The 288,358-nt window shown below is 39.7% G+C and overlaps 2 protein-coding genes and 1 long non-coding RNA gene across 4 annotated transcripts in view; 1 reads left to right on the forward strand and 2 right to left on the reverse strand.

Annotated features, from left to right (window-relative positions):
- Nucleotides 1-322: 322 nt before the first annotated feature.
- Nucleotides 323-144,872, reverse strand: TTC27 (tetratricopeptide repeat domain 27). Its single transcript, XM_053459109.1, has 20 exons — nucleotides 144,761-144,872; nucleotides 138,144-138,315; nucleotides 134,300-134,429; nucleotides 112,318-112,458; nucleotides 107,703-107,805; nucleotides 94,813-94,974; nucleotides 85,951-86,084; nucleotides 80,757-80,869; nucleotides 63,445-63,511; nucleotides 41,976-42,089; nucleotides 21,282-21,377; nucleotides 20,516-20,638; nucleotides 19,993-20,220; nucleotides 15,935-16,033; nucleotides 15,190-15,242; nucleotides 8,965-9,130; nucleotides 7,625-7,822; nucleotides 6,728-6,839; nucleotides 4,847-4,947; nucleotides 323-533 (listed from the first exon to the last, which is right to left on the reverse strand). Exons 1-20 carry the CDS (start codon nucleotides 144,834-144,836, stop codon nucleotides 411-413), a joined length of 2,511 nt encoding a protein of 836 aa, XP_053315084.1. The 5' UTR covers nucleotides 144,837-144,872; the 3' UTR covers nucleotides 323-410.
- A 31,061-nt stretch (nucleotides 144,873-175,933) lies between these two features.
- Nucleotides 175,934-288,358, reverse strand: part of BIRC6 (baculoviral IAP repeat containing 6) — a 116,376-nt gene continuing 3,951 nt past the window's right edge. The window contains exons 2-74 of one of the 2 annotated variants that reach the window (XM_053461190.1): nucleotides 277,014-277,195; nucleotides 276,402-276,539; nucleotides 274,360-274,553; nucleotides 272,538-272,649; nucleotides 271,396-271,478; nucleotides 270,879-271,101; nucleotides 270,624-270,784; nucleotides 270,204-270,262; nucleotides 268,579-269,973; nucleotides 265,849-265,998; nucleotides 265,505-265,730; nucleotides 265,003-265,163; nucleotides 264,452-264,583; nucleotides 263,480-263,611; nucleotides 262,974-263,152; nucleotides 262,687-262,817; nucleotides 262,132-262,293; nucleotides 261,176-261,307; nucleotides 260,889-260,986; nucleotides 260,632-260,779; nucleotides 260,038-260,171; nucleotides 259,613-259,759; nucleotides 258,852-259,039; nucleotides 256,243-256,557; nucleotides 255,469-255,568; nucleotides 254,515-254,729; nucleotides 253,649-253,857; nucleotides 253,169-253,515; nucleotides 252,466-252,685; nucleotides 251,830-251,963; nucleotides 250,870-251,007; nucleotides 249,708-249,835; nucleotides 249,327-249,458; nucleotides 248,514-248,729; nucleotides 247,594-247,777; nucleotides 246,708-246,866; nucleotides 245,709-245,842; nucleotides 244,961-245,114; nucleotides 244,394-244,510; nucleotides 244,150-244,304; nucleotides 243,822-243,948; nucleotides 242,832-242,942; nucleotides 240,796-240,929; nucleotides 240,569-240,696; nucleotides 239,710-240,272; nucleotides 239,372-239,547; nucleotides 238,844-238,940; nucleotides 238,442-238,636; nucleotides 238,090-238,290; nucleotides 237,406-237,685; nucleotides 236,538-236,794; nucleotides 236,149-236,257; nucleotides 235,774-235,995; nucleotides 234,849-235,626; nucleotides 233,912-234,055; nucleotides 232,753-232,882; nucleotides 228,463-228,594; nucleotides 226,746-226,913; nucleotides 225,881-226,054; nucleotides 223,829-224,022; nucleotides 222,467-222,767; nucleotides 221,009-221,226; nucleotides 219,070-219,234; nucleotides 218,163-218,328; nucleotides 196,390-196,600; nucleotides 191,642-191,787; nucleotides 190,420-190,530; nucleotides 185,272-185,489; nucleotides 184,644-184,805; nucleotides 183,064-183,141; nucleotides 181,090-181,278; nucleotides 177,897-178,031; nucleotides 175,934-177,096 (exon numbers count right to left, since the gene is read on the reverse strand). In XM_053461190.1, coding sequence (XP_053317165.1) covers nucleotides 176,917-177,096; nucleotides 177,897-178,031; nucleotides 181,090-181,278; nucleotides 183,064-183,141; nucleotides 184,644-184,805; nucleotides 185,272-185,489; nucleotides 190,420-190,530; nucleotides 191,642-191,787; nucleotides 196,390-196,600; nucleotides 218,163-218,328; nucleotides 219,070-219,234; nucleotides 221,009-221,226; nucleotides 222,467-222,767; nucleotides 223,829-224,022; nucleotides 225,881-226,054; nucleotides 226,746-226,913; nucleotides 228,463-228,594; nucleotides 232,753-232,882; nucleotides 233,912-234,055; nucleotides 234,849-235,626; nucleotides 235,774-235,995; nucleotides 236,149-236,257; nucleotides 236,538-236,794; nucleotides 237,406-237,685; nucleotides 238,090-238,290; nucleotides 238,442-238,636; nucleotides 238,844-238,940; nucleotides 239,372-239,547; nucleotides 239,710-240,272; nucleotides 240,569-240,696; nucleotides 240,796-240,929; nucleotides 242,832-242,942; nucleotides 243,822-243,948; nucleotides 244,150-244,304; nucleotides 244,394-244,510; nucleotides 244,961-245,114; nucleotides 245,709-245,842; nucleotides 246,708-246,866; nucleotides 247,594-247,777; nucleotides 248,514-248,729; nucleotides 249,327-249,458; nucleotides 249,708-249,835; nucleotides 250,870-251,007; nucleotides 251,830-251,963; nucleotides 252,466-252,685; nucleotides 253,169-253,515; nucleotides 253,649-253,857; nucleotides 254,515-254,729; nucleotides 255,469-255,568; nucleotides 256,243-256,557; nucleotides 258,852-259,039; nucleotides 259,613-259,759; nucleotides 260,038-260,171; nucleotides 260,632-260,779; nucleotides 260,889-260,986; nucleotides 261,176-261,307; nucleotides 262,132-262,293; nucleotides 262,687-262,817; nucleotides 262,974-263,152; nucleotides 263,480-263,611; nucleotides 264,452-264,583; nucleotides 265,003-265,163; nucleotides 265,505-265,730; nucleotides 265,849-265,998; nucleotides 268,579-269,973; nucleotides 270,204-270,262; nucleotides 270,624-270,784; nucleotides 270,879-271,101; nucleotides 271,396-271,478; nucleotides 272,538-272,649; nucleotides 274,360-274,553; nucleotides 276,402-276,539; nucleotides 277,014-277,195 — 14,324 coding nt within the window. In that variant the 3' untranslated portion in view covers nucleotides 175,934-176,916. Of the gene's footprint in view, nucleotides 177,097-177,896; nucleotides 178,032-181,089; nucleotides 181,279-183,063; nucleotides 183,142-184,643; nucleotides 184,806-185,271; nucleotides 185,490-190,419; nucleotides 190,531-191,641; nucleotides 191,788-196,389; nucleotides 196,601-218,162; nucleotides 218,329-219,069; nucleotides 219,235-221,008; nucleotides 221,227-222,466; nucleotides 222,768-223,828; nucleotides 224,023-225,880; nucleotides 226,055-226,745; nucleotides 226,914-228,462; nucleotides 228,607-232,752; nucleotides 232,883-233,911; nucleotides 234,056-234,848; nucleotides 235,627-235,773; nucleotides 235,996-236,148; nucleotides 236,258-236,537; nucleotides 236,795-237,405; nucleotides 237,686-238,089; nucleotides 238,291-238,441; nucleotides 238,637-238,843; nucleotides 238,941-239,371; nucleotides 239,548-239,709; nucleotides 240,273-240,568; nucleotides 240,697-240,795; nucleotides 240,930-242,831; nucleotides 242,943-243,821; nucleotides 243,949-244,149; nucleotides 244,305-244,393; nucleotides 244,511-244,960; nucleotides 245,115-245,708; nucleotides 245,843-246,707; nucleotides 246,867-247,593; nucleotides 247,778-248,513; nucleotides 248,730-249,326; nucleotides 249,459-249,707; nucleotides 249,836-250,869; nucleotides 251,008-251,829; nucleotides 251,964-252,465; nucleotides 252,686-253,168; nucleotides 253,516-253,648; nucleotides 253,858-254,514; nucleotides 254,730-255,468; nucleotides 255,569-256,242; nucleotides 256,558-258,851; nucleotides 259,040-259,612; nucleotides 259,760-260,037; nucleotides 260,172-260,631; nucleotides 260,780-260,888; nucleotides 260,987-261,175; nucleotides 261,308-262,131; nucleotides 262,294-262,686; nucleotides 262,818-262,973; nucleotides 263,153-263,479; nucleotides 263,612-264,451; nucleotides 264,584-265,002; nucleotides 265,164-265,504; nucleotides 265,731-265,848; nucleotides 265,999-268,578; nucleotides 269,974-270,203; nucleotides 270,263-270,623; nucleotides 270,785-270,878; nucleotides 271,102-271,395; nucleotides 271,479-272,537; nucleotides 272,650-274,359; nucleotides 274,554-276,401; nucleotides 276,540-277,013; nucleotides 277,196-288,358 lie in introns of both variants that reach the window. The other variant, XM_053461189.1, reaches the window with a different exon arrangement.
- LOC128484704 (uncharacterized) lies at nucleotides 207,275-210,781 on the forward strand. The gene is made up of 2 exons (XR_008351189.1): nucleotides 207,275-208,324; nucleotides 209,590-210,781. It is a non-coding gene; the product is annotated as an uncharacterized LOC128484704 (long non-coding RNA).

Genomic DNA, 288,358 nt, shown 5'->3' on the forward strand with positions numbered 1-288,358 from the left:
AAAAAGAACACTGCATGGATTACTGTACCAATATTTTTCTCTGCTTAAATAATGTTGTAATATGAAACATTTTTATGCAATCTTCCATCAAATGACATCAGTTGGACATTTTCAGTGACTCTGTCAACAACGGTTTCTTTCAGTACAGGCAATTACTTGGTGCACTCATGTACAACTAATCCTAAATCACTGCCTTATAAATAAAACAAATCGCATTCACTTCACAATGTCCAAACCCATTACATACATATTAACCAATGGCTTTGAAACTGACTAGGAATCTGCAGTAAGAAACGTAAGAAAGACACTGAAGAAAAAAATATTTCTTATAAAGAAAGTCTTTATTAAGCAAAGTTACACATGGAGGCCGAGTTCTTCCACAAAAGTATGTTTATTTTTTAAATGTTCCTTTAACACTGGTTTCGGAACTGATTTCCGATTTCTTGGAGCTCCATGATAAGACTGTCCATTGTTTGGACTTCTTCTGCCAGCTCTGCAGAGACGTGTCCACTTTCCGCATCTGTAAAGAGTTGCTGAAAAAAAAGAAGAGATGAGAAATTACTTTGAAAATCTAGAATAAAAATACAAAGCCGTAATTGCTTGACGAACCATGTCTTCAGACTCATAAATGCTATTAACCGACCCAAGAGGCTTCCAGGACATTATAAAACAATGGTTCAGCTAGATTATTACACCATTGGTGAGATCGGAATCCGAAAAGCACAAATCAATATGTTTATCAAGTTTTTTTTCTTAAGATATGCTAAATAAAATTAAACGTAAGACATGGACTGCTGGTGAGATCTCAGGTGTCCTATCAAACAATGCTGAGATATTTGTAATATAAGAAATGTTATTTTATCACTTTCTCGGTTTAACTTCTGCTATAAATTCATAATTTAAAGCCCTGTAGTTTGTTGGGCTGTCCTGCTGTTTTCATATATTGTTAACTATATACTCTAAACTGCTGAAGTAATAACATTCAGCCTCTTTTCTCCGTGGGTTTTGTCAATAGTACTGCAAAATTAATCTTACTTTCCTTAATTAACTTTTCCAAAACTCCTTTTAAACGAATTACTTCTATCACAAAATGCACACTGTGACTTCATATAAAAACAGGGGACAGGGAAATAGTATACACAATTTTAATAGCGCTGATATCACTGCTGAATAGATTAACAACCTAGTTCCAGGTGATTGCGTCATCTTTAGACTATAAGCTCCATGAGACAGGGACCTCATTACCAAATGTATTCATAACAATTGTAATTAAACGGTCTGTAAACTATTTCACCCACTTGACTAAACTTATTATAGCTCCCTTTTATTATAACGTAAAACTGTTAGTGCTCAATTACCAAGGTCTATAAAGACATGCTTTGTCAAGCTTGATGTGGAGGAACTTGAGCAGCCTCCACAGAGCCCTGACCTAAACCCAATTGAACATCTTTGGGATGAAGTGGAATGGAGATTGCGAGCCAGGCCTTCTCATCCAACATCAGTGCCTGACCTCACAAATGCCTTACTGGATTCCCCAAAGAAACACTCCAAAATCTTGGAAACCTTCCCAAAATAGTAGAAGCTGGTTTAGCTGCAAACGGAAGGTGAACTCTATATTAATCCCCATTGTTTTGGAATGGGATGTTCAACAAATTCATATAGGTGTGATGGTCAGGTGTCCACATACTTTTGGTCATATAGTAGCTGCAATGATAGCTGCATGTTTTCAGGTTTTACATTCATCAAAGGAATAGCCAATGCACATTTCTGATGATTTCATGATTCCCAAGCACACAGTATATTGATTCACTACTAGGAAATTAGAACACTAATCAAGGACCTAGATTAGCAGGCTGAGTGTTAACCTCTAGAATAAGATATTGTTTATGACCATGCAACTGATCATAAATATCCCAAATATGAATATGAGAGTAAACTGACAAGCTACCACATACGAAGGAAGACAAGAGCTAATTTTGGCCCAAGTGAGACACAATAAACATATTTACTCTATTGATTGTAAGTGTAAGAATCTACATCTGGACAAAGAAGTGATCCCTGCTATGGTACCAAATAATCAGTACAACTATAATAAACATTATGTGTAACAATACAACACATCCTATTTTGTCTGTGTATAAAAAGAAATTAAAACCACGAGTCATTGTTTTAGGAAGAGGTCGTCGGCTTTTATGTTAAAAGCCCAGGAAGGAATGTCTGGCTCTCCCTAGCTTGGCAGCAATGGTTGTCTTTCTTCTTGTCTCCTTTTGATCAACAGAACAACAAGAACCATGTCGTGGCTTCAAGACAAACTGCTCTTGATGAAATCATCTTTAGATCCCTGCTCTTGATTAATAATATCACATCTGCCATCGGGTGCTTTTAATTAAATTCAAACAGAAAGGCGGGCATCGCAGTCGACAATAGACCTGTCACAATGAATAGGGTTTTGAAATCAGAAATTCCAGTCAAAGAAGTATTTGGTTTCCTTTTTTTTGTTTTAAAGTACAAAGTCATTCATTAAACCAGAGCTGTCAAAGCGGAGGTCCTAGGCCGGATGAAGTCTTAGGGGGCTTTTGTATGCCTCTAACATGATAGAACACTGCCTCTGTACAAATATGTCCACATTAGGCATATGTCCCTTTTTGTTTAGCAAAACAAAATCAATTCCTTTTACAAATAAGAATTTTTTTTTATAGTTGGTTTATATTTCGATATCAAGAGACCGTCGTTTCATGTTATCGTGTCTGCCTTTAAATTTTACTAATATCATTGGGGGAAAAACTTTGAATTGTTATGAAAATGGTTTACATTGTCTGTGCGATACAGGGGATAGATTTTATATTAATTTTAGTATTCCCCAGAATTTTTCAGAAATTTTTTCACAAGTTTGGAAAGGTTACAATTCTGATACTCTCAAAGTTTTCCAATGAATGAGGCACGCTGGGAACCAACCATGATGGAGTTTTTTATGTCTGTGAACTTCAAATGCTTTGACAAATGACACCATAGATCATCAAGCATATCTTTTTGGTGCACCACCTCAGTTTATGATTCCAAAAGTAACCAGGACTATGAAAAGTATTGACAGCATATTCAATGGAACTACTTTGGTTGTTATCTTGAGTGTGAGCCAATATCCAATCTAATAGTAGTTAGATTCCTAAAAAGCAAAACATGCAGCAGTACGTATAAAAACAATCTGAATTCTAGGAATCAGAGTCTGCACTGTAGAAGCAGTCATCAGATCTCCATTTCATAATGAGGAAGCAGAACCAAGCCAGGTCAGTAGAAAGGAATTTCCTGCTCCTTCTGGATTTTAGGCTGATGACTCGGACAAAGTAAGATCAGAGGGCGTCATCATCATAAGAGGCGCCACAACATTATTTACTCCACCTGACACATCCAATTTGAAGGCAATTATAACTATGGCAGTTCAACGTGTCAGTGCTTACTGTGCGACGCAACACGGCAAGACAAATAGAACTTTTATGTGTTCTTCTGTTTACTTCTACCGAACCTGCTTTGGTTGTGGTTGACAGCTTATTGCAATGTTAATTTCAGTATGCATAACATATTTTATTCACCGTTATGCTCACTTTCAAGAAACGCATTCTTTTATGTGTTTTGGGAGGCTTGTTATTACATTACAATCACAATTTGTTAAAAATCATAACAATATGTCTGCACATAGCCACTCTAAGGTTATACTGACATGTCTGGTTCTCAAATTAAAGTGAATCCCTCCAGGAAAAAAGTGGTTGGAGAACACTTTGCAGTGTATGAAAACTGGCTTCTACATTTTGGCAACAAAAGTGTATTGACTTGCTCTTTTATGTCACCATATTGAACTACATTTATGCTGGATACAAGGGTGCTTGAAATGCACCCTTGAAATCACGCTTAAGATGGCACATCACTATGCCAATTGTTGGTCATGCCAAGCATGGCTTAATGCAAAGATCCAATTAAACTCCAGACACTCATTGAACCTTTGCCTTAAGCCACTCAGTGTGGCCAATATAAATAAATAGTTAATTTTTTATCATTTAACAAAATGCAAAGCGAGTAAACAGAAGAAAACTCTAAATCAAATCAATAATTGGTGTGACCACCCTTTCCTTTCAAAACAATAACAATTTTTCTAGGTACACTTAGTTTTTTTTTTCTTTTCAAAAAAGGATTCAGTGTGGCATATATGAATAAACAGAGTACCATTGCATTTTTGAGATGATGTATTTCTTCCTTGGCATTGTGTTAACACACACCTGAATGCTCCAGACTTGCACACTTGGTCACACTTGCTGATTATCAATTAATTAAGGGCATTTGATTAGCAACACCTGTCTGCTACTTAGCAGTAAGCAGTAAGAATGTACTTAGTTTTTCACACATGGCTTCTCCATTTTTTTTTTTAATTAATCATGATACGGTGTAATAAGTCATGTGTTCATCTAAGGTTGTATTTACCAAATTTTTAGACCTGTACTTTAATTTTCACACAACTGTATATTATATATATATATATATATATATATATATATATATATATATATATATATATATATGTTTCTTCTTCTTCAACTAGATACTAAAATACTAAGAACCAGAAGATGTGAAATTAATCGCTGCAGCTTTCCATTAACTACTACATACCAATGTACTCATTTTCTTAAAAAATACTAAATGTGAAGTCTATGACGCCACCATTCTTGCAGCTAAACCATCTGATAACAATGATTGTTTGAATGACTTTGGCAGAATAGTGCTGTGCAAAAGGCTAAATTGAAATTCAATGCCTGTGCTTCAAACATCCCCTGTATGTAAATACAGTTCCATAACTAACCTTTGCTTTAGAGGACAAGCCACGGAGATTGAGACGAGCCGAGGACAGCATCTGCACTGCTTCCTGAGCATTCGTTTTGTTTCGACTGCATTTTATTGCCACTGGAAAAAAACAGAGGAGATTAAAAATATAAATATAAATTTATGTTCATTGGCAAACTAAACATATTTTAAAAGTTAAAATGTTAACAATGACACAGCAGTTAGTGTTTTGTTGTGTAGTTAGCAACCACCGTTACATATTGCAACAAGGAAATATTCAGTGTTAAAGTCTATTAAATGAATTATTTTTACATACAGTATGTTTAATACTTCCTGTTCATCTATATTACCAGGTTACAGCAATGGTATACACCTCAAAAAGGTATTTTCTGATATTGGCTAGTGATGTGGATTTTTGGGAATTTTGCCTTCTTGTGAGTTGATGAGGTATGTCTTACAAAGTCTTGTCCTGTTAGGGGCTGGTGGTGAAGGGTTTTGGAGTTATTTTCTCTTGTGGATTGGTGAGGTATGCCTTACAATGTCTTGTCCTGTTAGGGGATGGTGGTGGAGGGCTTTGGAGTTTTGGCCTCCTGGAAGCTGGTGGTGTATGGAGTGTAGCGTTATGTTGTTGTTGGGTCTTTTGGACCACAGCTTGAGTTGAGTTATAATGGTGGTTTATGACTTTGATAGACATGTCAGATTGAGAGCGGATGGTGATGAAGGATACTGAAATTTAATGTCAAGATGCCATATGAATTCCAGGAGAACGGCAGTCAACTCTCAAAAAAGCCACCAGCCTATAGTTTATATTATCGTGCAGGAAATGTGACCATGGAAATGTTGTACCCTCCCTGTGCCTAACTGTGCAATGACTCACAGAATCAAACAGAAAATATTAGCCATTGCTTGCACATATCTTTCTGCTTGTTGACCTTAGAGGAGTAATAATTGGTTTGTGAATATTTTTTTGTTACAGCTGCCCTATCCTCCACTTTCTTCATCACTGTTTTTGCATTCACTGGCATTTAGAAAAACACATATCAAATTCCATTTGTGACCAATTTCACGAAGCCAAGAACAAATTTAACAAGGCTGACACATTGAACTAAAGGCAGGGAGTAATGAATGAAGCAACTAATTACAGCATGCCTGCTGGTAGAATTAGCTAATCAGTGGTATCAGAAAAATATGAGGAGCTACAAACCAAAAAACTGTTTAAAAATGTAAGGTGAAGAAATGGCATGTAACAAAGTTATACAGATTTGTCTACATGTGTTGATTGAATAATATAAATGTGCCAGTACTAAGCCTCAATACCTGTGAGTATGGTATGGGGAAGGTGGTAGGGTGATGCACAGTACCCCATACTTCTATTACCTTGTGCTGAAGTGCTGTTACTTTAGCATCCACAAGGAAAGTCATTTACTGTGGCCAGAAGACCATACATTTTGATGGCAGAACCCAGCATAATTATACAGCCCAGAATAATGCATAGTGAAAATGAGGGTAAAAAGAAATCCAAGAACTCTCCCCTGTTTTACTATGTGAAGAATGGACAACTCAGTCATTCTTAAAGAGTAAACTTGCTGGTGCTAGGTATTCAAAATAGTGGTGAAGTTTGAGACATTACAGGGGCAAGGTAGCTCTTAATCCATACACTAGCTGCTCAAGTGTAATGCTTCATCTTTACCGGCAACCCACTCCTAATTGTAGTAACCAAAATAGAGGCCTTTGACTGTTGCTATATATCTGACATTAAGTCAAACTATTATAATGAATAATTGATATCATTTTATAATCGGTGGTTGCATTATATCTAGTTACTTACCTAAAAGAACCAGCCATCTGGAGACACCATGTACATCAGCGTATAACCGTACAACTTAAATAATACACTTACCGTGCGCAAGGTCCACAGCTCCGTTTACAATCTCTTTGAATGAAGGAATATCATTTTGCCAGCCACTTTTCTGAGTATCACACTTGTGAGCTTTTGTCAGAAACTGCAAGGCCTGAAATCAAATGAATGTCTTAGTTTAACACGTTGTAATAAACTGAATTCAAAGGTGAGAGGGAGAAAGCTCTTCTGTGTAGAGGTGAAGAACAGCAGTAAGATACATCTAGATGTCAATGTCATGGCCAGGTTAGTCTAACTTTTCTGCACTCCAGGCAGAGACATTTTCTTTAATAATATAATGATGGGCCTAACACATGTTGCTGAATTCATATTTTAAAATCCTTTACTAGCAGTTAGCATGGTGTCTAAGTAGCAGAGATCATCAAAATTTTAGCATCTGCCTCACTGCATTTGTTGGACTCACCTTTCAAACTACAACAACTTGTCAAGATAAATGGCTTGCATTAATGGATTACAAAACGCCTCAAATAAATGAACTTTTGTAATATTGGGCTCTCCCTGATCAGGCAGCTTAGTATTCTCTTATGATCCTTTCCACGCGACGGCTTGTAAATTGGGAAAAGATAAACTTAAGGCTGCAGCTGTGCTGCAGATGTTGAACTCTGTCCCCAACAACAGAGGCTAAATTATAACTGTGCTCCTGAAAAAAACGTAGTCTAGACTTTCAGATATGATCCATGCTACTCAACAGAGCTAATCGAAACATTTCTTTGTTGCAGAAATATGCATCGTACAGAAGAAAATCAGTCTCTTGGTAATGGAAGGCCTATTTTTTCATACATTTCCAACTAGCACAATGGAGACACATACTGTACATGGCATATGGTTGTTGTTCAACAGTTATCACTATATACGAATAGGTATCTAAAGTGCAATTACCTTTTCATTATCGTCCATGTTTTCCGATTCACCATTCCCATACAGTTTAGCATATGCTCTCCATATATTGGCATCACTGGAATCATTTGAGGTCACTCTACCAAACAATTCCTGTAGCTTGGCTTTCAGGCTGCTTGAAGATTCACCCCTGCAATCCTCTATGCCATTAGAAACCGCTTTAACCAATATCTCTAGTACCTATGGGAAAAACAAAATACAAAACCAACATGGCAAATCTGCATTATGGGACTGTTAACGGCAACGTTCCATTATATTGTAGAATTCTATACACTAGCTCTAGACCTCTTAATGAAAACATAGCATGTTAAAAAAAACAACCAAAGTATTATTTCAAAATGTATGATTCATTATATTAATAACGTAAGTATACGTTTAGCATGAGTAATAAAGCCTGCCATAGAAAGATCAATGATGCTGGGGATATGAAAATAAAAACTAGCCCATATCATTCAATACATAGCCGTGTGTTGTTGTTTTAATGAGAAAGGGTTCACCAGCAGTGCATTCACTTAACACCGAAGGTTCGGATTATATTCCCACAGATACATTTAAGCAACTTTATAGATTATTTGCTTGTTAAAAAGATATTAAAGAAATATCGCACGCTGTAAAAGTAAAAAAAAAAAAAAATGTTGAGAACACAGGAAATAAAATGAATAAAAAACATTAGTTGCCCTTTACCGACCTTTACCAACAAATCACAAAGGAGCACATAACGAAGCATAAATAGTTCTAGAACATATATATTACACTTCTTTATTTTTTTCTGAAAATAACAAAAGACAAATTTTTCTCAGTGCATCGCATGCCAACAGAAACAGAATATCTCTATAGTTTTGTCTTTTTATACACAAATCTGCATGTATTTACTAATATTGCATCAGGAATGTCTCAGCATTACAATGGACGCAATTGCCACTAAATTAGTGTAAATATGTATAGAGAAATAGAATAAGGAAGCAGATAATAACAGTTCCGTTAATCAAGTTTGCCTGTTTTTTTCCTGCTTTAAAGATTCAATCCTTAATCAGTCTTCGTTCTTGTCTTACATTCAGGATAGACATATGGCTACTCCATACATGTTTAAATTCTCTTAAACCTCTAACAGTTCTGCAGGGAGGCTATCCCACCTATCTACCACCTTCTCAGTAAAGTAAATCTTCCTTAATTTCAGAAGTCCATTTTTTTCTCATTCCTCTTCTATAGTCAAACCAACTATTTAAATGGACACCTTGGTGTTCTTTTAAGTCCATCTATACAATGCTTAGGTCACGTTAACAGGACTAAATACACAGGCATTAACGTAAACATCGACCCACCTGTACATCTTTGTATTTATCACGCAAGTCCATTAACCGATGATAAGCTTTAATTGCCTCTGAAAACTCCCCCACGTCTGTGCTGGTCACTAAGTAATTCTCCCAGATCTGCCAGTGTTCAAAGTTACATTTAATGGCTTCTTGCAGAGTTCGGAAAGCTCTTTGCCTTTGTGAAGAAGAGAAAACAGTGGACATATAATGATATCTACAAAAGTGAGGAAACAATGGGATCATGTTCTTTAATGCATATGATAGCTGAGTGGTCCCTTAAAATGTCCATGTGGTCTCCTATGCAGATGCATGGAGGAATTCTGTTTCAAGCAACCAATCCGTGATGTGTATTGTCCGACTATGTAGGAAAAGCTGCGGAGCAGCTCTGGAGCTGTCTATTATCTTGAATTGATTATTACAGAATACATTTTTTCAAACAGTTTGAAACTTTCATCACTGAAGTAGAATTATAAACATAATTCTTAGAAATCATTTAGCATTTTTCAGGAACTGATACACTGTTGAGGATTGGGGGAATTAAACATTTAAATTAAATAATAAAATGACAGGCTTGCTATGGTTTACATCAGTGGTGGGGAACGTCCGGCCCACAAAATCATTTGGTCTGGCCCACGGGGCAAAAGGGGCAGCAACTGCGGTAGTGGGGGTCACAACTGTGACTGGGGCATTAATTCACAAGGGGGGCTGGCTGGGGGCATCACATAAATCAACACTAAAGGAAGGGCTGTCTGGTGACATAAATATATAATGTGAGGCTAATTTTTATAAATGATAATTTTTATAAATGATGTTATAAATATCCAACTGGTCCTCGGCAGAAAAAAGGTTCCCCACCAATGTTCCATCTAAGTTTTCTTAGTTGGCGTGCGCAGAAAATTTCTCTTGTGCAAAAATTTGCACAGAGCAAAAATTTTGTGCGCACAATATCCGCGCCGCATAAAGTTTCCAAAAAATTAATATATTTTTTTTGGGGGGGGGGAAACTGTTGTGCGCACAGCTTAGAGGGAACACTGTTCCCCACCCCTGCTTTACATGATAGAGAATAGAACAGCACCTTTAACATTTTGCTTATCCAAAATGAAGGGAGAAGTGCTAATTCCTAGAACAGTAAACAGAGTTAAAATTTATGATTTTCTAATCAGCTTCTGATAAAAGTGAAAAGTGTTCCTGGTATATATTTCCATACTTTTGAAGCTGAACGCAATCAGAGAGTTGGCCAAAATATGCTTTCTGTTTCACAAGAGTAGGCTTCATAATTCTGACACTTAGAAGAAAAACAATCAGCAGAAAGGCGCCTGGTCTATAAACACATGTGCTAAATAATTGTTTTTTCATGTGCGTTGAATGAATATCAAAAAGACATATTTCACATGATTTTCATAACTTTCTTAAACCTCAATAGGCTAAGCATTACCATGAGATCTGATCTCCAGAGTCCCAACAAAGATGATGTCCCTTGTGAATTGTCGGCAGTAATTTCACGTATAAAGGTGATGCTGTACAACAATAAAAAACATTTTTACATTGCATTTAGCCAGCAGATTCAGTACCATTAGTATTATAATTGGTGTATTCTAGCGTATGCTGACAAGGCTAGCAGTCCCAGGTTAGTGGACACTGCAGCAGAAACCGACTGCCCAACAGGCTCCTGGGGAGATCAGAGATCCATATATCAGAGATCCCCCCTTTGCCTTCAGAACTGCCTTCATTCTTCGTGGTATACATTCTACAAGGTGCTGGAAACATTCCTATGAGATTTTGGTCCATATGAACATGATGGCATCACGCAGTTGCTGCAGATTTGTTGGCTGCACATCCATTATGCGAATCTCCCGTTCCATCACGTGGTGACTGTGGAGGCCATTGGGGTACAGTGAACTCATTGTCATGTTCAAGAAACCAGTTTGAGATGATATGAGCTTTGTTACATGGTGCATTATTCGCTGGAAGTAGCCATCAGCTGGACATGGTCAGCAACAATACTCAGGTAGGCTGTTGCATTAAAATGATGCTCAGTTGGTACTAAGGGGCCCAAAGTGTGCCAAGAAAATGTCCCCCACACCATTACACCACCACCACCACCACCAGCCTGAAGTGTTGATACAAGGCAGGATGGATCTATGCTTTCATGTTGTTTACGCTAAGTTCTGACCCTGCCATCTGAATGTCGCAGCTGGAATCAAGACCAGGCGACGTTCTTCCAGTATTCCATTGTCCAATCTTGTGGCCCATCTGCTTCAAGGTTCGACGTGTTGTGCGTTCAGAGATGGTACTCTGCATTCCTTGATTGTAACAAGTGGTAATTTGAGTAACTGTTGCCCTTCTGTCCTCTTAAACCCATTTACCTCCGGCCTCTGACATCAGCAAAAGCATTTTCATCTACACAACTGCCGGTCACTGGATATTTTCTTTCTTCTACATTCTCTGTAAACCCTAGAGATCAGGGCCGGCCCAACAACGGAGCCGAGTGGGGCTCCAGGCGGCACTTTTGAAGGGGCAGCACTTCGCCGCCCCTAAACCGACCAGCTTACCAAGCTGTCAGTACCCGCTCGGCGCCCCTCTCTCTCTCCTCTGCGGCGAGTCTCCCTGTTCGGTCTAGGTGCCGGCTTGTAATGCTGAGTGCTGGAAGATTTCCGGCGCTCAGCATTACAAGCCGGCACCGAGACCGAACAGGGAGACTCGCCACAGGACTGCTGAAAGGTAAGTACAAGGAGGGGGGGGCGGGAGAGGAAGGGTAGATAAGGGGGGGGCGGCATTTTAAAATTCGCCCCTGGAGGCATTTTGCCTTGGGCCGGCCCTGCTAGAGATGATGTGCATGAAAATCTCAGTATATCAGCAGTTTCTGAAATACTCAGACCAGCCTGTCTGGCACCAACAACCATGTTACGTTCAAAGTCACTTATATCCCCTTCAGCAAGTTGTCTTGACCACGTCTACATGACCAAATGCATTGAGTAGCAGCCATGTGATTGGCTGATTGGCTATTTGTGTTAACAAGCAATTGAACAGGTGTACCTAATAAACTGGCCAGTGTGTGTGTGTGTATGTGTGTGTATATATATATATATATATATATATATATATCACTGCTGCATAAAAATTTCATAGACATCACACATGCAGAAATGTTGACACAATACACCTTTTTCATGAGACCTGCAGATTCCTGAGAGTGAATTCTGCTGTTGTGTTTGGCACAATGCAACATCTCACTTTACGTTTCAAGCTCACAGGAATGGCTTAGTTATGAGGTCCAGTCCAAAGGGTGGTCTGCATTTAGTGCAGGAGTTGAATATACCAGTCCACTGTCTGGATCATTTTGTGCCACACTTTTAAGATTTCCTTGAATGACCTTTGATGGTAAACCAAAGGGGGGGCATGTAAGTACCCCAATTATATACACTAAACAAATTAAACCTGTTTCACAGCCAAGACTTGATCAATAAAATACCTGACTGCACCGATGTAAAAATTTGGTGCCTTTTTTGTTGTTTTTGGCTCTACTAGACAAAACATTACTGCAGATTTTCTGTCCCTCATAATTGTAAGACCACCAAGGAGGAAAGAAGTGTTCTAATCCAATAGACGTACTTTAATATAACCACAGGTTGTAAGACTTTATACATCCCTTTCATGTTCTTCAAGGCCGTAAAATTACAAAAGAGGAGAGCAGCCATTACACAGATATGAACATCTGGGAAGCGAATGCATTTAAGATGATGATGTCAACTCTTGTAACATAGATCATAGGAGACTAAGCAGTGAGCTAATATGTGAAGGTCGCTTTGACCTGAATTCCGGCCTTCACAGAGGTGACATCACAGTCTCTTAGAAAATTATACCAGATACCGTCTGAGTTGTTTAAATGTTTCAGGATGAAAATGTAATTTTGCCAAATGCTGCCATTTAAGCTAAAAACTATAATGTTATTTTTTTTTGGGAGGGGGGGTTATTTATTTTTGCTGTCAATACATATAATACGCCAATGAGAGAGCTGCACCATTTTCAGAAGAAGTTTCTCTTTTCTTCTTTTCTTAAGCTTATATTGTACTATACAGTAAATTAACCTATGTTTATGGTATTTAAAGATTATAGGCGCCCTCCAGCACTATTTTCATGTAACATGAGTCCATTGTTGGAGGAGAAGTAGGCAGGGGATGCTTCACCCAGTGTCTCCAGGCGAAACCCAGGTATGCCAATACTCAGTATTAGTAGAGGCAGTCAGGTAAAAACTGTAATAGGTAGGTGTGGAGGAATCCCCTTTTCCCAAATAAATCCCATTTCTGACAATAGGTCCCGAGGTTCAGGAAGACACATACTACCCATAGGGGTGAGAAGGGAATTTTTTTATATTTTAATCACTTACGGTATTTAAATATTTAAAATGCATGCGTGACAAACCAAAAAATACATGTGGCAAAATGACAGACTTGCCTTTAATTTACAGGAAGCTCTTTTCAGTTCAAAACCCTGTAAGTAACAATAATATGAAATGCGACTCAAAAGCCTCATCAGGACCCATTGTTATTTTATTAATCAGAAGTAAACTTCCTATTTAACCGGCATGCAAAATCAACCTGCTTTTCCCTGAAGATATCGTAGACTATGATATTTTTCCCTGATATAGTTGATGAAAGAACAAATGGGTGATTGGTTTTGTTATCAACTAAAACTAATTTCCTTTTATTAAAGTAGTTTGCTAATCAGTATGGCATTAAAACTTATACATCTTACCACCCAATAATATAAAAATAGGATGGTTTAAATCTAATACAAAGCCAAGAGTTGCAAGAAAACTGGTACCCACAGCCCATTTTGACTGACGTATACATCACTATCTATACAATTCTAAGAACCAAGAGGCCTTTCCTCGAATCTTCGACATACTCATACTCATTTTAACGGTGCAGGAGCCATCACACATGGCTTAGTGACCTACCTCACCTAACGTAAATCACTATAATGTAATATTACCCCACGCCATAGTCTTTTGACCTTTTTTACGTTTCTAAACAATTTGGCAAAAACTTAAAATGTGAGTAACTGGCAAATGGCCAAAATGTTGGGAAGGGGGATGTGGTAAAATATGAGTAAAATATACAATGGAGTGGTGTAACAGCAATAGCTATATTTATTTTGATTGTACTACGCCCTTGTTTAACAAAAAAAAAAAACTATTCTCTTATCATTCTAGATTTCAATGCATGGTTTCTTTATGCCCCTAGATTTACATGTTATGCAATTAAGAAACTAAATGGTCTACAGAAATGATGTGAAACATATATATATATATATATATATATATATATATATATATATATATATACACATACGCATAGGAGTGTGTTGCTTCTGACAGTTGTTAACACAGAGCTCTCAACACAACAGAACATTGTACAGGCTCCACTGTATTGTTCTGTACTGGATCAACACATTACATGATACATGAGTTATTCACTCCATGCTCGTTTTAATATGTAGGAGAATTCACAGTTTTGAAAGCTTGTTTCAAAACACCATTTATCATTTTTATGTCGAGTAGGTAAAAAAGCTATAAAAGCATCTGATGAAATAAGGAGCCCTTAGAAATGTAATGGGAAAGGCAAAGCTTTCGCATATTTTAAGTACTCTGATAAATTATACTAAAATACCCATTACGTGGAGGCATTAGCGACCAACATCGATCCTGCATCGGTTGTAGGGGTTAAGGCATGTTTATTAGCATGTATTAGGTCTGCTATTAAGTCGTCTCCTTCTACACGTAATTCAGCGGGAGCACAGACTCATAATACATATTGATAATAGCATAACACTTTTTTCTTCTTCTTCTTCTAAAGCCCAGGTTCCGTGCTTCCACCATCAATGTAAAAAACAAAAAGGTGACAACAAAAGGTCCACGTGGGTTAGGTCCAATCATTATGCAGATTAGACAGATCAGAACTACGGCTTCACTTGCTATTTGGATAGCAGTGTTGGTCAATGTTTTTACATAGTTCCCGAAAACTACCTATTTCTGAAGGCTTCATGCACAATTCACAGAAAACGCAGATAAAAACCATTACAATGAAAACACTATTCTATCAGTCAAAGGGTTTATCATCCACCAAACTGTATACACGTTATGAGTGAAATCCATCTACTTGGCTAGTTTAATCCCTGCTATATGTGAGAAGGTGAGACTTTTTTCCCCATGGAAATGCTAAAGGTACTTACTTCTGTTTTAGCCGGATATAGGCTGTTGACAAATTATTCCAAGCTTCGGCATTCTGGAATTTAAACAAAACAGACAAAAACTTGTAATGAGGGCCAGTGTTTTTTAAGCTGTGCTGCGATTAAAAGTAACGTAACTCAAGATACATGAAAACCTGAGATGGGATTGTTATGTGTTGATGCTAAGCAAGTAGCCTCACGTATGATATGTGTATACCTACTGGCATGTGAAAGTCTTAACGTAATGAATGTTAAAAGGGAGAACAAATAAAGGTCATAGATCTCAAGTTTTGAAAAAGATGAGCTTTTATACAAATAAAAATTGAAATTCGAAATAAAAATACACCTACACAAATAATAAGGCAGTATTAGTTAGTAACACAAATATTGAAAGGCAAATAATGTATTTCTACATTCATTTGCCTACTGCACACAAAATCGACAACTTAAAACTCAATGTAGATTGCAGTTATTTACCTTCTATTTAGGACCCAATCTAAGTATATAATGCGTGCTTCTATGATATATTTTAATAAACTTACTAAAAGACTTTTTTTTTAATGAAAAATAATGAAAATGACACATCTCTGTCTCAATGCATGGCCTTACTGTGGCTTATGTGGAGCTGCATTTGCCAATATCCTTAGACCATAGCCAACTATTTCATTCAATCCAAATCATCATTTCATGTGATGTCTCACAGAAAAACTATAAACAGTGTAAAAAATATTTAAAAAAGGGTACTTACATCAGGCTCCAGAGTTACGCAGCGTTGAAAAGCTTTAGCAGCTCCCTCATATCCATGCAATGTAATATAGGCACATCCCAAGGAGAACCAAACGCCAAGCTACGAAGCAAAGAATAAAATGTTAACCTTAAATATATACATATATATATAGATAGATAGATAGATAGATAGATAGATAGATATACATATATTTCCTTTGCTTCTCATGATGTCTTTCTTCTTCATTGGTTGCCCATCTTCTTACTAAAATGTTTCCTTATTCTCCTGACAAAATGGCAGCCATTGAAATGTGCAAACATTCATCTTTTTTACGCTAGCAAGACAGATAACACAATAAACGTTGTGTGCAGAATAATCATGGAACCATGTTACACGTCTGTAAGACTTGCACTAACTGCTATTTCAGAAATGTAACTGGTTTAAAACTCTCTGTTTTCCCCATTGATATACCTCTTTGCGTTGACCGGTTCTTCACAACTAGGTTCTAGGTATTTTTCTCTGAAGAGAAGATCTCTGAGCTCACAAAACCTAATGCAATTTCTTCGATATTGGCCTAACGAAACACCTCCAACTAGAGACTCTACCTAGAAGAAAGCTTCATCTGATCTTTTCTCTTTATTACTTTATTAATCACTGCTTATTTAATCTTTTATATGTGGGCATATGTTATAAATTCAAACCAACAAAGGGTGACTTTATACAATCCAATAAAGACTGCGCTGATTTAAAGCCACAGTATATGAGCAAGCAATTGTACTACTGATCATTCAACATGCGATCAGTCCTGAAGATGATGTACCACAATCATTGGGGTCAATGAATTAGTAGACATAAACTTGGTTAAATCACTATTAAGTATTTCTTCTTACTATATACAGTAGTCGGACCAATATTTCCTGCATAATTGTGTTCTTGAGATATGTTCCCTTATGCTAGCTATGATAATTAAATACAAATTAGTTGAAAATATTGACAGAAGATTATTGTATTATATTTCTGTAATTAAATATTGAAAGGACACTCCAGTGTACCAGTGGCCCCTGAGGGAAACCAGCCATGATAAAATGTTTTTGACTTTATTACTATGTCAAGGTGACTGGTTTGAATACTATTGGGACACAACTGCTAGGAAGAATATTTTCCCTATTTTTCCCTGATACTGTACAATTTCAGAGTTTTCTTGCAATGATTTTAAAGTTTTCTCATATAGGGCTTGGTGATCTATGAACACATGGTCCACTACATTTCCCTTGGTCTGCTTTGCCCTTGGGGCAGCACTCTTCCTTCAGTGGCCAAACTCTGGAATTCATCTGAGTCTTTATGACGCGACTGTAGCTAATGAAACATCTGAGCTAAATACAAAGTCATGTGGTTATGGTATCCCTTCATCTGCCATATGAGAACAAGGCCAAGCCTTTAGGAGTACAAACTCAGAGGTCACATCTACATATAACTCATACAGGGCATCTTGCTGAGAAGTAAAGCCTAAATGCAGGCAAGAAACACTAGACATCCTTAGAATAAGAACGCAAGAGGTCATTATCAGTATGGAAAATGCTCTTCTAAATGAGGAGCTGTTCGCATTTATGGCACTGAGTTTAACAGTGATGGAGCCAACACCCTTGGTTATGGATTAAATAGGGTCCTGCTCTTACTATTTGTCACTAAATAGAAGCTGTCCTGATGAATGTCAAATAAAGACTGAAACGTTGACCTGCAAAAGAGGAATCTGTATTCATTGGAAAAAGACCTAGAGTGCTGGTAACTATCCATAGACTGTGTATATTACTTTGCCTTGTTACCTAGCACCAGGCTACTACAGAACTGGTTTGGAGTGCAATAGCATATTATTGTTTATATATATATGTGTTTATATATATATATATATATATATAAACATATATATATATATATATATATATATATATATATAATCATTACTTTAATTGAATCTACATATTACCCCTTCTGTACCCTCATTATTATAGATATAAGGTGAGTTTTTAAATTTCTATGTATAGTGATGTATATCACCCTTGTGATAATGGTAGGAATTCATGGTTTAGGTGAAGCAACAATTCAACAATTAAAGCCCAGTAAAGAAAATGGTTAAAGAATGGAAACACTGCCTATACACTGTTTCATTGGACAACAATTCAAAGCATTTAATGTTTCAGAGTAAGCCAAATAGCCCGAAGGAACAGCACATCTAACTAAACGAATAATAAAGTAGACAAAAACAATACAATGATAAAAAAGATAAAGAGAATGTTATTACTGTAGTGGTGAGCTAAAAACCTGGCCGCTCTTAGCAGCACGAATGGCTCGTTAAAGTACATAGTTAAAGCAAAGAGTTTTCTCAAATTTGATTTAATAATATAACTATGCATTCGTTTCACATTTCAACTCAAATCTCAGACAAAAGCTGAAGTAGTTAATTAACCTCACTTCCTTAAGAACTTAACTAAGCAAACCATGGTCCGCCATAAGAGGACCATTTAGTTGCACTGGGGTTGTGCCAAGCTCAACAGAAACTCAACAGTAAGCTTGTTTGAGCAGGACCCTTTGTTTCTGTAACTCTAAATTGTGACGTGATGTTCTATTTCTTTTAGTGCGTTTGCCACCTATACATCACAGCAGAATATGATGATGCTATATCAATTCATTCTAATAAATAATAACATGTGAGTACCTAGTAGAGTTTCCAAGTCCAGCTTTTGCTGTCCAGTATCTGCCAAGTCCAGTGGCAGAGAAAAGTCCCTATTAAGTTTAATAAGGAATTCAACTGGCAAATCTTTCCAGCAAGTCGACCAAAACACCATACTGCATTTACACAATTCTGTAGTTTGAAACACATTTGAGGAACTTGTTTTCTGATGCCTGACAAAATGTTTTCACAAGATTTATCAAAACAAAACAGACACATTATATGTAATTCACATAAAATACACATAAGGAATAGACACGTGACCACTGTCAAGTGTCCATAAAACATGTTAGGGTCTTAGGGTCAAGTACTAAACTTGAAGGTGGAATGATCCAAGTGGGGATAATTCCATGGTCAGAGGTCAATGATCCCCATATTTGTTGTTCTGAGATGTGTGTCTTTTAAAGTCAACAGGAGCTCAGTGTAGGGAAGAGCCAAAGCTGATTCATGAATGGTGAATCCATGGACCTGATCTACACAAAAAGGAGCCAGATGCACTTGAGATTTGTTAGCTCAGCGGTATGGGCTTAGTTAACATAATCCAAGCTCAAGCAAAACAAAATTGAAAACCAAAACAAAGAAAAAATAAGAGAAATAAGAAAGGAGAATAATCAGAATAGGGGTGACTAATATAATGGAAAATATAATAACTCCTTTATTGTGTGATAGCATGAAATAACATAGCATGACCAAAGGCATATTTGTGCTGTATACTTTAAGCCTTAAGAAGAAACAAAAAATGATCTGAAAATGTCAGAAAACTGTCCTAAAATTATATGGGGATTACGTAAGACATGCATTATATAAACTCTAGTACTGATTGACACAGCTCCCTTCTTCAACATACCCTGCTTGAGATGGTAAGCCGTGTTATGTAAATATTTTTCTAAAAGGTTTATGGATTTCTTAAGGTTTTGTGCCTGTCAGTCAATAGAGATACCCAAATGTACAATGTGGAAAACCTACATTTTCTAAAATAGACAACTTAAAATGATGTAATACTGTAGAGATCAAGTTGGAATATGTGTTATGCAAACAGATTAGGAGATGCTTTTGTGCTGAGCTTCTTGCAGATTCTATTACACTATGAAATGTAAACTCCACTATGACATGTTCTTCACGTTTTTCCCAATGCTTACAAAATGAGTCTCTGAGGAAGACCTGTGAATCCAAGACTAATCACTATATGGGTTACATGGGAGAATATGCAAGAACCAGGGAGTCTAGAGCATAATAGAATAACTAAAGAAGAATAACCCTTAAAGTTTGGTCATATATCTAAAGATTGTAATAAAATGTTGGATGCAAAGAATGATACATTTGCTCTATTGATATTATTTTACGTTCTCACCTGCATTGGGTTGATCATAACAGATTTTTCAAAGCATTCCACACATTCCTGGAACTCCCTGTTCCGTAGATGAAGAAGACCCTTTGAGCGCATAGCGCGGGCACTTCGCTGCTTGGACAGTTGCCAAGCTCTGTCATAGTGCTGGTGGTCTCGAAGAACATCTCCAAGAAGACAATAGAGATGTGGTGTTTCTTCTTTCTCCAGCTCTCGCCTCAGAATCTCTTCAGACTAACAGAAATAATAGTAATCAGTCCTCTTTGTAAATGCACAAAAGTACCTTTTTATCCCAAATAATTTTAATGACATTAGTTATTTGTTTTTCTGAAACTTTGACTGACAAGGACCAATCAATATTATTCCCAAGTGAATCTCTGGTGCAGATTAAGCCTGCTGAGAACAACGAGCGAGTGAGAATGGGACATCTTTTTAGAAAGTATCAATGATTTCTCAGGATCTTGCCCAAGAATAAACAACCCATATAGCGACAGTACTATAACTTTCTTAAAGCTGTTGCTTTTCTCACCTTCCCATGCTGTCCTACTCGTTCATAGCAGATGACAGCATCTTCCCACATCTCTAACTTCTCATAGATCTGCAGAGCGGAACTAGTACATCCCAGGTCAAACAGTAAGCTGGCAAGTTGTCTCTACGAGAAAGTAAGAATGGGTTTAGGATGTTCATGATACGGCCCCTTGATTGAATGGGTTATGTGCCGGATTGAATGGGTTATGATTCACAGGACATTGCGCTCTGGGTGGATTGAACTGAAGAAGCAGGAGTTAGATGTCAAAATGTAAAGCAATCATGTTAAACTGTGCAGGACAGGCTGCATACAATAATGTGTACATTTTCAATTACATGTTCGCTGGTTCCAATTATATGTGTATGACAGATGATGTACAAACGAAAGAAAGCATGCAATCTTTACAATTAGAATAAGCATGGAAAAGTAATTAAATTGCGCAGGAAATTAGGAAGACAGAAATTAATTTAGTTTGTACAATGAAAAAATGACTACAATATGCATGTCGGCATCGTGGGATGTAATTGTTACAATTTGACAAGGTGAAAAGAACAGAACAGGTACAACATAAGCGAGGGGCAAACATATGCCAGTGAGAACATAAGGGCTGCAATTAAAATGCATAGAATACATTACATAGAAAAAGTGTCCAGGACCAGTTAGAATGTGCTATATAGATCATCTCTAAGATGATCAGCAGGGCATTTTTTTTTTTTTTTTTTACAAGGAAGCGATAGCTCCGGCATGTTGTGAGGTGATAACCTACCTGAATATGCCAAATTGGAGGCATCTGCGAACAGTAAAAAACTTTCAGACGTTCACTGACAGGTGGCTCCTTTCCTTCAAACTGGTCAGCAAGCGCCTAGTAAAACATTTTGGGGGAAAACATACGAAAAAGATATATTATAGGAAATAAAAAATATAAAATAGCAAGTGACAAACGATAATATCTCAAAAGCTTATGTATTATGTATGTACTAATGCATCAGTTTTTGCAGATATGAGAAGAGTGGTTTGGCTTTATAGGCATTTCAACTTAATTATTTTTGACGCTGGAAAACAAAATAAGTTGTTAGGTCAAGAGATTGCACATTTCCATTTAATTACTGTCCCACCCCATGACTTACTTTGTACCCTTTTAGCTCACCTCTAAAATTCTACTCAGTATAGCTCCAGATTGGAACTAAGAACATTTTTAAGTGTCAAATGAGCTTAATGTCTGCAGTCAACAATGAACCACAGCCAAGGATGTAGTAGCAGAAATGTAATTACTCATCAGTCATTAAACGTATGAACTAGAGTTTGCTCCCCTGTTTGGGCCACTCATATCATATTCATGGCTTGTAGGATTAAGCCATATGATACATCTGTATAATTTAAAGTACAGCCGAGGTCCAGCTACCAAGTTAAACATATAATAGCCTAGGCGATCAATTGGAAGGGCCGGCATGGGAGGTCTAAGCCAACACAGTCTACAACACAACACAATGCAAGAGTACACTATATATTTAATTGCCCAAACACCAAACAGTGAATGTGTGTGGTACACAGATGTACACAATATGACTTTTTCTTAGCATAGTATACATACCTAAAAAATGCTAACTATGCTAAATTTCTATATATCACGATGCTATATTTATGTGCTATAAAGCAAATGATAATAATGATGTAATAACAGCAAAAAAATGATTTTGGGAAATGTATAAGAAACCAGTGACACAACTCTGAACACCTGGCAAGAAGAACTTCTCTACAGTTGTGTTGGATTCCTTTCAAGTTAATATTTCAAATTCTAAATGATAAAAAGTATTTTTTTATACTAAGCAAGACAGCAATTGTATTTGGGATGCTCTCATTTTGTAGAGTTTTTTGGAAGGTCTGAAAGTGCCAATAAAAACACAGACATTCCAGAAACGAAAAAGAAAAACAAATTCAAGATGTACTCCCCGCATGTTCCTACGAGAGATTTGAAGGCAGCATAGTGACCATTTTAAGGTGTGTTAACATGGGCCTCTGGCAAGTTTTTCTTGTACTAACTGGGGTATACTTTAGTAGCTTCTTTCTTAAAAAGTCCTTATGATTTAAAGGTCAAACAAAACTATCTTTCCTCAAAAATAATACATTGGAATTCTAAAATAATCTAGCAGTGAAATTGCTATTAATTATTGTGCATTCCAATGAAGCTTAGCCGCACTTTTAAATATTAGCTAATTGGTCCTGAAAACCTTAAGATGGAAACTACATTGTTTAACCCATTGTGCATCCCTGAGAATGCCCCAGAGCAGGCTACCCCTCTTTTTGGGACAGTGGATTTGCATGAGGTGAGGTTAGCCACAACTAGCCCAAAGCACATTTTTGGGAAGGAGAGTGGCCAGGCATCAGGGAAAAGTCAGCAGGTAGTTGGCAAAATGTGGGCAGGGAATGGGCCATACACTGCTACCCTGTCCAAAGAAAGAAGAGACTAACCAGCGCTTCACACAGAGAGTTCCCAAGTTTATTTGGTATGGGTATCACAAAACTGCAGTAGGGTTGGGAAACAAGTAGCTTCCCAGTAATTGATTATCTTCAGTTCTCATCCATCTCCAAACAGCACTTGGCTTGTTGAGGATCATGAAAAGTGAAGACTTTAAAGGTTTCAAGGTTTTTTGTTAGCTCCTCCTGTGCTACAGATTCCAGTTCTGGATTTATGCAACTCTTATCCAATAGCTTCAATGAGTCTTTGCCTGGAACACTGTAAGCATGGCGGCATTAGAACGAGTACTGCAGACCAGTGACGCAAGTTTAAGAGAATAAGCAGATATAATCGATATACCTCCCAAGATTCCAGTCAGAGTTTTATTAAACTTTTTTACCTGTATAAAAGACACCTGGGAGCCAGACATCTTGCTGATTGATAGGGGATCGAATATCAATTTATAAAAATGCAAATCAATTTATAACTTATTTTAAATGCATTATTCTGGATTGTTTTGTTGTTATTCTGTCTCTCATGGTTCAAATAAACCTACCATTAAAATTATAAACTGACCATGTCTTTGTCAGTGGGCAAACGTACAAAACCAGCAGAGGATCAAATATTTTTTTTCCTTCCCTGTAATTGTTTCTTGACAACAAAACATTTTTGAGATAAATTAAATACTGCGTTTTGAATCCATATCCATCTATTGCAGAAAGAAACCGTGTGAATCCGGCACAAAGCCTTGAAACACCAGATTTTCTGTTTTCCCTTCCCGTTTCACTTTGCTGCGAGTGATACGTTAATGTAAAAATCCAAATGTTTTTTGGAAAAACCTTCTCTGCCCTTCTTCCAATAACTCTTCTGGCAAGCGGAGGAAAATACTTATGACATCAGCTCTTTATCAAACTGAAAGCCCCTGAAATCAAGACAGTCAGGACAAATTGAGCTTTAAGCAGACTGCTAAAAAACACAAAGTGGTCAGCGCAGCTCTCCAATCGTCTGGATTTACTTCACAGAAATCTGCCGTTGATGAAAAGTCGGCTGCCTGCCTTTTGCCACATTCTTCCCCATTCTCCCTTCCAGCAAATCCCTGAGTAATACCATATGGCTGTAATATACCACATAAAGCCAATTAAAAAGTCATCATGGAGTCAACACTGAAAGGTAATGTATTATCAAACTTTAATTGTCTTTCGAGACCAGGAAAAATGTGCACTTGTTAGAGTAATGAGAGCAGAACAGTGCATTTACTTGAACTGGCCATATTATGCATATTTCCTCCGCTATAAACTAGCTCTGTGCTGTTTATTATGTGCTAAAACTACCTCCGCACAGCTCAGATATTATCCTAATAGCCGCTGGTCCTACACTTAAGGTAATAAAACATAAAATGAAAAGCCTCAGGCAATTTGCAAACTGATTTTTTGCAGCTTAAGATGCAGTCGGCTGGAGAAGCATGAAGGATTTTATGGATTCTGTACATTGTTAGACCGCAGCCAGAAATGTGTAAAGAACCAGCTCATTTTGAGACATTTGGGTACTGATCAGAGACTTCCTACTCAATGCTGATTCAGAGTTCCCCTGGCCGGTGTCCTGCAGAGTAACACGAAGCCATCTGTACATCAACCTTTTTATTTTAATTTCTAGGTTTTAATTGTTTTTAAAGCTATAAATTAAGGTCACAGAGTAGTAAAGGGAATATTAGATAGCGCAGAAGATATAGTCATATATAGTTAGAAATGAATGCTTGACATACATTTCACTATCTGGTTGGCAACTTTGTCAAGAGATGGACGGTCTTCCTGGACCTGACTCCACTGTGGTATTTCCAGAGCATGCAATGAGTGAATATACTCCGAAAAACAAAAAAGTGACATTATGGCCCCAAAAGATGGCTGGTATTATAAAAAAAAAAAATCCATCACCTGTCAGCCATGGACTGGGACAGTGAGGAAAAAACAAAAAGGTGCAAGTAAGGGTCCTGGTGCATTTCGGTGGACAGCCCAATCAAAGTTATAGTGTGCGAGTATACCTCTCATCCAAGTACCAAAGTGATGAGCGCCCAGGTGACCTAACCTGGGGGCTCCAAAAATGACAACTGTGTCATCTTAGTATCCTGAGTTTTACGGTGTAAGGATCCCACTTCCCCCACCAACAGGTACTCTAAGCCAAAAGACAGAGAAGCAATACATTGGCTTTAAACTACTATGTTACTCGGTAAGACTTACCGATTACTCCTTTTAACTATTTCCAGTGCTCCTGAGGAAGCCGAACCGGCGAAACGCGTCGAGAACGATTTAACTGGACTAACTGGACTCTCTCTGGCAGAACTACTGCGGACCTTGGGTGTAACAAGCGTTTAAGCACTTCTCTTTATGTCATGCCTACATAATCTATGAGTGCAATTTGACTTTTTTCCATCCGGCACACCTAAAGATAGTGCACTATTGTAGTTTGCTTTTTCATAGATTTTAAAGAAGATTATTAAAAGGATTTTACACCATAAGCTGATGGGTCTGATGCATCTATATTGTTTGTGAGTGCATAATACACCACACCATATGTTTAGACATATTGCACTATTATCATATTGTTTTTTTCCCTGTATGTACTTGCGCCCCAACGATTTACATATTGATCTACCTACACTTTGAGGAAGAGTGTTTATGGGCTGCGGCAGTCATCTGGGAAGTATTATTACGTTCTTGACTATATTTTCACATTCACTAAGGAGCACGAGAATTTGGTTGTTATAGTTTTTCACAGGTCAAATAGAGCATGGGCCCTTAACGCTGACAATACATTGATGCTTAATCATAATTGATGTCTTGTTTTACATGGCTAATTATTTATTTATTAATTAAACACTAGCAAAAAGACTCCAAACAACCAGTGTGGGAATTAAAACTAATAGATTGATATAACTGAAAGAATGCATCTGATGTCGTATATAATCTAACGTATCCTGAACTAAAAACTCAATATAGAATAAATATATTTATATATATATATATATATATATATATACACACATATATTTATGTTTTATATGTATTTATTTTTACATAGATGTGTGTTAGTGAGCAATGGGTTAATAAACCAGCTTTCATATATTGCTTACTGTCTGAAAGCTCTGGCAACAATAAATCTTGTTAGCTTCTTCTAAATTTGCAGGGGGGGAACACAGCTACGCTATCCGGTAATTATATTTATGACTGTATTTTCAGACACTATGAGAGTATTAATCTCTTTCTAAGCGCCAATTTCTTACAAGATAATGGGATACAGTTCAACAGGCCAAAGACTGCCCACAGCTTTTCATTTGAGTTCTGAAATGTAGATCAAAGGAGGTGGGGGGGGAGCCAAGGAGGACAAGAGAATTTTTATGGCCCAGAAAATTCAGTATTAAGTAAATGGAGTTAAGCTCAATAGAATTTTACTATGGATTATTTAATCATCCAAGAATAGAGCAGACAATCTAAAATATGATTCAGAATGTTTAACAACTCCCAAAGGCACTGGGGAAGGGTTTATTTCATTTTATCCAAACTCGAATCCATCAAAAACTATGTTTCGAGACTTCTAGACTAACAATTGTAAGGAAATGTATAGGCAATGTCCCATATGATTACAGCAAGTTAGAATGGGAATCACTTACATTGGGAGTTAACTCATTAGGTTCTTGAGGATTTTTTTTAATCTTCGCCACTCCGACTCCTTTATTAATGTTTATAATAAATATATATATATATATATATATATATACACACACACATACACATGCACACACATGTATAAACATACATACATACAGTGTGTGTATATAGATATATATTCCATAGGAATATAATTGCATCCTTAGAACCACTGAGCCAGTGTAAGCAATAAAACTGGCCAGGTGTATGAAATCAATGGGGTGCTCAAAGGTCTTCCATCATTTGGACCTGATTCCCACTTTCCCATCCTACCTTAAACATGGCATGCTTCAGTAGGAACCTGCATAAAAGGCAAAAATGATGAGCTACAAGTAGAGCATAGCACATTAGTGAAACTGTTGATGCCGAAAGAACGCGCAGGATAAATGGTGCTTATCTGTCACCAGACTCTATGTTTCTACTACGATACACCATAAGCGTCTTAGACCATCCATTTTACGCTGGGAGGTATGCACTGTCTTCACTTGGAACTAAAAATTATGAAGGGAAGAGATTGGAACGCTACTAATCAAGTCATACTGATTAAGGGGACAGCAATGTTAATGTATTCATTTCTGATTGCTCTTACACTTCCCTCGCAATTCTACTTGACTCCTTCTCTTTTTGCATGATAGCCTCTTCAGCTGCTTAACAAGGTATTTATAATTCTACATTTATATCTAGGAAAGGTGCTTTAATTGGTTGATCAATGATTAACTAACGCCCATCTCTTTTTTTTGCCAGCCATCTAAGCATTATGTACAAAGTGACAGAGAGTTTGATTGAGAAGAAAGGGAGGCTCGGGGTAAAACAGAACAGTTACAAAAGCTTAATGGAAAAGGGCATGCTTCTCAGTATTTTACTGTTTACCAAAAGTAAACACTACTTGCTTATAGTATTATTATTATTTACTCATCTATATGGTACCATCTTATTCTGTACAATGGGTAAATAGGACATAAGTTGTGTATCACGTAACAATTTAGTGAGGTGAGGTAAGCCCTGCTCAAAGGATCTTATAATCTGGAACAAAGAGTGACGGACATATCATACTACTTGCTCAATCACAAGAATGGATGTTCCATACTATGTGGAATTGTTCATTGTTGTTTGAGCCTTGTTTTTGGAGCTGCACGTTGTATATTTTACCTTTTTTGGGGGGGAAAAGACTTACAGCACCATCAGGGCCCGATACATGGCCGTCCAATGCAAGAGGTGTAGAGCCCTGTGCCAGGTTCACTCTGGCCTCAGACCTTGCCTATTCTGACACTAACACTGTTGATTTTGTTCATGAGAAGATTAATACTGCATCCATCAGCAACACTGACACTGCAAACAGATAAGCCGTAAAGCGTTTCCAAGAAGAAACATTCTCACCAATTGCCTTATCAAATTCACGTCATGCAAAAAAATCGGTGTTTTTTTTTTGCGGGAAATATGCTTTTAAATGGATTCCATAAATTAAGGAGGAAAGTTATGCAGCTGAAACAACACAGATATCATTTATGACAGCAGGTCAAGTTAGATGACCACGGGTAACCATTACCAATCTAATTTAAACTAGGATTGACTAGAGTCTAATAATTCTGATGGGAAAAAAAGTAATGTAAATTCAATGTAAAACACAAGAGGGAAAAATAGATTAAAGAATTGTTAAATATTTAATTTTAAAAAAATTTAAAAAAAAGTTTTTAAAAAACTGTGCACTATCACAGCCTCGCCACTACCGCTACTATCACATAGTAATCTCAGGAGCTGTCACACTAAGCACAGCATCAACCAATTTCCATGGTGATAAGGCCTGTATATGTATAGAGATTATGGAGCAAGTGCAAATCACATACTAACTGAACCTTTATAAACTTCCAACGGTGTAAATTTTACAACTGCTCTACGTGAACGCAGTTAACATCACATATAAATTTCCATATTCCTAGATATGACTGGGATACAGATTTGTTATGTACTGTATCAATCAGCATTGTAATGCCTTACAGTTAACTCTGAACGGTTTCAATACGTCAGTAACTTGTATCCCAGTGGCACACTTAATACAGCATCATAAAAAAAAAAAAAACTTTTAGGAATGTTGGACAATGTCCAGACTCAAAGGGTTAAATGAGCACTTTTTTATCTATAAAACCCAGAAGAATGCCAATTATTTTAATTGTAGCTCTGCCTTATCTTTTCTTTATAAATATCATAAATATTCTTCTCTCTCTCTCTCTCTTCAGTAAAATGCATTGTTATATTAATGACTTATGGAGGGATGCAGTACAGAAATAAATGGGAATTTCCTAACTCTTGACCCTGGGATTAAAAAGGAAAAAAGTTATTGTCAAAGTTTTACAGTGAACGAACTTTCAGACAGACAAAACAGAGCTATATATTATGCAGGAGTAAATGAGGGAAACAAAGGTGAAAATAAAAGAGGAGAAAAGCATAAGGAAAGGAAAACAATGATATACTATGAAAGGTCAAAAGTTGCTTACTGATTCTTAGCTTGCTCCACTATTGTAATAAAAAAAATACATTGACAATGGTAACTTAAAGGCTGCCATTGTTGCCTATCAAAGATGCCTATTGGTTAGCTATCCGATGGAGCAATGGATGTGTTTAATAGAAAGCATCTCCGGCAAAACCCAGCTATAAGCATTGAAGTGCATCAGGAAAGCCAATAATATTGATTGCCCCCCGACTCACTGGCATACAATCCCACCCTCCACTCCAACACCAAAAAAACAAAAGTACTTGCCAAACTAACTCTACAGATTAGGAGGAGACTGTCAGAGTCAGCTTCTTCTGACCATAATGTGACTCCACATAGGACATCCTCACACCAAACACACAGGGGAGAAGCAAAATACTATGCCAATCTCATAGACAATGAATGGTGCGGGTCTGGCGAGTGACCTGAAACGGAGTGCGAGTGGTGCCCCCTCCTAGTCATCACCCCCAGACTCCCTTTGTCCCCTCCTTCACTGTGTCACACCTCTCTTGTCCTCCCTCATGCAGTTCAGGTATAGATCAAATAAACACCACATGGAAACACAGCTTTGCAGGTATAGATCAACTGAATAAGACATACAAACCCTGTATTTGCAGGTATTAATAAATGGAACATAAAACATAGCATTGCAGGTATAGATCAGCTGAAAAATAACAAGCAAACTCAGCATTGAATGTATAGTTCTAATAAATAATGTATGGAAACCCTAAATTGCAGACATAGATCACAGGTCACACACCCCAGGCCAGCCCTCGCACCCAGAAAGCAACCACAGCACCTGTCCCGCCTCCCTGTGCCATCTTTGCCCCAACTAGCTTGCGTATGCCATCTTTGCCTCTCCACTTACACATCCATGCTATCACACACATACTCATTCACTCATGCACGTGTGTAGGAAAAATGTATAAGGGAGTCATTAATGGATATGGATCACATTGTCAAATGTCCACTAATTACATAGGCCTAAAACATTTAGTCAAAAAATATCCAGGTCCAGAGTAAAGGTACACTGATGTCAGCCACAGTTGTCTATATGTCTCTATATGTTAATTACAACTGTTTTGATGTGGGACTGCCACAGATTCTAAGACTACCATAGGTTCTGTCTGCCCAACAGACAGGCTGCTGCCAACCCACCCACTCTAAGCATTGGGTCGATTTATTTCAGTAAATTGTTCCATAATTTGATATAGTTCTAAAATATGACATCTGAAGCAAAACATGTTCACCAAGGATGTTCCTTTATTATGGGTAAATTTTTTTCTTAATTCCATCAAGTACAGTGTATACCATTTGACCCTTTGCTTTTAACGAGCTGGAATTATGCAAATAAAGTATATTTAATTGATTTAATTGTAAAAAATCTGATCAGCATTGGAATGGTTGAATACTTTTTGTATCCTCTGTTATTATATCTATATACACATTCCAATTAAAGTCCATCCCCTATACTATAATGTAACACTAAGTACACCTGTTGGCACTAACTCATGAAGGGTAAGGTTAAATCTAAACACACAAAACAACTATGTCAGGAAAAAAGGTCCTCAATTGCATCCGATATACTGACCTACGACATAAATTCCTTAGTGAATACCGATGGGGATCATGGTTTAAGTCAAGTCACATCTTGACTAAATTTTCTCTTTCTTCTACTCATCATGATCAGCCTGGGTCCAGTTACCCTATAACTAGGCTTCTGTTCTACATTATACCAAATGCAAGGAGCCACATGACAGATGCAAGCCCATTAAGATGATGTATTGCCATAAATTACACTGCTTCACCTGGATGTGGTTTCAAGAAATTGATAATTCATATTCTTCATAGAAAAAAAGTCATATGAAAGATGAGAATTTATCGGAAAGCACACTGAGGTGAAGTGCAGGGCAGTAGGGAAATCAGCGGTATGATCCTGTAAATGCCATATTAGGTAAAAAAAATAAATAAACATAAATAAAAACCAAACTAATGTATCCAGGAATTATTAGACCAACATGGCCCATAGTGACATGAGTGAATAGAAATAGCGAATTCAGAGAAATGAAACCACATCACCACTACCAGCTCCTGTTTTATTGAATAACCCCAAAAATGTAACATGAAACAAGAAAAAAATATTTAATGGCGCACTACACTGCTTAATAACACATTAAAGGTAATACTAAATTGTATGTAGTCAAACCCTGCTCCACTGGAGAAAGAGGAAAGTGACCAAAATCTGGTCTTCACCTGGAAAACCAGGAGAATTCCCAGGTAAGATTTAGCATACATATTAAACATATAAAAGGGCCACATACAGCAAGATGGAACAGGGTCAATTCTGGAGCAAACAGCAGGAGAATTCCATTGGTATTCATGGTAACCGTATCAAATGTAGCAGCAGATTGTTCTAGTTTTGCTTTGTAATCAGGGTGGAATGGGTTGGATAAAACATATAGAACTCGTGAACACCATGATAAAGAAATGCATTAATCCCAAGGCACGTTTTGTTCCCAGAGAACCAATTATGGGTGTTATCACAAGATTATAATCAAAACATGCCAATGATTTCTTACTGTAAATTAATTGGTCAGGCTCCAGCATGTTAAATACTTTTATTGTACTATGGGAAGAGGAAACAGGAGGAAGGCTTTCGTAATGTCTGAAATCTAGATCAAGAATTTCCCATATAAGCAGCGAAAAAATATCCTGTGGAAGGCATTAGCAACCAACAGTACTCTACAGTATTTTTTGCTGTTTAAATCCTCCAAGTGTTCTTTGTAGTTAATATTATTTATTAAAAAAGAAAAATGAAGATGGATTCATGGAGAAAGAGAAGCATCTTTGCGTCTCTCTTTCTCCGCAAATCTTGCTGCATTATCCTGGCTCCTTGAAGTACTTCTGTAAAAGGGGACAGCTCCGGAGACAGCCTTCCCACGTTCCTCCAATTGGCGAGAGGGTGTGCCCGGGGGCTCAGTCCTTTTGCAGAAGTGCTCTGGATAGCCTGGTTCATGGAGAGGTGGATGAAACAAGAAGACATAGGGACAAGCAGACAAAAAAAATAAGACACAAGAACCAGAAGAGACAAGAGAAGGAACAAGAAGAGACAAGAGAAGAAACAGAGCTGAGGGAAAGGAGGAAGGGAAGCAGTTAGGGGACAAGGTAGGGAGACATTGAGAGAGAGTGTGAGATTGAGTAAGACCGAGCCAGAGTGAAAAAGCAACTAAATGCAAACACAAATAATGATGTTGGAAGATATCGGAGTTATGCATTATCACTGTCAATATTTTGCTCAGTATATAGTGTTATTCTATACCAACTTCTCTGCCTGGATCACTCTGTAATGATAGGGCCATGCTGTACCATTGTATGTGTCTGGTGTACTATGTCCTGATAGGAGTCACCCTGTATATTTTATCTCAATGAAAAAAGAGCGGCCCACGCACACATTAATATCTGATGAAGTGGTCTGCTGCAGAAAATACTTGGACACCTCTGATCTAGAACCTATAACACTGTTACTGTTACTAAAAACAACGAGATTAACAAGGTTTGGCAGTTAGGTGTAACTTGATAGATATTTTTGTAAGTAAAAATCTAGTAATAAAAATTGGCAAAGTTAGTATTCTTCATAGGAATAAATTCCTGGCAATCTACAAATCTGTGGATATAGACTACCAAATATGCAGAGGAAATCACATTGAGGTCATCTGTAAAATTGTAGGTTTTGGGTCTATTGGAATTCCACTGACTTGCTAACCTGAATTAAAACCTGCCAAATCTGAGGGATCTATGAGTATTCAGCTGATATTTCAGAACCTGTCATTTTTAATATTGAATACTGAATGTAACGATAGAAAGCAGAATAGCATTTTGGCATCAAAACGCTTTCCCAGACTTTGAAAATGTGCCCACAACACTACAGTATAAAGCTTGGAAAAGAGAACACAAATATACCGAGATGGAATTAAAGTTTCAGATCAATAAAATATTTCAAAAGGAAATACAAAGCTCCTACTTTGCTATAATTTGATAACCACATGACCCCAGTGTACAATAAAAGTATATTTTAAATAACAAGCAAGCACGGGTTTCTGGTTTACTTTCATGTAATGGACTCTGTAGGACATACAGGCCCCATATGTACGCCGAAATAGCCCATGCCGATTTCTAGAAATAAATAGGAAGCAGTCGTCAACAAATTACCAGACGTATAGGAAACCAAACGATCCAAGGGGAAAGAGTTCAAAGCAGATTAAAATAAGGGGGCTCTGGTTATTTTCATTTCAAGGGGAAGTATCACTAAAATATTTTGTTGAGCGTTTCCTTATGAATATACATTTCTCGTTCTCAACTCCTGGGAAGCGTCTCTTGCAATTATTGTTACAATTGTCGGCTACTGCTGTTTATATAAATCACTGACTTTAGACTTCCACAAATAACTGCAAAGAGCATCACAACAAAATGTAAACACTTTGACGCACGCTGAACCCTACAGACCTCTAAGACACATTTTTGGGGATTATCATGACTTGTAGAGGAGGCACTGGCAGATATAACGTTCTTGGGTAATGGCCACTTCCTATCTTTCCAGTTGGATCATGAGAGGAGCCAATGCTCTATGCTGTCCTTTTCCCGGAAACATAGCATAAAATTAAGGTATTAAGGAATGGCGAGAGCATTCACTTGGACGACAGCGAGAAGCACCAGATCAAATGTATAGGAAACAATTCAATGGATGATAGGATACAAGAGTACCAAATGTTAATGAACCGCAAATCATATTCAAAAATATTATGACGTCCGAGGGTTAAAGCCACGGTTATGAATGATATTAACAATGAGGGGGGAAACATGATTAGCAAGGTTGTAGTGATCAAAGGCTCCAGCCAGCATGGGCGGTTTATAATCAGTATAACAATGTTAGCATTAATACCATTTTTGTTAATTCCATTTGAAAATGAATGTTCAATATCAAAAAGCTCTAGAGACTTCAAAGTATTAGATGACGTACTGCAGGATTAAACAGGCTGTTTCTATAGGCTTTAGCTAATGAAAAGCCTATAAACAGCTCTGTAGAGCAGAAACAATTGCCAGAAATTAACTGGCAAATGCCAGCGCCTGATTACATACAATATAAAGTTACATACTTAAGTGGTTTATTAAAAAGGCATGTGCAGTTATTTCCTCTTCCAGAATGGTGAGTTTTCTTCTGTGCGCAGCTGGGTGATCAGTTCTGTTTGCCACTGACTGCTTATTACAATTACACGTGTGCAGTAACACACAGTCATTAACACAATCTGTGAATTATAATGTATACAGCAAATTGGTTAAAACAATGGTGCAGAAGTTCTCCTATTGTAGTCCAGATACACAGCACACATAAGAACGTCATCAACTAAAACAAATTATATATATATATATATATATATATATATATATATATATATATATATATATACACACCGTATTGGCTCGATTTAAGTCTTTAAAGTGGGGGTTTATATAATCGGGGTTTAGCGCAGGGATGCACAAGTCGTATCGCCTGACATCCGGGACATGCAGTTCTGGGCACCGGGCAGGGTTTTTTTGTTTTTTTTTTTATTTTATTTATCATTTAGCCCTGGATCCTCCTCTCTGACAGCCGGTGGGCGCCTGCGTGGTGCAGACAACCCCGCTGCTGCCTGCACTTCCGCCGGGGCTTCTATGACGGACCTTCAGGTGCTCAGTCAAAGAGGCTCCGGCGGCACTACCACCCAGCAGCAGGGGAGTATTGGTATGAACGTAGTTCATCGGAAAATAGACCACACCTTTAAGTGTTGATGCAATGGGCAATGGCCAGTGGTATGTGATGTATTAGCGTATACAATGTGCTTATTGTATTTTTGGCCCACTAGGTTACTAGCCCATTTGTGCCTCTGTGATCTGAATGCTGTGAAGCTGCCTCCTGACTTCATCAGAACTTGGCTCAAACCCTAAACATAACACCAAAAATAATGCCAAGTAGTAGCCAAATGGCATACAAGCAAATCGATACCCGAGTACTCATAAGGCTTGTGGTTCATTAAGCAACATAAACATTTTGTTACGATGGTGATCGAACCAATATTGCTGTTTAGGCATAGTTTCCTCAGGAGCTTTTCCTGTCCGACATCAAGTCCAACCTGAGACGCAAAATAAAATCCTATCACTGCTCGGATCACAGCAGAAAATCAGCTTTACAGCAGATAGTTTTCAAGGTAAGGACAACTTTTCAAATGCTGATAAGCTTTAGTATTGTTATTAATGTCCTGGCAGGATACAAGAACACTAGTGTTCTATGTTACACAAACCAGATCAATAGAAAAGATCCTTTGACACGAATGCATGAACCACATACACTCACGCATAGAAAGGTGCTAGATATGAATATATTAAAGGGCCAGTCAACACTCAGTTTAAACGCCATGCTCTTAATCATAATAGCCAACAATGTTTCTTTTCAAAACATGGCGGTCAAAAACCACTAAAACAAAACTCAGAAAACGTCCTCTGTTGTATGATGGTTGGACCACAAAGTAGAGCTAACATATTTTATTAATAAAACGGAAGCAGCCTTTATATTGTCTATGCCAACAATCTATTTTCTCCATTTATTTAGACAGCTACAAATAATTACATTATTCAAATGCATTGCTGCTGCCAACGACAATTTCACGAAATGTCAAAATATACAATTTTCAAATATTTTACCAGGAAGTACATTAGACGCTCAATATGTAAAAATGGTAGACATGACGGACGAGCACCAGACGGCAGTTTCTAAATGAGTAAAGAATTTATGGAACGCGCCTTTTTAAAACACACTGTACTATTTCAAGGGCCGATATGCTGATGAACACTGGTAGCGGGAAATAAATTTACCATTAGTAACCAAGGCGCGACTATAGAAGCCCAAGGGAACAGGAGGGGGTACATTTTTGCCAATCCTATCATATATAAAGTATTCTTTCAACCTCTAAGAGGAACAGATTATACCATGGAGAGGTTTGCTTACTAGTTCTCCAAGAGCAGCCCCGTAAAATGAGCCATCTTAGAATTGTGCTCAATTTGATGACCTATAACCTCATTATAAGGTTCTCTTTGTACATTTTGTTGTTGTTACAATTTCTTTTAGGCTCAAAGTCAGCAACCGCTCATTATGATCTCTATTTTGAACCTAAGCAGGAAGCCCTTAGCCGTGTGCATGCAGACTTCAAACGACTTCAACAAAATGTTTGCAAACAACAATATGTGCGTGACATCGATGTAGTGAGTAAGCCTTTAAACTAGGCGGAAATGAAAATAGTACTAAAAGAGGAAAAGGAGCTAAGACTTCACATACCAAGAACCAGGTTCTCCAGTTAACAAGGCCATCCGGTCACCCCGTTATACAGCAGTACATCAAAGTTGGGGTTCGAAACAGTTATTTGTATTAAAGGTCCAAGATTGTGTGTTTTAAAATGTATTAAGAAATAGCCATAGTAATAGTGATTTTATAATAAGTGTTAGATAATATTGGTGATGTATTACAATGACGAAATTGTAGAATTAACTGATTTTTCTTTTCACTAGCATCAAATCTGGAAAAAAGGCAGAAGCAGAAGTGGATTCTACAAGGTAAGGTCTCCTAAAAGCAACTTTTCTTTATTTATTATGCAAGGGTACGATCTGGGTACATGAAACACAAAGCAGATGGAGAGGACTCATTCCATAACAGGTAAGCTGAAATCTTTTACCATTAATAATAATGAATATTAATAATGAAATAGAGGAATGGCTTCTTTAGTATTGTTCAAAATGTTCTATTTGTTCCCTGATTCAACCCAATGGCTTTTTATTAATTAAATTGCAAAATAAGAGTATGCTTACAATAATGTGATGTCTAGACAGACAAATTGTCTTGACATACTTCAAACTATGAAGAAAATGTAATGTCTGTTCTATTTCAGCTTGTACTAAGGGCAAACTATTCTGTAAATGGATAGTAACAAAAAAAATCCTTTGTGGAGTTTTTGTGCTGGGCTTCTCATTGTACGGCAATTATCTGCAAAATTATTAAATTAAAGGGTGTGATGGTTTCTACATTTGTTAAAGTAAAACTTTGATACATTTTCTGCAGCATTTCTGGAAACAAGTTTGATCCTTAGGCATGGTGAGATCTTATCCTTCCTAATAGTCCCAGTTTCCGTGGGGCATTCGTGATTTTTGGGCACCGCGCTGTTGTCTTGTAACTGTTCATTGAAGCTCCCAGATTGCCTTCTCTCGGCTCTAGCCTCACAAGGCTGCAATTCAGGTAAGTTGGGCAGGTGTCAGGCACGGGCAAGCAGGACTGGTCAATAAGCGTGATACGATGAACCATGGCAGGATACGGACTTTGGATACAAGACCACGGAGCAGACTTCTGATAGGGGACCATGGAGCAGACTTCGGATAAGGGACCATGGGGCAGACTTCAGATAGGGGGACTCCTCAGACGAGGAACACAGATGGCAGCCCTCAGACAGGGCACACGTAGTCAGGCAAGCCGGGTCAATATGAGGAGATCACAGGAACAAAAGCCAAATCAGAAGCAGAGAGCAAGGTCAGGAGAAGCCAGGTCAGCACCAGGAGATCACAAGAGCCAAATCCGAAACCAAGATCAAGGTCAGGAAAAGTCAGGTCAAAACAGTTGGACTCAAACAGAGAATTGCTAGGAACAGAACAGGACCAGGAAGCAGAGAAAGAGCAAACATGAATACACTACAATGCAAAGGCCCAGACTGAAGGGCAGAGCAGGCAAGGGCAAGGCTACACTCAGGTAACATGGCTCATCTGTCCCAAGTAATTAGAAAGGGGTGCTCCTGAGAGGGAAGGGTGGCCACTAGTGACAATGAATAATTATCACATAGTCCAGGCTGGCAGGGTGGAACCCTGACACCAGGTGACCTCTTCTGACCCAGCCCCACTCTTCCCTGCTTCTTGCCACATCTCAACACATGCATCCCAATTCAAGCAACTTGAATGTTGGAGGGTATGAAATCTGTCCATGTTTTAGAAAACATAATCTACACCTCACAAGTAGCCACAGTGTGTTGCTCAACATAATGGGAGATGTGTCTGTCACAAAGTTTGAAAAGTGGCCATACACTAAGAAAACTAGTTTTTCAAAGTTTGCGCTAGAATCACATATATTAACATTTATATAATCACAAGGTCACCTTGTTATAAAGCATCACTTTCCCTTTAACTAATGGAATACCATTCATTAGAGAAATATGCTTATATTTTCAAAATTACTATTTTAACTCATTTTCCAGATAAGAGATTAAAACATGTTGTTTGGCAAAGCACTGTCAGCTCCTTTACCGGCTAATGAGTACAATTACTTTCTTCTGTTCTAAAATAACCCAAACATGGAAAATTATTTCCAAAATACTAGAACGAGTTCCGTTTGATCAAGATAAAAGGCATAAGGGGGAAATGTTAAATCTGCCACTTAATGGCTTGGATATGTTATCTAAACCATAGTGACTGAAGATTAGATTTACTTTAGATTCATTAATGCTCGGCAAACTTCAACACATCAGTCCACACCAATTAACAACAAACATGTTTAATGGGAAAATGGCAAAAAATGTCATACTGTGAAATGGAAATTTCCTTAAGATAACACTAAAAATTTTACTTTAAAGCTCCTTACCAGTAAGTGAATATCGGACATAAATGCAAAATTAAAAAAGAGTAATGGTCGGTAAATGTGACACAATATAAAAGCTTTATTTTTTAATAAAAGTCTGGAAAATCTCCATTTGTATGATACAACCTAATTAAAGAGTTACCCCATCACAATGATAAAAATAGGCAAGTCAGCACTTTATAACGCCATTAACATTTCGAGATCAATTTGCTAAAGAGTTTGCAGGAGAGTTGTATAATTCATAATGATTCACCTCTACCTTTTCATCTTACGCAAAAGTCAATATTCTGTACAGCCATTTTCATACTTATTTTGGTGACTTGAGGCTCAGAAAAAAAAAGTAATACAGCTTTCTGGCTCCAGAACAAGGTTTCTGGAAGGCATACGTTTTAAAACATTTATGAGTGTACAGAAGTGGGAGATCCCTGTTCAGTATAAATTAAAAAAGGCTATCGCTGACGGCTGGCACCTGAAACAGCATAAAGAACTGGGTAATAAGATTCTAGCGGTAATGTATGTAAATGAATGTGTTATGACATATTTAGTAAGAACTAGCTTCCGTTAGAATTATCACAGAGCTTGTGCTCAGTACAGGAGCAAGACTGAATGAGTAAGGGTGTATGAGAACTAATATAACAGGGTATATATGCTAGAGCTAAGACAATAGAGCCAGAACACATAGAAATAGCTAATATACAGCTGATTTCAAAAAGAAAACAGCACAGTATTTAGAAAACTTATTTTTAATCTAATACAAGAGAATATAACGACATGGCTTCAATATGTAGGCAGGTCTACTGATATATATCAAGGTGCAGCAATTTATCAGTATGTCACAAAAGAGACATTGTGAAAATCACTTTAAGGAACTTTGAGTACAGAATTAATGTTCCAACCTGACAGCAGATGCTACTGAAGTCCAGATCATATAGAACCAAATCAGATCTGAGGCTACCATCTGACAAATCAGCCATGGTCAGTAAATTGCCGTTCTCTGTTTTGTTTTTTAATTGGCAATAATCTAAAGTAAATCACCTAAAACTATGTTTTTTGTGTTGCTCTACTAGATGAGGAGTCAGATAAAATAGCCGCTTGCTTTAGCTTTAATAGTTACAGTTTGAAATGAGCGTTAAGGAGTTGTAGATCACAACTCGACTATGCATTCAACACATTCAAAATAACTAGTAACTTTAGATGTTGTTTTAAAGAGATTGATGCATTGACGTGAATGTTTAACAATAAACATCTGAAAAGGTGGTAGGTAGCAGGTGCATCTATTTGTTTTTGTTAATGGTGACTATATCAGCCTTCTTATCTGAGGTTAAGTGATCCAGCAACAGACAAAAGATCCAGTAGTATTTTCGTGTTGTTGTTATTTTTGTCCTTTCTCCCTGGGATTTAATGTCCTTAAATTACCTGGATGTAACTGAACTGCATTTTTCTCTTCAATTTTACATTGGAATTTTGGCCACAGATGGGGGAAAGTCTCAAACTCCGCTTGGCAGCATAACCAATAAAATCATTTCTACATGTTTCAAATTTTATTTAGATCTTTTTTTCAGTTTTACCACAGAGCGGAGTTTAAAGTATTTCCAAAGTTCTCCAACCAAGATTTTGCAAACAAAAGGTGTATTGTTACACAATATAGAGATGGAAATAGTACCACTACTTCTATACACATGCTTGCACAGACAATCTCACACATGTATGTGTAGGTATGAAGGTTACTATATACATATTGTTTTAAGTCATGGCTGATTTGCCCATTGCGTATGTCTAGGCAGACTAGGTTCGTTGACATGTCATCAGGTTTGTCAGACATATTCCAGTCTATCACACAGAGAAGGAGGTAGTTGCATTAGGCCTTCACGATACATTTGGGCGAACAAGGTTTTTCTCAGCTGCACACAATGGTGTTCTAAGAAGTTGGGGCTCTCTCAACATCAATGAGTCAATGAAGGTCAATATGGCCGAGCTATTATGAGAACCTGCAGAACACTCACTTTCTATCACCAAATGATAAGGTCTCAGAAGACCCCTTATGAAACCGGTGTTTCTTCCCCCAACCCATCCAAACCTTTCCCATGCTATAAGGCAATTTATTCTGACGGGAGCTAATTCTGGTATTATATACAGTAGCAGCACTTTGATTAAGGCACAACACAAACTATATGTTATGTTCATGTATATAACATATTCAATAATAATGGGGAGGAGTTCTTTCTTTTTAATAACACAAAAGGCAAACTGGCATGCAGAGACAACACACACACACAAGAATGTAGACTTTGGCACTGAAATGAACAAAAACAGACAAAAAAAACCTCTAGGAACAATGTACTGTTTGAATGTGTACTGAAGTGATGCCAGACATATTTTATATATGATCTTCATAACATGGTAACGAACAAGTATTATATTATAAACAGAACCACAAGCAAGCGTGCCAAAAAAAATGCTACCTCCAGACAAAACAATTGCAAATAGAGGGTAAGGAACACGCCAAAAGTGTTAAACAATGTATACAGTATATCTAAAACATGTGGCCACCGGCATATTGGAAAAATAAAATAATTCTTATTTTGCGCCCATCCCCCATTGTTTCTCTATTTTCATGTATGTCCCCTTCTAAAAATGAACATAGATCCCACTGTATTAAATCATTAGCGTCTGCCCCGCTAATAAATCTTTTTGAATAATGTACAGCCCTCGTCAATAAAGAAAAGTTGTAAGACGCTGATGCAGAAGATAGTTGGTGGTCTCAAATTATACATAATGAAGCTTAAAATTGCTGAATGAAGACAGGTAAAAGAACATTAATTTGAAACTGAAATAAAATCACTTATGCATTGATTTTTAACAATTGGATCATCCTTTTCATAAATATGAAATCTATTTATATGTTGATGATGCTGTATTCATGAAGATTTTTTTCTCAAGTGGTAGATATCTACCAACATCTTTCATCTGACAATTATGGTAGTTTTTTGTTGTTTTTTTTCTTCTTCTTCTTCTTAAAGCAACTACATACAGCACACTGGAATATATTAGTCTTTAAAATGCCATCGGTAAGTGATTAACAGAACAAGAAAAAAAAAAAAGAAAAAAAACATTACCTGAGTCTGCATCATAGCTCTTTCAACACGTCGAGTACTTCCTTTTTCCAATTTGGTCCTTAGAATTAGTGAACTGGTTTGGATGGCCCAGAATTTTGGTTGTGAAAGCAAACACTGAAAATAGAGATCAGAATTAAGAAAAAGACATGCAGAGTGCTAGATGAAGGGCAGATAAAAACCATCCCATTCTTAAAATAAAATATACAAAACAGAGCACATTTTTTAACAATTCATATGTATGGAATCAGTCCTTAGATTTCTTGGTGGGATGCGAAATGCTTAGCTTTCAGTCACTTTGCCCACAACCAGGTAGAAATGACATCTAGTACGATACGTGCAAAAATTTTAGGAAAAAAAGCTGGAAAGTAATGCTTTCAAAAATAGACTTGTTAATGATTTTTTTTTATCATATAACAAGATGCAAAATGAGTGAACATAAAATCAATTCAATATTTGGTGTGATCAACCTTTGCCTTCAAAACAGCAGCAATTCTTCTAGGTACACTTGCACAAAGTCAGATATTTTGTAGGCATATGGTTAGGTGAATGATTAAACAATTATACCATATAGACGCTAATGACATCAATTAAATATATATATTATAGGTTGAAACGCAATCATTAACTGAAACAAAAACAGCTGTGTAGGAACTGGGTGAGGAACAACCAAACCCCCGGAAGACAGTCTAGTGTTAAGTCATATGCAATGGCAAGACTGAGCACAGCAAGAAGACACAAGGTAGTTACTCTGCATCAGCAAGGATTCTTCCAGGCAGAAAATTCAAGGCAGACAAGGTTTTCCATATGTTCATGGAAGACTTGCGGCCAAAAAGCCATACCTCCGACGTGGAAACAAGGTCGAGTGACTGAAGTATTCATGAAAACACAGGAACTAGCAACAGGTGCTCCAGGCTGATGAGTAAAAATTTTAAGTTTGGCTTTAGCGGAAGGCCATTTGTTCGCCGAAAGGATGGTGAGCAGTACAAGAATGAGTTTTTGCAGGCAACAGTGAAGCACAGTGGAGGTCCCATGCAAGTTTGGGGCTGCATTTGTGCAAATGGATTTCGGGATTTGTCCTCCTCAATGCTGAGAAGTACAGGTAGATACTTATCCTTCATGTTACACCATCAGGGAGGTATCTGATTGTCCCCAAAGTTATTCTGCAGCATGACAACGACCCCAAACATACAACCAAAATCATTGAGAACTATCTTCAGTGTAAAGAAGAACAAAGAGTCCTCTAAGTGGTGGTATGGCCCAACAGAGCTCTGATCTCAACTTCATGGAGTCTGTCTGAGATTAGGCGACTGTTTGTTCCATTTTATATTTATCTCTTTGAATTATTCCATTGGGGCTCCTGAAATAATTTTAAAATACACAGATCAATCTCTGTTGAGCCGGGTCACAAATCAGACCCTATCCTTCCAATTTGTATTATTAAAGTAAAATCAGTAAAAGGTGGACAACTGATATGTACAGCCCTGTACATTTATACTATTGTTCGTGACACGGTCCCTAAGCATCAGACTGGGTTGTTAAGTGGCAACATCTTAATTTTCACCAGGAACACTTAAATTGTCCTGTGACGCAAAAGCAGACACTGTCGTCATACAAACTGAAAATCATTGTATGTTGTTTTTATGTAATTAAATATCATAGAAGAGAATAAAACGACAGATGCAATAAATGTTTTGTGTAAGTGGAACAGCACCTTTACAGGGACTATGCTTTATAGAATAAATGCAGAAAGCACTATACTAAGCAGCATGTCTTCCAGTGTATAACAGGACATGTGCGTAATGCCCGATGAAGTACAGGAGGAATGGCAAGGCAAGCATATATTCTTTTTGGGGCCTATACATCTCCAAGGCTTTTTGTTCAGTACAATCTATAGATTCTGTTATGACCTTAATTACAAGAGCTTTCAGGATTCTTTCATACAAGCACAACAGGGACCCTTTAAGAATTGTCTATAAATAAGGGTTTATAGCCATCCGACCTTTTTGTTCATTAGCTGAGCGGAAATTCCCAACAATTCAAATGCAGCCGAAGCTCTCGTGTGATTGAAATGGTTAAAGCCTATGTGTTAACGCTGTGCAGTCACTTTTCAGTCATCTGAATCACTGGCAGTCAATGGGTGGTTTCCGTTATTGGATTTTCACTGCCCTTCCTAGGGTGTCAACTGTTCCTTGCCATTACACTCCCCATGGGACACAGAGTCATCCATAAGGCAGGATGCACTTTTAAAATGCAGACTCCGAGGGAAAAAAAGGATTTATGTCACTAAGAGATAAATCTATGAGATAAATCCTCCTAAAGGAAAAGGAAAAGCACATCTGTGTTGGGTGAAATATACAAAGTTTAATGCCTAACTCCCATTAAAGAGACATTCCAGTGTCCCATGCAGTCCCCACTCAATAAATCCATATGAAAGTACTTTCATTTACATTAACTGAACGTGCAAAAACAATAAAATCACAAGTACAGCATAACATTCTTCCATAGTCTAATATCTTCTGCACTGAAATCAATGGGAGCGTTTTCCATGCATGCATGCGCTGTTGCTGAATGGCAGCAGTTATATCACATGTTTGGCTGAACATATCTCCTGCATGGCAACTAGCTGGGGCAAGGGGCAAATCCATGGGGGGGGGGGGTGCTGCAGAATCCATCCATGGATGGACACAGTGGGAAAAATATGAAGGGACCACTTCAATCATATACATTAAAGTGCAGATGATGGCTGAAGTTGGCCATTAATGCATGTTCCTTTTTACTTGATTTCAAAAAGTGTCTACAACGAACACATATAATACTAAAGAGCATATAAGAACACACATCGGTATCTTCGAAAAATGCTAACTTATGTATAAATGCAAAATATTACTAAATGTGTCACCGGCCATGGAGATGGCCGAATCATGATCTTAAAATGCTTTAACATAGCAGGGAAGATATGTACGACATTTGTGTTACTTGGTTTCGGATATCACACTAATCCTAAACAATAGGACTCGATTTCTAACTTTAATTAGAAATAGTGTGAAGTAGTGTGCTACTTTTTTTGAGACTAGGAGGGGATTAGGTAAAAAAAAATATATATTTTTAGTTAGTAGATTCACATTTCTAAATAGAACACCCAGTTAAAACAGTCGCATTTAATGTGATCTCGCTAAATGAGATATTGAAGTGGCACAAGATGCACATCTGCGGGACAACTTAGGCAGATGCTTTGGTCCATTGGAATCTAAAACACCGGAATTCAGCGCTGGGGATCACTGCAGATTCACATGTCTAGACTGAAAACGCGTCTACGTTCTAACTTTCAGGCACCGTATCAGTAACCATGGCAACACTCATAGCTGGCCCTAAGCATTGCCTGCTAGGAAATAGCCCTGTCTAAAAGAACGTAAAACATCCAAACAGACAGTTTTATAGTCAAGCTCCATGTCTTACTGCACGTTAATATAGCTCCATACATGGGAGAACAAGGTATTGATTAAAGTTTCATGCCGTAATTGCATATGGCATTGTTAGAAAGCCAATTCATTCAGATCTTGGTTTAGCAATCACCGGGCAGTCTGAGTTCTCACAAAAGAACGTAGTGTTATTTATTAGTTTCTTGTGGTACAATAAAAAGTCAGTTTTCTTGTGACAAAAGCATCTTGTCCGCCTACACACTTAATAAAAGAAAAAAAAAACATAAAAAAACAGTAGGCATGTGGGTACACAACACAGAGATTCACAGGCTCTGCCTATTCTTCCCAGAGAGAAAGAAGCTTCTAACCATGCAAAGCATCGCCTGAGGAACAGTGTATAATGGGAACGCCCTATAATCATCTGTCACCTATTACCCTATTCATTCCAAAACTTTTTGTCATGCACTAGAAAGAGCAGAATAAACGCTTCAGTTTCCTACCGCTACATGATCACAAATCTTATTAAAGAAAACCCAGAAATGTTTCCAAAAACATAGAATTTGACGGCAGATAAGAACCATTCAGCTCATCTAGTCTGCCCATGTTTCCTGATGTAAGGGGTTTAAACCCCTATAAATCTTTGGTCAGGTCCTATAGTGAGGAAAGCTTTATGTCTCATGCTTGTTTGAATTCCATTACTTGTATTAGCCACCACTGCTGCTGGGAGCCTGTTCAATTTATGCATTTACCCTCTGAGTAAAGTAGAACTTCCCTACGTTACATCTAAACCTCTGGCCTTCAAGTTTTAGACCATGACCTCTTGATCTAACATTGCTCCTCCTTTCAAATAAGCTTGCCTCCTGTACTTTGTTAAATCCTTTTTAAGTATATGAATGTTTCTATTGCACCCCCTCTGTCTTCTTTCCTCAAATATATACATATTAAAATCATTTAATCTTTCCTGATAAGTTCTGAGATATTAGTTTCTGTAGACTGTACGCTTCCTACATCAATATCCTGTAGAGCCATCTTTAGATATATTGTGCCAATGGTCATCACGCTGTGCCCTACACCACACTGGGATAAAAGTAACATCTGTTGTGGTTTCTTGAGGTGTGTGAGCACTGACCAGACAGACTTTAAAGACGGCCTGGGGTCTTGTTATGGCAAATCCAAGACTTTTGGTAAAGAGATCATACAATGACAAGCCTTGATCTGCCCATCTATTCCATAAGACAGTGCCTATAAATCAAGTGTCTCAGTGCAAAAACCAGAAGAGATTTTGTTTTGTTTTTTACAGTCAAGCACGCACAACAGTGTTTCCTATGCGTACAACACTAATGTAGTAATGTCCTATAGTGTACAAAAAGAAAATAATCTAGTATTGAGTTGCGCTTGGAACCAGGTGGTCCTCAGCGGTGGTTTTATTACCTTGTGTCCAATGTATTACCGTATATCAAATTATTTATGTATCTATAGGCATACAGCTCTCATCATCAAATCAAGGACAATATGGCTTTAGATTTTTAACCGGTACAGTTTTCTTCTGGCTATGTCCATGTACTGGGCATATATTTTTTAATTTTCCTTTAGCAGAAGCATCAGGAAAGAGAAAACTTGTGTCATTTTCACATTACTAATGTTAAAGTATGGACAGCTGCAATGGCTTTCAAATGCAGATATACACATGCCAGGAACATACATATGTGTACTAAGTTGAATTTCTTATTTTCTTGGCTAAATGTAAACAGACAAATGCTGAGTAATTTCACATATATTCCAAGAATCACAAACATGTCCATTTCCGTACATTTCTGTATGCGATCCACAATGCTGCATGCCTGAACAGCAGATGTTCTCTGCACTGTCCAGTGGATAACATTTTACTCTTACACCTGTACAGAATATCCATGATTTCTTATGTCATATAACAAAATAAACATATATTTTTAAGTTATGGAATGAGGGCCATGTTCACCACAAAGCAAAATGACAGCTGTCTAGGCCCAAAAATCCTGAGGAACATATCCACAGTTGTCTCTCTCTGTCTTTAAGTGACCTGGTCGTGTGTGCTAGGGTGTGATTAGAAGCAGAAAGGAGTCTGCATCGGTCTGCTTAGCAGAATGCTCCTTTTGTGTGATCAGATGCAGGTAAGTATGGGCAGTTAAGTAATTGCTAGATACATTTCAGAGATGATAATATATGTCGTAGTTGGGTAAAGACACAATACACAGAAATATTTGATTGGTGTAAACAAATATATGCATCATGGATCTAAATGATATCACATTATATACCAGGATCCTCTCTGCTCATACATTAAATGCCTTGGGCAGTAGGTACTGAAATAAGCATCAAATGACAAGGATTATGTCATAGGCTGTGTTCCCTCAACCCTGAGATTCAGGTTGATATGATGTTAAATAATTACATTCTTGAGAGTGAAGAAGATAAAATCTGTACTGGCCATTTAGGCTTGTGTCTTCCAGGTGATACTGCCCATGGGGAAGCTAACAGAGCGATGCCCTTTGATGTCAGCTAATTGGATGATTACACATAGTAATTTATACTCACATTTGCGTAATGCAGTGTAAATACAGGCTTGACTCTCATCAAAATATATTACATCATAATTTATATTTAAAGTTCTAACCAACTTTGTGGAAAATGGTAAATCTACAGGGATTAGAGAGATTATCTAGGCTTCTCCAGACAAACATTACTTCCAGTTTTGGGTGTCTACTTTGACACATTAATTGATCCCAGATATGCTTCCGTTTCTCCATCATGACAGGAAAGAAGGATTTCCACACCATGGGATGGTCACTGTCAGTTGCCCAACTAACAGAGCCAATATAGTTTGTAAGAGAGAAAAAAAAATTGTTTTTAAGCATATTAAAATGAATCATTCAAAATGTTTTTATACATAAATTGCTCAAATTTAGTGATTGCAAAATGCACATTAATACGTATTTGTCTGCAAAACATTTTTTTTAACGAAAAGTTGCTCCCAATGTGTGCCTGCTCCTAAACAATGCATGAGCATAGCTCTGACTACATTTCAATGAGAACGACTATGGTCATAAAGGAAAAACATTAAAAAAACAAAAAAACGGGATATATTGCCTACATATAAACTGATCTGTGACTGTAACTGAGAAAGTTACCCATCTCGATATTTATTTTTTGTTTTTGATATTTGCACTTTACATGCAATTTTAATAAACAAGTAAAAGGTCAAAAAAATGTGCTCCATGATGGTAGCTAAAAGTAGTTGATTCAATGATATGTGTATCTCTCATAACCACAACACAGAGTGCACTAATTCCACATCTTAACCCATGTGCTTCTAATAAGAAAAATGCAGTCACAAAGTTCAAAGCGGCTGTGCTGCGGCCGAGAGGTATAAAGGGGTCGTAAGACCGCCTCCGCCGGCGGCCTAATAAAATTAAAGCCGCCGGCGTGCATGCACCGAGAGTCACACTGGCAGCACCTCATTGAGGCTCTTCGTCCTGCCCCTTTCAAGACGTGACGCTCAAGGGGACAGGCTCACAGAACAGTTCCTCGCGACAAGGAGAGGATCATCACGTCGGAGGAGAGCAGGAAGAAAGAGAAACAAAATTGTAAGTATTTTAAAAAAAAATAGCTAGGGGTTAGATGAAAGTGGACCCATATTTAAGGGAGTGGGCAGAGGGTGTGTGGCTGGATTTTGTCATTACAAAATCAATATAAACAGGGGGGTGGCAGTGGGGGCATAAATAGACAAGAGGGTTGTTGGGCATCACATAAATGAATACTAAAGGGGGGACTGGCAGGAGGCATCACAATAACCACTACAAAAGGGGTGGGGGCATCACTACAAAAGGGAGGGCAATACACAAGGTTGTGGGGAGAACACATCAATACTAAAGGGGGGGTTGCCTGGGCATTAATACACAAGGGGCAAACATATAAAAGGGGGGTTAATGATAACTGTTGTGGCTTAGACTGTCCTGGTGTGTGTGTTTGGGTGTCAGTGTGGCAGAGCCTGTCCTAGTGTGTGTGTTTGGGTGTCGGTGTCGCAGAGCCTGTCCTGGTATGTGTGTGTTTGGGTGTCGGTGTGGCAGAGCCTGTCTTGCTGTGTATTTGGTTATCTGTTTCACGGTACTTTACTTACTGTAGGGATAAATTGAACTAGTTAATTTTTACTTATCCAGAGATAATACACCCTCCTTAATTTGTAGTCACTTCAGAAAACAAAACTATCTAGGCCCAGAAATCAGTGAGAGGAAAAGTAAAGGGTTTTGAGTTATTTACTCTATTTCAATCTGCATATTTCATTAAAAAGGATTAGTGGCACTAAATTGTGGCTTCAGGCGTCCCGTGTATGATGACTTTTTTTTAGTGTACTGGTGAACTCCCAATACCATCACATTACATCAATATGCGTTAGAAAACCAGCAGGAAAAGATGGGCATGGATGGTGGGCTGATGCGATGGTGCAACGGGCCACTTGACTAAACTTGCCCCCAGGCTTAAGGCTGCCAGCCCTCCCCTGGGCAAAAACGACCTGCCGCTTTAACTTTGCAAGTTTTATATTTAAACACAGCCAGGTATGGAGTATTATAAATAATATATTTATAATAATATATAATAAATATATTAACAATAATAATAAAAGTAAAATGCACAATAAATGTAATGCACTTGAATCAAACCCCCCCAAAAATCGGCTTCCACAAAACCGGTCCCTGGTGCCAAAAAGCTTGGGGACCGCTGTTCTATAGGAGTGGTGTGTTCATAAACTCTATTTAATTCCTAAGCCAGCGCCATATAACGTAGCAGAAAAAGATCACTGTGGCTTCTGTTTTATTCTTGCTGCCTATGTGTTGGACTAAACAATCTCTAGTATACTATGCTTTTTTCTTTTTTCTGTGCATGTGCAGAGTGTTTATCAATGATATCAGCTTTATAAAGGTTGTTAAATTTCTCCAGATTTTGTGAATTATAGACAAAATGGACTAAAAGGTATATGGAAATACTTGGTTGAATTACTGAGTAGAAAATTGATTTTCTAGAATCCATGATTGCAATTTAGGCAATGAAATTGAATTGCTAACCATGCATTTTCAACCACCATTAACATCAGTTAATGTTCAAACTAGTTGTTGATTTGAGCCCAATATCCCTATTAGGGATTTCTGCATCGACAGGCGCGCTTAACATATGCACCCTTGACGTACATTGAAGCTTTCAGAGCTTACAAATGAGAGTTACAGGATAATCAAAGTCCTCACATTATAAACAATTCTTATTTTCCATTTGAATGCTCCAGAGGCACACCAGGAAGTAACACGTTAGTCTATTTAATTGCCAAGTTCCAATGTTTTATTACACCCAAGACACAAGTGGCGACTGACTTTAATAATAAAATACCGTATTTACTTCCTCTGGGGCTTCTATGATGGAGCGCCGGCATCACATGACCTTCCCATGCTCATTCATAGAAGCCCCGGGGGAAGTGACGGCAGCAGCAGCGGAGGTTTCCTGCGAGCATCATGCAGAACTCCACCGGCTGCCACCACTAGACACCGAGGAATCTGAAGCACAGGGGACAAGTCTAGGGAAGCACTGGTAAGTTGGGGAGGGTAACACTGGCATATGGGGGGTATAAGGGCTTTCTGAAAGCAGAGTGGCATTTAGGGGTTAAAAGGAATATCAGGGAGGCAGAGTGGCATTTAGGGGTTAAAAGGAATATCAGGGAGGCAGAGTGGCATTTAGGGGGTTAAAAGGATATCAGGGAGGCAGAGTGGCATATAGGGGGTTAAAAGGAATATCAGGGAGGCAGAGTGGCATATAGGGGGTTAAAAGGAATATCAGGGAGGCAGAGTGGCATATAGGGGGGTATAAGGCACATCTAGGGGCAGATGTGCATAACTGGGGGCAGGTTGGCAAATAAAAGGAAACAAAAACAAAAAATGCATTTTTCTCAATCATAGTTTTTATCAAATATGAAACATAGTTTACATGTGAATTAATATTCACTAGTAGAACTTATTTCTTATAGGGTAGTCTAATATGCAGGCTTTTTTCCCTCCTAAATTAATATTCAAATTTTGGGGGGTCGTCTTATAATCAGGGTCGTCTTATAATCAGGGTCGTCTTATAATCGAGGAAATACGGTAGATCAAAGGGGAATTGTTTTGTGCCTGCGCTTTTAAATGTTTAAGAGATACAAAAAGAGAAAATCTGAATAAATATTGTCTAATTCATTTAAGATTTTAAAAACATTTTAGCTCAATCACAAGAAGACAAATTATTGAAAGCTAAGCCCTCTTAGGTTGTGACTTGTATTGCAATATATGTGATCTTATCATATGTTAAGATCGCCACCTACCACAACAAAAAAGGACCAGAACACAATTTTTAAACAGAATAAACGCTTGAGAACTAAACCTCAAAAAAACTAAATACAGACGAGTAAAGTAGCACCATATGAGATAAAGCAAAATAGGAAATAGTTCAAAAGTTCAAACTTTCAAGGGGTTCAAAAAAGAAGAAAAAAAAACATAAGTAGTCTTGGACAAGGACCAAGCAGTCAGATGAGATGGGCCAAAATGCTTGTTTGCGCTATCAAATTCTATGCCTATGTCTATAAACAAATGCTTGTAGCTACAATCTCAGATGCTCATAGACAACAGAGAGAAAGACCATGAAAACAATATATAAAGAAGGTCACGGCTTGGGGATCATGATTCACTGTCAAAAAGATGACACAGATTTATTTTGGTCTATAAACAGAAATCAAGTTTTGCTCCAACAGGTGCTAGCTCAGCATGTGCAGAGCAAAGGCCTCCTTGCTCGGCACAGGAAAGGAGAAAGCATGACAAGACTCTGCAGCATTCCCTTCCAACAGACCAGACTACTACTGGTGACAGCATGTGTTCGTTCATAGCTGTGCTTTCACCCGTTTGGAATTCTATATAATTCTATATAAAGGATTTGTTATGTTTATAGCGTGAGCATTGCCTTTTGCCCAATAGGCAAATAAGAACTCCGACGGACGCTTTTATGTGAAAATCCAGTGTTTTTCAACTTTATACCCAATGAAAAAATGTTCCCCCACCAGTCCTTTGTGCTACAAACCTTCCCATGAGGACAACAGAATTTTGTTTTTAAATAACAAATACATACTTTTCATACATTTGACAAACCCAGCTGTTTTCCTAATTTTCTTTATGGGGCTATTTAAAGGGGACACTACAAGCAAACAAAAGTTGTTTTGGTTTAATTTTTTTATACAATTATTTTATTTATGAAAATATTTTACACAATTTCCTGCATATTCACATTATAGCATCGTCAGGGGCATTAATTGACCACTCTTCCCCCAAACAAGACAGCACTAAAACTTCACTTTGTTGCTGTGGGTATTCAAGAATAAAGGTAAATTGGTAATTTATAACTATAAGAGTGGTTGAGTCAGTAAGTAGATGTAGGCATTGCTATGGACATAACTAAACAAAGAAGGTAACTCACGTAACAAGGTTCTGTAAAAGATGCGATGGTGTTTTATGTTCTTTATCATGTTGTTACTCAAAGCACGTAGGCTCAGTTCAGTAAACAACAAAACTTTAAAGGCTTTATATTACGACTGAACATGAATGCACTCTTGAGACATCTGTCTACAATTATGATGGTAAAGATCAAAATTTAGGCCACACATTAATAGCCTGATCAAAAATATAGGAAATTGGGTAAGGCTTATATGTAGGCCAGTACAGTAGTTTTGGTCCCTATGCCCTGAGTATAAAACTTTTATTTATCAGAGTTTTAGTAGCAGGACAAAACAACAAACACTTGCCAAGGAACATTTGTAAGAAAAAGATGAGGCATTCGCTGCATCTCGTTTCCTGTTTTAAAAAAAAGTACACAATGTTTTTCCATATCAGTGATTTTTGAGAAAACACCCATAAAATTTTGTTACAGACCAGATGTTAAGCATATCCAAGCATGATAACAAACATCTCAATAAGTGCTGTCCAACAAGGGGTTGCCTGAATATGGTATAATTTAAAATCATGGGCCAGGTGGCCAGGCCCTATTAGCAGTGCAATACAATTAAATTTATGATGAGTTTAAACAGCCTGAGAGGCAGAGCTTTGGAAAGCTATATTGTGAGCACTGGCTACAAGTCTTTGGCCAAGCACACACATAACAGATTCCTCACCTGGAAACCGTTTGGTCTACATGAGACAAAAGAAGGATTATACGTATTTGTCTATATTATTTGCATGCAGCATGGTCAAATAGGTATGAATGTTTGAGTGGCTAGAGATGTCCACAGGTTTGCCTATACACTAGTGTGTTTATTGTGCTTTTAAGACAGAAAACATTAAGACTTGTTGAAGCAGATGGCTCCTCACTGCTGTTATACATCTATGTTTCTAGTAATGAATGTTGTGTATTTGTGATTCAAAAAGGGCAGACTAGATGGGTCAAATTGTTTCTTTCCTACCATCACTATGTAATCTTACTGCGTATTTTATTACCATAAACATCTGGACATCTCTCACACATTTGTCTGTCTGACTTACAAATGAGGGGCCAAGACTTAAATGAGTAGCTCAATAAATTTGAAGGATCTGTAGGAGGGTCATGGGCTAAAATTGGTTTCTCACTGCACCCCTTAACAATACTGCTTGGATACCATCTAGAAAATCATCTGAACTTACATGGTGTCTAACAAGTTCTGCCATTTTAAGCTTAGCCTAAGCAATCTGTTCTTGGGATTTGACAGAAGGAAAAATTGTCCTGTGGAAGCAGGGCATACATCGAGAAACTCAAAATGTTAAAAAGTATGGCTGGCAATATCCATAAAGTCGCACTTCCCACACCTATTATCATTTTGTCAATAGTAAAGTATTAGATAACGTCCTGATATGATTCACTGGCATGGATACACTTAGGAGCCTTTCGGTGCAAGTGATCATTATTCCAAAACCTCTTATTATAACACTAAAGCACAGAAGAGTCATGGAATAACAAGGACAGCAGTGTACTGATGCATTTATTTAAGTATTTAACCATAACATGGCATGCTTGTCAAGCTACTCTAGGAACATTTTAGTCCAAAAAGTAAGACATTAGTGTAATTTAAAAGTGTTTCCTCGTCTGTATTCTTCTCCATGTAAGACCAATTCAAATCTACTACGTAAATTCTCCAGTGTGGGTCAAAGGGCAGCTGGAGAGCACACTTTAATATTATAAGCTTTGGAATTGGATACGGCACATAAGTCAGCATTACACCTCTCATTTAAAAAAAATACATGTCCTATAGCTGTCATGCTTCTATTTATAGCAAGCGTGGAATTGTACAGCGAGTGTGCATTGTGACCCTTTTGTAGAGCGGAAGTGGGAGGCAACAGAGCTCAATGCTCTCTTTGAAATATTAGAAGTGATCACATAAAAGCCAATGTCATCTCTTTGATGGTATTCATGCATCTGCCAGAACATTGATTTGGAACGTGCTTACACTATCCCTAATGAAACCAGATCTATGTCTGGGATTTAGTATACTGGTTACCAATATCATAGTTATCATGATACCTTTGTTATGCAAACTTTAAGCAAGATTCATCCTACCCACTAGAGTTCCAAGAACTAAGGACCTGGGAAGAACAGCATATAGAGCACAGGACCTCAGTTGTACAACAATGGTCCAATGTGATGACTTTTTTCCAGCCAGACATTAATAATTGGTGAAATACATAAATAAACACAGGCAATTTAATCAATGCTGACAACTCTAAGTAATGCCTATATTAGTACTATAATGTACACAACTATGATTTAGTGGATGGCTGAGGTTGCAGTCGGGAGGCTAAGAATAAACGGAAAACGTTGAGAAACACAAGGTCTACCATCTACAGTACTCATATGTCAATCTGACACCCAGCACACAAGGAAGTCGACAGAAAAACAACAGAGTTAAATGAAGGCTTATCTGAAAGCCTTTCTACTGGATAGCAGCCAAGGTCAATGTGACAGCCTTTTGAGGCACTGCTGTCACTTCCCACTGATTTATGAAGAACCATTTCTTTTATACAGTGTTGCTAGTAAGAGAAAATGCTAGACCCCATGATCTTGGTGTAATAACAGAAGCTTCTCAGACTGATTGCTCTACCACCAGAGACGCATGTAATATGCAGTATACAACTAACTTCCTTGTCATCAACCATAGAGAAATAAAGAGCGATCACTAACAGAGCTTACAAAGTAAAACGTTCCACTAAAATTAGACTGTGCAGCCCAGAAAGGAGCTACTGTCTGTAATTTGTCAAAATTATTACACAATTTGGCTAAGGCCTTGATGTAGAATAGTTTACCTAATTTGGGTGGAAAAGACCTGCACAGTGTCATAACTGGAGGTCACCCTGGCTCTGCCACCAGCCCACCTCTGTAAGTACTCTGTTTTATACTCTTAAGGGATAATATAGCACTGTTGATCATCAGCTTTCGGGACATTGGCTAAATACTTTTTTAAAGTAAGTTTCTGAAAAGCCCCAATGTAAACAGCGCATTAACAGAAGAACACACACACGTGAATCCATTTGGTGACAGTACACATCATACAAGAAAAAGCATAACTAAAATGCTGCAAAAATATTTTTACTGAGTAATTCAATTCCCTTCTTAAGAACACGTTGTCCAAACATGAGTCCTTTCTTCTGGTGTACGAATGCATGGAGTGCTGGATTTCAGAATGCATGGTGGAAACTCTGAATAAGCTTGTACATGCCACATTTGCCTTCAGTTCTCCACACATCCACAACCCCCCTTGATGGCTGGCCCTGCCACTTTATAGACAAAGTGTTGAGCTGAAGACTGGGGTATACCTCATATAGAAACAGGTACTGGGAGCCTTGTGTTAAGTGAGATTTTGTGTTGCTCTTGCTTACTCATATTTCTGTCTCTTATAGAACCCTGCTGTAACTAAACCATGTATGATATATATATATATATATATATATATATATATATAATGTACATACATGACATCTGTCCCAAATTTCCCTGGGAGCAACTGCTCCAGGGTTCCGCTGATTTGAATAGTTGAGACATTTTAGTGCATTTTACCAAATAGCCAGTGTATATTAAGAAGGCATTTTGGCAGCATTTAAACCATGGCTAAATTCCCCCTGTGCTCTATTTATGAGGCTGTTTAGAATAGATGTGTAGACAGGACTGGAGATAACAAAAATACCTATGTGCCATGTAATCTAGATTATAGATCTTTGTAAGGATACTCCTGGAATTTATACCATAAGGAAGCCTGGCAGATGGCTTTGGATTTTGGAAGTTCTGATCAGTTCATCTCACACATACACACAGTTTCTGGTGTTCCAGTTTTACCAGCATCTAAATGATTCTAATGTTATAACGTTTCTCTTTATCATTTTTAGTTCTATGTTGTTTAAAGGTGCTGCTCCACCTAGGGGCCTCTTAAATTCCCTAGATAAATGCTGCATCATGTAAAGACGAGAAAAGAAACCCGTCAGTTAGGGTTTTTTCCCTTTAATGCTCCTTGTCGCATACAAACTGTGTTTAAGTCATTTTACTCCTCCAAAGCCATCCCTTACATATTACATCACAGCAGTCTGACCACCTACAGCTACTGCCACTTGTCCTTTAATGCACATTCATGCGAAAAGGCACAGCTCTAACGATCCACTTTTAAACAGATGGGCAGTGAGTGTGATAGTGTGATTGAGTGAGGTGTCCTGTGTGATAAGAGTGATTATCTGACATTCTGTGATGTCAGAGATCCTGCTGAAATGTTTTCAACAAGAAAATAGTATGTTATTTTTTTTAAAAAAAATGTGCTCATTTCAGATGGATTCTATAGACACAAAAATATTAAAAAGTTATGTTGGAAAAAAACCATCTATGTGGAACAGCACCTTTAATGTGAGTAACATTTACTGGACATAAGTGTCTTCAAACATCATTAACATCATACGGTCAAGTAATATATGAATGTCAAAGTGTTGTTTTGATTTATTTTCTTTATTGGTCTGCAATCAAAATCTCTTCAAAACCACATATAGCATCTGTAGTGAGCAGCAGGGCAACGTCAGGTAGCTTGGACTTTCAGAATGCCTGTGGCGGGTATATTCATTTTCATATATTGTTCATGAGAGCATGACTGCCTTAATAGTTAAGGCAAATTGAAGAGCTATTGCTTTATTATTGAGATCTTAACATAATTTAAGACCCAGAGGATTTTTTACAAAAATTGCTATGTTACAGACATAATTGGTACTAAAAACGGGAAGTTGATTTATAATTTGTGCTGTTTAGATTCCAAAATAAGAAAATATTACATCATGTCGAACTTTTCCATATTACAAGAGCTGTTTTTCTTTTTTCTTTTTTTTTGTAGAACATGCCTCATAAATTGCATAATAAATTATTTTTCAAATTGCTCATACACGACACCCATTTTCCATACCGAGTCTAGTTCAGTTTTGAGGCAGGTAACGTCAAAACATTGCGAGCGCTCAGCAGATCTCAGGTGAATGCATGACAACCATCTAACCAGCCTGCAGATTTGACAATCTACGTGTAGGCTGAGAAGATGACTGCGCACACATACACAAACACAGCATTAACAACAAGCCATTGATCAAAGCAGTCATCTAATGTTAACATTTACCAGCACACAAACATTAAATATAATTTAAAAAAAAAATAAAGAGAGTCCATCTAATTTTTAAGCAAGTTAACCCCTTTCACCCAGAAATAAGATAGTTAGCACGGACAAATATATCTCAGCTTGTCTTGCTTTTACCAAGCAAGCCTGAAGTTTTCAGATTTTTTTTAAATATTTTTTTATTTATTATTTTGGTATTAACTTTTGTTGTAATTCTGGATTATTTGTCGCTACCACTAGATTCTACCAATAAATTGAGATACTTCCAGAGGAACAAATACTACCATTTAAACGTTTGTGGTCACTTGTTTTTGACAGAAAACCAAATGAAAATAACATCAAGCAAATCAGAAGTACAGCTTAGACCAGGCATGTCCAAAGTCCGGCCCGCGGGCCAATTGCGGCCCGCGTTCCGGACTGATGCGGCCCCCAAGTGAGCCACGGGACTTGGCGTCATCAGCCGGCGCAGGGAGAAGGAAAGCGCGAGATCTGGGCTTTCCTTCTCCCTGCGCCGGCACACACAGCCACACACAGCCACACAGCGGTGGGCGCGGCTTCAGTGTTGTGTGCCGGGATCTGACAACAAACCCCGGCGCACAACAGCTGTTGCCGCGCGGATCGCAAGGGAGCAGTATCGGAGGTATTTACCGGACATCCGGCTTAAAATCACTCAAGGGAGCCGGATGTCCGGTAAAGACCTCCGATACTGCTCCCTTGCGATCCGCTCGGCAACAGCTGTTGTGCGCCGGGGTTTGTTGTCAGAAACCGGCGCACAACACTGAAGCCGCGCCCACCGCTGTCCGTGCCCTCTGAACCCCGTGGCCTCGGAAGAAGAAGGAAGAACTGAAGAAGAAGAGGAGCGAAGAGCAGGAAAAGGAGCTGTAAGGAGAAAAGAGGAAAGGTAGGAAAGCATACAGTGAGAGTGGATTGGTGTATGTGTGTGGATTGGTGTATGTGTGTGGATTGGTATATGTGTGGATGTGTATGTGTGGATTGGTATGTGTGTGTGGATTGGTGTATGTGTGTGGATTGGTGTATGTGTGTGGATTGGTGTATGTGTGTGGATTGGTATGTGTGTGTGGATTGGTATGTGTGTGGATTGGTGTATGTGTGTGGATTGGTGTATGTGTGTGGATTGGTATGTGTGTGTGGATTGGTATGTGTGTGTGGATTGGTGTATGTGTGTGGATTAGTATGTGTGTGGATTGGTGTGCGTGTGGATTGGTGTATGTGTGTGGATTGGTGTATGTGTGTGGATTGGTGTATGTGTGTGGATTGGTGTATGTGTGTGGATTGATGTGTGTGTGTGGATTGGTATGTGTGTGTGGATTGGTATGTGTGTGTGGATTGGTGTGTGTGTGTGGATTGGTATATGTGTGTGGATTGGTGTATGTGTGTGGATTGGTGTATGTGTGTGGATTGGTGTATGTGTGTGGATTGGTGTATGTGTGTGGATTGGTGTATGTGTGTGGATTGGTATGCGTGTGGATTGGTATGCATGTGGATTGGTAAATGTGTGAGAGTGATGGGTGTTATGCTGTACCATTTCCAATGTATTTTTCATTATATAATTATGCTCTAAAGTACATCATAACTCCCATCACTCTATACTGTTCTATACAGTGGCAGAGCTGGGAGACAGAGGCCTTGCACCCCCACCGCAGGACTCCTGAAAGGTAAGTGAACTTCAAAGAGGGAGAGGGTAGATAGTTAGGAGGGGTAGATAGGGAGAAGGGAGTGAGAAGGGGTAGATAGGGCAGAAGGGAGCGAGAAGGGGTAGATAAGGCAATCATACTCCTATCATGCCAAGTCTGCGACTGCCTCCTGGAATCTGGGTATGCCTGGGCATGATAGGAATGTGATTGCTGTTAACAATTATATTTATATAATTAAATTATTATATATAAAAAAATTATATATATATATTGTTATTTAATTGTTTTGTCCTATTTTGGTGTGTTACTTACTTTTTTTTATGGTGTGTGTGGGGGGTCATATTCAGTTTCGGCCAGGTAGTTTTAAAGTGTGTGGGGGGGGGTGCCACATACAGGATCCGCCCTGGGTGCCAAATACTCTAGGTACGCCCCTGCCCTCCCCTACACAATTTCTTCATCAGATGCCCTTGTGGCTGTGTGTGCCGGCGCAGGGAGAAGGAAAGCCCAAATCTTGCGATCTCGGACGTCGCTAGATTTGGGCTTTCCTTCTCCCTGCGCCGGCACACACAGCCACAAGGGCATCTGATGAAGAAATTGTAGGCAGTGGCGGAACTACCGGGGTCGCGACTGCGACCGGGCCCTGGAGTTCTGCCAGTCAGGGGGGCCCAAGGGGTGCTGAGCGGTTGCTGAAAAAGGAGAGTGAGAAAGGGATAGATGTGGTATGCCGTTTTCAATAAACGTTGCATAAAATAGTTAATTTGCATTTCATTTTAATGGTTCAGAAAATGTCAGGCAAAATGGTCGGCCCTCGCACATGTTCACCTCATCAAATCTGGCACTCTTCGAAAAAAGTTTGGACATGCCTGGCTTAGACATTGTAGCTGGGAATGGCTGATTGTCACAGAGGCCCTTTATCACTCTCATCACTCCTGTGGCACGTTGTGTTCGCTAATCCAAATTGAAGTTTAAAAGGCTAGTTGATCATTAGAAAAGCATTTTGCAATTATGTTAGCGCATCTAGAAATGTCATTGTTTTACATAAACAGCTAAGTGACCCCAAACTTTTAAACAGTAGTTTACGTTGTTTTCTTTTAGATGCTAGGTAGATGTAATAACTCCACAGAGGCGCTAACGATTGTGTGCCCATAAGCAGATGTACTTCAGTTTCTAGTTTTCCACTAGAATTAGCATTTTTCAATGTTGTATAAGATAATCTTGCCAAAGCACACCATTCTTTACATAATTTATTATCCTAGAAGTAACATACACATACAATATAACCCAACAAATGACCAAACATGGATAACTTTTGTTTTAGGGGATTTGGTACGTTCTAAGATTTTGTGAATGTAATTAAGGTATTAAGAATATCAAGCACGTGTGTTATTTACACAGTTTAATTTACATATAATTACCTGAGCATCATGGAGGAAGGAAGGAAGGAAGAGTCCTAAAAAGGACACTTGGGAGGTAGAGGTACACTATTGTTCAAATGTTTAGGGTCACTTACAAATGTCCTTGGTTTTGAAAGAGCATCACATTTTGTCCATTAAAATAACATGAAATGGATCAGAAATACAGCGTAGACATTGTTAAAGTTGTAAATGACTGTTGTAGCTGGAAACGGCTGAAATATCTTCATAGGCGTACAGAGGCCCTTTATCAGCAACCATCACTCCTGTGTTCCAATGGCACATTGTGTTTGCTAATCCAAGTTTAAGTTTAAAAGGCTAATTAAATATTAGAAAACCCTTCTGCAATTAAGTTAACACAGCTAGAAATGTCCTTATTTTCAATGAAAGTGACCCCAGGCTTTTGAACTTTTGGTAGCGTATATTTACAAATGCTATGGTACAGTCTATGAAAAAGTCACTGATGTTCAAAAATATTAACTCAGAAAATGGTCTGACGGTATGCTTTAGATCATAGCTTTGAGTACACAAAACATTCACTAATCAGCGTTAATTTCTGGCCGGACGAAAACCCCCCCCCCTGTAACAAACACCTGTACAAAGGAAAAACCTCAGGAACAATAAAGGGAAATTAAAATGACTGTGATAATTGGTTAGGCTTGGCTGACCCAGAGGGAAACTACGCAGATAGGTTCAATGATATTGCACAGGCGGTGGATTTTAAAGGCGGGGAGTCCATGTAAAACAATATAGCTTATTTTTTCAATGATTCATTTAGTTTCCTGATAGGGGCCGGTAAAAAACGAGACTTATCGTGTTATCGAACATAAAAATAAAGCACCGGCAACAGCATAGCTGAAAACGTAGCGTTGTAATAACACAGTGGCTGAAAGCCTTGTTAAAAAAAATCACAGCTCCCTTTCACAAAGGATATTTTCTGAAAGTTAATTTCCTTTTCTTTTTATGAGATGGAATATGATCTTCTGTAGATTTTATCAAAATAATCGATGGATATTACTTTCTTTATTGCAACACTGTTGGAAGCAGAAGTACGTCTGTGTCTTTTAAGTTTACTAGAAAAAAATATTTTACTAGTGCGTTTTCTGCGGGGATCCGTTATGTACCTTTGAAAAACTGGTACAGAAGGCTTGCAGAATCTCTAGTACCTTCGATTGTAGCTTAAGTAGACACAGAGGACTGGAAGTGGGGTTTATTCAATAAAGCAGGAGTTTGCAGGAAAGATATGTTTTCAACTTCACTGGCATCAATATGCATTACGAAGGGCTGACCTTGACAGGTTTATATTGGAAAGAGGGTAAGGTGGCCCTGCGATAGGGATAGTTCAATCAGTGATATGACCGGCAAGAACCTCTCTGACTTAACCATGCATTTTAAAGGATCACCCGAACTATACTTAGAAACGTAAAATTTGACAACAGATAAGAACCATACAGTTCATTTAGTCGGCAAATTTCAACTTCGTGCTTGAGAAGCTCATCAAGTTGGCTCCTTATAAAGCATGACGACATCTGTGAGGTGAAAATTAAATTTTCCTTTCAGAGTGAAAAAACCCCAACAGAGATTGGACCTTTGTCTTCCATTTTTCTGCATTGTAAAAGCAGGATGACCCTATGGCTCTTTTTCGGGTGTATCCAACAACTTTTTGCAATATGCAGGTCTATCTGAATTGGACAGACAGAGTCCTTCCCCTCCTGCCTTCACAATAGCTACAAATCAGAAAAGTGCCCGCCATTTCCCTATCCCCTTAAGCAGCCACCTGGTTTGATACAATCTACATGCTGCATTTTGTAGCACAATGCAAGTTTCGATCTATATAGGACTGGCAGACCATTTCTAAAACCAGTTAGTGGTGTTCTGTTTACATTAATAGATGGATTCAGCTTGCCTGTGGAAATGCGTATCACCCAGGGTAGCTTTAGGGGAAAACACAAAATGCCTCATAAAATAATTTGTATGAAAATTACGGTTGAGGCATGGTGCTTATAAAAAAAATAGCGAGGGCTGATACATTCGTATAATTAACCAAGTTATTACTGGTACAGAAGCTGTAATTAGGGAAGCATTTCAGCCTTCTTTATATGAGCATAGTTGTTGAAACTCCCCTATTAATCAATATCCCAATAAACTGTATAAAACATTAGACTAACATCAGTAAAGAAACTCATACTCCATTTTTTTATGATTAACGAATTGAATCTGCTTATCAATGTGTAGCCAAAACCAATCACGCTGTAAAAACAAAAAAATCAAGGACAAGAAGCCACTTACTGAAGTGAATGCCAGCAATTCCTCGTCTGTTAATTTGTGCACTGGGTTGTTCTTCTGGAAATCAATGCTGCAATATGAGAAAAGTGATATAATTGGTTACGAGATAATACAGTTTGGTAAGAAAACATGGCCAGACAACAGACAAAAAAGTAGCATAGCACCGAACTAGGTAGTTAGAATCTGGAGGACATCTTGAAACATTATCTCCTGGATTACTGGTATCCACTCGGTGAATTCACCAGCCAAACACCCCAACCCTCACCCCAACCCCATCCTTGTCACAACACAACCCCATTTCCCCAGGACTGCCATATTTTATACACCTGTCTGGAAATGCCATTTTAAAATACTGTATACTTATGCGTATGGTTGAGGTCGGTACTGTATGTCGCTTACATTTTGTATTTTATTGATACTGTTAAGAATTTTGGAATTAATAAATCACTTTGATGTAACCTACTGGCTGCTCAGCATCTTCAAATTAAATACCAGATGAAATCAGAATAGTCCAAAAAATACATAATATGCACATACTTTTGCTTTTTGTTAACTCTTTTATTATCTCAAAATCACACAAAATTCTGTTACTCTTTTTAGTACAATGCAATGTAGTAAAATAAAAATATACTGCAGTCTGAACAAAGTCAGACTGGTGAATATTTACATTAATAACAATTACCAATAACCTTTGCAAATACTACATACATAAACATATCTATTCACACGCATATAACAGCTGTATGTATGAATATACATATTGAGACATATACATAAACATAAGCATAAAAAGAAAAATGTTGCTTATCTAAAAGAAGTAAACAATGATGTCATTATAAAAACATATGCCTTGAAAGAATATACTACCATGCACGACAATCCGTATACGAAACCTCACTTAAAATATATCTGCATACTGTGATATAAAATGCATTGATCAATGTCAAAGTCTGAATGAATAAATAAAATAGATACAAGATCTGTATATTGATCTCATTTATTATATTATATACACACACACACACACACACAATATGGACAAAAGTATTGGGACACCTGACCATTACACCAACAGGGACTTTTATTGCATTCTAAATACATAGACATTAATATGTAGTTGACCCCCCCCCCTTTTGCAGTTATAACAGCTTCCACTCTGGGAAGGCTTTTCAGAAGATTTTGGAGCGCTTCTGTGGAGATTTTTGCCCATTCATCCAGTAGAGCATTTGTGAGGTTCGGCACTGATGTTGGACAAGAAGTCCTGCCTCTTAATCTCCATTCCAGTTCATCCCAAAAGTGATCAATGGGGTTGAAGTCAGGGCTCTGTGCGGACCAGTCAAGTTCTTCCACACCAAACTCATCCAACCATGTCTTTATGGACCTTGCTCAAACTGTTCCCACAAAGTTGGAAGCACAGAACTGTCCAAAATGTTTTGTATGCTGAACTATTAAGATTTCCCCTCACTGAAACTAAGAGCCCAACCCTGAAAATCAGCATCATACCGTTATGCCTCCTCCAATAAACTTTATAGTTGCCACAATGCAGTCAGGCAGGTAATGTTCTCCTGGCATCCGCCAAACCAAGACTCACTTATCAGACAGCCAAACAGAGAAGCGTGATTTGTCACTTCACAGAACACGTTTCCATTGTCCAGTGGCAGCCTGCTTCACCACTCAATCCCATGCTTGGCATTGTATTTGGTAATGCAAGGCTTGTATGCAGTTGCTCCATCATGGAAACCCATTCCATGAAGCTTCGGCCACAGTTTTTGTGTTGATATTAATGGCAGTGGAAGTTTGGAACTCCTCAGCTATGGAATCAGCAGAGTGTTTGTGGCTTGTACGCATCATGCGCCTCAGCACTCGGTAACCCCGCTCTGTGACTTTACAGGGTCTTCTGCTTCGTGGTTGGTGCTATTCCTAAACACTTCCACTTTCCAGTTTATACCACTAACAGTTGACCGTGGAATATCAACAGGGATGACATTTCACAAACGAACGATAGGTTTCATCCTATCACAGTACCACACTTTAATTTACTGAGCTCTTCAAAAGGACCCATTTTTACACAAATGTTTGTAAATGCTGACTGCATGGCTGGGTGCTTGATTTTATACACCTGTGGCAAATGGTCTGATTGAAACACCTAAATTCAATAATTAAAATGTGTGCCCCAATACTTTTGTCCATACAGTGTGTGTGTGTGTGTGTGTGTGTGTGTGTGTGTGTGTGTGTGTGTGTGTGTGTGTGTGTGTGTGTGTGTGTGTGTGTGTGTGTGTGTGTGTGTGTGTGTGTGTGCGCACATATAACACACATATGCCAAGGTGGACTATGTCAGAATATACCACTGATTAGAAGGCTGAAGCTTTGCTCATTTAAAGGCTGGTATCTTTAAGACATATGAGGTCCAAGTATCAGTGGTCCAATAAAGTCAGAACTTGAGAATGGAATAGAAAAAAAACATGGTCACCAAGTAACAAGACAAAAAAAGTCAGGGATACTAAACTAGTTCAGACACATGCAGTGACTGCTTTAGCATAGCGCAGTATAGTGAGCTGTCAGAAGCACAGTTAATCATGCTCCATGCAGGGAAGCAGTCATTTCGCAGTTTAAAGCATGGGTTAAATAAGATCGGTGACTGCCAGTCAGTGACACCTGCTGGTAATAATGTAAAGACCTAACAGCAGATATTGTTAGAATGAAATGTGCCATGGCGAACTACTGACGGTAAATCACAGCATCACAGTGCCTGCCACTACAGTTTGCTACTAGAAATAGCCAAGATAACAACATCCAATATGTTAGTGTCCCTCAGGCGGTTTACTAGGACGACTATTAGGCGACTGGAATTCTTAGTGCGCCACAAAGTCCACTGAGACCAGTTCATTTATACTGTGGAGTTCCCAGGCAGAGCTCCTAACGGGATTAGTGGAAAACAACATCAGATAGTGTTGTGACATTGAAGGACAAATACTAGTGTAAGCTCATGAAAAAGCTGTCTTATTTTAAAATGTAGTTTGTAATCCACAGAAAGGCATACCAAGAACAACTTCCTGATAAAGATGTTCTTTCTTGGTATTTCAGAGATAAACATGTACTGTGACACAAGCAGTGTTTGGATGCCTTGGCCATGGAATTTAACTTTTAATAACATTCTGCATGGTTTGCATGCTCTTTACACCCTGGAAATGAATACTATTATGATAAAATATATATAAAAAATGTTCCTTACAGATAAGTAAATTGTTCTATTATTTTGGGTTCAAACTAACGTTAAAATTGCTAGAGAACATCTACCTCGTGTCTCTTTCCTTATTTTCTCTTTACAGGTACAGTGATGCTGCCAAATCACAGATAAGATACAGCCCTTTCCCCATTAAAAATGGGCCGAAACCGATGGATGGTCTCGTTAGATCCATGGAAACCTTATCCGAGCCAACTGTGGAGCTGGCTAGCAGCGCGTATTCACGCGTGCCCATCGCTGGGACGGAGAGGAATTTGGCCAAACGCATCTCCTGCTAGCAAACTTGCTGGGATGCAGGGAAAAACACCAGATTTATAGGTAAGGTTAAGTGTCTAGACTGTTGGAATGGGATGGGTTAACTAGGTGCTTCTTCTGAACCCAGCAATCATTAAAAAAGGAATTGTGTCATCACTATGAATTATACAACTATTAAGATGAATAATGGAGAATACAGCCATGATATGGTTAACCGTAGTAGGAATCCTCTCATTATAACAAAATTGATAATGATATCATGCAATTGTATTCTATATGTATTATTTGAGCCCAGACTGTTCATACATGTGAACTAGGACAATCAAAATGTAATAAATAAAATAATCTAGAAAAATAAATCATATAGGGGGAGGGGGGTTGGCTACATTTTCCTTTTTTGCTTTGCTCAATTTATTGTGTAGATAAATCATTGTTATTAACTTTGTAAAACATGATCATACATTTATGATACCTCGTATAATACCAAATTGACACAAAACAGGGAGATAACATTTTCAGCAATCTGGCACATGCAGCTAGTGTCCACAAATGAAGAACATGCTTCCGGCCAAACTATCCCAAAAAGGCGTGTCTCGCCTTTAATGCTTTTTATTCTTCACAAGAACAGTTCTGATTATGTTTAACATTTTTATACATTTCACCTTTCCTTCTGCTTTCATGGAAATATCGATTTTAAGTATTAATAGTTATTAAATGTACAGATTGATCATTAGTAGAAATCAGTGGTAATAACCATGGAAAACAGGTCTAACTGGTAGAATTCCTGCAATATGCCATGCGGTAGGTACTACTGTGGAGTTCCTGATGGAATTCTTAAACACTATAAACCTCGGTCAGAGTTGGAATTCCACTGTTTACGTGATTACTTCTCTTTAACATAGCTATGAACAAATGGTTTGATTTGTTAATGTATGTAATATTTATATCCAAATTTAAGATGTGTCCTCCATTGTTGTAGAAATCCAATTCAATTTGTAATGTCGCACTTCTAATTTAGTTCTAGAAGTGGTAAATTCAGCAGAATATGTGGAACAGCACCTTTAATTCAATTCCAGATTACACGTCATTGACTGAAGTTTCAATAATCTGTACTACGTGAGACATTCAAGAATGCAAATGCTCTAACAACACTCAAAGCATGATACATTTGACAGAAGAGCTCACCATGACTATCTACCTTTCCACATTCCTTTTTTTTTAAATTATTTTAAATACTTTCTCAATTTTGAACAACAATTAGAAATGACCCAAGCTAGTAAACCCTCAAGTGGTTAAACCCTGTAATTAACCATTATCAACGAAAAGACAAAATAAATACTGCAAGAATAGTACTGAGCCGGCTCCCATTAAAATTTATGTAACGTCCCACACGCAGCACTATTCATTTTTTAGACTTCAAGGGCAAGTCACATTTGCTTATCTCACTTATATGTTAAAAATGGCTTTCAGTCTTTAGTTGATTCATTACAATCAGGGTCTGGCTGCAATCAGCATCTGGCAAAGCTGTCATCATCATTTGGGAATGTCAGGGATCACTATCACGGTGATCCAATCTCGCAGGGCCCTACGTCTTGGAGATTGATGTAGCTGTAACGGACCTTGTTTGTTATTAAAAAGAGGTTCCCCTGCAGTACCAGACCACTGCAAGCCAATGTGATCTCTGTATATGTATATATTATCCTGCATGTTGTATATACAAGCATTTCAAGAACGTCATGTTATGAATCTCTTGGGAAGTTATCCTTCTCCTTACATAAGAACGCTTAGCTGGTGGTAGCATGCTTCTCACACATATGATGAAATTAAGACATTACATCACTGCCAAAAAAAATCAAATTAGGAATGCAAAATAGCAGTCCATTTTAAATATTTCAAGTACTTTCTCAGGGGTCGAACATATTACTTTGTGATGTTACTGTGCATTAAAAATGGCCAGCCCTAGTGTCCTTTTCCTGCGTTGTTGAACTCTCTGTAAATACCTATAAACTCCTCTGGACTTAAGATGTCTACGTGTTTTCAACTTTGCTTATGCTGGTCCAATAAAGGGTACCCACTTCCATCATCACTCGGACCAATATGACTATATCTATTTTGATTATGATGTTAGTAAATACACACAGTCATCCATGCTTCATCATATTTGCTGATAGTGTCATGATTTTCAGATGAGGCTACCCAATATGATTTTGCATAGGAAAAACATTTTACTTTGATAAGTAGTCACAAGCAATGGAAATACCCTCATGATGATCTTTTTATCTTAGAATTTTATCCAAGTTCAATTGAAAAATTTTAATAATGCTATTTGGTTTCAACCAAGTATGTATAATGTACCTACAACCAAAAACTTCTCAGAGAAAGTTATGGAGAAGATGGCGGGGACTATCAAGCCATTCTTGAGCAAAGTCCTACATTTGGAACTATTAGCAAGAACAGTCCATCCATTCTTACACTGACTGCTCCACATTTAAAATTTTGTTCTAGAATCCCCTTTTGAAAATCTGCCCACTATAGGGGATCAAGCCAGTACCATTCCATATGTTGCCATAGTGAATGTTTATATGTTTGCCCCAAAACAGACTTTTAAAAAATTGTATCATGTCTCGCATTATGTGATCATTCACATCCAACATAGGCATAACAGGAAAGGAAGAGTGCCATCAAATTGTATGTTATTAGGGCTGCAACAACTAATCGATAATAATCGATAATGAAATTCGTTGGCAACGAATTTCATTATCGATTAGTTGAATCGATTATTATCGATTATAAAATGAGGGTTTTTTCAGAGCAAACACTCTGAAAAATCCCCCTCATTATATAATCCGTTTAGTCTGACTCACTGTCTCACAGCAGCAGCTCCTACTTACCAGTCCCTCCCTGTAATCACTGTGACAACTGGCCCCGCCCCTTCCTTCTCCAGGCCAGAACCACATGGCTGTGACACTCATCTAACTGTAAGTACCGTATTGGCTCGGATATAGGCCGCCCCCGTATATAGGCCGCACCCTAAAAGTTTGGTGCTTTTTTAAAGAAAAAGTTTTTTTTCTTTAAAAAAGCACCAAAAAAAACATGCTGCCACTGTCCTCCCCCCCGAGATATGCTGCCACTGTCCTCCCCCCCGAGATACGCGGCCGCTGTCCTCCCTCCCCGAGATATACTGCCGCTGTCCTCCCTCCCCGCGATACGCTGCCACTGTCCTCCCTCCCCGCGATACGCTGCCGCTGTCCTCCCTCCCCGCGATCCGCTGCCCTCCCTCCCTGAGATCCGCTGCCCTCCCTCCCCGAGATCCGCTGCCCTCCCTCCCCGAGATCCGCTGCCCTCCCTCCCTCCCCGAGATCCGCTGCCGCTGTCCTCCCTCCCCGAGATCCGCTGCCGCTGTCCTCCCTCCCCGCGATACGCTGCCGCTGTCCTCCCTCCCCGCGATACGCTGCCGCTGTCCTCCTCTGCCCCCCCTCCTCGACTTACCGGAGCAGACTCCCGGGTGTCTTCAGGGCCGGCGAGGGACATCTACGCAATACGCGTATGCAACTTCCGGTACCGTTACCGGAAGTTGCATTTGCGTATTGCGTAAATGTCTCCCGCCGGCCCCGCAAGACACCCGGGAGTCTGCTCCGGTAAGTCGGGGGTGGGCAGAGGTAAAACGCTTAGATAACCTCCCGTGCCGGCACCCCCCCCCCCCGTGGGAAGTGCTGGCAGGGGAGGCTGTCTGAGCAGAGAAGGATGCAGGTCCCCTGCACCGCTGCGGGGGATCTGTATCTTAACCCCGCTGCCTGCCCGGCGCCCGGGACTGCATGTCCCGGGCGTCGGGCGCTAGAGCCCGAATATAGGCCGCACCCCCACTTTAAAAACTTAAAGTGGGGGGAAAAAGTGCGGCCTATATTCGAGCCAATACGGTATATATATAATGTGTATGTGTGTGTGTGTGTGTGTGTGTGTGTGTGTGTGTGTGTGTGTGTGTGTGTGTGTGTGTGTGTGTGTGTATATATATATATATGTATGTATGTATGTAATATATATATATATTTGGGCTACTGAAAGTTAGGGGAGGTGGGGGTTAATTTAGGGGCAGTTATGGTTAGTGGGGTGTTTAGGGTTAATTTAGGGGCAGTTATGGTTAATTGGGTGTTTAGGGTTAATTTAGGGGCAGTTATGTTAATAGGGTGTTTAGGGTTAATTTAGGAGCAGCTGTGGTTAATGGGGTGTTTGGGGTTAATTTGAGGCAGTTGTGGTTAATGGTGTGTTTAGGGTTAATTTAGGGGATGCTGTGGTTGATGGGGTCTTTAGGGTTAATTTAGGGGATGCTGTGGTTAAGGGGGTGTTAAGGGTTAATTTAGGGGCAGTTATGGTTAATGGGGGGTTTAGGGTTAATTTAGGGGAATCTAAATCCTGGGGGCAGTGAAGTGACATATCTGGGGGTATAAGGCATATACAGTATATAAGGCATATGTGGGGAGGGCAGTGTGGCATGTCTGGGGAGGACGGAGTGGTGTATCAGGGTGTAGAGTGGCATATCTGGGGGTAGAGAAGTGGCATGTCTGGGAGGCAGGGTGGCATGTCTGGGGAGGATGGAGTGGGGTATCAGGGGATATAAGGCGTATCAGGCACAGTGGCAGATGTGGGAGGCATTGTGGAGTGGCAGATGTGGGAGGCAGCGTGGCATATGTGGGAGGCATTGTGGAGTGGCAGATGTGGGGAGGGCAGGGTGGCATGTCTGGGGAGGATGGAGTGGTGTTTCAGGGGGTATAAGGCGTATCAGGCACAGTGGCATGTGGGGGGTAGAGTGGAGTGGCAGATGTGGGAGGCAGCGTGGCGTGGCATATGTGGGAGGCAGCGTGGCGTGGCATATGTGGGAGGCAGCGTGGAGTGGCAGATGTGGGAGGCAGCGTGGTGTGGTATATGTGGGAGGCAGCGTGGTGTGGTATATGTGGGAGGCAGCGTGGAGTGCTGTGGTAGGCAGCGTGGCATATGTGGGGGGCAGCATGGCATGTCTGGGAGGCAGCGTAGCAAGCCTGGGCTCAAATGTGCATATATTGGGGGGCTGGTTGGGAAATAAAGACAAGAAATGTATTATCAAAATTTTTTTATTCTGCTGTTTGTATTTAACATCATTTGTTTAGTAAATTATTTTAAATAAATGAAAAATTTACATTCATTTTTTTTATCCGATTAATCGATTAATCGAAAAAATAATCGGCCAACTAATCGATTATTAAAATAATCGTTAGTTGCAGCCCTATATGTTATAAACCAATATTTTAGCAAAGTACAAAGAAGGCATGTTATAAATATACCATCCATTATTCTGTTTTTAATCACACTTTCTTTCCATTCATTTAAGCCTTACAAGGTCAATGAAGAAAACGGGGAGATTTGATTGTGTTTGAATGTTAAGTTGTTCAGAAAATGTCTAAAGAACAGGTTTCACATGATATTTTACTTGGAGAAATGGAATTGTAGGCATATTAAAGCATTTGGCCACCGTGCCTTTCAAAAACTCCCAATAAATGAGATTTTCTTGTTCAAAAGAAAGATGTCATTTCGGTCTCTGGCTCACCTATTTATTTTAAATTAGGTAGCTACGATTCTTAAAGGCTGTAATATAAAACTCCATAGTAAATGGGTTTGATTATCGAAGGAGGTATTGTTATCTACAGGCAACCTCTAAATTCCCACAGAAATCCTCAATACCATTTTTCTGTAGGAACAATTCCAAGTAAAACTTACTTGTTTTGTACTTGAATAGTCATTGTTCTGTCTTTAAAAGACAAGGACTAAGAGGGCTGCCTTATACTCTCTACAACACTTTTGGCTAGTCAAAAGAGAGAAAAGAACAAATCCTGTGACTATTGCTTTAGGATGCTGTAAAAAAATAAAAAAACACATGCCCCAAATTAGCTTTTATTCTTTTTTATTGTATATTGATGTAACATTATATAATATTCAATAAAACATCTTTAATATTCCAGCAAAAGTCTTTACTTGTAAATAGAATTTCCCCCAACAAGAAAAATGGCTACAATATCTTGTAAGAACACTGTGTAAATGGAGAGCAGCCTTAGTAACCCCTTACGGGGCACACGCACATACGGGGTATTTATCAGAATCCCCTCCATGCACTTGCAAGTGGGACGCCATGTAAAAAAGGGAACACTAGCTATTATATGCATTTAAGTGCAAACGATTACTGGAGTGCCTTTTTAGGATAAACTTTAACATTGGTTGTATTGAGTTGTTGAAAATATTCAAGTTTTATAACAACTAAACCCCGTGTAAAACTAAAGATATACAACGAAGCACAGAGATGTGGAAATTTGTTTTCTTAATGTGCCATGGAAAAACCCAAGCCATGCATTTTCAACTAAAAATGTGAAGCATTTAAAGGCTGCAAGTAACAATGTGAGGCTAACACAAAGCTAGAGGGCTGCCAAAGATAACAGTGTCAGAAATAAAAGCAAACATCTTTCAAGTTTAAAAAAGTATATGTGATGTTATTGTGTGCTGTTACCTGACTGCAATCATATTATGGTGTCAAAATGCTTTATTGAAAAAGGGTAGGCCTGATAGCAACAATTCAAATTGTCTCTTTTGGCAAGAAAAAGGTTAATGGAAGATCAAGACCAGCTTTTACCAGCTGATTCCATGTGCGTTCAATCTTTTTCCAAGGTAACATTCTCATCTAAACTGAAGTCACTAAACAATTGTAAGCTTGCGAGCAGGGCTCTCTCCACCTAATGTATCGGTTTGTCTTAGTCTGTCAATTATCGTCTTGTCATACCCCTTGAATATATGTATTGTATTAAGCGCTGGTCCCCTGTCCCCTGGTCCCCTGTCCAAAGTCCGTGTCAGGACTTGGGTAATCAGGTCAGGTAGGAGCCCATGCGCAGGGGATACTTGGGGTTCGGTCTTATACAAACAAAGACACCAAAAGCAGAAATCCAGGAAATGCAATGTATTGTATGTATATGACAGGACAAGCAAATAAGGGTTATACAGTCTGTAAGCAAGAAATTGGACGTATGACAGGATGAATAAATACCGGTAATTTTGGCCGGGGGCCCGCTTGGAAGGGCACAAAAGGCAGAGAGCCCGCTTGGAAGGTCATTAAAGGCAGAGAGCCCGCTTGGAAGGGCATTAAAGGAAGAGAGCCTGCTTGGAAGGGCACGAAAGGCAGAGAGCCCGCTTGGAAGGGCACGAAAGGCAGAGAGCCTGCTTGGAAGGGCACGAAAGGCAGAGAGCCTGCTTGGAAGGGCACGAAAGGCAGAGAGCCCGCTTGGAAGGGCATGAAAGGCACAGAGCCCGCTTGGAAGGGCACGAAAGGCACAGAGCCCACTTGGAAGGGTACGAAAGGCACAGAGCCTACTTGGAATGGTACGAAAAGCACAGAGCCCAGTTGGAAGGGTACGAAAGGCACAGAGCCCACTTGGAAGGACACAAAGCAGGGAATCCACTTGATCAGGACACAAAGGAGGTAACCAAGAACAGTACAGGTGCAGAGCCACAGCAGAAAGGTCCACAGACTTCAATACAAAGGCCTTGACTGAAGGGCAGGGCAGGTTCATAAAGGCAAGGTAATCCAGGTAACAAAGCCCAGCTGGAGGTATTGATTAGGGCTCAACTCAGGTAATAAGGTACACCTGATCCAAGTAATTGAGTTCTAAGTTCTCCAGAGGGTGGCCACTAGTGGTAGCAGATTTATATACCACAGGTATGAAAAAGCCATGGTTCAGGCAGCGAAAAAGTGGTTCCTGACAGTCCGCTCCATGGTCCCCTATCCAAAGTCCGCTCCATGGTCCCCTATCCAAAGTCCGCTCTGTGGTCCCCTATCCAAAGTCCGCTCTGTGGTCCCCTATCCAAAGTCTGCTCTGTGGTCCCCTATCCAAAGTCCGCTCCGTGGTCCCCTATCCAAAGTCTGCTACAGTGGGCCGGTGCAGATCAAGCAGAGCAGAAATTTCATTAACGGGCTTGTGGAAAAAGTGGCAGCCAATGACAGTGGCGCATTTAAAGTCACTGAGCTCTTCAGTAAGACTAACTCTACTGCCAATGTTTGTCTAAAATCTAAACACTTAAACTCTATAATTAGGAGGGATGTCCACATACTTTTGGTCATATAATGTACTTCATGCTTTTGATTACTGTATTTTTAAGCACTAAGTCAGTAAAAGTTACGTGGAGATACAATTCTCAGTGAGCTCAGTGTGTCTCCAAACAACTTGCATTTGAGCAGATCTCTCAAAAGTCTTAACTTGCACGAAAGCTCTTCTTGATAGATCTCTCTAAAGTCTTGTCTTGCATTTCAGCTCTACTTAATAGATCTAACTCGACCTGAACTTTTCCTGAAAGATCTCAAGAGGATTAGCTTGCACCTGAGCCCTCATTAATAGATTACTTTGAAGCCTTAACATTTCCCTGAGTCCTTCATAACCTAATCAAGTTACATCATGTAATAGTTTCTGTTGGCTGTACTATATGCTGAAGATTTCTGTAAAATAACATATCTAGACATGTAAGGAATTGTTTTTATTATTACTGCACAGTGTAGTTACTTAGTCACCTTTTCCTCTCCATTATGTACAAAAGTTAACTGGCATGTGGCTATGATTTTTGGCTTTTTTTCCCATAACCCTGTCATCCAGAAACTGCTAACAGTACCAAACAATGTCTGGGGATGCTATCCATGGTTTAAAGTCCTGCATTTAAAATACTTTCTATTGTGAATCTGGACTCGATGCACATTGGCAAATGTTAAGAGTACTGGAATATCACTATCCAGAATGCGACTGATGAGTTAACCAACTTTTGACTTTCAACAGTAAGCAGTAAAAAGATATCTTTCTTTTTTGAAATTATAAGACTCCTTACTTTCACTAACACTGCATGCTTCAGAGATCAAAACTGATCACATTACTGGCAGAAAATTACATGCAAAACAGAGGACCACTGTAACTCAAACGGTACAGAAAGGAAGACGTTAACTCACACAAGTCAGACCGGGACCTTGTCCTCCCTTGTATGGTTAACACTTGGCTGTAAACTTTGCAAACACTGGAAAGTGACCCCTCTAGTGTTGAAAAGTCAGCAGACATACAATATAGGCAGTGGCCTAACTACTTGTTCGACTACTTGTTTCTGCACAGTGTGCAAGCACCAGACCAAAAGCTGCAAAACAGGTAAGGGGGTGCTGGGGATGGGGGTATGTATGTTTTTATGTATGAGAACATGAACGTGTATGTAAAAGTTTATGTGGGCATGAATGTGTAAGTATAAATGTATGTGAGCATGAATGTGTATGTGAAAGCGTTTGTATGCACAAGCATGCATGTGTGTTTGTGTGTTAGCATAAATGTGTACGTGGAAGCGTGTGTGACCGTGAGTGTTTGTTTGTGTGTTAATATGGATGTGTACCTGTTGTGTTTGTGTCTGTGCATGAATATGTGTATATATAAATGGTGTGTGTGTTAGAATTAGTGTGTATGTGTGTTATTAAGTATGTATACATTTGTGTGTGTTTACATATATGTGCCATGTGCATGTTGGAGGGGTGGAGAGGCAAAGAAGGCACAGACAAGCTGTTTGGGGGCAATTATGGCACAGGCCAACTGTTTGGGGGCACTGACAAGCTGGGGGCAAAGATGGCACAGACAGAGTAAGATAAGATGCTTGGGGCAAAGGTGGCACTCACCAGCTGTTTTCACACTGGGCCCTGTGGTTTTTAGTGATGTCCCTGAATATAGAGAATTCGATCCTCACTAGTTAATGTCCCAGGAGTCTAGTGTCCTCGGGAACTTGTTCTAGTAAAATACATCTAATAGGTCTTGTTAATCAACTTTTTTTCCCAGATACAGTGCACCCTGCCTGTTTGGATGACTGTCTTGGAACATCTAATACCAAATGCTTTGCTTATGCCTGACTATAAACTATAATTACAGAAGTTGTGACATGCCTGCTTTTGAACAGTTCAGTGGAATAACAATAATGGGCTGAATGGAATGGCTAATAATATGCTATCAATAACGAGTCCAGGTCATTACTTCAGTCTTCAAAATTAAAGTCACTGCCTCCTTATATACATATGAAAAAGAAAGTAGCCCTCTTCGAATTCTATGGTTTTACATATCAACAATCATCTGTTCCTTACAACACATTACACCATGTCATGATTTATTCAACAAAAATAAAGCCGAAATGGAGAAGCCATGTGTGAAAAACTAAGTACACCTTATGATTCAATAGCTTGTACAACCACTTTTAGCAGCAATAACTTGAAGTAATCATTTTCTGTATGACTTTTTTGTATGTCTCTCACATCGTTGTGGAGGAATTTGTCCCACTCTTCTTTACAATGTTGCTCCAGTCCATTGAGGTTTGTGGGCATTTGTTTATCTGCTCTCTTAAGGTCCCGCCACAGCATTCCACTCAGGTTGAGGTCTGGACTTTGACTGGGCCATTGCAACACCTTGATTCTTTTTTTTTTACCATTCTGTTTGCTGGTGTGCTTGTGGTGTTTTGATTGTACCGACTTTATTACAATCACACATTATCTTACTCTAAGTTTTCACTCATTTTAATATTTTTTTTCACAAATTCAATATTTCCATCTATATTAGTCATATAAAAGGATGAGCTTCATTGCCAGGGAAACACAATCTCACTAGGAACTTGACAGGCTTTGAGCTTGGGGACTGCTGAGAAGATTGCAAGGTGGACTATTGAACAGGCAACAGTTGCAAACAATCTGCATCGTACTGGCAACGTGGTATAGGACACAAGATGTGGCTCCTAACGCATGACAAACGCTGGAGATGTGAGGAGGACTTTGGGACTTTCCTCAACATGCGGTGGGGCTGCCTCTTGATTTCCCAATTTTAGAGTAGAAACTGGTGGAAAAAGCATTGTCATTTCAACCAGGTCTGATGCTCCATCATACTAACCTAATGCTTGCTTAATGCGGCCAAATCCTGTGAGATGCTGGAGAATGCAACCCTTTCAAACAGATATATAAAGAAGAGGAGGCCAGGACAATGGAGGAGCTGGTTAAGCATGGTGCATACTGTATCATATGGTGCCACATGGTATGCCAGGCTGGAGTTCACAGCTTCTGCAAAGCCCCACTCCACGTTTTTTCCTCTCTCTATTTCCCATCTTTCACCTTTGTGTTTCTCTTTTCTTTTTTTAGCTATGTTTCACCCTCTTTCTCCTAACATTATGCCAGCTACGATCAAACAAGCTAAACATTCACATGGCCATAGGTGGGCCCAGAGATTCAACATGTTGGAAAAGAGTAACACAACGGGAATAACGGGACCAACTTGGCTACATTGGCCAATCCCAACCGATTGGTGAAGCCGAAGCAAACAATCACCTTGCCTTCAGCAGTATAGAGCTGTATCTGAATGTCTAGGCTGCCAAACTGTGACAGAAACCATCAAGATGTTCCTCAAAAAGTTGTAAGTGGACTTCAGTATGGTACAATTAGTGTCAGTTATACTAGCTAAAGCATTAAAATAGCTAACTAATGTAAACAGTTGTGGTTTTTCAGTTAATAGATTATCTATTGCTACCTAGCTTTCATCGCAGAAAGATATAGCATAACAAACATGCTAAATTACTGACCCAAAATAAAAAAACGGCACTGTGCTAGCACATGCCCAACCACAAAGATGAATCTGTATGGTGCCTTGTTATGGTAGCCTGACAGGTGACCTTTAAGGCTGGTGTTTAAGGTGCACAGCATAAGACGAGAAGAAGGATTGTTTCCTTTGCAGTCATGCAAGAAATTTCTAAATTGGAAAAAAAACAGTTTTCCCATGGGCTCTGTTGCTATGTAGAGCTGTGACTCATAGCCAATGGGGATGAGCAATACATTATTTTGCAATGGTTTGCATGGTCCTATGGTACATAAAGAGTGAATGCAACATCATTGCCCAATAGTCAGACAGCAACAGCGAAAAGGGTTATATAACCTAAGGCTAAATAATTAAATCCATACCTAGGCTCCTGCCAAGCCACAGCTTATTCCATTTTAGTGAACACATGGAAAACTCCTAATCAAAAGGGAACTCCGAACAGAAAAGGCATGTTTGGGTCCATGATAAATAGGTTATTTTATCCTCTATTAACACTTCATATATTTCAAGGCGTGTGGAAAGCGAAGGTTGCATCTGAACAGATTAGGCCTCTCTCGAAAACGCATTAAGTGTCTGTGTTTTACTTTAGATCATGGGGGGGCGGTGGGAGATGTCCCATTTAGCAGCTCATCTGAGTTCCTATACATTGCCACTAATGTATTTAAACCTAACAGTGACATCTAGAACAGGTATTTGTAATTCTAAATAAAATGAAAATAATCCCGATAACCATTGCTAATTATTGTGAGCTCATTTGAGCAGAACCCTCCTCATCTGTTGTTTCTGTATGTCATCTTATGTTATATACTACTTATGTCCTGTCTACCCTTTTCACAGCACTACAGAATCAGATGGCGCTATATAAAACAATAATAATTAAATATCAATGATTTAGAATACGGGATGATTGATACACAAATTACATATGACATTTATTTAACAATGCAAGGGGTTCATCAGTTGAGACTTGAGGAAAGGAGATTTCAGCATTAGCAAAGGAAAGGGTTCTTCACGGTAAGAACAATAAGAATTGGTAATTGCCCCAAGTAGGGTTTTTTGTGCCTTCTTTTGGATCAAATTTAGAACTAGGTATGTGTGAAAGGTTGAACTTGATGGGCTGAAGTCTTTTTTCAACCTACTATACTATACTATACATTTATATCATTATTACCATGTTTTATACTCAAATTTAACCTAGTTTTCCGAGAAGCCAGGTAACATGCTGTTCTTAGGGCTGACAAAAGATGAGGTATCAAGTACATACTGAAATCCGCAGTTATGAATTTCACCACTGTGTTCATTCAAAATGCAAACATTTTGGGAAAATATTCTAAATAGAAATGTTAGCACACTACCAATAATTAAGAAAACGGTTTGCCATAAAATGCTTAATCGTGGGGTTTTAATGAAGATTGCAGTATGCTTTAATAAGCATGCATTCTCTTCTAACCAATGGGGGTTATTCACTAAACGAGGAGCTTTAAAAAGCTCAAAAATATTGTTATAAACTACGAAGGGCCATAACTGGCAAACTTCCTCTGCAAGAAGGGCTGAGTTGAACGTGCATAACGCATTGTTAACGAAGGACGATTTCTCATCATCAGAGTTAACTACAGTGGTGTATTTTGTTTCTGGGCTGCCCTACGCCTTACCTATCACAGCACCCCAGATGCCCCTTAGCTCTAACAATAGCGACTGTTGGCCATGCTGTTGAGCACAGAGACATCATATTCTGATCCCCAGAAGTATGTGCGATGACAGATTTACTATAGCGGTCATACTAGTTAGGCACAAATCTCCATAGTCTAACTCGGCCTGTTACAAGATTGATATCACATCTCCCCAACTAGGCCATGTAAGCACAGGGCAGCCTGCCCCCAATTTTGGAGCAGAGGCATACACCAGTATACACCACCGGTTATAACTATGTATTATGTCCAGGGAGGCTTAAGGTCAAAGTATGTTATTGGATGTTGATGTACTTTATCATGTTTATGCTTACCTCTGAAAACTCAATAAAATCTCTTTAAAAAAATATATATAACTATGTATTATGCAATGCTAACATAGCCAATGCTATAAGACAAGCTTGCCTAAATTGACTTTCATAATGCACAGTGAAGTTGGTTGGAATCACCTAAAAACGATTGCACATCCACGTTACTTACCAAATTCCAAGGATCAGTGCCAGTTCCTCCGCACACAGGTCAGGCATCTGGAACTGATCGGGATCCGCAAATTTGACCTTATTTAAAATGGTGTCATCTTGTAATTCGAGGCTCTGTAAGGGGAAAAAAATCATAATTAAAGGTGCATGTAAAAAGTCAGGCTATGATTTAAATGCAGCATACGTTAAATGGTAAAAGAAGTCTACGGATTAACTAAGTACAAAAAACGCAGTACACAGTCAGAGAAAGGGCCGCAAATATGTAGCACTGAAAATGTTGCAAGACTTCTACAAAGGTTAATTACTCATAGATGCTCATCTGTCTGCGCTCTACAGCCCTAACAGGTAAAATGCTGTACCAAAGCTGCTAAAAGTCTCTATGTGATTCGGTATCTCCTCTTAATCACCATAATACGTTATCAATGTTTTGTTATTGTGGTGCGTCAGGCACCAGTCCATGTTTCATTGTAGATCATTATGTGAATGCGTTGCATGGTTCACCTACCTGCCAAAACTCAAGGGAGTCTTAATTAATTCACTCTACGTGAATTTAAATATAATAATAACATTTTGACCCTTTTTAAACATTTCTAATCGATGCAGCAAAATGATGTACAGAAGAACAGATTTTGTTGGAGGGGCAAATGCATATGGGGGATTCTGCAGAAGCCGAGGAACATCATGAACATTTAAAAGGAACTTTCGATTTCAAAACATTAAAGTGCATGTGATAACTGGAGCGTCCCTTTAAATGACATCCCTTTGTTTTGACTACACCTATTTTAATTATTTGTGCTTTTTTCCATGCAAATGATTGTACAGAACGTACGGAATATATTGTACTTTGAATCCTGTTCCTTATGCATTTACTTGCTGGTCCACAAACCAGGTAAATGAAGCAATATATCTTACATCGACAATAATTACAATCCCATCCCTTCTCACTGTAAAAATGATGATTTTTATTTTATACAGAATATACATCGCTACGTGTGAGGATTAAGATCAGAAGGTGGGTCGTTTTGCATCACAATGGTTCTACTTAATGTCATTTTGAAAATGAATGTAACACGGTGTACTGTCTCCGGGGATCCGGGTGGTTTCAACGCTTGTTTTACCACTGCAGCTAGAAATCAAAATAAGCATGACTCCAAGGTCAATATGATCAATAAAAAACCAATGTCACATTGGATATGCTCTGCTGTAAAGCCATTATTTGGGAAGAAATGTAGAACAGCAGTCACTACGCCAGTGAGTATCTGTAGCAACATCTGCAAGTAGGGCATCTGTTACAGATGTATACATATTGACTAGGTGAGTGCTGACCAACAATGTTTATGGGGGGACAGAATAGATAATCCATGACTGGGAGGTCGGCAACATTTTTTGGGGGTTAAACCAGGTCCCCAGGTGGACACCATACCAGTTCACCATTTTAGCTCACTCACCTCGCTATGCATTACCCCAGCGAGCCGGTCCTGCAAGAAGGGCTGAGCTGACCCTGCATAACGCATAGGTAATTCTGAGATGACTTAAGAAATATCTGCATAGTAAATAACCATTATGCAGTGATATATTAACCATTCCATCAGAAACAGGTTAAATATACAGTCATGTGGCACAGATATTTTATCTAGTCCACATCTAGGTCCCTAGTCCAACGTGCAGCCCTCCAGCTGCTGCAGGACTACATCTCCCATACTCCTCAGGCGGCCCCTTAGCTGAAAGAGCATTATGGGAGATGTAGTCCTGCAGCAGCGGGAGGGCCACACGTTGGACGCCCCTGCAATATGGTGTCTTTTAGTCGCTTTTGATAATGTATTCCCCTTAGATCCCTTTTATTGTGACTACACGGGGAAGAAAACGTGTAGGGTCACAAATGGCTTTTGGGACCCTAGAGGTTTCTTCTTCCATTTCTAAATCTTTCCCAATATAGCCTTATGAAAAGTTATTAGCTTTGACCAAACACAACCATTAGTGTAATGCACTAATTTAATCTCCTACTAGAATCTCCAAGTCACGCTGTTGTTAGTCTCTGTGTATGTAAGCGGCACACATTCTCTCTGCTGATATTAATCTTATATTCTATCTTTATTGATTTATAGCTACCATTTCACCTGTTACTTTTCTACTGTATTCCCTCCCATTTATTGTCCTCTATAATATTGTTTCTTATCTGATGAATACATATTTCTCTCGTATTCCCATCTGACCTTCAAACAGCCATCCATTATTCTCTCCTCTGTACTAATTCGTTATAAGACAGGGCAAAAGATCAAACATGATTCGATGTTTCACGGGAGATAAAAAGGCAAAGTCTGGATCAACCCAACCCTTTTCATTTGTCATGAAATTATATGTTTCTGAAACTTTGCTGCTGTTAGTTCCCTTTCCACATCTTATTTCAATCAAATAATTTGTTTGGGAGTAGCAAGACCCTTCCACATAATCATCATATATTAGTTTTACTCTGAACAGAATGTTGGATAGAAACTTATTTGTTGAATTCTTAAGTGCATGATCTCATAATAAAAAAACTTTTTTTATAACATCAACCAATAAAGGGGCAGTTTACGGTGGGTACTTCAAAAGAACAATCCGGCCGTCAGATGATAGTTGTGTGGTCCTTTTAAGTTTTCATTGCAAATGTGAGGATTCTTAAAAATTAACAGGAGTGCGTTCTGTGTATGCACATTGGGATTTGAACATTTTTACAGTGACAAAAAATAAAACACATGCCAAAAAAGCAAAATAAGAAAATTAACACTAAGAAACACTATATACAAAACAAACTACCTACCATAAAACGAGGTTAGCTACAACTAACAAAACTTACTGATATACCCTGCAGTATGAATTTAACCTGGAGTCAAAGCTGATGCATTTTATTGGGTCAAGATATAAAAACATGTAAAGTCGCATAAGGTTTCAAGACCTTAACAGATCTTTGGTAGGGATTGGGTGCTGTTCAGGTTGGCTTCAAAGCTCAGTGTGTATCGGTGTGCCAAGTGACATCAAGTCTACATTTTTCTTAAAGATTCCAAAAAGATTAGGTGCATCTGAAGACTTTGACCACTGTTGCTTGTAAGAAATACACACAATTGCGCAATGCAGATAGGCGATACTATCTTTTCATAAGCATGTGTGGCTGAATTTCCAAAGGAAAATTCGGTCTATAATTGGCTGAAAGTAGGGTCCGCTGATAATGCTTTGTTGCAAAACTTATTTATACAACGGGTTGAAATTTATCCACTCTAGAGCTGGTAGAAATGTAATGTAATACTCTTATTACATACGTAGATATCATTATTTAGTGTACTTGACTCCTTTAAACTGAGCATGGAGTGAGATCACATACCTAGAACAGTCTGTCTATAACTGGGATTTCCAAGTGCTCATTGCATATATTAAAAAAAATTTTTTTAAATGTTTCTCTCCATACTTGAACACATTATAAGTGTGCAAAATGTATACATTTATAAAAGTATAAAATCCTATTATAGGGAATATAGCCACCATAACCTGAGTTTGATAAGTTGGTTAATGCCGTGAAAAGGATGTAAACCGTGAACAACTGAAAACCAATTTCCCCAGCTTACTTGAAACCAATGAGGCTTACATCCTGCAGATCTATAGTTATTTAGGATCTGAAAAAGGCTATAATTGTAAAATGTGCTGTGAACTGTGAAGACCCATCAATGAATAATCCTATTTTACCAAAAGGGCTTTCATTATTCTTATTAAAATGAAACATCGTTGGATGGAGGGGGGGGGGAATAAAAGTGTTAATGGGCCAACGTATTCAAATGAGGACAAGGTTAGTATCTGAATACATGTAAACTACAAGCAGCGCGCGGAAATACACAATTGGGGTAGTAGCAACCCTTGTAGAATTGCAGATGTTAATGTAGTTTGTTAACAAAAAATGGCCATGGTTAAAGCTAGCATTTTAAATCTAGCTGTTATCACAAAATAGCAACTGGTATTTTTAGATAAAAAGTGTGTGTGTGTGTGTATTTATAAGAATAATAATGACTTGCTTGTGATAAAGTTCAGATTTTTTTTTTAAATATAGGAAATGTTAATGATACAAATCTTCACTGTATTTTTTTTTTCCGAATGCCTGTGAGCAACAAACTTGTTCAGAATCTCTCTATATTCTATTACTACAAACATGTGTTGGTCGTGATAGTAACCAACCTACCGTATTCCTGAGATGCCTAGCCTAAGACAGCCAGTACCTATGTATTCACTTTACCTGTTTCTGTTCTTTAAGTTTTAAGCTTTTTCATTCAATAACTATATAAGAACAGGTTTACTGTATCCTTAATAAAATCCATAAAAAAAATGAAATATGGGCAGAAAAAAATGCCACAAATAAATGAAATGGAATGTTTTCATTTAGTTTAACTTTATTTTGTAGAAGATGCCTCTGCAACCTGCATGGTGTAGCCTACGTGGGGTGGGGGGAGTCACATTTTATTATAGCTTAGCATTTGCCACTAAGCTAATAAAATAAAACCAAAACAAAATATGTATTCTAGCGTTCAATTTACAAAAAAGTCCCCAAATAAATGATATAAATACATCTGGAAATAGGAAATGACCCCGTTGTTAAGAGAAACAAAGACAAGAGACTTTGCCCTTTATATTTCCTGGCAAGTGTCTTCTGGGTGTCTGTGGCACTGTCGCTAATGCTGTCTGTGTCTGGAAGAATTATTGCTATTCTTATAGTTGATTTCACAAACCCATTGCAGCCTGGCTGCTAACTAAACCTTTTATATCTCTCTAAGTCAAAGGCGTTAAAGGGTGAAGACGCAATTTTCATTTTCTGGTCGGTGCTTTTAGTTTAATCAAAACTGAATACCGAAACCTCACTAAACCTTATTTTACAATGGGGTCTTCAGGAATATATATACCAGTGAAACACACTTGCTGTCTGTTTAATGTTTATTAATGCAGAAAAACTACAAGTCCTCTAATCATTAGACTGCCACTCCCATAATCCTCTACCAGAAACAGTCTGGCTATGGGTAAAGAGAGTTATGGTACAAGCGAAAGGGTTTTCTGATGCCCAAGCCTTGCTTGACATAGCAGTAACAGTGATACACTTTTAACCGGCCCCCCACTGGCGCAATAATTTGCGTTGTAATTAAGGGGTTAATGAAAATGGAGGCACACGTGTGTTTTCCTACCTTTGGCAGGCTCTCTACAGGGGTCGGGGTTGGCGTCAGTCCGTTGCGTAGGAAGGAGTCCCCTTTCCTCTGCACATCGAGAACAAGCTGAGCCAAGTCGTTTTCCTGAAAGCGCGTCCGTTTTCCCAAAGCACCTAGAGGAAATGAAGATACATTTCACATTCATGTTCTGGCTGTCAGGGAACAGTCCCTGCATCAAGCTTTCTCTGCAGAACAATCCGCTACAGACAGGAAGAAAACTAGGCGCCACCGAGGCAATCTTAACCAGTTCAAAACCAAAAGGCTGAACGTACGGTACACAAGGACAGACTGCATCTGTAGCCACCATACACGTAAGATCTGGACTGAGCCACACAGTATTTAGTCACTATGCTGCAGCCCCAGGACCACTCATATATACTATACGGCTCACGCCGTCACAGTGTAATGACACACAGACAAGACCATATCATACAAGAGGAAAACAATTGTCTGTATATAATATTTTATAGAATTTACAATTTACAAACAATTTGTATACATTTAAAGAAACGGAAAAGCAATTCTGATACAAAAGCCATAGCAACCATAAAAACGCTCCTGGCAACGGCTTCACTTTGCGGCACGATTGCTTTTTTTTTTTTTGCCCCTAATGTTTGGTGGCAGAGACGGATAATGGGGCTGAGTGTATAGGGAAAATTAGGTTAAGAAATGACGTGCAAGGTGAAAGGAGTATTGTGTGGTGTGTGTGATAAGAGTCAAAAAACTTCCGTTAAAGCTGGGATCACGCCCTGGAATTATCATAAGGCTGGCAAAACCCCAGACGTTCGGAACAAAAGTAAGAACATATATAATGACTGGGCAGCTCGTATTCACAAATGCCTACTTTGTACTAATTTACTATTCAATTTCAATCATTCGTTGTCAAATTTCTGTTTGCACACACTTTCCTTTTTGGGGGGCTTTTGTCTTGTTTTAGGTTTGTTTTTTATAGCATAAATGGTCTCCCTGACTGCATTATTATAATCATAAACAAAATATTTCCCAGCGAAAGAGCTAACGGAGAAATATCCTACTTTCCAATTTGATTTATCGTGACATTACTGTCGATGGTTTTCAAATATTCCTGTAGTCTCCTTTGCACAGCGTGAAATATGAAATCGTCTAAGCTGGTGTATGGCTTTGGGGCAAGTAGCCGCACATTTCACAAAATGCTACTGCATAATTTCCACAAAAGTAATATCACTGATGTGATGGAAGCCATTACGATGCCCTTTAAAGAGCAGAAAGTCTAAAGTAGCCTCATTCTGATTCAACAGCCTATACATTCTACCGCTGCCACCATAAAGGTTTTATAGTCGCTAACCAGTGATCTGTGAAAGCAGACCTTTGGTTCCGTTACTTTTGTTATACCACAAATCCCTGGTCAACAGAGGGGTTATGTTGTCTTCAACGTGACTAGCAGCAGAAATTACACCTCCATGAAGTGATCAGTTTTTGGTCGTTTCTCCTTATGGAAGAACAAAACAGTATGGTGTCCCCATTGACAATCTAATTTTAGATGTCTTGGTTTGGTTTTATTGATAACGAGTACAGAGCTTTAAATGCCCTTCCTTGAGTAAATCGCTAACAGAAGAATAGATTATGTACTAGGAAAATTCTTAAAGCCTTTTCCCTTTGGGACCCAAGGTAGAAGAGCATACATGTGTGCGCAACATTCTGGTGGTCAATGAGTTAACAGAGTAGCAAAGGCTTGTTCCGCTTGGTAGATGAAGGGAAGCATAAACTACGGAGCTGCTCAATGACATTGTACTGTCTTGTCAGGAATAAAATCTGAGCTAATCATCTGGTTAAGCTGGACAGAAAAGAGCCGGTGCCAGAATAAGTAAATCAGAGATGTCGCAAGTGGGAGTATGTGCTGAAAATCTTCATAAGGGAGATGTTATTGCTGATAGAGCACTGCCCTAACGGTGTCTATTTTTTTTCTCTACGTCTATAAATCTTCATCTACCTACAGTAAAAATTAAATAAGCATAACGTGCACATTTAGCTGATTGTGCCATTTGTCTTGACTAATTACGATCAGACAGGTGCAAACACGTTGCGACGGCGGAATCAAAAGCTAATGTATCACTAAGCCCGGCTGAAACTATCCAAATGCCTCTCCAGGGTCCTGAAATCTTTCCCTGGAAGATCTCGCAGGTCAGTGCCACACGAGACTCGTTTGGAGCAGAGACGCGTTCTGAATCAGCAAGGCCGATCATGTAATTGCGATCTCATTACAGAAAGATGGGCTGTATATATAGCAAGCCAGCATCGCTTATCTTTATTAGCAATTAGAACACAACCCTTACTCCTCAGCCTGAAGTCATCAAACGAGTAGCAAGATGTTGAAGGTCAATTTAAAATAAAACTTAAAAAAACAATGTCGTAATGACAGGTAATAATTATTGTTACATGATGGTTTTAATTGACCATAACAGAGTGTTTCAATAGAGATTTGGGATAGCTCAGCTAGTCAGTGTTTACCATATTCACTGTGATTTTGAGATATGATAGATGTTTAAGTTAAATGTAAAAGACCATATATAGGATGTGCTGTTTTAAGAGAAGCTGTAGGTTCAATATGATGGCCTTTCTGCAGGTCTCTTTTATATACACTTAGATTCCTCTCTTCCATATTAAAGTGTACCTGTCATGCAAAGTGACTCAAGGCATGTTAAAGTGAAGGCATTTCAGGTTTACATTATGCTAGCCAATCAGTGCTAGCCAATATACTAAAATTATATTTCTTAAATTAAATAGAAACCTTAATGCATGCATCACTGTTTCATTATTACTTGGGTACAATCATACATCATGCATTGGAAATGACAACTAGAATATGGAGGGTCTGCTATAACCTGACCAGAGTATCTAGGGTATGGCAGCATATTTGAAAGGGTCATATTTCGGCAGTGAAGCAGCGGGCACCAGTGAGTTTGGATACGGAGGAGAGAGAGGGACGCCTAGCAACGGCTCGGCGCCCCTCGTTCTCCCCTGCATAAAAAAAAAAAGACAGCGTTTAAAAGCCGCTGGCTGGTGCCCGCTGCTTCACTGCTGAGCGCCGAAATATGACGTCATATTACGGCGCTCAGCAGTGAAGCAGCGGGCAGTGCAGGAAGACAGAAGACTCCCGTCGCTGGACCTCAAGGTGAAAGAACTACAAAGGGGGAGAGGAAGAGGGTAGTAGGGAAAGGGGAGGGAAAGGGGTTAGAAAGTGACAAGGGAGGGAGAGGGGATAGTAAAGAGTGTGAATTAATGTGTGGAAGCAGCATTAGATATTTGGACAGGGGCGCATTTTCAGTGCTTGCCATAGGCGCTATTTTACCTAGATATGCCTCTGAACCTGACACACAGCTTAGGTACACGTATCTATTCAATTAGAGTAATGTAAAGATTGTTTTTTAAGTCTCTGCAGATGGTTGCCCTGGCATCTAATCATTAGTAAATGATAGATGATCTTTAAAATATCACAGTTTAGCATTGATTTGGAGGTCTTTACTTGTTTTCAAAAGATTCTTTTAAAGTGTCAAAAGCCTTGTTCATCAAAGCAAAACTGGGAAGATGGTGGGGAAAAGTGCTAAATTCAGCAGTATCACTTCATAGGACAGTCAAGTATTTACATTAGTTGGTGCATTTTTAGTAGCTGGCACCGGCAGTAGGATTTTGCAAGTAGAATTTTGTCAGTTTGAAAAACCCATACCTAAAGCTATTCCTTCCACTATAGGTTAAAACTCTATGTATGCAATTTACTAGAAGGTCAAGAGTTTAAAAGTAAAAACTGCAATATTATTCCTTGGAGCCTCATTTTTACTTGTTAGTAGATATCCCTTTCGACTTAACATAGTTCATATATTGGTTCTTTCTGTTCTAACAACTTATGGATTTTATTATTCCGCTTAGTTTTATATATGCCTTAAAAAGTTGGCAATTTCAGTATGTAGATAATGGGGAGAGAGGAATGTGCAGGACAGTACGGAATATACAGAAATAAACCTAGCTACAGAACATGTTAGAGCAGAGGCATTATTAAACACTCATCTGCATCCACCAGACAAGCCAGAAGAAATCTCATAGTTCTATAACCACCCAAGGGATTCTGGGTAAGCATATGCAAACAATGACTCTATATCCACTTTACAAATGGATCTCTTTAGGAAAAATGTCCTCTGTACTAGACAGCCTTTAGACAAAGACTGGGAAAGTAAAGGTGAAGTCTGGCGTTTTTAATAAATAAACTCATACCAACATTCTGTGCAGTACCATTGGTGATAGAATGGGTTCTGATAAATCCCTCAAGCATTTGATAATGTTAATGGAAAGTTATAAATTAAAAAAGATACTCAGATATAGTATACATTAGATGAGACGACCCTTTAAACACTAGCGATGACCATCTGGCTAAATGCTGTGCAAAATGAATGCTTAAAAGGAAATATTGATATGGTCCAACAAGCATCACAAGAACAAAATAGCTGGGTTTAACCTTTTGAGGAAACTATGCAAAGCTGACCTCTCCCTAGTATACTATGGCATTGGCGATCGTATTCTAATATGGAGAAATGTCTTTTCTTGCAATTCCACACATGGCCACAGGATGGATTCTGGGATAAGATCTCAAGATGAGCTTTGTATGAATCACCGTCTAGTGACTGCTAGTCTGTTTCAAGCAGCATCACTCCAGTGCTCATTATGGACTTTTGGCTACAACATTACTGATGTAAAACAGTCCAGCTTTCATTTAAAGGTCTAAAATAAGAAAGACTCCTCAATTCATAATGAAGATACCTTTTTCACAAGCGCAGTCAGTGTACATTACTTATTTATGTGTCTCCACATCATAAGGGTAGATGAAATACAATTTCAATGGGTGATAGCAATGCAAGAGACAGAGGGGCACAGATTAAAAAAGGGTTTGCTTGCTTACATTACCAATAAGTTCGTAGTTAGGTTAGGTTTAACCTTCAAGATCACATACGTTTTATATCTGAGATAAAACCATAATTGAATATAACCATATATACCATTCCTATTTAATGCTTCATTTTTCAGTTGTTAATATAGACTTCATTGGAATCCTACCACCAACCCATACAGTAAATGGCATTGTAAAAAGCATTGTTTACAGTCATGGGAGTCCATGGAAATTTTTCCAGGAAATAAGCAGGATAAGGTGTCTGTGTGGAGGGTGCTACAGGAGTCAGGTTGGCATCAATCCATTGCATAGGAAGGAGTCCCTTTTCCCAAGCATCAGAAGAATTAGCACTGCCAATGTCTCTATCCTCATGGTTGATGCTGTAGTAACCTCACCTGTAGAGTACACAGACACACTTGTATATTTTATTTACTATTCCTGCCCGTGTAAGCCTTGTGTAGAAATCCAGCATTGCTTGGTGGCGATGTTCTGAAGAGGGGCATGCACACACTGTGGCTCCTCTCTTTTTTTTCTGGAGACGATATACTGGAGGCAGAAGAGCTTGAAATAGACTTATCCCTGTCATTGTGTAGGTTGTCCAGAACCATCCCTGCTCGGTAGACAATTTAATTATTCAAATCACTGGGCGAATTGAATAATTAAGTTTTATTTTTCATCGATTGGCAAAAAAAATTTCACTTTGGATGCCAGTGCTTACATCACATAGCCACAAATATCTTGGGGTGAAAATTCCAAAGCTTTAAGATGGTGGTAGAGTGGTAGTAAGGCCAGTAATAAGATGGTGGTTCATAGAGCAGAACAGATGAACTTTTTGTATAATTTGAATCAAAAAGAATAGGAAATAGGAATTAGGTTTAGGGGTAATTTTGGTTTAGGGGTAATTTTGGTTTAGGGATAATTTTGAATGTGATGGTTCACATTTGAATAAGGAAAATGTATGAACAAGAAGTCCTTATATAGAACCAGAGACTTTACAGTGGTAGAGGCTAATACAGTAAGGGAATTTAAACATGCACGCCATAAAGTAATTCTGAAATAAAGACAAGACCAGCGAATGACTAAGATTCGAGTCTTTACATCATGAAAAATGGGCAGATTAGGTGGGCCAAATGGCTCCTATCTGCTATCAAATTCTAGGCCATTTTTTTTCCCCCAAACGTCCTATTCACTTTACATATGGAGGAGATGAAACACCAGTGCAACAAAATGCTGGCACATTCGTCAAGCCTCCATTTTTTTATGACAAAATTATTTTTAGCTTTTTGTCCATTTTATAAATGTAATCATATAATGTACAACGTGATGAGATTTTTGTTTTCTTGTATAAACAGAATAAAACACTGCCTGTATGACCTCTATAAATATTGTACATGTGAATAAATAGTTGGTAGGCTGTATAAATGAATACATGAGTAATCATTATCTGGACCGGCGTGGGGCCTTCTAACCATTTCCAATGAATTAACATATAAATTCTCCATATTACCATGCATAACATTTAATAAAACAGAACGCCTTTCATCGAATGCCTGGCATGTTAAAAAGGAACAGTTGTACAAAATGTGTTCCATAACAATAATGAACGAGAATTTGTTCCATTTGGTCCAACAGGCCTTTTCTACACTCAGTAATGCTAATAAAAAAATAAAGAATTCCATGACTGGGGATTGTAGTTTAAATGAATCGCTGGAATGGGGCATTGAATACAACTGGATGAACGATTTATAAAATAAATATGTATATGGGTTCCTTAAATTTGTACAGTGTAGAAACTTGCCGCTTACATTATCTGTAATGCATATACAATGTAGATCGTTGGAATCCCTGCCATACCAACGTTGGAAATTTAAGTTGGTCGCTCTCTGTCTTCATTCAGTTCCACAAGATTCTGATTCATTTGACATTATAAATGTTATTCCTATATTAAATAAATAGTGGATTGTTTATCCTGTTTGAAGTTAAACTGTAAGTTTGCCTATTCGACAAATTAAATATGTAAGGAACTGTTGTGGTTTCGGATGGAGACTGGTTGTGATGGGTCAGGCTTTTACGGGCCAGGAGCCAGAGTAAATAATGTTGTACAGTCTTGGGTCTGAGTATAGTTATTAAGGTACAATGTCCTATTTTGACATGTCATATTTTCCTTATATATGCCCCCATCCGTGTTTTTTTACAGACTATATTTATAAATAACCTAAAATTACACCTAACGCAAGAAATTTTTTTAAAAAAAATTAAAAAACATATAGACCTTGTGAAAAACCTGTTGCTAGTAGTGAAACAGAGTATGTTCCACTGACTAGTACTAGCAATGGATTGTTCAAAATGGTTGCTAAATTTACTTGGCTGTCAAATAAAATTAACTTCACAGCAACAGAAGTATGTTTCACTAAAAATATTAATATAGGCTTTCCAAAAAGGTTGGGTTCATCACAATAACAACTACACACCAATGAATAGTTTCTGACATATTACTTGAATCCCAAACACCAACTAACACAGGCGCAGCACTTGGTTCCCATAGCATAGCTCTCCCAAGACTTGTCTTTAATGAACTCCAATAGCAACAAACAAAATAATTCCCTAATACTACTCCTGTGTCTTTCCAGACATTTTGAATTAATCAAGTGCATTTCTTTTGTTCAATTTAGCTTTGCTTAGATGACTTCTCAAAATCATTTTGTAAAAAAAATACAAAACACTTAAGTAAATGTGTAGAGCCTTAAAACAGACACGTGGGAAATAACCCACTTCATATATGTCCGCCGCGGACCAACTAACCACTTTCTGGAAGAGAGCTCTGTAGGGAAGGCATTTCTAAAAGTAATTTCGTTCACTAGTTTCCTGACTGAGCAAACACACAACTGGTTTGAAACTGGTTTTCCAATTTCTATTCGTGTGGGTGTCATACCTAACGCTTTGGGAATGGAGCACTGGATGGCTGTAATCTCATGGTCTGTAAGAAAGCTGTATTAATTACAAATAATTTTGCTTTACCCTATAGGGTTTTGAGGAACTCTAGTGCTAGGTTGAGCTTTAAACATGTTTGCTATGGTGATTGCACTAAATCCACCATCTTGCATCAGGATTGAAAACCTCAAATGTCTTTAAATGTGATATTCACTCATGGATCTGTACAGCTGGGTTTGACTATCTTCCCCAAATGCTTTAAAATGTTTCACATTTCAGAATCCTGGACTTTAATAACCCGTGTACATTCTGAAACATGCTGCACAGAGCCAGAACATTCCTTTCCAATTTCGCCATGTTCGATTAATTCAAGACATCACAAGATCTACCACCGTGCCTTGGCAACAGCACTGGCTACACTAATTACGCCATGTACACAAAGTCTTAGAGGCCCTAAAACTCTTTTGTAAACTATCCAAAGGGCCGTTTATACGCATGCCATCAAAAAGACTATAGAGAAATCAGTATCTATTTTATGAAACAAAGTTAAAAAAAAAAAAAAATGATGGCAGGTGTTTACAGAGCCACAAAAATTTCAGCAAAGAGAAAAACTATTAAAAATCTAGATTTTGTAATCTTGTAAATGAATGCATTTATTTTATAGGAGCAACATAGCTACAAATTAATACGTGATTTTCAAAATTCTAGATTTGAGAGAGCTGTTCTCATAGTGTCTATGTCCATCCTAGAATGACCAGATGTCCTTATTTCCAAAGGACAACCCCCCCCAATGGAGAATTCCATTCCAGGTTATTAACTGTCCCAGGAAATGTGCCTTAAGCCCCTTCTTAAGAATAAAGGCAAATTGTATTTATGGATTTATTTTTAAAAAACAATGGTAATAAAAAATTCTGAAAAAAAGACATTTTGTAAAAGGCTGAGTGGTTGATTTATGTATTTTTGTGATAGATTATCAAACATAAATAAAAACTTACCAGTGAGAAGAACCTCTAGTTTGGTTATATCTTTAGCTGTTTGGAGATGTTGCTTTGCATTTTTGTAGTCGTAATAATACAGACACGTATATCCAAGCTCTAGGTGAAGTTGTACAAATAAGCCCATGGAATCTTCTGTAAACAAGTTTTCAATTCCTTTAACTGGAAAAATAGGACAAAAAAATAAGAAACAAAGTATAAGGTTTTTTTATTAAACTAGAACAACTAGATTAAAAACATCTGGATCACAGTCTGTAGACAAAACAAAAGTTCAATCAAGATTTTATCTTGGGTTCCAAGGATGTACTCCATATCACCTGAAAAATACAATCTGATTGACCAGGAAGAATAATTAAGCCTTAAATTAAAAATAAACATGATAAATATGGTATTTCTTCAGTGACTGTGCTATTACTTATTCTACAGGTTTCCTAGCAAGCAAACAAGGCAAGTTTGGACTGAGTGGGGCTCAAACTCCTCTTCTTGTTTAGGATTCAGGAGGACTTTCCTGATGTTGCAGACAATCTGTCTTAACAGCCTTGGCTTAAGGAGCCTAGCGTGCGGATCACAGTTGTTAACTGCAGGTTTGCAGGTCTAATACAGCAATCAGGGGTATTTGTTCTGCTCCATTGCTCCTTAAAATAAAAAGCCTGTTTTTTATTTTGTTACATCACTCGTTTTATTGCATCTAACCCTAATGAATGGCACGTCTCCCTCTTATAATTTAGGGCAACTGTGGCCAAACTCAACATAGCTCGAAATCTTTTGGCAGACCAGAGCCAATGGGTCCATCTAGTCTTCCTTTTTCCGGCCAGCTGCAAGACCTCAAACCTTACTCGGTGCTTGGTCCTGTACTCTTGTTTCATGCTCAGAATAGCGTTATGCCTACCTCATTCATGTATCACTTTGTGTTTGATCCACAACCCTTTATGTTTACTCATTGTAAAGCACTGCAGAGCAATATAATATTAATAACAATAATATTGCATCTTAGTATAACAACATCAAGTCTATGATCCTCCAGTTTTAGACCGTGAGTTCTTGTCCCAATCCTTTTAAATCTTTTCCCTCTTCAACTTTGTTGAATCTCTTTTATATGAAGGTTTCTAACATTTCCCCCTTCAAGCTATATATGATAACTCTATTGCAAATGTTAACTGAATACTTAAGAACAAAAATAAGAATACCAAAGATGCAAACTGTGTATACAACTGTGAGTATGTATATGAAATATCCTTCTGTACAGTGTTATATGGAATGGAGATTAGAGATTTTATATATTTACTAGTGTATATTTATTATTATATTCACACTTTGTTTATAATTCTAAAAGTAGCAGACTTGAGCCTTCAGAACAGAACGTTTTGTCCCAAAACAGCTGGAAACTGTGTTTCCACTTAGCATGATTCTGGGGGAACACAAGCGCATGCCCCTGGGCTAACAACTAAATAGGGTAAAGATATATGTGTCTGGGTTTAGAAATACTGTTCTTCCTTCATTTAATGGATGTATCTTTGAAAAATGAAGTGGAAATATGATTAATTCCAGCCATGCCGACATGAACTACAGCGCCGGGTCCTTAACTTTGTACAGCTGTGCTGACATCATTGTTAGTTTAAAAGAAAAAAACTTTCTACATGTAGTCAAATTCTAAAATACTTGACAGAGAAAAAAATGTCCATCGCATGCTGATTACATGTACAATAAACAATATACGCATACATACATCATTGGAGCCGAGTTTAACAAATGAAAGGACATAATGTAGAATTTCGAGTTTATATTTAAAACATGAAGAGTTGATGACTTACACTAAATAAAAGAAGGATTTGTCCACCATGTCAAATTAAAAAAAGGTATTTCATGTATTATTATAAAGTATTGGTACAAATATGGATCATCAATAAGTTTTGTTGTTGCACTGCTGAACAGGACATGATTTCCTTTTGTACGTCTTTACCGTTGGACATGGGTCATCTTTAAACTAGCTTCCCATTTATCACAATGACCCAATGGACCGGTATGAGAATTTAACAATGCCATAAGCTGGAAAGGTAAGCCCTCAAGACTTGTTTGAAGAAAGGAAAGTGAAAACAGATCCTTAAGTGAAGAGCCCAGTCTCAACAGTTGATTTTATCATTTTTGCTTTATGTACAGATGGTTTGCTTTTTTTTTTCCTTGTAAAACGTGACATATTTCACCTCTGAAACTCCATAAAACGGCATCTGCCTTTTGCTCTCGTATGGTGTCTATAAAAGTGTATTGTGTGTCTCTGAAAAAAAAGAGATTGGATTCTTACATCCTTCACCCACTAAGCTATAAATACAATTTATGGTTTCTATAATTTATAGTTTCCTATTAGAAAGGAATATATGGGAATCTGTTAATACTGGCATTAGTCATTGCCATCATCCACTATATCCTATCAACTTGTCTGCATGTCCAGCTCTATACAGGACTGACTTTTCTTCTTTATGTACCACCAGAGTACAAGCACTAAATGGAGGCAATTAACATAATATTACATGACCCCGCAGTAGTAATGCTGTAGCCCCCAGGTCCTGCATTTTGTGGCTGGCTCCTAGGTCAACACAAAGTTTGTGGAACCCAGGCTTAGATAATGTAAGCAAGAGCCATACGATAAATGTCAGATATCAAGCCGCTTTGAACACAAATATTAAATATGGAATCAATAAAGGATTTAGGTAAAGCAGTGAACTACAACAACACTGCAAGCTATGTATTAACAAGAATTCTGCTACAAAGTGGTCAAGGTAATGCAATTACACTGGTTGCTATAGAAATGGCATCATGGCATTTTTTTTATTATTATTATTATTTTATTTTTTATTTTTTTTAACTATTTGCACCAGTTGCACTTTATCACCACAACACTTTGAGCAACGTTAATAGGAATGCAGTAAAGAAACTCATTCAGTAGTTGTTGGGTCTGGTAACTTTTCACATAAAAGCAAGCATGCCCCTATAGTAAGTGTTTAGTTGGTTAACACCTAGTGCCTGGCCTGTACACTGGAGCTGGCCCTAACCCCTACTGTCACTAAGTACTTTGGCCTTTTCATCGTGTGCATGATGAGCAGGAGATAGGCGAATGGTCCGTACAGTGTCTGTGGCATTGAATTGCCCACCACAGGCTCCAGTAAATGTCCACCATGAACAATGTTGGTGCCTACCCCTGATGATGACCTGTCTCAACTTGTGCTGTGTAACAAGCCACCTCCAAGAGCTTAAGGTAAGAAATGTAAACAGGATCATCCCTGATATACACTAGAGACCATCACAAAATGAATTACCTTTATGATAATCAATGTGACAACTACAAGCTAAGTGCCTAAAGTCAGGTGATTTATTTAAGACTTTTAGCTTCATATTTTCTCCCTGTCCATAATACATTCGCCATTGTTCCTCTTTAAACTCGCCCAAACCTGTATACCTTCCTGACACCCGTATTGTTAAATCTGATCCCTATTCGAGTGACATGTTCAACATATGTGCTTGTATCTTCATGAAATCATTAACATCTGGTGTATTTGGAAGAAAATGAGAATCCCGTTGAAAAACCTGGTATTTTTAAGAGCTATGCTTGGAATAACACAAAGAAAAATCCAGGCACTTCTAAGACATTGTGTACTTAAAACGCAGACACTAGATATGTAGTAAAAGTTGTTATTTCTGTGATTTGTGCAATACTGGAAAATTAACCTCTTGCCTATTAACTGTAATTCCTCCGCCCTTGCTTTCACAGATAATTGAATAAGGTAAACAGCTCATCACTTGTGCTAAAAAATAGATACCAATAAAGAATTGCCTACTAATTGCTTACAGGTGAATTCACAAACTACATAAAGAAAAGAAATGGTCCCTAATGTGTTTTTTTTAACCTTGCAGAGACAGAACCTTGTTCATGATTCAGTATTTTTAAATATAAATATCTTCACTTCACATATCTGTCAGATTATATATGCTATAAAGAAAATTGATTGGTCCAAAGGTGAGACCTTTTTTTCTCTCATTAAAAAAGATCTAGAGTCATGGTTAGAGGTTATTTCCTCAGATGGAAAAAATATATGTATGTACACACACACACACACACACACACACACACGTGTGTGTATATTGTACAGGTATACCAAGGGCTAAGGACCTACTTAGGAACAGGACTCGCACTAAGCGGATGTAACACTTTCCTAAATTCTACATTTTAAAGTGACACTCCAGCCATCATATGTGCTTTAATGTATATGACCATGGCTGGGGAAACCGCGCTTGTGAAAAATGAGTGGACACGCAGGAAATCTCCCATACTGTTCTGAGGTCCTTGAAGCAGAAATGAAGCAGGGAATGCTTAAAGGCTTGGGTATTGTGGGACAGGGATAAATTGCATCCATGTACAGTGATTGGGAGGGTAATGATAAACAATTATAAAATAATAAACATGATAAATAGCAATGACAATTAAGATAATGATAAAAAAAGGGTTATGTTCGAATGGTATGCCACTAAGGGGTGGGTTTTCCCCTATAATTAGTAGGTATGGGGGATATTTTTGTAGGCCTGCATGTGATAGCTGTGAGGTCCCTTTAACCTTACGTTGTGACATTTAACAAACATTTCCCACAATATCTAAATTAGTCTTACAGCTACCCTTGGAGGCTTCATACATTTAAGACACAAAATATCAGTTAAATAAAATTACAATACAAATAAGCAGAAAATAATGATAATAAACCAATCCTCTAGATTGTAAGCATGTTTGAGTAGGGCCCTCCTCACTTGTTGTTTCTGTAAGTCTAATTCTGACTGGCGTTAATGTAATCAATGTTAATACAAAAGGCTGTAATTCCACAAAGCTTAATTTTTCAAGTTGCTGAATAGATATTTCTTGATAATATAAACATCTCAACTTCCAACCTTTAAATCTGTGGGGGGGGGGTTGTGTTAGTGGGGGGATTGATAAATTCACACGTTTACATATCAATTTCCAACACATACACTCCACTGAACAAAGATTAGATTGTCTAGTTTGAGTTGCATGTAGATACATATGTGCAGTAATAACATACATACACCCAAAGGGCACTTTAGTAGAGGAAAACATATGTAGGTAACTAGTTCTGATTGTAACACAAATACATTTTCCTTGTGATCATATAAAACAAAACATGCTTTCCTTTTTATGATGAAATGTCCAGAAATATATATTTCACTTAAACCAAGTCAATTTTCCCATTATTTATACACAGTGGGGCCCCTCTACACAATTGCATTCTACCAAACTGCATTAAATACCACTAAGGGTCTGGGCAAAGTGTTACTTTTGTGATGTTCTAGGAAGAAGAGTAATGGGAGGTTCAATCTAACAACAAGCAGAGAGGCACATCAATGGCCGATCAACCAGGTCAGAAGAATTTGAGATGCTGGCAGGGATAAAAAGGAGGAAACTGTTCTAAAGTCCACCGTGGAGGAGAATGTTTTGCCGAACTTGCTAACCTGGCAATAGGAAGTGACTGACCTATTTATTCCACCTTTATTGGATTGTACCGAATTAAACTGGCCAGGTTCTTGGGATATCAATTTGCAATAGCATAGAAAGAAAGGATGTGGAGGACTAGTGCCATTTCAATTATGTCATTGCTGCACAATTCCAAACAGAAATCTAGCTCACCACAATCGTTTTCATGTCAACAGAGCCAGCAACTGCAAAATCTGAAGTTAGTTTTTAGAAAGCATTAGGTACACTGGCACAGATACAAAAACAATGAAATTTATCTAACATACTCACTGTTGAAATAATTAAAATTGATTAATGTCATTAAGTCACATTAAGCCTTTAGATAACAAATACCATCAACAGTGGATATTTTTACCACAAGACTGATAAAAACATGTTTCCTACTAATAATAACCCAATGGTTGCAACACCATGGCAATGGTTTAATGCCACAAAATGTGACAACTCGATCCTAGAAGTACCAGAACAATTGAGCTGGACCATGATGGTTAAAAGAAGCCTTTTAACTATACACTGAAACATGGCAAGGTCTGTGTGACATTAAGAGGGGAAAATACATAGACACATTTTAATATGTTCCACCATGCATGAGGACTAACATATTAGGGGTCAAGGTTTCATAAAAAAAAAAAGATATATAGAAAGTGGAGCCAGTATTAATTAGGCTTTTAGTATATCATCTCTAGGATCTGAGTAGCTGCTTTCCATAAATTATGTACATTTACTGTAAGAAATAACAAGGATGAATAAAGGGTGACGGGGTGTCTTTGCTAATTCACATTAGCAAAGGTTATCAAAATTCATGCCTTTTGATGAGAAAAAAGAGAAAAATGAATTCTCAAAAAAGTCTCAATCGACAAAAAAATAGACAAAGATTCACATGAAGACCAAACTGACCATCAGGTCCTGCGAAAACCCAACGTAAATGTTAATGCATCCAATCAAGTGTTGTATCACATTTACTAGTCTGTAAATATAATCAGTGTGAAAATTGATTCATTGACGGAAATATTCCTCCCTTGGTAAAGGTGAATGAAAAAACATCCTAATCGGAAAGTTTGTGTGACTCTTTCCCCAACTCTACATGGTACCGTTCATAATACTAAACAGACAAAATGGTGTTTCTAGCATAAAATATACAATCAGGGGCGTCTAACATGTGGCCCACTGGACACTGAAGTGTGCCCCGCATGAGATCTGTAGCGTTAACCGCACCCACATCAGCCAGGGGTGGTCTGTCCTGACTGCTGACTGAGTCTCCCTATATTCTCCGCCGACCACTTCCACATTTCAGTCTCCTTTCCAGCAGCTCTGCTTCTTCTCTTGCCTTCTCCCCGTGTCTTCTTTTTTTTTGTCTGTTTCTCCATGAACTAGGCCTCCTGGAGCACTTCTGTTAAAGGGAAGAGCCTCCGGGCACAGCCCCTCTGCCAGAGGCTCTGCCCTTTTGCCAAAGTGCTCCAGGAGGAAGAGGCAAGAGGAGAATCTGAGCTGCAGAAAAAGGATGGCGGAGAAGGTAGGGACACATTTAGAGAATGAGAGGATGTAAAAGAAAGTAAGAGGCAGAGAGAATGAGAGATTGGCAGTAGAGGACTGCATTGGGATGCAGCGCGAGTGGTTTTTCAGGTGTTGCGGACGGGAGCGGGCGGTCAGACAACGTACCTGCAGGTCCCGGTAATCCTGCACACTCCCACAAGGCTGACTTCGCGTTGCTCCCTCACAGCGTCTCTTCTCTTCTTTCGCCCAGGAACCCAGGGGAGTCACGTGAATTTACATTACTTTGCGTGACTCCACTGGGTTCCAGGGCAGAACAAGAGAAGAGACGCTGTGTGGGAGCAACGTGAAGGCAGCCTTGCAGGAGTGTGTGGGAAATCTGCAGATCGGGTAAGGGGTTGGGCAGGATTGACCACATATGTTGCGGGAGCGGGCGGGATTGGACACATGTTGCGGGAGCGCACAGGAGTGGAACACACATTGTGGGAGTGGGCGGTTATGGTCAGAAATTCAGCGGGAGCGGGATTAAAAAAAAACAGTCCCACGCAGGGCTCTAATTTGCACTGTGAGAGAACGTACGAGTGAGAGAGTGTATGAGTGAGCATGTGAGAGAGTGAGTGAGTGTGAGAGAGTAAGAGCACGAAAGCATGAGTGGAATGAGAGAGTTAGAGTGAAAAAGCAAAAAAAAGAAAATGATGATGATGGGAGATTGGAGTTATGTTCCATCACCATCAATGTTTGGCTCAGTAGATAAGAAAGGGAGTTATGCAGTACCACTGTCGATGTCTGGTTCAGTACGTTGTGATTGGAATTATGCAGTACTACTGTCTGTGTATGGCTTACTATAAAGCTAGGAGTTATGATGTACAATTGTCTGTGTTTGGCTTGCTATATAACAATAGGAGCCATGTCGTACCACTGTGTCTGGCTCACTACATGATGACAGGAGTCATGATGTATATTTTCTCTCAATGAAAAATGTGTGTGGCCCAGGCACACATAAATTTCTGATGAAGTGGCCCATTGCAAAAAAACCTAGACACCCATGTTATAAATCAGCCTTATGTGTATACCTCAGCAGCATAGCTTCTCCTCCTGTGATTTGCACTATTATTTAACACCTACTGGTGTTCTCCAGTTTATTGGTGGAATCTGATTGGCAGTGGCAGGGTGAGAGAAGGGACTTTATGTATTTAACTGTTTCTATCATATCTTACATCTCTTTTCTGATCACTTGTATCCTGAATATTATTTTTTGGACTGTCTTCAGAATATCAACATCTAACATAAAAAAGGGGCACTTCTAGAGTGTACACAGTATTCCAGATGATAACACCAACTATCTTACTTTAGATTTTTTTTTTTTTTCAATTATATGTAGCCTTATTCTTTACATCAATACATGTTAATATATGAATAATATAATTATATATAATCTGCTGACCATCACTTTAGACCACCCCATGATTTTTTTTTTAAACTATTTTTCTCGAGTTTAATCTTGGCTTGAGTCACCATACCCAGGAATTAATGACTACTTTGGTAGAGTTGCTACACTCTATTGCATCCTTCTTACATTGTAGTATTGGCAGATGAAATATTGGTTTCCAAAACAATTTTTATCTAGTTAAGCATTTCTACCCCAATACTCTATCTGATGAATAAACATTGGATAAATACCAAGCCAACCGTTACAAATACAACAGACATTATTTAGGACTGTGGATATTTAAATAATGCATAACATATTGTACAGTCATACCAATGTCCTACATTTAATAAGCGAAAATAAAAAACTGCTTGCAAATATTTCACAGGCACTTTCCACTATTAAACCTGTCAAACTCCTGCTTTCGGGACATATGATTCACAGCTCCTTAATCAGTATCTGAGTCTCATTCCTGACTCTGAAAGCAAGTGTCTCTGATGGTCTGAGCATGACCTTATGCTTCGAAAGACAGGCAGCAGCCCGCAGCTGTGAATAATTCCTTGGCTTTGCCTCACTTGAAGGCTTAGGCATTCCAAAACATACCCATCTGTCTACCCAATTTTCTGTACCAAAAGCCAAATCTACCACTACAGTGCCAAACTGGAGAATGTGGACCATCCAAGTCATGCATGCCCATCATTTCTTATCAATTTGTCGTGCTTTATAAAACACCCTTTATATCTGCTGGATGTAAAAAGAAAAAAAGGCATAATAATGAATGGAATAAAACAGATACATTTTAGGTTGATGAACTATAACAATAAGTCTCAAACAGACAGAATGCAGATCCCAAGACTGGAAGGACAAAAAGCCTTTTAAAAGTAACCACTCACACATAGAATGCATATTTTGTACTTGCTTTTTTCAAAACTCCAGACCCTGTTTCATTCATGAGTGCCAAACAATAAGCCAACAGTTTTAATTTAATGTGCCTGTGCCAGACATAAGCCATGACCTACCTCTAAATATGGGACTGATGCCAAGACAATAAACCATTATCTGTAACTAATTTTCTGTGCTGCAGGCTTCTTATGACAAAAAAAGCCATTATCTCATAGTCTCTTTTAAATTCTAAATTAAAGTTACATCAGTCATTTTGAAAGGGGTAAATAATATGTGAATTAGTAACATATTGTCACGTCACACTACCTGATTAACTGCTGTAGCTTTAAGGCACTGGTGGGTATTGGGCATTATTCATATCAGCGTGTTAACCTCTTTATGCCTCTCAAAATTTGTGAAAAGAGCTGTTTCCCAGGATCACTGGTCTTTTTCTACAGACAGGGGATCTGCATTTGGTTGAGACTCCGTCCCACTCCGACTCTCCTTTCCCTTAAGGAAGTCTTGGATTAACCCAGGCCTATATGCACAACTAGCCTCAGCTTTTACATTGCTGGCCCGTCTCCAATCAAAGACACCCCTCAAAAGAGAAAAGCCTCAGAGTAGCCCAACCAGGGAAGTGTCAAGGTATGACAATTAGATGGTGTAAACCACAGCCTGCCACTGTTACTGGCCAGGAGAGACCATATTGGTCAATGATGTCCTGTATATCACAAAACTACTCTGATCTCATTTCATTCGCCAGTCCTGGTTAAACAGTAAAACTTTTTTACCAAAGGAATGTTAGACAAAAACATATTTATTAATATCATTATCCTTGGCAATCATTAAAAAAATCAGTGTGTTTTCTGACAAAACCCTTTACGTTCATGACTGATAAATCAAGAAGTATGGGATTTAGCAATAACTCTGAGGAGAGGTAAAGTATCATTTGCAGAAAATAGATCATAGCCTTGAAAGCCTGAATCCTCGGCTGGAGGCCAACATTTACACATCTAAAATGAGGGATAATATAAGAACGATGAAATAGTCTCAAGAAAAACGGGCAGAAAACTTGCCAGGACCTAGAAAGTAGCACAATAAATCTCACTAGTTTCTCCCGGACATAATTATTTCGAAGACCGGGAAAGAAAATAAGAAAAAAGATGGCAATTCAAAGTGTAATCTATACAGCGGTCAAGTTATCACCAAATATTGTTCTAGTAAGGCAGACACAGCACTATATGATATATGATAAATCCTCCCTGGCTTTTTTTGTGCAGAGAGAGCTCTGTATTTTTTATTCTGTATCTGATACTTGATCTCTGTCATCGTGAATTCTCCATCTCCTGTAATAATGTCTCAAGAGGACTGCATTGTTTCTAATGGCCACCTTTGTTTGAATTCTGCATGTAGGAAAAATATTTTTATACTTTCGTTATTTTGCTTTATACATTTGCTCCAGGTAACACGACCACCGTAAAACTGTTCTTATTTGTTACATAAGTTTGTTTGAATTAAAAAATCGTTTATACGAAATGCAGTCAGATATCAAGAGAGTCTTCCTGGGTTACTTAGGTCTATTCACTATCACAATAACGTATTTATGTAGGGCTGCAACTAACGATTATTTTAATAATCGATTAATCGGCCGATTATTTTTTCGATTAATCGATTAATCGGATAAAAAAAAACAATATGCAAATTTTTCGTTTATTTAAAAGAATTTAATGAACTGGATGTTAAAAAACAACTTAAAATTTACATTAACATTCTTATTTTGTTATGATGTAATAAAAAACAATATTTTCAAAGTACAAGAACCCAAACACAATATTTATGAAACAAAATAACCCCAAACATTCTGAAAAGAGGTGGACTATTACTGTTCAAGAAACTTTGCCCCAGCACTTTGCACTTTGCACCCAGCACTTTGCACCCAGCACTTTGCACCCAGCACTTTGCACCCAGCCCTGGCACTTTGCACCCAGCACTTTGCACCCAGCACTTTGCCCCAGCCCTGGCACTTTGCATCCAGCACTTTGCACCCAGCATTCAGCACTTTGCACCAGCACTTTGCACTTTGCACCCAGCCCTGGCACTTTGCACCCAGCACTTTGCACCCAGCCCTGGCACTTTGCACCCAGCACTGGCACTTTGCACCCAGCACTTTGCACTGTGCCCCTGCACCCAGTCTCTAACTCTGCCCTGCACCCAGCCCTGCCCCCACATTCTGCCCTGCCCCCACACTCACACTCTGCCCTGCACCCACTCTGCCCTGCACCCACACTCACACCCTGCCCTGCATCCCCACCCCCACTCTGCCCTGCACCCAGTCTCCCACTCTGCTCTGCACCCACACTCACACCCTGCATCCCCACCCCCACTCTGCCCTGCACCCAGTCTCCTGCCCTGCACCCCCCACCCCCACTCTGCCCTGCACCCCCACCCCCACTCTGCCCTGCACCCCCACCCCCACTCTGCCCTGCACCCACACTCACGAACCGCTCTGTGCGAATGGAGCCACTCGCACAGAGCGAACCGCTCTGTGCGAATGGAGCCACTCGCACAGAGCGAACCGCTCTGTGCGAATGGAGCCACTCGCACAGAGCGAACCGCTCTGTGCGAATGGAGCCACTCGCACAGAGCGAACCGCTCTGTGCGAATGGAGCCACTCGCACAGAGCGAACCGCTCTGTGCGAATGGAGCCACTCGCACAGAGCGAACCGCTCTGTGCGAATGGAGCCACTCGCACAGAGCGAACCGCTCTGTGCGAGTGGAGCCACTCGCACAGAGCGAACCGCTCTGTGCGAGTGGCTCCATTCGCACAGAGCGATTCGCTCTGTGCGAGTGTCTCTGTGCGATCCGTGCACATAGACATGAAGAATACTTACCTCCGGAACGCGTCACATCCGTCACGTAGCTAAAAGAAGGCGGAGACTGCAGAGCGTGTAGCAGAAGCGGGGAACGCTCGCGGAGGTAAGTAAAAGGAGCCGAGTGCTCCAACAACGAATTGATCACTCGATTAATCGATAACGGAAATCGTTATCGATGATTTCCGTTATCGATTATTATCGATTTTATCGATTCGTTGTTTCAGCTCTATATTTATGACAAATGAATTATTTATTATGTTTGCACCATTTTTGCTTCTAGACTATCCTTACAAACACTTTTCCTTTTGATATCATGACTTAAATGTCAATTATTTATTATTTTTGCACCATGTTTGCTCTTTTAGATCATTCTTACAAATGCCTTTCCGTACCATTACCGCTATAACATCAAATGTCTACAGAAATTGAAAAACCAACCCCCGTTTCTAATTTCCTTTGATTAGAACACTGCTTGAGGGTAATAGAGGAGTAATATAGATTTTTCATGCCTCCATCTTAATCTGGATATTATATCCACAAATGTATGAAATATAAATACATGTAAGCTAGAGTTATTTTAAAAAAAGTAATCTGTATGCAGGTTTGACATTTGGAAACCACAATTACTCAACACATTTTTTTAATAAAAAACAAACAAAAAAAAATGTTTTTCTTTAGTTCATACCTTCATCAATGCAGGTTGTAGCAACAGCAAACAGCTCAGGAGACCTCTCTTCCAGTAACTGCTGATGTATGTTCACGCATCTTAGGGTCCAACATGGTAGCAACTGAAAGGGAAAAAATGAATTATACCCCAAATGCTGTTTTATTCCAAAACAATAACTACGCTGACTAGGCTGTGCTTTTTCTTCTTCTTCTCAGTGTCCATATAAACCTATAGGATTTCCTTGTACGATATAATGTGGCCTATTATCACAGCTTTATAAAATACACTCTCTCTCCATGCCTTGTATAATTTACAAGCGGCAAGTTGTCTACTATAAAGGTTACTTTCTATTTTATTAGTTGTTTGCTCCATTGTTTGATGGAAGATACAGCCTAATCAGTATAAGAGGCTAGGACAGCAAGAAATTCCCGAGACAAATTTGGACATCATGAGTTTTACTTCAAGGACTCAAATGGACCTACAGGAAAGGACCAACACCAATAAGCATAAAGCAGGGGTAGGCAACCTTCGGCTCTCCAGATGTTGTGAACTACATTTCCCTTGATGCTTTGCCAGCATTATGACTGTAAGAGCATTATGGGAGATGTAGTCCACAACATCAGGAGAGCCGAAGATTGCCTACCCCTGCGCTAAGCAAATATGCAATCTAAACCAGGGGCAGTAACCAACATGTGCAGATGGTGTTGAACTACATCTCCCATGATGCTAAAGGCTTGCTGAAAATGAAAGTATCATCACCTACTGAGCAGCAACCTAGGACTACTACCTGGCTACCACTGATCCAACCCATGAGTTGGGAAAATAAAGTGTTGCTTTCTCAGGGGTAATGGTTTACAATGCACTGTAGCACCTGAAGCTGAATCCAGATTGTTCCAGTTGATACATTTGAACCCACTATAGCAGTTTAGAGACTTTAGCAGCCCCAGATTGTATGTGTTATAATTGCATATTCTGGCAAAAACAGATATTATCTATTAAGTGTTAGTGCATTCTTTCAATATTTTACTATTTTGGGATTACAGCTCTAGTATCAGCAAAGTGAGATGCAAATCTCAAGCGATACATGTAGATATATTTTGCTCTGTTATTTTCTGTTATCTCAAACTTATACATATAAGCCGGAAGTAAGGATCAAAGTCCTATACATACAAGCAAATGTGCAACAATTTAACAAAGTACAAATGGTAACATTTAGAATATATTTTACTATAATGGAAAACAAACTTTTAGTATTATTTATTTTTTTATCTTCAAGCTTAATTTATTTATTTTTTAAGCTAAAAATCACTTATGTTATGTCAGCACCCCATGTCCACCATGGTCCGATGATTCTCACAACTGATTGGTTGCTTGAAGCAGTGCACACACTGAAATTATTAGAGTGCAGAATCCTCTTACGCATTAGCAAAGGATACATCAGGAGAATTTAAAGGGTCTCCACAGCTATCATATGCATTGAAATACCTCTTAATGTTTAATTTATGGTGTATAAGTGTACTCTATATGTACAGCGGCGCAACACGTCTATCTGTGAAATATACGTTTACGGACAAAGGTCATCTCTGTACAATGCTGCCCCCGCTGGGATCTTTTTACAGTGAAATACAGAAACACTGAACTACATATTTGCTACTACATTTTTTTTCTTATTTTTGACATTATTTAACAAAAAATCAACCCTTTTGCTTCCTTGCATACACCCTTTACTTCCACTGACTCTGTTCTCATAAGTACAGAGACATCAGCAGGGAGCTTCTAAACCCAGAAATCACTCTGCTCATTCTCATACACTTTGGCAAACACATTACGCTTTCCTCATTAACTGATTGATAGACGTGCATGCAGAGCTACATAGAGCTCATCTCTCTAAGCTCTACCATGATCCAGGCCATATCTATGATTTTTCTACAGATATCCTTGGTGTATGGATGAATTAACCCAAATCTTTAATATTTCATATTAAAAATGTGATGCTCTTTTAGCCTCAGGTAGATTTAAGGTTGGGGGGTTCTTCCTGCAAAAGCTACAGGTTTAAATGATGTTCTCATCTAAACAATGCAGATCACCAAGAAGCAATGTCACATGTAATGAAGGCGCACTTGGCAATGATAAATACATTTCAGCATAAGGATACAATAATTTAGTAATATTGTACAGACATACTGTATGCTAATTTGTCATAAAACGCGTAAATTTTACTCATTTTACACTTACAGAAATCAGTGACGTTTTGAGGTTAGCGTGCTGTTAGTAAACAATTAATAGACACAATAAACACAATTTGCACTCTTATAGTCCAGCAGACTTTTTACGTAGTAAGTTACGTTGGCAAAAGACACAAGTCTATCAAGTTGAACCTTGTGGTTGATCCAGAAGTAAATAAAAAAAAATGAGAAAAAAACTCTTTCTTGACTCCAAAAGGCAATCTGATTTTTCACTGGACCAACAAGCTAAAGTTAATCCTGTCCTTATAATCAATTGTATCCATGTCTTTTCCTTTCTGCTAAAAAGACGTAAAGCCCATATTGTAAGGTATTTATCAAATTTGATAGCACAACATACCATCTGTGGGTAGCGAATTCCACATCTTTATTGTTCTTACTGTAAAGAACCCATGTATCTGCTTTAGTTGGAAATTCCTCCCTTGAAGTCTTTGAACGATAAGCATTCAGGACTGTAGCAGATGCATAGCAATCATTAGATTGCTGGTCTGATGCAGACTTGAAGGACATCTTTTGACGTTAAGTTTCCCTTTCTCGCGTTTCATCTTCATAGGAAACAGAAGTACTGGGGAAAAGGCTGGTTTCCTGCCAAGGTTTCCCATAACTCATTTTTACAATATGGGGATACTTTAGAGTACTTTTCAGATACATCTCAATAAAAACATGAAAACCACATCCAGTTATGCAGTATGATTGAAAGAGAATAAACCGATAATGTATGGTCTGCTTATAATCTGTGACCAAATTCATAGTTTACATCTGTCTCTAGGCTTCATTTTTGTCATCTGTTAAATATCTATGGCACATCTCCAGAGATGTTAGTACTGGCTTGTTTTTTTGGTTTTTTTTTAAGATTTTACATGGGATTCTGTAGATATACGTCCTAGAATAGTCTAGACTGTGTGGCATATGGGTACATTCTCATGAACAAGCCCAATGATTATGTTGAGCATCTTGGTTAGAACAGTATCTACTAAGTATTGAATAAATGGTGGGTCATGTCCGGTCTCTTCCTCTCCCTTCTTTTGTATTTTTCTTTTCATTTTTTGGATATCTACAATGGATATGTGAATTTATTGGTCGTTCGATATTACTGATGTAGATATAGAACAGGTCTGATCCTACAATTGTTTGTGTTTCTGTTATATGTTAGCTGTTCTCTGCTTTTTTATATTTCAGGCATACTAAAGGATAGGGATCATGGGATAGTATCGGCTATTGATACCATGGGCATAGGAACCAGGGGGACAGACCCCCCCCCAGTAACTCATGCGGGGGGGACCGATAATGAAGAAACCCCCCCCAGGGCCGTAGGAAACCCCCCCAATAGAAACGCCGCAATTGCGGCCCGCAAGAATTTTCATTTTGGTGCATCCCTAGAATAAATAGAACAATTTCATTTTTAATTATCCTGAGTCCTGAATTTGTAGTCACAAAACTTTCTAGGCCCAGAAATCAGTGAGAAGGGGTGATAGGGAGAGGGTAGCTAGTGAGAAGGGAGGGTAGGGAGAGGGTAGATAGTGTGAGAAGGGAGGGTAGATAGTGTGAGAAGGGAGGGTAGGGAGGGGTAGATAGTGTGAGAAGGGAGGGTAGGGAGGGGTAGATAGTGTGAGAAGGGAGGGTAGGGAGGGGTAGATAGTGTGAGAAGGGAGGGTAGGGAGGGGGTAGATAGTGTGAGAAGGGAGGGGGTATATAGTTAGAAAGTGTGAGAGGGGGTAGATAGTGTGAGAAAGTGGAGAGGGGGTAGATAGTGTGAGAGATGGGGAGAAAGTGGGGATCTGATGTGGGAAAATGCTGTCCCCCCCAGATTTTTAGGGGTTCCTACGCCCATGATTGATACCCGCGGCAATGGATAATTTTCGATTCTTTCGTGTCGATTGTAATTATTTGTCCCCTGCCGACTTTTCCTATTTGTTTCTTATTTTACTCTTAACAACAATGTATTGTCATATATGCTTGTCGTCCGATTGCCTGTACATATTGTACTGTTATTTTACTGTTCTATGGACATACTGTTATGAAAACAAGCAAAGAAAAAATTTAGAAAAAATAATAAATTTAAAAAGATAACGTATCTACTAAACAAGTCTTGGTAAGTGGGGATTTATAAAGACCACTTTTTACTCTGCACAAATAAGTGAACATACCCCTACATGTGCCTGGCTCAGACAAAATGCTCTAATTATGAAGGTTTTTAGTTTAGATTTAAGGAACGTGGGTCTATTTGTTTTTAAATCATATAATTCATGTGGCTGGTGGATGATGATGACGACAGCCTCAGACCAGTGTCAGTTAAATAGCTTTACGAAAAAACGTAAGAGTATTATCTTCAGATATGTTTTGTAGATCCTCCATGCTAAGCACGTATACCGGTGCGGATAATTTCTTACCTGGAATGCTGTGAGTTTGTTCCGGAGGTTCACGAGGATTACTCTGGCCAGCAGTAAGAAGATTGGATTGGCTGTCAGGCTGTAGACTGATTCCCCATCAAGAACGAGCGTGCTCAGAATCTCAGCACACACTGCTTTACTCTGAAACGAGGAGGAGAAAAGGCACCCATTCATCAGATGAACAGTTTAAAAAAAAATACATTAACAAAAGGAAAACATTCCTCATGTATGTCTATGAGCACAGACAGAAAAGCAGACAAAATAAAACGTAAATCATTTCTCAAACAAAATATAAAATATATGAGGCACTGTTTGGAAAGAACAAGCACCGTTAAACCTGATCTCTATAACTTAGAGATCAAGAGTAGCTATAATTCTTAAAGGGTGCAAAACTGTTCACATGCTGATTAAAGAGCAGTGCAGAAATCATTACAATTTTAAGAATCTGGTAAAAGTATAAAAGATACTACCAACCCTTGTTTCTAGTAGAATGATGAGGGGTTTCTCCACTAAGCAGTGGCTTGTACATGAATAGAAACAGTAACCCTTGTATCAACTACACATTTTGAAAGGCTTATCCAGGTCAAGTTAGAAATGATTAATGCACAATTACGTTGGTCCAATGAAATTCAAAACCTTAAATATGCATTATGCAGGGCCAACTCCTTATCCAGGAGAGATCTGCCAGGTGCGGCCATTTACAATGGACAGTGAGGTTCATGAGATGGAACCTCACAGCTCACTGTTTAGTAAATAATCTCCAAACATAGAAACAAATAATCTAACTTTAGATAACCATTTATATATCTATCCGATCTTTTCTTTCTTGATGTAAAAATCTCAAACCTTATCTGGTCCTTCATCTTGTCATAGATTGGTGATAACCACATGCCTATCCCATGCAATTGTAAATTCTCTCACCACATTGGCCTCTACCACTTCTATAGATAAATGCGACTGTTGTTTTATTTGAGTTGACATAACATCAACAGTATATATAGAGTTGCAACATTATTAGAGGGCATTTACACCCTAAATGGATTATATAATGTGCTCCTATTTATGTTTTCTATGGAGTGCATTTTTGTGAACACTTGTAGGATAGGGTTGGATAGAATTCATTCAGTATAATGTCTGCCAATGTTTGGGACACTGACTGGACCACATGGCTGGTTTTACCCCTAAACTCCCCCACCTTTTTATGAAGCACTTAATGGAAGACCTTTCTCCACATGCAGACAGGGGAACCCTTAGAAGTATCATACAAGCCAACACTGGAGAAAGCTGGAGGTGAATACATAGGGTGACCACAGGTCCAGATTGCCCAGGACTGTCCCGCAATGGGACTTCATGTCCCGCGTCCCGGGCAGCATCAATCCGGGACAACGCACCCGCAGAGGTGGATTTTGGGGTAGCATATTAAGAAGCCAGCCCCGTCTGTCGGAAAGAGAACTGAGCCAGCCAGGACCACTCAATAACTTTCGTGGGCGGCACCAGCCCAGCTTAATGATCGTTGTTGGTGGAGCCAGTGCCAGTGTGGCAGCAGGATCCCAGCACGGTGTCAGGACGCGTGGAGGACTGGAGGGATCAAGCAAAGTCTTTAGTCAGGTAAGTTGGCAAACTGGGGACATGGTTGGAAATGGGAAGCTGGGGACAAAGATGGCTATGGGAAGGTATTTTGTGGCAAAGATGGCCATGGGAAACCGGGAACTAAGATGATGACTATGGGAAGGTATTTAGTGACAAAGATGGCTATGGGAAACTGGGGACAAAGATGACTATGTGAAGCTGGTTAGTGACAAAGGTGGCACAGGAAAGCTGTAATCTCATCTGCTTCATAGTGTGTCCCTGAATGGCAAAAACAAAATGTGGTCACCCAACGAGTACAGTGTGCATGGACATCAGTAAGCAGGCGAGGCGTTCAACAGAACACCTCTTCTGCAAGCCAAAGAATTAGGGGCTGGGCAAAAGTTCCTAATCTTTATAGCAGATTCTGATGAATTTGGGTGTTAGGAAAGTGATGAACCGCTTACAAGCTACATGTATGGCTTCTTTAAGTGTATAAAACTTATGCAGAAGACCTGTCCACAGCACTATAATTGGGAGACTGTTCAAGATGCTCAGATATGGCACAGCAGTGCAGTCATACCTCTACTTCCATAATGGAATTGACATCATTATTTCAATAAATTGCTACTAGTGAAATGTTTGCTGCAAAAAGTTATAGCTGTTTTGGAACTTGTACACTATGCCAATTTGTAAAGAAAAATTATAAAAATAAATGGAATTTAACATTTTATCAGTCAGAACGTTAAGTACCAGAAAATGTAGCTTTAGAGTACTTCATATGTTGTAAATGAAAATATTTCCTTGGGATGCAGCAAAACTAATACTAATGGGGTAATTACTTTTACATATAGCCTAATTAAAAACCTTGAATTAGGGAGGCCATATTTTTAAATCCCAGATTATTAGGGCCAACACTAGTCCTGAATTTGAATAGTTTCAAATGCCATTCCTACTTGAAATACTTCAATCCCTAAACTTAGTCATAGTCATAATGTTCATTTCTAATCAAACTTATTATTATTATTGAAATTGAGAAATTAACAAAATAACTGGCATATAACTATATATAATATCACTAGAACATGACTGGTACTGCATGTTACTGGGATTATTTTTGTGTTATGGGTGACACAGATTCACTGCAGTTGTACAGGTACAGTTGTAAAAAGCCCCTTGATACGTGTGGGAAATATGCCAGTATTTCCCTTTGACTGGAAACATAAGGTGTTAAACGAGACTCAAGTATACTTCTGGCATAATGAGTTGGCACAACGCACCAAAATAATATTGTTTTTTCTTTAGCAGTGGTACTGAATGGATTATTTCCTCTGCAGGGTAACTGATCTGATCTGGTAACACCAGATTTACCTATTTACTGCCCTCTTAACGTACACACAGCCGCGGATTCCCTTTTGTTTTCCGTTGCTATTTCAAAAGAGTCCTTTCATTTTTACAGGACTGCTCCTTTCTTGCCCTTGTTGGGTTTGGTGGCAAATTAGTGCTTGGAACGGTGTCGAACTGGAGTGAATGTCATGAAACTCGACCTTAGGTGGCCAATGCATTAGTAAAATGGACTCCTGCAAGGGGAGCTCCAGGTAGCCGCAGCCAGAAAGTTCCCAGGTATGTTCATATGCATTAACATGCATATGATGGCTGCGTTGTCGCTTTAATACTGCCACATGCTACAGACCAATGACGACACTTTTTGAGGTCACAGGTGGAGAAGATCAAGCAGGGCAGAAAAGCCTTTATGTTCAAAACCAACCACGTATTTTTCATAACAGAAAAAAACGTCCATGTGCACCGCTGTTTTTCACATAAAAAAAAAACACTAATATATAAAGTCTAACAAGGATATGATGACAATAAATTAGCTGTTACCATAGAAACTAAGACGATAGGAACATAGATCTTTCCAATCTACGCTCTCCTGTAATGTGAACTTCTAAAGTGGTCTCGGCACCAAAAAACACAGAAACTGTAATAGATGTGATTAAAAGTGGATTACTCCTTGTTGAAAAGAGCCGAATGTCTGTATACTTTATAATAGCTTCTGAATCACTGGAAAGCAGCTCTGTTCCTTAATTTGAAAACAACCCAAAAGGATTAAGACTTCTCTCTCGGCTCATATTTCCCAGAGCCACCTCTCCTCTTTTCCTCCTGCCTTGTGCCCTCCAGCATCAACACAGCCAAATAAAAATAGGTTTTCAGAGGGAAGACCCAGCACTAGTTGTCTCTTCCTATAAAATATGAGTGATGCCCCTAGTGATGTCCTGAATTTATAACACACAGGAAGACTGCAGAAAAAATAGCTCACCAGAGGAAAACATACAGTTTTAGAACAACAAATTCTCATTCCAGATTTGTTCCCATTAGCCTATCTCTTGGGATATAAAGATCTGAAAGAACTATAAATCAATATATTTATTTACATAAATATTTACTTATACACACTTATACACACACATATATATTAGTATACAGTATTTGCTTAATTATAAGACGACCCCCCAGAATTTAAATATATTAATTTAGAAAAAAGGAAAAGCCTGAATATATGACGACCCCATGGGAAAAAAGTTTTATTAGTAAATATTAAGTCACATTTTTTTTTAAACACGATTTTTTCATATTTAATAAAAACTACGATTGAGAAAAATGCATTTTTTGTTTTCATTTCCTTTTATTTGCCAACCCGACCCCCAGTTATGCACATCTGCCCCAAGGCTTGCTGCTCTGTCCCCCAGATATGCCTTATACCCCCTTATATGCCACTCTGCCCCCCCTTGATATGTCTTATACCCCCTATATGCCACTTTGCCCCCCTATGTCTTATACCCCTCTATGCCACTCTGCCCCCAGATATGCCTTATTCCCCCTATTTGCCAATCTGCTCCCCTGATATGCCTTATACCCTCCTACACCATTACTGATGCATCATTAGACTTGCCACCCGAGCTCCAGACTCCCTGGCTTCTAGTGGGGGCAGCCGGTGGACGTCTGCACAATGCACATAGATAACCTCCACTGCTACCTGGGACTTCCAACAGGGCTTCAATGACTGAGCACCGGTAGCCAGAGAGGAGGATCCAGGCCTCCTGTAGCACAGCCGGTGAACATCTGCGCGATGCTCCTAGACAACCTCCGGGGCTTCTATGATGGGGCACTGGAAGTTAATGTGACGCCGTCAGCAGCGGAGGTCGTCTGCACGCATCGCACAGGCATCCACCCTCTGCCAGAGAGGAGGATCCAGGTCCCCTGCAGAGCTGCCGGGGATCTGGATCTTAGTCTTTTAGTAAGACCTCTATTTGCTCTGGAAAAAACAACTTGACTTATAATCAAGCAAATATGTTATATGTACACACAACTGTTCAAAAGTTTGGTGTCACCTGTTTTCATGGGGAAAAAAAAGGAAGTTTCTAGCTGTAACATAATTGCAAAATCATATAATGATCAATTTGCCTTTTAAACTTAAAACTTGGATTAGCTAACACAACGTGCCATTGGAATATAGGAGCGATGGTTTCTGATAAAGGGCCCCTTTAGTATGCCTATTATATTTATTTATATAGCACTAGTAGATTCCATAGCGCAAATAATGATTTTAATGAATTTAAAATCACACACAATAACACTAGTACAAAAGGAGAAGAGGGCCCTGCTCTTGCGAGCTTACAATCTAGTCGGTTGCTGAGGGCGAGTGAAACAGTAGGAATGGATGACCTGTAGAGATTGCTGGCCGTTTAGATGGCTTGATAAGGATGCTGGCTGAGAGCGTTAGGAAGAAAGGTTGTATGGTTTTCGAAAAAGCTGTTTTTTTTCAGAGAGCTTTTAAAAGTCGCGTACAAGGGAGAAATTGACAGAATGGGGAAGGGAATTCCACAGAAGGTGTGCAGCACGGGTGAAATCACAAATGCTGGAGTGGATGGTAGAAGAGACACGCAGGTCAGAAGAGGAACAACAAGGGCAGTTTGTGGTGTATTTGGATAAGAGGGAAGGTATATATAAGGGGAGTAGAGTTGTTAAAGGCTGTAGGTAAGGGTCAGGAGTTTGGATTTGATTCTGGGGAGTATGGGGAGTCGATAAAGCGATTGGCACAATGGAGCAGCAGATGAGGAACGTGTCAGGACTTGGCCAAGTAGGTCGGGTAGGAGCCCGGTTGCAGGAGATATCAGGGGCTCTGCCTGTACCCCACAACATCCAGGTAATGTGGCTCAGCTGTACACAATAAGAAGTAACAGAAGGGTGGCCACTAGTGGCTCCAGGTAGGCACAACTATGTAAAAAACAGACAGGATCACGGATGGCAGGGAAGAACCCTGACAGAAAGATTAGTCTAGCTGCAGTGTTGAGGACAGATTGAAGAGGTAAAAGGCGAGAGAGGGAGACCAGTTAGTAGAGAGTTGCAACAATCCAGGTGGGATATCACAAGGGAGTGAATTAATATTTTGGCTGTTTCTTGTATAAGGAATTTCAGATAAGGGATACTCAATCTGTACATTTAATAGAACAGCAGGGTATAAAATATAATATGCATGTTTTCTTCTGAAACGTGAATAAACCTAAAATCACGTGCTGTGTGATAAAATAAAAAGTAAATACAAATAATACTTCCCAAATAGGACCGCAGCAACCCAAAGAGACACTCTTCCTCAGGGTGTAGAAATTCAAACCGACCAAAAAATTATGGCGCGCAGATACATATAGGGGAAAAAAACAAAACCAATATAGTGTAGAATATAAGACCAATTTTATGCGTGGATAAAGTGTTGCACTCACAAGTGGAATAGATGATTCAGACCCATCCAAGTTGAATGCAATAATATCTTTAATAATCTTCGTTGAGTCTAGAAAATAAACTTAAAATAGTGCAATATCCGGGTAAAGAATTAATGTCACCAGTAAAGAATGCACTCACATTTAGTCCGTGCACTCAAAGTGCTTGAAGTGTGTAAATGAAAAGTCCACCAGTTGTAGGATGTGGAATAATCCAAATAGATCCTTCTAAACGCGTTTCGCCAACTTGGCTTCTTCAGTAGAAGTATAATCGATCCGGTAAGTGATCTTGTTTCGTTGTTGTGCTTTTTTTTTATAGCTGCTTCCGTGTATACGTCATCCCACGCCGTCCGTTTTCCGTCTGTTATTGTTGTCCCGTCTTGTGTGCGTCATCGCGCACTGTCGCGGGTCGCGAACGTCATCCGTTTCTCCTCTGTTGGTGTTACCGCGTTCCGTGTGTCTCCAACCCTCCGTGTGCGTGTCAATAAAGATTTCTTGAGAGCATGAACGGTTCAGTTTGACGGATGACGTATACACGTAAGCAGCTATAAAAAAAAGCACAACAACGAAACAAGATCACTTACCGGATCGATTATACTTCTACTGAAGTAGCCAAGTCGGCGAAACCCGTTTAGAAGGATCTATTTGGATTATTCCACATCCCACAACTGGTGGACTTTTCATTTACACACTTTGGGTGCACGGACTAAATGTGAGTGCATTCTTTACTGGTGACATTAATTCTTTACCCGGATATTGCACTATTTTAAGTTTATTTTCTAGACTCAACAAAGATTATTAAAGATATTATTGCATTCAACTTGGATGGGGCTGAATCATCTATTCCACTTGTGAGTGCAACACTTTATCCACACATAAAATTGGTCTTATATTCTACACTATATTGGTTTTGTTTTTTCCCCTATATGTATCTGCGCCCCATAATGTTTTCTTCTGATACAGAGTTATGTCATCTCATCTGCCTATTATTAGTGTATTATTATGGACTCCCCTGATGCCGTAGAGCATTTTCTGTCAACAGTAGTATGCACCCTCTTGGAGTACAGAAGGTTTCAATACCTGCCTGGTTGAAAAGTTAAGAGGCACACTCCAATGTCCCAGACATCCTCATCAACCTTGACTACTTTTATGAACCTGCATGGAGAGGTCTCATTAGAACCCCCTTGCAACCCTTGCTGAATCAGAACTGGAGCTGACTGGGTGTATTCAGCAGAACACATCTCCTGCAAGCTGAATCACAAATAATGAATAGAGTCAAATGCATTGGGTGGGGGGAATTCTGCAGAATTTTAAATTCTAGAAATATTGTATCCTGATATATGCAGGAGTTCCAAATAGCAATACAACCGAATCAGAAATATTAATATTTATGGAGTATTACACTACTACTTTCAAAAGGGCAAACTATTATATAGGGGTCGCAGTGGCTGGAACTGCAACCGGCCTCAATATATATAAAAACTTTTGCTAACTTTCTTTCACCAGAGAATCCAATGTGATCAGAAGGAGACAAAAAAGTTATACTGCTGAACAGATCATGAATACAGAATCACATTCATCCGACTCACAGCTGGCCATTTGTTTCAATTTTAGAAGCCGCAGGACGTGAATCTTCCTATCCAAAATCAATTGTAGGCCTGATTAAACACGAGTATATTTATTTTTACTTTTTTTCAAGCAACTTCCCAGCATGAGATCTTCCTGCACTACCGTAAAGAAAAGAAAAAAGACTAAGCTACTGTACTTTCCCCACTACTATGAAAGTTTGTTGAATCTATATATATGATGTTATAATGTGTCAGTAAATAGGGGTAGGCTGGTGTATTGAAGAGGCTGTCAATCATGTGTTATAACCATACCTGGGAACTTCTGGGCTCCGGCTACCCAGAGCCTTCCCTTGCAGGATGCGGCCAGGACTGCACGCTGACGCTGGGGGCGTTCCCGCTGATGGCAGCGGGAAACGCCCCCATTTAAAGGAGAAATGGGCGTGGAGCGGGGCGGGACGATTCGGGTCTTGACCTGGAGAACTGGAGGAGCAGCGCTCACCCGGCAATCTCCGGGTCAAACCCAGAGAGTTCCCAGGTATGGTTATAACTAGATGGTATTTCTCGTACCCCTCACCCTATTATTTCAAGTGTCCAAATTGGGACAACACACGTCATGTTTGGTGTCTAGAGGGTGGGGAGGATCTAGGTCAGATTTTTGGCCAACCACATACAGAAACAGCACAGACCACTATTAATTTTGCAGCACCCTGGGCAATTCAGAGGAGTCCAGAGGATCTCCACAACTGTAAGACCATAAGTCATGTGTTTCCCCGTCACGTCCACAGGTTAAAAAAAAAATACATGGAATGCTAAAGAGTTTTTTGCACTGTCCAATGCTGGACAAATTCCAGGATAGAGGTAGCCATGGTTTCTTAACTTTTAATGTTGGCACACAATTTTTTATATCTTTATGGTATGTATGGATGCATACCATATTTCTACCCCCCCCCAAAATGAAAAAAAGTTGGCTCTTAAATGCCACCTTTGCTTTTAGCCACTAAATTGTATGGCACGTCCCTGTGGCTGAGTTTATAGGGTGGCTCCCAAGCCACAATCCAGTTTTCCACAATCCAGTATAAAAAAAACCATTTATGCCAGTTTAATTCCATACATTTAATTGAACCAAAACAATAAAACTTAAAATCTTGTTTGATTCCTTTTTCACAACCATCAATAGATTAAAAATTAATGGCCGAGATGGAAATTGCATTGAAATAAAAGCCAAATAAAAAAAAAACAATCCCTTTCCACTCCTTAATATTTTTTGTTCTATTATCCGATATGGAAATGTCAACAGAAATAAGGAAAGTTCATCAGGAGGAATCTTGGCTACTTTAGCAGGGAAAACAAGCTAAATGATTTCTGGCCAACTTCATTTTAAAATAATTGAATCTCACAAATGTAATGTACTTTAAACTTGCTGCTCCAAATACTTAGGATGTAATTGGATAATGTTACTTTACAGGGTACGTTCCTCCCATAAGCAATGGGAAAAATCTACTGAAACAAATGCCAATCTTTGTATTGTGAATATAAGTTAAAGGGACACTCCAGCCACCATATAAACTATAATGGACATGACAGCTGCGGATCAGTAACTTTTCCTAAATCTAACCCTTTACAGGTCTACACACCAAATACAAATCTGTAATGGTGTCTCTAGATTAAAATCAGCAATAAATAAAAGCACACATTGGAAAAGGTATCTGTGACAGAATGAGCTGTCATACAGGGCCCCAAGGTACTCAGAGATGGCTCCAGCCTGGCTGTCAAACAAAGATAGCACAGGAAGGAACTCCATTGTTTACTTAATCCCATCAATAGGATTGCTATCAAGGGATTAGGGTTGGGTTGAATACATGTTTCTGTTAATTTATGTTAATGAGGTTCCATGGATATATGAGTCTACGTTTTACAACAATAAACTGTTCATTCCTGCTGTACTCAATTCAAGGTAGTTGTGTCTACTTATTGGGTACACATAGCAGGGTTCCAAGGTGCGCATGCTGACTGGTGCTGGAAGTGATTCCGGGACAACAGGATGATACTGGGTGATCTCTGGGAGTTACTACAGCTTTCTTGGTGAACCTGTTACAGTATCTAACATCCTTCTCTTAGGATTTACATTATTATTCCTCTCCACCGAGTTATTCCATTGTACAACACTGCAGAATATGGTAGTTTTATATATATATATATATATATTAAAGAAAATAACAATAGATGGTCTATTCAGGTCTGGAGCCAATTATTTAAAAGGTCAACAGTTTTCCTTTAACGTTACCTTGACCAGTTGACTATCAAGGTACCTTGGAATTCCACTAATGTGCTGACAATGAGACTCTTCAATTACTAACCCTTTAAAAGCCCACCAAACAAATTACTTTTGTTAGCCACTAGCGATGTCAACCAAGTTGTTCTAATAAGAGACTTAAAAGAAACTTGATTTGTCAGAAGGTAACTAAAGATAAGTAACCTAAAGGAAAAGAGCCAACTGGGACGTTCAGGTACCAGTAGGTTGTCTCAGAATAAGACAGGCTCATCCCCATTTTGTGTGATCCCAAGGTTTGCCTTGAGTAATGATACTGGGATTAAAACCCAGAATTTCCAAGCATGACCATGAACATACATTACTTATATCTGATGCTGACAACATACGTTATAAATCTTTGAGATCTGTATTATGAACGGTTCCCAAAGAAGGAAAAATTGGGACAGTTAGAGGCCCAAAAGCCCTGAGTTTTAAACCTGTCATACTGAAATATTTTAAAATATACCTTTAAACTGCACTTGGTCAATCAACGTATATTTTACACCATACATTTTAAGATTTGCATATTATATTTCGCATTTCTCTCTTTTTAATAATTTCATTTTCTTTTACTTTTGTCAACAGAATGAAAATCGTGGAAAAAAAAATATCTAAGATCAATTTATAAAAACTTAAACACAAACAGATAAGTAAGCTATATGAATCGCCTTTTTCAATGTTTTAGGAATGTTTTTTGGAATAGGTACACTAAACGAAATCAACTTGTAGTCACCTGATGTTCATCAAATGTAGTACTGTGAGATTTATTAATATGAATCACAGAACAATGAGTTTAAATCCCAGAGGCCATTAGACATGAAGAACATAGGTGTTCTTTTACATTAAGTTTGTGTATTTATAAGCAGGACATATTTATAGTTCAGAAAGAAGGGGACACATAAAGAATAATAGAATTCACCAGTCAAAACAATCACAAAAATATGAAATATATAAGATATAACATATGTTGTGCTTTGCCTAATAGTGCTACAGAATCTGCTGACACTCAATAAGTAAAATGTAATAAAGTGTATTTGTCAGTTTGCCTCAGTTACAGAACACATTTTGGCTATCATTTCTAAAAAGTCAAGTTTGTGTAAGAAAAAAGTGCTCCAGTGATCACATAATTGTCTGGACGCGTATCACTAAGCCATGTGCCAAATATTGTTCTGGAATCTTGGTGTGTTGGAGGTCTTCGAGGACTTGAGTTTAATGCCCCTAATGACGTTTCAGGAATTAAATAAAATAAGATTTCTGATATCACAGGCACAGATCAAGGGCATACAAACGGCAAATCAAATTCTATCCTCAGGTTCATAACTTATTTTTCCAGAGAGTACATATCATGTCAGGTCACCAAAAGGCAGTCTAGTTTTTACAGACACACAGGATATTAAAATTATTATTATATGACTGTTGTACGGTGTTTTCATTTCAGAAAGTATTTCGTTGTCTCCTTGCTGTAGTCTGTTCATGGCGCATAGGGCACCCTGTTCCAAATGGCTGGAAGCTTACTGGGAATGTCATCTAAGCCATTAGGAACCTGAGACCACTGGATGAAATAATGAAAAATGACTGAATTACAGAATTCTAAATCTACTAAACACTACTTTGCACACTTGAGAAAGCCAGTATTCCAGTCAAAACCGAGAACACTATAAAATGATTACTCAAGTGTTACAAAACTGCATCCCTTTACATGCTTTTATATTTTTTGGGGTCTGGATTTTATTTAGTTTGTGTATAGCCCATATTGAAAACATAATTAGGGCACTATATTCCACCGCTTTTACTGCTTATCGGAAGGCAAAAATGCGCACACCGGTATAAAAGGTAACTGCTTTTTTTCTAGAGTCAGTTATGTTGGCTTATGGCAAAAATAATATTTTAAATGTAATAACTTTTGGAAAAGGACATCCAGGGAAATGACTAGAAACCACGGGGCCCTGGTGCGAAATGTATTTGCCCGTAAATGCTCTGAAAAATAACCCTCGTCTTATATTCGAGGTGGTCTTAAAATTATACCTTGAGGTCTGACTACAAGATCCAGATCCCCCGCAGCGCTGCACTCCGGGAGCACTCCGCAGCGCTGCACTCCGGGAGCCAATGGACGTCTGCACAATGCACGCAGACACCCTCCGCTGCTGCTGGCACTTCTGCCAGGGCTTCTATGTCAGAGCACCGGCGTGACATGACCTTCCGGTGCTCCACCATATAAGTCCCGGTGGTTGTCTACACGCATTGCGCAGAAGTCCACCAGCTGCCCCCACGGGAAGCACGGGAGACAAGTCTAGGGATGCATCGGTAAGTCGGGGAGGGACATGTAGGGGGTATAAGACATATCAGGGGGGGCAGATTGGCAAATAAGGGGCAATAAGGCATATCGGGGGCAGAGTGGTGAATAGGGGGGTATAAGGCATATCTGGGGGGTATAAGGCATATCTGGGGGGGTATAAGGCATATCTGGGGGGTATAAGGCATATCTGGGGGGTATAAGGCATATCTGGAGGGCAGAGTGGCATATAGGGGGTATAAGACATATCAGAGGGTGGAGTGGCATACCGGGAGGGCCGATTGGCAAGCTGTGGGGAAGATGTGCATATCTAGTAAAACTTTTTTCCTATAGGGTCATGTTATATTCAGGCTTTTTCTTTTTTCGAAATTAATATTCAAATTTTGGGGGCCGTCTTATAGTTGAACAAGTATGGTATATACACAAACACATATACATACATCGCACCTCCTGCCCGCCCCTGCTTACCTCTCCCCGCTTCTGAGGCATGCTATCCGGCTGCTCAAACACTGTGGGGTCACGTGACGTCACATGACCTCCGCTATGCTCCTGTCTCCCCGTGCCGGTTCAAATTAGTTTATAAAGGGCCCTTCTGACCTGGATCGGTGCAGTCCAGGTCGGAAGGACCCTTTCTAAACAATTTTGAACCGGCACAAGGAGACAGAAAGAAGGGGTCGCAGGGGTCGCACCAGGGCATGGGCCCCGTCGCAGCTGCGAATGCTGTTGTTACACCAGTGGGGACATTGATGAACATTGAGAATCCTGTCTTGTTTGCCTGTACCACCTCTAGACAACAAATGTTTACAGAGAATAGCCACGATGTGGTAAACAGGTTAACCATGACTTTCTACCTAGGGCGGCTTTGTTCCAAATCCTCCAGCTGTCTTATTCAATCATATATCATTTCAACACTTGTCCCTTCCCACTCCACCCCAATTATTGTCTCACCCAGCCTAAACTGCGGGTCTCTCATCCAAACAACTCCCTGTATCTCTTCTATCCCACCACACTTTTTGTGTCTTTCTTACCCTCACCTCCTGCACATCTCCTTTCCCTGAGCACCTGCATTGTACCCTCCACTTGTATCTCACCCTTCCAAGCTTCCATAATATCTCCTTTATCTCCCCCTCCCATTCCCCCTCTGTTTTCTCTCTCCGTCATCTATATCTCCTCTACCTCAACACCTTCATCCAGACACCCTCAAAAAGCATTTGTGCTATTAAAAAAAAAAAAACTGCGCACTGCATAGGGATTATTCATGATGAATATAATCCTTTTAAAACAAGAAGCAAGTCAAATTTGATAATGTTCTTTAAGAAAAAAATCAGATTAATCTGTGGCTGAGCTAAGTGATTTTTTTGGTTCACAAAGAAGCTTGTACTTTTGTGTCACTGAAGTATGCAGTCGCTAGTTCAATGTAAATGTTGTGCCAACCTTGCTGTATTCTTAGTTGATCCTGCCTGGCTGATAACAAAATCCACGTCTTTTTACTAAGTCGAGTAGATGGCAAAATTGCCGGTCAACTAACCTGCCTAATTTAAACAAAGTGTAACAAAACCCTGGAGCTTAATGCTCTTTAATATTTAATTCTTTCAGTAGCGCTTAGCCTATCAAATGCAAAAATCCATTAACTGCTTTTAATCTCTGCGAAGCCCTATGTCTCTTTTGGCAAATAAAGGGTTGCGTGAGCTATAAAATACATAAAGTATGATTGTATTTTTATGTCACAGAAGACAAATACCGTATTTGCTCGATTATAAGACAAGGTTTTTTCCAGAGCAAATGTTCTGAAAAATAACCCTCGTCTTATAATCAGGGTCGTCTTATAATCAGACCTCAAATAGGTCTGATTATGAGACTAAGATCCAGATCCCCCGCAGCGATGCAGGGGACCTGGATCCTCCTGGGTTAACCCCCCCTCCAACTTACCGGTGCTTCTGAGTCCCCGGTGCTTAGTCGGGGCTGCGTGTAGAGCTCTACGCGATACAATCGCGTAGAGCTCTACACGCTTCCCGGACTAACCACTGGGGACCCAGATGCAGGGGACCTGGATCCTCCTGTGTTAACCCCCGACCCAATTTACCGGTGCATCTGAGTCCCCGGTGCTTAGTCCGGGCTGTGTGTAGAGCTCTACGCGATATAATCGCGTAGAGCTCTACACGATACAATCGCGTAGAGCGCTACACGATACAATCGCGTAGAACTCTACACGCTGCCCGGACTAAGCACCGGGGACTCAGAAGCACCGGTAAGTTGGAGGGGGGGCATAACACAGGAGGATGCAGGGGACCTGCATCCTTCTGTGTTATGCCCCCCCCCCTCCAATTTACCAGTGCTTCTGAGTCCCCAGTGCTTAGTCCGGGCAGCGTGTAGAGCTCTACGCGATTCGCGTGGAGCTCTACATGCTGCCCGGACTAAGCACCTGGGGCTCAGATGCAGGGGACCTGGACCCTCCTGTGTTATGCGCCCCCCTCAACTCAGAAGCACCAGTAAGTTTGGAGGAGGGAGTGTTAAATGGGGGGTGTAAGGCATTTCTGGAGGCAGAGTGCTCTGTGAAATGCCTTTTAACCCCCTTAATGCCACTCTGCCTCCAGAAATGCCTTAAACCTCCCTATATGCCACTCTTCCCCATAATATGCCTTTTAACCCTCTAAGTGCCAGAGTGGCATATAGGGTTAAAAGGCATATCATGGGGCACAGTGGCATATAGGGTTAAAAGGCATATCATGGGGCACAGTGGCATTTAGAGGGTTAAAAGGCATATCATGGGGCACAGTGGCATATAGGGGGTATAAGGCACTTCTGGGGCAGATATGCATAACTGGGGGGCAGGTTGGAAAATAGAAGGAAATAAAACCAAAATATTTTTCTCAAGCATAGCTTTTATTAAAAAAATTGTTTAAATGAATTAACATTTACTGGTAAAACTTTTTTCCTATAGGGTCGTCTTATATTCAGGCTTTTTCTTTTTTTCCTAAATTAATATTAAGATTTGGGGGTCGTCTTATAATCAGGGTCGACTTATAATCGAGCAAATACGGTACTAGGGAAAAAATTAAAGGAAAAAAGATATGGCACACTTTTGTGGGATGTATTATATAAAAAAAATATATATTTTTATATAAAAAAATATATATTTAATCGAATAAACTAGATAAAACACTATAAAGGCAGTCACATTTAAATCTGATTAATAAATATTAACAAGGATGTTGTTAATAATCAAGGTTGACTTCCATTGTTCACAGGATAATGTATGTCTTATGTAGGATCAGTGAGCTAGTTATATATATATAAAATAATTTACCATAAAGCGTCACAGAAAACTTCTATGAGCGTGTAGGGTTTCTTTTGCGTCCCTGATGTGCAAATGAGGATACATTGTTATTCTATTTATTATTAATTGTTTTATATAGCGCCATCAAATTCCGTAGCGCTGTGCAATGGGTAGACAGGACAGAACTTTTGTGATTGCCTTGTCACTCAAAACTACCAGGGTTCAGGTATATTGGGTTATTTCAGACTCTACAACCCCAAAGGGGATGTCCTGCCCTTACCCCATCAATATTTCCCAATAGAATAGTGTTTGTTTGTTTTTATTAATTCAACCTAACATAAGAAATAGAAAAACAGGAGTAGGGAAGGTTTCTCATTTCTGTGTATGGGTGCCTAAATCTCATTACCGCCTAGTTTATATAGCATTGTGTGGGTTTCATTATAAGACAGGAAAAACGTAAGCCATTCACGATGTAAGCAGCTTGCTATGTGTTTCATTTTAGAGGAGCAACGGTGATAAAAGCTCAGGTTCTAATCCAAGGTGTTCTTGATAAATAAAACTGGAGCAATAACTACAACAGCGAGACGATAATCAGGTTCATACTGTAAGAACGTATACGTCTGCTTAACATTCTTTGGATGAAACACTGGGAGAATGCTGGCAGCTGGGTTAATTACATGCCATAGCCAAGTAACGTAGGAAAAGCTTCTAATATTCAAACATGATGAGAGATATAAAGAGTGTGCCCAAGGTTTGGATCCTTATTATTAGCCTCCTAGCTCTTTAGTGCTTAGCAGTGGACGTTTGTGTTTGCAATTGGAAATGATAAGCCTCTTAGAGAGCAGACTTTATGCTCAGAGGAGCCCAACTAATTAAAAAAAAAGGCATTGGGTAAAGAATAACAGTTTTAAAGGCAAACAGAGAAAAGGGGAAATTCTAAAGGGATATTAGCGAGACTGCTGCTGAATATGTAACAAGTGAAAGCAGTTCTTCTTTTAATTGGGAAGTTACTGAAGTCCTTTTTTAGCCCTGCATTGTCAAGTTCTGCTATGAGCGGTTTATTATCTACCGTATCCCACGTACTAATCAATGCAGAGTGAATGGCGAACTGTACAACCTGAACGAATTGACACAAAAGTGGCTCAAGTGCATAACAAGAATGTATGTGCTCTGTCTTGGGGAGCAGGAAATGGGTGGTTGGGAGCACAAACGCCCTCCAGGGGCTGTCATGATTAACTCATATAACGGAGTGGATGCATGGAAGGGTAACCCAGCAGAGGTGGTTTAGTTTCTTTGTTTAAGCATTCAATGAGTTAATCTGAGGTTGATTTAATGTGTTTCTTTGTGAATGCCCTCTGTATCTGTTCTGGCTAGAGGTGTCATCTTCCCAAAGGACCCCTGTGGTGATTCATGGCCTAACTGATAAGGATCCTTAGTTATAGGAATTCCATTCCTATCTTAAGTGGGGGGTTTCCATCACCTTTACCCCACCATAACTTATTGGCACATCAAAGATGGGACCCAATTCTTGGGGATGGTGTCATATAATCAGTCATGTGGTCAGAGGGGCGTTTGCTTGCAAAAGTCTGATTTAGGGACAATGCAGCGTCCGAAAAGCAGAACTCCATGATATACTCTGATCGGAACAACATCGTAAGAAACCATCTGGACTTAAGGAGTTCCCACAGGCCTACTTATTGGAGAAACTCGTGAGTGAGGGTCCTGTGTTTAAGTCCTATTGCTTTTAAGAACTGTTTGCTGTTTTATTTTTATTTTGTATGTCTTGTTTTTGTAATTCTGGCACTGTGTAATCTTTGTCTTTTTGTTATTAAAATATTCATAATCCAAGTCTGTCTTTGGGCTCTAGTATCGATATCCACAAACCCTAAGAGAGGATAACGCGTTACCATATTGTTATTAAGTTCTACAGGATATATATATATATATATGTTGTGTGCCTGGGGTGGGTTGATATATATATATAGCGATAGATGTTCTAATTCGGATTTCTCACGAATCCGGTATCAAAATCGTGAGTGGTGGCAGACTACCTGGGGGGATACAGGCAGGATTTGGGGGTTAATTTGGTATAACTGATGCCTTGTTCAGGGGTGAAGTTAGTAAATCCAGAGGCCTGGTGCTATTAACCCCTTCATGCCCACGCCCTCCACACAGTCACGGCTTGGCAAGTCGTCCTGACCGTGACAGGGGCGTCTAATGAAACCCCTCTGTATGCATGGGCAGAAAACGGTTTCACTGATTTCAATGACAGCACCTGCCTGCCAGTGACTGGCTGCTTTGAGTCTTGCTGCAGGAAGTAAGTCCATCTCTGTTGGATAAGGGTCAGCAGATTACGGAGATAAATCCAACCAAAGGTTTGTGGGAAAAGGGATAGAACCAGACAGGGACTCGGCAAGAATCTTGTAATCCTGCCATGAGGCAAAAAGCTGCCCCCAGATGACAGGTGATCATATGCCATGCCCTGTGTCTCTAGAACAAATTCTGAAACTTCTCAGATATGTAAAACTGTAAAAATTATTCAATAGTATTCATTTAAAGTACTACACCCTGGATTTAATATATCAGGGGCACGCAACTTCAGTCCTCAAGGACCAAAACAAATTGAACATATTGTTCAATGAAGCGCAACATATACGGTTCGATTACATACTTTCTTTTTTTGTGTTGGCCGAATAAAAGGTATCACCTTCGACTAAAGAGTCCAACTTTTCTTGGACCAATACAGCTATAGACATTTTTCTTATTACAGAATCTAAAACTGGAAGGATTTATGTTCTCAAGGACTGATTTGGGGAAAAAATACTTGCAAGTTTTATATAAATAATTAGGTGTGGCTATGGGCAGTTCTTGTTTTGTATCTCTTTCTAGGAGTATCTTAGAAGTAAATAAGCAGTTAATGTCTTTTTTCAATGCACTTTAAACATTAAGAACTTGAAGGGGTCCTTTTTTGCAGTCTGTCACAAGTTGTAATTCAATTCCACAAATTCGTTTTTTTAATGGAACGCCAAACCATGAATATAAAATAAGATCTCATAAGCAGAGCTTAGTTCTTGCTCAGTTGCTTGGGGGAAAGCACAAGCAACAACCTGCTTTTATTTCATGTCGTTATTCAACGATAATATATAAATAACCCACTGCCTAACAAAGGACAGACCTGGCCCTGACCAATTATCTGCCAGGTGTGCACTGAATTTTTGTTTCATAAAGGGTTCTGAACTATGATAGAATAAGATGAGGGTGAAACCGACACATCTAACAGAAAACCATAATTAGATCTACCACTGAACGTCTATCAAGTTTTATTCTGTTTATGTAATATTTGGATGAGTGACCATATGAGTACAACATCTACAAAAGATGTAACGCATCCACAGGTTCTCCCTTTTTTATAAGTTTAGTTTGTACAGTAAGAGATGTAAAGAAAAAGGAAAAAAGGAGAAAAGGTAAGTGAATCACAAATTTCCCAGTTGTGATGGTTTCCCCTGCTATAACAAAGTGCTTACCGGGAACAGATGATAAAATGCAAAATACTATACCAAATAGTAAAGATAAAAGTGAAATATATCTCCCCCTCTCCCCTTTTTTTTGTTAAACAACCAAAGCTGCGCATAACAACACATGTATCTCTAAATGATGATTGTACATGAGCCTTTATATGGTGTCTGTAAATGCTTCGCCCATGATATTGTGTTCAATTAACCCAGTCCTTCCTCTCTTATAATATTTTCTACGCCTTTACAACAACAGTTGAATATCTTCAATAAACTTTTATTGGAAACAAATCACTATATTATAAAAAAAGATTACACTCAACCTAAAATATATGTATATATGTACCCGTATATAGTTGTTTTATTAAATATATGTATGGAGGAAAAACATCATACCTGGGAACTCTCCGGGTTTGGCCCAGAGACTCTGGGTGAAACACTGCTTCCCCGGATCTCCAGATCACTCTTTCTCTAGGGCATGGCAGCAGCGTTAAGCCTTCCCACTCCTCAACAATTTACCTCAGATTTCTAACCCATTTAATGCTATTGAGGGCTAACCCCGCCCTTGTCTGTGCCTGGCTCCACCCCTTGGATGTCCAACCACGCCCCTTGTGTGTGTGTGGCTATCCCTGCCACCTCATGAACCAACCTCTTCAGAAGAGGGAGAGCTCTGGGTAGCCCACCCTGGACGCTCCAGGTATGGAAATGCTATGAGATCAATCAACCTCCAACGGGTAGCTAAAGTGGCCTACTATATAGTCTCAAAATGTGTTACACATAATCGTTATCATAACTATTGTACATTGAAAAAGTAAAAACAAAAGGCACAAGGAAGATTTATAGCTTTGCAGCTTCTGACAGCCCACTTTGGTGCACTCATTGTTTCGGGTGTACGCCAGTCATCTGACCCTCCCCCAGTGACATTGCCCATGTTCCAAAAGATGTATTATAAACTTTGTCCGGGTATGTTATCATAAATTTGTTTTTATTGTATGATGTGAGGTTTGTATTGTGCGTCAAGCTGAGTCACCTTACTAGCTAATGTATATTTTAAATTGTGCTTGTATATTATTTTATGTTTTCTTTGACATATTTTAAGTGAATATGTATTATGAGCCGTTCCACTTTATTACCAGTGACTGTCTATGATACAATAAGAATACGGTACTCTCATTCTGCTAGATCTGCGTTATTCCATGAGGGCTCAATGGAAAAAAATAGCTTGGAAACGTAAAATTCCAGTGAATTTATAGCTATAAGCATGCACCGTGACATCCAGGGAAGGTTACTGTGCAGTACCAGGAGAACATGTAAATAAGACACACTTGCTTCTATATACTGGTAGAAATTCAGCTCAAAAACCTCTTTTAGTAGAGCTGTTCAACCAAAGTGGTCATGGCATTCGCAAATATATGGATTATAAGGTGTTATCACTAACTAGTCAAAAAATAAATACAAAAAAAATATGTGCTCGTCATTGTTCTCACAAAGGTGAACTCTTATCCCATGAATGATGCCTTTTATGAAAATGCGAGACTGTTGTGGTAAAGATTATTTTAAAAAATAAAATAAAATGCTAAGAAATAATAATAAAATTCACAACACACAGCATAGTTATTTGAATGACACAAACTGCCTAACTACCAAATAATAAAATGATATTCTCCCAGCTAAATATGTAATTCATTGTACAGAGTGTGCGTTCACTTAAATGTTCTGTTTCCAGCAATTCAGATTATCTCCATCCTGTCTCCTTCCAAATGCCTAATTTTTAATGCAGAAGACATTTTTACAGCTTATTATCAATAGTTTATTCAGGGAGGGGACTCGCCTCTCTTGGCAAACAAAGTATGGAGATAGAGCTTGCTCCGAATAAATTAGATGGAAGAGACCTTGTGGTTATACACAAGAGCAAAGTGATAAATCATTCTCATTTCACTAATACAAAGTTTCAATTAAGTGTAATCAAAAGCGCCGGGCATTCATCAAAAAGAGAAATCATTCACTTTGCAGATAAGGTTAATTTAGTTTTATTCTAGCAGGGTTCATATGGAAATCGAACGCCGTGGTTCAGGACCCTCTCTAAGCCAAGCGTGTGCGCTGGGATGTCCTATCTCTCTGAACAAACAAGCCATCAAACATACTTATCACTGTCTTTAGGCTCTATATCATTCACTTAATGCCACTCCCCTACGTGCCTGTCGATCAGCTGCGTGTCTAGACTATTAACGATCGCACTTCGTTTCAATAGAAACCATTTATTTTTCATGTATCTAGAACAGCAGCATCTAAAGTCGTTAGCGCTGGAGTAACGAGCTTGTTTATCTGAAATATATAGATCAGTGTGAATTTATATGTATATTCTAAGAGTTTGCGTCTTAATCATAAGAGTACAAAAGTGCAAAAATCCCTTGTTCTGGAATAGTGTTGTCCAACTATTTAATGCAGAGGCTGACCATTGAAAAGTCTAGGTTAAGGATGGCCCAAACATTTGTGCCATCACTAATATATATAAAAAACTATTATAGCGCAAATGTTAAAGTGGCCACATCAACATAAAACCAGTTCCCACTGATCTGACCATTTCACGGACTACTTTTCAAACTTGGCACACGCAGAACAAATTATACACAGAACGATGACATAAAATGGTAAACCCATCAAACTGCCGACATACCTCTGAAGATTGTTCAAATAATGACGGTGGTAAGAAATCTTGGGGTTCTGAATTGACAGGTGGTCCAGTCCAATTACTCTGAACAAAAAGGTGAAGGCAGCAAACTCCCAAAAGAAATACCACCAACTGTCTACAAGTAAGAAAAGATGGTGATTAGGATTAATCAAACCTAGGTGTAGTGACTAGTACATTGTCCAAGTACTATTCACAGATCCTCTGAATTGTATTCATTTTCTGATTTATATATACAACACAAACACCCTATGCAGTAGGTGGAATTGGCCTAACTCTTTAATGCTGGGAGATATAATAATACATCAACACAAAAATGGACACAACACGATGCACATAATATTTTTACAGCGAAAACGAGAGAGACAAGAGACACAGGCATTGCTTCCAAGTAGAGCCCTGCGCGGGACTGCTTTTTTAATCCCGCTCCCGCCCGCTCCCGCTGATTTTTTGCCCAATCCCGCCCGCTCCCGCTGATTTTTTGTCCAATCCCGCCCGCTCCCGCTGATTTTTTGTCCAATCCCGCCCGCTCCCGCTGATTGTTTGTCCACTCCCGCCCGCTCCCGCAACATATGCGTCCTATCCCGCCCGCTCAAACTAGGTTTTAATACCTAAAAAAAGTTTTACTAGTAAATATTAATTGATAAGGAAACTATGTTTTCATATTTAATAAAAAGTATAATTGAGAAAAATTTATTTCTTGTTTTTATTTTTCTTATTTGCCAACCTGCCCCCCAGTTATGCATATCTGACCCCAGGCTTGCCACTCTGCCCCCCAGATATGCCTTATATTTCCCTATATGCCACTTTCTACACCAGATATGCCTTATATCCCCCTATATGCCACTCTGCCTCCTAGATTTGCCTTATACCCCCCAGATATGCCACTGTGCCCATGATATGCCATGTACCCCCTGATATGCCACTCCAACCCCTGATATGCCACTGTGCCCCCAGTTATGCCTTATAGACACTTATATGTCACTCTGCCCATGATATGCCACTCCAACCATTGATATGACACTGTGCCCCCAGTTATGCATATATCTCCAGATAACCCACTGTGCCCCCAATATGCCACTATGCTCCCTGGTGTGCCACTCTCCCCCATCATAGAAGCCCCAGCAGAAGTTATTCACAAACATCCATTGATCTATTCCCTAAATCATACATACTGGTTAATACAAACTCTTTCACTGCCTTATCAGAATTGCAGATTTCCCGCGCACTCAAGGCTGCCTTCAGGTTGCTCTCACAGAAGGTCTCTTTTCTTTTCCCGCAGGAACGGAGCAGTCATTTGATGAGATGTTAAATCACGTGACTCCGCTGTGTTCCTGGGCAGAACAAGAGAAGTGACGCTGTGAGGGAGCAGCGAGAAGGCAGCCTTGCGGGACTGCGCGGGATTACCGGGACCCGCAGGTACGCTGGCTGACCGCCCGCTCCCGCCCGCAATAGCTGAAAAACCGCCCGCGCCCGCAAGTTCTTTGGCGGGTCCCGCGGGACCTGCGGGACCCGCCTCCCAATGCAGTCCTCTACTTCCAAGCATTGCACTGACTGGGGGTGAAGCAGCCAATCAGTGGCAAGAAAACTCTTCCATGGAAATCCAAAGGATCACTTTCTGCACCTGTACATTGGGGCCCTTATTGGACCCCAAGAACATCCTTGCAAACCCGAGCTGGAGTTGACCGACGAAAGCATACCGAGCATCGGCTTTAACAAGCAGGTAATTTACACCGCTGATCATCTGCATGCCTAGAAACTGAGGGGTAGGGAAAAGGGCAAATGTATATACCGTATTTGCTCGATTATAAGACGAGGTTTTTTCCAGAGCAAATGCTCTGAAAAATACCCCTCGTCTTATAATCGGGGTCGTCTTCTAATCAGACCCCAAAAAAATGGCTGGGGCCATGCTGCTTACCGGTCGCGAGCAGCGTCTCTTCCGTTAGAAGCAGGAGGACAGGAAGCTTGTAGCTTCCTCACAGAACTCTATCTCCCCCTCCCTCCTCTGGGGGCGGGGCCAGAGAAGTTGCTGGTACAGCCGGTCCCCTGCAGAAGTCTTCGAGTGAGAGATCTGCAGTTCAGGTAAGGGGGTGGGGGAGGGTTTTTGGGTAAGTATGTGTGATTAATGTGTGAAGTATGTGTGATTAATGGAATGAATGAGTATTTAAATGTTTGTGAATGTGTGTTTGTGTGTGATAGCATGGATGTGTAAGGGGGGTGGGGGTTGTAGCATGGCATAGGGAGGCTGTAATCCCACTACTATCATCCCCAGGTTCCAGCATGTACTGGCTGCCTTGGCTTGATAGGAGTGTGATTGCTGTTAGCAGCAATCACACTCCTATCAAGCCAAGGCAGCCAGTACATGCTGGGTTAAAAGGCATATCATGGGGCTGAGTGGCATATAGGGGGTTAAAATGCATTTCTGGACCTCCAGAAATGCATTTTAACCCCCTATATGCCACTCAGCCCCATGATATGCATATATACCTCCAGAAATGCATTTTAACCCCCTATATGCCACTCAGCCCCATGATATGCCTTTTAACCCCCTATATGCCAGAGTGGCATATAGGGGTATAAGGCATATCATGGGGCAGAGTGGCAAATAGGGGGGGTATAAAGCATTTCTGGGGGCAGAGTGGCATAACTGGGGGGGGGCAGGTTGGCAAATAAAAGGAAATTTAAAAAATATATTTACATGAATTAATATTTACTGGTAAAACTTTTTTTCCTATAGGGTCGTCTTATATTCAGGCTTTTTGTTTTTTTCCTAAATTAATATTTTGATTTTGGGGGGTCGTCTTATAATCGGGGTCGTCTTATAATCGAGCAAATACGGTATATATGGATGAAGAAAGACAATAAACCTTTAGGAATCACTGGGCATTGAAATCATAAAATTTTAAGGTTAAAGTTTCATAAAACTTTTGTGAGTTGTTTGTGATAAATGATTTAATTATCTTTTATGTTGTCTTTTGTCGGTTTTGGGGACACATTACTTTCTCAAAGGTCCATTGGAAAGATCATTGCCCTGTTTCTTTAACTAACCAAGAAGCAAATCCAGAAGTATAGGTTACTACTTATTTATAAATTTGTGCTATACAGTTTGGTGTGGAAGAAAACCTGTACCTTTATTTGTTGAGTATAATTAAAGTGCAAGCTTGGGTGTTTTCAGGTATGTTACAAAATCAAAGTTGTTAAATACATTTACACAGACTGCTTGGACAGCGGAACCAAACCCAGAGTTCATTTAAGTTAGTTGTTAAAAGTGTTACTAGTCAGATACTTCAGATCTAATCATTAATTTCACAATGCAGTCTTCTCTTCTGGATGGGTTCAGTATTCGAACCAGATATGACCCTCCACGCCATTCACTTCACGTGCCTTCTATGAGAAGCATTATAGAGGTCCTCAAAGTCACTTCCTTTTGCACCTTAACATGTCTTGTAGGTACCCATGAAACAGCAAAAGCTGATTTGCCTGATTTCAACACTATGAGCTCATGTATGAAAACTATCGTTATGGGTGAGTATGCGTGGTAGGATGCCAAAGTTCTTAATAGAGAGAGAACATACCAGCCAGGTAAGTAGGCAAGCATAATTCATACTGATTTGCTTCTCAGATTTCTTTGAGCCAGGGACAATAAAGCAAACATAACTTGCGTTACTGGTCCCTCATGTTTTGCGTGTGTGTCACTGGCCAAGCATGGGTACCTCAATGAACCCAGCATCTTATCAGATATAGATACATATTATGAGATATGAAGATACATTCCCATACACAGGCACAAAACAAGTTATTACAATAAATAGTTTCTTATGAAGCTAATTACCTGTCATCATCAAGATCAGAAGAGGTATCTAAGTATGCAGATATGTGTTTCTCCAGGTAGAGATCAATCTTCTCATGTGTGGTTGGTGCTGTGAAGATGTCCTGCACACGTGGACTGAGGAGAATACTTTCATAATTGCCTTCAAACAGCTGCCGCAGCAGTGAGCTGATTTCTGTCAATACAAGACATTTCACGTTTATGTTTTCTGTAAAAAACTTACCGCATTTATAGTGAAGTTACACATTCTCGATGAATCTTTAGATATAGAACTTAGTCTGTTAGAAATAATACTTTACCATGTAAAATCTCCATGACAATTTTAACCCTTTTTTAAAAGCAGCGTTGGGATCAGTTGCAATTTTGTCTACTTGGAAACTCTCTGGTATGCAAAATATTTCCCCCCCACCAAACTCTCTTTACTAATTTAAAATAGTATATCCATGAATCCCCTGGTTTTCAAGAGGTTGTAACCATTTGTTAAAGCAATCCATGAAACACATGTAATTTTAGGTTGTACACTGGCGTAATAGAAAAGCTTGTAAAGTAGACATCTTATAGAAGACATCTCCATGTACACACAAACCCACATGGATGTGTGCAATTAAGTGTGCATAATAATTACTATTAATAGGTATCTTTAGTGCTAGTAACTGAATCATAGGGTGTAGCAAAAATGTTTCAACGTGCAGCACAACAGTAACCCTCCAGAGCTCCCCGCCGGGATCCACCCGGGGACCAGGCACGAAGACCCACAGTGTCTCCACAAAGTGTCTCCACAAAGTGCCTCCAACTTGAAAGCTTAAAGCGTTTCGAGCCTTAAATGACGCTTACTCATAAGCTTATGAATATGTGCCATTTAAGGTGTGAACGAGTTAAGCTTTGTGCTTTTTTTCCCTCTCATTTATCATGTGTTTATAGTAGCACTTTATTGCACATTAAAGAACCTTATATTTACTATCGAAGTGCAAAGCTCATGGCTATTTCTATTATATGGTATACCCTAGAAGTTTCCTCTGACATTTAGAGTCCCCTAAGGTAGCATAGCCCTTTCAAAAAAATGAAAACGATCCCATCATCTGTATGCCAATGCTTTTACAAAGGAACCTGCTGAAAGATAAGGACCTACGTTTGGTATGACTGTACTACGTATATGTGCAGTCTCATTAAATTCAACAGAGGTAAGCCCCAGTCACTGCCTTGGCTAAAACACCACCTGAACTTAATTGTCACAAATCCCTATCAATCAATACAGATTAATCCTTCTGTGCCTCCTTGGTTCTAATCATTCCACTTACTCTTCTAGTAAAAGACACATTATTATTACAATATGAAGGTCTCAAGGACCGACGGGACAGATATAACATTATGACAGGTTCACGGAGTCCAAGAATAATGTCAGAAGAAAGCTGACATATGCAGTCCCGATACAGGACAGCTTGGTTTGAAAAATGGGACTATAAAGGAATGCCTTGAAGCAAGTGCAGATAATCCCTGGCGTTATAATAGATCACAGCTTTCCTTCAGATGCGAGCAGTTACGAACCGCTGTCAATGTGATTTTTTTTCCTTTCATTTCTTTATAATTCAATTGATTCAATAAGGTTAATTGCTAAAATCAAAGAAAGGAACAGATAATATACATCATTGTAAAGATGAAGGCTTGGTTATGAATGCATTGAGTACCAAGCAAACAGTGGTCAATACAGAAGCTAAAATTTAAAATGATACACATAAATCTAAGGCTTCGGAGTCTCAAGCTAAATTTCATTTTAGTGGCTATTTAAGGAAAAGCAGAACAAAACGTGAAAAAAAGGAATGTATACTCCACGTTTGGGGTCTTCTACCAAATGCACAGGAAAAAAGCTAAGTAATTAAATATAAACCGGAAAAAACGCTTCTGTTCTGTGCTGATCTAGCTTTTTCTACAGATGTAGTTTGAGATATTTCTCCATTTACCAGGGGACTTATTAAATCTAAAGTAAATGTTATTTCATAAAGAAAAAACATTGGATGTAGCTTTTTTCTCTCTCTCTCAAGGTCACTGAGATAAACTGCTTATTCTACAATGAAATTGCAAGTTAAGGCAAAATTGAAGTTATTCCGCAAAGAACACAAAGTTGGCAATGTACGTAGACTCTTCCACAATGCTTCTTGGACCAGCATGAAGGAGGAGAAGAAAGATATGTCCTGACCAAAAAAGATATGCAACAGGGCTCCACCTTAATGTGAACTAAGTGGATTAGCAGTGGCTATTCTGGTACACCTGCCTTTAGTTACGCCTATGGTAAGTGTCCCAGACACTGTAGCTTAGAAGAATGAAACCCGGAAGGATGACAACACATCAAAGTCAGACTGGAGACATAGTACAATCTAAAAAGACTCAAGCAGAAATAGGAACCATGAGGGACAGGAAAAAACATATGAAAGCTTGCCATGAATGCTGGCCTTTAAAGGTTACCTAAAAAGATATGTCATAACCTATACCATGAATGGATATCTTTTGCAGCCTTTTTACTGTAAATTACTTGGTCTCAAAGCAAGACGTGATTTAAATACATGCTGAATGGGGGAATGGTTAATTACCATCAACCATAAAATAACCTCAGCTCAATCAAATTCAATCTATTTTAGAATGTCTTTTATAGAAACAGGTTTCAATGTATTTGAAAAAAAACAGTATACTTGATTCCTTAAGAAATCTGTATCTCCATTGGCGGGGCTGTATAGTATCCGTTTACATTCTAAACTTTTTTGAAACAATTGGAAGATCTGGGAAATAAAGGGCTTTATAGTTTATACCCTGCAGGAAATATCCTGTCCTCTGATGACCTTCCGAGGGATCGCACATTTAAAACTGTAACAGTTTTTGGGCATTCGCCCCGGCAGCTGTTACAGGAGATCGGGCAGCGATGCTGGCTTCTGCGACAGCCTGATCTCCCTGCTGCTGCAAGAAGGTAAGGACATATCGGTACATCCATATGTGTTTCTTGAGATGCGTTTATGGACGTACCAGTACGTCTGTTGGGGACTGAAGGGGTTAATATGCATTATTCCAAAATAAAACAAAGCTCTTACCTGACACTAAAGCAGTTGCTCCCGTCCTCCATGGTACAACATATCAGTGGCAGGAAAGTGCCCCCCCATTGAAATCAAAACAGAGCACTGCCTGCAGTTTTCCCTGATCCGGTTCTGGAGCCGATTGAAGGTTAATACATCACTTGCAGACAGGTGTGCTTCCTGGTTTCTCAAAGTACAGCTTTTAACATAACTAAACTCATTTTCTGAAAGTTGTGATTACCTTGTGATTTTTGCTGGTCAGTGCAACTGATTAGGAGATATTTGGTTAGATATAAAAGGTAAGCGACATCCCATGGACGAGTGAGCATTACCTTACTGTTCTTTACTGATCTCTTTCCTCTCTTTCTCCTTATAAAGGCTACCTACACCAATCAACAACAATAAGCTACTTAACAACAGGGCAGAGATGACTTAAGAGTACACTTTACTGTCACGTACAGCTTCACTAAAGAATACTGCATATTACAGTACTTTGTGGGTATGTCAATATGCAGAGAAAAACTAAAACACTTGCACTTTTGGGAGAAGCTCCAGTTACAGAGCAGCAGCTCCTTGTCTCCCCAATGGTGCTTGAAGAAGGCAAGGAAAGCAGATTGCATATGCAATGGGAATACCACACAAATTTAAAGGGATCTCTCAGTTATCATATGCATTAAAGTGCATATAACGGCTGGCATGACCTTAATTATGGAGGGATAGCCATGCAGAACCAGAGAACAGAAGTTAAGATACCTTTCTCAATGGTATACTCATGTGTAAGATTTTAATCAGTAAACACCATTAAATGGATTTATTTAGGGTACAATAGAATAAAATTTAAGATTAGGGAAAGTGACTTCTGGTTTACATCAAAAATCTAGAAGGGAGGTGTCAATAAAAACAACTACGGGAACTTTTTTCAATGCCTGTATTTGACATTTAAGACTGATCTCAGCACCAAGACAATTTACTAAAATTTTTGTTAAACATACCAAAACTGGTATATTTTTATCTTGCTACATAAAACCTCTGTTCCCATTTGGTACAAGGAGGTGACTCCAGGACTCAGTGTTGGTCTCCTTGTCTCTTTGAAGCTTTATACGCTTCACATCTTTTAATGTGCACTCATGCATCACCTAGCTACAACAGAGAACCTGTAAAAAAAAAAAAAACCTCTGAGACTGTTCTAGAGCTGGCTATATCGGAAAGGATGTTAAAATTATGCAGAAAGAATCAGTGGCCTCCTGGTACATGTTGTATCTCCCCTGTCAAAGTAAATCTCATATAATTACTGGTGTACATTATATCAATATACAATATACCAACTGGTTAAATTATGTATATCATTCACAAATATTTGTACCGTGAAGTCAGCTTCAGATAGTGTAGCATTTTCTCTATAATTCCTGCTAACAAAATTAATAAGAAATACCGTATTTGCTCGATTATAAGACGAGGTTTTTTTCAGCGCAAATGCTCTGAAAAATACCCCTCGTCTTATAATCGGGGTCGTCTTATAATCAGACCTCAAATAGGTCTGACTATGAGACGACTAAGATCCAGATCCCCCGCAGCTGCAGGGGACCTGGATCCTCCTGTCTCCCCCCCGCCCCATTTACCGGTACTTCTGAGTCCCCGGTGTGTAGCTGGGGCAGCGTGTAGATGTCTACGCGATTCCTGTAGACAACTTCCGCTGCAGCAGGAAGGAGGCGTGGCTAGCAGCGGGGGTTGTCTGCGTCCATCGTGCAGACCTTCCCCGACTGTCAGAGATCAGAGTTCCCCGCACCGGTTTGGAGGGGGGGACGAGTGTTAAATGGGGGGCATAAGGCATTTCTGGAGGCAGAGTGCTCTGTGAAATGCCTTTTAACCCCCTTAATGCCACTCTGCCTCCAGAAATGCCTTTTTAACCCTCTATACGCCACTCTGCCTCCTGAATGCCTTAAACCTCCCTATATGCCACTCTTCCCCATAATATGCCTTTTAACCCCCTTAATGCCAGTGGCATATAGGGGTATAAGGCATTTCTGGAGGCAGAGTGGCACATAGGGGGTCAAAAGGCATATCATGGGGCACAGTGGCATATAGGGTTAAAAGGCATATCATGGGGCATAGTGGCATTTAGAGGGTTAAAAGGCATATCATGGGGCACAGTGGCATTTAGGGGGTATAATGCATTTCTGGGGCAGATGTGCATAACTGGGGGGACAGGTTGGAAAATAGAAGGAAATAAAACCAAAATATTTTTCTCAATCATAGCTTTTATTTAAAAAAATAGTTTACATGAATTAACATTTACTGGTAAAACTTTTTTCCTATAGGGTTGTCTTATATTCAGGCTTTTTCTTTTTTTCCTAAATTAATATTCCGATTTGGGGGGTCGTTTTATAATCAGGGTCGCCTTATAATCGAGCAAATACGGTATACAATAAAAAAAAGATGTAACTAAACAGAGCATGACAAATCTGCATCACTCGCTGGAGACACTCAAAGTCCAGGAGTTGCCACACAACAACTGCAGGGTTATGTGACATTGCGTTATGGGACCCGGCTGAGCTCCTGCCTCCTAGCAGAGCTTACCAAGGAAAGGTGGGACTGTAGTCCAGTCACCAGCTGGACACATAATCTGGCTCCTTATAATGGTCAGGGTAAAACTCTTCTGTGGTTGCTTGGTGCTTGGATTTTGTAACGTTTTGGCTAAAAAGTGGTCAAGAAGTAGATAGTGTATTATTAATAGGGGTGGGCATTCATGAAAATGGGTAAAGTTAGAAAGCTGCTTACACCTACATTCATGAGGCATCCAAAAAATCCTGCAACCTGAATTTATCTGTCCCAACCGTACCTTAAGGTATAGTGGTTTCACTATGAAAACATCTTCCCAATGGTTCAGTATGGTGGAAGGAGCATCATGATTTAGGGCTGCTTTGCTGTCTCAGGGCCTGGACAGCTTGCCATCATCGAGGGGACAATGAATAGTTGTCAATAAATGATCAAGGAATCATACAGAATAATATCAGGGTGGCTGTCCTCCAGCTGAAGTGCAATAGAAGCTGTGTAATGTAGCAGAACAATGACCATAAACAGCAAAGTAAATCTACTACAGAATGGTTTAAAAAAATAAAACCCGCCTTTTGAAGTGGCCCAGTCAGACCCCAGGCCTTAACCCCCTAGAGAATGTGGAATAACCTCAAGAGAGCAGTTTACAACAGGCATCCTTGGTATTTGGCTGAGCTCCAGCAGTTCTGTAAGGAAGAATGGTCTAAAATGCCTCCTGAACGTTGTGTAGGTCTGATCTGAAGCTCCCGGAAGCGCTTGTTAGAGGTTATAGCTGCCAGAGGAGGTTTCAGCCAGTTCTAAAATCCAAGGGTTCAGGTACTGTGACGTTTGGTGTGTTATCAAAGATAATCATTGTTTATGTGTTATTAACTTAAGCACATAGCGTTTGCCTATACGTGTGACTTACAGATAAAAAAGGATGAGACAATTGGCTCTTGTACATGACATACAGCAGATTCTTCATTTGCTTGGTGTGTGACCTGCACCCATAACAATGCAATATCTCACCTGCATTCACTGGTGGTTCAGATTGCGATGTCACTGAGAAGCCCCTCAGCACATCCTTCTCCAGAGAAGTCCACATTCAGACCAAATAGGTGGGGACCGACACAGATTTAAAATATAGCAGACGTGTGTTGATTTGATATATTAAGGATGATCCACTAAAATAAAAATAAAAAACATACTGTAATCTAGAGAAATATGCATGACCTGAAAGGACATCATAAACAAAAAAAAACACGGAGGTTATATTCAATGACAATTTGATTTATTCACTAAACATTGAGTTGAAGCCACATCTAATAGATTTCCCGTGAGAGAACCAGAAAAATACACATTTATAGTCTGAGGGGGTTTAACGATTTCACTTCACTGACTGAAGTACGGCCAATGTGGTCTTTTTATGCAGGGGCAATAACAGAACTGGCACTTAATCATGTATAGTTAAACTGGGGAGGCTAAATGTTTGATCTCACATGAATTTATCTACAACTTGTTATTCAACAAACCTCTTTGCATCATACACACCAACAATTACCAGTAAACCAAGATGTATTCAATTAATTCTGTTACAAAGGGGTCTTATCACAACAGCAACCTATGAAACGATGTCTCTAAAAAAAACCCCAACCTTTGGCTTTGATGTCAGGATCCCTTCTTAAAAATGAATGAAAAAGAATGGCTAGAGTAGCAGCCGGCTTGAAAATATTGGATTTGTGTGTTTTGTTAGATGAGGTCGTCAAACAGCTATTAGGTTTTCTAGATAAAGAGTGCCTTTATGTAGAACATGCACGGCTCTAGTGGTGTTGGGCAGAAATGGACTGTTGTCAGCTAAATGTATTATGGGCAGTTATGTTACTGGGCTAATTGGCATAGCTTGTCCCCAGGCTGACCTGAAATTACCAGTCTTACCCCAATGTATTTATTAACATAAAATTGTCTTCGCAATGGTCAATGGAATTTATAATGCCACCCCTGCAAGGGTTAGTCATCCATTGGCTCTTTCTTGACCACTTTTCTATGAGGATCACTGGGTGTCTGTGTACCTAACACCTACCTCCTTAAGGCTGGGGTATAATAATAATAATTATTATTATTATTAATATTATTATTAATAATAAATAATAATAGATTCCACTGGAACAGAAGCACCCGTGAAAGGTAAGGGGTCAAATGGAGTCGCAGACTTTTTTCTGCAGAAGCACGATATGCTGAGGGTTTTTTTGTTTTTTTTTTTTTTAATTAATCTCTGGTTTACTAAAGCTTTAAACATGCTGTTCCACTTCAAACTCATATAGTTTGCGCTTTCCATTATGGTAAGCAAATAAACCTTAGTGCATCTTCCATTTTATTTGTTCCGCTGAAGGTTTTATTGTGTAAATATATAGTTTTTATTTAAAACTCGATTCGGGTACACCCTTTCCACAATCTGGACACATTTGTTCCCATTCCGTTAGTAAAGTTTTATCACCATAGAAACCAATAGGGCTTGCTCTCCAGATGTTGTGAACTACATTTCCCTTGATGCTTTGCCAGCAGTATGACTGTAAGAGCATTATGGGAGAGCCGAAGATTGCCTACCCCTGGACTAGACCATTACATTGATTGATATGGTGAGAACACCTTTACCTTTGCACCAGAATTGTTTTAATACATAACCCCGATGGATAGCCCCCTGTAATCAAAAACCATACTGGGGGAGTGTACATTTTCAAAGATAATATACGCTTATTCAGTCATGAAATCAGTCTGTGCTTACCGGTGATGACACACTCTAGATTCCCACTATTTTATTCCCACTGACATGTACGTTATGTACATAAGAAAACTATCTACCGTCTACCAACACAGCAAATACGAGCGGCAAGTAAAAGCACTACCTTCTATAACAGTGCAAGCGCGTTAATAAACACGAACGCTAACATACAGCATCCGCACAAAAAACCGGTAAGAGGGTGCTCTTACCTGTACACATGTGCTATTTTACAGCCTCAGTAAGCCGCCATGACACCGCCGCGCTGCACGCTGGGAGTGCGGTCATGTGACATTACAGAGGGGCGGGATGTTGGGATATGGGAGCTGTGTTTTGTTTGTATTACGTGTGTATTGTATGTATGTTTGTATACTTGTATACATGTTTGTGTATTATATGTATTGTATGTATGTTTGTGTATTTCATGTGTGTGTATTGCATGCATGTTTGTGTATTGCCTGGATGGCTATAGTCTGCAGGACGGTTTTCTCACTATAATGTTTTTCTTTACATTATACACAGTTTATTACTTCGTAGTCAGTTGATATGATGACTGACTGATTATGAATTTGAAACAGTTCAGTTCGCTTATTGGATGACTTCAGTTGGGTTTCTTTATTGAAACAGAAGTCTGTAATAATGTTTTTTTTATGTTTCCCTATAAAACACATTGTTCTTAGATGTACTGAATATATGATGTAGGTTTCTGCTGCCATTGGCTGTTCCTTGTTTTAGACGGTATGTTTGGAGACGCTTTAAGTAATCTGATGACTGCAAAATAGTTGGCAGGCAGAAGTAGGCAAGCGGATGCCAACATTTTGTGTCCCCTGTTCCCATGATGGCAAACTGTCACACCTAGAGCCGACCAACATTATCTCAGGATATTCTGCTTTCAATGTCGGCCAGAGAATCAGAACAATTGCTATATAATATGGTTGTTCGGATAGGTCTACTATGTAGGGTAGCTACCTTTTCTCAAAAAAATACCGGCCATAGTTGTCAATCACTGGGCCGCTCTCTGTGACTGGACTGGCGGGGGCCGCCGCTCTCTGTGACTGGACTGGCGGGGGCCCCCGCTCTCTGTGACTGGACTGGCGGGGGCCCCTTCAGCAAACTAGCAAGTATCAGAGTTCAAGCAGGGTCAAGCAAGGTGAATAACCCTAAAACAGGGCGCTGGACACACGGCAGGAAAGCTCTAAGGGAGGGCACTGGACACATGGCAGGAAAGCTCTAAGGGAGGGCACTGGACACATGACAGGAAAGCACTAAGGGAGGGCTCTGGACACGCGGCTGGATAGCCCATGGGCTAAACTAACAGCAGGAAAGTGTGTGAGAAGGAGAGATTGCTCTCCCTGTAGTTCCCACTGCACAAAACAATAGTAGCTTTTGCATTGCCGGTATTTTACTTATGCCAGCACCGGCTTCAAAGCGTTGATTACCGGTTAAGAAATGGCCGGGTGCCAACCCGACTACTATGTCGGTTACAGCTTACAGCCTGCATAAATCACTCAATATTCCTGTGAGGACAGCCTTAGACAGTTTGGAAGCTTTGGGGTCTGTACAGTAAATGCCTTCATTAAATTCAACTCAACCACTACCACTGATGCAGACAATTTATTACACTCAGGGCCGGATTAATGTAGGGGCTGATGGAGCTGCAGCTCCAGGCCCCTACCTGAAAATAGGCCCAGACTGACTGGGCCTATGTGTGGCAGATGCGGACGCCAGGGTCGTCTTTAATGCAGGCAAAAGGGGCAGACTCCCCTTGAGCCCGCGGTTGCGATCGGGCCCGCCATTCTAGGGGGCCCGGGTGACCCCCCACGATCGCTTCCGCAGGATGCCAGAATAGCCAGGTCAGCAAGGTACAAAATCGCAAGGCAGAGGGTAGTCGGACAAACCAGGAGTCAAAACAGAACTCCTAAAAACCAATTCACCAACAACATATAGAAGGACCACACTAGGGTGCCTCAGAATGTGCACACAAGAGACACTGCTGCACATAAGTGATGTAATTTCATAGAGTGATGTAATTTCACTGGATCTGAAACCATGTCAACTGAAAATACATTACTTTCTTAAAGGGTGGTAGCATTGGGTTTGCATTTACTGCCTTATAAATGCTGTTTAATCATCTAAAACACATTTATTTAATATTTTAGAGTAAGGAAAATGTATTCACAGAGGAGAACTTAGCTTCATCACCATGTGGATCACTAGCAAGGATAAAGTACGCTAATAAGACATGCTGATATATGGAGCTCCTCAGCTCAAATGCACACACTGGAAACATATATATGAACAAGCATTTTGCTATGCACTGAGAAGCTAAATCTTCATATTGATTTAAGCATAGTACATTCCCATTTGACACTTCCCAAACTATTTTGCAAACTGTTCAAAGTGCAAAAACCAAGAAGACACTCATCAGATTTATGGATGCATTTTGTGAAATTTCTATTAAACGCAACAGCAAAGTAGAATATGTTTTTTAAGAGATCAACAAGCCCCAAGAAAATGAATTTTAAGCTAACCTGGGCTCCTCATTTGATTTTGTGATCTAATGCCCATCTTTACATATTGAGAGGTTGCCTATCTATGCCTTCAGGGTACAAAATTGTGAAATCCTGATACATCTATATATACCATAAGGCAGACTATCCTGAAGACTCTGCCCTTACCTAAAAGAGCTCCTCAAAACAAACATAGAGATAAGCACAATCAGTGTCAGGCACATCTGCACAAGAAACATGTTGTTACCCCAACAGCTAAAGCCAAGGAGTCAACAGCAGTTTTCTATTGCCAAGGCTACATTGGCTCACCGGTAAGCCAAGGCCACTCTCCTCAACCCCCTGTAGTGGCAATAACCCCTCTTCTTTCTGTGGTCTCAAACTCACAGCCCTGCACTAAGCTGCCCCTCATCCCAAGACCCTTTTGCCCCTCTTCAATCTACTGCAGGCACCCCTTCAGAGCAGCAACTGAAGGGACGATACAAAAGCAGGAGACATAGCCTGGGAATGGAGGAAAAAGACAATGTCATGAGCCCACACGGGAACTTCAATCAAGAAACCGCCTCAACATCTGCCCCACCTTCCCCATATTCAAACAAAATAGAAAAAGTGATGGCGAGATAGTCGAGGTGCAACACAGACTGAAGCCCTCAACCAGCTGGACATTGATGGGCCAGACTGTTTCCTTCATAAACTCCTGAGACACGGTATCCTGACCCCATTGAAATCCTTAATATACAAGGTGACAAAAATGCAGTTTAAGCTTCTGCCTCCTAGGTTCTGCCTCCTGACCTTTATTATGACTATTATGGTTAATAGCTCTGTATTTTCCATTAATGTGAGGGGTGTAAGGAACACATGTAGAAGGCAGAGTATTCTTACCCTTCTTGCATTCCAGTCAGCTGATCAATTCTTGTTCTAAAAGTGTTCTATACCTATTTCTCTGTAATTTCTCTGTCATACTGATGCAGATGTGTGTTCTATACCTGGCTGATCTCCCTTCATTCTGGCTTCTTATTGTAGATGGATTATTGGCAGGGAAGAGTGTGTGGGTCTTATCTCTGTATATGCCTCCCTGGAATGAAAGCTGGACAGGACTTCTAAGGTTGATGGTCACAAACAAGTCCCTGAGGGATGCTATGGATTAAATCCGGACCAGCTCTATCATCTGTCTTGTAGATACCCTAGTAGCTAAGTGTGCTACATGATATAATCTGTGCTCACTTCCTTGATAGTGAAGCATAGGCATTGATCTATGCCCCCCTTATATTTATCTGGCTGTTGGCTCAGTGCAATCCTGTACCCAGTACAACCTGGGTACAGGATTCCCTCCTGACCTGGATTCTTGGAAATTAAATATTGTCCTTCTCAAGAGGCAGGAGATTGTGTAGGGCAATTTCCCCACTGTAGCTTAGGGTTGGAAGTACACCAAGATGACGTTTCACAGTTGCCTTCAGTTGAATGGTAGACAGAAGAGCAGTGATTCAGAAGGCTACTGCAGTGAGAGCATGAGTTGGAGGAAACTAAAGAGAGACTGAGGAAACTTTCAGGAGGAATACAGAATCTTACATACCGAAATAAAGAATCCTGAGATGGGAGAGAAATGCAGCTTTTTTAGGAAACTCCACTCCATTCGCATGCCACTGTTTGAGCTATCAGCATTGGGACCAGGTCTTTTCACCCGCTGGACTTCTCTCCTCATTAACTTGGTGTTCATTATGTGTTAATCTCTCCAGTTCCAGACCACTGCCTTTTTGTTACTGTCCCGGCTCAGACCTGGTTTTGTTGTTTGACTGCCCCATTGCCAACTTCTTTGGTACTTTGTCTCTGACTTATCTGGGCTATTTTCTGTTGGGCCTGCTCATACAGTTTCATTGTGACACAGCACAGTGCTTACAAATTATTGAGTGTATTGATGTAAAAGGTGTACTGTTTTCATATAGTTGATTGTACACACGTTATGTCTGCATATACTTTGTTAAGCTGTCATAGAATTTTTTATGGCTGATAGAAACCATTTGGCCCATCTAGTCTGCCTATTTTTATTGATGTAAGACTCACAAGGGGAGAGCCACGCACAAACCTGGACGTTCCACTGAATAGAGCAGAATACACGGAGATCGCGACTCCGGAACTCTGAACTTTTTTTCACGGTATGGGACTCACTTTACAGGCTGACTATCTACTCCTGGGACATCTAAGGAGACTAAAGACAAGTATCCAGAATGTAAGGTGATACTTGCTGTTTTTATATAAAATTTTTATATTAAATTTTTTAATATTATTATTTGGCTTCCCCCTGCTCTCTGCACATCTCTCCTGCCTACATCTGAGAATCTGTCTGACATCCATCAGATCTTTGGAGAGTGATCAATCCTGGTGATGTATATATCGTTTGTTCTTACAGATATGTGAATTTGTTTTTGCACACCCTCACTGGTGTTTTTTCAGCGTACTTATCAAGCTGAGCATTAAGTGGGTAGAGCTATGAATCTTTACATGTGCCGTGGCCATTTCTGTCACTGTGCATTCTGAAGTGCTGGTAGTCCCAATAAATGCTAGTATACTTGATGACCATGACATAAGCCTGGTTTTCCGGACTGTCCCAATACATTTGAAAGTGTTACAGGATTTTAGGGGGCTTGTAGTTTTTACAGAGATGCTGAAACAAAGTGAGGACAGCCATGCTGCAGTTAAAATCAAGCCTTTTTTTACTTATTAGTTTCATTATTTGATGTACTTTCACTAACCCCTAAGCATTAGGAGTAATTGCTGTAGACTTAATAAATAAATGAATGATTAGGCATTACAGAAATGAAACGGCAAGGTATAAATGCACAGGCTCCATTGGTATTCCCAATGCACAAAACCTGAAAAAATAAAACTCACAAGACTAATTTCATTTAGACTCCTACATAAATCCTTTCTAAATTATTTTTTACAAACAAAAAGCCCATCCGCTGAATGAAAAGTATCATTATGTTTAAAAGCTGGAAGGTCTCCTTCTGCATGCTAAGGATATTTTTGGAAGCACAGTTGTTAATCTCAAAGCTCACCAGACTGTAAATTTGTAGAAGGTAAAAAAAGGACATCTCTAGTAATAATTCAAGATGATATTTGTTTTTATTCAAGGGCAACACTACATGCAAACTTATAAACAGGTTTTACATATCATAAAATGTACAAGGTCTCCGTGTGTCCCTTTTTTGTGTGAGCGTGTGTATATATATTATATATATATTTTAATAGAAACCAAATTATTTATATAATATTTTCATATGTGCTGTGTCCTGAGCAGATCACCAGTCGATGAGAGCACTTGTCCAAGTATGCAGGAAGTCAGAGGCGTACCTGAAGTGTTGGGCACCCAAGGCAGATCCTGTATGTGGCACCCACCCCAAAAAAAATAATACTATTGGCAACAATATTTATTTCACAAATTTGTAAACTGTATGTCAACTGGAAAAAAAATTGAAATCTGAAAAAAATGAATTATAAATAAATTATGTTTAAATAAATAACATTTACTGAACAGATATGTAACAGCTTAACTCCCATTACTATATACTGAGTCAGACATTGACGGTAGTGCAGCATAATCCATATCACATTTCACAATATGGTAAACCAGACTTTGACGTGGTAGGCCCCTGTCCATAAAGCAGCCTCCCCATGCCACTGCTCTAAAACAGCCTCCCCATGCCACTGCTCTAAAACAACCTCCCCATGCCACCGCTGCCCCTCAAACAGCCTCCCCGTGCCACCGCTGCTCCTCAAACAGCCTGCCTGTGCCACCGCTGCCCCTAGAACTTCCTGCCTGTGCCACAGATGCCCCTAAAACAGCCTGCCTGTGCAGGCTCTAGTTGGTGAGGCCCACCTTTAGGTACAGTACTGCAGGAAGTCAAAGACCATACCCTTTATTGGGCATAAAGAGAGTCTTCTGACCCAAAAGTTAAAACAACAAGAAAGATTGTACTATGGAGCCTCAAAGACCTTACCATGAACAGGGTTCTTTGAATGCTGCAGTACATGGCAAAGACATAGCCCATGTTGGCTACAGTCGGTTAAGCCATCACCAGTTGGCAGTTCTCTAGCTCTTACAGGGTAAAATTCATAGTCATTTAACAAGGACTCTTCCAATGGCTATAAATGAGTGTCTCATATTATTTCTGAGAGTCTCGTCCTGAGGCCTCACCTAGAGTATTGTGGATACCCCATATTGACATTTTGGAAAGAGTTCAGAGGAGGGCTACCATAATGGTGAATGGTTTGCAGCATAAAAAATATCAGGAGGCACTAAGGGGATCCAATATGTATAGTTTGGAGGAAAGAAGAGAAAGGGTAGATGTGATAGAAACGTTGAAATGCTTAAAGGGATTAAGCAAAGTACAGAATTAAAGTTTATTTTAAGGAAGAAATGTTAGAACAAGAGGTTACAGTTTAAAACTAGGGGGTGGGAGATTTAGATGTAATATAAAGCATGGGATCAGCATAAAGCTGTTACTGTATGTATGTTTTGTGTGTATGTTCTAGTATGTAAGTATGTTATTATGTGTGCTTATTATTGTGTATGTAAGTATGTTAGTATATCACTGTATACATAAATAACACCAATTGCTGTTTCCTGAAGCATTGCCATGCACATGCATCTGCACTAACAAACCTTCTATATAGGGCTGCAACAACTAATTCATAATAATCGTCAATGAAAATCATTGCCAATAAATTTCATTATCAATTAGTTGAATCAATTTTATCGAATATAAGATAAATGCTCTGAAAAATACCCTTCGTCTTATAATCTGATCTCAAATAGAGGTTGGATAATAACACTAAAATCCAGATCCCCTGCAGCGCTGCTGGGGACCCAGATCCTCCTCTCTGACAGCCGGCTGTGCGCAGACATCCTCCGCTACTGTCCTTCACTTCCGCCAGGGATTCTATGATGGAGCACCAGCGTGACATGATCTTCTGGTGCTCCACCATAGAAGCCCCGGCAGAAGTATCGGCCAGCACAGCGGAGGTTGTCTGCGCACATGACCTTCTGGTGCTCAGTCACAGAAGCTCCAGCAAAAGTGCCGGCCAGCAGCAGAGGTTGTCTACACGCATCGCACAGGCGTTCACCAGCTGCCCCTACTAGACACCAAAGAGTCTGGAGCATGGGGGGGTAAGTCTGGGGGATGGCATATAAGGGGTACAGTGGCATATAAGGCATATTTGGGGGGGCAGAGCTGCATATCTGGGGGTATAAGCCATATCAGGGGGTATAAGGAACATCAGAGGGCACAGTGGCATATCAGGGGATATAAGGCATTTATGGGGAGGGCAGAGTTTCATATCTGGTGGTATAAGGCATATCTGAGAGGCAGTGTGGCAAGCCTGGGCTCAAATGTGCATAACTGGGGGGGAAAGTTGGGAAATAAAAACAATAAATGCATCTCAAAGTTTTTTTTATTCTGCTGTTTGTTTGTAACATTCTGTTTGTATATTATATTACTTTAAATAAATGAAAAATGTACATTTATTTTTTTATCCGATTAATTGAGAAAATAATCGACCAACTAATCGATTATGAAAATAGTCGTTAGTTGCAGCCCTACTTCTATACACATCGTTTTTTCATCAGTTTTTTCTTTTTGGGTGGTTTAAAAGCAAAGTTTAGTTATGTACACAAATGACAATGTAAATTTTAAAGTTTTTTTCACTTTTTTCATGGAAAATGTTATTCAATTCCCAGACAAATCTTACAGGACATAAAAGTGAAGATGAACCTGATCAAATGGGTTTACAGAACACATACATGCAAAGAAATAACACTTAATCCCTTAGCTACACGCTTCATTGTGTCCCCATTTCACTTTCCCATCTTCTCTCTTTCTTTATACTGTACATCTACATTTTAATTATATTTCAACATGTTTACTGTTGGAGTTAAAGGTTAAATGTAATATACCACTGAGAAAAAAAATTACCATTGTCAACACGTTCCCTTGAAATGTCTACTCATAGTTCCTCATCTATAAGAATATCTAATTACTGTAGAATCTTATTTTAAAAGAAAGTACATTTGTTGAAGGGCAATGATTGAGACTGTAAGAATAAGCTTGGGGAAAAAAACATCACATCAAAGGCAAAAATTACACTTAATTTGAACAATTCAGTAATTCTGTATTCATGGATTATTATATTCTACACATTTGATCCCAAAGGGATGTTCTACTGTCCACTACATTTAAGAAGGATACATCTTAGGTTTAGGTAAAATAAAATTATTTATTAAAAGTATATGTAACTAAAAACAGCTAACCAAGAACAGAAAGGTCCCAATGTCAATTTAGCCAGTCATATCCACACTTGGGTAGTTTCTGGGACTAGCTGCCCAGAGATCCTGCTCTCTTGCTTCTTAATAGAAGGCAGAATGGAATTGTAGCCTTAATAAGGGGACAGGGCTACCTGCTTATAAGAGTGGGGCTAGCCCCAGTTAGACTTTGAAGGGGCTGTGAGGTAGGCAAAACCTACGCAGGTAGCATGACCAAAGAAATCTGGAGATCTGGAGAGTGAAACAATAATGCAGAGACACAGAAAATCAGTGTTTCACCAGCAGGTAAATTCCCAAAGCTATGCAGATCATTATCTAAAAAAGCCTAATCATCAAACTAATTCCAACAACTAGGCAAACGACATCAGCGGGACCTCCTACCCACATCCCACAAAAGGAATGAAGAGGGTGGTGAGAAGAGTATTTGGATAAAAGAGAAGAGATATACAGGGGTGCAGATTTGTTAAGGACTCAATAGATAGATCAGAGTCAAAAGTTTGAATTTAATTCTAGAGGGAATAACCAGTGGGAAAGAAAACTTAGTCTGGCAGCAGTGTACAGGATTGATTGGTTAAAGGTGGAAGAGGAGGAGCCCATTTAGTAGGGAGCTACAATAATTCAGATTGGATTTCACAAGGGAATATATTAGTATTTTGGTTGTTTCTTGTATGACAGATTTGGAAAACATTTCTTAAAATGGCTTGATTTGGTGAGTGACTGGTTGGGTGGATTATTGAGTTTTCAACACTTATAGAGATGTCATGAACTGTGAACAGGTGGATAGGGAAATTACCAGAAGCTCAGTCTTGGAGATAGTGAGCTTCAGGTAATGGGAAGCCATCCAAGATGTAATTCTAGAAAGACAGTTGGTGAGGCAAGTTAGACTTGATGGTGAAAGGTCAGCAGAGGAATTGTAGATGAGGGCGCTGTCTACAAATAGGTGGTACTGAAAACCAAAGGATGACACTAGTTGTCCAAGGGAGGATTTAGAAGAGTGGAGTGACACCAACAGATAAGGCTACAAAAATAGTTAAATGAATGGAAGTCTTCAGCTATGAAGAAAAGCTGTCCAAATTGTGATTGTTTTCTCTGCAGAAAATATGTCTTCCTGGGGATATGATAAACCTTTACAACTATGTTCAAGCTCAATATAAATATCTTTTTGGAGATCGCTTTATAAATCGTACCTTTCAAAAAATACGTGGGCATCCCTTAAGTTTGGAGGAAAGAAGCTTTTTTTACTGTTCTTTACATCTGAAGTTGTTTTGGCCAATTCAATCAATAGATGAAAAAATCGTTTGGATGTTTTTCTGATTATTAAATGCATACAGGGTTATCACAAGTAAATCTAGATAAGGTAATGTTGATCCAGTCCGACTGCCTTGGAGTCAAGAAGGCTTTGATTTCCCTTTGATATGACATTACTGCTCAATATCTCCAAGAGTATTAAAGAAATGGCTCTACAAAAGTTGTAAATCTTAGGGAAGAATTGTGTGCATTTTTAAAACATAGGAGCAATGTGGAAAAAAGCCTATCCTTTTTTTTTTTTTTTTTTAGAACATGGATAGCTATGGGGTGGTGTTTCACGTTGGGCTTTGATGGGGTGGGGGCTTAATCCCTAAATTGACACTGGGACCAAAGGTGTCTAATGTTATATAATGTCTCTGTTTATCCTGCTACTGCATGTAGATAATACAAAATAAACCACCACTAACAACCCTTTGCTTTTCAATAACTGTAGCGAAAACCCAGAGATCACCCCAGTCAAAATATGTGAGTGTGCTTTACAGATGTAGAAGTGTATTTATGTTTGATTGTTGTTGCATAATGATAGTATTGACTAGAGGTTTCCCCACAAAGACGAACATGAAGACAAACACAAAGAGTTGGCCGGCACCCAAGTCTAGTGGTGACAGAGAATGTTGAGAATTGGGAAGAGAGCACTGGCCACTAAATAGCATACTTCTGGCCACTGGCTGCAATATGCAGCTGCACGTATCCAGCCAGAGGTGACCACAGCAGGACCTGATCTGCCACTGGAGTAGCAATAAGTGCAAGTATGGACTCTATTGGCCACCATGCCAGATAACCAGTAATGGCCTGCATAAATGGTATACTGTCATCATAGATATGTACATCTGTAAAATTGGCTTTTATGCTATGTTGGCATTGGGACCCTTCCAGTTTGATTGTGAGCCATAGACAACGGAGTCCTATTGCAGGGGCTCCATCAGCCTATTTTGAATTTTGGCCTATCTATAAATGAGAGACCATCAGTGTATGGAACAGGAGACATCCAAACAAATATATTTCTCTTTCCTTAGGTCTATGATTGTATTACAGTCACGCACTCACTTTCAGTGACATCATATATGTAACGCATACAGAGCAGAGTAATTATTGTAGTCCCGAGTAGCAGATGGTATAGTGCCCCTTTCATGGCTGTTATTTATCATTGTCCAACTAAAAATAACGAGGTGGAAAAAATTGGCAGGTTTCACATACCCCACCTCTGTTACTCCTTATGTTAGCTGTTTAAATTACGCATGATTTAAATTGCATCCGGAGAAAATAAAAATGATATAAAGTAAATCCACCCTTACATCTACTATTCAGTGACCTGCACCATTTTATTTTGAAAAAATAAGATATAAATGTTAGAACGTGCAGCCTGCCTGAACAGATGTCACTTTGCATATGTTAAGATTGCAGAAAGTCTCAATGGAAAATGTTGTAGAGCTCAACACACTGGAGACAAGGAGACATGTAAACTGCATAGATTGATTAATAACAATTTCCTCCATGATTTTAACCCCTTAATGACAAAGCCCGTACATGTACGGGCACAAAATGCATTGTTTTCAATGGGTTTGGAATACGGCCCATTGTCCTTAAGGGGTTAAAAATAAATTATGATTCTCTTCAACGCTAAAAATAGAATGCCAGCATGACCAAAGAGATGCCTTCACCTCCTTCTACTTCTGTTTAAATAATTGTATTATAATAATATTTAACTTGCATTTATAACCTCACTCAGCAAAGCTGCATTATTAAGTTATACATAAATGAAGATTGATTTTGGAAAAATCAAGTGTTGAAGTAATGCCCCAATGGTCTCCAATCTTCCACTTCTGTAGCTGCACTCCCCACCTGCAGCCCCTTCCTTACCGCTATGTACAGAGCCAGAAAGAAGGACTGGATGTTCATGATCCACCCAGGAGGAGGAGAACCACTGAAATCTTCGAGGGGGAGTGGTGACCAATAGTCCTCCACCACCAAACACCCAACTGTTGCAATTCCGTGCAAAACCCATACCAAACACATTTGAAGTGACACACGTGCACAAAAAACACAAGCTGCAATAAATAAAAATTAAAAAGTGTCATACAACCTCAGCCCATGGCTCACATTGTAAAATAGTTTCCTTCACCAGCCTCTTTGACCTGGACCTGCTTGACTGGAAAATGATGGATGCCTCCCATGCTCATAGAGGGGATGAACATGATCCTGTATACTGTAAGCAGACGAGGGAGAGATATGATCTTAAAAACTGGCATCCCCTCACTCTTTAATGTGGATTTCAAGATAGAACATAGAAACATAGTGTCAACAGATAAGAACCATTTTGCCCATCCAGTCTTCCCAAATGACAACATTGTTCAGTAAAGTAATATTTCCTGATGTTACTTTTAAACATTTGCCCCTCTAATTTAATACTATGTCCTCTTGTAGTTTTTCTTCTTCTAAATATACTCTTCTCCTTTACCGTATTGATTCCCTGTATGTATTTAAATGTTTTTATCATATTCCTCCTGTCTTGTTTATCTTTCAACCTATACATGTTAATACCTCTCCCTGTAGAACCAACCTTTCTGCTAGCTTTTCTTGCTGCTCGATTGCATTGTCTACCTACCTTTTAATCCTCTGAAATAACTACCCCTAAATTCCTTTCCTCAAATCTTGAGGTTAGGGCAGTATCAAGCATTCAATACTCTGCCTTTCGGTTTCAGTGTCCTAGGTGCATTCTCTTCAACTAATTCACATTAAACGTCTGTTGCCACAGATCTGATCATTTTTCTAGTTTACCTAAAGATCGTTTCCATGGTACTCACCACAAGTCTAAATGGGGTCATCAGGCACATTGTTCAACTACATCAAGGACTGCCAGGCATACTCTGCTTGGTCAGAATCATTTATGTAAGGTGCTTATGGATTGGATACTGCAGAAGTTTGGGCTGAGTACATTTCTGCATTCCAGGGCACTGAGCAGATTTAGAAACCATCTGCAATGGATGGGAAGGATCTGTTTAGTTCTTTCAGCCATGCATGTTTGCACGGACTTTGTTGGGAGTCCTAGAGCTCTAACTCAAGAACTCTATGGAGTTTTGTAATTACCACTCTGTACTTTACAGACTTTTTCCAGTAACAAATTCAGATACTTGGTTAATGCATGATTTGCCAGGAACCTCCTGGGAGGTTTATGTCCAAGATTGCCTTGTGCTCATTCATGTCCTGCTAAAAGGACTACTTTCTTATAGACACCCTATAGCAGGTGGACTCCCACTCCCCCTTCAGTGTTTTTGTTTTAGAGGTTTGTGGTTTTTTTTTTTTTTTTTTTTTTTTTTTAGAAATCATTATATTACATCAGATAAGCTGAATTATTGTTAACTAGAAATACCACTATAAAGTATATTGAGTATATTGAACAGAAAAATCTAGAATTTAGGTAAGAGATTGCTCCACCTAAATAACATTGTAATTCTAGATATTTTAGAAGTATGTTCCAGTTGTTCTGAAATAAAAACAATAGTGATTTAGATATCAAAAGATAATATATGAAATGGTTTCACAAATTACTTTGTAAACTGTTGATGTCATAGTTTTTGATAAGTACTGTACTGTATTGTGCAAATATGCTGGAACGACATATTAAAAATAGATTCTTTGATGTTTTGTAAGTAAAGATTGTTATATTTATTTTTTGTAATTTATTTAAGGTGTCTTCAGTCTAGTTAGAACCTCATGTTTGATATTTATGCCGGCACCTATGAGAACATTTATGCTGAGGCAAAAGATCCGATACTAAATACATCTTCTTTCTTTAAAAATAGCAACAATTCTTCGAAATATGCTTATTTAAAACAGAGTAAAGCAACGACATTTGTCACTTGCCTTCAGCTCCTCAAATATATTCAGTATTATAGATCATTTAGGGTTGGTTTCCATGAATTATTCTATGATTAAAGCTACAGACCCTTTTACCATTATTGTCATTATTGAGATAATATACACTTCATTATTGAAAAAGCTTGCCAAACATGATAAAAACAACGTCCCAGCTTAGCTCGAAAGGATGTTTAGCTTAATGAACCCCACTGTTCACTAGCACATACCGCAAGCCTGAGGAATAACAATCATTGTCGCAGGTGTTGTAACTCTGACCGGGCTGCTACTCTTGGGGACAGGGCAGCCCCTGTGACCAGTTGTCTGCTCCTTTAAAGACTTTAGGTGTGGGTAATACTGATTGGATAATCTCTCACTGACTGCCATTGAGCAGGAAGTGACATCACATCCAATTCCTGCATACTAAATCCATCTGCACACAGCATGGAGGAAGAGAGAGGTAAGTGATATAAGCAGGGGTACAGACAGGCTGTTTGAGGGCACAGGGAAGCTGTTTGGGGCACAGACAAGCTGTTCAGGGCCAATAATGGCATAGACAAGCTTTTTGGTGGCCGTGACAAGTTGTTTGGGAAAAGGTGGCACAGGCAAGCTGGTTGGGGGCACAGTTGGTGCAGACAAGCTGTTTGGCCGAATGATGGCGCAGACAAGCTGTTTGGGACAGAGATGGCAGAGACAGGCTGTTTGGGGGCACAGGTGGCACAAATAAGCTATTTGAGGTACAGGCAATGTGTCTGGGAACAAATATGGCACTAATAAGCAATTTGAGGGCAATGGTGGCACTATGTGATCTAAAATTTCATTAATTTCATGATTATGATTCACAGATGTAACAAAGACTACAACTCCATCAGATCTGTTTGCATTATATTTCCATTGGACACCGTGGCTTGGATTATATATTTACTATTACTGTATATTGTATATGTATTAAGAAAAAAAATCTCAAAAACACATTTCTTACCGTGCTTTATTTATTTTATAAGTAGACATTACAATAAGTGCAGTCATATAAAAACATAAAACTTGATATATAATAAGTAAGGTAGTCTTAAAGACATTGTGCTCATGGTACTTTAGTAAAAGAAGTCCCTCTCCTGAAGTGCTTAAAGGCACAGATTGCAAAAGAACGTACACAGCATGTATTTCCATTGGTAACAAAGTGCTGGTAAGATCAATTGTCCCACATTCATCACTGACAGTGAAAAGGGTAATTACCCTGCCACTATCAGCAAGTGAGAAAAGGTTAATGATCTCATTACTACTATGAACAGCGCAAGCATCAGAGTTTATTCCTTACAGGGAAAGGCCAGCAATGTCTTCTCTAAACACAAAACTTAAACCTGCCGATGCCAAGGGACACACTAGTCAGTTTTAATAAGGTGCTAAACAAAAAGATTTGCTGATGTGCTAATAAACCTACAATGTTTGAATACTCTAGCTAGAATTTATTGAATTTATGCATAGTTCACAGCGTACAGCTGAGGGCATCATGGAAAAAAAGGACCTGGGGTATTTTTCGTGGAAAAGTTTATGTTATTTAGTTTGTGAGTTAAAAAAAAAATTACCGTATTGGCCCGAATATAGGCCGCACTTTTTTCCCCCACTTTAAGTTTTTAAAGTGGGGGTGCGGCCTATATTCGGGGTCTAGCGCCCAACGCCCCGGGACATGCAGTCCCGGGGCGCCGGGCAGACAGCGGGGTTAGGATACAGATCCCCCACAGCGGTGCAGGGGACCTGCATCCTACTCCCCGATACGCTCAGACAGCCTCCCCTGCCGGCACTTTCCACGGGGGGAGTACCGGCACGGGAGGTTGTCTAAGCGCATCGCACGGACGTTCACCGGCAGCGGCGATGCGCCGTTGCCGGTGAACGTCCGCACGATGCATTTTAACCCCCCCGACTTACCAGGGCAGACTCCCGGGTGTCTTGCAGGGACGGCGGAAGACATCTACGCAATACGCAAATACAACTTCAGAGTGGCAGCAAATCTCGGGGGGGGAGAGGACAGAGTGGCAGCATATCTCGGGGGGGGACAGAGTGGCAGCATATCTCGGGGGGGGAGAGGACAGAGTGGTAGCATATCTCGGGGGGGGCAGAGTGGCAGCATGTTTATTGGTGCTTTTTTAAAGAAAAAAACTTTTTCTTTAAAAAAGCACCAAACTTTTAGGGTGCGGCCTATATACGGGGGCGGCCTATATCCGAGCCAATACGGTATAATATATCGGTGCTGGGGTAAAGTTAAATTGACTGGTGCAAAGTTTGAAAGGTGGTCTTATCACTATAGAAATCAATAATAAATGGTCAAATTATTAGTTATCTTCAATGGTGGTTATATATTTTATATTTATATGTTTATATGCAATACAACAATTTCTAGATGTACCCTTCCAGAGTAAGATAAGCCATTGAATACCAACAACAGTTTTGGTCTGCCCTGCCAGAAGGTGTTGCCTGTGAGTAAGGAAGGTCGAAGTGGTCTGAGCTCTTCCTACCCTGTCACTAAATCCTCATGTTTAGGAAGAATTCATGCATCTCCAGAGATGGGGCAACTCCGTTTATGTCTGGGGTCTGGTTTGGACTAAAAAGTGGTGTTGATGAAGTTTTAGCAAACAGAAGCAATGCATTGTTTTTGATAGACTGCGCTTCCAAACCTTCACTTGTAAATCTTGACAAAATTAGTGATCTGCGTCTCAGTGAGCTCTAGATTGGTCCTGGCTCCTGTCCTGTTGTGACTGATGCAACCATCTCTATTCGTGTCTAAGGCTAACAAAATGGTTTTAATTTCATACACTATATTTAGTGCTGTGTATATCCTATTATTTTTGTTTCTTATTGCCATTCTGCTGCAAAATATGCTAACAAACATTCTGGATTACACTATATGAAAGTTATTAACAATAACATAAAAACTGACAATACACAAACATGACAGTAACATTAATACATATGAAGAATTCCTGGAACAGAAGCAGAAGAAGGCCCTGCTCTTGGGAGCTTATAATCTATTAGGAGGTTGAAAGTTAATGAGACAGAAGGTGAGGGAACGCTTGGTTGAGGATAATTTCATTGTAGCATGTGTCATATGGAGACGTCAGCAGCATAGAAATTTTGATGATGGTGTGAAGTGTTGATTTCTTTTCATATTTCAGATGGTGGATAGATTGTATACGTCTCTGAACATGTAGGTTTTAGTGAGCTGGAATAGGAGAGTAGTAGGGGAGAGTCTGACAAAACAAGGTAGGGAATTCTAGAGAATAGAAATATTGGATACAAGAGTGGGAAGAAGTGAACACAATTGAATAGAGAAGCAAGTTGTGGGAAGAGCTATGATTGTGTTTATTACGGTATTTGGAGATAAGAATGATAAAAGCAGAAGTAAGGATAATGTCACATCCATCACCGAATGAACACTCACCAACACCAACGGTTCTATGGAGACAGGTACGAGCAAAAAATATTTTCCAGTAGTGGGACCAGCGATAGACCCAGGCAAGGCTCCCTTACTTTGCTGTGATGGCTTTTATATCAAACTTTTTTGATAAGGCCACTATGAAGGAAGCACAATTATTTACTAATGGAGTATACTTCTCCAACAGTAAAGAAGCCAAGGCCTTGCTACCCTTTAGCCCTCTCGGGTGGGAACATTTGAGTAAAACCTTGATGGACACTGGACCCAGGATCAGATCCTGACACCAAAACCTGCATAGCATGAGCAAGTTGGTCAAGCTTGTCTTCCATGTTGTTGAACTGTGCCTCGTGGGCCAACGGTGTCTGGCTGATTCTAAGACCCTGTAGTAGTGTCACTTCCGCCACCACTGAATGAGCACTCACCTCAAAACCTATTCAGCTTGGAATCACCTAGCAAGGAGGACTTAGACGATCATAACTGTGAGGAGGCTCAGGTGTAGGCAGGTAAAATCTGCGACTAAGTGTAGTAGGCAAAGCAGGGACGGATCAAGATACCGGTGTAGCTAAACAACAAACTGGAGTCAAGGATGGGTGACACAGGATGCCAGGTCAGACCCAATCAGGTTGGATACACTAAATCAGGGGTGTCCAGGTTTTTTCTGCAGTAGGCCACTTCATCAGAAATGTATGTGTGCGTGGGCCCGCACTCATTTTTCACTGAGAGAAAATATGGCCTTTTAGCTTTATAATGCATATTAATACAGGGTATTTAGCGATAATGAAACGGCAGTGGAAAAGTTTTTTGATCAACTTTTATATGTCACTATATCAATACTAAATTGCTTAAACAGTAAAACAAAGTCAGTCCACAAACTATTTACATTTAAAACAAGTTTAGCCAGATAAAACTGCACAAGGCTGGAGCACACTGTGGGTACAAGATGGATTTAAACTGGGTGATGCACACTGGAAGCACGGCTGGATTAAGAGCATCACGGGCCTGGTGCTGAGGATTTTGGTGGCCATTTTATGTAAATAAAACTCATCGGCATCGATGTATAATGGATAAAGATGACATCAGTGCTCGGCAGATAATACAAGATAGAATCTTATGTGATGGGATTGGGAGTAATCAGTACACTGAAAAAAGTCATCATACACGGAATACCCGAAGCCACAATTTATTGCCACTAATCCCTTTTAATAAAATATGCAGATTAAAACAGAGTAAATAACACAAAACCCTTTATTTTTCCTCTCTGTTTTCTGGGACAAGAAAGTTTTGTCCTCTGAAGTGACTACAAATTCAGGAGGGTGTTTTATCTCTGGATAAGTAAAACTTAAATAGTTCTATTCATTCCTGCAGTAAGTAAAGTGCCAAGAAACAGATGACCCAATACACACCAGGACAGGCTCTGCCACAACGACACCAAAACACACACCAGGACAGGCTCTGCCACACCAACACCCAAACACACTCACCAGGACAGGCTCTGCCACACCGACTCCCAAACACACACTCCAGGACAGGCTCTGCTACGCTGACCCCCAAACACACACACCAGGACAGGCTCTGCCATGCCGACATCCAAGCACACACACCAGGACAGGATCTGCCACATCAACACCCAAACACACACACACCAGGACAGGCTCTGCCCCACCAACACCTAAACACACACACATCAGGAAGGCTCTGACACACCAAACACACACACACCAGGACAGGCTCTGCCACACTGACACCCAAACACACACATCAGGACAGGCTCTGACGCCCAAACACACACACCAGTACAGGCTCTGCCATACTGACACTCAAACACACACACCAGGGCAGGCTATGCTACACCGACACCCAAACACACACACATCAGGACATGTTCTGCCACACGGGCACCCAAAACCACAGACCAAGACAGGCTCTGCCATACTGACACCCAAACACACACCAGGACAGGCTCTGCCCCAGCAACACCCAAACACACACACACCAGGACAGGCTCTGCCATGCCGACACCCAAACACACACCAGGACAGGCTCTGCCACACCGACACCCAAACACACACACCAGGACAGGCTCTGCCACACTGACACTCAAACACACACACCAGGACAGGCTCTGCCACACCGACACCCAGACACACACCAGGACAGGCTCTGCCGCACTGAATGTATTTTCTACACTGCTTCTTTCATTAACTGCCCCTTTTGTATTTTTGCCCCCTTGTGTATTGATGCCCCAACATGGCCTCCTTTAGTATTGATTAATGTGTCCCCCCACAACCTTGTGTATCGCTCCCCTTTGTGCATTTATGCCCCCACACCCTTGTATATTGATTTATGTGATGCCCCAGCCAATCCCCTCCCTTGTGTATTGATGCCCCCACCCCCACCCACTTTTTGTATTGGTTAATGTGATGCCCAACAACCCTCTTGTCTGTTTTATTACCCCCAGTCCCCCCTTTTGTATTATTTAATTTTTGTCCCAAGGGAACCCCCCCTGAAAATGGGTCCACTTTCCTACAACCCCTAACTATAATGTAATACTTACATTTTTGTGGGGGGGGGTCCTTCTGTCTTCCGACGTGACTATCCTCTCTCTGTCAGGAGGAATTATTCTGTGAGCCCGCCCCCTTGAACGTCACATCTTAAAAAGGGCGGACCGAAGAGCTGAGGCACTGCTGCCCCAGTGGTGCTTTGAAAGCGGCCGTTTTTAATGGTGTTCTGCTGGTCCACGGACCGGCCGGCCCACCAGGAAATCTGCTCACTTGGGCCGCACCTCGAAGTCTGGCGGGCCGCATTTGGCCCCCGGCCGCACGTTGGACACCCCTGACCTAGGGCTAGTGGTGCTAGGGAGAGGACCACTGTGTATGTATGTGAAAGGGTATGGTGTTAAAGCACAGTAAATGTATGGTTACTACAGTAAACTGGGAGCCTAATGCATGTTTTTGATTGTGCAGCCCCACATGAACAAAAGATTTGACCTTTTTGAGTCATTTAACCTTGAATGACACAAACACTGAGCTATAAAATTAATTGGCTACCGCAGAATACCAATGGCACATACTGCTTCAGAATTCAGCTATGACATTCCCCTTCACAGACAGGGTGTTTATATGCCCAGCAATTCAAAGATATAAATCAAATGGCACTGTCCCTCACTTTTCCTTCCCCTCTGTCTAACAGACTATAACCATTATCATCATAGCCAGTGAGTAGAAAGATTGATCTATTGCCAAAGAGGTCTGAACAGTAGAAGATTGAGGGGCAGCGCAAGTTTGAAAGAATATTTTTAATCCTGTTAAAACATACTTTACGTCTGCCACTGAATCCGTGACTAAATTTGTAATGCCACTTTAAGATCTAAAGTTGGACACTTTGTCCAATATGAAACAATACAGAGGTGAAATGATTCAAGGAGTCAGAAAAAGAAGGAAGAAAATATACATCACTGGACCTGATTTGCATGATATCTCTTCATAGACAAGCAAGACGAGCTCTAGAAAGTAGTCGATATTTCCTTGCCCTTCACTGCTTAAAATGAATAACTGGGGGATTGGGAGAACATGTTATCAGTTTTTTTATGGTTATCATTATTGATTATTTTGTATTTTTATTCTCAATATTATTTGCTATTAAGTAATAATATTTTAAAATAAAATCCACATGTCATTTAGTGGCCGTCGGCATTAAAGTACCACATCTTTGTCCAGAACTTCACCTTAGTTGGGCTTATTCTAACATTTCCTCTGGTAAACTTGTGTTCAATATAAGGGTTAAATAAGTCATAACCATGTAAATACTTTTTTTGTCCAAATCCATCTTCCTTGAAAACTCTTGACAGCCAATTTGCAGTGTTTGATGAATGTGGCTGTCAGCCATACTTTCTAAATAAGTACATCTGCCTTGATTTCCCCTGTAAGATGAGGTCCCTTAGGAGTTTTCAAAGATCCCAGCCATTGTCTGGTGGGCTTGGTGTTTATAATTGGAATCCTATACATCTTGGCTTACTCTGAAAGCCTTTGTTCTGTTTTCTATACCTCTACATATTTAACTTTGATTAACCTAGTGTGGCTAAGAAAAGAGAAAGAGATAAAGAAGAAGTGACACATCAAAGCACTTGACCCCAATGAGAGGGTGTAGACTTGCTTCCTGGTGATGTTGCTATAGAGAAAGTTGTAAGATTGAACTTCAAGTTAAGTTAAAGAGATAGTTTAATGACCCTGACAGTCCCAGTAAAGAAGAATGCATATAAACATAGTTTATGAGATTGAAAAATGGACACCACAAATATTTGACAAGTACCTATCAACTGTGATATAGATTTATTAAAGTACATATTACAGCTGGGGTGTCCCTTTAAAAGTGATGACGTACAAAAAACTTTTGTAACAAGATAATGCTGAGAAGGGTAAATCACAACGACCAAATGGCTGGATGGTTTGGCACAACCACAGGAACGGCAGAAAGTAGATGGTTGAAAAATGCACAGTAGTTAAATGAATTCTACTAGGTGCTGTGCATAGAGAGACTCACTATAGATGAGCTAATGTATAACAAAGGTAAGATACAAAGAATATATAACACGCACCCCAGATTTAATATAGGCATACTTGCCACATGAATTGGTAGTGAAAAAAACAAATAAGCAAATTATCAATGTACTCTCCTCGCCCCGAGAAAGGAGTTATTGTCCTGAAACATTTGCACATTAGTTATATGCTCTAATAAATCAGGTAATGCAAGTGCACCTCTTCTGAATATATTCATTGTACAAGTGAATGAATGAAACACAAGCATGACATGGCTAGTGTGCAATTTTGAGTAATTGAATGCATGAATCAGGTCCCAGCTCAGTCAGTTGTGGCACTCCAGCATATGTAACAAGAGCAGGTAAACGGAGACTTCCAGCTATGTAAATTATTGGCGCTATATCAATAAAAGATAATAATAATAAAAGTTAATAACTCTCCAGAACAGTCCATAAGAATGTAGGCACAATGAGTATCACTTCACAGCTCAAAAATGTAAAACCAAAAGTAAAAGTTTATTGCTGGTGTCTACAGCGTCTACTGTGAACAGAGCACACCTAACGCATTTCGCGCTACATTTGCGCTTACTCATAGGTAGTAAACCACAGACAGAGACTTTTACATGCTCTTTAAGTACCTCCCTAACATTTAACCCTTCATCCAAAAATCCCTTAATAATCTGTAAAAAAAAAAAAAAAAAAAAAAAAAAAGAAGAAAAGAAGATATTTAACAAGTTCTAAAGAAAGGTATACATATGAGATTCAACAAAAATAATATACATAATATACCGTATTTGCTCGATTATAAGACGGGGTTTTTTCCAGAGCAAATGCTCTGAAAAATACCCCTCGTCTTATAATTGGGGTCGTTTTATAATCAGACCTCAAATAGGTCTGACTATGAGACTAAGATCCAGATCCCCCGCAGCGATGCAGGATCATCCTGTGTTATGCTACCTGCCCGCCCCCAAACTTCTGAGCTTCTGAGTCCCCGGTGCGTAGTCCGGGCAGCGTGTAGAGCTCTACGCGATTTGCGTAGACAACTTCCGCTGCAGCCGGAAGGAGGTGCAGTTAGCGGCGGAGGGTTGTCTGTGTCCATCGCGCAGACCTTCCCCGGCTGTCAGAGATCAGAGATATTCAGATTTGGGGGGGTCGTCTTATAATCGATCAAATACGGTATATACATAATATATATACTCAACATATACATATATTTAAATATACCCTCAAAAATTAAAATTGTATTAATTTGTATTAATAGAATTAATTCCAAATAATCTGGGAACTCTCCGGGTTTGACCCGGAGATTGCCGGGTGAGCGCTGCTCCTCCGGTTCTCCGGATCAAGACCTAAATCCTCCTTGACACGCCCTGCTCCCCGCCCATTTTTACATTAAATGTGGGTGTTTCCCACAGACATCAGTGGGACCGCCCACCGACATCAGTGTGCAGTCCTGGCCGCATCCTGCAAGGGAAGGCTCCGGGTAGCCGGAGCCGAGAAGTTCCCAGGTATGCACATATCCAAACACCAGTCCTATCTATGTCATCAGGCAACTACTGGCCTTAAAGCATCAGAGCCACCTCTAGATCACCAGTCTGGCCCTAACGAAGGAACATTGTTCTCAACAGATTTCTGACGTCATATTTATAACACAATTTAATTTAATTGTGACTGCAGTGTTAAGGTGTGAGTTTCTTTATCTTGCTTTCCTGCAAGCATCCTTATTTGGCCACCTTCATTATTTTCTCTTCTTACGGTCTGAATTCTACATTTAACTGACATATAGTCTTTGGTATATACAGTATATCCGTAGATACACAGATAAACTGGATTCTATGGTCTTAAACCAAAAAAAATTACCCAAGCACTATGGATGATAATAGTTGATTATCAAAAGCAATAACTAATAAAGGTAATGATTATTTATGAGGTACTGTTAAAAACCACAAATAAATACTAAATAACAGATGGATGTTGTTTGGAGTCAGGGGTGGGTACATTTTCCCTATGGACAGTCCAAAATTCTTTAAGCGTGCCAGTGAGTTTGATCAGCCCACTGGCTGAGGTGGGAACATGGAAGCAGGTATGAAAAAAGGCTCCTTACAAAGTAAGGTTGTGGAAGTGTGTTAGAGTGAAAATCTGTGTGTCTGCATGTGTAAGGGTGAATGTGTAAATATATGTGTGCCAATGCGTATGTTAGTAACTGGGGGGAAGGTACACTTATCTGTCCAATATATCTAGGACTCTAATTACTAAACTAAGAACAAAACAAAAAAAAAAAAAAAACAACAAACAGTGTGAATGAACTACAATGTATTCATATTTATAATTAAAAAAAGTATCCTTTTGCACATTAGCAGAATGTTTAAGCTCTGCCTGTGTACACTTTCACATTGATTACTTGAACATGAAGGCATCGCATGGCAGCTTCACACAAGCATTTGTTGCGCATTTGTATACTGTGGTATATGTACATTTAAATTGACAGTGACATGCTCTGCTAATCTATAAAACTGCTGACCACTGTCAATCGCTAATATTATACCCACGATGAAGATGCATTATTCATGTCCAAGAATGAATGTTATATGGCATTCAATATAGTTATGAATATATTTAGTCCTTACTATTATTGCATATTAAAATGTGATGCATTTTATATGTGTGACGTTTAGTGCATTGACTGTATGAATAAACATATTCCGGGTTGTTCAATGAAAGATTTGCTTTGTGCTGCAGGTTTCTCTGTGTAACCAAGAAACGATTAACATGGGTTTCGGTGTAAAGGCCTTACATTGATTTTTGCATTAGAGGCCAATAGGTATAAACACAAACCAGCTTCCTGCCATTGGACAGTAAGCTCCGATGACGCACAAGTGACCCACACTGGTACGATTATCCGGCTACTGATTAATACTGAATTTCATTTAATAAAGGGAAAGTCTCCAAGTGCTTTTAGCTAAGACTAGAGGACCGAGGAAAGCAAGACTAATGCACCTCGGGATTTCTAATCTAATCAGGCAATGCTATTTTACAGTTTTACTTTATTTGCTTTAACCTTAACTCATCCCTGTAAAACTCCTCAAATTCTATTGAATAAAATCTGCAAAGGTTTTCAAAACATATTTCTTAAGGCGTAAGTCATTCAAACTAAGGCTATTGGTACGTGTTAAATTTTGGATGTTTTATTGGATGCCAAAATGTGCACTAGCACCATGTACTAATTCAGCTGGCTTAAACGTAAATTTTCCCATTCAAATATTTGTGTATGATACACAAGGTAGCTTATACCTAGCAATATAAGGCTGCACTGTATAGTGTGACAGAATCCCCAATATCAATGCCTTATAGAGGCATTTTTTAATAGCATTCGCTGGGAATATTTGTGAATGAGTATCTGTGAATTAGTTAATGAATGAATATCTGAATGAAGAAATATTTGTAAACGAGTATATGTGAATCAGGGAATTAATGAATATCTGTGAATGAGTGAATTCATATTTGTAAATGAATGAATATGTGTGATTGTACGGATGTGTAAGTAGGGTACAGAGAGGCTGTTTGAAACAGGGATGGCACATGGAGCTTGTTTGAGGCAAAAGTGCCACAGGGAGCCTGTTTGGGTGCAAAGATGCCAAGTCCTATGCTTCCAGACTTCGTGCTAGGCAGGTCCTGTGGATGTAATCTGAGTGCCAGGGCTGACATGATACTAAAGGGGGGGCTGGCTAGGAGCAATGGACAAGAGTGCGGGGACATTAATTCACAAGGAGTGCTGGCTGAGGGCATCACATAAATCAATACTAAATGGGTGCTGGGTAGTAGGATAAATATACAATCTGGGGCTAATTTATAAATTGATAATTTTGTATGGCCCGCAAATGATGAATATCCAAATGGCCCTTGGCAGAAAAAAAGGTTCCCCGCCACTTTCTTTATATTATCATTTCTGAATTGCCTGAATAATTTGTGGGTCCAAAGAAGGCATGACTGGTTGCTGGCAGCCAGCTAAGCAAAAAATCTTATTCTCCACATCCAGAGAACAGTGTCTCTACTACAGAATCTAGGATCATCATACTTCAGAAGTCCTTTCTTCAGCCATCCAGAACATCATACCTTCAGGGCTTCCGGATAAATACTATCTCTCAGAGAATTTTTCTCCCAAAAGACAAAATTCAGAAGTTGACCAGACTCTCCTTGGACATTCTCCGGAAGTCACAGATGCAGCCTTCTCATGAGGCTGCTAGGTCTGATGGCAGACAGGAGGTATTTTGGGCCCACCTGCACATGAGGCATCTACAGCACTTTGTACTGAGGGTTTGGGATCAACCACTCTCTGCCTTGGAAAATAAGGTGGTGTTTCCTGTAGCAGTTCAATACTCCCTTAGATGGTGGCTTCAGAGTAGAGGACTAGAAAAGGGACCTGCATTGGCCCAAACTCGTCTGGTCAGTCTTTCCACGGATGCCAGTCTGAAGGGGTGGGAAGCTTCCTTGGGGAGAATAATTCATATAGGGACTTGGTCTCCCTGGGAGATTCGGCTTCACATTGATCTCCTGGACCTTGCTGTTGCCTAGAGAGCGGCAGGTTTCTGGCAGGACAGATTTCACATAAAGTCCGTCAAAGTCCTCTGGCAATTAACAGCCAGGGAGGTAGAAGAAGTTTGCAGATGGGGGGCCTTCTTCATACGATAGGAAGATAAGCTGAACTTCATGTTTCCGTTGTCTACATCAGAGGGAAGGAGATCAATGCAGATCTCCTCAGCAGAGTTCCTATGTTGCAAGGAGAATGGAGTCTAAATCTTGCACGCTTCCTGCAGATCGAGTTCCGGGGTATAGATCTCATGGCTTCCCATATCAACAAGAAGACTGAGCTCTTCTTCTCCCTTTCAGACGAAGGTCAGCCCCTGGCTCTGGACGCTTTCTCACAGTGGTGGAGCTTCAGGATGTGTTATGTGTTCCACCATCGGCCCCTCATAGCCAAGGTTCTGAAGAAGGACATGAGAGAAAGGTGCTTGGTTATCCAAGGATCTAGTACCCAGTACTGATTAGGCTGTCAGTGGCAGGACCCATGAACTTTAGCGGTCAACAAGGATCAGCTGGAGCAGGGACCAGTACTACTGACGGCTTGGCTTTTGAGAGGAAGAGATTGATTAGGTCCGGTCTCTCTGCAGATGTGGCTAATACCATGTTTGCGAGCAGGAAGATTACATACTTATGTTATGGCACATTATAGTAAGATTTGGAAAACTTTCAGCTCTTGGTGTGCTCTCAAGCATATTCAACTAGAAGAGGTCTCTGCCAACCAGAGCAGGGCTTCCACGAGGGACTCTTGCCACTCTGAAAGTACACAAAAGAGCAGCCCTAGCTGTCTCTAGGAGACCCCGAGTTCCTGCTTGTGATTTGAACTTAGTTCTATACAGTCTCTCCAGCGCTTCCTCTGAACATTTAAGAGACCTCGTTTAGGCATTGTCTACTTTGAAACCTTACCTTCAATCTTTTGAAGATCGAGTGGTCCTTTGATCTCTGCGGGAATTCATATGAAAAGTTTGTTCTCCATTTCATCTTCACCAGGACGTCATCTTAACTGTCTTTTGCCCCAAGCCAAATAGCAAGGAACAAGTTACACACCCTTTCTCTCCATAGATGTCTACAGATCTACCCACAAAAAAAGCCTTTTGGAGAAGACCGTCTAATCGCTTTGTGTCCTTTGCCAGGGCTAGGAAAGGTTTGGCTGTTTCTAGGAATTCTGTAGCCCAGCAGCTGGTGCTGGCTATACAGTATCTGACAAAAGTGAATACACTCCTCACATTTTTGTTATATCTTATTATATCTTTTCATGTGACAACACTGGAGAAATATACATGTAATGTATAATGTAGTGAGTGTACAGCCTGTGTAAATTTTCTGTCCCCCGAAATATAACTCCACACACAGCCATTAATGTCTAAACCTTGCCCCCCCCCCCCCCAAAAAAAAAGCGAGTACAAAAGCCTTAACCCGCTTGGGCATGGAGATCACCAGAGCTTCATAGGTTGCCACTGAAGTCCTCTTCCACTCCTCCACAACGACATTACAGAGCTGGTAGATGTTAGAGACCTTGCTCTTCCCCACCTTCTGTTTGAGGATGCCCCACAGATGCTCAATAGGGTTTAGGTCTGGAGACATGCTTGGCCAGTCCATCACCTTTACCGCTTCTTTAGCAAGGAAATGGTGTCTTTGGGGTCGTTATGTTGGAATACCCAGTCTCTGAAGGGAGGGGATCATGCTCTTATTCAGTATGTCACAGTGCATGCTGGCATTTATGGTTTCCCACAATGAACTGTAGCTCCTCAGTGCCGGCAGCACTCATGCAGGCCCGGACACTTGTCTTTGTACTCCTCACCTGGTTAATGCCACACGCTTGAGACCATCTGAACCAAATAAGTTTATCTTGGTCTCGTCGGACCACAGGACATGGCTCCAGTAATCCATGTGCTAAGTTTGCTTGTCCTTAGCAAACTGTTTGCAGGCTACATTGTAGCAAAGTGGGATTCCTTCAGTGTTTTCACATGAATATATAATAAAATATTTACAAAAATGTGAGGGGGGTACTAACTTTTGTGACATACTGTATCTGAAATCTACAAGGCTGTTGGAAAAGAAAATCCCCAGGAACTTAAGCTCACTCCAATAGAGCAGTCTCCACATCTTGGGCAGAGACAGCATGGGTTATTTTTATAGAGGTCTGTTTGAAAGAGCATGCATACCTTCGTCAAGCACTACAGGCTAGATGCCTTTTTTCAAAGATTCCAAGTTTGGCAGACGCATGCTGCAAGCTGTGGTTTGAGCGCACCCTGTAGCTTTTTTACATCTAGTAGCTGCTACCAGGAAAGACATTGACACAGTAAATTATTACCTGAGAATTAAATTTTCCTCGTCATTTCCTGGTACCATTTTTAAATAGAAAAGACAGCTACCAGGTGAATTCTACCAGGTAAGAATTTGTGGGAGTTGGCAAGAGAGTTGCTGTTTCAACTCACTGTTCTCGTTATGGAGGGCTGTCCTTGGCAGATAGATTCTGCAAGAAGGGCTGCATCGTCTAAAAATCCCTATGTCCCCAGAGGCCATATAAAGGCAAGTTCACCTACACCCGTGGCACACAAACACATACTTACCCTGACAGACACACAATCTCTTACTTTGTTGGTATGAATGCGTCTCCAGAGAAGTTTGCACCACCACACGACTACGATATATGACCCTGCCTGAACCAGTGGGTCAACCCAAGGACTACGATCACTCACCCTTGCCATCAGGCTAACCTGAGTTGAAACCACTTTTCTGCTAAAAATGTAGTTAAAAACAAAACAAAAAAAAAGGAGTTGAGTGTAAGGCAGAGGTGGACACAAAAACATGATTGTGTCAAAAGAACCCTCTGGTGAACACAGGTTCCATTGTCCCGTTACCTTCAAAGTAACACATGTATAACGCAATGAGTTTGTGATAGTTGTCCTTTAATAAAAAAGTACAGAAGCCAAATGTCATAATCCACTGCCTGATGCCCTGAACGTGTTGCTTTTTTCTCTTAAATAAATGAAATAAAATGTGTATTTCAGCTGTACCCTTGACACATAAGTGGCCTTAAGAAGGTTCCACCTCTATGCTCCATCTTCTCTAAACTTTGAGGGACTTACCACATCTTCATAAAGGTGAGAAAAGACTCTGGATTAAACATATACCGTACAAATAAAAGGATGAAGATCGGTGGAGCATGTGCGCTCAAGGTAAAACCATATCTATTTATTGTGTGTGCATTCTGAATGGAAAAGCATCAAATTAAACACTGACTGTGATAAATCCAGTCTTACAATCTCCAGTAATAATGTCCTTATATTGCAGATGTATTGTTTTTTTTAAAAATGGAAACAAAAACTGTAATAAGTGAATCATTTAATAGGGAGCATTTCTGCTTAACTTTTATTGAAGAATGCAGAAGGTTTCTGTAGAAATCAAAAATGAGAATGAAGGTATGGCCAAAATCTATCAAATTTGTGAAAATCTGCAGTCTTTAAATAGTTATAGTTATAAGAATGACCAATATATATTCTTTGTTACAACGCCCTCACTCTACAGGTAAAAAAAAAAAAATAATAAAAAACCAAAGACGAACAAAAAGAAAAAAATATTCAGTAAACATTCTTTCTTAAGGTACGTTCCCTTATTTCAGTGATTTCTCCATTTCTTGTTTACATTTTGTTTAACATACCAAATCAGTGGTTCTCACATTTGAAAAAAAAAATAAAAGCACAAAAAAATTTTACACTCTTGTACAGGTAAAAGTTCTCGAATTAAACTGTATATTAAGGGCATAGTATAGTTTTAGCTTCATTAACTATTACATAATTAGCTTCTTACATACAAATATGGACATATTTGGCTGTGCTTCAAAGCCTGTTTCTAAAAGTCCATGCCGTTGCAGCTCAGAATTTGAAGTCACTGGGGGAATCTTTACTGCTGCTAGGTGTGACCTGTTCGTGCAATGTAGTCTCTTCACAGCTTGCTGTGGCAAGGCATTTTTCTGTAGAGTCATCAGCATCTGGGTCCAAGCCTTCAGGGCACTGAAGCTTTAAGAGTTCTTCTCGGAGCTGAGCCGTATGTCGCTGCACACAAAGCAGAAGAAACAGTATGGTCAGCGTGTCATTGTAATAAACTGCTCCCTCCTGAGCCCCAAAGCTCTACATCATGTGGAATTCACAGAAAAACCAAAATCCATTCCACAGCGACCAAAAAGTCTCTGGAGACTCAGCGTGACAATAGGTTGTAATGACTATGACACAGGAGGAAAGCAATTTCCCTAAATCTTAACCACCTCTTGGAATTCAACAAACGCAACACTGCTTACTGCAAAGGAAAACTATTATAAGGATCAATTATGGGTTGTGTAACATTCTTACAACTTCTAGCGCCAATAATTACAGATTTTAGACTGGGTTATCTCAATGAAATTCTGTGCAGATCAGCTTGGATGTTCTGAACTCTACCCTACCTCTGAAGCTCTGATTGTTATAACAAATTCCTCTGGAGAAAAACTACTTCATTTTGGGGGCGTGAAAAGATTGAGATGGCTGTAACTGGTGAAAGTTGCTACATTAACACGGAATCTAGATCAACAGAAAACTTGAACAAATTGATCTTCCATGTATTATAATAATGAAATAAATTGCAGTACTATGTACACCTTTTTGCACAAATGATGTAAGGCTATTAATTCCAGAGAATTTTTTTTTTCTTTTTATTAAAGGTTCTGGATTAGTATCTAATCAAATGGAATACTCCTTAGTACATCTAAAAATGCAAGAGTTCAAGCAGGGGTACTTGAAAAGGTTGTTGCTCATTCAAAAAAGAGAATATTGCAGTATACACCAATTACATCACATTTAGGGTAAAGATTCGCATATACCTTCAAAGCTGCTGCATGGTGAGACATGGTTCTGCCAACACGCTTGTCACTACTAAATTGCTGGATGTCCACTATCCAGTCTTCACACTGAGCCATGATCTCAGCCCGTTTCAAGTAAAAATGTTTGTGAATCACCTACAAAGAAGAGAAGCACCAGTTAAAGTTATTCCTATACATGATTCAATCTAAATGCTGGATGGATATTTGTCAAACCACAAAAAAAAGCCAGACAGGTTGTTGACCTAGAAACGAAACGTTTCAGTGAGTTTGTGTTATTTTACTTACTCTGAAGTTTAATTCCACTAAAACGACTGCTAATGTTTATAGTACTTTTTTGTAAATCGCTGCTGTTCAATGTGAAGAACAAGGAGAAGATTGTAATGTAAGCGTTGTAATGTCTCCAGTCTTTGTGTACATTACATTTGTTGGAAAAAAAAAACAGCTTTTTTTGGGGGGCAAAATCAAGGATTGTTAATGAATAGTTTTAAGCATGCCGTCTTTCTCTAATCTCAGTTTGCCTATGATATTGGGAACCATTACACTTCATTTGGCTTAACACAAGCGGAGTATTCCAGCAAATAATATTAACATGATTTATTTCTGGATCACATCATACATCATGCTGGGTTTTCAAACAAAGCTAAATCACAGTTCATTTTATGACCGGTACTATAAGAGAATACATCAACTGTTAGAAAACCATTTGCAATACAATATGGCTGTAAAGCAGGTCGTCCTAATCTGAAGGTATAGTTTGGACAAAACACCGGCCTTCCATGGCATGCCCCAGCAGTTAGATACTATACCCAAGAAACGCTTTGGCCAAGCCAATTAGAAGCAGCCATTTGACGAAGAGCATGGGCAATTAAACATTGGACTATATTCCACCTGTCCATTAGGCTGGCATGGGCCCATATACAATGATGATGATCCTGCAACGGACATCCTCATGGTCTACATATCAGAAATGATTGTTATACATAATTGTTGAACTATTTTGCACTAATTATTATGTTAGCAATAAGTCACACCATTTCTCCATTATAAGGAATTATGCAAGAGAGTAATAACGAGTTCAGTCAGAATGACTTCAATTAACCAACCATCATTTATATCTACAGATAATAAATCGGCCTCATTCCTTTGACAAGCAATAGGAATGGAAAGTTAACCATTTTTTCTCCCACCAGTTGCAGACTTGTGTTACATGCATAATACTGTTTTTAAACGGTATAGCAATAATTCATATTTCAATTTCCCTGGTTGAGTTCTCTTGGAAGTGGGGAAGACGTATCAATTACTCCGCTGGAAGGAACCTTCGTTTCTGCCACACGCACACCTTTACACTCAATTAGACGTGGGAAATTGCCCAGGAAAATTTATTGCGAGTGTCACGCTAATGTCGGGGGCAGCATAATTAGAGACACTTACTATGGGAAGAGAGCATAAATAAAAACATGGAAGCGTTATCTCAAACAGAATCGAGATACAAAAGTACAAACACAGCAGCTACCATGAGGACAGGAGACAATTTGTTTGCCCCTGACACAGCCAATAAATTGCACGGTATTCCCGCCATATTTGCAAAGCGTGAATGGAATCTGACATATCACATCATGTAGCTGCTAACATGCATCGAGCGTGTAACAGAAGGAAAAAACATTTTAGAAGCTCATTTCTGGGTTTAACGTTAACGTCAACGGTAACTTGAATGTTGTAGCAAGTTAAATAATGGTTAATATAATAGCAAATTGTGCCCCTGGGTATGGACTACAAGCACTAAAGAATATAGTTAACTCGGGCAAAAAAATGATACATAAGAGTTAAAATCCCACTCGACAATTTTATATATAAAGTCTTCCCCGATTGAATACCTCTCTGTCTACAAAATACAACCGTATACCGTGACAATTATTTGGTACCTTTGAAAAATAATAATAAAAAAAGCAGCCTTTTAGTTTTAATTCTATGAATTTTCTCAAAAGCCGGGGAATTTATTTGTAAAATAAAATGGTTACCCAACGCTCACGGTATATTTCCTTTGGGAAACACAGTGTAATTTAATGTCGGGACTCCCGAAACCTATGGTTTTATGCTCTGCAAAATGTATTCCCATCAAATTCAGTTCACAGAGGCAGGCAGCTGGAGAGACAAGCACTTTGTAAAAGTCATTATCTGCTCACGCTGAGCAATTGCCTCTCCACCAGGCTAAATCCATCTGGATTTATCTCATTCCTCCACCTTTCCACGGGAGAGGGTGGGTGTCAGCCACACTTGTACGTCTTATTAAGATGATAAACCGTGGAGATGGCAACTAAACAAAGTGACGGGAGACACAGGAATGGTTCAAGGCATGCCTTTGGAATCGATTTGGCATACTCTCAAACTCATTATACATGCAGAAATGATGCGAGGCACCTACTTTCTGTGCTAGGAGGCTATTCTGGTGAGTCTGCGATGCCTCCAACGCTGCTGGGTATTCTGGTTCATTCTTTATTCTAAAAACTTGTGTGTATGTAAAATACTACCAGCAGTATGGCATCTCCTTCGGATTTCATAACAGTACTAAACAAGCAAGTTAAACTGGCTCTGGTACTTTAAAGCCAAAAGGATGATAAACCACAAGCGTGAGGCAGCGCTTCTACCTTTAAAGAGTTAATCCAAAAAAAGCTGGTATATATAGCCTGGGCTATAAAAAATACTAGCTATGGAAACGATATTTAAAACCACAAAATGTATTACTTTTTTCCATTGGGCTACTGCAGCCCCTATGTTGCTTTACTTGCAGTTTTTACATACAACTTGAATGTAGACAAAACATAAGCCTACACACATTCATAGTAGTAATATGGGCAACAGAACTGTAGTAGCGCCCCAAACATCAAAGTCCATTGGGTATTCCTATACGAATGCAATGTGATAGCAAATTCAAGATGGTGTTTCTTTAAGACTGGATCCAGTACCACTGTTCTTGATCAGAAAGGATCTATTTAACAGTGAGCAACAAGGCTTCCCCCTCAAGAAAGCATTTTTAAATCTTTTAATCTTTAGTATGCAGTTTGTAAATTAAATGGTTTACAAATCAAATCGACTGTACAGGTTGATAAAAATATGATAGCTCTGCATTACCACAACAATAAAATAACTAGCGATGAAGAAAAGGGAACATGTGGAAAAAGAATACAAAACGTACCTCCTTAAAACATGGTGATGGGTTCCTAATTTGTTCAAGCATGGCCCATTTGACAGAGGCTTGCCGGATATTGCCATCATATTCTCTGGAGCTCTGGGTTCCACTTGGGGTGCCTCTTGACCTCTCATATCCAGGCTCGTTGAAATAAGGTTCAGACACAAGGATAAGGGACTGGACAGACACCAACACCTGCAACATAAAAAAAGATGAAGAGGTGGTATGAGAATTATAGATACAATAATCAAATGATTGTTTCAAAGTAAAGGAGAACATCTCTCTAGTTTGCGTTACTTTGGATTACTATTACGCAGGAACCTAATTGTCTCCACATAATAAGGATAGACTTTTTCCCAGGAAAAATGCTAGGTTGCCAGAGCTTCTGATGATTTATAGTTGGCAGCTAAAACAATCAACAGCCCCCTTAACTCTACACAGATTTGTCCAGCTCCACGGAAGGCAACGTTAAGCTATGCACCTCGGAGATTGTAACCACCTCTTTGGCTTGATGTTGTATAGATATTTTAGAATTTATAAAACCAGCACTTCAGCTAGGCACTGAAACATTCGGGGCCAAAATAATAATAATAATGGGAGCAAATTTTCAAACAGAACCATCAACAAAACATGTGGGATTCTCTCATTAAAGGGGAGAGCAGACAGGGAAATTGTGGGTTTGACTTTACTTCAGTATTTATCACGAAGGTCCAACCGCAATGAGCTGCTGCTGCAGGAAGGGCCTGGATGACTCTATATAATGCATACTTAAAACAGGAGGATTCCTTCAGTTTCCTCACCTATTGAACTATATATTATGCAAGGGCCAGCTAGGGCCTTCTTGCAGGAGAAACCCAGTACAATTGGCCTTTTGTAATGAACTAAACTCTCCTGCCAACTCTCCCTTTAGTGAATAAATGCCTCGGAATGGTTTCCATGGTGATGTTCTTCTTAAATAATCACCCACAGCACTTAGTGCTAAGTGAACTATCTAAACATCCACGCTATTGGTACAATTGTTCAATGTCGCATTAGACAGAACGCAAAGAGTTAACCAATAACAGCTTATTACGCATCACTAGTGCCCAATAAAATGATCTGACCGATATCTGCGAGACTTTCTGCTTAATAACAGACAGTCATTCATGTAACGTTAGAAATGAGACAATGCTGACAAGGGTTAGACGAAGTGGTAATCTCTTACACGCTGAAAACAAAATTACTCGCATCCATCACAGGAATGCTCTATGGGTGCGCAGCCGCGCTTGACTTTACGCTGTGCTGAATGCGCTCTTACTCAGACTACACTTGGTCAGCTACAGCGTTTAACTTCATTGCAGCTGTAAGCAAATTCTCTCTCTATTCTGCGATGCAGAGTCAGAAATGCCTGAATTGACTACAGAGGCTGGCATTCAAGGAGCCACGGAATAAACACACGGGCTTAACGAACGCTTTCAAAGTCATGGCTCAGCAGCTGGATACGCGGCCAGAGTACGTTTTCCCAGGACGCACAGAAATGACTACAAGGCAGATCTGCGGATCGGAGCAGAGGATTTCTGGGTATTCAGCAGGAATTATGATGTACACACTTAAAGTACAATTTAATTGAGCAGACAGAAATTCAAGCCAACGCCATGGCATTGCACCTTATACCCGAAAGTTAAAACGACTTGTGTACTATCTTTTTTTTTTTTTTAAGATATAATTTAGCTGTTATACTCAAATAATAGTGGAAAGCTACCATATGTCCCACTGTGACAGCAGAGAAGGCATAATACGCAGAGCACTGCTTTACACGTGAAATGGAAGAAATGGCTGATGTGGGAACTCATGTCAAGGGTGCATTGAATCTTTCTGGGCAACGTCTGGATGTCCACAGAGGTCAGAGTAGCATGGCAGACATCCAACCAGAGCACAGCAAAGTAAAAAAGAATCATCTATCTGACCATATGAACCAGTATTTGACTCAAAATCATGTACCTGCAGAAAACTTGATGTTTGAGGATTCCACTTTTCTTCTGGTCGCCCATGCCAAGTATTCAATATACTTAAACAAACCTAAAAAACACAAGAGTGCCATCAGAGCAGTGACACAATACGATAACAGAAGTGTATTTAGCGGAAGTGTGAGACTTGATTTTGTCGCTTATAAAAACAAATAATTTCTCTAATTTGCAGTATTTTAGAATAATCTTTAAAATAAAAAAAAATAAAAAATTCCAGCATTGAGGAATGCTCAGAAATATCCCATAAATAATGTTTTAATCGTGTCCAATTTTGCCTTTGTCATGTGACACAAAAGCAGACACTGACAACAGAAACAAAAAACTCAGAAAGGCTTCTGTGATGTGGTATCTAATATAATACTGGGAGCTAAATTACTGCCAACTTTACTGTCTAATTTTACCTTTTTTTAACTATACATTACCGTTCTTCAGCTTCTTATGGATGTACGCAATTGCTACTTTGAGTGGTTTGTTGATTCGTTATCAAAAACTACATTCAACGCTTTTAACCCCTTAAGGACAATGGGCGGTCCCTAAACCCATTGAAAACAATGCATTTTGAGCCCGTACATGTACGGGCTTTGTCATTAAGGGGTTAATAGGTATGGGAAGGGGGCATCTGTTTTGCTCAAGATCCCCTAAAAACCTAAGGCCTACCCTGTAACATATGCAAACATCTTTCATACACCAAAGCCTCATGAGCCAAAGCCCTGCGTTAGTCAAACAGAAGGTAAACATGAAGACTCTAAAAACACACACTTTTAATGATCTACTCTATTTAAGTGTATAATCAATCACTTATTCGGCCTTTTAAACATAACCTAGTTCAGGCACACAGCGGAAAGAGAAAAAAAAAACTCTGAAATGCTAACATGAAGGCTCAGCAATAAAAAAAATAACGTAAAGGGAAGCAGGTCATGTAACATACGCCAGTTCTACATTTAATTGGTTAGTTAAATGCCTAAAGCCTTGCTGAGATGAGGCACTTTGCATGAATCAGGAATTCCCAGTAGCCTGCTGGAGTGCAGCTGGGGCATTATGAACGAAGGCAGAACAATGCAAGCAAAAGAGTTAATGCAGAAAGCGCCGATTCAGCAATCAGGCTGCAGGTGCTATAATTGGATAGAACAATTTTGTTAAACCAGGGAAAAGACACCAGAAACACAATTGCACTTCATTAAGGAAGCCGTTTGGATAAATGGAGGAAGTGCTTCGGCTAGAGACTGTCTTGTTATAAAAAGACAGCATCACTTTTTCCAGAGGCTTCAGTGCGATGACCCCTAATGAAAGCTGTCAAACCGTGCCAATACTTTCATTAAGGAATAATACGGATCCTACGTCTACCACCTGAATCGACGTCCAGTGGTATAAAACCGTGTGCCAAGTCTGGGAATGGGATTTAAATGCTTTTTGTATAGTTTCATGTTTCCAGTTATGTCACTTTTTTTTACATTGAGAACGGTATTGTTATGGGACTTGTTTGCAAGACCGATATTCTTTACTGAACAATAGGTTATCGTTTGACAATGAGTGGTGTGTATATTGATGTGTTACCTTTCCATCATTGTAAAGATTTGGATTGAAGCGAACACTGTGGCCACCGGTTGTCTCCAGATTCACAAGTGGAGGAGAATTGGGATAATCTTGGGGGAAGTATACATCAAATTCAAAGCAGCCATTGGCGTACGGTGTGTCTGCTGGACCAGTTATCAAAACCTGAAATTACAACATATATCATTCATTATGCTGCGTTGTGAGGCGCCAAAAACTTTGTGGAATTTCAACCTCACCCAAACCAACACAATAGCAGTAAGATCATTCTGGGGTAGAAAGTTCTAGAACCTTTATTGATTTATACAGAACCACATTGTACAACGAGTAAAGAGGACATATTTCCTATATCACACACCAGGACCCTATTCACCCAATGTGTCTTTCCTTGTCAGTCCGAGTTTTATCATAACGTTTGAATGTATATATGGTAAGACGCGATGTGTACATTGGCGCTATATAAATAGAAGAGATCAATGATAAGTGTTAAATGTTTGTTATGGAGAAGAACAAAAATAAATGAACTCTAATTGCCCCTTGGTTGATCATTTTATTTCATGATGATGATTCTGGGGCAAACATATAAGCCTGCTAACATTATATTGAGAATCATAAATATTTATGGGATTACCTTCATGATATCCAGTCTCTCCTCATCACACCGAACAAAGACACTGGACGAAGAAGAAAGTGGAAGGGAAGTGGAGAGTGTCACGGCTTCTTGGGCAAGGCGACGCGCTCTGGCGGCGCTATTTGCATCACTTGCATTTTTCACCTGAGACATGTAGTGGTAATTAACCTTAAAAACCAACTTCCCATCATCGTCTTCGGAAACCATCTCAAAAGTATCTAGAATGTGAACATTTTATTGGTGAGTTGCTTGGACAAAAAGCATACAAGATTTTTCCTCCCAACGGTGCATTTTGTAAATCTATTTTTTGGATATCCTTAAGAGTCTTTGTGAATCAGTGAGTAGCTGGCCTGCTGACAGATTGCCCATGCCTTACGTGGGGACATCCTTAAAGGCTTCTATGCTAGGGTTCCCCGAGGGCAGGTGCTGAGAACAGCTGGTTCAAGAGAATTTTCCTCTCTACAAATAGTTTTTGCAGTAGTTGCTAGATGGTAAGGCTATTGCCAGCAATGTTACGATTGGGCCAGGCTGAAAAGGCAGAAGTTGTTGATGTACATGTTGAAAGGTATCCTCTGTGGGATGCATCATCAAAATAAAAACAGCAATTTTTGATGACAATTATCCTACCATCCTCAGGAAGTCAAAGGCTAAGGAATCAGTTAATTGTACTTTAGAGCAGGGCTCGACAAATTCTGGGATCCTGGTCACGGTGGCGACTAGAAATCACTTCCTGGTGCCCAGTATATGAGACCCAGCGGTGGTTGAGAGGCACCTCGCATGCAGAGGGAGAGGAGGCAGTGTGTGTGCGCGAGCGCGTGTGTCTATATAACCAGAGTCAGTTTGTATGTGTTCGCATACGTATGTGTTCGCATACGTATGTGTTCGCATACGTATGTGTTCGCATACGTATGTGTTAGCGTGTAAGAGTGCATGGTGTTGAATGTGTGGTGTTAGCACGTGTGTGTGCGAGCGCGTGTATCTATATAACCAGAGTCAGTTTGTATGTGTTAGTGTATGTATATGTTCGCGTGTAAGAGTGCATGGTGTTGAATGTGTGGTGTTGGCACCCGTATGTGTGTGTGTCTATTACTGTATGCATAAGGTGAGGTACAGGTTTATTTAGCAATTTAATATTTATCAATTAACTTGATTTAGTAATAACTTAAACTAATTTATCAGTTTATTAAATGGATTACTGTTTCCACTAATTTATCAATTCTTAAATGGATTATCATTAATCTATATTTGCCAAATATTTTATGTTTTGATCAATACCTTTTATATTATTTATAACATATATCTTTTGAGATATCTATTATCTTTAGGATGGGACACATTTCTCAATCACTAGTCATATCATTTTATTTTAAGGGGACTTGCGATAGTTGGAACATCGCCTTTGAGGGGAGACTAGACAAAAATTTTAAATATATGAAAATAAAAACAGGATCACAAAAGAAAAAATGGCTCCTACATTTGTTTGCTGGCTCCTGGAACCAAACCAAATCTGTCAATCCCTATAGTTTATGATTACAAATATCTTTGTAATATGCATCTTTCTTTATAGCGCTGCCTAATATTTGCTGTAAGGACTCAGTGGTACTGTGAGAAAAGTTTTGCTACTGGACAAATCATCACCCCACACATTATAAATAACAAAGGCACATTGTACTCTGCCCAACTATAATCATTTTATCATGGCCATTCCTGCAGAAGAAAGTTTATCGTTTATAGTATTATAACATGCACATACAACATTAGTGGGAATATCACATAGCCTATAGAATCTAACTGCAGATTATTATTATTTATTGTCTTATATAGCGCCATCAAATTCCGTAGCGCTGTACAATGGGTAGACAGGACATAACAAGTAGCATGTAATATAACAAATTGACTTACAGAGATGACAGGTGAGGAGAGCCCTGCTCAAACGAGCTTACAGTCTAGAGGGAGTTGGGTTGTATTACACAATAGGTAAAAGTGCCGTTGTTAGGGATAGACCATCCACACTAGTATTGCCGGAGAGGGACTAGGAAAGGTGAGCTAAAGGAATATGGGAGTGTGTTAATGTGGTATGTTGTAAGCGTCCTTAAAGAAGTGGGTCTTGATAATGTATACTGCTATCCGATATATAAAATTAGCTCAGAGCTGACCTTGTTCTAGAATGCTGTGGAGGCAAGATTCAGCTGTCACTTCAGCCTGAAGGAAAACATACTAGGCATGTTTAATGGCATATCCTCAGCGTGGCTTCATTTCACACTTCATTCCAATGCATCTAATTCCGAATTAAACAAACGGCCTCGGCCCGCTTGCGCTAATCAGATGTTAGCAAAGGGAGTAGACGCAGGAAGAAAATATGTCTTGCTGTACATTTAACATGTATAATTAAATGAGAAAATCACTCAAGGAGGATACACGAACTAACCATACGAAAATCTAACCTGAAGTGACACGGCCAAAGGGAAGCAGACAGGAGGCCGTGCTTCTTAATAGTGGGACGCAGATGTATGTTACAATGGTTTTGTATAGGCTATTGCAAAGAGGAAATACATTATGGTGATTTATATGTTTGTAAACATATGTATTTAATTTATTTTAAAGAGAGGTAAAGAAATAAAGCAGACACGGGTACTAAATGACGTTGGCAGTGCTCGGCTTTGAAGGTACAGGTTAAATCCCATGTAGCGTACAGTTGCATGACCCTACTCCAGTACTCAACTGGGGAACAGCCAGAGGACACGTGAGGGCTTTCCATACATACTAACAGGGAAGTAAGCAAAAAGCATGAAGAGGGTATCTTTAAAAGAGGAATTCACATTAAATGAATCCAAAAAGGGACTCCTGTAACAGACATGGCTAGAAGGGAAAGCATGGATTGGCAAGATTAAGAAAAAGGTAACAAATAAAGGCTTCCGGCACACTTCCCTGTTTCAGACGCAAAAATGTATGCCTAGAATTACACATAATGGGACGAAACAAGTTAACACAGTGTTGCCGAATTCTGGTGTGCCGAATATCTATGCAGACAGTTTATTAAAGAATTACCACATTTGATATTCAGCACCATTAATATTTCTCACATGTGCTGCTTCTGGTAGGATTAATCAGCTGACATTCTTTACAGGGAAATGTGCTTTTGGTACCTAGCATGTTACAATCGTTATTCCAGGGTATCTTTATTGGTATGCAATAGGGCTGCAACTAACGATTATTTTAATAATCGATTAGTTGGCCGATTATTTTTTCGATTAATCGATTAATCGGATAAAAAAATACATTATTTTAAATTTAAGAAAAATTGCAATAAAAAATGTACAATTTACACTTTCATCTCTTTATTGCAATGGCCTCTCTCTATTCACCTTCTTATTTTACTGACATAATAATAAAAGCTGCAAGAACCCAAACACAGTGTTTCTCAAACTAGGTTTTAATACAAAGTTATTAGTAAATATTAATTCATATGTTAACTATTTTTCATATTTAATAAAAACTGAGAAAATTTTTTGTTTAAATTTTTTTATTTACCAAACTGCCCCCAGTTATGCACATCTGACCCCCAGCTTGCCACTCTGCCACTCCTTATATGCCAGTGATATGCAACTGAGCCCCCTGATATACCTTTTACCCCCAGATTTGTTTTATGCCCCCCTGATATGCCTAATATCGATATGTCTTATACCCCCTATATGCCACTGAGCCCCCTGATATACCTTTTACACCCAGATATGTTTATGCCCCCCTGATATGCCTAATATCCATATGCCTTATACCCCCTATATATGCCCTAAAAATTCATAATACCCCCATACACCACTATAACTCACCCATGCACCACTCTGGCTCCTCCCCCTCCCATACACCACTCTGGCTCCTCCCCCTCTCATACTCCACTCTGCCTCCTCCCCCGCCCATACATTACTTTGGCTCCTCCCCTCCCATACATCACTTTGCCTCCTCCCCCTCCCATATACCACTCTGCTTCCTCCCCTCCCATACATCACTTTGGCTCCCCCCCTTCCTATACTCCACTCTGCCTCCTCCCATACACCACTCTGGCTCCTCCCCCTCCCATACACCACTCTGGCTCCTCCCCTCCCATACTCCACTCTGGCTCCTCCCATTCTCCACTCTGCCTCCTCCCCCTCCCATACATCACGTTGGCTCCGCCCCTCCCATACATCACTTTGCCTCCTCCCCCCTCCCATACTCCACTCTGCCTCCTCCCCCTCCCATACTCCACTCTGCCTCCTGTGAACCTCCGTTTCTGACAAGACACCAGGGAGCCGGGTAGAGAGGCAGAGTGGCGTATGAGAGGGGGAGGAGCCAGAGTGGTGTATTGGAGGGTGGCTCCCATACACCCCTCTGACTCCTCCCCCCTCCCATACACCGCTCTGCCTCTCTACCCGGCTACGTTACTGAAGGCACTTTCACTGCAGCTTCATAGAAGCTTCAGTGTAAGTGAAGGGCAGTAACAGAGTCTGTCTGTGCGATGCAGACCCCCACCGGCTATCAGAGAGGATGATTCTCTGTCAGCCGGTGGGGGTCTGCATCGCACAGACAGACTCCGTTACTGCCCTTCACTTACACTGTGGCTTCTATGAAGCTGCAGTGAAAGTGCCTTCAGTAACGTAGCCGGGTAGAGAGGCAGAGTGATGTATGGGAGGGGGGAGGAGGCAGATAGGAGGGGGAGAGAGACGGAAGTGAGAGACCGGCCGACAGTGAGGGGAATCCAGGTCCCCTGCAGCGTTGCGGGGGATCTGGATTCCGGTGTTATAATCCGATCTCTGTTTGAGGTCGGATTATATAAGGAGAGGAGTTTTTCAGAGCATTTGCTCTGAAAAAAACCTCTTTTTATAATCGATAAAAATCGATCCGATTAATCGATGATGAAATTCGTTGACAACGATTTTCATTATCGATTTTATCGATTAGTTGTTTCAGCCCTAGTATGCAAGCTGTTGGAATACAATGCAAGCCTAAAGAGCATGCTGACCTAAACATTCCCTGAAGGATGCCCAGAACGTGCTATTGGCCGATTAGGTAAAAATCCAAAAGACTTCAGGCCAATTACACCTGGGCTATGGGCATCCTGGCAGCAGCACATAGTTAATATATTAAACAGTAAAAGAACAATAATCTTACCAAATTGAAGCTTTTTCATGATCGCAACATACTTCTCCTCTAGTGACCGCAAAACAGAGAAAGGTTTAGACTTCACAGATGATTTTCTGGAGAACTCGGCCAGTTTCTTTTCTGTAGGTAAGAAAAATATATATATTTTAGTGTAAAATATTGCAATCCTATCAAATGTGTTCTTGTATTCAACATAGCTTTTTTTTTTAAACACAAAAATCCTTTAGCTATGTAAGGCAAAATCGTTTATAGGGAAATCAAACCACTCGATGGCCGTCATGTTGCAGCACTTATATTGTTCATTTCTAGATTTATGTATACCATAGAAATCCAGAACTTGACAGCGATAACCATTCGGCCCATCTAGTCTCTGTGGCACTTTTTTAGGTGGTCTGTTGTGCTAATGCATGAGGGGATTCTGCAGAATCTCACCATACACATTTGCCCCGTTCCACACACCCCAGCTAAATGCCCTGCAGGAGATGTGTTTTTGCCTTACACATGACACTCACGTCCGGTTAGCTCCAGTGCTGCATGCTAGGGTCTTAAGACTATGGTGCATATTTGTGGAAAGTGCTGCCATTTATTTCAATGGGATTACTTTCCTGCCACTGATTGACTGCTTCAAGCAGCCAATGAGCGGCAAGAACAGTCAGAGGAAGAGGATGGCGGCCCCTTCTGTGTCAGGTAAGAGCTTTACATTTTATTTCCGAAGAATGCATATTAATCTGAGTACGTATGCATAGTTCTTTGGCGAGACATTAGACTGTGCCTGTAACGCTCTAGGAAGGCTTGCATACAAAGGTAACATATGGTCTGGTAACTCTAAGCCTCGGCTGGCAAGCCAAGCCTAATGTCCAGGAACATATTGGGCCAAAAACACAAGGCACATAAAGAAGGATCAATTCATGATTGTCCATCATCAACTCAACAAAGGGACTGCATGTAAAATCAACAAAGGTAGCACAGAAACAATCTTGCCATGGAGTACATAATACCAAGCGGCAAAATTAATGTTTGGACAGTGGCTTAAAATCAAATCAAAGTAGCACAAGGGATAATTTCCAACTCCTCTTCCCTGGTAAACTTCTTCTAGTATGTTAGATAAGCAACACAGAATCAATTAACTAGAATTTTATCTTCACTCTTGAAGCATTGGAATTATTTCTAAATGGTCTGTATACAGTATGCATGTTTAAAATCCCGGTATGTCACTGGTTTGGGTTATCACCTTGGTTAGCTTGACGGAGGCTGGTGGTGGCGGCAAAAACAATTTCTGCTGTTCTCTGGATGTCTGGCACTAGCAGTGTGAGGCCTTCTGGCTCAGCATCTGACGCATCTGGTTTCACTCCTGCTTTGGCCTTATCTTTCTTGGACCTGTATTTGTTTGGAAAGAGAATAAAACAAAAGATGACATCCTGAAGAAATAGAACATTATTTTTCTTGGAACACACAGTTGGTAGAACTTCATAAATGACAAACTAGTTTTATTTTCCATGAAAAAAAACCTTAATAAAGCACGTGTGTATATTTTGTACACTTTTTTGGTCTATGCATTTTATTTAATTGTCTTTCAACAACAGCTTCAGAAACTCTCATTACAGCAGCATTTAGCAGCTATTTTGATTTCTCTTACTGCCCAATAAGTGATGCATGAGGTCTGAGGGATTGGATTCCAACAGGTTAGGTTACAGTTAAGTCCCTAAACTTTTTGTTATGTATACTGGAGCTCATTTTGTATGGAATCCAAAAGTGTGTCGATTTTTTTTTTAAGCTATTGGAGTAAAAAAAAATAAAAAATTATTTACTCCCCGCCCTCGGCTGTGTGCACTGGAAGCAGGAAGTGTACTTAAGTAGCAGACAATAGCAAACATTTCATTGGCTGCTGCTGTCACCGGCTGTTTTTTTGTACTTACAGTTTATCAATTTGCAAATAAAGTATCAAGAGGAACCTAAATACAAGTATAGAAAGTGTATTGCAATAGAAAGGGGAAGAAGTGAAGGAAGTGGGGTAGGATCTGCACAGATTTTTAATGTTTTCGTCCTCAAGAGGAATATATTTGCAACAGGGGTATCTGAAGAAATATACACATAAATCGCAGAGATCGGTGTTGCAGATAGTAAAGGACGCAAATAGTCATGGGTGCTGCTGCCACGGACTTTAATAAGAACGCTACAGCGCATGTGCTTTCAGGAGAGAACTCAATGCTTACAATTTGAAGGTCAAAATACTGAATTAAAATTCAGATAAACACAAAACTCCCTTTAATGTGTTACCTCAGGCTTAATACTGAAGTAGAACTAATGTACTCTTGGAAACCAAGTTGGGGGAGCATTGCACATTTAACAAACATACCATACAAACAGTAAGGAGACTCGATATCAACGATTTTCTCCTCTACCGGGTTCAGTCCATTGTTACAAATGGCACCATGGAATTGACCAATTTCACATAAAAGGAGCAGTCATTTGAAACAAGTGACATGATTTCTATTTCAATAGTCTACTGTAAAAGACTTGCTCTCTACTATGCTTCCCGACGTTGGCTGTTCCAATGTGAGTTACACATCTGGAGGGATTTAAATAAAATGATATATGAAAATTTCAAACTTTCAGAAATGCAGAGTTACCATATATTTGGAGGCGGTAAATCTTTTGTGTATACTAGGAAAGCAGAAGTTACATCAAAATCAACTTCTGCTATAAAAGTTGAAAATAAATCAACCTTGCTGTATTATTAAGCGATAAACCCAAAGGGGGAGAGGGGACTGGCAAGTGTACTATTCTGTCAACTCAGCAACACTAAATTTATATTTTGTGTTCTTACTTTTTAAATCAGATTTTTACTTCATCTTGTAACATCAGCATATCTCGGAGCACATCCATGTGAGGACAAAAAAAAAAAAATCTGTCAAAATGCTTTGTAGTGAAGTCTCAAGTCTAAGGGAACCGTGACCATCAAAGCTTTTAGCATAACTAGAGTTATTGAAACTACCTATAGCTTGTGCTCTTGTATCTATCGGTGTAACGTTGGCAACATTAACTTCGATATTTCACCCACAGTGAGATTGGTGGAAGAGTCAACATTATGTCATCAAGTCCAGCTCCTCAACAACCCCCTCCTCACAAAGGCTGCTTGATTCAACAATCAGTAACTTACCAATAGAGCAGAGATACTATAACTTAATGGGGAGAAAAAAAATCATGCAGATACTGAGTAAAACCAAAAAACCCCCAGCTTTGTGAATATTATAAAGGGTACTTTAAATTTTGGTTTTAATAAAACCACATTAACCCAACCCAAGTCTACAGACACAGCGCTGCCTTCACCATGTCATGCGACATCACACTCTTCTAGACTGCGAAGGGCACTACTCCTGCAGCATGGTGTATACACAAGACCATTTATGACTCATTTATTGTTCTTCAAGACATTTGGCCCTTGATTAGGAGGGGAAAAAAAAGCTAACTATATTAACACCTTCTCTGCCAGAAAAGCTGCTTAGCTTGCCACCGGTTATAATAGAAAACGGGTAATACTAATAATAAAAAAAAAAGGCTGTACATAGGAGCAATTCTGCAAGAATAATTCACCGACCAACAACCAATAGATTTTGGGATAACAGTATCCATGTTAATGGGTTAATATTAAGCATTCTACTCGCACAGCACTTTAGAATAAATTAAAAAAAGAAAAACCCAAAAACAAATACGCTCCACGTATTTCTATACCAACAAGCACTTTTTTTTTTTACAAGCCCTTTTGTTTGAGAAGCAGATAGCTGGTACAGCAGAAAGTAGCTTACATCTGTCTCTTGAGATCAGAAGAGAATTGCATTTAGCCTTGGGATTTCAACCCCCCTCCCATTCCCTGATATCAACTTTTGTTTAGATCACCAAAAAACAAATGTATTTCTCGTGGCCGACCCCCCCCCCCACATAAGCCGGCAATGATCATTTTCAGCAACGCAGAAAATTAATCATGGTCAGACCTCTGCAAAACGGCCTTTGTTTGATCTGTCTCCTCCAGTGCAATGTTGTAACAACCGTTCTATTTGTTTTCAGCATCTCCTTTTCTAAAGCATTTAAGTTAATGCAAGTCTTTACATTGCAGAGTGCGCGCACACGCTTTCATTTCTACACTATCTCACCAGACATAAGCAAATATTGTGAAAAAGATGGGGAGAAGGTTAGGAAGTAAATGTAGTTGCCCAGGTTATCTACTTTTGACCATGATCCAAACCTGCATGAAGCTGAATAAGCAGCATACCTCCCAAGTGTCCTGCTTCACACAGGACAGTGTGTATACTCGGGCAATATGTTGCTTCCCGTTGAGCTTCCACATTTCGGAGGCAGTGAATTATGGACTGGCTGAGATCAGAGGATCACCCAGTGGCCCGAGAGCAGTAGAATCAACCAGGCTCCCAACATAAATGCCTTGCAAATTGAGTTCCAGGGCATGGAATCACAAATTTTTACTTTATTTGATCACAAAATGTAGGTAAGACTTGGCTCTGATCATGCTTTCAGCCCAGCATCTTTGGGGGTATGGCACAGTCATACACACTGCTTTGTCTAGTTCTTAACACTGGCACTGATTGCTACAGGTAGAAACCTGGATATTCGAGATAACCATATACTCCAATGTATGTTTAAATAGAGAAGGGTTTTAAACTACCTGTTCCAGCTTGAGTCCATTGTTGTAAGGGAAGCTATTCTGAGCTGTGCTCACTGGGGGCACGCAGAATATATGGCATTTACAAGCACATATATTTTATTTTTATTTACTGTATTTGCTCGATTATAAAATGAGGTTTTTTCCAGAGCAAATGCTCAGAAAAATAACCATTGTCTTATATTCGAGGTCGTTTTATAATCGGACCTCAAACAGAGGTCTGACTACAAGACTAAGATCCAGATCCCCCGCAGCGCTGCAGGGGACCTGGATCCTCCTCTCTGGCAACCGGTGGACATCTGCACGATGCACACAGACACCCTCCGCTACAGCTGGCACTTCCTCTGGGGCTTCTATGACGGAGCGCGGGCATCACATGACCTTCCAATGCTCATTCATAGGGGTATAAGGCATATCTGGGGGGCAGGTGTACATAACTGGGGGCAGGTTGGCAAATAAAAATCATTTTTCTCAATCAGTTTTTGTCTAAACATGAAAAAATATTTACTAGTGTAACTTGTTTCCTATAGGGTAGTCTTATATTCAGGCTTTTTCTTTTCTAAATTAATATTCAAATTGGGGGGGGGTCATTTTAATTATATTTTATATATAAAATCAGGCAGGTCATTTTAAAGTAGGCTGTCTTACTATGTTTTGTGTGAAATTTTTATTTTAGAAAAAATGAATTTCTGAATAAATGCATCCTGATAATTTAATGATGAAAATATGTGCAAAATGGTGAGAGACAAAATGTATTGCAGTAAAACATTTACGGAAGACAAGTACAGCGGAATATGTTTTATTCACATTTCAAATGTGTAGATAGCAGGGGCCATTGCAAGTGAAATATATCATGTTATCCATACATAGTACCCCAAAAATATCACAAGCAAATGTATAGATAAAAAGCAAAGCTTACCAGAGTGCACCCTTATCATTGTGTGTCTACAGAGGTAATGATGTTTAGTGATATCGATTAATAGAAACGCACAAAACTATAGCATAAGATATAGGTAGTTGGGGGGCATGTTTTCTGAATATGTATATATATATTTATTGGGTCACTTGGTTCCATTTGCCCCTTGGACCAGAACTTACCAGCCTTTATTTGTAAGCACACAATGGGTCAGGAGTGCTTCAAGAATGCTTGAAGAAAACTGATCTAAAACAAAATACTTCCACTCTTACTTTTCCCCTTAATTTACTTGGCATCCATGCAGTCATTAAAGGGTATTTTATTTACTGTGGTGTGTTTTATACTGGGGGGGGGGTTGGGTGTTGAGAAATGCTACTCAATACTGTACCTTAGTCTGTTTGTGTAGGTGTCAACACAAGTTTTCATTTTGGCCAGCAATGTGCCCACGGATGCTTGCGATTCTGACTGCTCTTCATCGTCTTCTCCATTACCTCCAGATAGTGGCAAGAGCAAAGGTACCAAGGCAACGCAGGAAGCAATGGCTCGGAGCAGCTCCAGGAGAGCCCGGTATAATGGAACGTGTCTGGCCATATCCAATACTGCAAACACAAAAAAGGCCAAAGTAATGTACCAGTGTTTAAAAAGGCTGATTGAACAACATGTGCACTAAGCACAACACATTCTAAACAGCTTACGTTACGGCCACAGTAGTCTCCCTAGTGAATCTAGTTATTGAATCTCCTAGTGAGATTTTCAAAAATACTATTGCTCTGTTGAAACAAACATGTAAAACAGTAAATTAAAAAAAAAATTAAAAAAAATCACTGAGCAGCTGCAACCACACGTTCATTAAAAATAAAACCAAAACAGGTACAATGACCGTTTAGGTCACGGATTAAACAATGGTGTTTATTCACTGAACCGTGAGTTGGGGTGGATTTGAGGTCAAGTGAACCATTTCGTTTCACCAACTAATTTTGCCGTCTGATCCATTGAAGCTCTTCACAAGAGCAAAAGGGCAAAGTTGCAAGGGGTAAGGGGTCAATCGGCATTTTTAACATCTATTGACAGTATTCAGGTATTTGCAATATTTTTCCATCAGGAAGAAATATCTAGTATTGCCTATATACAGTCACATTAATGTCAACTTGGTGACACCACATCATCATGTCTTGTGGTCATATTGATTTTAGAGGATAGAAGTTTGTAATTGGTAACCATTTCAAATCTCAATGAACAGTAAGATATGACCTTGCGCGAGTCGCTATTTTCCACAGCCTCACAAATTACAAGTCATAAAGAGAGTATGGATTACCGACAAAGAGAATTGGCACAACATACTATACAGTGCGTAACGGTTTTATTACTGGCCGTTGAATAGCACACAATGAATCCCACCAGCGTATACCACTATCATTGCATTAGAAGTGACACTTAGCTGCTTTAAATTGAGTTTCTTTATAATCATGATCAGAAAAAAAAAAATCAATGATAAGCAGAACAAGTAATAAGAATACTGGCACATTACTCATAGATCTCAAAAAAAAAAAAAAAAAAAAAAATGAAAACAACTTATTATATCTGAATCGGTATGCAAATTCTGGTGTTTTTTTTTTTTTTTTCATACAAAGCTAGCAGTAAAGAAAAAAATATGTATTGTTGATAGCCACATCTCCAAGACTTGCTACACCTTAAGAACAATAAAATAAATAAAATGTATTTTATGTACAAGGATTGTTATTAGGGTATGATCATACACACTCTTCCCCCGTATGACTGCGGTGGGATTTTTTTTCTGAAACTTGTCTTGGGAGTTAAACGAGCACTCTAGCCATATTTCATGTTAAATTGATATTGCGCAGGCATTCCTTAGTTACTGGACTAACTAAAGAAAACTAGACTTGTCTCATTTAACTCCTCCCCCATCTGTCGGTGCAGACAGCAGGAAGCATACCTCAATACGCTGTTTCTACATTATCAGTGAAACTCTTATTCCAGCCCATGCAAAAAGGACTGCACCCAGCTTTAGTAATGTTGGTCTGCACTGTTCTTTTAGGGAACGTATCATGTAATTTGTACATATATTCCTCAAACACCCTACAGAGCTGATCCTTTACAGCAATGCTAAGTCCATGCTCATAATGTACCTTCTTAGTGATTAACATCAAGGCACTGTTTATCACAGTAATAAGAGGCACCAGCTTTCATGAACACTATCCACAGAAACTTAAATGCATTGACCCCTTCCCAAACTATTTTGTTATGGTTCAGTAGGGTTAATAAACCAATGAAATTTTTTTTCCTGTGTGGTTGCATTAAAGGTGTTGCTGACCAATAGAAAAAAGGATACGCTATAAGTAGTCTTAAAAACTAACCTTATGCATGTCTACTAAGCACTTAATTCCTCAGTGTTTCCATTGAGTTACCATTCGTAAAAATCCTGAATTCTCAATACATTTTTGTACGGTTTTCTCCGGCGTAATGCGAACAAGCCATAGCCTCTCCGCACTACAAAGTGCTAGATTAAAAGCGATCGCTCATGTTAACAGAATTGTGAAAATGAGGTACGCCATGTTCATATTTTATTCCCGATCCCTAATACAAATTGATTTAGCCATTAGCAGCTTGTTCTTTCTGCAATAGAGGGCGACAGGACAGAAAATTACCTATGCAAAAATTGAAAGTTCTTTTCACCTTGCCTCCTCTCATTAGTATCCGCTAATGAACACATTAACCCCACGAAGTCCACTGGCTTAACAGCAAAAGTATTTTAACCATACGGCAGGGAATAATTCCCCCTGTCAGAGGACAACTAATTGTTAGGAAATCAAAAACAGTGGCGGCAATTTTGATGCCCCCAAAATTGTTCAACGTGCAAATCAGTATCTTGTTACCGCTCAAAAATAGGCAACAATGACTTTAAACAGGACCCTTTTTGTGTTGTGAAACTCTAACAAAAATGTGTTTGTAAACAAATTGCCTTGAAAGAGCAATAAATGTCAAGAATATTACTGTATATATGCCTATAATGCATGCTAAGCTGTTTATGGAAGCCCAGTGCACCCACCGGGACGAGGTTATACACAGTACTGTTGGGTAGAACCAGGAAATCATCTAATGGTAAGGAACGCCTGACATCACATTACCAATAACACGCACATAAACAAGTCTTCCAGTAGAAGCCGTAGAGGTTAATATGGTGAGAGAACTTAAACCCTTAAGGACAGGAGACGTAATATCACTCTATAATAGAGTGTTCAGCAGTCTTTGTATAGCTACCCAACACACAGGGTTGGGAGGGGGTTAGAGAAAAAAAAGAAAATTCTTACCTGAGAATTCTTTGCCTTGTCATTTCCCGTTAGCATGAAGAGAAGATAGTTCCGCCTATTCAGGTAGAGTAGCAAACTCTAAAATGCCCCAAAACTCCCCCTATCAGTAAATAATTATTGACACTTTATTAGGATGGGCCTACTCTGAAGTTAACCATGTGCCTTAAAGAAGATTCAGCGAAGATGATTGTCCATACGTTGTCAGCCCAAGACAGATAATTCTTCTGTAGCCAACATCTAACCTAACGGTGGTGGGAATCTTGCATTCTCCAGAAACAGACCAATTCCAAATCCTGAGCATTAAAGTTTGAAATTGTCGCATACCTTGCGGCTGTCATCACCCCCATTAACATCATCATCCATCTGAGACTGCATCTCTGCCGATGCCTAAGAGTCTGGACCTTGCTTTCCAGAAGGAATGGGTCTATTCTCACTCCTAGAAACATGTGTCCTGGAACGTTGAAGACAAGACTTCCCAAAAATGTATGATCCATCCTGGTTGCTGCTAATGAGCAATCATATATGGCACAATTGCCGGATCATGGAGAAAAACACTAAAAAGGCCCTCCCAAAGTGTAATGATTCCCTGCTCTGACTTGATTGACAGTACTATTTTCTCCTCTTCATGCTAGTGGGTATCACATGGAAAATATAGTTCAGGCAAAAAATTTTTATTAAAAAACTGCATTTATATATTTTTTCCTTTGTTAAAACTACAGCTTGAGTTAATATGTCCACTCTGTTACTTTAAGGACAAATGTGAATTATAAAATGTAACCTTTCTGAATTATCTAACAATCACCTATGTACAATTACACTGAAAGAGGTGAGAGGATGGTTGTATTTGATGTGTATTATAACTAAACCAGAACTACTTACTTTTGTTTCCTACTATGATTGATCTAAAGAAAAAGACAAGCACAGTGCAAAAACAGCATGGTCCTATTCTATTTCCCTTAAAATCACCTACAATGTTTCAAGATGTATTAAAAGAAAAGCGAACCAAATGTAATGGGCCGTTAAATAGATAATATTGAGCTGCACTAACTTCTTTTTCCAAATCGTTTAACATTTTGAATACAGCTTAATTGGATGAGGACGGCACTCATGGTTACATTCAAATCTCATAAAAGAGGGATTCCCCAACGCCAATGTATGCATTTAATAAAAATGCCATTTGGTTTGCCAGTTACAGTTTCCAGATAATCTCGTAAGATTAAAGCTGGCTTTATTTAATGTAACTATTGCGCTGCAAGAAGCTGGCTTTTGCGTAGCTCTTGCAGGTCAGCATCAAACGTACTGAAACGCTGTTCATTTTAAGGAACTCATTAACATTTTTTGCTGTGTGTATTAGGCTGGCACAGCAGGGGTATTTCTGGGAAGAAGAGAAAGGTATAGCCAGTATACTATACTGAGACACCACAGGCTAAAAACCCCAATATAGTGCCGGCTTGTCCCTGATAACATCCTTTAAACTAGACTCTGCTGCTACGCACGCAGCGGATGGCTCAGGTGCTAGGTTTCCTGAAAGACTCTACTTTGCGAACGTCTCCCACCATTGCTAAATAATTCAGTACTGCAGGCGTTCCTAGTTCTCCTCACTGCACCTTTCCAAACATATGAATATAGTCTTCGCGCTGCCGGCATTCATGTCGGTTCCACAAGCTTTATGCTGTGCTGCATTTTAAAATCATAAGTCACGACTCTTTAGCCGAAAGGTTTTCCTCTGTGCGTGTCTTGCTTGCCTGACAATTCCCTTCCTTAAGGCTCCGTCAATGCCCATCAACAGTCACAAAGGGGTTGGCTGAGGATGATGCCGTGTTGTTCTCATGTTTTTCCTTTACCTCCAAATAGGCAGAGAGAGAACTACAACATAACGCACACATTTATTGAAGTTCTGTATCGCTAATGACTTTTCCTCCCAGAAACACTGATTAAGAGATGACATGTAAAAACATTATGCAAATAAGAAGCAAAGAATCAATGAAACATATAAAGAAATGGTTTGGAGAAAGAGAAGACATACTCCAGACATCATATTCACTTTAATGATTTTTTTGCCCTTAAAAATCTAGAGGGAATCATCAGAAATATCCATTTCCCTACAGCAGTCTGGTTGGATAGGGTGTGTGCGGAGGCTCTGCCCTTTTGCGGAATGCCTGGATAACAAAGCTGATTGGGAGAAGAGGACGAAAAAAGGAGACACAAAAAGGAGACAAAAAAAGAGACGAAGAGACAAGAGAAGAGCTGCAGAAAACAAGACAGGGACACGGAAGTGGTTGGCGGAGAAAGTAGACAGACATTGACAGAGAATCAGGGTGTGAGAGGGAGTGAGTGTGAGAGCAACGAAAGCAAACATAGATTTTTTTGAGCTTTGTTTTTCTTCCCAAATAGGGTCGTCTTCGAGCAAGTATGGTATATATACATATTATACATACACACACACATATATATATATAAATACATATACTATTATTCACTATGAAGTGCCAATACTGGCAGATTTCTCTAGGAAAAAAAAGCTGAGCAGGCCCTGTAAAATGTGTAATTCAATGAGTGAGGAGACTTAGACCCAATATAACAGATTGAACTCTGCACTATAAAAAGGGCCAGACAAGCTCTCCCTTCAGCAGAAACTCCCTGGGATCATAATGTGTAGTGAAGTTAAGCAGTTGAAACCACAATGCAGACACAGCCTTGCTCTAATTTGATAGACGTCCGTGTCCTAAGCATGAGGATAAGCATTTATGTATGGTAAGTTACTCTATTTTGTATTCATACAGGGTCTCTAGGTATAGCCAGTGTTTGCCTCTATATTGGAGTATAGGTGCAATCTTCCTCTACATATAATCTATCTTCTTGACAAGTATTTTTGGAAAGGGGGGGGCAAGATGTTCCTTGGAGTTGAAGAACTATGAGAAATGCATTCAATGCTAGCTCAACCAACATCGTTATTTCAAACGATTCACTCCAACTATTGGAACTTTTTAGCAGTACGGCTTTTGAATCCACACAAAGCACCGAGATACCCAGAATGCGGTTAGCAGAATATCAAGTAGCCCGCTTTGTAATTGGGCGACGCTGCTTCTTGATGGAGCCTGATTAGCTATTAATGCGCACTTCTGCAGACTAAATAATACACATCGGGTCTGACAGTTTGGAAACACTTGTGAGATGTTACCCACTTACAGCTACAATCTAAATAGCCTCATTACATTTCACTGTTTTCATAGATCTAAAAAGGAGGTGGAACTACGGGAAGCGCATGATAAAGACGGCTTCAAGACCCACAATCAACATTAAGACTGTTTTGCGGTTGTTGATGGCATGGAGAACACACTTAAGGGTCTTATTGCTCACACACTAAATATGTTGCCGTCAAAGTTAAAGAAACAACATGATTTGTTAAATCTATACCTTGTGGTTTTCCTTTTTAAATCAGTTTAGTTGCTTTGGTAACATTTATCTTAGATCACGTTGACTTTGGTTATGCTAATTGATGTGTCCTGAAGTTGTCTTTTCCCTCTTTACAATGGCCGCCTGAACCAAACACCAATCGTTAACTTGGCAATTTCATGAAGAGGATGATTAACCAAATGTTGATCGTTAAGAAAAAGTTATTATGTTTGCTTACAGACTATGTATACAGAGTATGGAACTGCATGGAGGATTTATTAATTGTGAAAAATACGCTTTAAACGGCTGGTAAAACCAGGTTACCTCCCATACAGGAAATTATCTAGGAAATGTGACAAGACCACATACTATCAAACTTCAAATATCACAGCTAGAATCCTATGGAAAGCCCAATTTTTCAAGCCAAAAATACTGCATTTATAAATTGTTTCAGTTTTTTCTGAAAATTCCATCAAAAAACAAATTAGTTTATCTATAAAAAAAATAAATAAAAAAGTATAGTTTTAGTATAATGTTTTTAGGGATTTGAATAGGTTCTGGTTTTTGTTCTCTTAGCCCAATCACCCTGACACCCGTGGCAAACAATAGAATGGCTCAGTGATAATCACCCAGACACTCTTAGTGATGAATGTCTACTGAGGAATGGACTTCATTAGCAATGCTATAAAATCGGGTCACTGAGCAGAGAAAGTCTCCCAAAATATCACATGACATCAATGACAATCTCCAAGTCCGTAGATAAAGGATGTTTATGGGAACTTAAGGTATTTTAAGAAGCTGTTTGGCAGCTTTGGGAAAAGCTTGGCAACAAACATGGATTTTTCCATTGGCAACTGGATTTTTCAGGATCTATAGTAAATTAACCAAGCCTTACACAGAATCAATCCTAAGGAAGCTCTAGGTTCTTCCCAGGGTGGAAAAATACTTCATTTTATTTACAACTTCTTTCTAAAAGCGTAATGAAAACCCATAGCTGCCTCATTGATCTCTTTAATTGCCTACGGACTACAGCAATACATATTGCCGGGATGCAGAATGCAGTAAATAGTCCGATATTAAAATAGCATTTCTTGTGCTGTTAGCAATATCAGAATTTTATTTGCTGGAAGGAGGACAAAGAATCATCTGCATCAAATTTTTTTAAATAAAATATTATATATATACACACACATTATATATATATATATATATATATAGAATATTTTTTTTCCTTTTTTTTCTGGATTTTATTTTACCACTACACAGTGTTTTTACAGTCAATATATAAGTCTAATTCTAAAGTGTATGTATGAGTGTGCGTGGGAGAGTGTGTATATATGTATGGGTAATTCTATGTGAATTTTGGAATGTTTCAATTATAACGTGATGTAGATTTGCTGCTGCCCGTAAGTATATTGTATTTTTGTATGCATTAATTACATCATACCATTCATGTGTAATTGGTATAATTCATTCAGATCTTATCGTTAATACTTGGTAGCAATGTAGCAACTTGATATAGGCATGGACATCAACGGAGATCATCTAGGATTATCTTCAAAAGTACCACACAAGCTACTACACATACGAAAAAGCATAAGCACTGTTTAACTTCCACGCTAACAATGAATCAAAAAAGCATTCCAAAGTGCTAATGGAAAAAGCACGGCTCAATAGCGGAAAACCAGTTTAGCACACGCAATAAAATGCATTATTTACGTCATAAGAGATCATGTAAATTGATTTTGTGTAAATTTTAAGTTCACTCGGACCAAACTGGTATTGAAGCAAAACTTGCAAAATGAATGATATGTGGGGATGGCTGATTACAAGGCAATGATAATGCATCTCTATATAGTATAATTTAAGCGGGAAAGGAGGGAAAAAAACCAAAAACATGTAGCCTTGCAAATGATGGTGGTTTATGTGCCGATCACAGCATCAAGCTACATTATCTCTCAGAACATATTGACGTGGACAATAATTGCTGTTCACGCAGTATCTGTCAATATATACTTCTTGTTAGACGCTCTTAGAGGGAAACCCCCTCACTGCTGCTGGTTCAAAACCACTCCATGGGATGTTCTACCCAAACACACAGTTACAGAAATAACAGAAGTTTAACTTAAATTACAGGTGATTTCAAGCGGGGGCGCTCACCATTTTTAAGTATCAAAAATATTATGTTGTTTGTCTTTAAAAAGTTAGCTTTTGTATAGGAAAAGGTTTTCAGGCGATTGACGCCATTCTTGTTTTGTTACCTTAGTCCAATCTACTAAACCTGTGACCGATAACAGAATGGCTCAGTGTTAATCACACAGCCAGATACTCTGACTAAAGAACGTCTATGGAGGAATGGATTTCATTAGCATTGCTATAAAGAATCAGGTCACTGAGCAGGGAAGGTCTCCCAAAACATCGCATGATATCAACGGCAGCCTCCAGGTCTGCCTATAAAAGGACGTTTTGGAACAGAATGAGATAAAACAAAGGTTTTTCTCAATGCTAAAGTACATTATTGTGTGCAGCACTAAATGCTTCTCCAAGGTTGCACATTGGTTTGACAAGACTGAATTATTTTGACAACACAATCTTATGTTTTACCACAATTAACATAACGGATACATAATATAGTGAAACCTATGGGGTGTAGGCCTAGAAAGTTTTTATAAATGCAGACACGTGCACAAGTATCTACTAGTCAAGTATTACATATTTAATTAGAATGTCAGACTCGCTCTTCAATCCATCATTTCAAATTAGATTTGGAAGCAACTTGTATTTCAGCATTAATAAAAGCGGCTGTTATACGTTTGTGAGACTGGGTGCATGAGCATATCTCTGCACCTTTAAGTGAAAATCCTTGAAATTGTTAATATGTTTCAGGTGGAAGACTCTGACCATACTTAGTCACTAGTGGCAGCCTGGCCCCTCAAGTGAATATAGTTGTTAAATATAATGTAACGATCTCAAAAAATTCAGTTTAAAAAGTATGGATACTGCTGGGTGTTAAAAAGGTTCACTGTGAGAGTGTGTGTATGTATAGTGTGTTATAAATGATATATAACTATATATTTCAACACATTTCCTCCATGGAGGTCGAAGCTGCCATTTAAATACATAACCAGCAAAGGAACTGATCTCTAACAAACATCCCATCAATCACAATCTAAAGTGACTGAACAGAACAGCAGCATTTTATTTTAAACAAAGTTTTGTTTATCTACGCATCCATTTCAATGCCTTTTTTAAACAGCTTTAGTACGCTTCTGCTACATAAACCAGGAACACCACTGGTCATCACGGCAATCTCTGCAAGGGATACTAGCATAAGAGAAACGTAAAATATATCAGGGGATAAGAGTATATATGCAATTCCGGTGTAAAGTTTGAAAAGTGACCCTATTGTCGGAATGATCTAATAAGCAGGAATACCACTGATCACTATGATAAAATGCTACTTTTAGATCATTTTTTTTTCCACACAAAACCTTGAACGTTTTATATCTGCTTCCATTCCTTGCTTGTTACACATTGAACTAAGCTACGTGAGATGATCTTCCCAAGAATACGAGTAGGTCAAAAGTCCCTACGGACCCATGAGAAATTGTTAGAGTGCTTTGGGGTCTGCCAAACGTGAACCCTTACTGGCCTGCTTCATTTTACAGGTAATTACGATGGAAAAGCCATCTGTAAAAGTGACTTCTCTATCCACCTTTCTTCAAAAATGCGGCTGATCCATTGCGCCATAATTCTCAAGCATGGAAGGCCTAAATCTTTTAAAAACAGAGGTTTTGCGTTTGTAATCCATTAAGTGATGGAATGTATGGAATTACATCCATGGACTTAGGCCTTCACAAGTAGTTCTTAATTTTCTGCTCCACTCATGGTCTTTATGCATCTCCTTAAGGGAAGTAGCAAGGGCAAAGGCCAATATACCGGTTTCTGTGCTACTGCTGAGCAACGGATATTTGCAATACTAAGAATACTGAATTAAAATATCAGGCACCTTTTCCCTTGCCTGTTTTATTTTGTCACTAATTTATATATGTGTCCTCTAGCTCTCTGTTTGAACTCACTTATATATACACACACACATTGAATGATATATGCGACGCATACGATTTTACAGGAAATCAAAATATGTCCTATCACGTCTTTGGAGAGTGGAAAGATGCGGTAATGAAGACATTAAGCTAAAAATGTAAATACAAGAAAAGAATCAACTGCACCTCTAGCAGTGACCTTCCCAGAAAAAGGTTAGATACAGTGCTAGAGATCTCAGATTACCACCAATAGAGTTAAGAACCTAACAAGTGGATATGGCGTCTATCTCAACGGATACACCATGAACGTGTGTGGGGGGGGGAGAAAAAAGACAAACCTAAACGTCACAATACACATACTTTCTAATTTTCAGAAGGTTAGCCTGTGTAATTGCTTTCCATAAACAGATGCCTGAGGGACATTACAGTTCAGCCATCATCACTGGTTACTGCTCGATGACGCACGTACTGTGACCCATCTGATTTGGGTGGTGAGCTCGCTAGGAGTGACTATGAACAGAGGCAGTGCCATTTCTAAAACAATATGCCTGTCATAGCAAAGCATATGGGGGGGGGGATTAAGGTAGGAACCGCTTTTCAGCTCAAGTGCCCTAATGTCACCATCCGTCATGTAGCCCTTCCTCATAACGTCCAGGAATAGGGTTAACTCTCACACCTCCCTCCCTCTGCTCTCCCTCCCTTCTACACGCACAAGCTACTCGCTGGAATGGTTGCAAGATTCAAATGTGCCTGGCCTGACAATGCTAGTGCTGCGCATTGTTATGCAACTCACTGTCTGGGAGGGCAGCTTGTAGCTTCTCTATTCTGCAAGTACCAGGTGCACATATAGTCAAGTGTCACAGATCGCTACTGTAATGCAACTCCAAGCACGGCCACTTTGTTCGCCTGGTGGAGCTGGCTGCCGAGTTTTGCAATGTTCAGGAAGACGCCTGGGGATTATTTGCTTGTGATGCCTGCTTAAGGTGTGAGGCGAGTTCTGTTTGGGGAACCTCTTGCATTGGGAACACCTTCCACGCAAACTGTAATCAAGCTCACAAGACACGGACCATGTTACCAGCAAGGAGGCTTATGGGAACGGAGTGTGGCTTCCAATCTTATCTTAAGGGAAAACTGACACGGGGGAGTCAGCCAGGCAAATGAAAAGGCAACGCATACAATGTGCATATTTACCACAGTAATAAATCATTCATCCCTTTAAACTCTACAATCAAAGGAAAGAAAAGACTGCGTGGATCTTAACAGAAGAGAAGCCTCGTGGAAAACTATTCACACGATGTGGATCAATATCGAGTAGCATCTTTTTCCCCGTCGCCTGGATTCATTGGATTAATGATAGATTGAGGGTCCATGAATTTTGTTGCTCTTTGCCGTTCGTTATTAAAAGAGGAAGGAAACGGAGGGGGGGAAAAATGCATGTATTCACGCGTGTATGTGTGTTATGCTTCCCGTCAGTTTGCAAGGCACTTGATTTCTCTTTGTGTGAGGACATAGAAGCATGACTGATGCCAGTGTACTCCTGATGCAGAGTAGGGTAAGGAACAATTCCTTTTAATCGTCACTTTCATATTGTAATTGTGCATGCTGAATGACAATGGGCCGTCAAAGCTTCATTAGTGAAAGCTTGGTGGAGTGAATGAATACACAGCCAGCAGCGGAGACAAAGACACAATTTACACCTCCCGTTAAAATTGCTTTGTCCTGTCTGTCACTTTCAATTATTAATGCAGCCCAAAAGCAAAAAAAAAAAAAGAGTAAAAATAAGAATAAAAATGCCACTTGTACGGCAAGCAAACAGGTTTTTAATATTAAGTATATGGACAATCAGGCTACGCTCATTTAACTTGCTGTAGAGTATATATGAAAATGGAGGCTTATAGTGTAACAAAGGCATCAACAAGGCTGTTTGGATCCATTCGAATGCCCAGCACAGACACAAGTTGGATCCGGCTGCGCATTCCAGGGAATGGTAACCACCACATAGAATGAAAATACAATGCAAAGGCTGAATTCTGTCCACATACCACCATTCCTGGAGGGGGAATAGGGAACTACTGAATTAAAAAAGGAAAATAAAATACACAGGTATTTCATGCTCAAATAAAAAAAAAAAAAAAAAAAGATATATATATATATAGATATATATATATATATATCTTTTTTTTAACATAATATGGGCATTCTCACATTTTTCACAGTTTTTAGGCCAATTTACAGAGAATCTATTTTCACTGGAGGGGCATCAGGCTCAAATTAAGCACTGCCTACTTGACTGTTTACTCACAAGGATTCAGATTTATTCCGAATCTGTATTCTCTGGCATAAAACATTCCGACCATGGCTGGAGTGCTCTTAGTCTCTCCAGTGCTGGAGAGGGTTAATTGCCGATTCAACTCAGAGTGTACAGATGGATTGCAACACACACAATGTATCAGTTTGTCAACAGGCAGGTTCATTACAAGGCATTGCGCTAATTTCAATGGCATAACTTGCCATTTTGTGTACAAAGTCAGTTGAGTGCCACTGACCTACTGTACCCTCATTACTCCACGCATGTGTCCATACATTAAACAGTGCGAACCACATTAAAATAAGACATGGTATTTTAGACTGTTCTGGATTTTGTATTTTGTGGAAAACTGCCCACACTTCTAAGGAGCCGTTTCTACCAGAATTTCAGGTCCTTTATGCGGTTATAACTACATTTTAGGAGTTATATGACCATGTTTACCCAGTTCACAAATGGCAGAGCAGATATAAGCTAAATGTGCCTGTTGTCCTACCCCTTTTTTTTTCTAGACAGTCTTCAGAGGCGTGCTGAAGACATTTCTGGGAAAAATGGTCACATCTGCTATCACTGCAGCAGCAGCAGAAGTGAAGAGGCAAGAGGAGAAAGAGGAAAAAGAGGAGTCCATTTTGGCCATGTTGGGAATTATAGGAACTGTGCTAAATCTCCTTGTCATCATTTTTGTTTACATCTATACTACCCTCTGACAGCCTTTACCTGCCTCGGAGGCGTAACAAGTGAGAGGTTAACGTAAACCCCAAGAGCTGGGAGAAAATGAAAAGTATGGTGGGAAAGAAGAAGACACTTCAAGAGATCTCCGCTACGAACTATCCAATACATTCCAGAGCTAAGTGCCTAGGTGGATCACGGGCAATGGGGCGCATTTGTCAATGTAGATAGGACTACAACTAAACACGCCAGCCAATGAAAGCTGCACGCTCTCAATCTGGCTCCAATGAGAGGCCATAGAAACAAAAGGTAATGCCGAGCTACATCAATTCTTAAAGGAGCCAATATGATTGCTGTGCTACTGCCATATTATATCAGGAATGGATACAGGAAAGGATATTTGTCCGCACCAATTTCCATCACATGGCATCACACTTTGTCATGCGTTCACCATACGATACACCATGAGACAACATGAAAAGACTCAATAATGCTTCCACGCAGGTACATCCATGGATGGATTTTACAGAGCCACAATACGGTTTTCCCCAAATATTTTATTTTTTAAATTCCCTTACTAAACTTGTTGAAATATCATAAAAAGGACTATTCTGCTTCTACTAACAAGTGAATTACACCCCATAATACAATAAAATGTTTTAATGAGATTGTTTTGTATTTTGCCAATGGGAGGACTAAGGTGACATGTATTTTGTTAAAAGGCTGTGTCTTGGTGCTTGGGGGATTCAAAGGTGTGGAAATCGGGTTAGAAATGTTTAATGAATGGAATGGTATCTTATAGCAAGGATGATGGAACGTGTAGAAAGTGGATACACTTTCTGCATCAGTTACGTATATCTTTAAACCCTAAAAAAAACCTGAATAATGAGGTGCGTATGGATGGGATTGAGTAAAGACCACACTGGCCGCAAAAGCAAAAAAAATATCGGAAGCCAATAAGAAATGTTGTAAATTCTGGGAATGTTTTTGTAGCATTGAAGAATTAAAATTGGCAGGACAGAACCATCTTCATTACACTTGTGTGAATATTTGTTTTAATTGAGCTTTTAGCTTCAAGGTGGTTTACAAAATCTTAAGGAGATATGGCTAAAAAAAAAAAAAAAATTCTCTCAAGAAAAAATCAAGGGGTGCTTATATGAGTTTTTTTCATAAATCGTTGTCCCGATTAATATTACATTTCCTTCCTCAATATTCTTGAACTAGATATGTTAACCTTACCAGTATAGTTCAATAAAGTCAAAGTTCTTAAACCCCCAGACGTGGCCAAAGACTATTACAACTTATAAGCAGAATACATACTCCTGTATAACATACACGTAGGAGGCATATTCTTTTATGTGCAATTTCAATGCAATTTTAAAAAACATCTATTAAAATGATGCTACCATGTGTAATTTACTTAGATGTGCATTAGAAAATTACACCCTTTGGTTAGCAATGATATGTTAAGTTGGTGTAATATGCCAACTTTCTGAAGAGCAAGTAATCTTCTTCAAGGTGATGCTTTACCTTTCAAGTAAAATTGAGCTTTAGAAACATACCTAGTACTGTTAAATACAGAAAACCTTTCCCAGAAATAATTGTGTAAAATTATGTCTCATTCAATTACTGCTGGGTACATTTAATTGTCACGTGACACAAGTAGACACTCATTGGTAGGTTATTGCCATATAATCTGCAAGGGCTCCTTAAACTGAGTTTTTTAAACAAACATTAAAAGGGAGAACATGTCCTAAGGTTGAAGTGGACAGCACACCTTTAACATAGGTTCTCGGGACGTCTGACTAGCTATATATTAAAAATGTCTACCACGTCCGGTCTCATTCAGGTTATATACATCAATATCCCATAACCTGAGATGTATATGTGTATACTAATAAGATGAACAGAAAGCCATATACCTACATAGTATTATTGTATACCTCTTAATAATAAAACAGTTCACAAGTACCTTCAGGTTTGTCTTTGTGGTAACCTGTTAGCAACAGGTATCTGGAAGGGCAGGGATGGAGAGCAGCGATGCTTTGTGCCGTAATAAGGTGTAAGAGTGCAGCACTAAACACACAACCAATGTTCTCCTTCGTTTACTTTAGGGGGCACAGAATAAATACAGATAACACCTACCAAATGTAAATGGTTTCTTAACGCAGATTAGGTAACAACCCCTATTTGAATAGAAAACCTGTAGTCCATACACTCTACAGGAACGTTTTACAGCATTCCGAAGGTTATATGTATTATGCATTACTCATCGTCCATTATAGGACAAACCCTATTAAATTAGTGCTTTTAATAAGAAACTGAAGGTCCTATGTTGAGGGTCACAGGAGCTGGTATAGCCTCTTCTAAAAGACACATGTAATGGTTTGTCAAACTATATTTTCCTTGTGACAGCAGTAAAACAATCATTATCATGTTTGGTGACTGACTTTTACAAATTACAGCTTATTATCTAAATTTAGCTTTGGATCAAAATAGACATAAGGGGGGGGGCAAAAGTGCTATAATCACTCTGCATAAAGCAATAACACTCTAAAATAATATTCAGTACTAAACCATAGATGCCGAAAGGAACAATAGCTCATCTACAAAAAAACTACATCAACGCATATATGAAAAGGCGTAACAATGGAAGGGTGACTTTCTAGTATAATCTCAAGAATTTTAATATTTGTCTAACTGGTCGTGAAACAGTTAGGCACCAATATATGTGTAAAGAAACAATAGGAGGCATGACGTTAAATGAAAGAAACCCATCTATGGTTCACACCTTGGTTGGTTAGGTCCAGCAAAGTGACCTGAGCAGGCCCTCTTAAACTCACTTCCTCCCGCCCAATCTAGAAAGTCTACACAGTAGAGTCAGGTTCATACGACATGCATTATCCATCTTTCCAAAAAAATGTGTGGACTGGTGAGGTTTATCTCAATGTTCCACAGAAACATCTTAATTATAAAAGCGGACATTTTGTTTTATATGCATTTTGTATAACTGCAAATATAAGACACACAAAAGTCTGTCAGGAATATTTTATTTAACTGTGTAAAGCTCAGAGGTTTATGATGTCAATGCCTGATGATGAAGATAGGAGTAGCCATTACCAAAACCGTGTCAACTAAAACACAGCTCTGGGTGAAAAAATGATGTTGTATACACATTTGACAAAAGAAATTGTGAAGAGTGTGACCCTGTTATAAGACGTGAACTTTTCTAAGAGGCTGTTTTGGGGGGCAAACCTAGCATAAGGGGAACGGTCACATTGGACATGAAACTGAATACGGCACCCACTTTGTTATTGCCGTTACTTCATGTTCAGTATTTTGGTTATTGAGATATGGCCCACTTCTGCCATCCAACAAAAGCATAGCCAATGTGTTTCATTCATTCCCCATGATGTAAAAGGTAAAGATTGTATTGAAATCGACAAAGGTTGTAAGACTTCCTGGACTCTACATCCACTCCATGTAGAATTAGACATTTAGTATAACCGTGCAGTACCTCTGAAAGGATATCATCACAATTATGTGTGGATGAGGCACGAGTTTGAAACATCCAGCATCTCCTACATATAGCCCACCAGAAAAAAAATATCGTAAGAGAAAGGTGGTAGTGTGAGTTAGTACAATATCAAAGATAGTCTAGAATGTGACCGTTCCCCTTTATCCATGATAATGTAAAAAATAGTGATGTACTTCTTCTCAAAGGGCCGAATGTACGTAACTTCAAATGCAGAAAGAGCCGCATCAGGTTATCGTCACGCTGCCACTTGATTAACGCTACTTACTATATGGGAAAGATTTGGAAGAACAACAAAATTGAGATTTTCCTCAACCCGGAAGGTGGTAGATACAGTTTAAGGTTAACGTTTACCATAAGGGTGAGAACTGTTTACATCGGCTGTTTGGTCACCTATATGGGACAACCATTTTATAGGCTGGAACTGAAAATGTGAATTTCCTCGAAATGGGTGGGACACAATTGCCTATGTGTACAAAACAAAAAAATGTATTCTTTAATAACTAATAAAGTCATTATTTAATGTCAATCCCGATTATGGTATTTGTTAGTCGTCTGTGAAAATGCACTCTTCATTTTGTTACACAACCATTTAAGCTACATCTATTCCAAAAAGCCACAGGGTAATGTCTCTGAAAAGGGTAAGAAAGCGACATATATTATAATTACAGAAATCGTAGCCCACATCCTCGTTTCTTGGCACCGTTGTGGAACTTGCCTTCAATATTCTAGTAACAGAGCTCAAATCTTTCTACACACTGAAAAATATACTTTGATGGCAGAGAGGAGCTATTCAGATCATCTAGTCTGCCCAGTTTTCATGATGTAAAGATTCATCTAATCAGTCCTTGGTCTCATCTTAGATTGGGATAGCCATGTCTAGCCATATGTCGTTCCCATGTATATTTAAATTCGTTCACTACATTAGCCACTACAACGTATGCTGGGAGGCTGTTCCACTTTTCTAATACCCACTCAGTAAAGTAACCATTCCTTACATTACTTGGTAATGTAGTTGAGTTGCACCGATAGAGTTTCTACCAGCCGCTGACCTCACGATGTATCACTCCCATGCAAACATTAGATTGAAACAGAATTTGATCTTATCTTTTAGGACAGCAATATGCCTACCCCATGTATGTTTAAATTCATTTGCTGTATTAATGGGAGGTATCCATATAATTGATATGGCTAAGGTTAATATTTAACCTCTTCATTCCCCTATAGACGTACCAGGACGTCCAAAAAACGCCCACTAAGAAACCCCTATGGACGTCCCGGTAAGTCCAGCCCTTCGTGCAGCGTCAGGGACACATCCCTGCCGCTGCACGGGAGACCAGGCTGTCGTCGGCTTTCTGCTGCCCGATCTCCTGTAACAGCTTCCGGTATGAAAGCCGGTAAGCTGTTACATATGAAAGTGCCTGATCGCACGATCGCACAGTTGCAAACGCGCAATCGGCCATTCCCTTCCGGGTTGCGTCACTGCTGACGTAACCCGGAAGGTCATCGGAGGACAGGATATCCCCTGCGGGGATATCCTGCCCTCCGATGAGGCACCGAGACGCTGCGATCTCTATGCAGGTCTGTGAGGACCTGCTTAGAGATCACAGTGTGATCGGTGCAGGGGGATCGCAGGGAGGGGAGTGAGAAACCATCTCTCTCACGCCCCCTCCCATCCTGAAAGAGAAAAGCAGAAAAAAAACAAAACGTTAGTCCATTTAAAAAATAATTAAAATAATAATATAAATAATACTAAAAAAATTATAATGTGAGCTGTGATGTCATTGTGACATCACTGGCATGTTCAGGAGGTCCCTAGGAGGACCTCTAACCATTACTGTGTAAAAAAAAAAATTAAGCCATAGGCATAAAAATTATACACCTAATAGTATGCTCCCTGGTGCTGGGAAAGTATGGAAAATCTATATAAATTAGGTATTTCTGAAATCACGACACCTGAATTGATAAACTTGGAGGGGATTTTCCATCACTTTAACTAATTTTGTGAGGATTCAGAGGGAAAATGTGAAAAAAAATAGTTTATTTTTCTAATCTTCGCTGGTTTTTACTAAATTTCTCATTCTAAATTATCAGCTATTCATCCACCTATGGTATCAAACGAAAGCTCTATCTCTCCTTGAAAAAACTATATATAGTTTACATGGGTACACTATTCACAGGAAAAGAGAATAGTCGCTAAACCGACATACCCCAAAAATGGCAAAATTGCTCTGGGCTTTGAGGTACCAAAAACCCCTGGGATTGAAGGGGTTAAGGGTGTTTTTACAAAGTACGATGGACACACTTTACTACAACCACACACAACCATGTATTAAAAACGTATACGGGGAACAAACTGTGCCTTAATAATGCAGTGCGTTTATGGGCAGGTATAGTGATAACCTACAATATGGCAAACCATGTTCGCAACCCAGTACTACCTGTGGATGTGTATTTGTTTATTCCAGCTGGATTCCCACTATTATGAGAATTACAGGCCGTATACTCAAGGGTTAATTTATACCAATTACGGTTTAATGAACGAATAGCACAATTCACCCAGCGACCGCACTGCACTAATTGCGCTTGTGAGATATACCGATTTCCATGAGCATCTGATATGCTTCTTAAGTAGTCTGAAGATGCACCCTGACCGCGAAACTGCATCTTAAGGAGTTGCCTACGTTGTGTTAGACGTTTTTAAAACTTAATAAAAAAATAAAAGTATTGATAAAGGTAGATGACCCAAGGAGATCCGTTACCCATTCACTGTAAAAGTATACTCGAGGATTGGCATGAAACTCAGACCTAAAACATTTCTATGTGATATTATATATATATATAGATATAGATATATATATATCTATATCTATATATATATATCTATAGATATATCTATATACCGTATTTGCTCGATTATTAGACGACCCTGATTATAAGACGACCCCCCAAAATCTGATTAATTTAGGAAAAAAGAAAAAGCCTGAATATAAGACGACCCTAAAGGAAAAAAGTTTTACCAGTAAATGTTAATTCATGTAAACTATTTTTTTTAATAAAAGCTATGATTGAGAAAAAATTTTTTTGTTTTTATTTCCTTGTATTTTCCAACCTGTCCCCCAGTTACGCACGCACACACACACGCTTCCAATTTCCTGCTGTTTTGCCGGGGGTTTGTCTGCGTCCGTCGCGTATACCTTCCCCGGCTGTCAGAGGAACTCTGATCTGACAGTCGGGGAAGGTATGCGCGACGAACGCAGACAACCCCCGCTGCTAGCCACACCTCCTTCCGGCTGCAGCGGACGTTGTCTACGCGGATCGCTGCCCCGGCAATACAGCAGGAAGCACCGGTAAGTGTGCGTGTATGGGGGGGGGCCGGGACAGGAGGATCCAGGTCCCCTGCAGCGGTGCGGGGGATCTGGATCTTAGTCTCCTAATCAGACCTCTATTTGAGGTCTGATTAGAAGACGAGGGGTATTTTTCAGAGCATTTGCTCTGAAAAAAACCTCGTCTTATAATCGAGCAAATACGGTATATATGTATTTGTTTTTATTTTTTTGACCTCATACCATTATATGGGTTTTTGGGAAACGTATATTTAACCAGTCCAGTGACTGTTCTCGGTGGACCAGGAATTTATGTACATTTAAGGATGAGACACAAAAGCACTGTGTACAATGTGATGATGCTTCAAACAAGCTCACCCTTTGTTGAGTCCCCACTCGGGAGTGTATTACATTTTTGCTCATTTGAGTAAAAATTAATTAAAAAAAAAAATCCCCATTAGCATATCATACAGATCACAACCATAGAAGCAGTTCAGAACCAAATCACACATAAGGGATCCAACAATCCCCACACTTTTTGCCTTGTTAGTGAGCTGTAGTAGGGTATCTATCTCCCTTTAGGTACAGGGAGTAAGAAGGTCCAGGTCTGGACACTTCTCTCTGTTTCTTACAGAGAGCCTGGAGCCATCAAAGGAAGAAACTCAGTACAAAGCATGGGACGAGCTGAGCAGATATATACAAAAGCACAGCACGTAAGCTGTGAATTAAAAGAAGGACCGGAATCCTGACCTTCATCTATGCATTAGGTTTGCCATTTTTTTTAGGAAACATGAAGAACCATGGATATTTTATAGGGGAAAAAAACTCAACTTTGTAGCAGCATGCGCATCCACAACGAACAGCATAAGCATGCATGGAAACGTGAAATGGTGCATTAAGGCCATGAGCAGTGCTTAAACCGGAGTGTATATCTACATTAATTATGTTAAAAGGTGCAAATAAACCTTGGCAGATGTGTCAATTTATTGCTTCCTAAGCAATAAGCCATTTCCATTTCAATGGCAACAACCTATCCATGCCGGATTCTCATAAATGCATGCTAAAGACAGGTGACTTTGCCCCTTTTTGGATGTTTTCCAATAGCACAAACCAGACAGCTTGAGTGTGATTTAGGATTCATTTAATATTTAGTTGTTTGCTATAGACTTGAGTTGAGTTGAAAGGAATGCAAAATATCCAATCTGTGATTTCACGGAAGATGTATTTATCTGCATTAGTTTCTGAGAATATAGACTTTATCAACAGGTGATATCATTGGGGTCGCTGACGGACTGGTCAATGATAATCAATGATCTATGTACGATGTACACTTCACGACAACCCGTTTTACGGATTGTACAGATCGATGACTATCAAATCCTAAGCGGATCCGACTTTTTGGCTTAAGTGCCAAATTATAAGCATTCACACATCCTATCCTGCGGGAGACGAGGTGACCTCACGAGAACGCAGATAACCCAACTGCTGCCCGGAGCCAAGTCAACATGTCTAGATAATGTTTTGCATATAGAAAGCGTTATTTTGGCAGGTGTACCTGAGTCGTTGCGGAGGTACGAGGACATCGCTGGGATGAGACAGGACTGGCTGAGCAGCTCCTGCAGGACAGATGGAAGGGCATTGCTGTTCTGGCCTCTGGTCTCACTAGCTGGCGTTTCGCCATTCGCAGCGCACCCAGACGGATTTATGTAACTGGCAAGAACCTTAAAAAAAAGAAAAAAAATTCAAAGAGAAGCCGTGTGAAATACACCACGTACAGATGTGTGGCGTAAAATCATTTCCATTGAATATAAAGCAATTTAAACCATCACATCAAGTTTTATTCCTTGCTCAACAAATGCTCAACCTTAATAAGCCATTTCAATGGCAACAACCTATCGGTGCTTGATTCTGTGCTACATGGGAGTTGAATGACCCCTGTAAAAAATATTGAATGATCCAAAATTGGAAATCCTTTTTTCTGGAAGGGTTTGGCTATTAAGCAAGACTCGGAATCCTGTTTCTAATGCTGCACGTAGTCACAAGCATCACTTTCGAGAGAGTGAGTGGAACAGCACCTTTAAGTCACACTGCAGACAAAACTGGAACACTGATTGTGTATCTAGTTACAAAGCATCGAGGATGTACGTGCTTTGCATACAAGCAGGCTGATAGGTCAGGAAATCCAATAGAAGTGTTTTTTGTTCTAGCTATTAGATGTCTATGTAACATTTAATACAAGCGCTCATTATTTCTTAAGTCAAAAGATTATTTGTATTTGTTTTCATATATTTGTCACAATGGTTCCTGGGATATCTATATTTGTAATCTCCAATGGGCCAAATATAACTATATATGATATATATTAATTATATATGATATAGGGTGATAAAATTAGTTATATGTAACAGAGACCAGCTCATGCTGAACTTGCATAAATTCTTTGTGCTAAAAGGGATACACACCAGCAACAGGCAGGTTACGTGCTCCTCTTCCAGCCTTTGTTTGGTAAGGGCCTGCTCGACATCCCAGCCCGAAGCGGTAGATCCCGTCCCGAATCCGGTGCCTTTGGCCCAGTATAGCTGCTGCTCCTCACACGTGCCACTACTGTGCGTGCTGGAAACCTGCGGCTTAAATAAACGTAGAATTACAGTTTGCAGGAGTGCCGTATAAGGCCCACCTAGGAATTCAAGAATCTGCTGTACTGAAAGCAAAGAGACCACAATAAAGGTCAAGTGTATACCGTATGCACACACTACGGTTTAATAGTCAGAGAACTCAAGTAGGAAAAGGACGTGTCCTCCAAGAATCCCTATATATTAATACGGCCCTGCAAGAAAAGCAGACACGCCTCACGTTGGCAACTCAAATGATGTAAAAATAGATAGCTTCACAATTTTACGTAATGAACCGCCTCGCTTTTGGGCAAACATATTTGGATAAAAACACCTCACGAACAGAAAAGTAAAATATATGCCGGGGTGTGACAGGAAAGTATTAGAATACCACTATACATTACATGGAGCTTGTCGCAACACAGTCTTCCTCAGATATATTTTGCTTGTAGAGCGAGAGCATGCATCTTTCTACTGTGGTCAATCCCCTACGGCAATGCTACTTGGCAGACAATAACGGCCGCTTCTCATAGCGTGCATATTTAAATCAACCATATTGTTCACCAAGGACATCTTCCTCTACAATAACTAATTATTCGATTATTTAAGTGCTGAAACATATCTAACACTTTGTAAAATACTTTGTAAAAAAGTAAAATTCTTAACGTCATAGAAAGAGGCCCTGTTTAGGAAGTCCCAGGGAACTTCCATAAGGTCCAAAGTGACTTTACTTAGCTTTTTGCGGAGGGGGGGGTTAATAAAAGCATTATATAAAATGTGAAATGTTGCATGGACGTGAAGGAAACTCAGATAAGCTTGTATTTTACCGTTTCTTTGGGCACAACGGTTGTTCAAAAATGCTTTTTTTGCGGAAAATGTACTTTTTGGGCTTGGGTTTGATGGGTTCCAACCGCTGAAGGTCTAGCGTGAAGATCAAAACTGAGCTCCAAGACTAACAGGAGGGGTACTAACAGGCGAGTACGGCCCTCATGTCAGAAAGGCTATTAGGCTATTATTGGGGTTTAAAAACCCTAAAGTACAGTTTTAGCAGGGTTGCATTGGCTGGGCAGCGACTAAGAGTTGCTAATGTGGGTGGTTTCCACTAAAATTATACTGCAAATCTGCTTTTAAATGAAACCTAGCTAAGCTTTTTTCTGTAACCTTTTTTTCCGCCGTCACAAGGAGAAAAAGAACCACTTTATTTTGGGCATCTCAAAACTTGGCCATTGTCACTGTTGATTCTCCGTCTCGGCTCATTTTGTAAAGCCCGGAGCTTGGCCAGTTCTATCAAATCGCAGCACGCTGCCAAGTATACAGGAGCCAGGCCTGAATCCACGGAGTACAACGTGTATTACATTAGAAAATAGTGGAAATGAACTTCTACGGAGACTGAATCTTTTTATACAAGGCTCAAACATAACTTTCACCTTCAACAGGATGAAGCCACAGACCGCTGGTGACCAGAGTTCAAAGAGATAGTTGAGTCATTAAAATAACCCAAAAATCTTCATTATTAGATTATAGCCCTCCTGTCCTATCCTATAAAATAAAGCACAGTATTTGAGGAACACTAGGCTTTGTGCCAAACACACAGACTTTGTACTGGCGACAAATCCAGCCTCATCTGTCAAGTACAATAAACATGCCAGTGGCATGGACAAGACGCTGGTGGGTTTACTTCTGGAAGAGGTGGAGACATTACATTTCTGTCACCTCATTATCCAAAAGGAATTTTGAAAGCCAAATAACAGAAAATAAATGATTCATACATGATACAAGATTAACCTACCTCTGACTGACTGGAGCCTGAGCTGGGGATTCTGGGAGCATGATGACTCAAAGCTGATAAGCAGGCGAGGATGAGATGTATAGCTCCAATTTCCAGAGCCATGCGTCTTAAGAGCACACCATCATCCGTCGTCAGTGGCATTGCACTGAACAAAGAGCGCAGGACATGAAATGGGAGAGTTGGCAAGACGTTTGCCGATGGCGACTGTAAAATGTGACCTACGAAGTAAAGAAATAAATGATAGCTGAGTAAGAGAAAGAAGAAGAAAGTAAAGAAGATAAAAAACAGGGAGCATTGAATACTCAAAACTCAATTGCTATTCAATCTCTACTGTACCCATTATATATCTGTAGAACTACGATCCTTCTGTGCTGTTCTGCGTCACTAAGTGCCGAGTTCGGTACAAAGTTTTACTTGACTAGAACGGTAGTGAATAAAACGAGGGAGTTTGGCTTGATTGATTCTTGATAGCCATTGTCTCCATAATTGCGCTGAAAAAAAATGGCTTGATTGATCCTTGATAGCCATTGTCTCCATGATTGCGCCGACATGGAAGCAATTTTTGACGTACCAGGTACATCACGGGTCCTGTAGGACCTTTTTTTATGACGTACCTGGTATGCCATTGATCTCAAAACAGTTAAGATGGATCAACCCTGGCAGCTTGGTCCTGCAGCTCTGCTCATTCTGAAGATTGAAAAATCTGAAAGTTGCTTTGGCCCTGTAGTGTAAAATATCCCTGGTCGATAAAGGGTTACTACGTAACGAAACTAAACTTACATCAAATTCCTGCTTTTGTGAATAAACTGGCAAATGCATGATGGTGGCATGTCTGTCAAGCTCTAACCAAAAACAAGCCAGTTGCATTGAATCTAAACTGCTTTAGATATGGATGTGATGATAAGAAACATACCCTAAAATAAACTTTGTAAGCAGCCAAGAAATAAGGTAAAAATCCATAAAAACGAAACACAGACCTTGCACATGATACAAGTTATTAACAGGGTAATTTCTTACAAATGTTAGTACAGTTAATGCGGACGGGATAAAATGGGATAAAATGTCCACGAAGTATGAACTTGTGAATGCCGTATCACACACAGAGAATGATCAAGCCAAATTAAACAGATTCTACCTCAAGATTTAATAACTGTAAACCAAAGCAGGTCATTGGAGAGCAATGTGAACTTTTAAAGCCATTGAAACTCTGGAGAGCATAAATTAGCACAGGGAGTGATTCTGCAACAACTGCAGCCACTTACATCATTAAACCGGGAGCTGTTCGGTAAAGTTTGGAGAGCCTACACTTGTTAAGTTTGTGATGGACTTTGCATTAAAATGTCACAATTTCTGAATAGAAATAGATGCTAGGTTAGCTATCGAACAGATACCACTGATTATCTGAAGCAAGAAACTGTTACGTTGATTGCATGCCTAGCACGGAAGAGCGATCCTTACTTCCTTCGCCATCATCCGTAACTCCCAGGACCAGACGCAGTAGACACTGGGCATGCTTCCTCTCTTTCAGAAGAACCTCAGCATATCCCGGAAGGCGGAGAAAAAGCCCAAAAGCGGCCAGCGAGTGAGCGGGGATGGGGGACATGGTCTGCACGGCAGACTTGATCGGAGGAGGTTCGGCGGCAATCGTTTCTGGGGCTTCGTAGACCAGTTCACCAGACTGTTCAATCGTGACCCATTCAAACTGATCGCTGTCCTTTGGTTTCTCTTGAGTTGTGGTGGTAACAACCGGAGCGCTTACCTTAAACAGACAACATAATTGATTAATACTTTTTTTTTTTTTTTACATATATATCACTATAAGTTGAAATGTATATCCACAAAAAAATAAAGCTGATGTTAACATAAAACCCCCATCACATACTTTTAATCAGCCTTGTCTTAGATCAAGGAGAGCCATATGCCTATCCCATGCTACTGTACTAGGAACTAGAAATAAAATCTGCACCTTATAAGAGTATTTAATAAAATCTACAATGTATTTTAGCTGTCCGTTGGACTTTTACTTATTCTAAAGAAACTGCCAAACCGAATTTCCATCTCCACTCCCAGACAGCTTTAGTTTGCTCCTAAACCACACCGTGATTGACAAGTAGGTCATGACTACTTGTGTGTGCATTAAGCTTTATTCACGTTGGCAGTAACGACTGAAGATGCCAAACATGAAGGCACGCTGGAGAAAGCACAGATGGTATCCCGTTCTCAGGTAGGCTTTGGCACTTGATAAGAATATGCACTGTTTAAATTAAATGCTTACGGTGTACTGAACAGAATTGCTAGAGTGCGAAGCATGAATAATTACCATTTGTAAAGCTTGTTAATTAAAAGTTGAGTGAGTTCATTGAAAAGCAAGCGCACATAGATGTTGATGGCTGAAAAGAACTTGAAAAGGCCCAGCTAGACTGCCTTTTTAAAACAATATTCAATTTTTAGGATAGCATTATGCATATTCCAAGCTTTCTTGAATTCCTTGACTGTGTTCACAACACAGTAAACAACTGCTAGCATGCCAGGCCTCTATCAGTCACCGAAAAATAGACAACAGGATCTGTGCACGATGCCAAATTTCATAGGAGACAGTGACATATCTACAGAAATGCCCCAATCAAAGCTGGTTAATAAGGACTTGAAATATAAAGAGAGATTCACGTATATTTTTTTGTCTGGGAACTGAAATGAATCATGCCAAAAATTGACTAGTTTCACAGAAATGTCCAATAACGCATTGTGTATATAGCAATGCACTTGCAGGGCCAACCCTTCCATTTTCTTCCATGCATCCGAGCAACAGCCAGAACTTACCTGCTGAATGACATCAGGATAGAGCATTGGAAGCCTTTCGGCTATGAGGGCCAGTCCCCCCATCCCAGCAAACACTTGCAGCGGGGACTGAATCGGACAGGTCTCCAGAAGAGAGTCATCCAAAGATTCCATGCATTCATCACTCGGGCTGATCGCTTCATCTTCAGGACAAGAACCCAATAAATCTCCATGTTCTTCATTGGGAAAAAATACAGACAGGTAAGGCATGGTGGGAATAATGGGTAACATTTTGCTTTTTTGGTTGTGAAATGTCAAGTAGCTAAGATTGCAAATTAACATTCTAATGTTGGTAGCTCAGCTAAGCCTCTTGACCATGTTTGCATTCTTCATATACTGAGTTGCAGAAACATAATGCACCATTTGGCTAGGTGTTAAAGAGCAGTTGTACCCAATAAAGTGGCCACTGAACATAAAGAAAAGCTACAGGTACAGTAATACTTTTATTATGTCATAGCATTCTCACATATTCTTTCTCCCATGTTACATTTTTAGGTCATCATGGCGGGAAACACGGCCAGATATTTATTGCCACTGCATGAAACAATCAATGTCAGGAAAGCGTTCCCATTAAAATCAATGTGTGAACCTTCCACACGTGCGAATAAATGTCCGAACAGCCGCAACGCACTTATACTTGGCCGGTGTGCTGTGGAAAGGGGCATATGGGATAGATTCTGCAGCTATCGTATGCATTAAAAGTGCATATGAAGGCTGGCGTGTCCCTTTAAGGAACCGTGCTATCCAAGAAACAAGAGAAACACTGAAAAGCCAAAACTTTTTTTCAATTGTATGTAAGTTTAATAAGACAACCCTGAACAAAAAAAAAAAAGTTTGAATCAGCCCACAGTCCTAGTTTCCATTCAAAATGAATCACATTGCCATTCCAGCAAAATGTATTTAATCTGGTGCCCTGAACATGCATCCCTTGAAGCCGGCTCTGTTCTGAATCAGGTCACTAATGAAAAAGATTTCGGAATTACACTTTCCATTTTTAGAACCATTCATATGATTATATAGTAGGTACGAGTATTATTGTTCCGTTTCATAGATAATTAGGTTTTTCCATTTTATGAAAGTCCAGCCATCCGTGGCTTATTCAACATATTTTATTCATTCATCGCTACAATAAAAATAAAATCTTACTTTACTACTATTGCTAATATGCATTAGGTTGCCTCCACTGCCAAGTGCAAATGCCATTTTTTAATATTATATATATATATATATCATACGCAACGTAATCGCCTAAGGGGCATGAATGTGATATTACAGTTTTTTCTTATGGAGCTAAATACAAATAAAATGTGAAGTCAATAAGTCAAATAATACATTCTGTTTCATAGGGGAATTAACATATGGATGGTGTACCTATAATTCTTTAGACAGTTTGTTGTCTGGTATTAACAGAACCGCTGCTTCTTCGCCTATACTGATGAATTCTATCTACTCTGGTATACTTCAAATCTGTATCTAAATGAGGCATTAGTATTTTTGACTCTGTAGGGTAACCAAAATGCTTGAGAAAAAAAAATTACATGTAATATTACTCTTTCAATTTTTGCTGACACACTGCTCCCATAGAAACTGAAGAAAGATTTTTTTTATATATGTAATTAAACTTTCAGAGGAAGAATAAAATGGCAGATCTTCCAAGGTTTATTAACATGCAAAATCCCAGGACAATTAAGTGGAAGAGGACCTTATAAACGCACCATTAGAAACATTATTTCTAGTACTGCTGAATGCATGAATCATTTGCATAATAATAATTTCAGAATTTTTCAGGTGATACTCAGTTGTAAATATGACAAAACGCAGGCTTCTTAAAAGTATTGTGATTAAACGGCAATTCAGGTCCGTTTGCTCAACATACGTCAGGGTGTAATGTTTGCCTAAATGGAACAACGCCTAAAGAACCTAAACTAGGCATGCATTGGTTAAACCAAAGCCTTCCAAATGTTGAAGATTCTGGTAACCTTTATATTAATAGAGGAGACAATCATTCACCAGTACGGCACAAAAGAGGCATACCTTTTTCTGTGTGCAGGCGTTTAAAGGAGTCTGTCTTTGACAAACTCGGATCAGATATCATCTTGGAGCCCAGCTTCACGGTTAGGTCTACAGAGCAGAAGCCTTGAGGGAGCTTTCGGTCATACAGCAGTGTTAGGAGTTGCGCAAGAGTCATCTCAGGCGGTAAGGGTTGTCCTATGCAATAAAAAAAAACATTAGATAAGGATACAAGACAAAAACAAAAGCAACAAACCCAACGTACGTATGTTCATAAAGCTATACAAAATAGTTATATAGGTTTCAACCAATTATTATACCTAAACCATTTGGATTTTTACTTTGGCATTGTTGTATAATCCGTCACAGAGGGCACTGCACATAAGTGGTAGAGTCTAATACAATGAGGACATGTAAACATGTATGGTATAGGTATACAGTTATCCTTAATATAAGGCAAGATGAGGCGAATGAATGAAACACGGCCATGACATCATACTACGTCCAGCCAATAGTAGTGTCAACGATATCCACTAAATTGCCACGGAACTAAATCCGCAATGAGATACCAAGCTGTGTGGCCTTCTCATCAGATGTGTAAAAGAAACGGTGGAACAAATCAAAGAAAAAACAGCTCCACCATGTATTTGATAAAAAAATAAAATGTAAAATAAAAAGTGACTGCTTTGTGTAGTTAGCATAAGATTCTTTTTTTACATAGCCCATTTTCTGATTTGGTAGACTGGCTAACCCATAACACTCCTTGTTATATAGCATCTGTACCTGGTGAAGTTTGTCTTTAATAATTTACCCAAGAAAGGAAAATCCCAACAAGGAATTGCACAGTGAAGAGATTTTACAGTTGTCATCAAAGACAGTTCAAACTAACCTGGTAGCAGTTTATGGTACAGATGAAAGACTGGAATACTGATTGTCTTGCTGGAAGAATCAACTCCAGATGAAGAACTGCCAACTTTGTCTGTGATTACCCTCCCTCTCCTAGATGGTGGACGAGGTGGCGTAGAAGACACTGCTCGTTTTGACTGGGACTTCAAACCTACAGGTAGCACATGAGTGAGGGCATTTTAATATCACTCCCGTCTTCTCTATGTCAAGAATGCATACAATGTTAGCTGGGACCAGAAACCGTGTTAATCTTTGGATGTGTTTCTGGTTTCTCGGACCTCTGAAGGTGACAGAGCCACCGATAAAAGGAAAATGAGTTCTCCGCAGTGAGAGAATCACCAATTTGGGAGGCGCGATTTTTGCAGGGCATTCCTTGTAAGACAAGACATGCCCGAATTCATAAAGACTTTCAGCCAACTTACTATAAATGTCCTAAACTAGAACCAAATCATTTGCTAACATGGACATGTATAATTAGCCTTGCTTTGCTTATCTGATAAATCACCAATGCTGTTCACTTGAGCATGCGGACATAGTACACCAACTAAACACATCCCTTATGGAACTAAGATGAAATAAAAATGTTTACAGAGAGGACGATATATAAAACAAATAATGTATAAATCCAAACCAGAGAGAGAGACAAAGAGAAAACCACATATAGCTGTGTTCCTCTGCAGATCAGTCAAGTAGTGTTGATTTAAAAATTAGTCTTACAAAAAGAAAGGTTGTATGTCAAAGCTGTTACAGGCCTCAGTAGAAGTTAAGGTTAAGGATTTAAACTATGCAGAACTAGTATTTTCTATTACATAAGATTTTTTTATGTTTCAAGATTAGAATATTTTTGCTATTCTGTAAAAATGATCAACAGCTTAGCCTTGGTAGTAATTTTTCTTTCCCGTTATCTCCTAATTTTTTTCTGACCGTTAGTACTATTTTTAAGGTAGCGATAAGCAGGTCTGGTTATAAAACCTTATACATATATGCAGATTTTTGCTTATAATGTGGGGCAGACCGAGAGACTGAAGCTAGACTTCATATCTAGACTGACTGGTATGGAGGGTGGAGAATAACCTCTTTTTAAGACATTGCATTGGAGGAAAGGTGTGAACCCATCACAAAGCAATGTAATAGACCACATTAACAGCGTTTATCATAAACCAATCTGACCACAGCCATTAAATGCAAGAGGAGATACTTTCCTTGACCCCATACTATTTATGGGGAGACCTTCCTAATAACAGCACAAAGCAAATGTTTGACAGAATGAGTTGATCGTCACCTGCTTCATTTGCCATTGGCTGTGCTGAGAAGGGTTACATTTTAATTCACAGACTATGCCATAAGCACAATACACCTACTATGCAAAAAAAGGTGAGATTGCTCCAATTTTACAAATAGCCTTGTGAGAATATTTTCTAGACGCCGTCAGTTGTCTCCAAACCTTGTTCTACTAATGAAAATTCCTACAATCTCACCATAAAAAAAATCAAAAAAACTAAATAGATAAGATGTATGATAGACATAAAAAAGTAGAAATATTGCTATTATCAATTTTCTGCTTCAAATATTGTCTCATATTTTCATACATCACCCCAATGTCAGCTACTGCGAGAGTGCGAACACAAAGACAATATGTAATCATAACAGCATAAATTTTTTTATACTGTTATACATAACATTGATGTTTCCAGGCTTACCTGAGGCAACGACAACACTGTAATTGTCCTGAAATCCATTCTCTGCCTTTACTTTTTCCTTTTCTTCGTGGTTCTTCTTCTCCTTGTCATCTTTCTGCTCGCTTATCAGTTTAGCAGTAATACTTGGTGTGTCTACAAGAAAATCTGCAAGTCAGCAAAATCCCAATTCAATTGATGTTATCAGAAAGCCAACAGGACGCCTGCACATGTATGTCAGATTTTGTTTTATTATTAAGCTGGTATAATTACATTTTTTTCCCTTAAAAAAACATTTGAAACAGTGTCATCTGTTTTAGAGGCGCTTATATTTGGTCTATTATCTTATTTTCTTTGTCCAAGTTTTTTATCTCACCGACATGTCATAAACAATAGAATTTCTCAGATATACCGGTAGAACTAATCATAATCACCCAGAAAGATGCCCATTACTTAAGGTCTATGGGCAAAGGCTCTTTTATTAGCATTGCCGTACAGAATCAACTTATCGTGGCGTTTGGAACGTAACCAAAATATCACACGACTGCCTACGGTGGTGGCCCCCAGATCTACATATAAACAAGGTATAATGGAACATCGTGTGACCAAACCCAGTTCACTTCAGTGCACTGAGCATTACTGTAATTGCTGCTATTATTAAACATTTGAAGAAACAAAGAGACTCCATTTTTCTATTATAATTTACCCAATTATGGAAAGTTTTCTAAATTTACAGGAAGATAGCCTAATATAAATTCACGATATAGCTGAGCGTTTACGTAAACTGGACAATAAGCACCTATTTACAAATTTCCTATTATCCACAAGTAACACGCTGTTGAATAAGAAGTTCGAAAAACAAACTCAGCCCTCACAAGAATGCCAAAAATCACTGATTTCCTTCAGTGAAATCACAGATGTCCTTCCCTTAATGCCCTCGTACTCCAAGCGTTAGACAGTCCTAGATCGCGATGTCTAAGTATCAAAGTTTTTTCCTTAAGGATTACTTGGTATGGTCCAAAATGCGACTTGTTGCCTCCACATTTTTCAGTGGTGACATGCTACAAATTATAAAGACCTACAGATCAACTGTGGCTACCAAGAAGAGTTTATATTGCTCACATTGCTATTAAATAATGCTCAACCTAGCAATATGATATTAGACTACATCGTACGCACATAAATAAAAAAAAAAAAAAAGATAGCTGCCTTCCGGGGAAAAAACTGACCCTGTTAAGTCTTTTGGCTGCGAGTCTGCTGCAAATGAATGGCTATTTCCATGCTTTCTCTTTCATTTAAAAGGATTTCGCAAACACATTGTACAAGGGGGAAAGAAAGGTTTAGACTAAAGCATGGCGTCCCTGCACAAACAAAACGCCTCCTTCATTGAAGAGACAACGCACGTATCACACGGCGTAATAAGAAAGGGTAAAGGGAGGATTTAGCTATTCAAGGTCTTATAAAGGAGAACAATTAATCAACGCAAGAAGGACTGCTTGTAATATCACTGTACTTTTCGGATGCTAAATCCATCTGTTTTAAACACACTTGTCGCGCCGAGTGCTCGTCTGAAAACGCACCGTCCTTGACTTCAGATACGTTTAGGAATTCATATATTGTGGGCAGCAACTGTGCTTTTTTTTTTCTTTTCTCCAATATCTTTAAACTCGCTAAGCGACACTTTGTTTTATTTGTGGCACTTTCATGGACATGACGCAGAGGTCGAACGAAGCCATTACTGCACAAATTTCCATATCTTATGTAATGCAATGGCAAATGCTAAAGACTTTCATCCATTTAACTGTCTATAGCTGGACAGACATGACATGATAAATACGGCAAAATGAATCCACCCGGTCAAACTTTGAATGTGAGACGGTGTGATTCCATGAAAGGAAGCAATGTGAATACGTGATTATATGATATAGGGCGTCCTTATCCCTCTAGCAAATGTGTTCCATATGCTGGCCATGTTAAAGCAGAGAAAAGAAATCATTGCCAACTTACACCCGACAACGAGCGATAGATACTGGGCATTTTTTCCCTGTCGCTTGGGGAATTGTCCTAGCAAAAATAAAAAAAAGGACACTGGAGTTGGTGTCAGGTACTAAACCAAACTAGTACAAATGTGCCTAGTGTTTGAGGGAGACTGGAGACAAGAAGTCAGAATTCTGTTACCATCATACCCAGGAACATCCTAGGCTTGGAGACACCAAGCTCTCCCCACCCCCCCCCATAGTGGGCAGTGAGAAGAAACTCGGAAGGGAGTAGTTGTGACCAAACTGGGTCACTCTGGGTAAATCCAGCAGGCCTCCCGGGTATGGTTACTGAGAGCTCCAACGCTCCACCCAGTGAGTGTCCAAGAGGTCCATGAAGTATGAAGCAAGGTGTCAATGGGAAGGGTAGACAGGACATTAAGCAATTAACCCTGTGAATAAACCATTTCCTGCAATTTTTCATCTGTTCTGCCATTTATATTTAGTGCAAATTAAAAAACAAAAAGCATTGATTAACTTTTGAGAGTGGAATAAAAATCATGTGTGCTCAAAAGCACTAAATGTCTTCATTGAAAGAAAAAGTTTCCGGGTAGGCTATAGAGCTGCGAAGGCTCCGCTTTAACAGGCCTCCCAAGCACTTTTTGATATAAAGTTAAACAGAACACCAATTCTGAATACTTACTCAATACAGGCAAACAGATGAATATAATGGTTGGTTCATGAACTTTGAAAAGAGTAGGGTGGGGATGTGGAACTGAAATGTTGAACATCTAATTTAGTAGGTCTACTGCAAGGTTTCCCGGCTTTCTTTCCAAACCATTAACTTTTATGAACAATAATTGCTCTCAATGGATTCCTTTTAATACTGTCCTGCACCGTTACTTCAAACTGTGGCAGCAACTTGGCTATTTAAATTGTACTTGACTAGTGCTGGCTTATTTCCGAGAGCGATCTGACAAGTCCCAGAGCGTGGTGTAATTTAGAGCTTGTTACCGCAGACAATGAAAGCATGTCTCGGATAAATATAGCACAAAAACATGCAAATATACATTAATACGTCTTCAATGATATCTGTGCTAAGGAATTCTAATTATACTATTCATCCTACGCACACAGTGAATTTAAGGGTCAATTGTTGGTGTCAAAAATGTTGCTCAATTCCAAGATTGTGCATTGAAAATGCACCTTTAGCTTTTAAAAAGGACTATTGGGGGTTATATAAAAAGTGATTCAGTTCAATGTATGAAAAGTTGTCTTATCGGCTGTAACAGAAAAATTCTATTGGCTGCTTTGGTCTTCAGACCACTTTTCGAAATTTACATCAGAGTCACTTTTGATACAAACCTCATGAGGTTTGATACAAACCTCATGACAACATATAAAAATAAGATAGAAGCAGCCAGCGTATATTAAGTCACCAGCTGCTTTCTTCGGGGAGCGGCATTGACAGCTTGCCGATACTGATCGTGTAGTCACTCACTTGAAAGTTGTTCACTGCTCCTGCAGCAAACAGCTCTTTATTACACACTGGATCATAGTTACATAGTTACATAGGCTGAAAAAAGACATGCGTCCATCAAGTTCAGCCTTTCCTATATCTGTTAATTTATTGCTGTTTGATCCAAAAGAAGGCAAAAAACCCCGGCTTCGCTCTTTCCAATTTTGCACTAACCAGGGGAAAAAATTCCTTCTTGACCCCAAAATGGCAGTCAGATTTCTCATTGGATCAATAAGCTGTTTCCCCATAATTAAAGATTATATCCCCGAATATTATGTTTTTCCAGGTATCCATCCAGTTGCTGTTTAAACGTCTGTACTCTGATAAAACTACCTCTGCAGGCAGAGAATTCCACATCCTTATTGTCCTTACTGTAAAAAACCCTTTCCTCTGCTTTAGTCTAAATCTCCTTTCTTCTAGTCTAAATGCATGACCACGTGTCCTATGCATAGTCCTGTTTATGAACAGATTTCCACACAATGGTTTGTATTGGCCCCAAATATATTTATATAACGTTATCATATCCCCTCTGAGGCGACGTTTTTCTAAACTAAACAGATTTAAATTAGTTAACCTTTCTTCATAACTATAGTGCTCCATTCCTTTTATTAATTTTGTAGCCCGCCTCTGCACCCTTTCTAGTGCTATGATATCCTTCTTTAGAAAAGGTGCCCAAAATTGCACAGCATACTCAAGGTGCGGCCTTACCATTGATTTATACAGAGGCAATATTATATCTTTATTCCGCAACTTGATGCCCCTTGTCAGAACTATGTACAGACATCAGACAAAGTAAATCAAATTACGTTTATTTCTCACCTGAAACCCGGTCCAGTAGCTCTGCCAGTGTGGTAGAAATAGGTAAATGAAGGGTGCGAAACTTGTGCCCGGCTCCGTACATTGGATGCTGTATGATGTGGCTGGTCGCATTGATTCTGCCCTTGTACAACTGGGGGGGTAAAAAAAAAAAAAGTCAGTGCATTCCATCTACACTTACATTACAGCCTACGGATGGACTTACATTACATTCCTTAAAAGTAATCAACAGTTGTGGGTCAAAAATTGAATACAACTTGCACAGTAAATGCAGTCTGCTCTTAAGTATACAATTTGGCCTGTTGGATGGGCATTGGCTTTACATTCAAACTCTTATTTAGGGAACACCAGTCTTTAAATATAAATTTGTCTGCTTGTCACTGCATCTGCAGATTTGATTTTGTAACAGCAGGCTGCCATCTGGTGGAAACGTCACATAACAATATAAAATGGGTGTCAATGAGGGAACTTCTGGCCTAGGCTGGCCAGGGGTAGCTCCTGGAGCACTTTAGTAGCTTTATCAAACATACCAACTAGCCTCCCTAGTGTGCCAGAGCTCTAAATAGGCTGTCGGGGGCAATGGGACCCGACCCATTTATGACGCTCAGGTCTGTACAGATTTACATAGTATGTTTTCTAAGCTGCCAAATCATTAACTTCAGGATATGATGTCATATGCCAGCACTACACACAAGGATGACTGCCGGTGAAGAATGACGGCACCCTAGGTGTGGTAAGTTTGGGGCCAGGTGGCGGTGCACGGTGGGCCTGGCTCAAGGTAGCCAGCCACAAACTCATCACCGACTAGGACTATGATCTTATTTCATAAATTGACAAAATGGCAGCCCTATCTATTCTGTTTTGTCTTCATTGATTCTGACCAAAACATGGCCAAATTGTTCATCTGATATGTGTATGATGGAGTACCTATAATATAATGTCATTTATTTCGAAAAATATAAAGACCCGCCAACAGTTACCTAGTATTACACTAAATATGCCAAACAGTAGGATATCTCAAGAAACCCCTAAGTTTTTGGTTTTTTCAACCCATCAACTTGCTCATTGCAAAAAATAAAAACCAAACACTGGATTTCATAAGAGGTTATTAGGGCATAATACACCTAACAATATGTAAACCATGATTAAACATGATGCATACAGGACATGGTGACTGAAGGAACATGGTAACTTTCTCATCCTCCAACATCAACTGCAGAAAGAGTCTCCGGATGAAGCCAGAAATGTTGCCGGAGGCAGGAAGATTCCCGCGCTGTGGAGAAGACTGGAACAACTCACAGAGGACCTGTTAATACAAAGCCAATGTCACATAATTGGATAGATGTAAATGTACTAATATTCACGACGCTAAGCTGCCGGGAGCCTTGAGAGAAACGACACATTTTGCCTACATGACTGCTTTCACTACGTTTCCCAGCATATTCCTATTCTTACTGTATGGCTGCTCCTTTACACCACATCAGACATGCAACAACCCTGGCCTTTTATTTATCAGAACAAAAAGCGGATTATTGTGCAATTTCTGCCAAGGATTATATTTTAACCAGGGGAATTTGAGACAAGAGAATATCTACCCCTCAGTATTTATTCTGATTTACTACATAAAATCCCATTACGAGGTGTAAACCCATTAGGGTTTGCATTCAATTGTAACAATGAAATCTCACTGGAAACCCAAACAACATTTTTCACGCTTCATTTTTTGTAATCAGAAATTCCTTTGGCTCTCTTCACCAAAAGCATTGCCGGACAAATTCATGCAAATCGTCTATTACTGATGATCACACGGTGAAGCTTGCATCCTACTGCTAGCCCAAAGCATGGAGCTGTGATACTCTTACTTTGGACTATGGGTACTGCTACTAGCAGAACGTGCATGAACTCATGATAAATCCAATGCATGCATACAAATTAGGACTGAATAACCTCGAATGGGACAACTTCCCTTATAATCCCAGTGTGGCAATTCACAAAAAAAGCCATTGCTTTTGAAATGTGACTGCCTGTGAGTATTTTCTGCAAATGTCTACCCTGGCTTTCCAAAAAACAACCAAAATAACTTAGAAAGAAGTACAAACCTGGGCCATCAGTCTCTGATTATTTGGATGACATGATATGCATTGTAGGAAAAAGGCCACAGTTGCATTTTCCACGGCAGTCCTTTGCTGAGTAGTAAGTCCATTGCCTGCAGCAGAACTCAACGTACCCCTGGTATTGGCCTGTTGCGACCCGCTTATATGAGCCGTTGAAGCAGCACCAGAATGGCAAAGTAAAAAGAGAAGTGCCGTCCACAAATGATTAACCTCTGAGCACCCGAGCCAATCCTTCATGACATGACTGTGGCCGACCTCCGTCAGAAACCTGAGTACTGGTGCCACCAAATCTGCCGTGACCGGCATCCTACTAAAGTGCTGTGATGTGTGCTGCCTCCTGAGTCTATCCTGGGTAGAGTCCGTAAAAGCAGCAGCGCAGTCTGAACTGGATATGTGATTGAAGCAAAAATTCACTAAGCTTCGCACAAGAAGCGAGGGCAACCCAGAGTCTAGCAACTGCTTGATAGCTTCCGGAGATTGCGATGCAGCAGCAAGAGTGGCCAAGTGAGATTCTGTAAGTGCAAGTGGTGCTTGTGCATTTTTAGAATCATCCGTTAGAGACGCGTTAAGGTCTTGCTTTTTGCTGTCGTCCGTTATGGACAGCCTGTGCTGGCTCTGTATCGGTGGAGGTGTAATTCCCATCCACCCCATGAGCAATGAGAAGTAGTTGGGGTGGATGTGGCACATTGAGCAAAGTAGGCCATCGACAGCTTTCTTTAAGATCATGTTAGAGGGCAGTGACATGGACCACTTGTACAGAGACCTAGATGAATAAAAGATACAATGTCACATGTAAAAGGATACAAAAACTGCATGTTTTATGAGTTAACCAGTATGAAACACCATACACCAGTTTTTATGTTATAATGGTGGTTGATTCTCCGCATTTTTTTTTCCCGTGTCTACTTACTCAAAAAGATCTCTGCTGAGCAACCCCGGTAAGTCGTAGTCTACAGGAAGCTCATAGCTGTGCCACAAAATGGCAGCTACACAGTGCAAATGAGAAGGAGATGGCATCAAGAGACCAAATTCCCTGGGAGAGCTGTTTGGAGAAATGTAGGTGTTCCGAGCACTTCTTTTTAACGAGGCCACTTGAGCAGAATCACTGACCCACTTTAACAAAGCCTGGATCCTACAGGACAAAACGAAGAAATGTTAATTGTCAGAAGTAAACACGACATGTAAAACCTTTGCATTAATACAGTCAAAATTAAGCTCTTATTTTAAAGCTTCAATGAAAGCTAGCTGTATATTATAGAGTCAAGAAGCAAATGAATGAACGTACCTATCCTTGGTTCCGGGGTCTTGAGTTGTTCCAAGCTGATACAGGATATCTATTGTGGAATCTGAAGACAGGCCATTAAGCCTTCCAAAAAGAAGAGGGCTATTCAAATCTGTTAAAAAAAAAGTTTATAAATTATTTTTATTATATGAGCGACTGTCAAGGCAAGATAAAAAATAATTTCATAAATTGCTCTGCTACAGATGATCAGTTGATGTCTTCTCAAAAACACACTTTCCAGTTCCTTATATCAGTAGCTTCTTGTCTCCTATTAGTTTGAATACATTTTTAAAAACCAAAATCACAACACATATGAAACAGTTAACACATGAATCTATGAAGCCATAAGCACACGCTTTATCACTCGCATTCCTAAAGACATGACATCTTACCAGCAGGGTCACTTCCAGATGCTGCACAGTTGCGAAGTAATATGTCAATAAGCCGGAGGCCAATTCTCGTAGACTGGAGCCCAATCTTCACCAGTACGGCCTCAATGTTGGGCGAGTGCATCCCACAATATGGCGACATCAACAAGGCAGCGCAGGTCTGCAGCAGATTGGCTGTGGGGGCGGCCGCACTTGCCATCATTGCTTCCAATTCGCTGATATGAGTGAGGCAGTGATGCAACAGCCTTAGCCAGCCAATGCTAGAACAGAGATGGACTTTTACATACAGTACATGCTAACACATGAGAAATAATTAGTGACTGGAGGAAGAAAATAGATCCGAGAGTTCAGTATTCCCAAGCAGCAGACCATTTTAAGTGGCATTATCTTTTCCAAATATACGACGGACAAAATGATGATGTTTTATGGGGGGGGGGTCGGTATAACAGCATCACCACGAAACCAAAAGGTTTAAAAAATTTAAGAAAAAAACTGACATAATACACACTCATACACTCACTCAGCTTTCCCCTGAAACTGTTGCGATCACATATTTTGACATATAATCATTCAGAAATGACATGAAAATAAAGATAAGCTTTTATGCAACAAACTTCCTTTAGAATATTGCAGTTCGGGGGCAGTAGGTCAAACTGACAGTCATCAAGTAGAGAAAAAATGGGCAGACTAGATGGGTTGAAGTGATATTTACAGTAAATTTTGCATTTCCTTGTGCAAATTAAAGTTCTCATGATTTACCACCAGATTGCGGAGAGTAAAAAAAAGTCAGTCTCACCAACAGATGCTATTTGCAGTCAGATTTTATGGTCACCCTGGATTTTGTAAATATAGTTTGTTAGTTTTTTTTCACCTGGTTTTAGAGACTTGATCCTCCGATGGAAGGAAGGGGTTATTGACAGTTGCTGAAGATGTGTTTCCGAACGCAGTGAGGCCTAGTAATTTTATCTGCGACAAGCCGAGGGTGCTTGCATCACGGGGACGGTGAAGTCTCAGGCAGACGGCGGAAGCCACTTCAGCTTTAACAAGCTGAATTTTTATGTAGGTGAGTCCGCTGGTGATAATTGGGGTAGATAACGGCAGCATGTTCACCCCGTCTGCACTTATTTCCACAGAAACCGAAGAAGGACACGCTAAAATAGTAACACAGGAGAGCAAATGAAGGTCTGGAACATCAACAGAGCAAGGGTATGATAATAAATACTTCTGCAGCCTAATGGATATTTGCCTGACTGATATAACTGGTAATAAAAGCATGGTAGTTCAGAAACTAGTGGCGTCCCTCATTATCACAAATGTTTACATCACCATTCAGACTTAAAATAAATCTAAATATTATTATTATCTTATTTACATAGCGGCAACAGTTTACGCAGCGCTTAATACAATACATAAATTCAAGGGATATGACAAGACAAGAATTGACAGACTAAGACAAACCGATACATTCGGTGGAGAGAGCCCTGCTCGCAATTCTTACAATCTAGAGACCAGAAGAATATTTTAAAAATCATACCAATCATTTGGGACTACTTACTGGCAAGAGATGCAAGGTGAGGCTGAATGTGGATCTCTTTTAACAATACGGCTGCTGGCAGATGGATAGTAAGATCACACCAGGCCTCTTCTGGTAGGAAGATGTAGGACCACGCAGCAGACCTTGCTCTCCTATGGGGTGGAGTGGCCTGGAGTAAGACTTCAGCAGGCTGCGCAGTAGGACTACTAGATGTGATTGTGCCTACAGAGGCAAAACATATCACATAAATTAATGGAACTAAAGAAAAATAAGCAAGAACGACACAAAAACAGTTGAAAAATACATCATGCATAAAACAATGCTCAGCGTAGCCACCACTATCTGTACTTGGATAAGGTACAGAATGACAGACCTAGAGGAGCAAAGTTGTGGATGCCCTCTGCGTTGTCGGGTTCAGACGAAAGTACTCTTGCTTTCAAACTGCTATCGGTTGTCTTGCTGGGACCAGAGTCGAGGAATTTCATGATTGTCGACACCATGCTCCTAGCAGTGTTAACAATGGCCCTCGTGCTGGTTACCATGTTGTTGCAAATAAGCTGAACGCCTCCTAAAATGAACAGGAAAAAGACATTTTAAAAGAAAACAACCACAAACATGTCAGATATCCATGTATGTCTTCTAAGAAGGCTACCATAACAAAGAAGGGAATGGCTTCCCATGGCAAAACTTAGTGGGGCAACCGTTACAAATGCATCTTCTAAATACAATTACTTTAAGCTTATGACACATAGATATTTTAGCCATCATTTCTTACCCATTTCATGAAAAGCTTTCAAGGCATCACTTGTGTCCAGAACCCTTAGAATAAACCAGAGTAATGGCTCCGATAGCTGGCATGTGGATAGTGAGCCCTAAATAAAGGGGAAATATAGCATATAAATAATGAACTAAAAAGGTTTTCTATATGCTCACTGCTGGAAAAAAAACTAAAGGGTTTTACTTATTGTTTAATCTACATCTTTAGCAATAGGTTGACACAGTTACTGGCTGTAGAAATTCAACATTCCCAATTACCGCAAAGGTTTTACCAGCCAACTTATACTTCCTAAAATCAGAAAGTTTTTAATCAGGTCACACATTTCCTAAGCCAAATCGTAGCACCCGCCAACGACGGTAAGATGACATTTTTTAACGGGTGATAAAGCAAGTGCGATTTACACTGAAAGTACTGATTAATGTATAGTTTCTAGATGTTGCCATCAAGATGATGAAAATCAGCAGCCCCAACTACCAGATGTTCTTCTGCGTTCCGCAAATCTTTTTAATGCTGAAGATGGCTTACCTGTCTGCCCATGTATCCACATGCCATGTAGGTCAGTATTGGCTGAAGCATCACTTGCACCGTGGATGCCTTTTTGCTAAGCGTGGTTAAAATGGTGAACAAGCCATCGCCTACAGAAATGGCATCAAGGCCTCCATGAAAATTCTCATGTTTAGTTAAATGTAAACCACTCGCACCTATGGAAAGAAATGAAGAAACTATTGCATACCATACCAGAAATTATTCAAAAGATGACAGATGACTGCTAATAAAAGGGAAGCAGATATTAAAAGCTAATGAGAGATCAAAAATGGTTCCACAACTCGCTACCAAACATCCCTTCGCAAAATAAAACTCACCAATAATCATGGCCATTGCGCTGCTGTTACACTGGCCCAGGGCAGAAAGAATTTGGCTCATAATTTGCTGGTTTGCTAGCACCAGATCAGCAACGTACGCAGTAGAATTTTGTGTCGATGAAGCACCGCTGCTGGAATCCTTCCCTCCATACACTTTCTCCTCATCGGAAACACTGTCCGTCGTGCTGGTGACGACAGGCGCACGGGCGCTAAATTCCTTGTTGCTTGAAAGGGGAAGCTGAACCAAGATGTTCACAAGCTTAAGCAAGTCAAACATTAACTGGTCCCGTGTCATTTCTCCACACACGGCCTTGGCGTCCCCCGGTCGAATAATATTTGCAAAGAGTCCTCCGAAACAGGCTCTTGCGCCAACAGAGCTATCAGATCCACTGCGAGACACCACTTTGTCAGAGCATGTGATGTAGTGATGTACTAAAAACGTAACAGACTCAATAACTGCCGAGATTGTGCTGACGGAGACCACCTCAAAGTTTTGCTCCAACGTGAACTCCAGAAGCTTTACTTGTGCATCCAGAGGTCCCTGACCTGTTTGGAAAGCACCCCTGAGGTAATGGACAAGAGAAAAAAAAAACATGTTATTGCTCACATTTCTTTAACATAGTAGTTAGAAGGCTGAAGAACACTTTGTAAATTACAGGCTATGGAACATCCATCTGAAATTGTAATTACACAATTATGGCTATTCACAGAAAAAAAAACATTGAAATATGTACTATTGAGATTACTGGGCCTTGAGTGTCTCAAATATGACCATTCAATATACTATTCACCTCAGACATAATGTTAGGGGGGAGTTTTACAATACGAGTCAATAAAAATGCTAGAATTCAGTGGATACCTTTCTGTTGAAAGAATATGTATCAGCTTCAATAAAAATTCACTAAACATCTGAGGGCAGGTAGATGACAGATGGACTTGCAACCGCGTCAGGAACTCTTGCATGGCCTGAGTGGCTGTTGGACCAACCTATACAAACAAAATTATTAAAGTATTACTTTTTGAGATAGGCTTAACCCTTCCAGTGGCAACCACATATGGCAGGCACAAATAGAGCTGATTGCGTACCTGGGGACTATGCTGATTGGTCCCGTGAGGGTTCGTTCCTGAGAGGAATTTTACCAGTACATGGAGGAGGTTTGGGTCAGATCCAAGGAGTTGGGCAGTATTTTCCTGAGTTCCGATGGTACTATTGGATCCACCTACAAAAAATTAATAAAATAAACCATAATAATTTCTCGCAGTTCACTTTAAAATGTATTACAAAAAGTGATATAAACATAGGGAATTTTGCTTGCATTTTAAAAAAAAAAAAAATATATACAATCTAGAAATCGTGAATTACCTGGGAATTCCTTTATCCTTGTCTAGCCTTTGACAGCACAGGTGATATAGTCTCATCGGAGGTACGGCATAAAGAGCAGACCCACTTACACACATACCCAATTGTAATACAAAAGGCCCACTAAATATGTGCTGCCAAAAGGATAGACAAGGAAAACGAATTGTGAGTGAGAACTCACAATTTCCATGTCATCTTTGGCAGCGCAGGTGAGATGTAACAAACAGAGGATGGGGATCCTGGAAACAAGCGCTTCTAGGACTGGTCTGCCAAAGAAGGTGTGCAGATTCTTGCAAACTACAAATGAGCTTTCAAATTGGAAGGTAAATCTTTGCCTGTTGATTTGTAGCACTCCCAAATAGCTTGAGTAATTCATCAAAGCAATGGTGGGTTTAGAGACTTTAGTGGGTTACCATGGGACCAGAGAAGGTGAAAAAAAAGCCAGCAAAATGTCTCCAAGAAAGTCTTAGATTACTATATGAACAAGAACCTCTTGACACCTAGAGTGTGAAGACAACGTTCCTGCTTGACAACAACCTCAGGTTTGAATTCTGGAGGAAGCTAAAGGACCACCCTGTCCAAATGGAAAACAAAAAAGTAGACAATGCCAGTCGCTTAGCTGACTCTTCTAGCGGAGGTGATGGTAATTTTTAGGGTCAGAAAGTACAAGGGTGTGTCTTGTAGTGCTTCAAATGGAGGAGGTCTTATTCAAAACTAAATTAAGGGCCTGGGCTGTAGATTGACAGCTCACCCAAGGATGTCCTGTCAGTCTGGTGTCTCTGAGGACTGAGGATTAAGGTGTAGGATTGGTCCCTGATGGAGAAGACCTAATGTGGTCACTGGCCATTTGGAAAAAGTTGTAAAATCGTATCTTCCGTGGCCATTCTGGAGTGATAAGACTGACCATCTTTGCTATAATGGAGGGAAGAAAAACAGATGCCAGGTGACATGATGCAGTATCTGCAGACCAGTGCTTCAACCAGATAGCCCTTCTGTCTACTGTAGAATGAACAGATGCCAGGCTCTTGTCTACTTCATTTGGGTGCACCCCAGTGAGCAGGTCTTCCTCAGTCTGTTGGAGCCAAATCTTCATAGCTCTTTCAACAGAGGCAGAAGCTATACCTGGACGTGGATTGTAGCCGCTGCCTCAAATTTCCCTTTCAGCCTTCCGATCCATAAGGCCTGGAAGATGTGAAGAATCCTCCAAGGGTAGGGTTGCACAACCGAAGGCTTTAGCAACTGCAGCATCAACTTTATGGACCTCCCCAAGCTCAGACTCTTTTCTGAAAGGAAACATCTTCCTAGTACCCTGGGCATACAAAATTTCTTCTCGGGGTACATCCATTCATCCATGATCATATGAGACAGCACATCATGCACTGTGAAAAGTTTTATGTAACCCTGCTGTCTTCCATCACCTCAGCCATGTCCAAGGCAGATCAGACCCCTAAAAGACTAACTTCCTCAACTGGGAAAAAGAAGGCCTCTTCAGAAACCTCACCCTCATCCTCCAGCATGAACTACAAGATGCAATTATTTAAGATCACAACATGTTCTTAAAAGAATATAACACAGCAGTGATATAATTTTAAGAGGAATGTGTGTTACATTTTATAGCGCCCCCTCCTTTTGCCTTAGAGAGGATCCCCTTAGACCAGAAAGGGCCATATGGAGCTGCTTAATACTTATGACAGATTGGCATTTTCTTTTACATCACAACCACTTTTGTGAGCCAGTGTAGAAAAGAAATGTAGTCACTCACAGTTAAGTTGCATGTTTGTCATCAGTGTGAGGCTGTGAAGAACAAGGCACCATGTCCGCAGCAAAGTATTTGGATGCCAGGCCAGGACGGTTAAAAAGCTTGTTATGGAGGCTGAAACAAAAAGGTATATATTATTAAACATGCATGGGATAGGCATTAAGCCATACTGAATCTAAAAACAAGACCAAGGAACGATTAAGATTCGAGTCTTGGCCGAATGTTTTTTATCTGCAAATAAATTCTGTTTCTATGTTATTAAAGAAGTAATAGTACCACACCATCTGCTATAAGTAAAATGTAAAAGTAATAGAGCTAACGGCAGCCCAATCATAGGCGTTCACTGAAGATGGGAAAAAGGGGTATGAAATCCACCATTTGCCTAAAGTACATAATTACATGTTTTATCCAGATCTCCCTTACATCACTATGCGACAATCAAACCCTGTGCTGTTTATAGAGGTGATTAGAAGGGAATGATCATAAATTAGCCTTTCCACACCTTGTGTGGCTAAAAGGAGACAGGTCCCTAACACAGTAAGAATTGGATATCTGCACATTATGCCGCTCATTGGATGTCTAGCATGTGCTAGATTGCTAGCATGTGCTAGATTGCTAGCATGTGCTAGATTGCTAGCATAGACACAGCTAATTGTGTGGTGTAATTGGCACAACATCACAAAACGACCAGAAAACAAAATATTACAATACAAGCTGAATAGTTAAATCTGTGTTGAGAATTATCTTGAAAACTTTCATCTCAACCTACTTAGGTTTATGTTGAAGCTTTTAGGCACAACCACAATTCAATCACCTCCCATTCATAAAAAGGACCCACACACATGTATACGGTATATTATAATTGTGGTAGGGGTGCTTTTGGTACCAAGACATTTTATTCATCTTGTTCAAGTGTCCATAAAACCAAATACGGTAAAAAGCTCACGTAGGTAGTGAACTGTAATCTAGGCGATGGATTGAAAAACAAGTTACCTTGGTTGAGTGAGATGACCGGTACCCTGTTAGCATTATACAAGAACAGATCACCTCCGTTCTCCTTGCCTCCACACGAGCTAGAATTCAGGCTCAATGTGAGCCATAACTGCAGGAGGGACTCAAGCTACAAAGAGAAAGAATAGAAATATATAGACGTAGCTAAACAGACGCCCAAAGTAACCACACACAAAGGTTTTTCCATCATCATTACAGCTGTAAGCTTTTTGGATTGTGCCAGGTGACGTTTATACAGACTAGTTTATCTTTAACAATTAACCACCATCACAGGGTTGACATGACTCACTGTGGAAGTACAGACACTAACCTGAACGTGGTGCACTTGCAGCATTGAGAAGAGCTTGTTGAAGCAGGCACTCAGCATGGGTATGGAAGACGACTGAACGATCAGCTGGTTCGACTGACCAGCTGCGTTGAGCCCTCGTAGCAGAGAATCATCTGTCCCGCTGGAAGCCTGTGACACTGGAAAAACATAATCCACCATAGAATTGGCTTCAGAATAAAAAAAAAAATCTGAACATAGGCCAACGGTATTTTACCACTATACATACATGTTGGTGATGAGTTGGTTAAAGCTTGTAGAATGGAGTCAGCTTCAAGGGTGGACATCATTTTCAACATGAGCTCTGCCTGCTGTTCAAGTCCAACTTCCAAACGGGCATCTAGAGCTGAAAATCGATGAAGAAAAGAAAAAAACGAGGAACGTGATCATCAAGTGTGGAAAGATACCAGTCTGACAACAAAAAAACCCTTATGTCCTGGAGGATGACCGCTAGCAGCTACAAACCGTGCTCTCAAACATTAAGGGGACTCGCTGTCTTAGAACAAGTGACTCTTGGCTAGTTTAGGATGACCTTGGGAAGCTACAGTTGAGTACCTTGAGATGAACATTCATGGGAATTTAGAGCTCATTTTGGCCCTTCATGGACAGACTAGTAAGTTTGTAAGAGTTCAAAAAATAATTTCCCTTCATGCTCTAAGAGTATGTCTTTGAGAGATCTGAAATTATCACACACAAGATATGTATAGAAAATTATTTGCTTGAACAAAATGCTGTTTAGTACAATTACTACTATGATAATGATAAAAAGTAAATCTTATTAGAAAAGAGCACTCACCCTGAGACACCGATATGGTAACTGTTTGCGTACCATTTTTTTCAGTAGTAGCAGGTGGCTTTGCAACAGGTATACCAACACCTCCGATGTATGGGTTATAGTTGTAGGTACCATAATCGGCACCCCAGTAGTCATACCAAGTGCTGCTAATAGGCTTTGGTTTGATGGAAAGAAAGGAAACAAAAAAACACATAAGACAGACTTCAATAATATACGTTTAAAATGAAAACAAGTTTTAAATGCAACTCTTATGTTAACACAATATTTAGGCTATACGAAGTAATGTGATTTTTGATGGTGTGCTATACATGGCACAGGGCAAACCATACATATAATTTAGAAAGAAAAGTGAAAGGTTGCTGCACTTAACACAGACTTGAAATCGATTTCCATAGGTGTTCCCATCAAATGACACTTGATTATTTCAGATCATAACAGTTATACAAAAAACGATCAAGATTACAAATGATGGACATTACAGACATGGAAAACCATGGTATAATTATGTTAAAAAGAAACCAAACATCTTTGAGGAACTGTAGGAGGTGCATCTTTTATATTGAATGTATGATAAGTTGCTTATAACAGGGATTTCTCTACAGTTCATTGGTGTACAATATGGCCATATGTTGGCAGTAACTGGAAACCATTACGCTTCTGTTTGGTGAGTCATGATGAGCTGAATTTGGTAACACAAACAAAACCATGGAGATGTAATAATAAAACCAAGAAAACACAAGTGCCGTACCTTGAAGACTTTGGCTGCGAGGGGATCTTTTTCCAAATCAATATCTAAAGGATCAATATCAACTTCCATCAGGTCTTGCAGTAATTCAAGGTCAATTTCTTTATCTTTATCCAAAGATGATAAAGGAGGAGCACCTTTGGGTGATGAAAACAGCTTTAATACTGCCGAGCAAAGGTGCCTGCCATCTAAGCGCCCAGGCCATGCTGATAACGACTGGGCAATTTTAAGGCTGTGTTTTCAAACTGATCGTACAAACTCCTAACTACCCTACACACAGTCTTCAAACACAGCGGCCATCATTGTGGTCATACTTAATGACAAGGAACATCATTCAGAAGTCATATACTGGAAACATGAGAAGTTAAAGGTCCCCAACTGTAAGATTCTATATAACGTACATATCCTAAGACCACTTAAGTTAAAAAGTCTTATTAGCCATGTTGATTAAGGTAATTAATCCTTTTAACACCAGGGGATTATTGTAATGCATTATAAAGCACAGTGTTGCTCATCCCTTAGGCACTTTTAAGGCTAGGGAGTGTAAATTACTAACAGAATATAAATATATGGAAATTAACATGTATACATAATCCGTAACAACGAAAGCACCTAAAGATGACTGCATATAATACTGTGATTACCTTAACCTTCCTTTGTACTATATTTAATGGCCTTATTACATGGCATGCTATATAACTCAATGAATAATAATTTGATACAGAAAGAAATGTACGAGGAGAGGAAAAATGGACAAGTCTAAAAATCTGCATATAAAGACATAACATACTGTAACTGCGGAAATAATATTTTCTGGACACTGGAATATGGAAGTACGTCTGCATCTCGTTACATATAATACACCTTGAATTCAGGCCTTAGCATGAGCGGTATTTAACATTTCCCTCAAATGCTTATTTACAATTAATTAAAAAAAAATAAAACACAAATGGGTCCATTGTTCCACATCGGCTGAATGTTGATATCTCATGGATAACTTACCTGTGATGTCCGGTGTCAAAGGCTCATCAACAGCTTCCACTAATGGTAAAAAGGAGGCCTGTTGGAGGACATCATCAGAGTCTGCGACTGAGGCGGCTGCCTCGTCTCCCATCGCTCCATCATCTAACGCTTCCGTGGCTATAGGTGCCAGCAGCTCCCCTGAAAACAGAAAGAAAGTCGTCCGTTACTACCGCTTAATGGACCACATCGATAAAAGGAAACAGAATGACTTTTGGACGTGTTGGTTTAAAGAACACGCTCTCTGACACGCCATCTAAAGATTTGTCCCAATGACTGCTCATATATATGTCTGCAACGACATCCGGCACAGCTTCTTTATTGATCCTCCATGGATGACTACACATTTGAATTCTGTGTATATCGCAATATTAAGTTTTAAAAAATTTGAAGATTTTCTTTGAATAAAAGAGACAGTAATGATTACATGCAGGATAATCACTATTTTACTTTTGCTTTGTAAAGCAAGTAAACATTTTGACGGAGCTTCTACTCCAAGAAGTCTAAATACACACTTTGGCACATAAATTTACTTGGGAGAAGAAAAAAAATACTATTCACTAACAGTGATGTATTTACATTGGGTGCTGCTATAAGCCTCTTAAACCAGTGTATTGAGGCTGTGCTGACTGGGTAGAGCCTCCATTGTGTAAGAGGGATGGTTGGGGAGAACACAGAACTCCCTTGCAACCGGACAACAGCGCAGTGGCACATCAAGGAGCCCCACTGACCAAGAGGACAATCTGCGCCCTTGATCTGCAGCAGAGACAATGCTGCCACTTGGACCTGCCAAACTAGGCAGGAAGAGGTTTCTGAATGATAATATGATATATAATGATATAATACTAAAAATAAAAACGACACATACCTGCTAAGATATCTTGGAGCATGCAGGTAAGAGAATACTGAGCCCACGCTCCACCCCAGGAGATGTCTCCTCTGTTGAAGTCCGTTCCAACCAGAAGTAACAGAAGTCTTTCCAGCTGCTGTTCATTCACAACTTCACACAAATGTATTGTTGGACGTGTGGCATTTGCTATTCTAGCGAGCACCTGATAAATTAGGGGAAAATAAATTAATTTTTATACATGCAGCGTACTATAAAAACATCTGATGGGATTCTGGACAAATTCTCTCAGAATCCTGTAATGGAGGGTAACAGCAAAAGTTAATAGCAATATAAGTAACTTTCCAATTTGTGGGACATACTTTTTTAAATGTAAAACACTAAAATCAGAGGCTGTAGAACCCTCATCTAAGGGGGGGTAATTTTTCATCACAAACACATGGATGAAAAGTCCTCCGATATGCATCTTATGCAACATATTCACTAGGTAGCATATTTTCATACATATATATATATCTATACATAAATATTCCTGCTGCAATGTAGACTGTACAATTTTTTCAAAATGCTATCATATGACTTATGATATATAAGCCTCAGCAAAAAAAGGAAAAAGTTCTTGTTCTGATTTGAGCTTGAAAACTTTATTTTCAACATAATAATGGGCATCATTGTGTTTAAAAAAGTTAAGAACTCTAAAACTAGTTTAACTGTAATAAAGAAAAGAACACATTGTGATATTGCAATATTATATTTTACTTCAAAGGGAAAAGGAGTATCTCTGTCGCACATGTGCAATATTATGAATTCAAGCAAAATAGTAAGAAGCTGGGCTTTCAACAGCAGCTCTATGATTCTTTAGGCCGGGTTCATGTTGTCATCTGTGGTTAATAGTTGGGGGGGGGAAGGGGAAAAATAATAATGAAAATAAGAGGTGGTACCTTGCAAACAAACAGAAGTAAGTCGGCGTGGCAGGTGAAGTCCATTGATAAGAGGAAGAGGGCAAGTTTCTGCACAACAGAAATGCAGCGTTCATGCGCCAGCGTAAAAGGAAGAGGTTCCACTTCTGAACTCTCTTTGGTTGCAGATATTTCTGTATCCTGAGCAGAGCGAGGCCATTCTGCTGTACGACGCAAACGTATCAGGTCCTTAAAGTGCTGAAGAGAAAGCAGTTATTAACCATCTTTTGAATGAAAAACATGGCAATAATACTACAAACTATGAAAGAAAAAAAAAACCCGCCGTATTAGTAGTTTACCCTTCTATTTTAATTGCAATTTCATTAGAATTATTAAAATTGATCGTAATACATAAAAACGTGGCACAACAAATGCATGTGTCCAGGCAGTAACATAATATCCCATTGTACAGCGCTACGGAATTTGATGGCGCTATATAAAACAATAATAATTCTTATTTAAATAAACATTGTCAGATACACACATTTTAAATGTGGGCCATAAAAAGGTGATTCTAAAGCAGCTACCAATACTAAGACTAATCTTGAACAAAAGTGATTTCCATAAACCATGAACTACTGATGAGCCGCCCCCCCCCACTGCCCCCGAGATAAACCCGTCATCTAGAAACGACCAGCATACCAAAACAGTTCACACACACGAGCACACAATTATCATCTACACGTGATCCACTGATCTTTGAGGTAAAACCATACGTTTAGACGATGGCTGTTGTATAACGAAACAGACTTTAAATGTGAACAAATTACATTTGCGGTGATCCTACGATCTCACCTTGGACGTTGCTTGCTTTAGCTTTGCTTGTTCAACCAACAGCTTATATGAGGATCCCTTGTTGCTCTGTATCTTTTCCTTTTCAATTTGCTCTACTAAAGCCTTCTGTTTTGCCTTTAGTAGATTGAGTTGCTAGAAAGAAAGTTAATTTATTAAATGAAAAAAATAACCCCCTACTATTGGTAGTGGGAGGTCCGATAAAATGTTAATGATTCAAGAAACCGTTCCTTGTACCTTGCAACTAAATAATATTAACATTGAAAACCATCCCTATTACTCTCGATGTCTAAATACTTCCCACCTATGACTGCAGATTTATAACCCCATGCTTTTGTTTGCATGGGCAATAGGGGTAAATTTACTCCACACCATACAGATTACCTGCTTGTGATGGACAAGCTGCTTTCTTATCTTCCTGGAGTACAGCCTGTCCAAGCTGCTGTTGCCTTTGGTCGATCTGTTAAGGCTCTGTGTATGCAGGCTGTTGTTGATGAAACTCCATTGGTTACCTGCAAGGAGAACAACAATGATGCATTAATAAACCAAAGCTATGCACCGAGATCTATATGGGTAATGCTGAGATTTATCTACACATGTATTGTAAAGCCTCACGTCCAAAGATCACTAACTGCTCCAATTTCAGATGGGTGAGCATAACACAAAAGCACAAAACAACCCATCCATTAAGTTAGAATATGGTACCCGATATCTACCTATGTTTAATATTTACACAACTTTCACGATTTTCTCCATCTTTCAGTGTATATATATATATATATATTTCCAAGTAGCATCACACTTAATTCAAATCCTTTTTTTTCTGGAATACTTGACTCATTTCAAGAAAAGCGCCCCAATTGTATTCTTATCATTCTGGTACATTATATACCTGGTGAACCATTTATTCTTATTATCTTTTATTTATATAGCGCCAACAGTTTACGCAGCGCTTAATACAATACATATATTCAAGGGGTCTGACAAGACAAGAATTGACAGACTATTTCTTTATGAATATTTAGGCATCTATATAATCAGACACAGACAGGAATAACCTGTCATCTTTATATTTCATTTGGGACCTTGTTAACTTTTATTTCATGTAACCTTCATTGAACCTCAACTGGTCTCTAACCACATTGTACTGTACAGTGTTCAATAATATAAACGCTACTTTACAAAAGTAATAAGTAGTAACGAAAGTGGAAATGTAATAAACATCTGCTAAACTACCGTTTCAGTCCCATTATGGGACCATTTATACAACTGCTGTACAGAATATGCCAGTCAAATGGAAAATTCTATTTGTATTTTATTGTATTAAGAGAGAGAAACCTCCTTACAAGTGGACAGACTAGATGGGCCCAAAGGTACTCATCTACCATCAAATTCTATGTTTACTGCGATAAAATTCTATGTTTTCTCTGATACATTGAAGCCCGCATCAAAGATGTTTCAGGCATAAAATCAATCCCCCCCCCAAAAAAAAAAACACAAAATATTCAACATTTATTTTTAATGCATCCAAATTAATGTCACATACCCGAAAGGAAGCGTTCTCGTTCTTTCCCGTTTAAGGTTTTTTTGGAGGCTGCGGCTTCATCTTCTACAGTAGCCACATAATCCAAGAGACGGGATACCAGCATCACCACCCAGCTGATCATAGGAATGTCCAAGACGCCTATAAAAATATCCATATACACAACAGCTATTACATTGAGGAGATTTTTCATGCACCGTTTGTATATCATTTTGCAGAGAGCCAATTTTCACTGTATTGCTGAACATGGGGCAGATGGAACGGTACTTTAAGATTAATGATATAAGCTCTTCCTAGCCTTCAATGCGCATGAATGACAGGAAGAGCAGAGTGCAGTCCATTGCCTATTACACCTAAATTTCCAGCCTTCAATAAAGAAAAACGCCTTTCACAGTGTGTTGCACAGAGGGCTCAAACTGTAATACAGAGCGCGCAGAACAAAGCTTTTGGTACTCAGTTTAAGCTTTCTTATTGTGTGAGAATAACCCATCATAACATAGTAACTAATCCATCATAATAATCCTAGTCACTTGACTTTGTAGCATCATTACACTAAACTTACACCGATATCTGCCCGTCGATTTACCTAAATTATTTCAATGACACAATTGTGTACTGTGGTCATGAATGTACCGTACAATATAGGCTGAAAGAATAAGTGTGTTTTTAACTTGATTTACTTCCTTTATCTGCAGGAATATAAGCTATCATTTTAGGATGACTTTCTCTTCTCAAACACTAAACCCAGCCAGTTTTTATAGCAATGCCAATCTTATCTTATCAAATCTGTTTCTCCATAGAACCCAGAACCCAACGTATAATTAAAAACTTTTTAATGTGAGTGGGAGTTTCCCTCCATCATATTACTAAGTGGATGTGTATTAAAAAAATAAAGCTATAGTTTGCCTGGGATGCATTTCAGAAAGCCAATAACATGTGGGAAAAAAAGAAAGGGATACCCACCTTCCACACGTCTGTACGCAGGAACATGCGGTTGCAGAGGTGACAGAAGGCTGTCCAGCAGATTAAGTAGACTTTCTAGTACTCCACTGTTACTTAGTGATCTTTGGCCGATACAAGACAGCAGTACAAACACCCTACAACAGAAAGAAAAAAATCCATAGCTACAAAAGACACTAACAGATAATTATGATTAAAACTTAATTCCTGAAGAAGATGCAATGCTTTGCCATTTCTGCACCAATGACATTTTAATTGATTAAAGGGGAATGTTCATCCTTGCAGCTTTAAGCATAACTAAAGTTAATATGTCAAGCTACCTGTAGCTCTTAGTTTTTGAAAAGTCATAGTCTTGGAGATATATAGCATTTCAAAGTTCACCAGATGGAAGCAATGCGCATGCATGTGCTATGCGCAGAATTAGCTCATCAATTTTCTATACTGACGTTCCCCTCTGCCACCCTACAAAGGGTCTCTGAACAAATCAACAAATTGGCCATTTAACAAAAGAGTAAAAACTGCTGAATGTGGAGGAATAACCATAGGTTTATTTAGTATGAAATTCACTTTTCCCAATTTGAACTCAAATCACTGAAGAGAGTGATAAGCCCTCTGGGGCTGTGGCAGACAGAAACATACCTGTCCTGAGGAAAGATCAACAGTTGCTCTGAGTTGTAGAGCTCCTGCAGAACATTGGAGAGAAACTGTCCCCACCATCTCTCGGCACCGCAGAGCTGCACCAGCAAGAGGCCTGTGTGGAGCCGTATCTTTGGCGTACCGCTTATACAAAGGTGTTTAAATAACTCTTCACAGGCCTGAGCATGGAACGTATTCTGCAGAACTGCTGGAACAGAATGTCCTACAAGGAAACAAATACGTTGACGACATTTCTCAATATAGAACCTTCAAGGGGATGTCGTCATCATAGATTACAAATGGATGTTTTATGGTAAAGTTAGACATTGCTAAATGAAACAACTGTAGTATGTAAACCTACATAAGTATCAATTCCATTTATAAAATTTCATATAATGTATTTTATATGTGGCCCATGCACCTTGATTATTAACCTCCATTTTGCTTATTGCGTATATAGGTACAATATCTAAACCAGACCAGTTACTAGATGCCATATACATTTTAAAGAATGCACTGCAGGTTTGGAGTCTGAAATACTTCATTGGTGACATGTGAACCAAGAAAAAACATCAGATGTGTTAGATGACACTGCTTTCAAAACGGTTTAAAGATTTGCATGCATCCCCATTTTCCATAGACAGTCACAACAGAGATGAGGCTAAACAGCTTATCTGAGCATCTTAAAACAGAAAGGCCCACCAACCATTGGAGGAGTGCAGAAGGCTTAGCAAAGTGTCCAAAAGGTATCTGATGATTGTGCGCAGTTGCTCAGTTGAGGAAGCGTGGATCAGTTCTCTGGAGTCATACTGTTCTCTCAGTGTTTTTCTGCTCATGCCCAGAGCCACCTTAAGCCTCTGAACAGCATGATAAGCCAAGTTTAGCTGGAGCTGCAACTGAATGCAGTCCTGGTAAGCTGAGAATACTCTGCTGTCCTCTTCTACAGCTTTATCTGGTTTCCGCAGAAAATACTGGGCGTTGTTGGCGCTGTTGAGGGGTGGAAGGTCGATGTTCTGAAGCAGTGTTTCTAAACGATGGCAAGCGAGGTTGTATCTGTGGTCAAACATAGGTGAAGTAAACAGGTGAAGTAAAACTAACAGCATTGAACTAGTATGGGGCTGAAGCTATGCATTTTAACCATACACTGGCATTGACATATATTCATTGTGCAGCAAGTTAGGCTGACCTGCACTGGATGTCTTCCTGTAGAGCCACCATCATTGTTAAATGCTGGTCGATCTCCGGCTGACTGGCAGATTCACTTTCACCTCTGAGTGGATCGTGCAATAGCTTCAGCTCACTCTCCCATGGTAAGATGTAAGTGTGGCCATAGTAAAAACCTAATGGGATCTTGGCTCTGGCATTTGTACTTCCATAACGTCCAATAACCGTGATCTGTATAAGAGGAACGCACAAAGTTACCCACCATAACATCAACATTTTATGTGTGTAACCTACACACTGAACACACATAACGTGAACACCTTTTTGAGAAGATGCTAAAGCGTTTATGGGGAAAAAATAGACATCAGTAGCACATTTAAGAAAAACAAAAACAATTTTTAGCGAACATTAATTGAGACTCATTAACCCGTCTTCAGCACCAATTACAAAATGTTAAAAAGCAAACTTAAATGTTAAATGAGCAGATATGACGAGATATGTCAGTTGTGCTGATCGTTCCTTTGGTCTCTAAAGAAACATTCTAGCTCCAACTCTTCATCATACCATCTGTAGTAATTGATGGAATGGCTCACTCTTAATGAAAGCTTATATGGATTTATAGGATTTCATTCAACCGCAGGACTTCATTAGCACGGCCATAAAGTGTTTGGGCAGGGAATGCCACTCAAAACATCACAATCAATAATGTCTTTTAAGTCAAGTGTTGTTCAAGCAGATCGCATATGCAGCTGACTACATATAATAAATATGATTAAAATACTTCAAAAAGGAAATTATATTAAAGGAACACAACCATTAAGTCATTCCTCAACTGAAAAATTGATGGCATTTATTTGAGGTCTACTTTTATGTTGTCCTCTGCATTACCTTCATGAACCTGCAGACAGGCGATGGTATCAAATCATGGAGAATTAATGAATGCGTGCTGATATCTGTCGCAACCACCAATCTCCGGCCATCCACCTCTTCACCTAAACTCCAGATGTCGATGGACAACGATGCCAGATCGCCACATGTGGGAATGAGTATGTCTGTAAGGAGCACAGGCCTGCCAAAATCCAGCGTTACAAACCTTCTGGCTCCTGTGGAAAGTAAAAATTAAGAAACATACTGGTGGAGAATAACCACAACACCACCCGCAAATTTATTATCAGATAAGACCATTATTCTTTAAGACAGTCAGCAGTGATACATAAGATCCCATATTAACATTTAAAAGAAGTTTATCTGTAGGGTTGGCTAAGTTTTTCCAACAAGTAGGGAACTATTAGGAAGAACTGTGTTTATCAGGAAGGCCAAATAGGAGTTCCTTTTGTTCCACTCTTTGTCCCAAATGAACAAGCTGTTTGGAATCTCCAGGGAGAGAAACAATTTATACAGGCTTTTATGACATCTAAAATATGCAAGCATTGGGTAGGCTCTAATATCTTTGCTATTTCTACAAAAAAAAGTTTCTTTGTATAATTATTCTATGTTCATGCAATTAACATGTGTCAACCATCCCGTGTTCTTTGAAGTATACTGCTCTTCCTAATAGCACTAAATAATTCCATTCTTCTCAATACTCTACCATAATTGTTACCAACTTTCACAAAAATTTGTCCCAGCACACAATGTTCTTGGCTGCCACAGTACTATTTGCGGACCGTGTTAAACATTTTGCTAACATAATTAAGCTGGAGAAGGGAGCAAAGTAAATCTGATTTGATGGGGAACGTGGTATAAACAAAACAAAAAAAAAAAACAAAAAAAAAAAAAGATTTGCACAGAATCTACACATGAAAGGTGAACAAATGCAGAAAAAAATAAAGCTGGTCTTACCAGAGTGCATTCTCTCGATTATAATGGACTGGTGAGGAGGAGGTTGCAGAAAGTGAGAAGCATGAGAAAGAGCCAATGCAAGACCAGATCCCAGCTGACTCTGCATATAAAAACATAATTGAAATAAGAAAAAGAAATCAAGATCAATAAATGAAAAAGTAATTATTTACAGGGAGCCTCCAACTCGGCGTTTAATTATATCTCCCCAAATTACAAAATTGAAAAGTGAGATTTTATTCCAGCGGGAACGCTGCAACCGCCAACAATAACGAGGAAAGTGTAAATATCTGCTCACGGACGTCAGGGTGCCTCCTTCTTGAAATAATGCACAGGTCCAAACACTGCCACAAGCTGGCCGCGGCAAATAAAGGCCAGAAAATACCTTTTTTTCCCCCATCATTTTTAGAACATAGGCAAAACATTTTGTCCACCTCTTAACAGGGAGAAACCAAGGCAGAACTACATTATATATATATATATATATATATATATATATATATATATATATATATATATATATATATATATATATATATATACACACACACACACACACACACACACACACACACACATCATGAGAAAAAAGGAAAAAGTAATTCTGGTTCAAATAAAGCTTCTAATAACTTGAAATGACGAGCCTATTAGAATATAATCCAGTTACTCACATACAGACATCACATGGTGTGAGAGGCGCTCAAGTATAATGATTTCATATATCAATACTAAACACTAATTTCTACTTAACAGAAGGATTAATTAAACCAAATTTACCGTTCTTGGTTTGTTTGCATTTTTGCTCTGTGCGGCAAGAATGGCGGGGGGAGAGTCGATGACCGTGCCTGGGAATAGCTGCGCCAGCTCTGCGTTGATGGCAGCGGACACTGCCTCGTTGGGAGGCGTGAGCGGAGGGGTCATGAAAAGAGGAGTTGTTTTTGGCGTAGGTGGGATGACATCGGAAGGATGAATAAAGAATCCTGGAGCGGCCACAGGGTTGGAAGGTACAGAGTTGTGGACCGGACCCACTGCCGAAGCTGCTGCAGCTGCCGCCGCGGTGGTCTGGTGCAGTTTTGCCTCCAGCTTCGCCTTCTGGAGAGAGTAGATTATTCAATAACAAATAATGTAGATCACACACTACAAAATTCACAGAAGGAAAAACAAAGCCATGAAGATCATATTACCACATAATTATGTTTTACATCTACAAATTATTAAAACACCTACCACGAGGCAAGCTTGACACCGCGTACCTGATCTCCACTACGGGACCAAGTAACTATTTCCGCGGTATCCGAAGGTGCTATATTATTATATTACCATTGTGAGAGAATTTAACCAGACATAGAACAGGCAAATGGCTACCCAGAATCCAGGACGAGACCAAGGACTGATTACGATTTGCGTCTTTACAGAGAAAAGGTGTGCAGACTGGATGGGCTGAATGATTTTTTCTTTGTTTATATTAAAAATGGAATATGGTGTCAGTGCCATTCTTCTACGTTACTGCCTTCATTAAAACTACCAATATATTATATATATAGGATGCACCGAAATGAAAAGTCAGAATTCATGTGGCCAAAAACGAAAATGACCCACACACTTAAAAAAAACAAACAAAAAAATCCCCACACTTATTAAAAGTAACACACCAAAATTGGACAAAAAAAAAATATATATCTATATAAACAATCACATGTCCTACCATGCCCAGGCAGCCAATACATGATGAAACCTGGGTGTGAAGGAGTGTGTGATGGAACTGTGTCACTGGGGCACCTGGAGAGCACTGAAAGCAAGCCTGCTACCCACAGATTATGGACCCTGTCTCCCTGCCGTGGTGAGTGGGATTGTTGTCCTCACCTAGGACCTAAACTCCCCAGTCTTGCATCGCTGTACTGGTTAGTGGGACAGGTGCCTCTTGTCAGCCCCCTGCATCCACAACCCTAGGAGCGACGGAGCTGTGCTGCCCCGACTGAACTGTTTGCAGACCCAGTTGGGGTCTGGCCCCAGTTCAGTCTTTTTAAAGGAGAGATACGTGACAGAAGTACCCCAAGGTATTCAGAGATGGCTCCAGCCTGGCTGCAAAATAAAGATAGAACAGGTAGGAATCAAAAGGATTGCTGCCAGGGGAATTAAAGGTGTGGTTTGTTTACATGTATCTGTTTCTGTGGATATATGAGGCTATGTTTTACAACAATAAAATGTTCATTCTTTCTGTACTCAATTCAAGGTGGTTGTGTCTAATTTTTGGGTACACATAGCAGGGTTCCAAGGTGTGCATGCCGACTGGTGCAGGAAGTCATTTCGGAGACAACAGGAGGATACATCTGGGTGATCTCTGGGAGTGACTACAGCTCAGGTGTACAACCAGTTACACTGGGCATGATAGGAGTGTGATTACAGCCTCCCTATGCCATGCTACCCCCCCACTTACACATCCATGCGTGTACACACACACACATTAATTTACTCATTCACAAGCATTCATTCACTCACTCATATACTCATTCATTCACAGATACTTATCATTCACAGATACTCATTCATTCCTTTAATCACATTTACTCCATCATATACCCTCACCCATCCCCTTACCTTAACTGCAGATCTCTCACTCGCAGACTACCGCAGGGGTCCTGCTGCTTCCCTCTGTGTTGCTCGCACTCTGTGCAAACCACTTCTCTTGTCCCGGGGAAACGGAAGAAACGGAGCAGGGTCATGCAACGTGACTCTGCTGGGTTCCTGCTTCTCCTGGCCGGTACAAGAGATGTTGCTATGCACAGGTAAGCAGCAGGGCCCTTGGGGACGATTATTTTCTGCCGTTTTTTTTTTTATTTGGGAATTTTGCCGATAACACCCTTTCGGCCGATATATTTCGGTGCATCCCTAATATTGACTTAACGGACTGAAATCCTCGTAAGATTTGGAGGGAAATTATATTGTTACCATCCAAATCACAGGAAAGGACCAAGTTACTAACGCCATACAGCAACGTTATTTCCAAACACAGAACAGAATTTCAGAAAAAAAGATGCTTTTGTACTACACAGTAAGTTAACTAGTTTACAAGTTACTTTAAGCGTAAAGAATAAGTCTTTACATACATAGATCCTCAACTATGAAAACACGTTTTGGACCAGAAGGTCTATATGAAAGAACCCAATGCCACACTCCTTTGTTCAATATGCCATAGAAATGCCCTTGCATGCTTCAAAATAATTGCTTAGACCTTAAACCTTTTCGTTCCCATAAACCTCTCTGTCAGCAAAAGGTATTAAAACCTCCTCAAGCAAGGCTCCACGACAGCACATTGGACAAGGGTTTCAGTGCCTAAGCTGTCAGCATGTAGGGTTCGAAGGGTAGATGAGGATATGTCCTCCCACCTGTTGCTGAAGCTTCAGAAGCTGCTGCTGTTTCTCTTGCAGTACCTGGAGCTGCTGCTCTGCAGAGGCCATGGCATGAGAAAGCGACTGTAACGCAACCTGGGCGGCAGAGCTGAGGGCGGACGAGGCTTCTCCGACAGTCCCGGCGGAAAGACCGCCAACAGCAGGGGTAACTCCAAACGTGCTTACTGGCATGGAGCAAAAAAAAAAAAAAAAAAAAAAAAAGAACATAGGCATGTAGATCAAAAGGTTCTTTTCCAGATGGTAACTATAAATTATTTACCATTATGATATCAGTGAAAACACTTATCAAAGATGTTTGATTTTCTGTTGTATTTTCATAAAGATACAGCTATTACATTCCCTTAAATGCATCAGCTGAGTTTCTCTTATGAACAGTAATTTTCTCTCACCACTCCACTCCAGCTGCTTGGCTTATGTTCAGCAAAACACATGGCTCCTGCTTGCCAGCACACCAGCCAGCTACAGCTCGTGCAAGAGTTCCATGGGTTCTAATGAGACCCCCTGTGTGGGGGCACACTAGACTGTCTAGAATCATGATAACTCTACTGTATTGCTATGTTGATCCTCTGATTTCAAACTATTCATTTAACCACACAAATAAACAATTCTATGATGCACAAAAAATGCACACACTTTCGTACACGTCAACACATTTAACAATTTCATTAAAAAAACAACTCACAATGCATAGAAGAAACATTTAAAATATAAATAGAGGATAAAAAATGTGTATATACCAGTGAACGTACTTGCATCATCCCTCTCAATCCGTGTGCCATCGCTGGTAGACACACATGTAAAGTGCAAAGGTTCAACTTCAAGCAATCCTGTAAGAGAAGTGAAACTGCCTTCTGCTGCTGCGCAACTGTTAACTTTCCCATTGCCTGCGGTATAGAAAGGGTTGTTAGAACATTTGTGCTAATTTAACTAGACACGAGAAGGCCTTCAAACCAGGCCAAGTGAGAACATTTGCTACATAACCTACTGCCTGTCAGTGGCAAATAAGGAAAACCACTAAACCCAAGGGCAAATATGAGGCTACCTTTATGCAACACTATGAACGACAATTTGGCGATTCTAGGTAGGATTAGATCAACCCCAAAAACCTTGATTCCCAACCACAGGACCTACAGTGAAAAACAAAAACGTATATGCAACTCGCCTAAAAGGACATCTGACAGGTCAATCTCATCCGACTGGACTCCAGAACTGCTGTTATATACGTTTTTACAGGATGAGCCACTCACTTCCAAATCAAAAAGTACAGGATCAAAGGGAGAACTGTACAGTCCATATCTAAGGAGAGGAAAGAGAAAAGGGGTAAAACACAGACAGCTCTAATTTGTTTGAAGGCCCTATACCAAACATTCACATAGGTTCCTCATATCTAAAAACTAAATTGCGAAATTGGAATGATGAAGAGCTAATTTATAGAAGTGCAGATGGCGCTACACATCCATTAGCTGCAGTTGGCCAAGTAGAGACCCTAAAGGGCTGCTTAAGTCACTTATGTGATGGTGCCTACATACACAACAACTAATCTAAGAATACATTACTCGAAATATTAACTAGTAAGATGAATTATCCAAATATGTGAATAGTTGTGTTCACTGCTGCTTTGTTTTGAGAAATAGGACTATTTCTCAATTTGTCTGATTTAAGCCATCACCCGTCAGCATGTCTCCAAAACCCATTGAGAAAGAATTTCTCACCCAAGTCCGAGCCCAGTTTATTAAGCCGATGGCTTATTCCTAACCTTGTTTGAAGCAAAGTTTCCATGGGCGTCAGCCTGTCCTGCAACTGCCTGGACACAGCGGTCAGAAGGGATGCACAAGCTGTGCTGCAGCCGGCCAGATCTTCATCCTTCACGTAGTTTAGCAACACAAAATACCAGTAGACTGCCCCTGTAATTTAAAGAGTCGGCAGAAAATCAAATCACTACTGTTTAAATAGAATGATTATTTTTAGGTTAAAAAAGAAAAAACTAAACAAAAAATGAAAAAGGAAGCTCACCTCCAGTTGCAGCAGAAGGCAGGTAAGTTATGTTCTCCAATAAAGCTTTCAGAAGGACATATCCAAAACCTTGTTGACTAGGATCACACTTCCCATTACTTGGGATGTAAAGGACACAAAAGAAAAAAAATGGACTTGGTATGACAGCACCATAAAAACTTTATATAACCATATAATATTTTTTATTAACAGTCAGGCCCCACTGTAATCCAACCAATAAAACCAAAAATAATGAAAAAAAAATTAAAAGTTATGGCTATTTAAGTAAAAATATTTTTGAAACAAACCTTATACAAAGAGCCAAGAATCTTGAACACTTGTGTGCTATACTTCTCCCAGCCTCAAAAAAACATGTGCGTACAATGTCCGAGAGGTACTTTCTTGTTTTAGAAAGCAAGCTGTCTTTTCCTTCTCGTAAGCTAGGGGGAAAAATACAAATTTCGATGACACAGGGAATACACAACTTGGTTCTTGTTTCCATTTACAAAATATTGTGAGCTGGCAATAAAACCCAGAACCAATGACTCAGAGTGCATTCACAACAGGTGTTAACGATGAAACACGCAGAAGTTTATCCAAACCACCTAAAAGTTACTGGCAGTTTGGAATATTCGTGAACTGTGATGTAAATAAAACCAGTTTAAAAAAAGCCAACTATGTAAAACTGCGCATCTCAAGGCCGTTATCATTCAACGTCCTTCGATACCAGTTTAATGAGCTTTAAACCAGGGTAATAAGGTCATTTGCTGGCTAGTTGACCAGCATTTTCATACCCTGCTGGATTTAAGATGACAATTAAGATTATGAGAGTATATGAAAGGGCAGCACCACCAGGATCTAACTATACCTAGTTACAAAGTACATAAGATTGAAAAAAGACCTAAAGCCATCAAGTTCAACCCTTCTACCTAACCTTCCTATTCTTGACCCAGCCACAGTCCTTTATACTAAGCGCTAAAGACATATATCATATCCAAGCACACTATTGCAAAAAGCCCTGAGTTGGATAGATCATAATACAGAGGCACCGCCAGTTACACACATTGCAAGCTGGATGGCTGAAGAGATTAGAGATGTTCAGTGTCACCAGCAGACCTGGAAGCTTAATTATCAAGCATGGCGATCTCCTCCAAGCTTTGTGGCAAAAGGCCTGATGCCGTCTGACTAGGTCAGCATACAGCATTGCAAATAATTCTGAATAGCTCCTGTGTTGTCATTTTTAGGTGATAATAGTTTCTCTTACCTGCCAGGACCATTAGAATGCACACCAGCCAGCCAACAGAGGATATCTAGCACCAAGCTTTGTGCATGCTCAGTTGCCAAGCCGTCTTCAGTCTTTTTACACAATGTGTTAAGAAGCTTCTCGTGAAAGTCTGAGAACTGCAACATGGCACAACGTTGTATTCTGGGGAAAAGAAAGGCCACACAAGTGTGCCTAGTTTAACAAAACATTTTATCTAGTCCACACACGGCAATTCTTCATGTTTTCATTAAAACACATTAAGCCATTAGAATTGCTGCATGTCACATTTTATTTATACAGCAACAGTATTCTGTAGCGTTATTACAATAGGCTAGTATAGAAAATTTGTAAAATATACAAAATTAACAATGTGAATACTTCTTAGTATATACACTGGTGCAGAACGAGAATACACGTTTGCAAGCTTACGGTGTATTAGGCGTGTAGCCATGTAAAGAGGTCAGCGATCTTAAGGTAGGATGGACACATAGCAAACACATATGCTTAAGAAGAAGTGACCGCCCAAAGCATTGACTCCATAAGTCAGTCACTAACCTTTCCTTTGGAATACAGGTTTTCTTAAAGCGTCGTATGGTGACTGAGACTTCCTGGAGTAGGTCGCACCCTCTGAGATTATCAATTTTACGAGCGGAGTTGCTGGTCTCAATTTTTGTGGCAGATTTGTCCTTTAGAATAAAAAAAAAGGCCATTAGTTGCAGAGGTGAAGATAACACAATTATTGTACACAGAACAGGAATAATGCATATTACAGCACACTTTGTACACTGTGCATATGATATATGTATAATCAATACCAGATTGCTGAGTTTTATGGTCCGTACCTTGCCAGGTACCACCTTAGCCAGGAGCGATGCCAAGGAATGCCCCTTCATATTCTGCGGCTTCAAAGGTGGTATTCTTACAACTGGCCTCGTTCCGCCATTGCACAGTTCATCGGACCCTCTGTCATTTACCGCCTTCACGTGGATTAAAAAGGAGCGATATTTTCCACCAGCCATACCTTTCGAAAGAGAATGAACACAGTGTGTGTTGGCCCACATATAAGCCCAAAATGTATAGATCATAAAATCAAAGGGTGGTTTATCATAGAAACTTCACAAACCTTGCCATACACTGGATCGTTATTTCCATCTCTAATCATTATTGTCAAGTAAAGTATTAATAAATAACTTGATTATAACAAGTAGGCCAGAATAAATTGCGGCAATGATGAGCCAGAAGGATAAGCAATTAAAAACATAAAATGCAACAGGATCTCACACATTTCTCTGACTTACTCAATAGATTAAGGAACGATGACGACAAATTTACAAAGGAATGGAATTACCTTTTACAAGTTTCGGGCTGGTTAATGTCAACATCCCGGCGTGTCCTGATAGATCGAGACCACTGGCTAACCATACTGGACCACATAGTATATCTTCCTTGTGATCCTCTAAAAAAGGACATAGCCGAGGACCTAAAAGAGGATAAAGGATTGAAATAAAATGAAAAACATGATTTTAATATTTCACTATTATGGGCTTTACTTTACCTCCAAGCTACACTATACTATGGATTTTTTTTTTTAAGGTTTAATTGATAGTTTGCAGAAAAGTTGAGTTTCTCAATACTATTCATTGCGAAGTACAAACACTGGAAGGCCTCTACGGCTAAAAGATCTGAGCTGACTTTATATAATGCACTATTTAAGTGCGGAGACTGAATTGATCATTAGACGATGTCGTCTTATAATCGAGCAAATACGGTATAGTAAAGGAACAATTGAATTCCCCTGACGGCCTCAGAAAAGAAGAAAGCACTTGTAAGTACTTTAGGAGTACTTAACTATGCATTATTTAAAAAAAAAAAAAAAAAAAAAAAAGGGGAGGGGTTTAAGCACTTGTCTGCAGCTGGTCCAACGAAGCAGTGTAAGGAAAGAGTTTCCACTAAAATCATTGGGATCGCTTGCCACACAGGTGCACAAAGGTCTGAGAAGACCCCTGCCTGCAGTGGTTGCTGGACCAGCGCTGGAGATGACTGGAGATAATAAGCATGTCACGTGCAAGGAATCGTGTTCAGCAGATCTCTTGCACAGAAAATAGCTGGGGACAGAGGGTAGGAAGCAAATGCATATGGGGGATTTTGCCGAATTGGCACTATGAAAATTTCAAAGGGACCAAATGTAGCTATTAAAGTGCATGTGATGACTGGAGAGACCCTTTAAGAGAGACATGAATAACTAAAAAAAAAAAAAAAAAAAAAAAAAAAAAAAACGTGAGGGAAAAAATAAAAATACAAAAGGGAGGATAAAACTTACACTGAGAATCTTCAACTTCCATGTTCTGCATATCTTCACTTAAATCCACAACTGCAGGTTTGCCGTTCCTCTGCATATCAACATTGAAGGCCGGAGACAGAGGGAATGGTATGTGTCTGTCCACAGGTGCCTCTACAAAGGGAGACATTCCAGAAAGGAATTTTGTTCATCAGTAATTAGCATGTAACTCCATCGAAGCAGAGATCTATGTCTCAGAATGACAGTTCTTTGTCATCTCTACACCCCTTCCCATACAACAGCTACTTCAACCAATCACTGGAAGCCAGCAACATCATAAGGATGAATAATCACGCAGCTTGTAAGACATCAAAGTTAAGATAATATTGCTTATTTTAATCTGCAAACAATTCCATGACAATACTCTGTGTATGAAGTTACAAAATGTTTTCCTTTTTTTCCTCCTGCCTCACACTTTATGCAACACATAAGGTTTCTAAGACATATCTCACCAGACGGCATATAGTAAAGTTGGATTAGGAGTTGGCCTACTTCTCTAGAACGTAAATATACATAATTTCCTTCGTTCTTACCGTTAACTTTAGCCAAGCCTGGGGCCTTGTTCTTCAGTAACGTCACTTGGATTTGTGGAATGTTTGTGATGTTAGAATTCAATAAAAATTTGAAATCCACATGACCCACCATGCAGGCTTTAGGCAAGACCAGTTCAAACACATGTTCATCCCAACTAGCGCTAAGGAGGAAGCACAAAAATACAGGAAATAAATTTAAAAAATGACAAGGCTCATTAAAAGAAAAAGATGGACGGGTATCTGTGCGACAAATTTACTTCTTTAGCTACATGTTCATTATAGTATTATTGTACAAAAATCATCCCATTCTCCTTATCCGTTTTGTAGGTAATAAGATCGATGAATGAAGGTAATAAGATCGATGAATGAAAAAGAACAAGTGCAAGAAACAAATGACTCCTGCATACGTGCATATAAAAAAACCCAAAATTGAATAAAATCGAATAGAAAACCAGCAGATGCTGTATATATGTTACTCGGCTCTATACGAGGTGACTTGTACCTGTCGTTCTGTAGCTTCCATGTGCGGGTATGCTGTGCTGCATCTCCGTGGTGCTGCTGATGCAGGTGCTGCGGATGGCGCCTCTGCTGCTGCTCCTGCTGAACTTCCACCCAGCACGGGGGGACAGTGGCGGAAAACCTCGGTATCAAAGTCTCGAAACGTGTAAGTTCCACTAAACACGTCAACATTTCCAGGGAAAAGGGTTGTTCCGCCAAAAGGTCAACGCCTAAAGAGAAACTATCCGTTAGCTGCTGCCGTGGCACAATAGGTTTATTTTGTCCCAGTAACACTATATATGATGGTGATTATAACAATTGTACTTTTATTCAATTACTATGAATTACCTGTGATGCCTGGGCTGCTGGGATTGGACAGAGGCTTGATTCCCTCCACTAACTGCTCCACACCCTTTGATAGAGATGCATCAACAAGTATGTCCGTTTCATCAAGGTCATCACAAGTGCCACCAATCTGGAGAAAATGAAGTTCTCCTCCTGACAAGAAAAAAATGTATACATTAAATATGATTAGTATTGTACAAAGTAACATGGTGCTGACAAGAGCTGGGTTATAGATCCAATAAGCATTATTTTCTTATACAGAAGGCATCGTCGTAGTTCATCATTATTTATCGACTAATACAGCGCAACCAGAGTCAGCAGATACGTACAGCGGGCAAACAACAAGTAGCACATAACATAACAATTCGGAAAGAATGAAAAGTCAAGGCGGCCCACATATATCACAATACAGGCTATTCCTAATGGCTATGCTAGTAAAGGCCTAATTATGCTAATAAAGTTCCTCTGGGTGATCAGGACTGGGACATTCAATACGACAAGGCGTAAGTATTGGTCTAGTAGATTGGGCCACGTTATCAGAGCTCAGCACGTACAACAAGGCACTCCCAAACTGTTGCAACACCAATACAGTTAAGATTTTTTAAGTTTCTATGCAACAATCTATCAGTTCCTCCTCCTGTTTTGAATGGCAACTGTACTGGGCAAAATTAGGACTGGAGTCAATCAATTATTTCTGGGCTTTCAATAGTATTAAGAATTGAAAACAAACCATAAAAACTGGTCTGGTACGATCGCTTCTCCAAACCATGCCGATGTGCCCTGACATGACAACTAACTTTTCAACATGTGGATGAGAAAACTTGGACTATCTTCAAAGCCAAGGACCATTTAATGTTAGAAAACTCTGAAAGGAATAAAATCATTTGCAGGACACTCCAGCCACCATACGCACGTTAATGCATATGACAGCCGAGCGTCACCGTATAAGCCAGGGCTCGACAAATCCCAGGCGCCAGGTCGCCATGGCAACTGAGAATTTTGTCCTGGCACCTTGGTGTTTGTCAGCCTGTTACATCCCCAAAAAACCGCCCCCACATCGCGGCATTATAGGGGTTAATTCCCGTTTTGTACAGGGCTCTGCTGCAGGTGGTCTGCCTGGAAGCCCAGCAACCAGACCAGCAACAGCAAAAACGAGCCCCCACAAGCCCTTTGATGACTCCTGTAGGCATGGAAGCCTACAGAAGTCAAAGAGACTCCCCCTGCAATGGCTGGTCTATAGACCAGCAATTGCGCCCCAGCTGCCAGAAGCAGCTTCAGGGACAGGGGGAGAGGGTTCTTTGGTCTCCACATGAGTGTGGAGGCCAGCCCCAACCCTCCCCTGCTGCCTGATCGCTCCATGAGAGTGACAGTGCAGTGTTAACCACTTAAATGCCACAATTGTGTATGACACATTTGTGGCATTGCAGGGGTTAACATTTGTCCCCACGAGCTTGTGGGGACTAAATACCAGTCAATGCTGTGCTCCAATGGAACATCAGCATTGAAAGAGTAAAAATTTTGTACTGGTTACCTAGTTCCCTGGCTTGCATGAGGGGCGGTCTGCACGGGTTACGCATGAATAAACGTCATGTTAAGTCAGGTATAGGGTAATGGCTTACTGCCTATAACGCTTTCATAGAAAATACCCCATGGCGTCATACTTTAAAATCTCTATTTGTGAACACTACTATCTGATATTCCGTGAGAGATGCCATGGGGTACCAGACACGCGTATCTGGTTTATTCCCTAAATGGAAGCTGGCAGAAGCCTTTGCAGGAGAGTTGCATTTTCACCTCACTGATTTCATGTTACATTGTGAGGGGCCAACCCTAGCGCGCTTCTGATCCAAAAACTGCTTACGGGGTCCTGGAAAAGGCATATTAAAAGCAATGATATTGTGAAAGTCCTCTCACTGATAACTACAAATTACGCTTGGCCAGCTGAGCCGCTCACCAAGAAATCTGCTGGAGATACGGCTTTGTATCACATGGTGACTTCTGAAAGAAGAAGCCAAAAATGTCCTGCAAACTCCTGTTTAAGCGACTAAACCCCGTTATAGTTGAGACACCAAAACCAGTTAGCATCTAGAGAGCTTTAACAGTAAATCTGGGCACATGGATTGCCTGGAATTTATTTTTCATCTCAAACAAAGATCAGGATGTTTTTCCTCAACGCGAAACTCCCCATTTCTGTTTTCATGTTGAATGCATATCGGGAATCTGCTTTGCATTTTACTACGTACACAATTGGTGCTGGCATTCAATAGTTACTGGATTTATTAGACTCCTCTGCCTCTGCTGAAAGCAGGGAGCGCAGTACGCATGCTCCGTACAAGTCCCGTTCTACTCGACAGGAGTAGCAGCAACATCAGCCAATCAGATGTAGGATATCTGAATGACGTTTTGATAGCATACATGTGATTGCCGCCTGCTGCTTCACTGAGTTTAATGCGGCAGCTTCTGACCTTGCGCAAGAACTATACATACTAATGATAAGACTTCTGCCTTCTGCCAACTCAAATAACTAAGGGTCTAAATCAGCTTTAAATCTAAAATGCATTGGAGTCCATGTATTATAAACAAGATACAATGCTGGGGTCTAGACCTTTCTTTGAAACACAAATTTGATACATGTTGATAATCTTCCTTTACATACTGTGAAGCTATTAAGAGTAAGATGTCAAAGTGGTTAAAAAAAGCATTTTGGTACTTAGCAACAGTACAAATGCTTACCTTTTGTGCATGCACACAGTCTGTCTGTCCCTGAGCAGTAAACAACCGACACAAAAGGATCTACTTCCTCCGTCCCCTCCTTTTTAGGGGGTTCCACTTTGCCCATAACTTCAAATGTTGAGAGATCTAAGATTTTCACATATCCACCTTGAGTGGTTACTACAATGAGGCCCAAACTCTGCAAGTCAGATTTCTTCTCCTTCCCACTGACATGTTTTGGAGCTAAAGGGACTTCTTCTGGGGACTCCTCACAGTCATCCTCTCGGTTATCCAAAATGTCAGGCTGTAGCAAAATAAGCGAGGTAACTGCATCCTGGGGGTCTTTAATGTGGAGAATTTTTACTGGTTCCTCTTCTAAAGTCACTATCCTGGTTGTATAATTCATTTTGTAAATTAATAAATAGCCACCACTCACTCGTCTCTGGTCTGGTTGGATAATCAATGGGTCGTGAACGTCAGCTGATGATTCACAAGGGATAACATTAACACTGGTACCATTCACAGCACCAAGATTTGATTCAGCTTCTGCTTTCCTCCTACTACAAAGTGCAGAGTTTAATTTGTTTAAATTATTCAAGGCCTCTACTTGATTTATTGCACTCAAGGACTCTGCAGGGCATTTCTGCAGCCCTACTAAAAGATGAAGTCCATCAGCACAAGGGATGATTGAATCTACACAAAGGTTCTCCTCCTCTGCAAACTTAGGCAGTCTCATACACTGCACCAACGTTCCAGGCTTAGGAACCATGGAAGTCCACTTGTCTGAGTCTGGAGATGCAAGATTGGCAGTAGCCTCAGCAAACTGCTGTATATAAGTAACAGGAGGATCCTGCAAAAGCAACTGCTCTTGATTATCCAGTTCCATTTCAATGATCTGTGGAACAGTAAACCCATCATCATGTAAACTTTTGCTCATAATATTGTTCATCTGAGAAAAGAGTTTCCCTGTTCTTTCATCAGACTCCTTGACGCTGTACAGGAGCAACACAGGTAAAGTCCTTTTCACCAAAGGAGAATTAAGCTCAGAATTAGTGCCAGATTCATTGTCCGTTGACCCCTGCTCGGACGAGCTTTCGCCTGGAGTCCTGTTTAAAGCATCAAGCGACCTGCGGCAATTGCTACTAGATGGGGAGGATGCAGGAGATCTGTATGTTAACAAACCACCAGTTAATAAACAAGGAAAGGGAATGTTGTGCTGTTCTATATGCTTCTCCTTGGCCTTTTCGCTTTTGCATCCAACTAAAGAAGGGTTTGCCCCAAGCTCCTCTAAGTCCTTCACTGTGTCTTCTAGTACATTTGCTACTATCTCCCACTGAAGCTTCTCTGGCTGCTGGAGTATACTAAGGGCTGTGATATCCAAGCTCATTTCCAGGGTTTCCTTTTGTGATGGGTGACCTAAATGTAAAAGCAAAGAACGCATTATTTTCTGATAAGTCTTGATACTACAGCAGATGTTGTGATCAGTCACCCTTCTCCACCCACCACAGTTTTTTTTGCATACCTGGGCAGATATAAATAAAAATATTTGCATCCAACAATGCTATATAAAATAATTTTTAAAGTTCTATTAAAAAAAATAAGAATGGGGGAGGGGGATAAATGGAATTTTAAGAATAACCACTTACCGGTAATAGAATCCGACCTAGAACGTTCTTCACTATCAGAATCATCTAGAAGGTCATCACTGGAAATGCAGACATTGAAGGTTCAATTTACTAATAAACATCAAAATATATCAACAATGCTTTGTAATGTGTCTCGACGAGGTGTGCACGAACAGCCCAAATTATCAATCACCTATTAAATAAATCCAGCGAGGTAACCTGGAAAGGCCAGAGACATCCAAGTCATCATAGCACATCATAAACCTACCCAAAGGGATAGTAACCCTTTATCCTAAAAACTTAAAAAATTATGCAGAATAAAAAAATGGAAAGAAAAAAATCTTTGATTTGAGGCAATAATTGCTTTTAGATATAGTTATACAAGCATTCGACAGATGACAGCGCTCTCGACTATGTTGGACAAAAAAAAGACTAACTGACCTGTCTCCTTCTAATTTGGGGATATCAGAACAACTGGATGAATCTTCTAACCAAGCCAACGTAGGTCTCCTTGCCTCAACAGCAGAGCCAGAGTCTCCTGTAAGAACTAAAAGCTGACCTATTGCAGGGTCGTAAGCGTTCACCTCGAACTTTAAGTGCACCTTCAGAAAAGAAAGGATGATAAGAGATGCATGCATTGGGAAATGTAACACTATACAGGACTTCCTAGAAGCCCCACGGCAATAACAGAAGTACCTTCATGAGTTTGGACACATCCCACACGCAAATCTTCCCTCTCTTTGTTGCAGCAGCTAGGAAATGAGGACAGTTACCGACTCCAAAGCAGGATATCCTGTCTGTGCCATCAGTACAGGGAAACTGTGCCGGACAAGTTGCGAGTGTGACTGACAGGGGTACATTTTGTGTGTGTTCGCCTTTTACAAAGGGGCAGTTTGGGGAATGTCTCTCGTGTTCCGACCTGTAAGGATTCATTCAAGGATTATACGCTTATCTCACGGCGGTACGTCACATTGCAATTCTTCATCCAGATTCGAAAAACGCAATACAAAAGCCATAAAGAGGGGAAAGTTTAAGCGGTGCCCCCTCTTCGATGCTGAAACATTTCAATGATATGTTACCCAATACAATAAAACAATACCCAGTAGTGATTTCTGACCTGGGGGGGGGCTCTCTGCCATAATAGAGCAGCTTACTGAATGGGGCAGTAGGGGACATCTTTCTCATGGGTAACCACCTCACTTGCATAACTCACCATGGTTCATCAGTAGGCTCCCAGCACACTAAACACACACTACACGTGAAGCACATGGCCCGGTCATCTCCCGAGGAAGCCGGCTATCAACAAAAACAAAGTTGTTAGTTTAGCAAAGTACTTACATTTTCACCATCACATTTAAAGGCAAAACTAGCAAGAAAGTATATATTATATATATACACACACATATACTGTACACACAGCACCGTGCAAAAGTTTTAGGCAGGCGTGAAAATGCCTTCGAAAATAGATAAAATGTCTCATTGCTGAGCTCCCTCTTGCCACGATGCATGACTTTTGACATTAAACTGTCTTCAGCAACAGTAAGGATGACTGTTCCTTGCCCAGTTTGATTCCTCCTACACAGCTGTTTCAGTTAACGGTTGCGTTGCAACCTAAATATTACATTCGTGATCATTAGCACCTCTCTGGTATGATCGTTTAATCACACGCCTAGCTATATGCTTAGAAAATCCCTGACTTTGAAAGTGTATGTAGAAGAATTGATGCAGTTTTGAAGGCACATATTAATTTGATTTAGAGTTTTCTTCTGTTCACTCACTTTGCATTTTGTTACATGATACAAATAAAATAGTAACTATTTGTTAAAGTATCTTTCATACCTGCCTTTTGCACAGTACTGTATATGTATTTTTATACATTAAGTTTTTTTTTTCCTTCAACGATTAAGGTGCAATACTTAATATAATCCCTGCTGCTCATAATAAACTAATAACTTCACTATATAAAAAAACAGTAATACGTTTTGACAATTTTAAGGGGGCATTGCTGAAAATCTTATGCTTCAGCTCAATGCCAAAAAATAACAAAGAGCAAAAGCCACTTAAACGCGCTGCTTTTATTTGGAAAGACAGAATAATTGTCATGAAAAAGTTCAGCAAGAACCTTCACATATTGTTAACCAGTAGAAAGGGACAGAATTAAAACGAAAAATATATGGAAAATATCAATAATAAATATAAAAGACTGTATACTACAATCTACATGTAGTGCCTGGAAAACATAGGAGAACTATGTCAGTTAGCATAATGATTAACAGTCTAGCACACGAGAAAAAAATTGTGACGTGTATATATACAGCGCTGCAAGGAAGAAGCTTTAAACGGATGAGGCCTCACCTGATGATAAAACCCAGCTTGAGCCATAGGGTCTGGCTGTGCCCACCTGTAGCCTACGTGAGGCCATGATGTGAAGGTCTCCCTTCTGTTTGCTTCACTATACATTAAGGACCTTAAATATAAAAGTAATACACTCTTTAGCATACATTTTCCGGACTTCCAAGTACGTATAAAATTATTACTATAAAAATGTCAACTGTCGTCAACGGATATATCAACTGAATCCATGCCAATATCCCCCCCCCCCCGAACATGTACTCTATAACACAAATTATTACATTGGACAAAATCACCTGGACAAAATAAACCTAATTTTTAAGGTGCATATATTACACTCACAGGCAATATAAAGATATTCAAACTTAAAGAAGCATATTAGAGATCGAGGGTGGCACGCTACGTAAGCACATGTTACGGAATGAGTTCCCAATAAAAACACTACATACAAGATGGGAAGCACACAATAACCAGCAGGAGCTAACAAAGTATATTTGCGTATTAACGTTGCATTTAACAATAATTATAGACTGCTTGCCCACTGGTCAACAGGAACAGACACTGCATACATTATACTATAGCAGGGCTCGACAAACTGACTATGGCAGGATCACATAACGCATGCCATGGTTCTTGCACAGTTTTCATATATAAACTGGTTGCTAAACATATGAATTTGCTCTGTATAGAGCCGGATCATGTGCCGAGCAGCTGAAACCCTAGGCACAATGATGAAGTTCATAGTCTCCATGGTAACCTGGCGCCTAAGCTTTGGCGAAACCCTTCAATTTACATACGCGAATTGGTTTATACGGGGTTAGCATTTCTTTTTTGTCAACCTACAACTCGAGTCGAGAGAATGTGTAAGATTATGGTGGCTTACCCTCAAGTAGCGGAAAGTTTAAAGGCTGCCTCTCCTCTAAACCAGAGTGCCATTTGAACAGTCTGCTGTTAAAAAGGGGGACTATTGCCATCACAGCTAATCCATTAAATAAAACTAGGTATAATTATGCTTTTCTAATTTTTAATTTTGTTTTGGAGAAATATAGTTTAAAGGATCACCCAATGGAAGCCTAGATCTGTGCTTTGGAGTGGCAAGGTCAGTACCTACTAATCAACTAATCCTGATCTTCTCACCATTCTTCTCACAAAGACTGCTAGAAACAATCATGGAGATAGCATGATGGGGAGGAACAGTCATACCACCATCCCCCATGGTATACACATAAGGCGTGCTTCACATACATGTTGCTTGAGCACAGAATTGTAAAATGTAGGATTGTGCTTTATAGTATTGAAAGTTAATTATTTGGGAACCTACACTAATCAATCCCCTGACATAAGTAACCCAATCTGCAAATTTACACCCCTTGTACCCCAATCGCCCTCCCGTGTACTACATAATGCTACAGGCACAACAGGCAGTCAGACGTCACACAGCAGGAGGTGTCAGAAGAGCCATTTAAAATGCCAATCGGATTATTGCATGAAGAAGAACCTTCTGGTGTGAGTGCGCTCAAAAACCCATGGCCTTTTATCTAGTCCCATCTGTCTTAACGGAGGTGTAGCCTATTAGCGGATAATCCACTGTCATTTAAAATGTATAAACATATACACAAGTTACTTAGACATCAAAACTAGTGTGAGATAATTGTCACATACAATACTGAAGGTTTTTTCCCCAAAAAATATTAGGGAGTAACAGAAGAGTGGGTACATAGAAAAGAATTGGCATTAAGCGTTTTCCACACAGGTGTCCAATAAACCAAGAGCGTTGTTTCTATTACGTATATAACCGGCAAGCTGCAACACAAGTAGGACGTACCTATCTACTGATCGGCCAGGCCCCACACCAAGCTCCGGCCGGGCACTGGATAACAAATAAGATAATCTGTCCATTACAGAGGAGGCTACAGGCAATGCCGCTATATTCTGATTTATCTTCTTCAGCTCATTCACAATCGCACACGTCACAGACTTTAACACGTGATGAGGAAGATGAAAAGTAACCGTCGCCCACTAGAAAAAGAAAAAAACGTTTAAGACAAATGAAAAAATTTTTTTGAACACAGCATTTTGATAGGTTGTCCAACAGCAAATCTTGTAAAGGGTCTAAAGCTCCAATTCTACATTCTAAAACATATATTAACAGTTTTTTGTTTTTGTTTTTTTTTTTAGGGAAAACCAAGATACATACAGGTCAATAACTTAAATATTCAAAAGTTCTCTCTCTGAGAAAATGCTGAACGAAAAGATTTTAATTATGATATACAATGCATTTTTGCACTTCTTAAGTTACCGATCCGTGCAGGCGCTTTCCATTTGAATCATGCTCAAGTTCATGTTTTATGTTCACTGTCAAGGTATCATTTATATTTTTACTCTATGATGTAGTACCTCAGCTGATTCATTGCTACGCAAGGATTTAGGATTAAAAATAGTGAAAAATGACAGACACGTTACATGTTACTGATAGCGTCCAACATCTGCAAAAACAAGACCATTTGGGAAAACAGAGACCTATGCCAAGGACTTTAATAAAATAATGTATTTTTTTAAGATAGGATTTTAAAAAAAGTCTCTATTTTTCTCTACAATGAATGGAAGTCTATTATAGACAGAATTATATACAATAATGATATGATGTTGTATTATTATTATTACCAAGAATTTACAGACTAACAGATACATTAGGTAAAGAGGGCCCAGCTCGCAAGCTTCCGTTATAGAGGATCACTCAGTATGGACATGTAACTATTATACGTATCCAACATAAATAGGTAAAACATTAAATATTATATGCAGCGACAACATAACTGCTTAATATTTATGCCTGGTTAGCTTAATTTGGTGCATCTCTGACTAATGTATAATTATCACGGTCTGGCAGAAAAACATGCCAAGATTATGTAGCTACGCTGTAGTAAACAGAATGTCTGGCTTGTGTGTGTAATTATTTGCAATTATTTGTGGTGATTATATATACACACAGACACACACACACATATATATATATATATATATATTATACATACATTACACACACTCTATTCTCAACTTTTAAAATGACTTTAAAAATGTCAGCAACGACACTAACTCCTGTGGATCTACAACTCCTATCACTATAAACTAAACTCTGATTTAGGGACCATTTGTTAAAAAAAAGTTGAACCGTTATGATGAACTATATATATTATAATATCACACTTACATTTTCTGCCAGGTGAAGCACAGTATCTGAAAGAGGTACTACCATTTCCTGGCAGTAAGTCATTTCACTTGCACAATTACTAGGTCTTCTTGCTACAGGAGACCTTCGATGGCCTTAGCGAAACCCTTAGAGCAGGGGTGTGCAACCTGCGGCCCTCCAGCTGCTGCAGGACTACATCTCCCATAATGCTCTATCAGCTAAGGGGCTGGCTGAGGAATATGGGAGATGTAGTCCTGCAGCAGCTGGAGGGCCGCAGGTTGGACGCCCCTGCCTTAGAGGAAGCCGATCATCAGATGTAGGAAATGCAAGGACCTCTTCCTTGTACAAGGCTGCATGCACTCTCCCGCAGCAAGAGAACATATGCAAAAAGTAGTTGGGAGGGCTATATGGAGTTAATGGTGGTACCTTTAGAAAAGGCAAGCGTGATCTTTAACGTATGTCTGTTTAGAGATCATGAGAGATTCCCATTACAGAAACCGGATATAAACTGTTGGAACTAGGTTTGCCATTCAGTACACACCAAGACTTGCGTATGTGGGTGATGGATTTATCAGATGTCTAGGCCAAACATCTAGGAAAGGATGGAGATACTCACATATTGTAACAGCGAATGGGTTCCCGTAAAACCAAATGAACAAAACAAGTGAGTGTCTTACCTTGGCAACTTTATGATTTCCTGCAGTCTCGTGTGAGGTATTTTTGAAGCCATCTTTCAGCTGCACAATAAATGAATCATACCCTTCAGCACTAGACACGTCGATCTTTTCCAGGCAAGCAGATAACAACTGCTGCGCCTACAAAGCAAAGAGGCACAATGTCACTTGACCAAGAAGCGCAGAACAAGTCAGAGGAGAACACATGCTTCCTTAAACAAACAAAAAAAAGTCACAAGCCCTGAAAATATCATGGACCGCTAACAGGACAGGTAGTCCTTCAAAGGTCTAAGCTACTTAAAAGGACAGTTTAATGTCCCCAACACTATCATTAAGCAAGAATGAATATTAAAATTCGCTTAAACAACCCTCATACTGTATATATTATGGAATTGAATGCATTGATTTATACTTCATTGTGTTGTACAATAGGTAAGCATGACATAACTAGAGAATCCCATTAGACTTTAAAACCCTGCTCAAACAAGCTTACAATGGCAACAAAATAATAACTATAAAACATATATTGTTCAGAGGAGAACATATATTGTTCACAGGTATATGTCATGGCTGTGCAGTAACCTAGAAAATTAGAAGATGGTTATGGAAACCTACCTCTGTGACCGGCAACTCAAGGTGGACAATGTCATCAGGTTTGGAAACTGGTGTTTGAAGAGCCGTGTCTAGCAACAAAATGCCATTCAGGTCTTTCCTACAACCCACTGCATAATCATCTACAAAGATTACTTTATCCACTGTTGGGAAATACTGACACCTCACTCGCCCACCTGGTTTTGCTGTTAAATAAAAAAAATATATATATTAATAATACTGAAGACACAAGGCTATACAAGTGTGTGCGTGTACACACGTGCGCGTATACATGTACACACAAAGACATCATTCTCATACAAAAAAACATGACATAAGAAGCTTCATAGAACTTTACATTTTGCATATAACTGTGAGTTTTTACGTTGTGTACCATTAGATGGGTCTTAAGAAACAAGCCAGTTTGATTTTTTCAGAAACACTTAAAAGAAATGGTAATTAAAAAAAAAAAAAAAAAAGCCAAAAATAATGCTTGTGTAAGCTGACCCCAGGGCTTTTACCAACACTGGTGACATGTTAGACAGGAGGCCCCTTAAAAGCACTGTTACCAGGGAAATTATTCCCTTTAACATATAAAATTGGCCAAAACAGCCAAGCTGCTCGGTGACAGTAGATAACAACGGTGTGGCCCATCTAGTCTGACCACTTCTCCTGCTGTAAAAAGATCCTCAGCATGGCCCCAGCCTGCCTTACACCGGCATAAAGGGCCGTAACGTGCTAAACAGGAGGAAGCTTTAATAAAACTACTACGGTCAAATTGCTGTAAGTGAAACAATTCATTGAGCTAAAAAAAAAACAAAAAAAAAAAAACATACTACTAGTTAATATATCTACAGTAACATCTCCTTGAAGGCTCGCTGCCCGTAAACAATCTAGATACAAACCCAACACGCATTTCCGGGTCAGCAATATTAAGAGGATAATCAACAGCTTTCCTGCGGAGCTCTTACAATAGCGGCTGCTAAATTCTCCTTGTGCTGGTAGTTTGACACTCTTTCCACGTTACCCTTTGATCACTAAATCTGACAGAACTGTCTCACGCTTCCTAAACAAATCCCGATCATGCATTTGGAGGAAGTCACTCGCATAAACAGGGAGTTTGGCAGACTAAGCAGGTAAGGACGCAAGTAGAGTTCCCGAAAAAATGCACAAGACCATATTTATGCGCAGTAGCTGCCAGCTCTTTGCTGTATGCATTTGAGCCAATGGACTGCTAACCTGTTTGACAAGCTAACACTCTGCTTGCATGAAGGCGATGGGTTACCCTACGTGCTACTATTCAGATTTGCCAAATATTACCTGGCAATTCAAGGACAGAGCGCCATGGGTCTTTGCTTCTTCCAAATACAGGATCAGTGAAATTGAGAGGTAAAGCTACACCAGAAATAGGATTTTTTTTTCATATCGTGACTGCATTAAACATCAGCATCTGCTTGATGGGGTCTGAGTATTGCAACTCCCTTCTCTGTAGACCTCTGGTTCCAGTTAAATATTTCTGTGATGATTAGCTAAGCAGGACATTGTGAGCTTGGCCAACAGTCAAATCAAGAATGAGGTGGCACATAAGGACAGTGCTGATGGCTGAAGCATGTTTCAGAGTCATCTGAAAGTAATTTGAGTGCTCTAGAGATAAACTATGCGTCCCAGTTCAGTAAAAGACAAAGATCACAATATATTTAAGTTACACTGAGTTGCACAATTTAACAATCTGATAATGTCTGACGTATGTTTTTACTGGGGGGGGGACACTAAAGCAGCATGAGTGTGCTATTTTGATGAAGGAAAAATGCATTTTTGTAAGCAGCTAAAATGTTATAGCTATGGCCAGTGGAAGTGAATGAGCAGGGGCTAAGCTAGAACCAACGTTTGGCTTTTTGATCCATACCTCGGTATTGGACTCCTTATCGGTGAAAGCTTTGCTTTCTGCCTTTACCCCTCTACTCTACACAAGCCTGACTCAAGCTAACATGAGATGGGCTAGATATAGGCTGACATTAAAGATATAAATAAAAATTCCACCACTAGCGGGAGATAATTTTTAGAGCTGGACTCATTATGGTTCTCCTAGGTCACGGTCCAACGACTACATCTCCCATCCTCCTTAGCTGAAAGAGCATTATGGGAGATGTAGTCCTCCAGCAGCTGTAGGGCCGCAGGTTGGACGCCCCTGTCCTAGGTATTAGGAAAAAGAAAATGGTTACTAATTAACAGTTATTTATTGTTATATACAGTCCCCAAGTTTCCTCAAACACAGCCCTATACACAACCATACCGGGCAAGGCACATCAAAATATTGGCAGTAACTCCACGCAGTTTACTCAATAGGTTCACCCTTTGCTGCTCCCAGCAATTTACACCCTGCCTCAATAATTAATGTATTAGCAAAGCTCTGCCAGCCGACACTTGCATAAAATGTAAAACCCACAGCGCGGCTAACAGAACACAGCGCGGCTAACAGAACACAGCGCGGCTAACAGAACACAGCGCGGCTAACAGAACACAGCGCGGCTAACAGAACACAGCGCGGCTAACAGAACACAGCGCGGCTAACAGAACACAGCGCGGCTAACAGAACACAGCGCGGCTAACAGAACACAGCGCGGCTAACAGAACACAGCGCGGCTAACAGAACACAGCGCGGCTAACAGAACACAGCGCGGCTAACAGAACACAGCGCGGCTAACAGAACACAGCGCGGCTAACAGAACACAGCGCGGCTAACAGAACACAGCGCGGCTAACAGAACACAGCGCGGCTAACAGAACACAGCGCGGCTAACAGAACACAGCGCGGCTAACAGAACACAGCGCGGCTAACAGAACTCAGCGCGGCTAACAGAACTCAGCGCGGCTAACAGAACTCAGCGCGGCTAACAGAACTCAACATAATATCGGGATGGACGAAAGTATGGATGACATCATTAGCTTTCGTTAAGGTCAGTGTTGTTGTTATCTGCTCAATGTCACTTTCTCTTTCCTCGGTCTGAGAAACATTGTATTAAACATTAACAGGTCAGGACGCTACAAATAAACAGGTTGAGTGTTCAAAGTTTGATGCAGTTTCTCTCAGGTCTTTATGTGCAAAAAAAGTTTGATCTGTACCTTTGCATCTACACGGTTTTCCCACACGGGAAGAGCCAACAGGTTACTTCATGAATGTTGCCAACAGCTCTTATGAGGACCTTCAGCCTGGCCAAATCCAAAATAAGCACCATGGGAGCTGATCTTAACTAGTCATGTTCAATTAGATGCACCATACCACAGCATACAACAACGTCCCCATTTTGCACTGTTTTTGTGATGGGTTTTCATACAGAATTATTATTCCCATCACAAACCTCCATGGAGAACAGATTTTTGGCAGACTTGATTTTTTTTTGTTTGTCTTATTGGACAAGATAGATCACGGTTTTACTTACAATATTCTTGTTACTATGCCTCAACAAACTACTACAATAATAATAAACTGGATGAATTCTTCTTTATTTTTCCATTACTTGTATAACACAGTACAGTCTTAAATGCAATGTAAAAGGCGCCAAAACAGAACTTTATATTCAATAACTTTTCCACATTCTGTTACAGCATTTTTACTTAGAGGGCTAAAATATCGGTAGGCAATATAGCCATGAAAAATTAGACATGAATCCCCAAACCTGAGGTAGTTTGACACAGTGGAGGGCTAAGCAACATATGACCATACAATGTGAGGAAAACCCCAGTATTTATGGAGGTGTTTTTGAATAGTATTCACTAGGTAGGTGCTGAATTATTGCTTTGTTTTGGGTACTAATTGTCATTCAAGCAGCAACCTGGGAATCTGAATGTATGTCTATTATGCTTTTTAGGTTTTTTGTGCCAAAAAAAATATAATTGCTATACTATTAAACAGACCAGTAAATATATTAATCTTTAAGAACTAGAATGGTTCCTTCACTATAAAGTATACAGAAAATCTTATTTTTTTTTTGTTGTACTTGTCTGCTGGAAGGCAATGCCTTCTTGAATGCTTAGGAGTCAACAGTCAAAAATAAGAAGGATCCCATTTTCCCCCCCAGGGCTGCCTTTGCAGGAAATATGTTTGACTTCATCGAGTATAGCATCTCTCGCATACATACTAATTAGATGTTTTGCTGGACAAAAGCCACTTACCCTAAATTGCTATGCAGTTCATGCAGCTATCAAAGAAAATCACTTTAGATGAATACACTGGTAGGATTAACAAAGAAGTGCCATTATTTCTGAGGTAAGCAAGAAACGCAATAAAATGTCAGAAAAGGGAGTAGGGCGCTGGGTTGTATGGCGAGAGACGTTAATAGCAGGAAGAGGGAGGTGGTTCTGCCGCTTTACAGATCCCTCAGGCCTCACCTAGAGTATCGTGGAGACCTCATCTCCAGAAGGATATTGACACTTTGGAGAAAATTCAGAGGAGAGCTACCAAAATGGTGAATGGTTTGCAGGATAAAAATGTCATAAAAGACTCAATAAGTATATCTTGGTGGAAAGAAGAGAGGGGAGATGTGAAAAACAACAAAGTACAGATGGTAAGCTTATTTGGAAGGCGGAAAATGGCAGAACAAGAGGTCATTAAGCTAGAACTAGAGGGTCAGAGGTTTAGATATAATGTAAGGAAATGTTACTTTATTGGAAGGGTGGAAGTTAAGTCAAATTGTTTCTAATGTTTCCTTTTCCATATGCACATTATATACTTTACAACGTAAAGTCTAACAAGCTGCTAGAAGCGTAGGTATTCGCAAAAGCATGATCCTAAAAAAAATCACAAATGGATAAACGGCCATCAATAAAACATATCAACAAAACAAAGACATCCAAATTTGATATAAAAAATATGTAAGTACCGTATTGGCTGGGATATAGGCCGCACCCTAAAATTTAGGTGCTTTTTTAATGAGAAAAGTTTCTGCCCCCCGAGATATGCTGCCACTCTGTCCTGAAGATGTACCCCCCCGAGATATGCTGCTGCCACTCTATCCCCCCCGAGATATGCTGCCACTCTACCCCCCCCGAGATTTGCTGCCACTCTGTCCCCAAAATGCCCCCCCCCACCATACTTACCGGTGCAGACTCCACGGGGTCTTGCAGGGCCGGCAGAGGACATCTACACATAACACGCATTCAACTTCCGGTGCCGGCTCTTCCACCGTGGGAAGTACAGGCAAGGAAGATTGTTCACGCAGACATTCACCGGCAGCGGCGATGCGAGCAGAAACAACCTCCGCTGCCGGCACGTCTGCAAGAGGTGTTAAACCACATCGAGCAGACATGCCGGCAGCGGAGGCTGTTTACGCGCATCGCCGCTGCCGGTGAACGTCTGAGCGATGCGCTTGGACAATCTCCCGTGCCGGCACTCCCCCCGTGGGAAGTGCTGGCAGGGGAGGCTGTCTGAGCACATCCGAGAGTAGGATACAGGTCCCCTGCACCGCTGCGGGGGATCTGTACACTACCCCCGCTGCCTGCCCGGCGCCCGGGACTGCATGTCCTGGGCGCTAGACCCCGAATATAGGCCGCACCCCAACTTTAAAGACTTAAAGTGGGGGGAAAAAGAGCGGCCTATATTCGAGCCAATACGGTATATATTTGATATCCTCCTGCCCTATGCTTGTTGCATCCGTTCATGTTAGTAGTATGGTACTCCATACTCAGAATGCATCTGTACCAAAAATATCAATATCAATATGTAAATATATTTCATTTCTAGAAAACATTACAGGACACTCTTTATTATGTTGCTTTCCTAAAGTAATTTGTTAAGATTATTTACTCTAAAAGGTTCGCTAGTATACTTCATCACATGGCTGTGTCACTTATAGATAATTACTTTATAGGGCGGAACAATGATAATGAACAGCCAACCCCAACATTAATACATGCCTGTGATCTAAAATAAAATCAAAGCACACTATGAGTAATAAATACTGTATTTGCTCGATTAAAAGACAAGGTTTTTTTCAGAGCAAATGCTCTGAAAAATACCCCTCGTCTTATAATCGGGGTCATCTAATAATCAGACCTCAAACAGAGGTCTGACTATAAGACTAAGATCCAGATCCCCGCAGCGCTGCAGGGGACCTGGTGTGTAGCCGGGGAAGCGAGCAGCTGTATATAGACGCTTACGCAATTCGCATAGGCAACTTCCGCTGCAGCCGGAAGGAGGTGCCATTAGCAGCAGGGGTTGTCTGCGTCCATCGTGCAGACCTTCCCTGGCTGTTAGAGAGGTGGGGTCCCCGCAGCCGGAGGGTTTATATGCGCGATGGACGCAGGCAACCCCAGCTGCTAACAGCACCTCCTTCCGGCTGCGCTGCAGGGTACCTGGATCCTCCTGTCTGGTAACCTCCGCTGCTGGTGCTTCTGACTCCCTGGTGTGTAGTCAGGGCAGCGGGCAGCTGTATATAGACGTCTACGTGATTCGCATAGGCAACTTCCGCGCAGCCGGAAGGAGGTGCCATTAGCAGCGGGGGGTTGTCTGCGTCCATCACGCAGACCTTCCCTGGCTGTCAGAGAAGTGGGTTCCCCGCAGCAAGAGGATGTATGCGCGATGGACGCAGAAAACTCCCGCTGCTAACGGCACCTCCTTCCGGCTGCAGCGGAAGCTGCCTATGCGAATTACGTAGACGTCTGCCAGCTGCACAGACTACACACCAAGGAGTCGGAAGCACCTGTAAGTTGGGGGGGGAGTGTTAAATGGGGGGCACAAGGCATTTCTGTTGGCATAGTGCTCTATGATATGCCTTTTAACCCCCTTAATGCCACTCTGCCTCCAGAAATACCTTATACCTCCCTTCCTCCCTATATGCAACTCTGCCCCATAATATGCCTTTTAACCCCCTAAATGCCAGAGTGGCATATAGGGGTATAAGGCATTTCTGGAGGCAGAGTGGCACATGGGGGATGAAAAGGCATATCATGGGGCACAGTGACATATAGAGGGTTAAAAGGTATATCATGGGGCACAGTGGCATATAGGGGGTATAAGGCATTACTGAGCCAGAGTGGCAAGCCTGGGGAGAGATGTGCATAACTGGGGGGCAGGTTGGAAAATTAAAAAGAAATAAAAACAAAATATTTTTCTCAATCATAGCTTTTATTTTTTTTTAAAAAAATAGTTTACATGAATTAACATTTACTAGTAAATTTTTTTTCCTATTGGGTCATCTTATATTCAGGCCTGTTTCTTTTTCTTCTAAATGAACACCGTATTTGCTCGATTATAAGACGACCCTGATTATAAGACGACCCCCCAAAATCTGAATATTTATGAAAAAAGAAAAAGCCTGAATATAAGACAACCCTATAGGAAAATAGTTTTACCAGTAAATGTTAATTCATGTAAACCATGTGAACAATTGTTTGTTAATAAAAGCTATGATTGAGAAAAATATTTAGTTTTTTATTTCCTTTTTTTCAACCTGCCCCCCAGTTATGCACATCTGCCCCCAGGTTTGCCACTCTGCCCCAGAAATGCCTTAATACCCTCTATATGCCACTGTGCCCCATGATATGCCTTTTGACCCTCTATATGCCGCTGTGCCCCATGATATGCCTTTTGACCCCCTATGTGCCACTCTGCCTCCAGAATTGCCTTAAAAGGCATATTATGAGCTCTACACGCTGCCCGGACTAAGCACCGGGGACTCAGAAGCACCGGTAAGTTGGGGGGGCATAACACAGGAGGATGCAGGTCCCCTGCATCCGAGTCCCCGGTGCTTAATCTGGGCAGCGTGTAGAGCTCAAGCGGAAGTTGTCTACGCGAATCGCGTAGAGCTCTACAACGTTGCCTGGACTAAGCACTGGGGACTCAGAAGCACCGGTAAGTTGTGGGGGGCACAACACAGGAGGATCCAGGTCCCCTGCATCTGAGTCCACGGTGCTTAGTCCGGGCAGCGTGTAGAGCTCTACGCGAATCACGTAGAGCTCTACACGCTGCCCGGTCTAAGCACCGGGGACTCAGAAGCACCGGTAAGCTGGGGGGAGGGGCATAACACAAGAGGATCCAGGTCCCCTGCATCGCTGCAGGGGATCTGGATCTTAGGTCTCATAGTCAAACCTATTTGAGGTCTGATTATAAGACGACCCCGATTATAAGACGAGGGGTATTTTTCAGAGCATTTGCTCTGGAAAAACTTGTCTTATGATCGGGCAAATACGGTATTCTGATTTTGGTGGGTCGTCGTATAATCAAGCAAATACGGCATATGTCAACAGGTATACACATATGGAGAATCTGAATTCAAAGTTTTTCCCGGTATTCCTTCTCCTTACACTGCAGTGATTTGGATCACTTGGTTGCCACACCAGCTCTACAACTAGCCTACCATTTTAATTTTCCATCTCTGGACTGCTTGCTCGTTTTCATGATGTGTCTGTTCACAATTTTGTAAAGCAGCATTAAAAGTACAATACATTATGCTTGTATGCACATCCTAGAACAAATCTGAGGTCCCAACAGCTGATGTATAATATTATTATTATTAACCTCCCTTTGTGGTTCCCTTTCACAAAGGCTTGTCTTGGCTAAGCTGTAAACATAAGTAATAGATCAACACTCCGTGTGAAGACTCACTAGTAGCCATAGATGGCTACTACAGGGTTATAAAAAAAAGATAATACTGCAACAGTCATTAATCTGCCAACACCGGTAGTTCAGAAAAAAAAAAAAGGCACAGTTTCTCATGAAATAGTCTATAAAGGAAAGTTTAAAAAGAACTACGAAAACCATTTAAATATGACTCGCGCTCCAGCGCTGATTTTGCTTTACACGGAAAAGAGCCACACAAAACTTGTGTTAACACCTTTATCACAATACGATAAAACATACACATTGCTGTCGTTGTTGGTATTTATATTTATATATATATATATATTTTTATACTTGTTTTTTTTCTCTTTACTGTCAAAATAGTGTTTGGCTCGTTAGAATATTTTGTAACTAACATTCTAAGCTTTCTTTTATTTCTACAAGTAAAAAGACAAAAGCCTGGCTCCTATAGCCCCATCCTGGTTGTATCCCATTACGTTAGGGATATTAATGAGACAAAATAGGTAAAACCAATATTTTATCACACACGCAAAATAACGACGCTACCAAGTATTGTACCACATCCAATCACACACGCAAAATAACGACGCTACCAAGTATTGTACCACATCCAATCACATACGCAAAATAACGACGCTACCAAGTATTGTACCACATCCAATCACATACGCAAAATAACGACGCTACCAAGTATTGTACCACATCCACAATACTAATTTAAGGAGATACCCTATATTTTATCTCCGATCCTAAATTCTTTTAGATCGCCGAAAATTATAATTCAAATCAGATATATATCACCAAGATAGTCAATCAAAAATATTTATTGTAAATCCAATTTATAGAATCTATATATGAGTCAAACAGTGCATAATATAAAACACAAAGTTCTTAAAACATATCAAAATGAATCAATGCAAATACAGTATATTATCGATAGTTATCAATATGAGTTACTACTTTATAAATCTAACACAATTAATTTCCATCCCACTCAGCAACCAAAAATTGATAATAATCAGGGCAGTAATAAAAATATCACTCTCTAATATTAGTTCAACTAATATAACAAATTAAAAATAATTTAATTGTGTCTAAGAGTATTAGTGAAGTTCCTAATAGATGCAAATAATGTCAAGCTTCATCTATAGGTAAAAATAAGTCCGTCAGGGTCTGTCCATTTCAGGGTGCCATCTTAAGGTCTCTTTTTTTTTTTTTTTTTTTTTTTTAAAGACATAAGCTTTTAAAGACAGGGCTTATTATCAAAGCCTCCACCTCTTGATTGGAATTCTCCAATCATAACGGTGGGTTTTACCTAGTGCTGAAACAACGAATCGATAAAATCGATAATCGATAACGGAAATCGTTGTCGACGATTTCCGTTATCGATTAATCGAGTGATCGATTCGTTGTTGGAGCACTCGGCTCCTTTTACTTACCTCCGCGAGCGTTCCCCGCTTCTGCTACACGCTCTGCAGTCTCCGCCTTCTAGCTACGTGACGGATGTGACGCGTTCCGGAGGTAAGTATTCTTCATGTCTATGTGCACAGATCGCACAGAGCCACTCGCACGGTTCGCTCTGTGCGAGTGGCTCCATTCGCACAGAGCGGTTCGCTCTGTGCGAGTGGCTCCATTCGCACAGAGCGGTTCGCAGGGGTGGGGGTCCACGGTGGGGTGGGGGTGGGGTTTCAGGGGATGCAGGGTGTGAGTGTGGGTGCAGGGCAGAGTGGGGGTGGGGGTGCAGGGCAGAGTGGGGGTGGGGGGTGCAGGGCAGGAGACTGGGTGCAGGGCAGAGTGGGGGTGGGGATGCAGGGTGTGAGTGTGGGTGCAGGGCAGAGTGGGAGACTGGGTGCAGGGCAGAGTGGGGGTGGGGATGCAGGGCAGGGTGTGAGTGTGGGTGCAGGGCAGAGTGGGTGCAGGGCAGAGTGGGTGCAGGGCAGAGTGGGTGCAGGGCAGAGTGGGTGCAGGGCAGAGTGTGAGTGTGGGGGCAGGGCTGGGTGCAGGGCAGAGTTGGAGACTGGGTGCAGGGGCACAGTGCAAAGTGCTGGGTGCAAAGTGCCAGTGCTGGGTACAAAGTGCCAGGGCTGGCTGCAAAGTGCCAGGGCTGGCTGCAAAGTGCTGGTGCAAAGTGCTGAGTGCTGTGTACAAAGTGCTTGCTGGGTGCAAAGTGCCAGGGCTGGGGCAAAGTGCTGGGTGCAAAGTGCCAGGGCTGGGGCAAAGTGCTGGGTGCAAAGTGCCAGGGCTGGGGCAAAGTGCTGGATAAAAAGTGCTGGGTGCAAAGTGCCAGGGCTGGGTGCAAAGTGCCAGGGCTGGGTGCAAAGTGCTGGGTGCAAAGTGCTGGGTGCAAAGTGCTGGGTGCAAAGTGCTGGGTGCAAAGTGCTGGGTGCAAAGTGCTGGGTGCAAAGTGCTGGGTGCAAAGTGCCAGGGCTGGGGCAAAGTTTCTTGAACAGTAATAGTCCACCTCTTTTCAGAATGTTTGGGGTTATTTTGTTTCATAAATATTGTGTTTGGGTTCTTGTACTTTGAAAATATTGTTTTTTATTACATCATAACAAAATAAGAATGTTAATGTAAATTTTAAGTTGTTTTTTAACATCCAGTTCATTAAATTATTTTAAATAAACGAAAAATTTGCATATTGTTTTTTTTTATCCGATTAATCGATTAATCGAAAAAATAATCGGCCAACTAATCGATTATTAAAATAATCGTTAGTTGCAGCCCTAGTTTTACCCATTATAATTAGGATTTCTACTCATATTTACACCGTTGTAATTTCTTAATTTACCTGT

Source organism: Spea bombifrons, chromosome 3, assembly GCF_027358695.1.
Source record: "Spea bombifrons isolate aSpeBom1 chromosome 3, aSpeBom1.2.pri, whole genome shotgun sequence".
Classification (NCBI taxonomy): Eukaryota; Metazoa; Chordata; class Amphibia; order Anura; family Pelobatidae; genus Spea; species Spea bombifrons.

Coding starts and splice junctions, on each gene's coding strand:
- TTC27 (XM_053459109.1), bottom strand. CDS start 144,836: ATGTGGACTTCTCTGGAGAAGGATGTGCTGAGGGGCTTCTCAGTGACA. Junction 16,034..19,992: donor TTATGATCAACCCAATGCAG/GTGAGAACGTAA, acceptor TTTGCTTCGTAG/CTTGGCGTTTGGTTCTCCTT. Junction 7,823..8,964: donor ATAAATACAAAGATGTACAG/GTGGGTCGATGT, acceptor TTTTTCCCATAG/GTACTAGAGATATTGGTTAA.